This window comes from Meles meles, chromosome 3 (genome assembly GCF_922984935.1).
Source record: "Meles meles chromosome 3, mMelMel3.1 paternal haplotype, whole genome shotgun sequence".
NCBI classification, from domain to species: Eukaryota; Metazoa; Chordata; class Mammalia; order Carnivora; family Mustelidae; genus Meles; species Meles meles.
The window spans coordinates 104,945,499-105,222,630 of NC_060068.1; the positions used below are offsets into that span (position 1 = coordinate 104,945,499).

Here is a 277,132-nt window from a genome sequence, read left to right on the forward strand (position 1 = left end):
AGGAGGAAGGACACACTGCTGAGAGTTTAATAAGATGAAACATGAGATGGGAAAGTTGGAGGTCCCCTGTGACCCTGGCAGAGTAGATTCAATGAAGTGATAAAATTAAAAAACAAACAAACAAACAAACCTGATCTAATGTGATAATCCATTATGAAAATATTATTCAGCTTGGATTCCTTTTTTTTTTTTTAATTTTTTTAAAAGATTTTATTTATTTGACAGAGAGAGAGATCATAAGTAGGCAGAGAGGCGAGGAAGCAGGCTCCCTGTGGAGCAGAGAGCCGGAAGCAGGGCTCGATCCCAGGACCCTGAGCTCATGACCTGAGCCGAAGGCAGCGACTTAATCCACTGAGCCACCAAGGCGCCCCTTGGATTCCTTTTAAATACTGCTACTTGAAGTACAGATTATATGAACTGCCAAGATTGCTGATCTATAAACATGGAATTGGCAAAACTTCTAAATTCACAATTTCTTGGTATTAGATCAAAGTATATAGATTGATTCACTGTACTGATGTCGGTGGGAGGAAATACTGAGACTACTTCTAATTTGCACTAACAGAAATCAGTTTTAAATTCTTTCCCTCTTCTGAAGTGGTTACAGATGCCTACTCTGTGCCTGGAAATAGAAAAACAAATTTCCCTGTTTTTTCGTTAAAACTTTTATTTTAACTAAACCAATGCATTTTCCAAGCATTTCAAAGCATTTTCCAAGACCACCACATGATACATTGATGTTTGCAAACTAGTTCTTTGCATTACTTATGTTTATATGATGGTGAGGCTTTTTCTAGTAATCACCATCATGATCATTAAGCCCCCTAATCTCACAAGCTGTCCACTTTACAGAGCTCCTAAATCCTTTGCATGGGCCCAGGCAAGAAGTTAGAATGTGATCCTCTCAATGATCTCTGACAGCTCTTTTTCACAGAACTGTTACGTTGAGAAACTTTTCTTCTAAAGATTGTTTCATTTCAAAAAAAAAAAAAAAGATTGTTTCATTTCACCTAACAGTCAGCACTACAGTCATTCACTGGAGCTCAAGACAGACACCTAACCAACTGAGCCACCTAGGCACTCTGATGAGTACTAATTCCTTATATGTAACTTTTCTCACTTTGAGAAAAAAAAAAAAGATTCGGAGAGGAATTGGAAGTGGTAACTCTTCCAAGAGAAGAGTTCCTTAGAAGGAACTCTTCCAAGGCATTTTTTTTTTTTAAGAAGAGAGAACTGAGCTGTAATTAGAAGGAAAAATGAGGTCAATAAATGGTTAAGATGTGAGAAATAACACTATGACTGTATGCTGATAGGAAAGATCCTGTAGAAAGGAGAAGATTGATAATACATACAGGGGCGATAGAAAGCAATGTCTTTGAATATATGACGTGGGAGGGGATTTGAGTACTTGTGGAAAGGTGGCTTTAGCAAGGAGCATGGACAATTTAGCTAACAGCCACAGAACATCATGTAGGGGAGAAAGGAACAAAGACAGGTCAGGTCAACGTGGTGCAAATTTGTGGAAATAGTCTTCTGATTGCTTCATTTATCAATGAGTAAAGATGATGCTCTACTGATAGAGAAGTTGGGGTGTGCTGAAGGTTGAGAAGAGAGTATGATGTTTTCAAAGCAAGTAGGTGAGAGTAGGAGGGCTTATGGACTAGGAAAATACAATATGATCACCAGGCAGCATTAAAGTCCATTTGAAATTTGTAATTACAAATAGAATGTGAGAACAGCCCAAAATATTGTGGTATTTTCTCCTATGACTTTTGTTTTAAGAATTTATTTTGGAGCCGTCTGCATGGGTCAGTTGGTTAAGCATCCGACTCTTGATTTCAGCTCAGATCATGATCTCAGGGTCATGAAATCGAGCTCCGAGTTGGGCTCTGCTGAGCATGGAGCCTACTTAAGGTTTTCTCTCTACCCAACTGCTCCTACCCACTCATGATCACATTCACACTCTCCTAAAAAAAAGAAAGGAAGAAAGAAAGAGAGAACAGATTTTGAGTAATCTCTACACCCATCTTCAGGCTTAAACTCATGCACAACCCCAAGATCAAGAGTCACATGCTCCACCAACTGAGCCAGATGAGCACCTCTCTACTATCCCTTTAATCAATGTGAACAGAGGCCTGCTGTAGACAAAGTTTTGGATTTATGAGGAGTAGGATTGTTTAGAAGCATGTGTATTAAAATGCAAGAAAGTCAGGGAGTTAAGGGCATATGAAATGGAATGCTTATAATGACTGGCCATAGGCTTTTAGCTCAATAAGGAGAAGTAAGGTCATGGGGGTAGTAGGGATGATGAAAGATGGAAGGACTAATGGATTTTGTGTCTTGGAGTGGCTAGAATTCTTTTTGAAGTTAGGATGCTACAGGGAATGAGCTGGAGAAATTGGAGGGGGTAGCCAGACAGCTGGATGCTTAAAATTGCTTACAGAGAAGTAGGAAGTATGAATAACATGAAGTCTGTATCTGACTTTGGCTAGGAGTAAGTGGCTGAGGCAGGTGGAACACGGACTAACTGCAGGAGAGAAGGTCAAGGGATAGAGAGGCTACTGGAAGACACACCTATGTGAGATCAATTTCATCAAGAATTATGACTGGAATAACACTGGAGAGGGTGATGAAGCGTCAACAGTTAAAATCTTCAAGAAATGAGGATGAGAGACACAGGGTCAGTAGATGGCAGCCACAAGGAGAGGCAGAAGGTGGAAAAACTACAACATGAGATTCCAAGCTGAATGTTGTTAGACATTCAGGGAGTGGGGGGGTAGAGTGATATGGAAGTGGCAATGAGGAGCAGGAAATGAATTTCTTCTTTCTTGCCCCAGTAGTATTAGAGCTAAAAAGACAAACCACAGTTACATTGTGGGAAAGAAAAAAGAAGAAGAAGTAATGTCTTCAGGGACAGCCAGGTTTTAGTTAGAAGGTGAATTTTCAGAGAAGACACTGAGGATATAGGGGATTTTGCTGACTGACCAAGGGCACAGTTGGAAGGGTTTCAAAAGTGGAAGTAGCTGTGGGGCACCTGGGTGGCTCAGTCAATTAAGCATCCACTCTTGCCTTCAGCTCAGGTCATGATCTCAAGGTCAGGAGATGGAGCCCCACCTCAGGCTTAACATGGAGCCTGCTTAAGATTCTCTCTCTCCCAGACTATGGACTCTGAAAAACAATCTGAGGGTTTTGAAGGGGTTGGGGGTGGGAGGGTGGTAGGTTGAGGGAGTCTGGTGGTGGGTAATAGGGAGGGCAATTATTGCATGGAGCACTGGGTGTGGTGCAAAAACAATGAATTCTGTTACACTGAAAAGAAATTAAATTTTAAAAAGTAAAAAAAAAAAAAAAAAAGATTTTCTCTCTCTTTCTCCCCACCCTCACCCCACCCCTGCTCATTCATTTTCTCTTTCTTAAGGAAAAAAAAAAAGGAATGGAAAAAGGTGGAAATCATATTTAAAAAAAAAAAAGAAAAGAAATCCACAGAACAACACGGGAGCTACTCTCTGGGGCAAAGAGTTGATGGCAGAGTTCTGAGCTCCTGCAAATGGACATAAACTAGAAGCTAATGCTGATGGCCATGAGGGCAGATAGTGTTGGTAAGGCTGTAACTCCGAGGTAAGGTACAGGGGGTCTCGTCAGAAACATTCAGAATTCTTGGGCTCTCACATGGCTAAAACTGGTGTCTTCCCTTCAGCACAGGGCCACAAGGAGACCCCCTCCAAACCCTGCCAACAGTTTCGGAGGCCTGAGACACAGGACAATTGCGATCTAACATGAGAGTTTCCTTCCACTGCTTTGGATATTATCCACAGCAGGAGGAATCAAAAGGTGCTGGCTTTCTACCCAATTTGAGGACAAATCTAGTCCTGAAGCCCATGCTTCCCCAAAGACCTTCCTCAAAGACCAGAACGTTGGGGTGACAGTGGTGTTGCCAGCAATGGCCTGGGACAACCAAAGGGTGACAAGAATAGTTTTTTTTTTTTTTAAGATTATTTATTTATTTATCTGACAGAGAGCACAGCAAGGGGAACAGCAGGGAGAGGGAGAGGGAGAAGCAGGTTCCCTGTGGAGCAGGGAGCCCAATGTGGGTCTCGATCCCAGAAACCTGGGATCATGACTTGAGAGGAAGGCAGACACTTAACACACTGAGCCACGCAGGTGCCCCAGGGCAACAATAACATCTTCTTGACAAGTACCACTGAGCGGAAGAGTGCTCATGTTTTTGCTATGGCTATCAAGGGTGCTCTTGAAATAGGGGAGTTCACTTACAGCGTCCAGAGGAATTTTTTTTTTAAACTTTAAAAGTTGGCTACTTTCTGTCACCAAGATCAAAAACACACTGGTCTAATCAGTAACTGTGGACATTTTGAAACATCCTAATATTTAAAAGGAAATTAAAAGTAAGTCTTCCTTGCTATCAATGCTTAAAATCACAGAGAGACACGCACATTCTGAGTCACTGTAATAATTTTCTAGTCTTAGTTCACTGAATCTCTGCAGATTCAATTTAGCATCAAATAACAGACCATTCTTCTCTGCCACCAGGGCCACTGGGAGCTGATGAGGAGACAGATAGCACCTTAGCTACAGAAAAGGAGAAGTACTTTCAGGTGACATTTTGTTTTGGGAAAAGTCTAGAAACATACAAGCCTGTTTTTCTGAGCAACCCTAAACAAAACTGGAAAATTTCATCATATTACCCTTTCTAAAATATATATATTTTTTAGGATTTTATTTATTTATCAGAAAGAGAGACAGAGAGGGCATATATGCAGAGGGAGAGGGAGAAGCAGACTCCCTGCCAAGCAGGGAGCCTGATATGGGGCTCCATCCCAGGACACTGGGATCATGACCTGGGCCTAAGGCAGACGCTTAACAACTGAGCCACCCAGGTGCCCTTCATCATATTACCCTTTCTTTTTTTTATATATATATTTTATTTATTTGACAGAGAAATCACAACTAAGCAGAGAGGCAGGCAGAGAGAGAGGAGGAAACAGGCTCCCTGCAGAGCAGAAAGCCCGATGTGGGGCTCAATCCCAGGACTCTGGGATCATGACCTGAGCCGAAGGCAGAGGCTTTAACCCACTGAGCCACCCAGGCGCCCCCATATTACCCTTTCTAAATCAACTTAGGTATAAGTTAGGGTATGTTAGTTTGCCTCTGGTTGACACTTACAAGTCACCAACTTACTCTTACATCTTCTCCATGCATGCAAGTGAAAAGTAAAACTGCCCCAAAATGTCCAAGGGGATTTCTGAGCCATGGCTGACCTGAGACCAGGGGGTTTCAGCCTTCAACCTAGAAAAAACCTTCACATCTTCAGTTCCAGGACTTAGCTAATGGGCAAAAAAGGAAAACTGTTCCTCCTAGAAGACGCCTCACTCAGGCAAAGAGGATCGCCAGAGGCAGATGCCAAATTCAAGGTGGGACTCTATAAGTAATGTCTACAAAATCAATCAGGTTCTTAGTATCTTAGAAGGACATAGCACACCAAGAGTGTTGGACACCTTTTCGAAGCAGCATGCTAAGACAGTGATGAGGATTTAGTTCACCTGATACCATTCCACTCAAAGTCAATTCTCCTGATGGAATTGACCTAATTGATTTGGCTAAAATTAGCATTTTCTAGAGCAGTGGTTCTTAATCTCAGAAGTAGGTAATTCTGACCTAGGGAATTTTTTAAAAAGTAATGCCCACAGGGCGCCTGGGTGGCTCAGTGGGTTAAAGCCTCTGCCTTCGGCTCAGGTCATGATCCCAGGGTCCTGGGATTGAGCCCCACGTCAGGCTCTCTGCTCCGCAGGGAGCCCGCTTCCTCCTCTCTGCCTGCCTCTCTGCCTAGTGTGATTTTTCTCTGTCAAATAAATAAAATATAAAAAAAAAAAAGTAATGCCCAGGCCACAACCCCAGAAATTCTGATTCATTCTGCTTATGGTAGAATCTAGGCATTACCAGATAAATGAGTAATACAGACAAAAATAATAATATCTTTATATAAATATGTGCCAAATATTGCATGGAACATATCTATGATGATTATATATGATGATATCATAATCATATATATATTATATGATTATATGATTATATACCTAAAATTTCAATTTAACTGGCTATTCTACATTTTTATTTGCTAAATTGGCAATTCTACCTATAACTCTAGTTTTATTCAGGAATTGGCTCTAGTTATGTAGACCACACAGACTGGACAGCTTTATTTAATGTTTTCTGAATAAGTTTGCATCTTTTTAAAAGTAATGTTTTTCCCACTTCTGGGCAGTTCAAAGATTCATTTTTAGGCTGTTACACTCTAAGGAACTATTAAGTATTATTTTCATATTCTATTGCATATATTTATAATACATTAGGCTTCATTTAATTCATCCATTTTAACCCTTTTGAGTATTTGCTTCCTTTTGCTATTTATTATTTTGTATTCCTTTGTGCATTTACTAGAATTTTAAAATATACCATGTCAGATCCAATCAGTGAAGCACTGAAACTTTCAAAGTAACAGATTTTTACAGGTGAAACGATAAATATTTGGCATTTGCTTTAACACTCTGGGGGGAAAGTGGGGAGAGAAAGAAAATGAAATTGGCAAAAATTGTTCAAAGCTGGATCATGGGCACGTGAGGGTTCACTGTACAATTTACCCTAATTCCTTTAATGGAAACTTTTTAAAAAAAGATTTTGAGGCACCTGTGGGGCTCAGTCGGTTAAGCGCCTGCCTTTGGCTCAGGTCATGATCCCAGAGTCCTGGAATCGAGATCAAGACCCCAACTGATATCAAGAATTGGAAGCTTAACCGACTAAGTTACCCAGGTGCCCCGAAACTGTCAAACTACTCTTACGCATTTATATCCCATTAGCAATATATCTGAGCTCAATTTACTCTCAAGAGCAAAGCCTGAGACAAATGTTTGTGCACAGATCATAGTTTGGGAGATGATCCAAAGAACCAGGAAAAGTGAGACAGAAAAAAGCCAATCCAGGACGCATTATCGAGGTCACCACTGTGAGCAACCAAGCACCAAACAGCCAGAACCCCAGAGTGGGGTGTAGGATGTCTCTTATAATTGTTCTGCCAAGGATCAACCGGGAGAAACATTTGTTTCTCAGCACTCATTGGTTGAAGGTTGACCCAGAGGTGGTAAATCCCACACTTGGAGGTCAACCAGTGCCTTCAAGCACCAATGCTCCATGATAAGACATCAGAAAAGCCCTAGAAAAGAAAGCAAAAAACTTAAATGCAGGCTTGAGGCAGAACCCTGTCAGCCAGAAATGCGTCTAAGCCCACAGAAGATTTTGTTCATCAGCAGAATCAGAGGTGAAGTTTAGAGGCTGTGAGGGAAGGCACAAGAAGTACCTGTAAGAAAGCAAATGAGGACACCTGGTGACTGGCAGGCACCCTTGTGAACACACTGTTGCATTGAACTGCGTAACCATTTTAATCGATGGGTGAAAGAAGTCTATCTCAAAGGAGTTTTATTTTGAATTTTCCCACACCTAACAGGCTCCAGGTCTGCTACTTGGGCAGTTATCAAACTTCTACCAGTGGGCTCAGGGACTCAGAAACAAGGACATGTGGGCTCCTTTTGAGGAAAATGGAATACAAAATCTTGCGTAGGTGCTGGTTTCGTCTCAGAGTTGCTATGAAGACTGAAGGGTAGAAGTCTAGAAGAAAGGCAGGTGGCCCACTGTGCTCCACGGTTTCTAAGCTCTGATCAGCAAGCCCCTCCCGCCCTTCCCGCCCCCACCCCCCCCACCCCCGACACAGGCCTAATGCATCCTTCTACTGAAATGTCAAGTCTGCATTTATTATCGAGTAATTATCGGTCACACAAATATATGGACTGAATAGATTCTGAGATCACACCCTGTAATGTATCTAACATATCTACTGGGCCAAAAAACACCATCAATTTTTCACACGGTTTTGAGGCCAAATTTGCTGCTTGGATTCCTAAGGACCTCTTGTATCCTGGTAAATATTTGACACGTTTTCTGTGCTGACTGATCTCACTTCTATCTTTCTGCGCCTATCAACAACCACGGCTGTGGCTGGACAGGCTCTTGTGGTTCTTAATGATTGCAAGATGCCCCCAGCAAGAACCATAAGAAAACTCTGTGGGAGAAAACAAAGACAAAGGGGCGCCTGGGTGGCTCAGTGGTTAAAGCCGCTGCCTTCGGCTCAGGTCATGATCTCAGGGTCCTGGGATCGAGTCCCGCATCGGGCTCTCTGCTCAGCAGCAAGCCTGCTTCCCTCTCTCTCTGCCTGCCTCTCTGCCTACTTGTGATCTCTCTCTGTCAAATAAGTAAATAAAAAATCTTTAAAAAAAAAAATATTTAAAAAAAAAAAAAAACTTTCCTACTTACAGACTCTGGAAACTATGAGGCCTAGCTGGGGCCCAGAGCAAGGTCGCGTAGAGAGCGTGCGCGAGCCAGCGTGCGTGTGCGAGCGTGCGTGCACACCTGCGGTTCTGCTTTTATTGGAGGCGAGAGTCTCGCGGCCTCGCTCTTTATTGGTGAATTTAAAACATGTGAAGGGGAATTTAAAGGGGGTGGGGGGGGAGAGCAGCTACCGGGAAGGTCGGGTATGGAAATCAACCAAGATGGGGGTTGAGGGTGGTGGCTGGCTGTTTTTGGAGTCTTGGGGTCAGTTACTTAACATAGCCATCTTTGCAGTGGAGTCCTTTATTAAAGTGAATGCCTCAGCAGTCAAACTAAAGTCAGGCAATTGCCTAACAAAGAGGTAAGCCTGTTATCACTTAGTTTACGCTAAAACCTTAAGTCAGATCAGTTAAATCATAATCTGATAGAAAAAAATGTGCAACTCTACAGTAATCAAAAACATACAAACTAAACCACAGTGTTTTGCTTATCTTCTTTTCAAAGATAAAACGGAATAATAATATCCATTAGGCAAGAAATTCTCATTTCTTGAGAATGAAACTGCATTTCCAGGGGCCTAGTTTATACTATGTATGTATAAAAAGGTTTAATGTGCATATTTTTTTACATCTTAGTAATTCCACTTTTTGGAACCTATCCTGCAGGAATATTGGATTAATGTGCCAAACGTGGTAAAAGAGTGTTCATTGTAGCACTGTTTCAGTGGTAAAAATATGCAAAACCTTTAATATCAATTAACAGGAACTGGTTAAATAAATTATAATATAACCATGTCAGGAAATATATAAAAGTAATTCAGAAGATGTATATGTATGTAGGAAAGAGCAAGGTACAGAAAGTAAGACTAGTACTATCCTGTGTATATATATACACAGGGATGCCTGGTGGCTCAGTTGGTTAAGCGTTTGCCTTTGGCTCAGGTCATGATCGCAGAGTCTTAGGATCCAGCTCATCCGGCTCCCTGCTCCATGGGAAGCCTGCTTCTCCCTCTCCCACTCCCCCTGCTTGTGTTCTCTCTCTCACTATGTCTCTGTCAAATAAATAAAATCTTAAAAAACAAAAACAAACAAACGAACAAAAACACCCACTTGCCACCATTTTCTCCAGGTAATATAAATAAATAAATAATTGAAAAATAAATAAAATATTAAAAAATAAAATAAATATGGCCTCCTTAAATTAGACTACTTATAGCTGTGAAGGATATCATGAAATGGGTATTGTCATTCACTCCCAGTGGCCTCTGGTCTTGCAGTCCCTGATAAAAGAAGAATGACTTTGTTTTGTCACTTACTGGCTGTGACCTTGAATAAGACTTTTCCCTTCCTCGGTTTTCTTGTTAAATAAGTTTCCAATAGGCCTTAACTTCCTGAGATACTATACACTGATGTATAATTTACAGTTGAGAAATATCAGTGGTCAGCAAGTTTTTAGAGTTGTCTCTTAATATCTGATCTCCCCTTTAATGGGAATTCTCTTTTCTATCTGTAGCCCCTGGCCCATAGCTGATGGGACCACACCTGACCACCAGACTCCAGGCAATTCAATCAGTTTTTTCTCTCCATGAAGAATTTAGAATGGGTATTTGGAAAGAGAAAGTAAGTTTTTGAGGCCCACTAAGGATAAATACATTTAGAAGCTGTGGAAATGAGGAGAGAAAAAAATGGTCTGTAGAGATAGGTAAGAATGAAACAGATTAAGAAAGATAATTAGAGAGAAGATTAAATTTAAAAAAGACAACAACAGTTCTGGCTTTCTGGCCTCTAGGTCTCTTCTGGGGTCCCAGCTGCACTCCCATTCTTGGTTTCAATGAGACAACCTCTGCCTTTATAATCAATTGTCCTTTTCAGCTTAATCTAGATGGATTTGGTTTTTTTAACTTGCAACCAAAAATCTGTTCTACGGGGCACATCTCTGCCCACAGAATGGACCTGTCCTGCAGCCCCTCTGCACTCTCATTCCACATCTGTGCAAGGACAGTAACTGAACGCTCCTACCCTTCTGATGGAAGCTCTGCCTGTAGAAACTCACCTTCCTGCCCTCCAAGCATCCCATGCTAGATCCAGCACTGTCTATGCTCCCAAACACGTGTACCACCCACCTCAGTTCCCAGACTGGCTTATCAGACATCTGATGGGGCTCTGAGCTAGCTGCGCCACTGTAAACACTCTGAAAGGAAGATGGAGCCTTCTAGACTCCCTTGCTCTTGGAAAATTGGCCAGAGGCCTGGGGAAGACAAAGAGGAAAGTGATCTGGAAAGTTACTGCAGTTGAGAGGAAATGTGTATTTCATCTGGGTAATGAATGCTGTTAGCCATAGAGAATGGAATAAACCTAAAGACTTGGGACTGTTAATTCTTTCTTGAAAGGCTGATTTGTATCAATAATTTAGTGAGGCAGATCTTTCAAAGCTATGAGCCAGATGATTTTGTAGCTGAGATTAACACATGAATGCCCACCTTGATCCTTGGCTGTCTCAGAGTCATTATTGATAAACAATTAAATTTTTCTTAAAATGAAATCTGTACCATAGGTACTAGGTTCATATGTCTACTTCTCAGCTAAGATGTAACAAAGACAACTTGACTACTCTCTATGCAGTATTCAACCAGATGGTATTAATATATCGCAAACGTAAGCAAGTACTTGAATTGTCTTCTAGGCTCCCTCTTTCATATGTGCAGCTCAGTCTGTGATTGGATGAAGAAAAGTCTTTGGATGAAATGGAGCTTCCAAGAAATTATTTTGGGTAAGTAAATGAAAACAAATTTTTCTCACTTCTTTCTTTCTCATGAATGTCTCTTCTGTTTTCATCATTCATCTATATAAATAGAGCCATAATTTAATGCTGAGTACCAAAGCTGAGTATGTGTTCAGATGGAGGACTGTGGTTTTTATAGAGAGAGTCACATAAAGCTCATGAAAGACCTTATAAAATTCCTCTTGGAGATACACCTAGACCAGGTTTTGTAAAGCTCAGGTACTGAATTTATCATTGCACACAAGTGCCATTTTTTGTTCCTAGCAGCAAAAATCTGGATTGGCCTAAATGTCCATTAATTAAAAGAGCACGCAAATTTCTATGACATTATGATCTGACCATTACATGAAATTTGTATAGGAATTAAAAGGAGTGATTTAGAGTTAAACTGGAGAAGTTTCCATGTTACTGTAAGTGAAAAAAAAAAAAAAAGCTTTAGGGTAATGAGCATGACATTCTTTTTTTTAATTTGAAAAAACAATTACACATGCATAATGTGATACACATGTATCATATAAGTTCAATTTTCTATCTTTTACTTATCTGGTTATGACAATAAGGTTGTTATAGACCCCTCTTAGGCACAACGTCAAAGGGAGAAGAGCACCATGCTCACTGACTAATCTCCTTCCTATGTGTGTGTGTGCATGTGTGTGCACATAGAGGAAAATGTGCACACCTGAAAACCACACCTGAACATGTTGACATTGGATACCTGTGTGAAAGAGAACTGTAAGATTCTTTGATTTATAAGGAAGAACGTATACTTTTATAATAAAAATACAGTGTCACGTAAAATTAAATCAAGTTAGGCTAGTGAAAGCCAAGCTTAAAAATGAGAACTGTTTCATTAAGTCTTCTGTGTGTTTATGTCTCAGTTGTCAATTTCTTTAGCTCTGCTCTAAGACCAGCTGCTGTCTAAGTCGTTGAATTGTTCATGTTCTTGTGGATTGATGATTCCCCAGCCACAGGATAATTGCATAACCTAACAAATTGCTGGGCTTTATGTTTTTCACTGCCTAATCTCCCTTATTTCTTTGTGCAGATTATACTCCATGTTATGGAAGTAAATCTAGCAGTCCGTCTCTGTCTCACAGGAACTTAGGCGCAGAGATAAACTCATAGACTTTTTTTGAAGCGAAAGACTTTTAAGATTTCATGTTGCAGCAGGCATTTCCCCCTGGATCAACCCAATAGAAAATGGGAACCAACACACATTTTACCCAACTGGTTGTGACAGTGAGGTTGTGATATACCTCTCTGAGGCCCAACTTCAAAGGTAGAAGAGCACATTGCTCATTTACGAAAGCCCCCTGATTCATTATAACAGAAGGGTCTGTCCATGTGTGTGCGTATGTCTACAGAAAATTAGAAGGGGCATCCCAGCTTGCAAATATATGTCCTGCTAGCCAACAGCCATGCTAATTTGGGGAGAAATTATGTGATCTGCTTTTTCTGCAAGGAGAGGAAACACATACAAAAGTGATGAAACAGGGTCAAGGAGTGGCCAGCTTGCCATTTCTTTTTTTTTTTTTTTAATATTTTATTTATTTATTTGACAGAGAGAGAGGTCACAAGTAGGCAGAGAGGCAGGCAGAGAGAGAGAGAGAAACAGGCTCCCCACCGAGCAGAGAGCCCGATGCGGGGCTCGATCCCAGGACCCTGAGATCATGACCTGAGCCGAAGGCAGAGGCTTAAACCACTGAGCCACCCAGGCGCCCCAGCTTGCCATTTCTTAAGGAAGTTCTTGGGATTTTCAGATCCTAAGGAAGCTTATCTGTAGTTTTTTGTGTGCTTGTTTGAGCATGTCTCTTGTTGTTTTGGAGGTTTTAAAATCTAGATTTAACGTTAGAATTGCTTTAGTATTTGGTCAACTACATTGGTGCTTCCGGATTGGGTTTTGAACCTATAAAACTTAAATACATTAATAGGACGTCTTGTGAGTTAGAATCTTACTTTAGCCTAAAGCCCTCAGTAAAGGCTCTGACACTCCTCGAGGAACCTCATCCTTTAAAGTCAGATGAATTGTATTTCTTCAAAAGAATGAATCCCACACTCTAAGACCCACATCAAGCAGTTGGGTGCTTACAGGAGATAAACTTAGTTTGTTCTGATTAGCTGTAGGACACTAGGCAAGTTTGTGATCTTTGGTGTTTTGACCATCTGCCAAAAGAAAGTGTTGGAGGTGACTCCTCTTTCTCTGTCAAGCTGTTGCACTTAGGCTCACGTGGAATTTATTCACTGGAACGCAAAAAGTGACTTCTAAGCCGGTTGGTCTCTGGCTTTCAGATCCCTGATCATTAATGTGGAGGAGCTGTAAACAAACTCGTCCGTTGACCACTTAAAGACCTGATTATTGTTCATGATAGAGGTAGGTAAAGTGTTATGAAACTGACTTGACTGCTTTTTCTTTGGGGGTGAGCAAAATGTAAAGGAGTAAAACTCTTTTTATTGCACTTTAAGTTGACTTCTAATCCATCACTCACATTTTAATCAGTAGGAAAAGTGTCCTGAATGTAATAGCTACATTCCTGAAAAAGGGTGAGTGGATGGGGCACCAGGGTGGCTCAGTCGGTTGAGCATCTGACTCTTGATTTGGGCTCAGGTCATGATCTCAGGGTCGTGAGATCAAATCTCTCATTTGGCTAGCTCTGGGTGTGGTGCGTGCTCTCTGTCTCTGGCCCTCCCCACACCCCACTTCATCCCACTCCCCACCCTTCATGTGCATACGTGCTCTCTCTAAAATAAATTATCTTTTTTAAAAGCGGGGGGGAGTGAAGAGATGGAAGAAAAGGATTATTAAGAATAACACTCTTTATTGAGTACTGTGGTGTGCCAGACATTGTGCTAAAACCTTTGTGAGATTGTCTTGCTGTGTCTCCCCCACAAATCTGTAAGGTCTGTATCGTGATTATTCCTATCTGATAGATGATGAAACTGAGGCTGAACTACTGAGAGACACAATGGTTTGCCCAAGGGTCCCCAGCTAGTAGGTGACAGAGCAATACTGGTTTATTTGTGTCTTTCTTTTCCAGGGTTTTTTTTTTTTTTTCAAGTTTTTATTTAAATTCCAGTTAGTTGGGACTCCTGGGTGGCTCAGTGGGTTAAGCCTCTACCTTCAGCTCAGGTCATGATCTCAGGATCTTGGGATCGAGCCCCACATGAGGGTCTCTGCTCAGCAGGGAGCCTACTTCCCCCTCTCTCTCTGCCTGCCTCTCTGCCTACTTGTGATCTCTGTCAAATAAATAAAATCTTTAAATAAAGAAATAAAGAAATTCCAGTTAGTAACATACGGTGTAACATTAGTGTCTCTTTCTTTCTTTAAGCAGAGTCACCATACATCTCTGTTTTCCCAGGATAGTCCCAGCTTGTATCTTGTCCTCTGATTATTATTTCCATCTCAAGAATGGATTCAACAACAAATTATATGGTCACTCTATCTCTAGGTTTTCCCCCCTTGGTACTATTGACCTTTGGGACTAGAAAATTCTTTGTGGTGGGGGCTGTCTTGTGTATCACAGGGTGTTTAACAGCATCCTTGGCCTATACCCATTAGATGCCAGTAGCATTCCCATCCAAGTAACAAAACCCCAAAAATATCCCCAGGTGTTGCCAAATGTTCCCTGAGGAGCAGAACTGCGCCCAGTTGAGAACAACCACTCATAAAATTTAACTACAGAAGGAAAATATAATCTATTTGTTATGGAACATAGGCTGTGAATTGAACCTACATTGTACTGTGACTAGCATGTGCCCTGTACTCAATAAAGGTTTATTTCCTGGGGGCATTATCTCACTGCCCAATTGTGGAGCGGAGCAAAGGCTAAGCAAGTAATGAATTAAGATGACCGGAGGTCTCTAGTGATAAAAATCAGTTTGTTGCCATTTTTACTAGAGAACACTGAAATCGTGTACTGGGAAGTGACCCAGAAGCCTCCTGGCTTCCCATTCTGATCACATTGTGGGGTCTGAATCTTGATTCCCCTGAGTTTTTGCCTTAGTGCTGAACACAAAAGCCGGAGAGGTAGCCAGAGAGTGATACCGTGTAAGTTTCATACTGCAAACCTCTTCAATGACGACAGCTAATGATAATCAGTGTTCTGTTTTTCTCCTACTCTTATACTTAGAAATGACCACCATTTCTTTCATACCACCATTTTCCATTTATTAGCAATAACAGAATAAATACCAATAGCACCAATTAAAAATGAATCCACATGACGTGTTTTATCCTTACAGCTGTAATAACTAGTAACTAACATGGACTGGAAAGCACTTTGCAAATGTAAAAAGTGCTGTACAGATACATTATAATTATCATCATTAATAAATTAGCCCGATTCTCCTAGTATTCAAAAGGCACGTAAGGTCAGATACATGGGTTCGATGGGGCAAAATGATCACAACCTACAATGTAGCAATGGTTCACATGTGTTGGCAACAAGTTTTACCCCATGCAATCCTGCAGAGCTGAAGTTACACACCCTTCAAAATATGGGAGAATGAAGCTAAAGTAGACAAAACAGGCTTTTTTTTTTTGAGATTTAATGTTTTTGTTTTAATAACAGACTCCTACCTCTTTTATGATAACTTTGAAAAGATAATATAATTAAACTTCTAAATTGTACATTTTAACAAAATTAAAATTTCTTATCTAAGGTGACAGTAAATTTTATTCTTCTCTATGAGCTGATATTCCAGATGTCATTAGAATTTCAAAGCATTCTGCGACTTCAGCGAGGTCAGATTGGTAAATTTTGTGCTTGCACACCTTCAGGGAATAACTGCGGTATTCATTCCAGAATTGTTACTAGAAAAAAACAGCTTTATCTATTCCCTTGCCAGCAGGAGTCTTGGCAAGAGACAGCTCTTGGCTGACCATAAATAAAATTCCTTGAATCACCAGTGTCTTGATTTAAGAAAGAAATTTTACTGTGTCTTTAATACACAAAAGCTGATTAAACAATGGTTAAAAAAAACACTACTCCACTTTTTCACAGGTGTACAAAAGGAAATAGGATGGGATTACATTCAACAATAAAGCTTAAAGTTCACTCTAGGTAATAATTGCATTAACATTCACATACACAAGCACAGAGTAAGTATATTTCAGGAGTCTTATAATAGCATACAGCATACATATGGGAGATTGATTTCAGGTAACATCATAGGTGTTAGCAAGATTAGCAATTCAGAGTGTTCTAAAAAAGGCAAACTAAACCAAAGAGGAGGTGTGGGCTAGCACACCAAGACAAAGCACAGAATTCGAGGATTGAAAAGTCGGCTCACTGTGTGTTTGAGAAAACAATGATTTTTCTTCAATTTCAGGGTCTTGATATAGTTGGCTAGAGAAGGTTGTGTATTCAAAGTGCACAGAATCGTTTCTTAGAAAAGAGAGAGAAAGATCTTTTTATTTAGGAATTAATACATGCAAGAGGCAGCCCCAGAGTGACCTGAAAGAGTAAAGCTGTGATTGGCAGGTGGCCAGTATAATACAGATGTTCCAGGCAATTCTCTTAAAGCACTTCTGTAGCAGCAATGGTCGTTTAAATGGCTGTGGATTGGATTCTCTTTTGAGGGGAGTTGAGGGGAACTGTAGTCATCATATTTCTCTTTAAAGATTTATAGCTATAGATTTTTCTCTTTTTTTAAATAAATCTATCAAACAACAAACAGCATAAAGTGAGGTGTTGGGGTTTTCTTTTGTCTTTGCTTTTGCATATGTGTTGGAAAAGGACCAGGCCTTTTCATAAACATTGTGTGCAAAAGAATGGGTAAGAAAGTGAGCACAAGGACATCCGCGGCAAACACATCAGATCTGCTTCTGTCGCCCTGGTTGGCCCCGTGCAACACTGAGCTGTTGGCTTGTCGGTGTGATGTGAGTTGTAGGGATCATGACACCACAGCGACAGACTCAAGGCCTCCTAGGGCCTGGTCAGTGGGGGCAGTTTTGTCTGCGGGAGGGTGGCCACCGCCTCTTGAGTCATAAGGTTTAGAAAGTCTGGTCCCTTTTCGTTTCGCGCTCCCCCCTGGATTGGCAACTCCTGCCATTCTTTTGCCTTTCTTCCCACCAGCCCTCCTCATGAGGGCTAGTCTCATCTGGCCCCGCCCAGCCGAGGTCTGGCGCTCCCTCCCGCACCGCCGGTGATCACACCAACCCAGTGCCCCCCCCCCCCCCCAACCCCAGCTGCTCAGCCTCAAAACCTTTGTGCCTGCCCTGCAAGTGTCATCAAGACAGCATCCCCGGAGCACAGGGCAGAGAGTTTCCAACCTCTCACTGGCGGGACTGGGAAGCCTCTCCTTTGCGGCGGAGGAGAAAGGAAACTTGGGTCTGCTTTTTAGGTTCTGAAAACAAGCCAGAGTGGAGAGAAAGAGTTAACACCAGACTTAGTAAAGCTTTCAAGACAAAACCTGTTCAATGGGATCTACATAGACACAGGGAACTTTCTGCAGATTTCTGAGGTCTATAGGAGAGGGCTCATGGAGATAGGAGAAAGGAGTGGGGAGTTGCTACATGGGAGAGATTTGCCATTATTACAAAAACTGGCTAAGTGGCTTGTTTCCATGAGGTGACCTCACTGGTCACTGTTGTCAGTCGTGCTGTTCCCTTTCTCTTTTTTTTCCTGGGTCTTGTTACCCTTCTTCTTTTTCTTCTTTTTCTTGGTCTCCTCCTTTTTGCCGAAGGTTATGAAGTCACTTTTGTCAATTTGGCTGTTAGTAGGCTCCTGCCGGATGGAGATGATTGCAGGAGATCCTGGGATAATGAATTTGTCTGGCAACTCACCGGGACCAGATTGTTTGGGGTTGCCTGGTCCGTATTTAAAGGTCCAGCTGTTGCTGTTGACACCAGCCCCAACTGGAGGTGACACCTCTCCTGCCTCCGGTTCTGAAAGACAGAAGGTCACACATCAGTAGGAATCAACGCACGCCCTCCAGGCCACACAAGTCGGGGGAGACAGGGGCAGCTGCACAGAGGAGCCTGACCCCCACCCTGAGAAATCAAGGGTTCTTTCTTCAAGCCTGAGGGAAAGGTCAGTATTTGGAAACAATCAGGAAGGCAGATTTTCTCACCAGAAGGTCTGGAAATCTAATTTTCTGGTGACATACTTTTGGTTCCTTGTGAAGAATTTCCTAAAGAATACAGTTGTGATTCTTTTGCTTGGGAAATATACTGGGTTAAAGCAGCCTAGACAATAAAAGGAGTGGGAATCCATTTCACCAAGGAGGTGAAAGACCTGTACTATAAACTCGAAGATGTTTATGGAAGAAATTGAAGAAATGACCCAAATAAATGAGAATATATTCTGTGCTCATGGACTGGAAGAATTAATATTGTTACAGAGTCAATGCCATCCTTATCAAAATTCCAATGGCATTTTTCGACAGAAATAGGACATCTTAAAATTTGTATAGAACCAAAAAGGACCCTAAAGAGCCAAAGCAATCATGAGAAAAAAAGAATAAGGCTGGAGGCATCATGTTTCCTGATTTTAAGCTATATCACAAAGCTATAGTCATTGAACAGTATAGTGTTGGCATAAAACCAGACGCTTATGTCAATGAAACAGAATAGAGAACGCAGAGGGAAACCAACACATATACGGACAATTAGTTTACAGCAAAGGAGGCAAGAATATACAGTGGGGAGAGGAGAGTTTCTTTAGTAAGTGGTGCTGGGAAAACCAGACAGCTACATGCAAAAGAATGAAACTGGACCCCCATTTTACACCACACACACAAATGAATTCAAAACCGATTAAAGCCTTGAATGTAAGACCTGAAAGCATGAAATTCTTAAAAGAAAATATAGGCAATAAGCTCAATGACATTAGTCTTTTTTTTTTTTTAAGGTCTTATTGATTTATTTGACAGACAGAGATCACAAGTAGGCAGAGAGTCAGGCAGAGAGAGAAGGGGAAGCAGGCTCCCTGATGCAGGGCTGGATACCAGGACCCTGGTCATGACCTGAGCCGAAGGCAGACGCTTAACCCACTGAGCCACCCAGGTGCCCTGACCTAGTCTTTTTGAATCTGACACTAAAAGCCAAAGAGAAAAAAGCAAAAAGAAGCTATACTACATCCCAAAAGCTGCTGCCCTTGGGTGCCTGGGTGGCTTAGTGGGTTAAGCCGCTGCCTTCGGCTCAAGTCATGATCTCGGGGTCCTGGGATTGAGTCCCGCATTGGGCTCTCTGCTCGGCAGGGAACCTGCTTCCTCCTCTCTCTCTCTCTCTCTGCCTACTTGTGATCTCTCTGTCAAATAAATAAAATCTTTTAAAAATAAATAAATAAATAAGTAAATAAAAATAAAAAGCTGCTGCCCAACAAACGAAACCATCAACAAAATGAAAATGGAAGCTACTGGATGGGAGAAAATATTTGTAAATCGTATGTCTGATAAGTGGTTAATATCCAAAATATATGAAGAACTCTTACAATTCAACAGCAAAAATGCATACAATCCGATGGAAAAATAGGCAGAAGATTTGAATAGACTTTTTTCCCAAAGAAGACAGACACATGGCCAACAGGTACATGGAAATGTACCCGACATCCCTAACCATCAGGGAAATGCAAACCAAACCACAGTGAGATATCGGTTCCCACTTGTCAGTATGGAGATCATCAAAAAGACAAGAAATGACAAGTGTTGGTGAGGACATGTAGAAAGGGAACCCTTGTGCATTGTCAGTGGGAATGCAAACTGGTACAGCCACTCTGGAAAACAGTATGGAGGTTTCCTCCCAAAATTAAAAATAGAAATACCATCAATCCAGTGACTGTACTTCTGGGTATTGATCCAAAGGAAATGCTAGCTTGGGGGGTCTGAGTGTTTACAGCCGGTTGAGCCTCTGACTCTTGGTTTCGGTTTAGGTCATGATCTCAGGTGGTTGAGACTGAGCCCCATGTTGGGCTCTGTGATCAGCACGGATTCTGCTTAAGACTCTCTCTCCCGGGACGCCTGGGTGGCTCAGTGAGTTGAGCTGCTACCTTCGGCTCAGGTCATGATCCCAGGGTCCTGGGGTCGAGTCCCGCATCGGGCTCCTTGCTCGGTAGGATGCCTGCTTCTCTCTCTGCCTCTGCCTGCCTCTGTGTCTGCTTGTGCGCACTCTCTCTCTCTCTTTCTCTCTGACAATAAATAAATAAATAAAATCTTAAAAAAAAAAAACTCTCTCTCCCTCTCCCCCTCCCCCAGCGCTCGCTCTCGTGCGCGCACTCTCTCTCTCTCTAATACATAAATCATAAAAAAATAAAAGAAAATGATGGGGCACCTGGGTTGCTCAGTCGTTAAGCATCTGCCTTCAGCCCCGGGTCCCGGGATCGAGCCCCACATCGGGCTCCCTGCTTGGCAGGAGGCCTGCTTTCCCTCTCCCACTCCCCCTGCTTGTGTTCCTGCTCTCACTGTCTCTCTCTCTGTCAAATAAGTAGAATTTAAAATAATAATAATAAAAGAAAATGAAAACACTAGCTTGAAAATAAAGGTGCATCTCTATGTTCACTGCAGTTGTTATTTTACATAGCCAAAATATGCAAACAACCAGAGTGTCCATAGATGGATGAATGGATAAAGAAAATGTGGTATATATTATAAAAATGAGTAAAGAAAATCTCATTTAAAATGGGGTCAATAAAAATAAAATAAATTTAAAAATAACAATAAAATAAAATGGGGTCAGCAGGGGAACCTGGCTCGCTCAGTCCCTGGAGCATGGGACTCTTCATCTTCCGTTGGTAAGTAAGGTTGGTAAGGTTGGTAAACTGGTAAGCCCCAGGTTGCAGATGAAGCCCTAAGGGGAGAGATATCTCACACATACCACTCCTAGCAGCCTGCATTACCAGCAGAACGAAGAAAAGTAATTCTTACCTTGACAAAAAGAGATACTTTTCACATAGGAATTTTATCTCCTGCTTTTAAGGAAAAAAAATAAAAATAAAAAGACAACCTCTTTCTGTCCCAGCAACAACACCCTAACCACCACCTGAAGTCAAAGAGAAACCACCACAATCTCAGACTCTTGTTCTTTTCTAAAGAACTTTTTTTAGGGGCAAAGGGAAAGGGAGTGAGAGAATCTCAAGCAGACTCCCCATAGGGCATGGAACTGGATGCTGAGCTTAATCCCACGACCTTGAGATCATGATCTGAGCAGAAATCAAGAGTCAGACACTTAACTGACTGAACCACCCAGGTCCCCCCCCACCCCCACAAAGAACTTTTGTTTGAAACAACCCTCCCCAATTTCCTCCTGAAACCTATTAAGAGGTTATGTTTCCTTTGTCTCTTTGGACTTGCCTGTGGTTTGCCATAACTTGCTTGTCCCAACTTGCAATTCCTCTGCTATTCCCTAATAAACTCATTTTGCTGGTAAAATAACTGGCTATTTTATTTTTAGGTTTGACAATTGACATAATGGAATATCATTCGGCCATAAAAAGTACTGAAATATTGCCATTTGCAACAACATGGATGAACTCTCAGGGCATTATTCTAAGCGAAATAAGTCAGAAAGAAAAAGACAAACACTGTATGATCTCACTTATATGTGATATCGGAAAAAACAAGCACGGTAACAAAACCGAAACCAAAAAGCCAAGCTCATAGATATAGAAGACGGACTGATGGAGGCCAGAGGCAGGAAGGCGACAGGTGTGGGCGACATGGATAAAGGAGGTCAAAAGGTATAGACTTATAGTTATAAATAAAGCAGTCATGAGGCTGTAACATATAGCATAGTGATGACAGTTAATAACACTGTATTGCATTTTTGAAAACTGCTAAAAGAGTAAATCTTCAAGTTCTCATCACACACACAAAAATTCTTTCGTAACTATATCGTGACAGACGACAACTCGACTTAATGTGATGATCATTTTACAATGTATACAAATATCAAATCATTATACTGTACACCTGAAACTAATATAATGTTGTATTTCTGTATCTCAGTAAAAAGAAAAGCAATATTATGAAAGAGAATCTCTTTCAGAAGAAGAAACAAAAAAACCAAAAGCTCGGAAGTTCTAAGAGCTGTTGTAAACAGTGCATTCCCTGGGGCAATTAGTGCTGTTAACTTCCCCCCCCCCCCTTTTCTACAATAAAAGATGCCCTGGGCATTTGTTCTTATAATCAAATACCTGAATCTCATTTGGTGTCACCGACTACAACTACGCTACCGTTTCTCAAGCCACTTCTAACGGTCTCTGGGGTCTCGAGTTTGCTGTCATAATTTTTAAAATGGAGGTTTCAATAGGGCTGGTAACAGAAGAGGCAGCTAACTAAGTAGATTCTGTACTACCGAACGATGTCACCAAACTAAGAACAGCCAAGGGATTGCAGAACGCTTGTCTGCAATTATACTCCAAATGCTTTAATGTTCTTCAGGTAATGGGGAAAAAAACCTAGATTAGAGGTACCTGATGCAGTTTCAGATGGGAAAAGAAGGAGAAGAAGAATATGCTAAAATCTTAGCTTGTGAGTTTTGGCTACACATGTATTTTGACACCTACTCTATCCAGAACAAAAGATAAATTAGTTGAATCAATTATTTGATCCCTATTCTTTCACCGTGACCCTGAGGGGTGGTTGGATGAAGCAGAGAAGCCATGGAAAGACATGTGGGTGTAGGGGGATACTGACTAGCACAGGAGGTGAGGATCCTGTTGTAAACATGGGTCTACTGGGGTAAAGCACTGGGAGCCAACTGGCTTTCCAAGTCTAGCTGGGACAGACACTCCAGGGATCATAAGGCAATTGGGTAAATGCAATGACCAAGGTACATGTGAAACATTTGAGAAAGTCAAAGGAGATTCCAGAGGAGAGATGAAATTTCGAATAATGAGACTGGGGGAAATTATTATACATCCACAGGGGTTTTTGATGTGAGACTTTCCCAAGAGCCCAGCTGGAAGACACAATGACTTCTAGAAGAGTAGAGGTCAGAGCTAGAGAGAAAGAGTAATGATCTATCTGGGCAAAGTAATCCCAGTGGCCATGATATTGAAACCCTTTGACATCCCAGTAGCATTCTTGTATCTGACACTGCTCCTTTGGTGGAATCGTGAAAAGTTCTGCCAAGAAAGCGTTTGTGTTTGATTGCAGTTTGGGATTCTCTACATTTGCTCTCTCCATCTCCTGACCTATCACTTCCCTGTCTCTTCTCATCTGGCATCCCGAGCACTACTTTTGTAACAGTGCCCATATCAAGCCCACTAATCACATTATTGCTAAAGCCAGTAGTCACAATTTAGTCTGCGCTGTCGTGAACCCCTCAGTGGCATTTGTCAGTCCCTTCTGGAGACACTGGTTTTTATGAGTTCTCTGTCCTGACCTTTATCTTTTGGCCCTAGACCTTCATCTCTTCACTCCTGTTGGGATCTCAGACAAGTCCATGGGTATCCACGGTGTCCAAATATGCTGATGAGACACAGATTTCCATGTAGAGCCCTTAGCCCTCTGTGTTCCAGTCTCATGTCTCCAAATGCCTATCCCTTATCTCCTCTGGAAAGCCTCACTGAGCATCTCAAGCTGAAAGAACTCCTGAGAACTCCTGTGTCCTCTCATCTAGTCCTTTCTACATCTCTCCACTCACCTTAGTGCTCAAGCCGGAAACTTCAGAGCCATTCTGCATTTATCATCCATCAATACCTGTCGTTCCTGCCTCCTAAATATACCTTGACTTTGTCCTCTTCTCTGCATTTGAGCTGTCACTACCCTTTTTTTTTTTTTTCAGCGCACCATTATCCTGAATGTGAATTACAGCAATAGCCTCTTTTCCTTCAGCCTTCTCTCTAGGCCCCCCCCCCCCCCCCCCCCCCCGTCCAGGAGCCAGAGTTCTCTTCATTCCTTAAGTCTGTCCCCTTTTTTAAAAAGCCTGAGGTATAGAGGGGTGTCTAGATGGCTCATTTGGTTAAGCATCTGTCTTTAGCTCAGGCCATGATCCCAGGGTCCTGGGATCAATTCCCACATCGGGCTCTCTGCTCAGTGGGAAGACTGCTTCTCCCTCTCCCACTCCCCCTGCTTGTGTTCTCTCTCTCGCTGTGTCTCTCTCTGTCAAATAAATTAAAAAAAAAAACAAAACTGACGTATAGGATACATACAGTAAGATCCTTCAAATATAGAAACCAGATTACATCACTTCCCTGCCTAAAATTATTCAGAAGCCTTCTATTGCCTTAACAACAACAACAAAAAAGGCAAACGCCTTAACACGGTATATAAAGGTATATCAATAATCTATTATTTTTTAATTCTCCAGTTTCATCTACAAGTCTCCCTCTTATCACACAGGCCTTCTTTCAGTTCATCAAACACCCTTTGGGACTGTTTTTGCCTCACATTCTGTACACACACAGTTTCCTTTTGTCTAGAATGATCTACCCTCCATTCTTAGCATGATTTCTCATTCTTCAAATCTGTGCTTAAACGTAAGTAACCCCATGGCCAAGGCGTTTTATGACCCTCCTAGCCAAGCAGCCCCTTCACCTCCATCTGTCACTGAGGCAGAAAACATAGTTGTTTTATTCACTACTACACAGCCAACATCTAGCACAGTTCCTGGCCTCAAACAGGTGTTTAATAAATACTTGCGAAGTGGGTGAATGAAAAGACTATATGAGAAGCGGCAGCCACTCCAGCAGATTCAGCAGCTCTCAGCTCACTGCACTTCTCCTGTCCCTAAAGACAGTGAAGTCACGTGTGGAAAGCGCTAAGCCTGATCACCAGCTCAATGTGAGAGCCCAGTAAACCGAATCACATATGGGCAACTATATATGGCACAGCTCTCGGGGCGAGGAACGCAGGTTAAGAATATTGCAAATTTAGTCCAAGTACCAGCAAGCAGTCGGGAAATGAAGCAAGAACCTTTCTTCTCTCCCCCAAACCTCCTTCCCCTGGTGGAGCTTCCTTGCTAGCTCTTTGGACATAGGGCCATGGATGCTTTTTCTCCAAGACTGAGATTAATTTCTTTGACCCAACTGAGATAAATCTGCATTTGAGCTCAGCCAGAATCTACCTGTTTACCTTCAAAATGCAGACCTTGTCCCTGAGAGATGGAAATAAAAGCAAGACTGGGATTTGGGGCACCTGGGTGGCTCAGTGGGTTAAGCCTCTGCCTTCAGCTCAGGTCATGATCTCAGGGTCCTGAGATGGAGCCCACATCCATGCCCCACATCAGGCTCTCTGCTCAGCGGGGATCCTGTTTCCCCCTCTTCCTCTGCCTGCCTCTCTGCCTACTTGTGATCTCTCTCTTTCTCTGTCAAAGAAGTAAATAAAATCTTTAAAAAAAAAAAAAAAGCCTGGGATTTCATAGCTAGGAAAACTGGATTTCCTACCACTCCTAAGTCCTGGACTTGACATAAACCAGATGGAAACTCTTTTCAACCACAGCCAGGACTCCGCAGGAGGCCTCAGGACTGTCCTCTGGAGATGCGGAGCTCAGAGATAACTTTATCTTGCAGAATTAAAGGATGTCAATGGCTCTGCGGGTTGGCGGAGCAAGCCCCTCACAGCAGGACTGCTAAGAGTTAATGAGCTGCTTTTACGTGTCAGTGAGCTTCTGGGCCTTTGCTGGGAGCCTTGGTTGGTCTGACTCCGTCTTAAACTCCAAGAAGCAATCAGAGAGATCCATTCCCGTGCATCTCCTTCTGATCTAGCTTCTGCTGAGCAGAGCAAAATCTGCTTTCTCGAGTCTCTCACAGACCATTGTGACTGACCTGTTCTAGTTGAAGTGTAAGCAAACATCTCCAGGGGCTCATTCAGGCGAAATAATAGCTTCAGGATCTGACAAACAACATTTACTGACCTCCTAATCTTGAAGACTAGAGACCATTGGCAGGCTTTGCCTGTAAAATGCTGGGACTTTTGGGGCCAAATCAAGGAGAGACTCCTCTTTCAAGAAGAAGAGAGAGGAAGAGATACCAAGGCCAGCACCAGCAAATAGTCAATTAAGGGAATGTTTCCTCATTTGGTGCTGCTTCCCTTCCCCCTCCTTCCCAGAGTCCCACTTGTGGGACTTCCCACAAGTCCCTCTTCTCCAGTCCCAGGAGATCTAGCTCACTAGCAAGGACAAGACTGACAGGCAGTCAAGACTCTGTTAGAGCCCAGGAAAAGGACTTCAGGTACACACCAAGCCGGCAGGGGTCTGGATTCTTAGCGGAGCCCTTCCCTGACATTCAGATTACAACCCAATGGGATTTAAAAAGGCTTTAATAGCATATAAGCATAATTACAGTAAGTGGCTTTGCCTTTTTATTTTTTTTCCCAGTATTGGCTGATTTCTCCACCACAGGTAGGAATACATTTAAAAATCAGAACAACATACATGTTTTTTAAAATGTGTATAGGTCTGCTATTTAAAAAACTGCCTTCTGGAGGTAACTGGCCACAACATTTAGCCCTATAAGCCACTTTAGACACCTCCCCCCTTAGGCACTGCTCCAGGTCTTTTTTTTTTTTTTTTTTTTTTTTTTAATTTATTTGACAGAGAGAGATCACAAGTAGATAGAGAGGCAGGCAGAGAGAGAGAGAGAGAGAGAGGGAAGCAGGCTCCCTGCTGAGCAGAGAGCCCGATGTGGGACTCGATCCCAGGACCCCGAGATCATGACCTGAGCCGAAGGCAGCGGCTTAACCCACTGAGCCACCCAGGCGCCCCTGCTTCAGGTCTTTTTGGCAACATTCCTCCACATTCCTCTTTTCTGCTAAAGGAACTCTGGCAGGAGTTTGGCCTCAGGGACTGGGAATGAGAGGGCTGGAGGCTTTGCCAATGCAGATACTGGGGAAGGTCCTGAAAATTGTGAAGCAAATGTCAGACTTGTAAACTCTCCTCCAGCCCCTGTGCTGAATGGCTCTAGACTAGCACGGTGTTTTTCTGATTGACACTGATTCTCCCCAAAAGAACAAAACCAAGTCATTCTGACCAAGGATAGGGTTTTCAGGAAAGATCTTGAAGGGGCTCAGGTTAAAGAATGCAGGAGGGTGGTTGAATTCTCTTCTCTTCCATTCATCTTGCTTCTGAACTTGAGAGCTTGCCCTGACTCTCTCACTTAATAGCATGCAATCCTGGACAACTTACATAAATATTTCTGAACTACAGTTTCTTCATCCATAAAATGGAGATGATCACCTTCCTGTCTACACCACAGGATTATAGATGTTTTTATGTTTCCTGGGATCTTCCTATGTGTGTGGCACTGGGCTACGCAGATCTGCATGCAATATAATTTTTGCTCCTCACAAGAACCATATGAAGTAAATATTGTTAATGTCCATGTCTGTTTTGTAGATATGTCTGGTTTTTTTTTTTAAGATTTTTATTTTATTTATTTATTTGACAGAGAGAGATCACAAGTAGGCAGAGAGGCAGGCAGAGTGAGAGTGGGGAAGCAGGCTCCCCGCCGAGCAGAGAGCCCTATGCGGGGCTTGATCCTAGGACCCTGGGATCATGACATGAGCTGAAGGCAGAGGCTTTAACCCACTGAGCCACCCAGGCACCCCGATATGTCTGTTTTATAGATGAAGAGACTAAGGACCAACAGTCTTGCGGTTATGAACAGGTAGAGCCTAGGGCTGGATGGACTCTAGGCGGTCTCACTGCACCACATCCTGAGCTGTCTATGAAGACCCTTGCAATTACTTTGATTCTATTTGTTTTGCCACCATCTGGGAGACAGAGATGCAGGCAGAAACCTCTAAGCTAGAATCAGCAGAAACGGGTGGAGGCTGGGGGAGGGGCACGAATGCAGGAGTGACAAGCTCAGGAAAATCCCAGCCCATTCTGCAGGTTTCAGCCCTCCCCTTTCCTCCCCATTCATCCCTTTGTTGCCATCCTTGGGATTTGGGTCCTAAGGTTAATAAAGAGCTTCCAGAAAACCCATCATTTTGATTAAAGCCGGGGCAATCTTGCCAGACAGCACTCTGGAGCCTGCCTCCCGCCTACTTTGCTACGTCCAAGCAGCCAGCAAAGGCTATTAAATGATTACAGCCATTTCCGGCCCAGCCAGACAGCTCCCCTGGATGGCTCGCTTGCTATCTGGCTGGGGCTGCTGCTGCTGCCTCTGGCTGCCCAGGGAAAAGTCAGAGCACGGATGGTTCTGCGCATTCTGGGTTTGCAGGTGAACATCCAGGCTTTCTGTGTAGGGACACCCCCCTTCTCTCCATTCCTTGACTCCTCTCCCTACCCAAGCCAGCCACTGCAGCTCAAACATCTCTGAATTTGTTTGTACCCTCCTGGCTTTGAACAACCATTTCATGTGTCTGTCTCTCTCTCAGGTGTGTGTGTGTGTGGTGTGTGTGTGTGTGTAACAGAACTTGGCAGACTGTAGAATCATACGTGCTCAGCCTGACCAAAAGGCAAAAACCATCCACCATCAAACCTGTGGAAAGACTAGGCGGTACAGCGTCCCTAGCTGTGTCCCCACCCCCACCTACCATCTGTGGGGTTTGTGGGCTGCTTGAACAAGCTCCTCCTCCTCTTCCTTGCTCAGCCTTTATGAATTGGGCAATGTTAATCTGAGTAATTACAGCCCACAAATCACAGGAGAACCGTGGTCTGCAACCCAAATCCTGTCCAGGATCAGAGAGAGGGGGAGAAATCTCAAGCCACCTGGGCTAGCATTTCCACCATTTCCCCACTGTTTCTTAGATCTTCAAATGATGGTGGAAAGACTTTTCCATGGAAACAAGACAACGTAAAAATATAATGCTTGTTCTCTAAGACATTAGGCTCTATGATCAGAAAAGTAAGTTTAAATATGGCTATGCCATATAAATTATGTGATGTTTAGCAAATCACTTAATATCTCAGTTTTCATGGGAAAAGGAGATAATATATCTTTATATATTTAAGTATATATCTGCATATTTATGTTTATCTCTATACTTATATATGGAAACCCTTATATATACATAAATCTTATATATATATAGCCCTTTTCTATACACACACGTATATAACCCTTTACAGATATAGAAAAGGGTTTCCATATTATAGGTAAGGAAACTGAAAGCTTAATTTACAACAAGGTGATTTGCTCTAAATCACACAGGGATTTCGCAATAAAGCTGAAAAATTCTTCTCGCACGGATTCCCCAGCTTGGTAATCGATTTGTTACTATTATTTTACTTCTGTGAAGCCTTGGGGATGAGGGAGGAGAGTACAGCTCATTCACAGACCTAGCATTCTGACCCGTAGAGTAGCTGGGAGGGGGTGGTGTATGATGGAAGACAGGACGATCTGAATCCAGCCTCCCCCACCCCCAGCCCAGGCTGCCACTCCCGGGTGTCTCCCCTCCCTAGGGGGTGGGGTTGGGGGGTGGGGGTCTACAGGATCTGGAAGGAGATTTTGTGGCTCTTTGTTGCCTCGGGCCACAGCTGGGCTAATTTTCAGTAATCTTGGAGCGGAAGAGATAAATCCAGCGGCATATTTTTAAAGCCACAGCTCTTGCTTTGTGCCCAAAATAACTCTACCATTTCTAGGTTAAGAGTAGAAAGGCATCATGTGCTGTGAACCTAGATTCAAAAATTGGAATGGCTGGTTTCAAATCTTCTAAGCTCTCCAAAGTCAGCTAGAAAAAAAATATATATATTTCTTTCCATGATCCCCTAACCCAGCAGGGCTCAAGCTACAAAGTTTTCTGTACCTTATTCCTGGTTGCTAGAGTCCCCCACAGTCCAGAGGGCAATTTCCCTTTATAGCTTTCTTTTTAAACTGCCCCCCGCCTCAGCAGGCTCTTATAACCTAGGGGTAGCAGTAGGCTTAAAATGGAGGTTTGGGGGACACACACACAGCTTGGAGTTGGAATCCCAGCTTTATCACTTACTTGTTGTGCAACCTTGAGCAAGTCACTTGTCCTCTCAGCCTGCATTCTTTCATATGTAAAATAGAGATAACGATATCCACCTAATGGAACTGTGAGCATTAAGAAGACACAATGCTCATAAATCACGCAGAACAATGCCTGGTGTGCAGAAGCCGGAATAGAGGATAGGTATTATTACAACATAGCATCCCTCTGAGGAACCTGACTCCCCACGGACCCCGCCCCCCCATTTATTCTTGGATGCGGTGCTGCCAGGAACTCTCTTTTCCAGGGCCTCTCTTCCCATCTGGCTCTGCCCCGCCCAGAGATCATTAAAGAACCCTAGCTGTGAATTTTCCCAGCTTCTGGAATGGGTTGCTAGGTAGGGAGCCATTCTCCAGAGCCTTTGGAGGCTGGCAGGGAGGAGGCAGTTTGGACACAGTGGACCGCCCAACAGATGGGGCATCAAAAGCCTTGGGTTCAAATTGCAGCCCTACCATCCTGCCTTCCACTCTTTTTTCCACTACACCGACCTGGGTGTTCTTCACCCATAGGCTGGACACAGCAGCTACCTCCAAGAAGCACTGTTAAGCCATTAAACGTATTTATCATGGACAATAAATGAGACATTGCACTAGGAATAAGGGCAGGGATATGAATGATATTAGGACACTAAGCCCTGCTCTCAAAGAGCTAAAGTGCAGAAAAAGGCAAATGAATAAACACAAATGTTGTTTTAAGTGAAAGGGGACTTCACTGCCTCTGCTGTGACCTCAGTACACTCTAACCTATTAATAAGTTCTTTTTTCCAGCGTATCTTTCCCAGCAGGCAAAGTGGCCCCTGATAGGAACTGAAACTGCCCCCTCAAGCACTAACTAAAGCCCTGACTCCAGTAAGACCTTGAGTGCTTGACCCCAACACAGCGAGCAGCCTAAGCCTTCCTGCCCAGCACACACACCCACCGACCTTGGCCCCACACTAGAGACGGCAACGTCTTGGAGATGGTCTTTGGGACACCAATCCGCTGTCTTGTCTTCACAGTACTGGCCTCCCTGAAATAAATTCCTTTCTTGTTTCCCCACCCCTCATCTTTCTGCCTTCGGATTCTGTCGGCAGTGAGTAACCACCTGGTCTGTTTGGGATCCCCGGAGCCAGGTGCCCCTGCACCCTTGGGCCCCAGTTGATACATGACTTTTTTTTTTAAGATTTTATTTTTAAGTAATCTGTACACCCAACATGGGGTGTAAAGTAATGGGGTTTGGAGTAATCTCTACACACAACCCTGAGATCAAGGGTTGCATGCTCCTCTGACTAAGCCAGCCAGGCACCCCTGAATGTTTTTTGCTTATTTAAAAAAATAATAAATAGGTTTTCAAAAAGCAAAATAAATAAGGAATAAACAAGGTAGAGAAACTTTGGCAAAGAGATGGCATTAAACTTTCTAGAGACAGTGTGTGCAGAGCACTGGTTGAGAAATTAAAGAGCCCTGTTTCGGATCTTGTCTCCACCACTTAACTAGACAGATATGGGATCTTACTTAACCCTAGGTACCTCAACTTCCTAGGCATTAAAATGGGTATAATAATAGACTCATCTCTGGGAGAGGCTATACAGAGTAAAGGAGATATTACATGTAAAGTGCTTAAGACAGTGCTTGGCTTAAGTAAATAAAACGGCTTAAATGCTTAATACCGGTAAGCTATTACTAATATTATTCTCAAGGAAATTCTCTCTTATCTCTGCTCTAGTATTCTCAAGCCTGGTGGGATCGTTAACTTAAGTAATATAGTGACATACGGTCAGAGGGAAGCGTGTGACAAACGCAGCCTAATCCTAGGTAAGAGCATGCCAATTTGGCATTTTTGTACCCTATAACTCAGTGACCCCACTTCTGTAGTGCACAAGATATATGTATAAGAATGTACATCGCATTGTTAAAAAAACAGAGATACCAGTAAGAAACTGGATAAATGAATAATAATAGAGGCATACGACACAGTATATCCTTATTTTAAAAAAATGAAGTGGGTCTATATGCACTGACTTGAAAAGGTGTTTGTTAAAAAACAAAGCTGTATATTACTACGCATAACATCTCATTTTGCTTTTTTTTTTTAAAAGATTTTATTTATTTGGCAGAGATCACAAGCAGGCAGAGAGGCAGGAAGGAAAGCAAGCTCCCCACTGAGCAGAGAGCCCGAGGGGGGGCTCGATCCCAGGACCCTGAGATCATGACCTGAGCCTAAGACAGAGGCTTTAACCCACTGAGCCACCCAGGCGCCCCTCATTTTGCTTTTTGAAAAGCTATTTGTTTTTAACAAGCAAAAAAACCATTCAGGAGTGCCAGACTGGCTCAGTTGAATTATGTAATTAAAAATTATTTTGAGGGGCGCCTGGGTGGCTCAGTGGGTTAAAGCCTCTGCCTTCGGCTCAGGTCATGATCCCAGGGTCCTGGGATAGAGCCCCACATCGGGTTCTCCGCTCCGCGGGGAACCTGCTTCCTCCTCTCTCTGCCTGCCTCTCTGCCTAGTTGTGATTTCTCTCTGTCAAATAAATAAAATATAAAAAAAAAATTATTTTGAAAAATATTTGGAAGAGGGAATCCTAGTGTAAACAATGGACTCTGGGTGATCATGCCTGTCATCATAGATTCCTCGAATGTGTCAAAGGGACACTATGGTCCTGGATAGCAGGAGCCGGGAACGCTGTGTGCCTGTGGGGATGGGACCATATGGGAACTCTCTGTCCTCTCCACTTAATTTTCTTGTGAACCTAAAACAGCTCAAAAAAATAAAGTCTGTTGGGGCGCCTGGGTGGCTCAGTGGGTTGAGCATCTGTCTTCGGCTCAGGTCATGATCTCTGGGTCCTGGGATGGAGACATTAGACTCCCTGCTCAGCAGGGAGCCTGCTTCTCCCTCTGTTTGCTATTCCCTGTGCTTGTACTCTCTCTCTCTCTGACAAATAAATAAATAAATCTTAATAAATAAATAAATAGTGTTAACTTAAAAAAATATTTTGAGGATACACACAAAACTGTTAATAGTGATTGTCTCACTGGAGGGAAGCGGGATTGAGGGAAACGAATATTTTCATGCAAATGATGCTGTACTGTTTAATACTCATACCAACAATACAATTACATGTTATTTTATTTTCGGCACTTTGAACTTTATGTTTATCAAAAAGCTGGGGGTACACACTAAACTATTGATAGTGGTGACTTCCTGGGAGCGTGACTGGAGATGGGAGGTAAGATACTAGTCATTTTACTGTAGTTTTGTATGGATTTCATTGGTCACAATTTTTGGCCTTATAATTAAATCAGGGAGAGATGAAAAAGATGACTAGCCCAGCCCCTACTTAATCCGCTGCAAATTCAAAAACTGGCTCAAAAATTAGCTGAAACAAAACATCGCTGCCCTAGACAGTCTGGACCCAGGACCAGCTGCATAACTTGCAGGGCCCATAAAAAATTCCTCTAAGTACTCAAAGATGGCAACAGCATTATAGTAAACCAAAGAGGCCTTTCTAGGTACAAGGCCCCATGAAGCAGCCCTAGCTGGACCCAAGAGCCCCCTGCTGGGTCCCTTCTTCAGCACCACAACCTGACAGGGACCCTTCCTCCATCTTTCCTGCTGCCGGCCCCACCTGAAACTGGGAGCCACAGTCCTTTCACCCAACAAAAAAACTGCTTCAGGGTGGGTCTGGTTGGGTTTTCAAACTTTTCCTCTGTCCCCTTCCCCCTCACTTGGTTGCAGTCTGCGCTTCTTAAAATTTGGCAGCAATCCCAGGCTCTGTGTTGCTGTGTCACTTCTCAGCCTTGAGCAACCATTTCCAGACAAGCAGTGATCTCCCTACACAGAGGGTATAAAATGGAGGTGCCATCAGAACACTACAGGAGAAGGAGGACAAGAGAAGGAGTGTCATCTGGGGAAAACCCTCTGCACCACCGTTACTCCACACCCCCCTGCACTTCCTATACCATTTCATTTAATTTAGCAAAACCGTTTCGAATCCTGTTTTTACTGTGTGCCAGGCATTGTGCTAAGTGCCAGGAATATTAAATTGCATAAATGATAACATTTTTTGAATGTTTACCATGAGCTAAGCACGGCGCTAAGCATTCTGCCTGCACTAGCTCATTTAATCCTTACGGCAACAGTCTCTCCCCTTTTACACACTAATAAATTTGAGGCACAATGACTGAGCAGAACAGGACCTGAGGCATTGTGCTATGCTGTGCTGCCTCCCTTAAGAAGCAAACCAAGGCAAAATTTAAACAAACTTGGCCTCCCTCTCCCCATTTTCTCAAACAAGATCAGATCAAGTGCACCAGCATTAGCTCAGAACGTTTCCAAGGCCAGTCCGTTTTACAAAAATGCTGTAATCACCTCCCTTTTGGTTCCACATTTCTAAAAAGTTTCCAATCCTACTAGAAATGAAAAAGAAATTTAAAAATACAAAATCAATATACAGAAATCTGTTGCATTTCTGTACACTAATAATGAAGTAGCAGAAAGAGAAAGAAAATAGTCCAGTTCCATTTACAATTGCACCAAAAGCAAAAACAAAAAACCCCCACAAATCCCTAGGAATAAACTTAACCAAGGAGTTGAAAGACCTGTACTCTGAAAACTTGGAAGACACTGATGAATGAAATTGTAGATGACACAAACTAATGGAAAGATATTTCATGCATATGGATTGGGAGAACAGATATTGTTAAATGTCCATATTACCCAAAGTTATCTATAGATTTAATGCAATCCCTATCAAAATATGAGCAGCATTTTTTTTAAAGACTTTTTGTATTTATTTGACAGAGAGAGAGCACAAGCAGGGGGAGCAGCAGGCAGAGGGAGAGGGAGAAGTAGACTCCTTGCTGAGCAGGACCCTGAGATCATGACCTGAGCCTAAGGCAGACACTTAACTGAGTCGTCACTCAAGTGCCCTTACCAGCAGCATTCTTCACAGAACTAGAGTAATCCTAAAATTTGTATGGAACCATAAAGGACCCTGAATAGCCAAAGCAATCTTGAAAAAAAAAAAAAAGAACAAAACTGGAGGCACCATAATCCCAGATTTCAAGATAAGATGTAGTAATCAAAACAGTATGGTATTGGCACGACCTTCGCCCCTGTTTGTGATCTCTCAGTCTCTCTCTCTCAAACAAATAATTAAAATCTTAAAAAAAAAAAATACAACCATTTAAACAGTTAGTACTAAATGCAGTGTTGCAACCCTGAGGGAGAGAAGACAAAAGAAGCTCATTTATATCTCCAAATCCTTCAATTTAGAGAGAGCTCACTCTTACGAAAGAAATTTCCCCAAAGCAAATATTAAGAATCAATTTATACTTGGTCCAACAGAAGGAAACAGACGTGGCACTGATGACTGATTAAACGCAGCCCCACTCACTGCAGACTGCAGGCAGGACCACCGGATTAACTTCTCGGTGATGCAATCCCCTGTAGAGGGGATGCTGGCCTCTAGGGAGGCTCTGTCATGGGTCTCAGGCCTAATCACTGTCAGAGGCCCAGGGAGGGATCTGGTCCCCAGTCAGAGCTGCTGAGGGGGCTGAGAGGCTCCAGGCTTTGGAGGTGCCTGGTCTGCTCCGATCTCAAGGAGGCAGCTCGTATGAGAATAGGTCTGTAATACAAAATGCTCCTAAAAAACACACAAGCAAGTCCTGTGTCCTGTGTATCCACAGACGTGTCCTGCCACCATTCCTAACCTCTGCCCCTGACGCAGGACGTCACACTCAGGAAAAGCAGGTGAATGCTGGCTGAAGTATCTCCTCCCCGGAACCGCCCACAACTCCCAATGCACACGTGCACACCAATCAGGCTCCCCACTTTCTTCTTCAGGAAAGTCCTGAAGACCCGCTTTCATCTGCTTTCGCCTAGACACAGGTGCTAGATGCATACACAGGGCAGGCGATATGCACTGTTCCTTATCTCCTGGCATCACCCTGGGGACAATGACTTTCCCACTAGCTATCGTGCTGACTCCTTCCAGATCAGGCTGTGGGTGATCCAAAGATTTCCCGTCTTCTCCTGACTGCTCTAACTCTTGGGAAAATACTTAGGCCTGGGACAGAACAAGATCTCTTAGCCTCTACCATAACAATGTGCCATCTTCCTCCTCTCTCCCCATTTTCACCTCTGCCCACAGAGAAACACCCAGCGGCCAATACGTCCATCCATGGGGAATGGGCTAGGAAATGGGTTCTCACCTTTAGCTCCATTCCCATACCTATTCTTCCCACAAAGGAAAAGTTATCTGTCCAGTTGGGGAGATTACCATAAGTCATATTTCAAATGGATCATGCTTTTTGGTTGGGGAAAGTGAGCACTAACAGTCACTGCTTTTTCACAATATACCTCTCCTCTGACTCTTTGTCACTCTCTGCTCTAGCTCCATTTGGTAATCAAACCAGGATGGTTCCTCCTCCTCACCAAGGAAGTGGTCTGCCATTCTTGATTTTCCTCCCTCGTATTTGGGAGGTGGAGGCTCTACCATATTCCCCATACCATCTTTACCAATAATAAATCTGATTCTGAACTTCGATCCCTCAGTTGGCTCCTTGAATCTATTCTTAATTAATTAAGACTTAGAGGGAAAGGGAGGTGATTAATTAGTCTCCACCAAAGTTCGGACAATTAATAATAGCCTCCAAAGCCGTGTAAAGTCTAGTTCCTTACGGACTCTCGTCACACCTCTTCATGGTCCTGATATGCACTTTATTTTACCTTCACATCTACTGAAGTTTACAACACACAGATGCACACAGCCACAGCTGCCTGAACATGAAAGACCCTGACCTAATGGTCCCTCCAAAATGCTGAAATCCTAATTCCTGAAACCTGTGAATGTGATGTTACATGGCAAAAGGGAATTTGCAGATGTGATTAAACTGAGGATGTTAAAACAGATTATCCTGGATTATCCAAGTAGGCTCAATGTAATCACAAGGGTCCTTCTAAGGGAAAGAGGGAGGCAGGAAAGTCAGAATCAGAGAGAGATCTGCAGATGCTATCCTGTTGGCCTGGAAGATGAAGGATCCAGGAGCCCAGAAATGCAGGCAACCTCTAGAAACTGGAAAAGGCAAGGAAAGAGCCCCTCCCCTACAGCATCCAGAAGGAATGGAGCCCTGCTGACATCTTGATTTAAATGCAGGGAAATTCCATTTTAGATTTTTGATTTCCAGAACTATGAGATAATAAAGTTGTATTGGTGTAAACCAAATAATGTGTGGTAATTTGGTACAGCAGTTCTGGGAAACTAATAACAGATTTTAGTACCTATAAGTGGAGTCTTGCTATTAGAAATAACTAAAAATGTTGATATGGTTTTGGAATTGAACAATGGTTGGAGATTGGAAGAATTCTGAGAAGCATGAGATAAAGTGCTCAGCATACTTTGAACAGACTCTTAGAAGAAAAGCAGCTACTAAGACACTGCTAGAGAGGATTCAGGAAGAAGTGAGAAATGTTAGAGAAAACATATCACCATCTTAGGGAATACCTAAATGGTCATGAACAAACTGGTAGTAGAAATATGGACAATTAAAGAGGCTGTCAGTGACAGCTCTAATGCAAATGAGAAACAGGTTATTAGAAACTGAGGAAAGTGGATACTTGTTATATAGTAACAGGAATCCACCTTGATTTAAGCCAACTAAAACTTCTCACCTCCAGAACTGTACAAGAGTGAATCTGCTTTGCTTTAAGCCGTGAAGTTTGTGGTAACTTGTTATAATAGTAATGAGAAGGGGCACCTGGGTGGCTCAGTCAGTTAAGTGTCTGCCTTCAGCTCAGGTCATGATCCCAGAGTCTTGGGATCAAGCCCCACATTATGCTTCCTGCTCAGCAGACAGCCTGCTCCTCCCTCTCCCCTTGCTCCCCACCTTCAATCCTCACTCCCCACTCCCCACCCCCTGCTCATGCTCTCTTTCTCGCTCTCTATCTCAGATAAATAAATAAAATCTTAAAAAGAAATAGCAATGAGAAACTAATACAGACCTCACAGTCAGCCTGGAACTCGGACAATGAATAGTGTTGTCCAAGTTACCAAACTATTCCCTTTACCTGGCATGTGGGACAAAGTATCAGTAATGTGTTAGTTAAGTGCACAGGGTTCACTAGCAGGCAGACATGGGGGATATTTGCAGATATGGGCAGATATGGGTGAACAAATATTAAACACCACTATGTGCTAGACACCTTGCTCGATACTGGGACTTTAATAACAGTGAGCAAAAAACAGTAAATGTGTAAATGTATGGAAATCACTTAATTTCTATGAGTCTCAATTTCCTTATCTAAAACATGGGAATGACAATGTGTTTCTCTCTTGTTTAAGTATCAAATGCATATAAAGTGCTTGTCACAGTTTCAATAAATAATAATTCATTAAGTCTTCCTCTCTCTTGTTCTAAAAGATTATTTTATAACAACAGGGGGCAACAACACAGGATTTAAAGATTCTGAAACTTCAATAACAAAGACCCCCTTATCAACACACATATTTCCTTGCTAATAGGTTATCTGATCCCACGGTTCATCATTAAACACAGATCCAATCTCACAGGCTCAAAGGTGTCCACCTCAGGGCTGTCTACATACCTGGTGATACTCTTTTCCCCCCAAAACTCTCTGACATGCAGTTTGGTGTGCATCATGTAAAGTAAATCATTAATTCACACAGGCTGAGGCTTTGAGCCTTGCTACAGACTTTTGGTTGACCCTAGATGATTATGGGAAAATAGATGTGACACATGTGTTTTGGGTAAGACAGTATCTATAGTGCAGAGTCAAAAAACATAAAAGAGAAGACTTGGGAAATGTCACCTCGCTACTCAAGTTGGCCCATGGTGCTAGCTAGAGCAACAGTTCTGGGCACAGGATTGGTCCAATGTTGGAAGTAAGCATTCTTGGACCATCAACAATAAACGTGTTTATTCAGGCTTCCTACATTTTTTAAGTTTGCATGGTTGTTTATTACATTCACTGGCAGCTGTAATCCAGAGGCCAGGTATACTGTTGGGATTCAGCAGATAAGAGCCACAACTCTAGTAACAATAAGCTTCTCATCATCCCTGTTTTCTTGTAGATACAAATTTGTTGCCTAAAAATTACCTTTTTATGCCTTAACCTTCTAGAGTTATACCTGTGAGTCTAACTTCTTCTTATTCTTCTTTTTTAAAGGCTTGATCTATTTATTTGACAGAGAGAGAGCAGGAGAGTACAAGCAGGGTGACAGAAGGAGAGGGGGAAGCAGGTTCCCTGCTGAGCAGGGAGCCCAATGCAGGGCTTGATCACAGGATCCTGGGACCATGGCCTGAGCTGAAGGCAGTTGCTTAACCAACTGAGCAACCCAGACACCCCAAGTCTATCTTCTATAAAGCTCTCAATTTTGTGTTTCCATCCTCATACAAACATCATTTAAAAAAAATTTTTTTTTGAGATTTTATTTATTTGAGAGATAGAGAGCAAAAGACCAAATGGAGAGAGAGAGAGCATGAGCAGGGTGAGGGGCAGAAGTACGCTCTCCAATGAATAGGGAGCCCGATGTGGGGCTTGAACCCAGGATTCCAGGATCATGACTCGAACCAAAGGCAGCACCCAACCGACTAAGCCACCTAGTGTCCACAAACATCCTTTTTAAAAATTTATTAAGTTTTGGGGTGCCTGGGTAGCTCAGTGGGTTAAACCTCTGCCTTTAGCTCTGGCTGCCTTCAGTCTCAGGGTTCTGGGATCAAGCCCCACCCTGGGTGGCTCAGTGGGTTAAGCCTCTGCCTTCAGCTTAGGCCCTGGCTTCAGGGTCCTAGGATCAAGCCCCGAATTGGGCTCTCTGCTCAGTGGGGAGCCTGCTTCCCCCCTCCCCACCTCTGCCTGCCTCTCTGCCTTCTTGTTATCTCTATCTCTGTTGGGTGAATAAATAAAATCTTTAAAAAAATGTTTATTAAGTTTTTATTTTAATTCCAGTGTAGTTAACATACAGTGTTATATTAGTTTCAGGTGTACTTTTTCATTTCTTTCTTTTTTTTCTTTTTAAGATTTTATTTATTTATTTGACAGACAGAGATCACAAGTAGGCAGAGAGGCAGGCAGAGAGAGAGGAGGAAGCAGGCTCCCTGCCGAGCAGAGAGCCCGATGCAGGGCCTGGTCCCAGGAACCTGAGATCATGACCTGAGCTGAAGGTAGAGGCTTAACCCACTGAGCCATCCAGGTGCCCCACTTTATTTCTTTTGGTACTGCCATCCTCAGGACTGCCTTCTTCCATCCTTCACCTGCCCACTCCCTTGGAGATAAACCATTCCAGGCAGGGCCACTGCTGAGGAAACTCTTGGTCTCATTGAGATTAGAGTGGAATGCCATTGATTTCTGCTCCCTCTCCTTTTTCTTTCTTTCTTTTTTTTTTTAATTTTTTTTTTTAATTTAGTTACTTGACAGAGAGAGCACAAGTTGGTAGAGGCAGCAGGCAGAGGGAGAGGGAGAAGCAGACTCCCTGCTGAGCAAGGAGCCCGACCTGGGGCTTGATCCCAGGACTCTGGGATCATGACCCAAGCCAAAGGCAATTGCCTAACCAATTGAGCCACCCAGGCGCCTCTCCTTTTTCTTTTCTAAAAGATTTTATTTATTTATTTGAGAGAGAGTGAGCAAGAGAGACAGCATGAGCAGGGGCAGAGGGGGAGGAAGAAGCAGACAGCCCTCTGAGCAAGGAGTCCAAGGTGGGGCTCCATCCCAGGACTCTGGGACATGACCTGAGTCAAAGGCAGATGCTTAACCCAATGAGCCATCAAGGCACCTCCCCTCTCCTTTTCTGATGGTGGGTAGCAAGCTCTAAGTGCAGAGGCAGAAGAGGCATCTCTCTAGTCCACATGCTCAAGTCCAGGTCTCCTAGCAATGAACTCTCTTATGGCCCTTCCCTAAGGGCCCCTAGGCTCTAACCAGTGCTTGACCTGAATATGTTTCTCCAAATTAGGCAATGACCTTTTCAACTCAAAGTTGACTGCCTCTATGGAAATGAACATTTCAAGTTCTTTGGGAATCTGGGCTGAGTTTTTCTGAAAATATTTGTCATTAAAGAGCCTTGCTTTGCTGGGGACAGGCTTTCATTTCTATTTTACTAGAATCAGTGAGGCTTTAGGCAATGCTTGCTAGGGCTGCAAAGCTTAAAGTAATTACAAGCTATTACATCTCCTCTGCCCTCAAACCAGGTTATAGGTAGGTCCTTTTTGTCTAAGCATCTCTCAGAGAGGAGCTCTAAGCCCACCAATTCCAAACAATCCAAGCCAGCTTTCCTCTAGAATGAAGTATAGACTCACACCCACTTTGCCACAGTGCTCTCAGGCTACATAGGGAGCCTGTCATCTTTGAGCCGAGTCAGGTGGCAGACTTGGTGATCGCTGCCCTCCCTTGGTCCTTTGAGACATCAGAATCTTCCCAGTAGAAACCTGGATTTCCCTTTTGATAAAGGGCTTAAAATTTTAGCTACAAACTATGGTGTACATACACAACTAGAAGAGAAGGTAATTGGGAAACTATACTGTTCCATGCAACACTCTTCAACAAAAGAAGGATAAGAGTGTATTATTTTCCAAAGACATGATTCAAAAGTTGTTTCTCATGATGAAGTTTTCAGGGGCCGGTCTGTATGCTCCAGCGACACATTAAATGGATCAATGATAACCTAAGGAACTATAATGAGTATCCATTTCCTGACCCTGCCTTAGCTGCTTCTCTGCCTCTGGGGGATTTGAAGGAAAGTGGAGCCCAAGGGAACAGTTCTTGCTACTCTTCTTTCCTCACTATACCTTCTAAAATGTATGCCCAGAAGCGTAAGCTGGAGTGAAGATGGGACTGGATTTTCAGGAGGCATATAAACTCTGTTGTGGGTCACTTTTAAGGAAGAAATTTATTTATTTTGTATCATGGCCCCAACCCTTACTGTATTCTGCCCTGAGCTAATCAATCCTGGAAAAAATGGTGTAGGAAAAAATGAGGGAGTTGGAGGAAACACAGGGTTGAGGGAAAGAACTATCTCAGAATCCACTTATTAAACAGAAATGTTGAGGGGCTCCTGGGTGGCTCAGTCGGTTAAGTGTCTGCCTTTGGCTCAGGTCATGATCTCAGGGTCCTAGGATGAAGCCTTGTGTTGGGCTCTCTGCTCAGCAGGGAGTCTGCTTCTCCCTCTCCCTCTGCGCTCGTGCTCTCTCTCTCTCTCTCAAATAAAGAAATAAAATCTTAAAAAAAAAAAAACCCAGTAAACAGAAATGTTCAATTGTGGGAAAACCAGGAAGTTTTCATGCTAGTTTTTCATTTACATGATCATTAAAAATAGAAGATGCAGGGTGTTTTTCTAAAGGAGGAGGCAAATGTGAATGAATAAAGAGTGAAGACTTAAGTTTCATGGATTCTAATTCCCCATTCCCACACTGTCTTGCTCCTTCCCTCCAAGCCAGGTCAGAACACAAAACACAAGCTACAGAGGGAACTACAGCAGACATGATGAGGCCCGAACCCCCAGAAAATAAAAGTGGACCTTCCAAGGACTCACATTCCTCAGCTAGAGACCTCTCAGCCTGGCCCTGAGCCGCTGGTGGCAGTGGATGGATGTGAATGAGGGAGCCGCCTCACACACACAGATTGCTGATCTCATTTTGTTTCCTAATAAGGATCTGTACACACCTCCCAGGACCGTGATTGCCATGACAACAGCAGAAGTTGAGGGTGAGCAGGTTAGTGGAACAGCAGGCTTTCTAAATCCTCAAACAAGGCTTAAGGCTGCACTCACTCATGAAGTGGGAAAATTTGTGTTGGCAGCACTCCTGAACGGATTCCAAAAAACTCAAGGATCATGGCTTCTTTCAGGAGAAGAGTCAGAGATAGATTCTACATGAAGCCCCTTCATGGAAAGGTGATTTTGCCAGAGAGGTAGGAATCCCTAAAACAAATAAAAGCATGAATCTCGCTCCGCCCCCCGCCTCGCATAAAACTAGGGCACACAAACTGTGTCCGTCATCCACAGAGTAAAGACATCTGGCAAACCAGGGCAAAAATTATCCCCCAGGGATAAGAAAAAACAAAAATAAAAACAGGTGCGTTAAGAAAAATCTCCAGAATAGAGCCTTCCCACAGAGACAACTCAGAACAACTCAGACCTAAATTCTCAATGTGAAAGATAGACTCATACCTTGGAAAATCACAAAAAGTGCTACCATCTACCAAATGTTATTCTCCAGGTTCTGGAGCATGCATGTATTATCTCATTTAATTCTTGTTACAACCTTATTAGGTGGGCGCCACTATTTTCTCCATCTTACAGGGGAACTAGGAATCAGAAACGTTAAATAAGGGACTTAGAACTGTGCAGCGGTGCAGCTAGAATTCAAAGAAGGGTTACTCTGACCTGGAGCCTGAACTCTTAGTGATTCTCTCTCTGATGTAGGGACAGGGCTCCTGCTTCCTGCAAGAATCATGAGTAGATGCCTTCCTCGCATGGTTTCTGAGCCTCCAAAGATATCATGCAACCTCAGGAATATTTACTCTCAATTCTATACCAGTTCTTAAACATTGGGGTACATTGGGAGAACATGGAGGGCTTGTTAAAACACAGATTTCTGGGCCTCACTCTGAAAATTTCTGACTCAGAAGGAATTAGTGCGGCTGCTCCAAGTACTGTACTTTGAGAACCACGTCCCGTCACTCTAAACTAAGGTCCCCTAGGTCTCCCTGCCTTAGCCATCCGGCCTGCCTAATTAACCTTCCACTGCCTAGTCCCGATCCCCTGGGGTCTTCCTTGACAAGCCATAGTGTTATATTTGGCAGTGAGTTGTGTTTTTGGAAGTCCCTGAGTGCTTTTGAAAATAGGATCTCCCACTCCAAAAATAATCTGTTGCCTGAGGTAATGAAAAGTAGAAAAGGGGGACTGGAAGAAGCATTAGGGGATAGCAAAGCAGCCTGGTGCGCTGAGGCCAGACAGGCTCTCTCAAAGGCAGGGGCAGTCTTTTTAATAACCTCTGGGCTTCCCTCTAGGAACTGATCACAAGAGGGCACCCATTAAAACCTCTTCAGACCATTCACATTGAGAAAGTGAGAGTTGTGAACGGGAATGACTGGCCCTTTAACGCTGCTCCCCCCCCTCCGGCCCCATCCCTCTCTCTGAAGAAGCTGTAACTGGATGCTCTCCCTCCTCAGCCCATTTTCTTTCCTCTGCTCAGTCTCACCGGAAGCTGCTAAAGAAGAAGCCCTTGTCCTGTCTGCTCACACAAAGGTGAGGCTGGAGAAGGGGACCAGAAATCAGGATTAACCAATTTGATGCCTGACTTGTTTATCCTGCAAGAGACATCACCTAGTGATGTCCCCATGGATCCTTTCGGAGCATGGCATCTTATCCTAGGTTTTTGTGGACTGTGAAGATAAATGAACAGTTTGTCAACAAAGCAAGAGAATGCATCAGTGGAGGAGAAACAACCACAAGGAAGATATGTGAATGAGGATTGGGGTACAGACTGCCTCTTTCTCTTCCCACCCGCAGGCTGCAGCTCTTTTAGGTGTGAAAAGGTAGTGGTTCATGAGGGGGTCTCAGACACATGTAAGGAGACCCAGGCAACAAGAGGAAACCTTCTGGAAGCAAATGCACCTTCATCATGAGGCACTAAGGGCAACAGAATCAATGAAAGGCAGGTTCTTCTTGGGACCGGAAATAAACAAGTTTTGAAGCATTTTCCTTTTCTCTGGGTAGAGCTAATGAAGCCTCCTCATTCCATTTCCAGAAGGGCAGCTGGGTTAGGGGTGTAGGGAGAGTGCCTGGACTGTACAGATGTCAGGATGATCCAGACAACCTTAGAGGGTGTGTCTCTGGGTCCAGAAATGAGAATTACTGAATTCTGGCCGCCAGGTCATCAGCCTAGGCCATGTCATGGATCGTGCAAAACCATTCCAGAAAAAAAAAAAAAAAAGATAAAATTAGGCATTTATTAACACTGTTTGTCAAGCACTATATTCAGTTCTTTCATCTTTAGTAATCATGGCAACTCATTAGGAGAGGGGTTATCACTATACCCAGTTTACAGATGGAGTAATAGGAAAACACGAATTTAAGCAATTTGCTTATGCTCACCCAGCAAGGAAGTCTGGAATTGCAGTCTGATTCAGATCTGATTCCATGATCTTAATCCTTATGCCGTATTCCTTACTGACTCAGCAGAACATATTTTTGAGGCCTAAAACCTAAAAATGTTGAAAGGACAGTGCAGAAAGCAGAGGGGCTTCCCTTTAACTTTAAGTCAGTGGTGAGGAGGTGTGTGGAAAAGTATGGTGAGGTCACCCATGGACTACGTGGAAGACAGGAGCTGTGTCCAGCTCAGTCCGTGAGGATGGTGACTCGTGCGTCAGGAGCCAGGCACAGTCCTGGGCAGAAGGGATTAAACAATGGTGAAGGGGAGAAATGGCGACTCCTTCCTTATCTTCTGTCAAGAAGAGGGGTTCCTAACATTCTTTCAGGTCTGAAGGAAAGAGACCTGGGCCAGATGCAAATGAAAAAACTGGCGGACGGTTCCTACTGCACATCTGCCTAGGATCATCTGCCAGCATCATCCATGAAAGGGAAAATGTTTTCCGACTTAGTTCCTGGCTCACCAGAGTGACCTACAAAGCTCCGTGAGAACAGGAAAAGCCCTAAAATGAAGGCAGGTGAGCAGGGCGTGGGTGTAGCTGCTTTCGGAACAGATCTTAACCTTCTCGGTGCCTCCCATGCTGCAGTGCTGGGCAGCCCAACAGCCTGTCCTCCTCCATCACTTCTTCACTCCATCCCTGGCACTGGGGTTGCAGATTTGTCAATGAACTATTTCATGTTCCTCTCCTTGCCATCTGGCAATATTACTCCCTAATGAATTGCTTTAACTTGTGCATTTTCTGTTGTGGTTTTTTTTTTTTTTTTGACAAATGTGACTTTTAGTTGAATCATGCCACATTCATAAATAGCAAATGCTGGCTGATTAGAATCAATGAAAGCCCTTAGAGTTGCCAGCAAAAATGGGCCCTTAGCTGCACATGTTACTCCGATAGCCTAATCATTGAAAGGCACCTGATTATTTTTGGAAAGAATGTTTCAGACGCACACTTGTGTCATCTGTAATGTATCTGTGTATGTATTTGAATTTGGATGGGTTCTTGCAGGAATCCCAGCCATGCTAGGAATATAAGTGCTACATACACTTGGATTTGGAGCTAGACACACTTGGGTGTGAATCCTACTCTGCCACTGACAAACTACATGAACCTGCGTATGTTTCTTATCCTCTCTGTGTCTCCAGTTTCTCGTATGTAGAATAGTCATAATAAATCCCTTGCAAGGCTGTCATGGGGGATAAATGAGATCACATGTTTAATGTGCTCGGCACAATGTCCAGGTAGATTATGGCTCAATAATCAGGAACTATTATCATCATCGTGATGTTCTATTAATAGAGGATTGTGATAGACACCATTTTCAGTCTCTGAAATCCTTTCTTTCTGAAAACTGTCGTGGGAATGGGCCCACAAAGCCATATGTTTATTGTATGACATTGCTTTAGTGATTAGGTGAGAATAAGGAAACGAAGGAATTATGAGCTTAAGGAATTTTTCTATGCCCTCCCAGCCACTGGGTTCTTGATCCAATCTAGTAGATTCTATTTCCTGAAAGTATGGATTAGGAATCAGCCCTCACTGGTCCTCTAAACTAAGAAACTGTGAGACAGTCACGTGTGCAAATGTACATGTCAAGGCAGTAAAAGTCAGTCTGCAGAACGATGGAGGTATGCAGAGAGAAGCAGGTCTGACTTTGACCTGGAGTCAAAGAGAGTGGTGCCTTGGTTTTTATACTTTCCACTTCCATGAGAAACTCCACTGCACATATCTGTCTGTAGATCTATGTTTCTCCCTTTTGCTTACCACTCTGAACAGGTTTGCGTCGTCTTCAACCAAAAGATCTTTGCTAACAGTGTCACCTCTGCGCATGAGGCCACCAGATCTTCTCTGTGTGGCTCAGATAGCCTAAGCACACGAAAGACCCCTGGTTACTTTACAGTAGAACTTTATATACACGTGCACTCTTCTCTGTTTTTAATTCTTGGAGGACATTAAGTAGAAAATCAAAATAATCATGCAAGAGTATAAGGAAGTCATGCATGTATGGAAAAGAAGAAAGACTAAAAAGAAAACCATTAGCATTCCTGATCTTAAAAAAACAAACAAACAAGTCATCTGATTGCCTTCTAGAACCCAGCAAGAAGAGAGACCTTGGGTCTTTACCTGGTGTTGCACTGGATACTGTTGGCCACTGCTGATCGGGCCCTCCTGGACCAGCCCGTAGAATGCCAGCCTCCTCCAGGTGCACAGAGCTGAGGAAACACACAGACCCAAATAATGGTTAACCATAAACGACTTTCCAGATCTTCTTCCACCTTGAGAAAGCGCATGGCTCTCTGAAGGCAGAGCTACGGCTAACACACTGTACTCATACTTGAAGCAATGACTGCTGAGCAGTTACCTTATATAAACTGCAAAAGCATCATTGACTTCCTGCTTGTTATACTATTCGGGCAATAAACATGTTTTATCTTTGTGGCAATTCTGGTTGTCATTAATGCCACATGGTGTTCAGTAAATCTAATAGGAAGCCCTTCCGAGGGCTAATGCCATTTTAACACCTTATTGCTGAACCAGATGAGGAGAACTTGTTCTCAGAAGCCCCAGGCCTCTCTTGCTGATTCTCTTGTTTCTGGGTCCTCTATAGCAAAGATGAAAATACATGAAAATTATTTGTTGACTGTAGCATTATTCCAAATTAGTTACCCAATTACTTCTTAACGTGTTTCATGTTTTACTCTTTCTGTATTTTTTACTTATAGACCACACACCCTATATTTCCTGGGATTTGAGGAAGCCTATCACCACCACTCATGGGTCCCAATTCAGAAGAGATTGATTCAGCACGAAATATTGCAGGGAGTGAGGCATGAACTGGGACTCCTTTGGAGGCAAGCAGAGATAGAACATAAACCCTTCAGGAATGGGGCAAACATCATATTCATTTACATATGTTCAATGCTCACACATAGGAGACCCTCATATACCTGTGGGATGGATGAAGGAAGGAACAAACGGGACCGTAAGAGTAAACATCATCCCAAAGAATCCTCACCAGAATTAGAGGATTCTTTTCTTTTTTTTTTTTTTTAAGAGTTTATTTATTTATTTGACAGAGACCGCAAGTAGGCAGAGAGGCAGGCAGAGAGGAGAGAGGGAAGCAGGGTCCGAAGGCAGAGGCTTTAACCCACTGAGCCACCCAGGCGCCCCTAGAGGATTCTTTTCAAAAAGACATTGGTTCGTCTTGCAAATTAAGTTACTCAAAATTTACACTACTATTTGAAGGGTTATGTGAGGCAGCGAAGCAGATGAACTATTGTGGGGGAAGCCCATCTATCAATTGAATATTCTTTCACTCTTGACTCTGAATAATATATCTAATCAAAATTCACTCATTAAGCTCTGCCCTACTGCAATTCTTCCCTTTCATTTACATTCTAGAATCTTTCCCCCCCAAATATTAATATCCTTCATGTGTTCCCAGATTCTTCCAGCAAATTCTATGGGTTCAGTCAGATTCATTCTGGAGATATATCCACCCTGGAACCAGCTCAACTCAAAGCAGAATTTCCAAAAAAAACAGTTGCATGAGGTTTGAGGCCAGAACGGCCAAGAAGCCAAGCACGTGTGTAAAAAGAGAAGAGTATTCTTTGAGTTTACAACTCTAATACATGTTCAGTGTACTGTACTATGAGGAATAAGTTACATTTAGCTGCACCTTTTAGTTCATTCCTCATCCTACTTATATCTCATGGTATCTTAGTTGAAACCTGAATAGGAGCACACTTGGCTTTTCCCCCCCATTTGAAAATGGAGTAAGGAAGTGATATATTTTAGCATTTTATTTCAAATGTAGCTTTAAAGGCACATCTCATGGCTTTGACACTTTTCAAGTAAAGCACTAGTTCAGCCAGGAGAGAAACATCTGGTATTATAAACCATGCTTTTCCCTTACTGCATGGTTTGCAACAGTAACTCAGATGCAGGCAAAAGCATGAGCTGGTCACTAACAAACAGGAAGAGCCCTCCTGCCACCAGTATTCAAACATCCGCACAAGTGTTTCTGGGCTAAAATTATGACCCAGGTTCCAATGTGACATCTCACTATGCCCACTGCTGATCTTCAGGCCTTCACCGATTGGTTCTTGTTCAGAAATAGCACCCATTATAGTGATCTCTGCTCGACTTGTAATGTAATGCTTGAGACTATGTTAATTTATTTCACTTTAATGCATTTCTAAATGGACTTAAAACTAATTTTTCATTAACTTTTTTTTTTTTTTAGATTTTATTTAGTGGACAGAGAGAGTATAAGCAGAGGAGCGGCAGGCAGAAGGAGAGAGAGAAGCAGACTGACCTAGGGCTCGGTCCCAGGACCCTGGAATCATGACCTGAGCCAAAGGCAGACGCTTAACCATCTGAGCCACCCAGGCGCTCCAATTTTTCATTAACTTAACACATACTTTGTAAGCTCTCTCTTTAGAGACCGATGTAGGTTTTAAAGATCTACTGAACTGTTGCCCAGACATTTTGAGGGGCTTAAGTTTAGAGTTCATTCCTCCCTTGAAACAAAATCCTTTTGCGGGTAGTGATCATTAGTTTCCTGGTTTCCAAAGTAAAAAATCTTTTATTTGGCCCTATGGCACTAAATCAGCTCTGGGGATAATGGTAGTTAATCAATTACTGTCAAAGAGACAAAGTAGAGAAACCAAAATTATATTTAATCTGAGTCTTAGAGTAATACTATTACTCTAGTTTCATTTAAAATAAGATAGATTTGGTCTCCAGATATTCAATAAAGGCCTTTCACATGGCTCATCCGCTAAAGAGCCCATGCCATCAATAGGAACAAGAGAGTAACAAGATGGGAAAGATAAGGAGATTCTAATATGGATGAACAAGAACAAGAATAACAGCCAGTTATTGTGGTTAATAGGATATAAGAGTCGGAAAAAAAAAAAAAAGGATATAAGAGTCGACGTGTGACAGAAAACCAAGGTAGAAAACACGTACTTATATTTGGGTCCAAAATCATCGGGATTAATTATAACTTCTAAGGGAGGGATGGAAAGTATAGGTGGGGAAGGGATAGAGGAAGTTGTAATTATTTCCTTACAGAACTTTTGATGGGAGAAAGTACCCAGCAGCCTGTCTCTGTAACTGTACAGGGAACTCTCATTTGCCAGCCCTTGATAAGCATTTGGCACTACTTCCAATGTTTCAAGGAAGAGATATGGAGACAAAAGGAACTACTTTCTCCTGGCAAAGTATCTAAAACTTCTCAGTTTGACAGCAGTTTCCAGCTCCTGGACACAGGATGTGTCCGAGCCATACAAAGTTAAAGTTCTCCCGACGGGAAAAAAAAAAAAAAAAAAGGAAGGACCTACATACCTGTGCATTCCCGCTCGGAGGGAGGCAGAGTAACGCCAGTCAGGGTTGGGCTGTCGTGGCTGCAAAAAAATCACAAAGGGAGGTTTTGTTAATAAGGCAGAGTGGTGATTACCCTGTGATTGATTAGCCTGTTTCTGAAATATTTCTTGTATCTAAAAAAGTATGGAAGGAGCCATTTTATGGGCAACTCTAAGATGCTATCCATATATATATATAGCACTTCAGGAGAAAATGAGCTCATCGGGGTCCTTCCACAGACTCCATATCATGGAAAAACCAGATTTAATGATGCTGTGAGGACCAGCTGTGGCTTCGCCTTGCTCAAAACAGGTCCATGTTCCTAAAGCAGCGCTAGAGGGAGGGCAGGCTATTTTGAGACGGGGAAAGCTTTCATTGTTTTGCCTTCAAATGCTTCACTAAAGGAACGTCTCCCATTTGGTATTCTAGCTAGAATAGGGCTCAAACTCCATGAGTTCTGCTGTCCGGCCACGCTCAAACTCCATGAGTTCTGCTGTCCCGCCACACTGCAGAGGACTGCAATCTGCTGCCGGCTTTGCAGACTGCAGCATGTTCCACCCAGGATGGATGGGGCCCAGCCGCATGCCAGCGACTGAGAACTGCCTCTGCTGCTGCTTGGAGAAGAATCCCAGAAGTCTGAACTTGTTTTGCTACACAGTCCTTTTCATAAAATCCTACCCACTCCCTGCTTTGCAGAGTGTTTGGCCTCCTCCCTCAATTACTGCTCACTCAGCTCCGATTGCTTAACAGGGAGTGCCTGAAATGCAAAAAGGGGCTGGCTCAGTCTGCCACACCTGTGTACTGGAAGGATCTGTTACCCTTTGTCCACAAACTGTCAATTCCAAGTGGAGGGGACGAAAAAGGAAAATATAGGCCCCTGAAGACTGTTGGAGGAGTTATAGGTTGCGTAGAAGGTACTTAGGAATCACTGGGGACAAAAACGAACCACCATCGCTATCTGGTATGTATTAGCAAAAAATTTTGTTTTAAAAGAATCCTGTGAGGGGCGCCCAGGTGGCTCAGTCGGGTAAGCATCTGCCTTCAGCTCAGGTCATGATCCCAGGCGGGGTCCACAGACCAAGTCCCACACTGGGCTCCCTGCTCAGTGGGGAGTCTGCTTTTCCTTCTGCCCCTCCCTCTGTGCATGCGTGCTCTCTCTCTCTCTCTCTCTCTCTCAAAAATAAATAAAATCTTTACCAAAAAAAAACCCCCCTGATGGATGTTCCCCTCAACATGTTTTCATGGGCAGAGATTAAAGCGGCTCTGTCACTGAATACTGAAGTCTCTTTGAGTGGAAAGATGAACAGATGGAGGTTGCATTCTAAAAATTCCTCTGGATTATAATGATATTTTGTAGATACAAAGCCACAGAAATACCAATAAACTACTTCTAATGTCAGCAATTCTTGTTCTTATCCTTTTTATTGTTTATTCAAAGGATGCAGAGTATTTCATAGCCACACTTTTCCACAACACATCACCTGAGTGATCAGCATCTCAACTCCCAGACAGACTTGCAGGTGGCTGGATGGTATTCAGAAACTTAGTCAAGGCCCAGAAAAAGCTACAACTCTAAGACACTTTACTGCAAATGTCCCCATACATTAACTGCCCTCTCCGGTCCCTTCCACTCTGCTGGCAAGATAGGACTATCATCCTTGGTGGTTAAATTCACAGCATTCTATGGATGTTCCATCTAAAGTAGCATAAAACTCTACAGATGAAACGAAAGGGTTCTCATTTTCTACTAGTGATGTTGCAGGGACCAAAAGAGAAACGATTTACAACTCATTCTGTAAAGCTGGAAAAACAACTGAAATATTTCCTATTAATCCAATTATCACCATCTCTCCCCTTACCACTAGGCACTAGTGTCAACGGTGAGAATCTTCCTTTAGTAAAGACTTGGATATCCATTAGGTAAATGTTGCCAAGTTTTCTGTGATTGGGTAACATTTCTGATGAAAACTGCTGCGACTTCATCTTCGGACTGAAAGCACCAATCTCCTTTTGCTGAAAGGCACAGTTCTAGTAGGAAACTCAGTTCCTGGGGCACCTGGGTGGCTCAGTTGGTTAGGCGACTGCCTTCGGCTCAGGTCATGATCCTGGAGTCCCGGGATCAAGTCCCGTATCGGGCTCCCTGTTTGGCGGGGAGTCTGTTCTCCCTCTGCCCCTTCCCCATCTTGTGCTTTCTCTCTCTTTCTCATTCTCTCCCTCTCAAGTAAGTAAATAAATAAATAAAAATCTTTTAAAAAAAAAAAAGGAACTCAGTTCACTACACAACCTCACTTCCTCAACTATAACTTGTCATGCTATTTTCTGTAAGAGTCCACCAGCAACAAGGTGCTTCTCAGATTGATTTATCAGAATTGTAGTTATGACACGTCTTACGGTAGTAAGACTGGGAAGGGAAAAGGAAAGGAAGAATATACAGTGTTTTAAGTTTCCACATGGTATTAGGCAATAGGATAAGCACTTTAAACATACTGTTGCATTTACCCTAACGCTTTTTTTAGACCATTAATTCTATACAAGGTGTATCTGTTTCGCCCATAAAACATATGAAGATCCTCAGATATTCATAATACAGAGCTATGTCCTCAGAGCTTCACATGGCTCAGGTATTGGGTAGGTTTTAAAAATGTTTCTGAACAAATAAACTATTATGCAAGAGTAACATTAATGTACTTAAATTTATAGAAATAAGAAATCTGAGCTTTAGAAAGATTAAATCACTTGCCTGATTGGTAGGTTTGGCTGATCGTTACATTTAGGTCTCCCTAACACAAAAGTTTGTGCATTAAAAAAAAAAAAAGATTTATTTATTTATTTGGGGGAGAGAGAGAGAGAGAATGTGAGCCAGGCAATGGACTTGGGGGGAGTGGGGTAACAGGGACAGAGGGACAAAGAGAGAGAAACTTTTGCAGACTCTTCACTGAGGACGGAGCCCATCCCAGGACCCTAAGATCATGACCTGAGCTGAAACCAACAGCCACTTAACCCGAATGAGTCACCCAGGTGTCCCACAAAAGTTTGTGTTTTAGACTAATTTACATGGAATGACATATATTGTTGACTCTTGAACGACATAGGCATGAACTGCATTGGTCCACTTACATGGCGATTTTTTTCAATAAATACCGTATATAGTACTATAAATGTATTTTCTCTTCCTTATGATTCTCTTAATAACATTTTCTTCCCTCTAGCTTACTTTATTGTAAAATAAAGTATGTATAATATAAATAAAAATATATTTGTACTATATATATAATATAAAGCATATAAAATATATAAAAATACACCATATAAAATATTTACATAACATATAAAATATGCGTTAACCAACTTTATATTCTTGGTAAGTCTTCTGAGCAACAGTAGGCTATTAGTAGTTAAGTTTTTGAAGAGTCAAAATTTATACTTGGATTTTCAACTGTGCTTGGGTCTAGCACCCCTAACCTTGTATTGTTCAAAGGCCAACTATACTTTCTTTTTTCTCTTTGTTATATCTGAGTTTCCCAGATACTGGTTTATTTTTAAATGACACAAAATTTCAAGTAATAAATAAACATATGTGGGTTTCACCCAAGCTTGATTAAAATCAGAAAAACTCAAGTTTAAAAGTTGACTACTGATATACCAGACACACTGGGGACATATACTAAGGATTTGAATGAAGTGTGATTGTTTAGTTTTCTAACACTTGATGATACATTCCAGAACTATGCTTAATTCCTATTGGTGGAAAGCCCCACTACATTCTGTTGTTTCAAAGCTTAGTCCTTCAGGAGACTAATAGCCACAAAACTCCAGATGTGGAAAAACTGAATTAGGTAGTCCATACAGGTGATGTAGCATTAGTGAAAAGCAAGAAGCCATTTAAGTTTCTACCAAAATTATAACAAAGATTTAACTGATCCTGTAATGATATTATTTATTATTTATACCATAGAATATCTGAGCTATAGAAGGGTGAACCACCTCTATCAAGACAAATTTAAAATAAAATGGGTTTAAAATACTTTATCTCCTTCAAAAAGAAAAAAAAAATCATAGGACCACTCAGGAAATGACACTCCTTGTTATGGAAATCCATGCTGATGCTGATGGTAAACCATCCTCTGAGACATGAAACTACATGCAGTGTCTCCTTTTCTTCCTATAGGGACTCTATTAAGGATGTATCCTGCAGATTTTTCACACTGATACTCTGTGATCATTAGTATAAACTATGAGAGGCAGAATCCTAAAATTCCCCCCCAAGATCCTCACACCTTGGTGTATGTGCCTTGCATAATCTCCAAGAATAAATATGATGGCTCTTACTTTGCTTGGATTATGTCATGTGATACACTTGGCTTTAAGACAGGGAAATCATCTGGGCCGGACTGACCTGAGCACATGAGCCCTTTAAATCTGGGTCTAGAGATCAGAGACAAGGTTGGAGAGATTTGAAGCATGGGAGGGATTCCACAGGAGAGAAGATTCTCCACTGTTAGCTCCAAAGATGGAGGGTATCATGAGGCAAGGACCTGAGCACAACCCCTAGGTAAGTATGGAGTTCACAAAGAAGTAATATCTGCCAACAACCTGGATGAACTTGAAAGAATATTCTTCCCCAAAGCCTCCAGAAGACAGCTCAGCCAAGGTGCCATATTGATTTCACTGCGTGAAAACCTAAGCAGAGAACCCACTCATCCTGTAGGACTCTGAGCTAGTAAATGGGAGTTGTTTTAAACCACTGATTTGTGGCAATTTCTTACAAAGCAATAGAAAATGAATATATAAACCGTTGGGTCAGTAAGGCAAGAAGGAGTATAACATTTAAAATAATCACTGTTATATTACATATTAGTCTTCTAGTAAAGCAACTGAAAAGATGAGAAATGTGAGAATTCTAAGTGAACTACTTTCTTCTGAAGTCACTTGCTAATCCGTGAAGCAGGAAAGTAAAATAAATATAGTATTGAAACATACTAATGGGTTCTAGTACAACAGAAAATGCTAGGTTTGCTTAATTCTGGATGCACAGCCTGCAAGTACAGCAGTTACTCCCTCACTCACAGTTTCACTTCCCTGGAGCCCAGAGTCCTGACCCTGCAAGGCCAGAAAGGAACTGATGTTGCTTGTGTGCCAAGGAACTAACATTTTTCTTCACCTTTGCAATGTCAGATATTTCTTTGCATTTGCCAAGTTCAAATTCCTGAAAGAAAAAAATTGTAATGTTTAGGTGAGCAGATTTGAAATGTTGCTAAGGAATCCTCTCGCCCTTTGATTTTTGAAATCGTGATTATAGGTTATAATGCTCAAAATATGATCATATGGACAAACTAAATTTATATTCATACTTAATATGCACAGGAAATTTGAACCAGGTGAATTCCTAACAAAAGTCACATTCAAAGACACCTGTAAATATCCATTAAATTCATCGAAACCTCTGGACTCAGTAATGGCAAGTTTTCCTCAAATATCTGTGAAATGACATCATCCTAACCTCTCATTGAGAGCAGAAATTGGTGGCAAACCAAGGCAAGTATCCAGAACTGACTCTGCTCTTCTGTCAGGCAGACAGCATGCCAATGGGCAATTTATAATATGCCCGGCTGTGTCCCTGCAGTGTTTGGAGGTAGACCAGATGCCCCTCTGACAGCTCACCCCTGGGTCAGAGGAAAGGGTAAGCCAATGACATTCAAGCTACAATAAATAGATTTCTTCATCAATCAGAATATTTGCAAGATAAAGAGATGGAGAAGAGCTCAGCCATAATTCCATCTGGCTCAGCAGATCTGCAGAAAAAGCAAGGAAGGAGGTAATTTGAAGAAATTGTTACATTACCAGACCAAAGAGAATCTTTTCTCAGAAGAACAGTCCTATAACCAATATGGAAATGGCAAAACAAAGTAGCCCACCACTCAAAAGCAGCCATGAGAGGATGGGACACTGGAATAGAAGTTCACAGATAGAATTTCTTTGCCTATTCTGACCATCACACAGGTTTCATGAGTTCGCCACCATGTCCCTTTGCACTAAGTGTAAATTCTGATACAGGACAGAGTCACCAGATAGAAAGGTTGGTCCTAGAGGAAAAAATTAGGTGCCACTAGAAGAAGGATTAGCTCTTTAAAATCACTGCATCCACAGTTAGGGTTGCAGGTGTATAAACAGTGGCAGAAATACGGAAGATCCGATGGCTACAAATTGCTTGAAAAGAAATGGCAGCAAACTGATTTCTGCTAGTGTTTTGTGATTTCCACATCTTATGCCACCCGCTCCCACAGAAGCACAGTGGACAGATCTGCCCAGAGCACTCAGAGTGACTCATGAGGAGTCACAGGACCACAAAGGCACAGAATCTACCTTAAGATTTGGTTTCCTTTTCTTGGAGGCTCTGAAAGGGGCACCAACCACATTCAATATCAGGTTTTCAGAAATCTCCAAAGAGAAATTCTGCCCCATTGCCAAAAAGTTACTTCAGAGAGCTCATTGCACAAATGGCTCATGAAATCAGCTCACTGGGGCTGAAATCCATCAAAAGATTAGAGTCTGATGTTAAATGCTGTTTAATAAGCAACAAAAGAGAAATCAGAAAAAGAACAGAGATGAAAGATGGCCACAGTCTATGCCAAAGTGAAGCAGATAAACAAAAAGGTATCAGCTTGATAGTAACATTTTTACTCATTGATCCTCCCGACTGTGACCTACTTTTATGCAAGGAATTACTCTTTCTCCTAAAACAGTCAATTTACACAACTAGGTGAACCCATACGTAGTAGCCAAAATGCCAGATTATCACATAACAAAAGGAGTATAAACAATGGGATTTCTGTTTACGCATACTATTTGAAACAGCATAATCTTTGGAATCAGACAGACAGGACCGAAAATAGACTAACAGAATGACTGTGTGTGTTACTTAACCTCTCTGAGCTTATTTCCTTATATGCTAGATGCTGGTAAGCGTTTCACGTATGATTTACAGGGAATGAAATCACACATATATCGCAAAGCAGAACATTTTTATATAGCAGAGTGGTCACTGAGTGCAGATTCGCTTACTCATCCTTTATCATCTTCATCTCATTTAACGTGCGCACACGGCATGAAGTTTCCCCGCCATCTGCAATAAGTAGGTAGGGAAAAGAGAAAGCCTACTGTGGGAGTTTAACAGGTTGATCTAGCAGTCATGACTTTCAGAGCTGAGTGACTTCTGCTTCCATTCTGCCACGTTGACCTGACTCACTCCCTCCTCCTAACTATAATAATTTCAGGAGCTAGAGATCTTAGGGTTCTTCACCGGATTTTTGAACATGGCTGGCAGAAATCTGCCTTGATTAAAATCATGCATTCATTCTCCTGCCAAAATCCCACAGGAGCAAGCACTTTTCTGACATACTTTTCTCCCTCAGTTAAAGGTTTGTGTATCAAAGTCCGTATTAACACACAGGTCAGTGTAAGACAGAAATAGTTCCTGTATCAAACTGCCCCAAGCTTTGAGCCTGGAGGAGGGGAAGAGTGTCCTTCAGCTGGGCTTCCAGCTCACAGCTGGTGGCAATGCTCTCCCAGCCTCTTCACCACCTGCAGCCCACCCCAGGCCCAGAGGGGCTTCACAAGAATATGTTAAGCAAATGTCTACAGCATCCTTATTGAAAGCTAAGCCTTTTTACATGCCTCCAAAAGCTATGATCTAAAGAATTCTGGAAACTCCTTGATTTTGTCCCCCTGTTCTTCTTAATCTGCAATCAGCCTCCCGTGGTTGCTCAATATTGACTAACAGGCTTCTCTGATACATCCACTTACAATGTATGTGGGAAATACTCTATCCATCTGGGCTTTATTCTGTATTGTATGCATTACTTTCCTCAAGGTTAGCAGGAGTTTAGAATGTGAAACTGCGGACATTTAAAAAAAAAAGATAGCAGCATGTCAATGAACATACATCACAAAAATATAGGAGGGACAAATATTATTAATTCCTTTTGTAGTACCTCTGAAAGTCCTAGCTACAAAGTAGTTGTTTGGGATGAAAACAATTCATCACTATGGATGGAACAAAATTCTGGCTTCTGATATACAACTTCAAAGTATCACAAAGCAGATCTCTATTTTCTATTTTCTATTTTCAAGCATGCGTATGGAGACACACTACACAAACGCATCCACACATTCATGCCCTGTCCAGTAATTTACATACCTTCTTCATAATAATGAGCAAGTGACCTTTGCCTACTTAAAACTTGAGGGGCGGCTGGGTGGCACACTCGGTTAAGTGTCCGACTCTTGGTTTCAGCTCAGGTCATGATCTCAGGGTTGTGAGATCGAGTCCTGAGTCAGGCTCAGTGCTTAGCATGGAGTCTGCTTGGGACTCTCCCTCTGTTCCTCCCCAACCCCCCACCTTCATGCTCTCTCTCGCTCTCAAATAAATAAATAAATAAATAAATCTTTAAAACACAAAACTTAAAACCCGTGCCTTTACCAACACCTGTCTTTGATGTACAGCAAGCCATCCACTTTCCAAGGCTTTTCCAGCTATTGCAAACTAAATCTTAGATCCAGAAAACGAACATGTGCTTTGGAATATGTTGGACTATTCCTTGAAGTCCTGTCATTTAACTTAAAGATAGAAAGGGCTTGAGAGGCTACTTCACAACTCATTAAAACCTTTGAAACTGTCCACAGGAAATCAGGAGATTACAGATTACATTTAATCTACTGCAGGGAAATCATATTACAATGAACGTGCCCTATGCCAAGAAAGGTGACAAACAGGAGAGTTCTTTTCTCCTTCTCCCCAACCCCAGCTTGTCCTGGTATCTACCACATCCCCACTTCCTCAGTCCACTTGTGCTAATACCTCCCTAGCCCAATCAGACAAATTCGTTCTTGGTCTCTTTGCCTTACCATCCTTCCTTTCCTCAGGTAGCCTCGACAGTAGAATTATCATATCCATGAGCCAAAGCACACTTGGGCTGCAAGGTGAGATCCACAGTCTACATGACCTCTGACATGAATTGCCGGCAGATCCTATCACATCAATTTGGCGCAATTACCAGAAATAGTAACTGGATAATTTTCAAGGTATAAACAAGGAGAGCACGCAGAGTCGACCACCACAACCTGTAGAGGTCTCAGAGCTTTTTGAAAACCAACACTCCTAGAGTACCTCCGAAGAGAACTTTCCCTCTAGATGATACAGCAGAGGCCATTTCTCCTTGAATCTCAAAACATTACCCAGTATGGCATCATCTTATTCTCAAGCCTGTTCCAGCCCTCTGCAGAGCTCTGTTTTAACACCAAATATTAAGACCAACCCTTATTTCTCCAACATTGTTATGATCAAGGCTTCATACGTCTGGAAAGAAAACAAAGTAAAACAATTCTCTGATGTTACTTTTCTAGCGTGGGAACAACACAGATTATAATCAAGTCACAGGTACTATATATATTCAGTTTACCAGGTAACCCCATCACTGTTAGTAACTCAAGGAAGCCAATGACACTTGGGGCGTGGGGAGGGGATGTATGAAAATGCATGACCGCTTGACTGCTATCTCACCTCGTTTTGAGAAACAGCATCGTTTTTGAGAATAATCAGGTTCCCGGCACTCTGCCCACTTTGGCCTGTGAGGTGCCTGCTGTCATTCGCGGCTGCTTGGGCTCCCCCAGACCCCAGTCCTGTCTGTGCCCCTGTGTTATAAAACATGAAAGTGTCACTCCCTGAGCCTGCTGTCAGACAGGCCTTGTAGCAGTAGGTCTTGGTGAGGGAGCCATTCCCTCGCACTTCGATGAAGTGAGGCTGCACTTTGAGGCCATGGGGTATCCTGGCATCGATGTTGTTATTGGCCTGTTTGTTGAGTTCGGCGGGGCAGCGCTCCCTCACTCCACAGAAGCCCCCACAGCATGCGGTGCCGTACGCCGTGTAGCGGTAGCACTTGATGATGCTCAAAACAATGATTGTCAAAAGAAATATAAAAGACACTGTGCTTAATGCTATTATCAGGTAGAGCGTAATTTCAGAATATGTCCGCGGACTCTTAACGTGTCTCTGAGTATCCGGGAGGATTCTGGAGACTCTGTCCACCACAGCCACTGTAATGGCCACAGAGGATGACAGTGATGGCTCTCCATTGTCTCGGACCACCACCGTCAGGTTGAAAGTAGTTCCACTCTCATCTCCCATCTTCCTGGTAGTCCTAATCTCTCCTGTGTGTAGCTCAACTTTGAAGAGGTCCAGTTCAGAAGTCTGGGCCAGATAGTAAAAGAGCCAAGCATTTTGGCCAGAGTCTGAGTCCATGGCTATGACTTTGGTGACCAGATAGCCGGCAGGGGCAGTCCGAGGCACCATCTCAATGGCTGCTGAAGAGTTAGTTGAGGTAGGGTACAGGATGTGGGGGGCATGGTCATTCATGTCCACCACATACACATTGGCGGTCACAGTGCTGCTCAGTGGTGGACTCCCCTTGTCCTGGGCCTCCACGGTCACAAAGAACTCCCGAAACTTCTCGTAGTCAAAGGAGTTGACAGCATAAAGGCTGCCACTGGCACTGTTAACAGAGACATAGGAGGTGACTGGAAGCCCTTGAACCTCCCTCTCCAGGAGGGAGTAGGTCACCTCCGCATTCTCCTTCTCATCTGGGTCTGTGGCTTGCACAGTGCAGAGCAACACCCCTGGCAAGTTGTTCTCCTCGATGTAGATGGAGTAGGAGTCCTGGAGGAAGCTTGGTGGGTTGTCATTGATGTCAGAGATCTCAACCCGCAGTGTCCGCTGGGATGTGAGCTGGGGTACTCCCCCATCGGTGGCCGTCACTGTGATGTTGTAGGCGGCCACACGCTCCCGGTCCAATGGACCGCTCACCACCAGTGTGTAGGAGTTTCCAAAGCCGTTCAGTCGGAAAGGCAGAGAGGCCTCCAGGCCCAGGCTCACCTTCCGGTTGAGGCCCGAGTCTTGGTCATTGACACTGAGGAGGGCCACGACGGTGTTGGACGCAGCGTCCTCGGGCACTGGGCTGTACAGGTCTGTGAGCACCACCTCTGGTGCGTTGTCATTCACATCCACGATGTCCACCAACACTTTGCAGTGACCCACCATGGGCACTGGACCCTGGTCAGTCGCCTGCACATAGATCTGGTAGGAAGAGGCCTCCTCATAATCCAGGGCTCCACTTACCCGCACTTCCCCAGTGCTGGCATCGATGCTGAAGAGCTGCCTTTCCCGGTCCGACGTGTAGCTGCTCAAGGAGTACCTGAGCTCGCCATTGGAGCCCTCATCTGGGTCCGAGGCATTCAGCTTCACCACCAGCGTGCCTGGCGGGGCGTCCTCCCGAAGCTGGACGCGGTAAGTGGACTGGTCGAAGGTGGGAGAATTGTCGTTAGTGTCCAGGACACGCACGGAGATCTGTGCCGTGCCCGAGCGGGCTGGACTGCCGCCGTCCACAGCTGTGAGAATCAGGTGGTGCAAGACGGCCTGCTCGCGGTCCAGGCCCTTCCGCAGCACCAGCTCCAGCACCTTACTGTTCTCCTGCAGGGGTTTCAGGTCCAGCTCAAAATGCTCGCTGGGGCTGAGCTCGTAGGTCTGCACGGAGTTGGCGCCCACGTCGGGGTCCTGCGCGCTCTCTATGTGAAAGCGCGCTCCAGGGGCCACCGACTCGCTCACCTGAAGCCGGTAGTCGGGCCGCGGGAAGCGCGGCGAGTTGTCGTTGATGTCCAGCACCTCCACCTCCACTGCGCTCACCGCTACGGGGCTGTGCGCCAGCACCTCCAAGCTGAGCAGGCAGCGAGGGCGCTGCTCACACAGCGCCTCCCGGTCAATGCGCTCGTTGACGAAGAGCGCTCCGCTCGTCAGGTCCAGTTCCAGATAGCGCGGACTGGGCGCACCCAGATGGTTGATGCGCAGGCAGCCGGGCCCCAAGCGCCGCAGCTCCAGCCCCAGCGCGCTAGCCACGTTGCCCACCAGCGCGCCGGGCGCCTGCTCCTCCGGCACCGAGTATCGCAGCTGGGAGGCCGCTGGGCCCGGCAGCAGCAGTAGCAGCAGGAGAGGCGGCGGCAGCAGCAGCCAGGACATGGGCGGCCGGAGTCGGGGATGCTCTGTAGCCCCAGGTCGGGTACCCGCCAGCTCCATAGCCACTGGCCGCGGCGGAGGTGGGAGCTGCGGGGCAGGGCCGGAGGCAGCAGTTTTCCCAGCCGTGCTCCACGCCCCGGCCCCGCCTCCGCCTCCGCTCGTGCCACCCTGCGCCCGCTCCCCCACGGCTCCCGCGTTAGCAAACGCCGGGGGCCGCTCCGCTCGTAGGCCCTCCGGAGGGCTCCTGGCCCCGCCGCCCCCGCCGACGCCCCATATCCCTGCTCCTCCGCTCGCCTCAGAGCCGCTCAGCCTGGCTCCGCTGCCTGCCTGCCGCCGCCGCCGCCGCCGCCGCCGCCGCCGCCGCCGCCGCCGCCGCCGCCGCCGCCGCCGTCCAGGGGGAGGGAAAAGGAAGCAGAAGGGGAGGGGGAGGAGCGCTCCGCAAGTCCCGCTCGGATTCCGCACCGAGGTGGCAGACGGCGACCGGGAGTGATCGGTCGCTCCAGCCACTCCAATCCCCGGCTCCCTCAGCCTGGCCCCGCGGGATCCCGGCAGACCGCGGGAACGCGGCCACTCCCTTTCTCCCTGCCCCCAGCTCCCTGCTCCGCCAGTCTCCACGGTCCCTCCGCCGGCTAACGCGTCTCGTAAAGAGATTATTCTAGGACAAGCAGTTCTGTCTCTAGGACTTGGGCTATCACCTTCCCAGGAAAAGATTTCCAAGCGCGATTCAGGAAAATAAACTCGGGGCCTTAGCTTAGTAGGGGCATCTGGGCGGCGGCTCCACATTCAAGAGAAACAAGCGCAAGGGAGTCGCTCTGGGGTTGCTGACGATGGGGATTATTTACCTGACCCCAACATTTTCCCTACAATACTCCCCAATAGTGCAGAAAGTATACAGCTCCTGGGGCAAAGGGAGGGGAATGGCAAAGTGCGGTTTTCTTCTGCGGCGCAAGCCCTAAAGTAACATCCTGGGATCCCAATACTCAGTTCTGCTAGTAGCCAAGTGGCACTTGCTTTCACCGTGCACCTTGGCAAATAACCAAGAAAACATCCAAATTTTTTTTTTTTTTTAACTGGCTCCATGGAACTGCAGGCGAAGGTCTTATTCGACCCCTTTGTATCATACTGGGGAAATCTGGTAAAATTTTAAAGAAACTCTTCCCTCAAGTTTTTCCTTCTTTTACTCCAAATCTTTTTAATTTATCATCTAAGACATTTTCTTTGTTCTTTCAAGAGTGATTTAAAATTTTTTCTTGAACGGATGATAGTGTCTTCAAGAGCCTGCAAAACCATTACATCAAGAGGGTGACTCTTGATCTCCCAAGCCAGGCTAGAATTTGGACTCCACGAATGCTTTGCAGTGAAAAATCCACTGTTATTAAGCAAAATGGGGGGGGGGGGGAGGGACATTGGGATTATCTTACAACAGTCAGCAGTTTCAATGGCTGCAGCTCCCCTCCCATAAATATGAGGTTCCTTTCCACCTCTGGCCCTCCTTTCTCCTAAGACTCAACCTTGTCTTGCTACAGAGACAACAAAAAGACAACCAGCTTCTCTTCAGTGAATGAGAAGGCTAAAGGATCAGAGGAAGTGTCTCTGTGCTGTGTCACTGCCTCTTCTTCTCTGTTCCAGACACACACTCTTCCCAGGCCATCTCCTCTCTTCCACAGGAATTTAAAATCCATTGCCCCACGTGCAAAAAGCACTCTCACCAAAAAGTCCTGTCCCTTTCTCATCTCCCAGCATTCTCTCACTCCTCGATCTCCCTCTGTGGGTCATTTTCTAGCTATGGGCTGGAATAAAGCCAGAATTAGAGCTGACATTTGGCATTCTTCCCTCCTTGAGGGGATGGCTGAAAGGGCCAAGGCAATGATCCTAACACCCAGATTTCAAAGGCCTGAACTAGGACCTCCCTTCCTTCCCACCCACTAAGTGCACTTGCTGACAACACTCCCCAACCCAACCAATTTGATTCCAGAGATGCTCCCAGATTCCTCCTATCACTGCTGCTTCTTATTTGTCCTCTTCATTCCTTCAAGGGTGCAGAGTGGGAAGCAATTTCCATCACATACTATTCCTGTCTCTTTTCTTAGGTCTCTGGCTTCTCCTTCTCTATCTGCTTCCTCCCCAAATGTCCCTACAATAACTCTGTCTCTGTTTGCTATGGTAATTTGATCTCAGAAAGCCTTAAACTCTCAAGTGCATGAATTGTAGGCCTGGCCTGTGTCTTCACCCATTACTTATTTCTGAAAATAAATGGCTTATAAGTGGAATCAAGTTATAAGTTGTCAGGAAGAGTGACCTTTTCTTTTTTCATCTCCTCCCAGGGCCTGACAGTCACTGCCACTTCTGCCCACAGCGCAGAAACCTGGCCACTGGGTGTTGACCATGCATGGATCTGTGCCCCTGAAAAGATCATAGGCACTTAAGGAAGAGTGACACTTAAAGTGACAGAGGCTTTGTAAAGTCTTTAATGGAAGCCCCCAAGTGTCACATCTCTAGAGAAAAAACAAGGCTTGTCTTTTAGCAATTTGGTCATCTTTCAGGAAGGACACCTGCCAGGTTATCCGTTTTGATGTGTCAGGATCATAAGTTTCAACTAGTATTTACACCCTCAGTGATTGAGAAGGCAAACAGAAAGCCAACACAAATCAGTCATCTTTTCAAAGACGTTGTCCTAAAGAGATTGTACTATATTTGGCACTACAATGATTTTGTTCCACACACTACTGTACTAAGCCTTTTGCCAACCTTCCTAGTTGGTGGAATGAGATTGTTCAGATTGCTGGCAAGTGCCCTGTTGACAATATGAATGTTAATGCCTTGACCACTGCTTCCCTTACTATGTACTCCTTCTCTTGGACCTTCAAGAACCCCTATTAAAAAGCAGAATAGCACAGTGTTTAGGAACACAGACTTTGGAGTTGGTCATCCACTTGCCAGTGACTAACCATATGACCTTGGACATGCACTGAAATGTAAGCTTCAGTTTACTCATTTTAATCAGGGAAGACAGACAATATTAAGTAAGGGTAGTTTGATTATACGAGATGTTGTATTTAAAGAAATTTACACAGTGACTGACAAGTATGTTATAACTACTATTATTATTATTAAAATGAAACAATTTATTATCAGATCATACTTGACAGTCTCTATATAGCACGGCAGAAGTCAATAATGATGGGAAGCTGAGTGTGCACCAAAGCGAAGCTTTCCCAACTACTTCTAGAGCTTTGCCTGTATTTTGAAAACAAAAACCAGTCCCTTTTTATATCGCTAAGGAAAAGGGACTTCTGTCATGAGAATTCCTTCAAGGGATTTGCTTCCTCACAAGAGATTCACCTTTTTTTTTTTTTTAAGATTTCATTTATTAATTTGAGACACAGCATGCACAAGCAGGGATGAGAGGCAGAGGGAGGGGGGTAAACAGACCCCCAAAGTGCAGAGCCCAATGTGGGGCTTGATACAGGGCTTCATGTGGCAGCTCGTTCCCAGGACCTGAGATCATGACATGAGCCGAAGTCAGATGCTTAACAACTGATCCAACCAGGTGTCTCCAGAGATTCAACTTTTTAGGATACGTGAAAATACTTTAGCAACAGAGCACAGCAGAGTTCCCAAATATGCTGTAATCTCCAGCACATAGCACAGTGCTAGGCACTTAATTGTTTTTTGAACAGAACTAAACTTACAACTTCTACAATTCTCTGAAATAGAAACAGCTTCTTCTTTTTACTCCCCCCAAGTCTTACATACATTCCAAAATCCATCTTAAAACTCATCTAATCCAAGAAACATTGTCTAGTCTCATAATGGTCTTTTTTCCCCTCTTCTGCAGTCTACCACATATTTCTGAATGCTGACATGTGTCATTCTTCACTCACCTGAATGCTTTAATAGTATCTCTTTGCCTGAATTATAAGCAACCTGCAAAAAGAAGTCATGTCCTATACTTCTGTGCATTCTTTTTTTTTTTAAGATTTTATTTATTTATTTGACAGAGAGAGAGAGAGAGATCACAAGTAGACAGAGAGGCAGGCAGAGAGAGGAGGAAGCAGGCTCTCTGCTAAGCAGAGAGCCCGATGCAGGGCTCGATCCCAGGACCCTGAGATCATGACCCGAGCTGAAGGCAGAGGCATTAACCCACTGAGCCACCCAGGTGCCCCACTTCTGTGTATTCTTCACAGTGTGGGAAACCTTATAAACTCTCAATAAATGATAATTGTGTCATTTTCTTCAGATCCTTTTTGGCAAATTCAAGAAGAGCTGCTACAGTTTGGGCTTGTCCTCTTCATTGTATATGGACAGACTATGTTTAATGGAGAGGGGGCTCAAGAGTCTGAAATGAATTTACTGTGGATTTTTTCCTTTAAAATTTGAAACACTTTGTATTTCATATTTGTATATACTCCTGAAGAACTGAATCCCACTAATAAAGTTGCTGAACTCTAAAAAAGGCTCTGCCCAAAAGTATTAAGTGATCATTCTTTCTACTTTATATTGTAATCATAAAGTACAAGTACTTGCTGCTTATAACTAACAAAAAAGTGACAGGTTAAGAGAAGTGCCATGATAGGCAAGGTTTTGTGCCACGGTAGACACGGTTTTGTTTATCCCCGTGTAGACAATAATTTTGAGATAGTATTCCTCAATTATATCCCTTCATTATATTTGTAAAATGAATCTATCATGAAGTCACTGGACACTAGAGCAAAACCAATCACAACACAACCGAATTAAGCCTATAAGAAAAATACCGGCACTCGGTGAACTCTCCTCATTCACATAAAATTTTCCTTTATTATTGCATCATTACAAATAATTTCACTTTGGGGGCACCTGGGTGGCTCAGTGGGTTAAGCCTCTGCCTTCAGCTCGGGTCATGATCTCAGGGTCCTGGGATCGAGCCCCACGTTGGGCTCTCTGCTCAGCGGGGAGCCTGCTTCCTCCCTTCTCTCTGCCTGCCTCTCTGCTTACTCGTGATCTCTCTCTGTCAGATAAATAAATCTTAAAAAAGAAAAACAAAACAAAACAAAACAAAAAACCAAATAATTTCACTTTGAAATGATCAGAACCAAATCATCTGGAGTTTTTTGGCCGTGGGGCAAGGTGACATACTCCATTAGTCTGATCGGGCTTTTTGAGGGGACCATGATGAGAATATCTGCCAAACCAGGAAGGATTTTCATTTAGTGCAGCCCCAAAGTTGTTAAAAATTTTCACTTTGTTATAAAGGACCAGGACTTCTGGTCTTTATGCATCTCCAGAAGTCAAATACTTCCCTATATGGTTACAGCATTCTCTATAGGTACACCACCCAGTGGATGGGGACATAAAAAAGATTTTTTGTGTAACATGACAGCTAAATTTTTTTCACATTCCCTTCCCTCCAGAAGGCATTAGCTTTCAGGGAGAGACCTCTACATTTTTAGTTCTGAGAAACTAATATACTATTGATTCTGAACTGAGGCATCTAAAAATTGCTTAAAATAAACAAAGGGACTCAAACTATCTTTGGATGAGTAACAGTAAAAGGAGAGACTAGGTTAAAGGATTGGGGCAGACCGTGCAACATTAATAGATAAAACCAAACTGTTCAATTAGTTTCTGGCTCTGCTTCTCTATCAGTATTCTCAGTGGAGATAGCCTAACAAAAATTATAGAATGTTAAAGGTTGAAAGATACTTAGAAAATGTATTGCCCAGATTCTTTGTTTTTCATTGAAGGAAATGTTTAAGCAGAACTTAAACCTCAAGATCAGTTTAAGTGTCTTTAACAAGATATATGATCTTCCAGGGTAATGGAATAATTTACAGATGTGACCAGGGAACCAAATTTCCTATGATTTTTTTAAAGAGTGCCTTTGAGCTTGATATAAATTCCTTCAAAACTCTAATATTAATAAAGTTATTGTTTATGAGCACTTAGAAATGAAGGCATTCATGCTAGGGACTACTTAACAAAACTGGTAACATCAAGCCAACTGCATAGACTTAAAAAAGTATTTCACATTGGCATTCTGGATTTTCAGTTACCAGAGTCTTTGATAAGGGAAATTCTACAGGCACAACTTCTCTGAAGTTCACAGAGACAATTAGACAAAATCTCCCAATATAACCTTGCAGACAAAATGAAGAAAGAAAAGCTGCAAAACAGTATAATTAGGTGATTGCTTAACCGTGTGAATAACACTGCCAAAGAGTGTTTATTAATGGAATACTTTAGAATGTTAAATCTAACTGGGTGAATACAGCAATCCAACTGACTGGTCTTAGCCTATTCAACATTCTATCAATGACTCAGGACAAGAAAGCATCAAGTGTCCAGGCCAATCCAGGAACAAACTGAGTTTTCTGGAATGAGAACAACTGCCTAGGTTAGCCATGTTTCTAACTCACTGAAAATAGCACCAGTATTCCATTTGAGATTCAATACCTGCCAGAAATTCCTAAGTTTGTATTTAAACTAATTTCTGGCTTCTAGTATTGCCATTAAAACTTGTTCCAAGTTTCCATTCATCACTTGAGGCCTCTTATTTTAGTAGAAATCCTTGTCTGGCCCTGTTTCTCCTTGTACTTCTTGGGATTTTAGCCACAGGATGAACTAAGACAGGATTCTGGCACTAACGAACATCTTTGTTCCCAAGTGGGTTTTAGCCAAAGCATTCATTGATTTGGATGCTTTTTTTTCCTTTCTCCAAAAAAACAAAAACAAAAAACAAAAACAAAAAACCACCATACATATTATTGTGGTTCCTTGAATTTAAACTGTTTTCCAAGATATGACCTGGGCTCAGTCTAAGTGAAGGCCATAATTTGCTTGCTGCTTAGAAAAAAATAAACAAAATTGTACCTCTCAGATACTTCTCAGAAGTATCTGTTCATATAGTCAAAGTATGAGGTAATTGTTGGCTTTGGTGATCCCTCTTTCACCCTGATGCCTTAGCCCTTAACAGTTATTATTTCTATTCATATTATCTCATTTAATCCTCACAAGAGCACAGTGAGGTTGGTATTGATGTAAATACTGGATCAGAATCTCCAGGAAACTTTTTTCCATGCCTCTGTTTCTTGAGATTCTACTATAATATCTAACTATTACACATATACTCCTGATTAAGAATTGTATTATTTGGGACACCCAAGAAGATCAGTCGGTTAAGTGTCTACCTTCAACTTGGGTCCTGATCCCAGGATTCTGGGATCGAGTCCCACATTGGGCTCCCTGCTCAGTGGGAAGCCTGCTTCTCCTTCTGCTTGTGCTGTCTGTCTCTTTCCCTTTCTCTGTCAAGTAAATCAATAAAATTGTTTAAAAAGTTGTATTATTTGGTCTCGAGAGCTATTAATTTCCAAGTATCTCAAATGGGATCCTATTCAATTATTTCCATAACTACAAATTTGTTTTTCTTTTAGAGACTTTGATTGGATCTTCTGATTTTTTTTAATGCCTAGACTTGATAAAATTATGTTACAAAGTAAATTTTTATTTCATACCCCAAGCTTTCCTTTATCATCTTCCCATCTATGATATTTTGCTTAAATTTACAAATGAGGTTTTACAAATGATTCAGACTTTTTTTTTATTAAAAAGACTTTAATAAGAGAAAAATGATTAATAAAATCTAATAACTGAGAACCCTAACTTCAAGAGTTATAAAATTCATCACTGTGAGGACATGGTTGCACACATTGGCTGTTTACGTTTAACCTACTAGTACAAAATAATAATGATGGTGATAATTTTAAAGGCTTCAGGTTGGTCAAACTACCATCTATATAATTCATAAAGTACTAAAATAATATTTTAGAAATAATCATAACTGCCATTTCTTTAAAATGAGCATATAACTCAGAGTTAGTACACTTAATTAAATTGAATCAGAGCTACATTATTGGATTCTTAGGTTTGTGGGTTCTCATAAGACAAAACTCATAAGCCTTCTAGAATAATCCAGGACCATAGAGGGCGAGCAAAAAGATGGGGGGTTTGCATAGAGATAGTTGGTTATACTCTGAAACTTTAACGATGTCGTCACCATTCATAACACTCAGTTACTCAGCACACCCAGCTGGACCTGAGCACTTTTGGTCATAGGTCCAAGTTCATTTCCATATCTTAATATTGAAGCTACAATAGTGGTCTTGCTATAAATACCCTGCCTCACATTTTAATATAAAATGTGTGCTATTTAACACTTCTGATTCAGACTTTTCTGATATAAATCCCACTCATGTATTCCTTGAGATAGATGTTGTTACATAATTCCTTCAGCGGTTATGTATACAATACATTATAAGGTGGGTAAAATATAAATCCTTTAAATTAGCTAAGTTAATATGTAGTGTGTTTTCTGTGAATATTAAAAGATCTTTTTAAGGGATTTTGATGAGATAATTAAGGTTATCTAAAAAACTTTCTTGGGACTCCTGGGTGGCTCAGTTGGTTAAGCAGCTGCCTTTAGCTCAGGTCATGATTCCAGTGTCCTGGGATGGAGTCCCACATCGGGCTCCTTGCTCGGCAGGGAGCCTGCTTCTCCCTCTGCCTCTGCCTACCACTCTGTCTGCCTGTGCTCGCTCGCTCTCTCTCTAACAAATAAATAAATAAAATCTTTTAAAAAATAAATAAAAAAACTCTCCTCATCAAAGGTCTTTTTGGGGCACCTGGGTGGCTCAGCCAGTTAAGGATCTGTGTTTGGCTCACATCATGATCCCAGGGTCCTGGGATCTAGCACCAAGTTAGGCTCCCTGCTCAGTGGGGAGCCTGCTTCTCCCTCTCCTCCCTTGTGCTCTCTTTTGCTATCTCTGTCTTTCTCTCTCTCTCTCTCTCTCTCTCAAATAAATAAGTAAAATCTTTTTTAAAAAATAAGCTCCTTTTTAAAAAGTGATTCAGGAAAGACATATAGATTCTTCAATTTTGTAGTAACCTCAGAATTTCTTATAAAGCATCTTTAAGATAGTAAGATCTAAGATTAAATTCCACTAGCAATTATAGACCCCCCCCAACAGCTCCTTCAAGGTTTTTAATCACATTGAATGCTAAAATCATGCATCTAGGTAGGGCCCTCTTCTAGTACTCCTGCTTAAAGTAAAATCAAATTCTATGACTCAAGATCTAGCTCTACTGTTTACTAATTATGTGTCCTTGAAAAAGTTGTTTAATTTCCCTAAAACTCAGCTTAGTAAAATAAGAAACACATAGAACTTACTATAAATGTTTATTAAGATAAAGCATGTGAAAATTTCAGTATATAAGTTCTCGGTGATTATTAGCCAGAAAAAAGAAGGGGTAGCATAGGGATAGAAGTCTCATGAAATTATCCAAATAACCTGAGGAGAAGGGAGTAAAAAAGGGGGGGGGGATCCAACCTTCTGAATTCTCTCTCTTTTTTTATTTTATAAGCAAAAAATAGATTATTCTACCTAACTGACAGAATAAGGTAGAGTGGAAGAAAATCTAGTACTGGTTCTATTTATACAGCATCTCTGAACTAATGGTCTCAAAAGATCTTAAAATCATTAGGTTGAGGCATCTATAATTGGTTGATGCCAACTTCAGCTTTTCAGCACTGAACAGGAAAAAATATATACATAAAATTCCCCAATCAATCAACACTTTAACCTGTGACTTCTTTTTTTTATCTAAATCTATTGGAGAATTCTCCAATAAATCTAGTGAAGCAAAGACAATGGAGTGGTAACTTTAACAAAGATATAAAATTGAGGCAGAGAATAGTTCAATAATTTACTAGCAATACGGAGTTGATTTCAAGCAGACACGGGTAAAAATTGCACTTTCTCTTTCCAATTCAATGTTACATCTATTATAATAGAGTTGTCACCCTAGGATTTTCAATATCCTTTATAATTAAAATTTCATCATAACCTCCCATGATTAGTTGTCTACAGTACCCTTAAGCAAGACTAGTATTCCTTTGATCCACTTATTATAAGCTCATTTAAAATCTCAACTGTATATGAAACATTCATTGGTTCATAAATCAATACATACATAGTATATATTGGACAGCTCTGTCTCTTAGAATATATGGATTTAGTGCTCCTTAAGCTACCAAGAGTTGAGGAATAAAGAGGATTTTCAAATTACAAAAAGTCATTCTTTCTACAGGTCAATAATGATGTGTTAAGAAAGTAGCAATCACCTTGATAAAGTCAAGCTGTTATTTCCTGGGTACAAGGATGAATATTGCATCTCTGGTTGAAAACACAGGTTATAATTCTGAGAACTTGGCAATTGTAGGTTGCAGACAAACACAAAATTATCATTAATTATTCCCTAATCTTACTTTCCCCAGGGCCAATATATTTGGAAAAAAAAATATGAAAAGATTCAGTGGTGTTAAACAGGAAGTGCTAACTTGGAAATATAGGAAGTAGGAAATCACATTTATTTCCATATAACTTTTTCAAAAACTCTTGTATGTTTGGTCTAATGAAGCTAGATTTAAATTCAAATTCATCAAGGATTCATAATCTAGTATGCGCCAATCTCATTAAAGAAATATTTTAATATGCGTCAAGATTATTGAATCAACATTAAGTGTATGGCATAAACCCTCTAGGCAAGCAGACATTTCATAATTCTCCAACAAACCCTCATTCATCATTAGTCTTAAAGGCAGAAAAGTTTGAATGTCTAGATGGAGACATTTCTTTTCTTTCTTGATTTAGGTAAGTTTAGTGGCTCTCAATTTTTAGCATCCATGACAATTTCTCAAGGTGGTACCAATACAAGTAGGAACATTGTACTTGAAAAATTTATGTGATTTTCAAGCTCACTATTATTTAGATATAATATTCACCATACAAAGTTATTTTGGAACATATTTGAGAAATATGTGCATTTCAGTTCCATTTAATTTTACCTTAATGTCTTTTTTTTTTTAAATTTTTAAAGCTCAGAATTTGTAGAGAAAAAATTGCCTTAAGTTAGGGTATAAGAAACTTTTTAAAAAAAATATTTTTATTTATTTATTTATTTGACAGAGAGAGAGATCACAAGTAGGCAGAGAGGCAGGCAGAGGGAGGGAAGCAGGCTCCCTGCTGAGCAGAGAGCCAGAAACAGGGCTTGATCCCAGAACCCTGAGACCATGACCTGATCGCAAGGCAGAGGCTTAACCCACTGAGCCACCCAGGCGCCCCTAGGGTATAAGAATCTTAATGGCAGAGATAAGTCTGAACAAAACAATCTCACTATATTTTTATTAAAATAAAACATGTCCCAGCTGTCTCTCCAGTACAGATCTTCCATCCAAGAACTTACTTGGGGTGTCCAACAGGCTCAGTCCACAAAGGACGTGACTCTTCATCCTGGGGTAGTGAGTTTGAGCCCCACATTGAGGGTAGAGATGATTTAAAGAAAAGAACTTACTTGATATCTGATAGGATAATATATTGGAATGAACATTAAAATAGAATAGGAATGCTTTTATTCTATGAGCACACACAGGTGATATTCTTGATTTTCTTATAGAACAAACATCATTCTAAACAATAGTTTATTCTCCCGATGTTTGGAATATATGCATTAAATACTTGTTTAGATACACACACACACGAAATCATGTCTACCCTCAGACGCTGGGTAACTTTTCATTCATTCACCATTTATTGAACATTAATTTTGTGGCAAGGACTGAACTAAATACTTAACTTCTATAACACTTTCTTGGTACTTCTTATGTACAGTTTTAATTTATATGTCAAACTGGGGTAACACATGTAGATATTTTCCCTGTTCAACATGCTTAAGACACAGAGTTTACTCATTCATGCTACAAATATTGAATGAAAAGCCATTACCTGTCAGACAATCTGTTGGCTACTGGAGGAACAATGGCAAAAGAAACAGACATGATATTGATCATAGAGTAGTGCAGTAAGGGAGGCAGATGATAAACAAGTGAACAAATAAGTAGGCAAAAAGTAAAAATGTCATAAACAACCAAGAAATTATGATAAAGGATCCCTGAGGGAAATATATTTAGAAATGGCTATCAGCAAAGGCCTTCAGGAGGAGGTGACATTTAAAAATTGTGACCTAAAGGATAAGAAGAGGCTAGCCAAGCAAAGACTAGCGAGGAGAGCATTCCCTGCTGGGAGAACAGTAAGTGTGAAGGTACTAAAGTAGAAAAAGTCAGCCAGACTTGAAGATTAGAAAGGCAGATAGTGTGGCTAAAGCATAGGGAGCAATGGGAGGGTGGCCTAAGATGGATGGGAAACAACCAGGGGAGGGATCTTATAGTCTTGTACATTACCATAAAGACGTTGGATTTTATTCCATTTATTCCAAGGTAATAAGCCATTGTAGGTTTTAAGCAGTACATGAGATGATTCATTGTATATATATATTTTAAAATACTACCATATATGGAGAATGAGATAAGGGTGCAGGAAAACTAGTCACAAGGCTATTGCATCCATTCAGGGGAGATAAGATGGTGATGTGGACCAAGTTAGCAGCTGTTGGTTGAAGATGAACACCTGTCAACTAAGTTTCAGAGGTTGAATTTATAGGACTGATTAATTAAAGAGCAATGACAAGATACCCTTTAGAGAGGAAGCTGTCAAGAATGACCCCCGGGGGCACCTGGGTGGCTCAGTGGGTTAAGCCTCTGCTGGGGTCATGGTCTCAGGGTCCTGGGATCGAGCCCCAGGGAGCCTGCTTCCCTCTCACTCTCTGCCTGCCTCTCTGCCTCTGTCTCTCTCTCTCTCTCTCTCTCTGTCAAATAAATAAATAAATCTTTAAAAAAAAAAAAAAGAATGACCCCCCAGCTTCTGCCATGAAGAACTGGGTGGACAGTGGAACCAGTTTCTAAGGACTATGGGAAGAGACGGTCTGAGCAGGTCTGGAAATCAAGGATTCCATTTTAGACACGTGTGAACTGCCTGAAAAAAGCCAAGCAGAGATGTTAGGCAATCAGATAAGAGTTTGGAACTCAGCAGAAGGGTCTGAGCTGAAGATTTAAAATTACAGGAGCGCCTGGGTGGTTCAGTCAAGATTAGTTAAGCATCTGCCTTCGGCTCTGGTCATGATCCTAGGGTTCTTGGATTGAGCCCCAAATTTTGGGCTCTATGCTCAGTGGGGAGTCTGCTTCTCTTTCTCCTCTGTCCCTGCTTGTGTTTTCTCTTTCTCTCTCTCTGCTGAATAAATAAATAAAATATTTTTAAAAAATAAAATTACAATTGAATAAATATCTTCTGAATGAATGTGGACACTGTGGTAAAGGGGCAGAGTTACCCCTTATCCTTTGATAGTTGCTTCCTGTACTGGCCTTACTCTCCTTTTCTGCCATAGCAATACTCCTTATTTCTTATATATAGATCCCTTTCTGAAATACTTACAAAAGTGTACAGAAGACCTACCCAAAGCAAAGTGTACTTGGTGATCTGGATATTCTTAGAAGCAACTAATAAAGGAAAAAAAAAAATCTGGGGGCCACTAGCCACCAAAATACAGCTTTTACTGCTATACAAAAGAGCCTCTATTATACACATGTGCTTTTTGAACAAGTAAATATAACATATCCATATATTTAAGGTTTTTAAAGGACATAAATTTTAGTTATACTATGTGATTTATTTTTATTTTTTATTGGTCTTCTATTTTCTTAATTTAGGTTCAATAATAGGTTCTTATACAAAATTCAATTCACCTAGAATTGTAAAAAAAAAAGGTGAAAGTCCTTTCAAATCCCATTCTCCTATAGACTACACCTTTAACAGACAATTGTACATCCCTACAGACTTTTATTTATACATATATAAATATGTACATATATATTTTGTTAAAATGTCACCATATGCTATACACTATCATGAAACTTTGCTTTTTTAGTTTTGCTTAACATATATGATGGACAGGGATGCCTGAGTGGCTCAGTCAGGTAAGTGTCTGCCTTCGGCTCAGGTCATGATCCCAGGGTCCGGAGAGATCAGAGATGGAGCCCCACTCAGGTTCCCTGCTCAGCGGGGAGCCTGCTTCTCCCTCAGCCCCTCCCCCTGCTCCTGCTTTCTCTCCCTCTCTCTCAAATAAATAAAATCTTTAAAAGAAAACAAAAACCAAACAAACAAAAGATATATGATGGACATCCTTCCATGTCAGTGCCTAAAATTCTGTTTCATTCTTATTAATAGCTAAGAATGGATATTCAGTTATTTATGGATATTTTATAATTTATTTTTACTGCATGATTGAATATTTAGGCACATTTCTGAAAGTATGTGCATGCATATGCCCGTGTGTTTATTCTGAAAGGTACTTAGTTAAAAGTATGCACATTTAATTTTTAATTAGGCCCAAATGCTGCCCTACATTTTTGTGCCAATTTATACTCTCAATCAATAGTAAACAAGCCAATTCATTGACTTCAGATTTGTCTCCAAAATTCTTAGTTCATGATATAGTAAAGAAACACAGAATCACATTCACAGCAGTATTTTGTTTTCCTTAATAAAAAGATCTCACATTATAATGTATTTCATATGACTTGCATGAATCCTAAATGTTCACTGAAAAAGTCTGCTTACTTCTTTGAATTTATTTTACTTAAATGGACTGGTTTTATCATAGTGTTTTATATCATCTTTACCCTATATCCAACAGGGTTAAAGTTTATGCCTTTAAGAACATATATTTCTTGATATCTCACTCTCCAAATGCTTTAGCCAAAAATAAAGAAATTATGATATTTAATTATTGGACAAATATGATATTTAACAAAAACTTAAAAACATAAGATCTGAAGCTGAATCCAGTATATCTAAGTAAGGTCACAACAGGCCTTTCAGAGAAAACAAATGTAGCCTCTGGACAAACTTATAAAGCAACTCTTTGAGAGCTCCTGAAAATAAGCAAAGCAGGGAGATTTGAGGGGAAGTGGGATGGAGTCAAAATTTGGAAAAAGGGATTAGCATGGAGTTTCCATTGCTTTGGAATGAAGACAGTCATGATTGTGGCAAAGCATGAGGAAACTAAAGCACAGATAGCCCTCAGTTTCTCTTCCATGAGGAACAAGAGGAAGGAGCTAGTGGCAACAAGTAAGCAGGGTGGGGAGTAGGGGAGGAGACTTGAGCTAGAGAGAACCAAAAAAGGGATCTTTAAAGTCTGTACCTGAATTCTTCCCATGTCTCTAGAGATCCCTGAACCATACGTATAGAAAATAATGCCAAAGCTAAAAGAACTAAACTAAAATTTGAACTATTGCCCATCACAAACAAGAGAGAATTTATATTTTTAATCCAATCAAGTTCTTCCTCTACTAAAAAATATTAACATCCTTCAAAGGAATATAATAGAATGCAGTCTCCACAAAACATATGTAATATCCAGGACACAATTCAAAATTTCTTAGCATATAAGGAACCAGGAAAATGTGATGTATTCTCAAGGGTAAAGACTGTTTAGAAGTTCATCATCAAACCTGAGATCATGCAGACAATGACTTAAAGTAGCTACTATATTTAATAAAATAAAGGAAAATGTGCTAGTATGAATGGAAAGAAAGTAAATCTTAACAGAGAAATAGAAAATATAAAAAAGAGCCAAATGGGAATTTAGTACTAAAAAGCAGAATATCTGAAATAAAAATTCACTGGGTGAGCTTAGTAGAAGAATGGAAAACAAAGGCAAAATGCAGTGAACCTGAAAATAGAGCAATACAAATGATCAAATATGAATTAAGAGAGCGACAAAGAAATGAAATAAAATAAAGTCTCAGACACCTATTGGACAAGAAAGGAATATAAGGAATGAATATTATTAAAGACCAAACTTTGACCCTACTATGATGAAACCAATATCAAGATGTATCATATATAAATAATTGGAATCCAGAGAGGAGAGAAAGAGAACCAAACAATATTTGAAGAAATTAAAACTAAAAATTTTCCAAATATGGTAAAAAACATAAATTTATAGATTCAATAAACTCTGTCAATTCCAAACAGGATGAATGTGAAGAAAAGCACAAATGAACATATCACAGTCAAACTTCTGAAACAAAGATAAGTTAAAAACAAAACCAAAAACCACTTGAAATTGGCACCCTCGCCCCCCAAATGGAGAAACAAAAACAACAATGTTACAAAAAGGGAACAATGACTCAAATACCTATAGACTTCTCATCAGAAATCATAGAGGCTGGAAGACAGTGGAATAAAAATCTCTGAAATGCTGTAAGAACAGACTCTATCAACCCAGAATTCTTTATCATCCAAAATACATGAGAAATAAATACATTTTCACATAGAGGAAAAGGAAGAGAAATTGTATTGCACACATGCATTACAAAAAAAATTCTAAATGAAGTTTTTTTGGGTCAAAATGAAGTTTTTTTGGGTCAAAATGAAAAGATACTATAAGGAAAATCAACTCTAAAAGAACAAATGGCCTTTTGACTGCTTAATCAAAAATTATAATTTTGTCTTGTGGGGCTAATATTGTTTGACATTTAATACAGAAATTATAACATAAGCAATAGCATAGGAAGAACTAAATGGTCTTCCACAGTTGCAAAGTTTCTATATTTTTTTAAAGATATTATTTATTTGAAAGAGAGAGATCACAAGTAGGCAAGAGGCAGATGCGGGGGGCGGGGGGTGGGGGGGAAGAAGGCTCCCTGCTGAGTGGAGAGCCCAATGCAGGGCTCGATCCCAGGACCCCGAGATCATGACCCAAGCTGAAAGCAGAGGCTCAACCTACTGAGCCACCCAGGTGCCGCACAGTGTTTCTATATTTTATGAAAATGGTATACTAGTAACTGTGAGTAGACTGAGAAAAGTTAAGAGGTATGCTATAGTCCTTAGAATCAACACTAAAAAATGAAAGTACATATATATGTTAAAATAGATACATCTAAAAATGGAAAGATATTATAAAGAATATTCTAGTAATTCAGAAGACAACAGTTAAGGGAAAACAGAAGAGCAAAATAAGAGGGGACAAATAAAAGACAAATAATATATTAGAGAACACAAATTCAAACACATCAAAATTTACTCTAATATTATTGGGCTAACCCTTTCAATTAAAAGACAGAGATTAGTGAAATGGATAAAGGAACAAGATCCGAAATACTCTTTCTACAAGGGCACACTTTATGTATGTGTATATACGTATGTATGTATTTGTTTATTTAATTTTTTAAAAATGTTTCAAGTTTTTATTTAAATTCTAGCTAGTTAACATGTAGTGTAATATTAGTTTCAGTAGTAGAATTTAACGATTCACCACTTTCATATAACACCAGGTGTTCATCACAAGTGCCCTCCTTAATACCCATCTCCCATTTATTCCCCCCACCCACCACCTCCCCAGCACCTTCAGTTTGTTCTCAACAGTTAAAAGTCTGTTTTATGGCTTGCCTCTCTCTTTTTCCCTATGCTCATCTGTTTTGTTTATTAAATTTCACATATGAAAGAAATCACATTCATTTGTCTTTTTCTGGCTGACTATTTCGCTTAGCATAATACACCCTAGCTCCATTCACATTGTTGCAAATGGCAAGATTTTATTCTTTTTTATGGTTGAGTAATATTCATTGTGTATATGTACCACCTCTTTTTTTTAAGACATTTATTTATTTATTTATTTATTTATTTATTTGACAGAGAGAGAGAGATGGTGAGAGAGAGAGCACAAGTGGGAGAGCAGAGGGAGAGGGAGAAACAGGCTTCCCACTGAGCAGGCAGCCTACCACATCTTCTTTATCCATTCATCAGCTGATGGACATTTGAGCTCTTTCCATACTTTGGCTATTGTTGATAATGCTGCTATAAACATTGAGAGGTATGTGCTACTTCCAATCACTATTTTTGTATCCTTTGAGTAAATATCTAGTAGTGTAATTGCTGGGTCATAGGGTAGTTCTATTTTTAACTTTTTGAGAAACATTCATATTATTTTCCAGAGTGGCTGCACCAGTTTGCATCCTACCAACAGTGTTAAGAGAGTCCCTCCCCCCACATCAGTACCAACACCTGTTGTTTCCTGTGTTGTTAATTTTAGCCATTTTGATAGGCATGAGGTTGTATTTCATGGCAGATTTGATTTATACTTCCCTGATGTGAGGGATGTTGAGCATCCCTTCATGGGTCTGTTAGCTAGTCAAAGTTTTGTTTTTTTTTTTTAAGTAATCTCTATACCCAATGTGGGGCTAGAATTTACAACCCCAATATCAAGAGTCACAAGCTCTACTAACTGAGTCAGCCAGGAGCCCTACAAGGGCACATTTTAAATTTTAAAAATTTTTAAAAATTTTTAATTTTTAAAAAAAATTTTAAAAAACAGAAAGTAGACTTACTTTAAGTAAATAAGTACGTATTCCATGCAAATACTAAACATGAGACTGGAATGGCCACTTTAGTGTCATAAAAAATATACTTCAGAGAAGAAAAAAAGAGTATTAGCAGCAATAAAGAAATATTTCATAATGATAAATAAATCAATAAATCAGGAAGTTTTTAGCTATCATAAATTTATATATATGCCTAATAACAGAGCCTCAAAATGCATGAAGTGAAAATGAACATAACTAAAGGAAGGAAAATAATAAAATTTTTATTAATATAAAAAATAATAAAAATAATATAATATAAATTTGAATCTCCCTGATGGCTAGTGATGATGAACATTTTTTCATGTGTCTGATAGCCATTTGTATGTCTTCATTGGAGAAGTGTCTGTTCATATCTTCTGTCCATTTTTTTGATATGATTATCTGTTTTGTGTGTGTTGAGTTTGAGAAGTTCTTTATAGATCCTGGATATCAGCCTTTTGTCTGTACTGTCATTTGCAAATATCTTCTCCCATTCCGTGGGTTGCCTTTTTGTTTTGTTGACTGTTTCCTTTGCTGTGCAGAAGCTTTTGATCTTGATGAAGTCCCAAAAGTTCATTTTTGCTTTTGTTTCCTTGGCCTTTGGAGACATATCTTGAAAGAAGTTGCTGTGGCTGATATCGAAGAGGTTACTGCCTATGTTCTCCTCTAGGATTCTGATAGATTCCTGTCTCATGTTGAGGTCTTTTATCCATTTCGAGTTTATCTTTGTGTACGGTGTAAGAGAATGGTCGAGTTTCATTCTTCTACATATAGCCGTCCAGTTTTCCCAGCACCATTTATTGAAGAGACTGTCTTTTTTCCATTGAATATTTTTTCCTGTTTTGTCGAAAATTATTTGACCATAGAGTTGAGGGTCCATATCTGGGCTCTCCACTCTGTTCCACTGGTCTATGTGTCTGTTTTTATGCCAGTACCACGCTGTCTTGGTGATCACAGCTTTGTAGTAAAGCTTGAAATCGGGTAACGTGATGACGCCAGTTTTGTTTTTGTTTTTCAACATTTCCTTAGCAATTCGGGGTCTCTTCTGACTCCATACAAATTTTAGGATTATTTGCTCCAGCTCTTTGAAAAATATCAGTGGAATTTTGATTGGAATGGCATTAAAAGTATAGATTGCTCTAGGCAGTATAGACATTTTAGCAATGTTTATTCTTCCAATCCAAGAGCATGGAACAGTCTTCCATCTTTTTGTGTCTTCTTCAATTTCTTTCATGAGTGTTCTGTAGTTCCTCGAGTACAGGTCCTTTACTTCTTTGGTTAGGTTTATTCCCAGGTATCTTATGGTTCTTGGTGCTATAGTAAATGGAATCGATTCTCTAATTTCCCTTTCTGTATTTTCATTGTTAGTGTATAAGAAAGCCACTGATTTCTGTACATTGACTTTGTATCCTGCCACGTTACTGAATTGCTGTATGAGTTCTAGTAGTTTGGGGGTGGAGTCTTTGGGGTTTTCCATATAAAGAATCATGTCATCTGCAAAGAGAGAGAGTTTGACTTCTTCCTTGCCAATTTGGATACATTTTATTTCTCTTTGTGGTCTGATTGCCGTTGCTAGAACTTCTAATACTATGTTGAACAAGAGTGGTGAGAGTGGGCATCCTTGTCGTGTTCCTGATCTCAACGGGAAGGCTGCAAGCTTTTTCCCATTGAGGATGATATTTGCTGTGGGTCTTTCATAGATAGATTTTATGAAGTTCAGGAATGTTCCCTCTATCCCTATACTTTGAAGCGTTTTCATCAGGAACGGATGCTGGATTTTGTCAAATGCTTTTTCTGCATCAATTGAGAGGACCATGTGGTTCTTCTCTCTTCTCTTATTGATGTGTTCTATCACACTGATTGATTTGCGAATGTTGAACCAACCTTGCAACCCAGGGATGAATCCCACCTGGTCATGGTGGATAATCTTTTTAATGTGCTGCTGGATCCTGTTTGCTAGGATCTTATTGAGAATCTTTGCATCCATATTCATCAGTGATATTGGTCTGAAATTCTCCTTTTTGTTAGGGTCTTTGCCTGGTTTGGGGATCAGGGTAATGCTGGCTTCATAAAAAGAGTCTGGAAGTTTTCCTTCTGCTTCAATTTTTTGGAACAGCTTCAGGAGAATTGGTGTTATTTCTTCTTTGAAAGTTTGGTAGAATTCCCCAGGGAATCCGTCAGGTCCTGGGCTCTTGTTTTTTGGGAGGTTTTTGATCACTGCTTCAATCTCATTACTAGATATCGGTCTATTCAGGTTGTCAATTTCTTCCTGGTTCAATTTTGGGAATTTGTAGCTTTCCAGGAATGCATCCATTTCATCTAGGTTGCTTAGCTTATTGGCATATAACTGTTGATAATAATTTCTGATGATTGTTTCTATTTCCTTGGTGTTAGTTGTGATCTCTCCCTTTTCATTCATAATTTTATTAATTTGGGCTTTCTCTCTTTTCTTTTGGATTAGTGTGGCCAATGGTTTATCGATCTTATTGATTCTTTCAAAAAACCAGCTTCTAGTTTCATTGATACGTTCTACTGTATCTCTCGTTTCTACCTCATTGATCTCTGCTCTAATCTTGATTATTTCCCTTCTTGCATGTGGAGTTGGTTTGATTTGTTGTTGATTCTCCAGTTCTTTAAGGTGTAGAGACAGCTGGTGTATTCTGGATTTTTCAATGTTTTTGAGGGAGGCTTGGATGGCTATGTATTTCCCCCTTAGAACCGCCTTTGCTGTATCCCATAGGTTTTGGACCGAGGTGTCTTCATTCTCATTGGTTTCCATGAATTGTTTAAGTTCGTCTTTGATCTCCTGGTTGATCCAAGCATTCTTAAGCAAGGTGGTCTTTAGCTTCCAGGTGTTTGAGTTCCTTCTGAACTTTTTCTTGTGATTGAGCTCCAGTTTCAAAGCATTGTGATCGGAGAATATGCAGGGAATAATGTCAGTCTTTTGGTATCGGTTGAGTCCTGCTTTGTGACCCAGTATGTGGTCTATTCTGGAGAAGGTTCCATGTGCACTTGAGAAGAATGAGTATTCTGTTGTTTTAGGGTGGAATGTTCTGTATATGTCTATGAGGTCCATCTGGTCCAATGTTTCATTCAATGCTCTTATTTCTTTATTAATTTTCTGCTTCGATGATCTGTCTATTTCTGAGAGAGGCGTATTAAGATCTCCTACTATTATTGTATTCATATCAATATGACTCTTTATCTTGATTAATAGTTTTCTTATGTAATTGGGTGCTCCCATATTGGGGGCATAGATATTCACAATTGTTAGATCGTCTTGGCGGATAGTCCCTTTAAGAATTATGTAGTGTCCTTCTGTATCTCTGACTACAGTCTTTAGTTTAAAATCTAATTTATCTGAGATACCACCTAACACCCGTTAGAATGGCCAAAATTAGCAAGACAGGAAACAACGTGTGTTGAAGAGGATGTGGAGAAAGGGGAACCCTCTTACACTGTTGGTGGGAATGCAAGTTAGTGCAGCCACTTTGGAGAACAGTGTGGAGATTCCTCAAGAAATTACGAATAGAGCTTCCCTATGACGCTGCAATTGCACTGCTGGGTATTTACCCCAAAGATACAGATGTAGTGAAAAGAAGGGCCATTTGTACCCCAATGTTTATTGCAGCAATGGCTACGGTCGCCAAATTGTGGAAAGAACCAAGATGCCCTTCAACGGATGAATGGATAAGGAAGATGTGGTCCATATACACAATGGAGTATTATGCCTCCATCAGAAAGGACGAATACCCAACTTTTGTAGCAACATGGACGGGACTGGAAGAAATTATGTTGAGCGAAATAAGTCAAGCAGAGAGAGTCAAGTATCATATGGTCTCACTTATTTGTGGAGCATAACAAATAACATGGAGGACATGGGGAAATGGAGAGGAGAGGGAGTTGAGGGAAACTGGAAGGGGAGATGAACCATGAGAGACTATGGACTCTGAAAAACAACCAGAGGGTTATGAAGGGGCGGCGGGGGGGGGGGGGGCGGGGGGGGGAGGTTGAGGAACCAGGTGGTGGGTAATAGGGAGGGCACATACTGCATGGAGCACTGGGTGTGATGCCAAAACAATGAACACTGTTATGCTGTAAATAAACAAATAAAAATAAATAATAAAAAAATAATAATAATATAATATAAAAATAAAAATAATATAATATAAATAATATAAAAGTTTTAGTAACATATAAAAAATAAAGGTTTTAATGCTGCTCTCTGAGCAGCTGATAGAATTAGAGAAAACCACTAAAGACAATCTGACTCCCAGTTATATTTATAAATCACTACACCTGAAGACTGGAGAATACACATTCTTTTCAAGTGCACTTGGTACATTCACCAAGATAGACTGCATGGTGGGCCATAAAATAAGTCTCAATATTTTTTTTAATTTTTTAAAACTTTTTTAAAATTAAGTTTTTATTAACATATAATGTATTATTTGCCCCAGGGGTACAGGTCTGTGAATCGTCAAACTTCACGCTTCATTACACACTTCACAGCACTCACCATAGCACATACCCTCCCCAATGTCCAAAACTCAACCACCCTCTCTCCCTACCCCCTTCCCCGCTGCAACCTTCCGTTTTTTTTTGTGAGATTAAGAGTCTCTTATGGTTTGTCTAAGTCTCATTGAATTTTAAAAGCCTGAAATCATGCAGAGTAACTTCTCTGACCAAAAGAGAATTAAATAGAAATTAAAAGCACTAAGATATCTGGGAAAACCAAAATATTTATAAATGTGAACATATTCCTAAGTGATCAATGGATAAAAAAAAATAATAGGAGAAAGTAGGACATATTTTTAAATGAAAAAAAATACAGCATATAAAAATATTTGTTTAATCCAGATGAGCAGTTCTTAAAAATAAATTTATAGCTTTAATTTTTATTAATTTTATTAATTAATTATTAATTAATTTTATTAATTTTTCAGAAAAATTTTTCAGAAAAAAATGTCTGAAATCAGTTACATAAGAATCCAGAGAGAAAAGTAAACACAAAGTATTAGTAGAAAGCAAATAATAAAGATAAAAGCAGAAATCAAGAAATAGAAAACAGGAAAACAATAGAGAATATAACAACAAAGTCAAAAACTGGCTCTTTGAAAAGATCAACAAAATTAATAAATTCCTAGCTTGACTAAAAAGAAAAAAAGAAACAGAACACAAATCACCAGTATCCAGAATGAAAGAGATACTATCACTATAGATTACATACACTGAAAGATGAGAGAGTATTATTAACTTTGTGCCAACAAATGTGACAAATTAAATAAAACAGATACTTCAAAGGATTTCAGCTCTCTGAAAAATACAACTTACTAAGATTAACAAAAGATGAAACAAAAAACATAATGTTTCCATTTTTAATTGAAAAAATCTATTACAGAAACAACTCATTCCCAAAAATCTTTCTAAAAAGAAAATTCAATTACAGAAGGTTTCACTTAAAAAAATTTTTTTTAAAAAGGTTTCATTTAACGAAGAAATAGAGGAAGAATGAACACTCTCTCAGTCATCTTATTGGATCGATAATTCCAAAACCTGACAAAGACATTAAAAAAAAAGCAGAAGGAAAAGAAGAAAAGTTGACAAAATTATATATAAATATCTTGCATGAAGACAGATGTAAAAATATCTAACAAAACATGGACAAATTGAATCCAACAACATACAAAAAGATAATTATCATAAAAAGATAAAGTGGGGTTTATCCAAGAAATGTAAAGTTGTTTCAGTATTCAAAAATTGATCAATGTAATTCACCATATTGGTAAGATAAAGGAGAAAACCTCATTTTCATTTCAATAGATTAAAAAAAAAGCATGTGACAAAATTCAACAACCATTCATGACAAAATTATAAATTTTTAAAAAAGATTTTATTTACTTATTTGTCAGAGAGACAGAGCACACACACAAGCAGGCAGAGAGGCAGGCAGAGGCAGAGAGAGAAGGAGGCTCCCTGCCTAGCAAGGAGCTCGATGTGGGACTCCATCCCAGGACTCTGGGATCGTGACCTGATGATCTGACTGATCTGACTGCACCACCCAGGAGTCCCTATTTATGACAAAATTCTGAGCAAAACAGTAATAGAAAGGAACTTCCTCAATTAGATAAACCATTTATGAAAAATCTATGGCTACCATAATACTCAATTGTGAAATATTGACACTTTCTTCCTAAACTGGAAAGAAAGCAATGATGCTGTCTCTGAACACTTCTATTCAACAGTGTACTGTAGGTCTTAGCTATTGCAATAAAGAAATAAAAAGAAATATTAAATATAAGTTTGGGAAAAAAGTAGTAGAGTATTTCCAGATTGTATGACCGTTCACATGAAAAATCTTAAGACATCTTACACAGCTGATTTCCAAACTTAAAAGCTACAGCATAAAGACAATCTACTGTTGGTAAAAGGACAGACATATAGATCAAAGGAATAAAATAGAGTCCTGAATGAAGTCCACTTATTTTTCACAAAGAGGCCAAGATAATTCAGTGAAAAAGTAAGTCTCTTCAATAAATGGTTTATTGGATATTCAAATAAAGAAAAATAAACCTAGATACTTACCTTATACCATTCACAAAAATTAACTTGAATGGATCACAGAACTAAATCCAGAAGCTAAAACTATAAAACTTCAAGGAGAAAACTGTGAACCTGGGGTAAGCAAAAGTTTCTTAAACAGAACACAGAAGACATAATAATAAAACAAAAAATAATTTGCCCTTATCAAAATTTAAAACTTTGGTCTTCAAAAGACACTGTTAAAAAAAACACATGGGCGGGGCGCCTGGGTGGCTCAGTGGGTTAAAGCCTCTGCCTTCAGCTCAGGTCATGATCCCAGGGTTCTGGGATCGAACCACGCATTGGGCTCTCTGCTCAGCAGGGAGCCTGCTCCCCCCTCTCCCTCTGCCTGCCTCTCTGCCTACTTGTGATCTCTGTCTGTCAAATAAATAAATAAAATCTTTTAAAAAAACACACACAGGGGCACCTGGGTGGCTCAGTGGGTTAAAGCCTCTGCCTTCGGCTTAGTCATGATCCCAGGGTCCTGGGATCAAGCCCCACATCGGGCTCTCTGCTCCGCGGGGAGCCTGTTTCCTCCTCTCTCTCTGCCTGCCTCTTTGCCTAGTTGTGATTTCTCTCTGTCAAATAAATAACATATTTAAAAAAAAAACAAAAACAAAAAAAAAAAACACACACACACATGGGCAAACCACAGAACAGAAGAAAAGATCTCCTATATATATATCCGATACAGGACTTGAACATAGATTTTTGCAACATAATGATAATGAGATATGCAAACCAATTAAACAGGGCAAACATTTTGAACATACTCTATAGATGATGATGTACAAATAGAAGCACTTGAAAAGAAACACATGGAACATGATTAGTCACCAGGGAAATGCAAATTAAAACTACAATGAGATAATGGTTCACACCCATTCTTTTTTTTTTCTTTAAAATTTTTACTAGAGACACCAACATTTAAATTTATACATAAAAGAAGAAAGATGCCATTCCTCCTAGAGAACAAGATCTGTAAACCACTATTTAAAGTAGTTCATGTAGAGAACCTGCAATTTAATAAGACTGGGAAAAGGTTAGCCCAGCATCCCCTATATATTTTTTTTATCCCTGTTTACTCAATTATACAAGTACTTCCACAGCAAGCAGACCTCTAATTGTGTATACTTGAGTGAAAGAGAAATGAGACTTGCCAGGTTCACACCCATTCTAATGGATAATATAAAAGACTGACGAGCAAATGTGTGTGTGAGGATATGGAACAACTGAAACTCCTATACATTGCTAGTTAACATGTAAAATGATGCAAATACTTTTTTTAAAAAATATTGTATTTATTTATTTGACAGAGAGAGAGCACCCATAAGAGAAAGCGCAAGTGGGGGAGGGGCAGGGAGAGAGAGAAGCAGACTCCCCACTGAGCAGGGAGCCCCAACAAAGAGCTCCATCACAGGACCCTGGCTGGATCCCAGGACCCTAGGATTAAGGCAAATGCCCGGCTGACTGAACCACCCAGGTGTCCCAATGGTGCAAATACTTTGAGAAATAATTTGTCAGTTTCTTACACCATGAAACCACTAGAGAACTCGATCAGCATACTCACAGTAGTAGAGAAAAGGGAAACAATGTATATTCATATAAGGATTTGCACACAAATGTGCAAAGAAATCTTATTCATAGTAGACAAAAATTGGAAACAGCTCAAAGGTCCATCAACAAGTAAGTGGATAACAAAAATGTGATACATCTATACAATGGAAATACTACTCAACAATGGAAAGGAATGAACTAACAACATGAATCAATCTCAAAATCATTAGGCCAAGGGGTGCCTGGGTGGCTCAGTTGGTTAAGCAACTTCCTTCAGCTCAGGTCATAATCCTGGAGGTCTGGATCGAGTCCCACATCTGGCTCCATGCTCGGCAGGGAGTCTGTTTCTCCCTTTGACCTCTCCCCTCTCATGCTCTCTCTCTCTCTCTCTCATTCTTTCTCTCTCTATCTCAAGTAAATAAATAAAAAGTCTTTTTAAGGGGCGCCTGGGTGGCTCAGTTGGTTGAGCGACTGCCTTTGGCTCAGGTCATGATCCCGGACTTCCAGGATCGAGTCCCGCATCGGGCTCCCAGATCCTTGGGGAGTCTGTTTCTCCCTCTGACCTCCCTCTCATGCTCTCTCTCACTCATTCTCTCTCAAATAAACAAAATCTTTTTTTAAAAAAGTCTTTTTAAAAAATCACTAGGCCGAGTAAAGAAGGCAGACGCAAATAGTCCATATTGAACAATTCCATTTATATGTTATTCTAGAAAATGCAATTAATCTAACAGTGAGAGAAAGCAGATCACTTGTTCTTTGGGGCTTGGAACCGAGGGAGGGGAATGAATGCAAAGGGACAGGGAAACTTTTAGGGGAGAAGGAAATATTCTGAATCTTCATGGTAATTTCAAGAGTGTATACAATCATCAAAACTCATTTGAATTATATACTTTAAATGGATGCAATCTATATTAGCTAACTCTACTATAATAAAGTTGATAAAAAATAAAGCCAGATACATTATGAATGTCACTATAAAAATTAAAAGTTCTTAAGCATATGTGGAAACTGGCCTTTTGTTTTTTGTCCTGACCCAACTACCTGAGGTACTTGATTGAAATCTTAAAAGACAATGGGAGGCCAAAATTAACAAGACAGTAAACAATAAGTGTTGGAGAGGATGTGGAGAAAGGGGAACATTCTTACACTGTTGGTGGGAATGCAAGTTGGTACAGCCACTTTGGAAAACAGTGTGGACATTCCTTAAGAAATAAAAAATAGAGCTTCCCTATGACCCTGCAATTGTGCTATTGGGATTTTACCCCAAAGATACAGATGTAGTGAAAAGAAGGGCCATCTGTACCCCAATGTTCATAGCAGCAATGACCACAGTCGCCAAACTGTGGAAAGAACAAAGATGCCCTTCAATGGACGAATGGATAAGGAAGATGTGGTCCATATACACTATGGAGTATTATGCCTCCATCAGAGAGGATGAATACCCAACTTTTGTATCAACATGGATGGGACTGGAGGAGATTATGCTGAGTCAAGTAAGTCAATCAGAGTGAGGCAATTGTCATATGGCTTTGCTTATTTGTGGAGCATAAGGAACAACATGGAGGACATGGGGAGATGGAGAGGAGAAGTGAACTGGGGGAAATTGGAAGGGGAGACAAAGCATAAGAGACTGTGGACTCTGAGAAACAAACTGAGGGTTTTGGAGGGGAGAGAGGTGGGGGATTGGGTGAGCCTGGTGGTGGATATTAAGCAGGGCACAGATTGCATGGAGCACTGGGTGTGGTGCATAAACAGTGAATTCTGGAACACTGAAAAGAAATAAAAAAAAATAAATTAAAGAAAAAAAGACAATGGGAGGGATGCCTGGGTGGCTCAGTCGTTAAGTGTCTGCCTTCGGCTCAGGTCATGATCCCCGGGTCCTGGGATCGAGCTCAGGTCATGATCCCAGGGTCCTGGGATCGAGCCCCGAATCAGGCTCCTGGGATCGAGCCCCGAATCAGGCTCCCTGCTCAGCGGGAAGCCTGCTTCTCCTTCTCCCACTCTCCCTGTCTGTGTTCCCTTTCTCGCTGTGTCTCTGTCCAATAATTAAAATTTTAAAAGAAGAGAAAGATGATGTGAGAAAAAAGGAAGTTATTCCACTCCTTTAACTGCATAGAGTTGTGAATCTAAATTTAGGTTACTTAATACCTTGGGGGATTCTTGGGATTTACAGTTTCTATGCAACATTTTTGTATTATTTTAGATGTAAAACAAACTCTATTGATGTTATAACCCGCAAATGAAATCTTCAAACACAAAAATTGATTTGAGTTTCTCCCCTTCTTGAATTTCTAAAAGGCCCTAAGTAAGCTTTTGAATAGGAGACTATGCAGCCATCATATAGACAAAAAAGAGAAAAAAGCTCAACATAAGTTCAATCAAACCACTGTAGAGTACAACCTTCAGCAGAACATTGCATGAGAACAACAGATAAAATAGATTATATAGATAAAATTAATTTGTAAATGATTTATAGAATGAAAATGGACATTGTACTTCAGAGGAGAGGCAAAAGTGAATGAGGCAGATGGTAGCTGAAATATGCCTAAAATACACGTAAGTTTTCACAGCTTATCCCTCTGCTCATTTAAATAGGTTGAGTACAGAATATCATAACTGCAAATATGAACATGAACAACTTTCAACTCCTCACTACCCAGAGAGTAAATCTTTTTTTTTTCAGGATTTTATTTATTCATTTGATAGAGACGCAGTGAGAAAGGGAATACAAGCAGAAGGAGTGGGAGAGGGAGAAGCAGGCTCCCCGCTGAGCAGGGAGCCTGATTCGAGGCTCGATCCCAGGACCCTGGGACCATGACCTGAGCTTGATCCCAGGACCCTGGGATCATGACCTGAGCCGAAGGCAGACACTTAACAACTGAGCCACCCAGGCACCCCCAGAGATGAAATCTTCTTGGTCGGTGGCAAAAATCAGTATGAACCAACTGTGAGCCCAAGGGTCACAGATGATGAAGAACACTACATAAGAACCAAGGTCCTTTGCTCTCCAAGAAGCATCATTATAACTCAGACCAATCTGATTTTTAGTTCAACAAAAGTTGAGAAGCATCAGAGATCACGAGCTGTGATTCACCACACACCAGAATGCAGACAGCACAGCTATAATCTTCCCAATACTCTAATCTTTGGTGGTGGAGAACAGGTGCTTGGGAGATGCATTTCATCTCAAACACCTTAATAATGAACTACCTTGCTCAGGGGGTTGTTAACCTTAGGAAGGTATCCTGTAAAAGCTTTGATGGAGATGGAGAATATGTCCTTCTTTTTCAAAGAAGCCAAATGTGAAATCTTTTTTTTCCTATTACACAACATTTTCCAAATCAAAAGAACAGGAATGAAAAACAAGCTCTCTTATTAACTTCTTCAGTGTCTATGTTATTTCTGGGTACTGAGTTGGGGACCGGAGACAACTTGCGATTAATTATTGGACCTAATGGACTATTTTTAATATTTTCCAAAATAGTCCCAACTATGGCTAGAAATAGGAACCAAAGAGAATTTTGTCTCAGAGAATAATTCATGACCTACGACAATTACAGAAGCAGATCCAACAGAGAAGTTGACAATATTCTTAATCACAATCATCAACAGAAAGAATTAGCCAATATTAGAAGCTGAGAGCATGAACAGATGTTTCTGGAGTGATGGGAACTATACAGTGGAATAGACGATTATAAGAAACAGAGACAGTTCTAAACTCTCGTTTCACAACTAGGAAGAAATAGGCAAAGATCACTACAGAGTTTCAAAAGGCTTGTAAACTACAAAAGGAATTTTAGGGGGGAAATCCAGCATTTTTCCCTTTGAGTGTAAACACTCAAGTTGCTCAGGTGTCTTAAAGCAAGGCAACCTAATAATTATAATTAAAATGTGCAGGATACAATTTACAATTATTTTATCTTCCTGACCATCTTATCATATGTAGTGTCTCTATTTATAACTATTAAGTTTCTTGCCTTAAGGTGTACTATGAGTCATGTTTGTATAGCAAATACTATATACAGTTTCCTTTTGGTAGGTGTTTGCATGAAATCATCTCTTTCCATCCTTTTACTTTCAACTTCTTTATCCTTTTAATAAAGGTATGTCTCCAATAAATGACATACGGTTGTTTAATTTCAAACCAGTCTATCTTTATTAATTGGAATGTTTACTCTGTTAACATTTAATGTAAACACTGATACACTTCAATTGAAAATTACCATCTTGCTACTTATTTTTTTCTTATTTTTTATTCTATCTGTTCTAATTTGTCTTTCTCCCCATTTCCTGCCTTTATGTAGATTAATTTAGTATATTTTTATCCTATTGTCTCCCCATTAATAACTTATTGGTCTCATACTTTTTTAAAAAGGTTTTATTTATTTGTTTATTTGTCAGAGAGAGAGAGAGAGAGCGTGCACAAGCAGGCAGAGTGGAAGACAGAGGCAGAGAGAAAAGCAGGCTCCCTGATAAGCAGTGAGCTGGATGCAGGACTTGATCCCAGGACCCTGGGATCATGACCTGAGCCGAAGGCAGTGGCTTAACCAACTGAGCCACCCAGGAGTCCAGTCTCATACTCTTTTTTAAAAATATTTTTTATTTATTCATTTGAGAGAGAGAGAGAGAGAGTGCGTATTGCATGCACTCACACACAACCATGAGCAGGGGGTAGGGGCAGAGGGAGAGGGCCAAGCAGGCTCCCCACTGAGCAGAGAGCCCGACTTGGGGCTCCATCATGACCTGAGCCTAAGGCAGATGCTTAACTGACTGCGCCACCCAGACACCCCCACATATTCTTTTAATATTTTAAATGGATTACCCTAGAATATGTAACATGCATCCTTGACTTATTAAAGTCTAATGTAAATTTTTACTTTTACCACTTCTAGGATGACACAATGGCCTTAGAATCTTTTAATTGTATTAAATTTTAATTCTATTAAATTCATTAATTCTATTTACCTTTCTCCATATATGAGAACATTATCATTCTCATATACTTCAGTTCTTTTTATATTTTAAATCCTACTATGTATTATTGTTGTTTTATTCAGTGACTATTTACCTCCACTACTTCATTCTTTCTCCCCTTCCTCATTTCCTCCTCCCCCCTTCCCATTATCCTTCCTTCTTTTCCATATTTTTTAAGCTTCTATCTGAAAGTATTTTCCATATACCTAAAGAAATCACTGTTTATCTCAGCAAGAATTTGCTTAGGATATATTTCCTCAGTTTTAATTGAAAATATTTTTATTTATTTTCCTTTCTGAAGGATATTTTTGATGGGCAAAAAATTCTAGGCTTGCAGTTGTCTGCTTTAAGTCCTTTAAATATGTCATTTCATTGTTTTCTGGCTTCCATTTTTTTTTTCTCAAGAAGTCAGTTGTCAGTCTTGCTATTGCTCATTTAAGAGTGAAAGGTCTGGGGTACTACAACATGGTGCAGTTGATTAGCAGTTGACTCTTGATGTAATTTCAGGTTCATGATCTCAGGGTGGTGAAATCAAGCCCTGCCTAAGCTGGGAGTCTACTTGGGATTCTCTTTACCTCTGCCCCTCCACCAAGTTGAGTGCATGTGCACGTGAATGCTCTCACTCTCTCATTCTAAAAATATAAATAAAAGTCTTTAAAAAATATATATATATATTCTCTTTCACCCTCTCTCAGTCCCTGCTCACTTGCTCATGCTCTCTCTCTCTCTCTCTCTAAATAAATAAACATAAAAGTCTTATTTTCTGGCCATCAAAAGAGGATCATTAAAAAGACTACTGAAGTCAATAAATCTTTGGCATAACTTGTTCTAAAAAAAAGAAAGCAAAAATACCCATATAAAGAATATACAAAGAAATACCATTGGGATGCCTCGGTTAAGCATCTGCCTTGAGCTAGGACATGATCTCAGGGTCCTGGGATCAAGCCCTGAATCAGGCTCCTTGCTCAGCAGGAAGCCTGCTTCTCCCTCTGCCTGTTGCTCCCCTTGCTTGTGCGCTCTCTCTCTCTGACAAGTAAAATCTTTAAAAAAAAGAAAAAGAAAAAGAAACACCATTATGGTTCCTACTACATTAAAATAATGAGAAATAAAATAACGTTAAGCCTATATATTATATTATAAAATTTAGATTAAATGCACAAATTCGTTGAAAAAAAAAAAAACTACTTGCCAAACTGACAGAACTAGAAATATAAAATTTATATAGCTCTATACCTATTGCTGAATTTATAATTGAAAACATTTTCATGAAAAGAATTTTAATCCAAGAAGGCTTACTTCTGAATTCTCCACATATTTCTGGGAGAAGAAAACACTGATTTACACAAACTTTCCAAAGAATTGAAAAGGAAGTAAAACTTAACTTATTATATGAGGCCAGGATAGCTTTGATAACAAACTCTTACAGAAACCTTACGAGTGGAAAATTATAGGCTAATTTCTATCATAGACACAGATTTTCTATCACAGACACACAGATTTTTTAAAAATTCCAAACAAAATGTTGGGAAACTAAATTCAGTCATATAAAGAAGGGTAATACATTAAAACCAACCAAGGTTTATTCCAAGAAAGCAATATTTGTTTATTATTAATAAATCAACCACTGTGATTCATGATTTGAATCAAAGGATAAAATCATACAATCACTTCAATAAGCAGAGAAATATATGATAAATTTAATATCCATTCATGATTTTTTAAAGATCTCTTAGTAAATTAGAAAAGGAAGGAAGCTTCCTTAACCTGACAAAGGACCTCTGGGGAAAAAGTCTATTTCATATTAAATACAAGAAACTTTCACTCTGAGATCAGAAATAAAACAAGGCTATCATCACTTCAACAATGCCACAAAACCACAATACAGAAACTATATGATTAGAAATTTTAAAAATAAATAAATAAAGCTAAGAATATTGGAAATGGCATAACAGTGTGTTTAGAAAATATAAAATAATATAAAAATGTAAGATTTCAAAATTTAACAAGGACATGATATAAACTTAATACAAAAGTTAGGTTTATATCTATATACCTGCAACAAAAACAATTATAAAATGAAAATTTTTTTAAGATTTTATTTATTTATTTGACAGACAGAGATCACAAGTAGGCAGAGAGGAAGGCAGAGAGAGAGGAGGAAGCAGGCTCCCTGGTGAGCAGAGAGCCCAATGTGGGGCTCCGTCTTAGGACCCTGGGATCATGACCCAAGCCTAAGGCAGAGACTTTAACCCGCTGAACCACCCAGGTGCCCCTAAAATGAAAATTTTTAATGCCATTTACAATAGCAACAAAATACCAAATATCTAATGAATTTGTACAAAATATCCCTCCACACACATTAATCACACATAAACACTGAGAGGAAAAAATAAAATAAGTAGAAGAACATATAATGTTAGCAGACCTGCTATTTATGGATATATTATCATTATGTTAATAAATCCCATATTTTTTTACACAGTAAATAAAACTCCAAGTAAAATTTTGTCAAAAAGTCAATATGCCTCATATTTTCTGCAGATTCGGTGTAATTCCAATTGAAAGAAGAGCAGAGTTTTTTGTAGGAATTGACAAGTTGATTCTATAATTTCTATAGAGATGCAAAGGACCAAAAAGAGCTAAATTAATGTGGAGGCAGAAGAACAAAGCAGGAGAACTTACACAATGGTATATCAATACGTATTAATATAGGATGGTATTGGGACAAGAATAGAGGACTAGACCAATGAAACAGAATCAAAGTCTAAAAATTGGCAGAAATATACAGTCACTTGGTTTATGACAAAGACAGCACCGCAGAACAGTAAGAAAGGGTGGTCTTTTTTTGTTAAATGGTGCTGTATATGCAGACAATCCAACTGGATTTACACATGGAAACAATCTCAGCTCTGACAACACACAGTACTCAAAAATACAATTTGAGGGGCGCCTGGGTGGCTCAGTGGGTTAAGGCCTCTGCCTTCGGCTCAGCTCATGATCTCAAGGTCCTGGGACCAAGCCCCATATCGGGCTCTCTGCTCAGCAGGGAGCCTGCTTCCCCCCTCTCTCTGCCTGCCTCTCTGCCTACTTGTGACCTCTGTCTGTCAAATAAATAAATAAAAAATCTTTAAAAAAAAATACAATTTCAGATGGATTAAGATCCTTAATGTGCATGTTAAAACAAGAAAGCTGCTGGAACTATGGCAACCACTAAGCAGATACGGCTATTTAAATGTAAGCTTGAATTAAATTTAGTAACACTAAATATTCAGTCCTGCAGTTTCACTAGCCACATTTCAAGTGCTCAGTAGCCGTATGTCCTATATATGCAGATATAGAAAATTTCCAACATATAGAAAGTTCCATTAGACAGCAATGTTCTAGGAGATAACATAGAAGCATGTTGTCGTGACCTTGAAGTAGGCTACGTTTCATTAAAAGGAAGGGAAGAGTACTAAGTAAAAAGAAAATACCAAAAATCGGATCTCATTAAAATTAAGAGTTCCTGTTAATCAAAAGACATCATTAAGAGACAAAGAGTAAATGGGGCACTTGGGTGGCTCAGTTGGTTAAAGGACAAAGAGTATCTCTATATACTACTATGGAATGATCACAGGTTTATATTCTAAAGTGAAAAACCAAAGCAGAGAAGAATATGTTTTGTATTTTATAATTTATCCTAAAATGCAGAAGATAGATACACATATATATTTGCTCATACAAACACACACACACACACACACACACACATACAAAAATACATAGTAAAAGGATAAAAATTTGATTACTTATAAGAGGAAAGAAGGACTAAAGTAGAGGAACAAGCATAGCAAATATGAGGCTTTTCTAAATATACTTTCTTTTATAAATTTAGTTTGGAACCATTGTAATATTTTACAAACTATAAAAGAAAATTAAATTTTAAAAAGCAAGTCCTATTTTTTTAAGATTTTATTTCTTTATTTGACATAGAGAGATCACAAATAGGCAGAGAGGCAGACATAGAGAGAGGGAAGCAGGCTCCCTGCCGAGCAGAGAGCCCGATGCGGGGCTTGATCCCAGGACCCTGGGATCATGACCTGAGCTGAAGGCAGAGGCTTAACCCACTGAGCCACCCAGGCGCCCCAGTAAGCCCTATTTTTAAAAGTTTTTATTTAAATTCAAGTTAGCTAAAATACAGTGTAATATTAGTTTCAGGCCTCAATTTGAAAGCAACTTAAAATAAATGAACCTAACTCTGTATGTACTTGGCAGCTTAACTACACAGAGATGAACTATTCTAAGATACTTTAATACACAATAATTTGTTCATGCCTAGTGGGATACACCCTACAAATGAAAATAATGACAAAAATACTAAATTGATACTATAATCATATTGTTGGTGTAGTGCTGGTATTGTTTTCTAAGTCTGTTGTTTGAGTAGTGTAAGGTAACAAATGAATAATTAGGTTGGTATAAATGAAAACTGGGATTTTTGTTGTGGGAGAAAGGAGACATATATAATACTGAATGAAATTAACCAGACACAAAAACATAATGATACTATATGATTTTATTTTTATGGTGTTGGAACTCATGATAACAGTTAAATCAGAAGAGAATAATGATAGATGGGTGAGGTGGGGTGGTGGGTTGCTGGTAATTCTCTACTTCCTTACCTCTGTGGTGGTTACATGATTGGGTTGGCTTTGGATTATTCATGAAGCTGTACACTTATGTTACATGAACTTTTATGTATGTTGTGCTTCAATTAAAAAATTTTTAAGTGAGATTTGTGTGAAGTAGCTAAAACCAAGTTTAGTGGAAATTTAGAGCCTTTTATTTATTTCTTTTTAAATATTCTACTTATTCAATAGAGAGAGAAAAAGTAAGAAACCATGAGCAGAAAAGACCTTGAATCATGAAGGAAATGTTGAAAAAGAAAAACAAAGGTGGGGCATCACATTGCCTTATTCAAGCTTTAATACAAAGCTTTAATTACAAAGACAGCATGGTACTGGCACAAAAACAGACACATAGATCAGTGGAACAGAGTAGAGAGTCCAGATATGGACCCACAACTCTATGGGCAGGAAAAAATATCCAGTGGAATAAAGACAGTCTATTCAATAAATGGTGCTGGGAAAATTGGACAGCTATGTATAGAAGAATGAAACACGACCATTCTCTTACACCATACACAAGGATAAACTTGAAATGGATAAAAGACCTCAATGTTGGGCAGGAATCTATCGAAATCCTAGAGGAGAACATAGGCAGTAACTTCTTCAACATCAGCCACAGCAACTTCTTTCAAGACATGTCTCCAAAGGCAAAGGAAACAAAAGCCAAAATGACCTTTTGGGACTTCATCAAGATCAAAAGCTTCTGCACAGCAAAGGAAACAGTCAACAAAACAGAGAGGCAACCCACGGCATGAGAGAAGATATTCTCAATGACACTACACACAAAGGGCTGACATCCAGGATCTATAAAGAACTCCTCAAACTCAACACACACAAAACAGATAATCATGTCAAAAAATGGGCAGAAGACATGAACAGACACTTCTCCAAAGAAGACATCCAAATGGCTAACATACACATGAAAAATGTTCTTCATCACTAGCCATTAGGGAGATTCAAATCAAAACCACATTGAGATACCACCTTATACCAATTAGAATGGCCAAAATTAGCAAGACAGAAAACAATGTGTGTTGGAGAGGATGTGGAGAAAGGGGAACCCTCTTACATTGTTGGTGGGAATGCAAGTTGGTGCAGCCACTTTGGAAAACAGTGTGGTGATTCCTCAAGAAGTTAAAAATAGAGCTACCCTATGACCCTGCAATTGCACTACTGGGTATTTACCCCAAAGATACAGATTAGTGAAAAGAAGGGCCATCTGTACCCCAATGTTCATAGCGGCAATGGCCACAATCACTAAACTGGAAAGGGCCAAGATGCCCTTCAACAGATGAATGGATAAAGAAGATATGGTCCATATATATAGTGGAATATTACACAGCCATCAGAAAGGATGAATACTGAACTTTTGTATCAACATGGATGGGACTGGAAGAGATTATGCTGGGTGAAATAAGTCAAGCAGAGAAAGTCAATTATCATATGGTTTCACTTACTTGTGAAGCATAAGGAATAACATGGAGAACATTAGGAGAAGGAAAGTGAAGTGGGGTAAATTGGTGGGGGAGATGAAGCAAAAGAGACTGTGGACTATGAGAAACAAACTGAGGGTTTTGGAGGGGAGGAGGTTTGGGGGGGTAGGTGAGCCTGGTGGTGGGTATTAAGGAGGGCGCAGATTGAGTGGAGCCCTGGGTTTGGTGCATAAACAATGAATCTTGGAACACTGAAAAAAAAACTTTAATTTGAAAAAAACTTCAATCTCAAAAAATGAATACAAAGAAAATATGAGGAAGGAAATAAAATTAAGAACAGAAATTAATAAAATAGAAAGCAAATATACTAGAAATGGAATCCCAAAAGTCAAAAGTTAGTTTTTGGAAAGGCCAATATAATTAATAAACTACTTCCCAGTCTAGTCAGGAAAAATAAGAGGTGATGATAACTAACATCAGGTTTGAAAAGGGGAATAGCACCACAGATCCTACAGATGTTAAAAAGATCACAACAAGACATTATTAACAACATCATAACAAAAAAAAAAGGCTTAGATGAAATTAACATAATTTTGAGAAACACAATTTATAAATCAATATAAATATAAATATAAAGAGTTCTATTACTGATAAAGAAATATAATTTCATGACTTAAAACTTCCCCACAAAGAAAACTAAGGCACAGAGAACATCACTAGTGATTCCACTAAATATTTAAGAAAGAAATATCACCAATCTAAATAAACATGTTCAGAGAATAGAAAAGAGAGAAAAAAAACCTTTGAATTTGTTTAATAACCTTGACCCCAAACCCTTGTAAGAAAGGAAAATGACAAACTTATCTTGAGGGTTAAGTATAAAGGTAAAACCCCACTATGATGACGTCTTAACTGGTTGTTTTTATTTTGTATGAACATCATTTTTAGACTAAATAAAACAGCTGTAATTTTTGCTTAGAGATTCTAAAGAATAAGCATAATGTGCATGAATTCAGAGAACATTTTTAAGGGTCTGTCATTATTACAGCTCTTCTATGAAAACAGTATGTATGTAGATGGCAAACAGATGGTTCTAGAACAGCCAAGAATTTAGGATGAAACAGAAAAGTTTTTCCTTTTTCTCTGCAGCACAGGAGAGAGAGTATGTGATTGCATATTCATTCCTAGATTCAAAGACAAGTTCCAGATGAATATATAATGACCTTCTGTGTTTTTAGCTTGAGGAGGAAATTGTTATCCTAATTCTTTTCTTTTTCATAAATGCAGTATAAAAGAGACATACAATTTATTTGTGTCCTGAACCATCTTGTCAATTAAAACTGGGAACAGAGTGAGTAACCACTTTTATGATTTAGTTTTTGTTTTTAAGAAAAATCTTTACCCACAAACTCCTTACTTCCCATAATACTTCAGTCAGAACCCTAGGCTATGATCCACATTCACTTGACATTCTTTTTTTTTTTTTAATATTTTATTTACTTGACAGAGAGAAATCACAACTAGGCAGAGAGGCAGGCAGAGAGAGAGGAGGAAGCAGGCTCCCTGCGGAGCAGAGAGCCCGATGCGGGGCTCGATCCCAGGACCCCGGGATCATGACCTGAGCCGAAGGCAGAGGCTTTAACCCACTGAGCCACCCAGGCACCCCTCACTTGACATTCTTCCAAATGTTAATTCTTTCTAATATTCATATTATATCCAACGTAAAAGCCTCTTTGCAATTTAATCCATCTTCACCCCAACCCAGCAAAATGTATTTAGTCTCTGGGATATTATTGTTTTCCTCTAACTGTAAATATTGAAGGCAACAAACACCAAGAGACAGTTATCAGTCATGTTGTTAAAATTTTATCATTCATATATTTTCCAGGCATTGCTTTTTCCTTCTGTTTACTCAAGTTAGTAAGATCTTTTTCCTTCCCTCTTACCAGTTTGAAGTTTCTCTATTATACAATGAATTCTATTGTACTGTCTAGTTTTTTTAAATCCAAATGTATTTCTTTTTTTTAAGATTTTATTTATTTGACAGAGAGATCACAAGAAGGCCGGGAGGCAGGCAGAGGGAGAGGGGCAAGCAGGCTCTCCACTGAGCAGAGAGCCCGATGTGGGGCTCGATCCCAGGACCCTGAGATCATGACCTGAACTGAAGGCAGGGGTTTAACCCACTGAGCCACCCAGGTGCCCCCCAAATGTATTTCATATGCTCTGCAAGCTTTCTTAATTACAGCACCCTCAGGGTTTTCAAAGTGCAGTTATCAGTTTCAAAGTCAAAACAGATGTGAGAAAATATCTAATTAACCTATGGGAAAGGCTACTAATGGCATATCTTAACAAATAAAAACACCTGGAAATGTCAAAAACATTCTACCACTGTTAACTAATAACACTGCAAAGGGGAAACATTCTATACCCTACCTATCCTGGCAAAGGGCAACTGCTTCAACTCCAGAAGAACAATACACTAACATAACACTGATGTGTCCAAACTATAATTTTCATATGGAATACTTAATTAAGTCAGTTGTTCGCTGTTGCGCATTTTTGCCACATTAACATATTTATTCTAAAAAATTTGTAATTAATTTTAACGTAATTAATTGTAAATGGTAAGCAGAAATTTACATCTCAGAGGTAACATCTTAGATACCAATCCAAACAAAATTAAATTGCCCATCAAAAACCTTGGAAAAAATTAGCATGAGACACATGTTGTCTATTGTTGCACAGGACATCAATTTTGTTTCTATCTGTAAAATATTATCAATAGGAGAAGTACAGATGAAAATGCTTTCCTGAATTTCCTAAACTGATAGATTTTACTTCTGTAAAATACGCTTGTTTTTATAAGTAAGCTCCACACTGGGCTTGAACGCACAACCCTGAGATCAAGAACTGAGCTGAGATCAACAGCTAAAACACTTATCCAACTGAGGCATCCAAGCGCCCCAGTATTGTAAAATACATTGCTACACACTGTAAACTAACAGAAGGGATTAGTGTCTGGACAGTATAATGTTAAGTGAAATAACATTCACAACAGTCAGAGAAAGACAGATACTATATGGTTTCCTTCACATGTATGATTTAAGGAACAGAACAAATGAGCAAAGCGGGGGAGGGGGATGGTGGGGAAAGGAGAGAGAAACAAACCAAGATATGGACTCTCAACTACAGAGAACACACGGAAGGTTACCAGCGAGGAGGTGGGGGTGGGGTGGGGTGAAACCGGTGGTGGGGATTAAGGTGTGCACTTGTCCTGATGAGAACCAGGTGATGTACTGAATTGCTGAATCACTGTATTGTCCACCTGAAACTAATGTAATACTGTATGTTAACTACACTGGAATTAAAAATTTTGAACTTAATTAAAAAAAAGAAGGACTTACTATTTGAACAAAATAGAAACACATATACATCAACATGATTCTGTATGACTCAGGCACACAGTTAAAATTGTTAGGAAATTGCACTCTTTCCAAAGGATTTTTGTTTTATAAAATTCAAGCAATAAATATTTTCCTTCTAGAATTATGTAGTCATTATTAAGGCACTCAGTGAACACTATGACAAGCATTCTTTTCTAAAGAATCATGATTGGATCGATACATAGTTGGAGAGGAAGAAGAAAGTAACAAAGTGCCTGGGTGAATTACAAATACTCCAGTTCTCTAGAAGTTATTTTATTCATGCTCTTATATATCACACTTTCTTTATATGTAGGGAAATATCCAGTCCACAAAGTTATTGGCAGACAGTGGACTACCTAAAAAGTGAAATATCAACATTGATAGAAAAAGACTGCTCAAGTGGATGACTGGAATGGCGCAGTATTCCTGCATGTATCAACATTTCGTCTTTGTTACTGTCACTCATTTAAGTTTAAATATCTGGTGGCTAGAGATATTTTTCTGTGTTATTAGCTATATTTATCCTTTTATTTATATATTTTAAAAAAGATATTATTTATTTATTTGACAGAAATAGAGAGAGAGAGAGAGATATCTGTGATATAGAGATAGAGATCTATCTGTGATAGAGAGATCACAAGTAGGTAGAGCGGCAGGCAGAGAGAGAGAGAGGGAGAAGCAGGCTCCCTGCTTAGCAGAGAGCCTGACGTGGGGCTCAATGTGGGGCTCGATCCCAGGACCCTGAGATCATGGCCTGAGCCGAAGGTAGAGGCTTAATCCACTGAGCCCCCCAGGTACCCCTTATTTATATATTTTTTAAGTAGGCTCCATGCCCAACATGGAGCCCAAGGTAGGGCTTGAACCCACAACTCTGAGATCAAGACCTGAGCTGAGGTCAAGAGTTGGTCACTTAACCAACTGAGCCACCCAGGTATCCCTGCATTTTTCCTTTTAAAGAATTTTCCAACTTCCAGACCCATTTCCTTTCAAGTCTACTCAAAATGTGTTTTTCAAACAATATCCAACTCCCAAACTTCAGACATTACCGGTATTCTCATCTCTCTTGGTTAGAGAAAGCAGTGAAATAGAAGAAATAAGTTAGGAAGAGAGTTTATACACTAAGTGTTTTGATACCTGAAATATTGATAGGAAGAGAGTTTATACACTGTTTTGATACCTGAAATATTAACATTATAGCACACCAATATTCTCCCTTAAAATTAACTGCATTTTAATTTGCATCCACTGTGACTTTCACAGTGCAAAGACATGCATTCCTACTAATCACTTTGCCATCAGTAGGAACTGCAATCATATTTAGTGCCAAAACACAGCACTGAGGTTTTTCAAGCTAGCTCTAGGACCAGAAAATCCCATTACTTTGTTCTATTATATATGAGAAAGAAAATAATCATTAATATATTTGAAAGTGATCTTTAAAATGTTAAATATATATATATACATGTAAATTGGAAAAGTGAGTTAAATCTTTGCCCTTATGTTGAACTGTTCTATGTTACCACCCAATTCATACACTAGCAAATGTATTTATTCTTTCATTCAACAAGCATTTACTAATCATATCTCATATATTGCATTCTTTCATGTGAGAATATTAAATATGCAAAATTATAAGGCATGTTAATCTATTTGCAGTTAACATCATTATTTGGAGAATAACTTATAACTCACTTTTCCCCTATAGTAAAACAAGGAATGTTCCATTCCCTTTCCTAATCTCTGCGTACCTCCTTTCCTTGTATCCATGATCTCTATGAGAAGTCAGAAAGTCATACTATAAAATTGCTGAAGATTGTCCTCACACTATTCAAAAAGTTTCTGAAATGTAAAGGGCCACTATGGATACATTTAAGTATTTGAATAATTTAACTTTCACTAGATGTACTATTCTCAAATATGCTATTTACTTATTTCAAAGTATACCGCCTTCTAAAATAATAAGAAAATTAAATCTAAGTTAAATGGATTTTGAATGGCAAATTTTAATACACAACTGTTTCTGATGTAACAGTTCTCTTTCAAGCACTGGGTAATATATGGAATTTCGAATCATTATATTGTATACCCAAATTGAATATAACACTGTATTTTAACTGTACTGGAATTACAATTTTAAAAAAATTAACTCATCTTTTATTTTTGTGAAATAGATCAATAAAAACACAAAATTAAAGGTTGTCAAGTCCTATACCCATTAGTTTTATAGTCTATCGATACAAATATGTGTTCTGAGGCATGCTTATAATTTCCAAATACTTAGAAACACTGACTGTGTGGAGCTATTAGCTATGTTTTAGAGTGTCATTCTCAAAAAAGACTAGTTTGCCAAAATGGCATTTATTTAAAGTCTGACCTAGAAAATATGCAGCATTTTATTAAATGGTGTATCACTCAAGATTTAATTCAAATGCCATCTCTACCACCATGCCTTCTCTGATTCCCTCCTCCATTCCCAGATGTTCTCTCACAGTTTCTCTCCCTTCTTTGAATATCCATTGCAATTTATTTTTATATTTTTTAAGTTATCATTGTTAAATCATGTATTACTACAGTTTGAGGAAAAATCATCTTCCATGATATTATGCTTACGTTATGCAAAGAGTATTGCATATTTTTCATTCCCACTTTTGGTATCAGAATGCCTTACACATATCTGTTGCTCAAAATATTTTTTGAATGACGGATTTATGCTTTAAATAATTCCTTAAACCAATTCCCAAAAGGAATTAAAGACTTTCCAGGTCATTTATTACCTGTGCCAAAAACTGGTGCCTTCTTTCTAATTTTAGACCTTTACATTATATTACTTTTATTGTTCTTTAATGGGTTTGAATTTCTTACCCTTGTTTCTCAAAAATAAACTATAAGCTCCCTGAGGTCAAGGACAGTCTTTTATTACTCATATACTCCCAGAATTCTTAGCACAGGGGATGCTAAGCAGGAATGTTCAATTCAGTGCCAAAGACTCACCTAAGAAGCGTTTCAGAACATAGCAAGCAGTCACCTCCTGGCCAATGGAATCAAATCCCTCCAAATTTGCTTACCATGGCATTGACATTTAAGTGATCCCCCTTCCTATTCCGAATGTGAATGCAGGAGATTGGCACATTCAGTCCTACCCCAGTAGCCAGATTTCTCAGGTCAGCAGCACTGTATTCCCCACGCAACAGCAAACTGTTATTATCAGAACCAGGTCCTAGAGAGGCCTGATAGAGATAGGTCTGAGAAAGTCTCTCAACTGTAGTGACATCTATTGTGGCTGATGTCAGAGGATTTGAAGCCATCTTCCTCCCATACCTCAGTTCCTCTGGAGAGCGACAGCAGCTTTGAGAACAACAAATTGGGCTCTGGTTCACCTTGATACACACAAAGAAAAGTAAGCACCCCAGAAATAAAAAGGAAATACAGGCCAGAGCAATCACTAAATACAGGTTCTGGGTAGAAAGGTGGCCTCCTGTTTCCCAGGTATCTTCAAAGTCTGGAAGGACCTGAGGGGCAGAGTTGCTCAAGAGTATACCCAATGTGACGGAAGAGGAAAGTGGTGGGTCTCCATGGTCCCGAACTTCGACCACCACCCTCTGCTTAACCGCATCAGTGGGAAGAATTAAGCGGGCAGTTCGGAGTTCTCCCACACTGGCTGAAATTCTGAAAAGCCTGAAGTCAGAAGCCTGAGAAATATGGTAGGAAAGCCAAGCATTAGAGCCACTGTCTGCATCCTCTGCTACCACTTTTGTGACCAAGTGTCCACTCCTGGAAGAGCGGGGCACAATTTCTACCGGAACAGAGCCATTCCTGGGCACAGGAAACAAGATGACTGGAGCATTGTCGTTCCTATCTATCACAAACAAGTTCACGACCACTGTTGCACTTCTGGGAGGAATACCACCATCCCGGGCTTCCACTTGGAAGTGAACCCCCCTGAGCTGCTCAAAGTCAAAGGAAATTTTGGCAGTGATAGCCCCGCTGGGTGATTCTACTGCCACCAAGCTAGAGGCTGTCTGCCTTTCAGAGATAATATCCAACAACTCATAGAAGACAAGGCCGTTCTTCCCCAGGTCCGGATCCTGGGCAAACACATGGCCTAGAGAAGCCCCAGGACCATTGTTTTCAGCCACAAAAAGTTCCTGCTGTGATTGAGCAAAGCTTGGTGAATTGTCATTCACATCAGCAACAGACACAGTCAGTGTCCTGCAGGTGCTCAAGGAGGGTGAGCCACCATCTGAGGCAGTGATTAAGACCTGGTATTCGCTGACCTGCTCCCGGTCCAGTGGCCCATCAGTCAGCAAGCTATAGTAGTTGTCAAAGGAAGCCTTCAGCTTGAAAGGGCCTCCACTGGACATGCTACAGATGACCTTACCATTGGGACCGAGATCCTCATCCCTGAGACTAAGGAAAGCAATCACTGTGCCAGGGGGAGCGTCCTCAGAAACCGAACTGGAGAGAGTCAGGAAATTGACCTCAGGGGCGTGATCGTTCACATCAGTCACTTCCACCAGCAGTTTGACAGTACTAGCTAAACCGAAGGTGCCCTCATCCCTCGCCTCAATGTACGCCTCCAACAACGTTTCAGGCGGACCTAGGGAAGCAGCTATCCGCACCTCCCCATTTCTAGGGTGCACGTGGAAGTGGTGTCTCAGCGCTGCTCGCGTGCTGTTGCTTAAGGAGTACCGGATTTCCCCATTGGAGCCTTCATCCGGGTCCGAGGCCTGAACTCGTAATAACACAGTCCCGTTGGGGGCAGTCTCTGGTACCTTGGCACGGTAGACTGTGCGCTCAAATACAGGCGCGTTGTCGTTTGTGTCCACCACTAGGACCGTAACGTGAGCGTCTCCAGGGCGCGCCGGCTTCCCGCCGTCCCTGGCGGTGAGCATCAGCTGGTGGGTGGCGCGCTGCTCCCGATCCAGCACTTTCTCTAATACCAACTCCGGATATTCACTGCCGTCCACCCGCGATCCCATGATCAGGCGAAAGTGCTGGCTGGGGCTCAGACTGTAGCTTAGGACCCCGTTGCTTCCCTCATCAGCATCTTGAGCATTGGGGAGAGTAAAGCGGGCTCCGGGCATCAGGAACTCGGGGATGTGCAGCTGCACTTCACCGGCAGGGAAGAGAGGCGAGTTGTCGTTGGTGTCCACGACGTGAACTCGCATCGTGTGGAGCTCCAGAGGGTCCTCGAGCACCAGCTCATAAGTCAAGACGCAGACAGCTTTGGTCTCACACAGCTGTTCGCGGTCCGCCGGCTCTAGGACCACCAAACTACCGCTGGCTGGATCCACCCCGAAGTAGGGCTCGCGGTGGCTGGAAAGGAATCGAAAGTTCCTCAAGGACAGGGCAGCCGCCGACAGCCCCAAGTCCTCGGAAACATTGCCTACGGCTACGCCCCGCTCGGTCTCCTCCAGCACTGAATATTCCAGCTGTCCGCCAGCAGAGCCGCAGGAGACCCACAGACACAGAACCGCCACCCTCCAGCCCACCATCCTCCCTCTCCGCGTCCTCGCTCCAGCAGCAGCGACCCAGGACCATGCTCCGGACTCCCGGAGAGCACGAACCGCAGGAAAGAGCAAGGGCCGGCCGCCCGCCGCCGCGCCCGCCGCCGCGCCCGCCACCGCGGGCTAGAGGTGCCCAGACCGCCGACGTTCGTCCCCCTGGACACACTGGAGTTGCCCGAGGCTGGCCGGCTGGAAGCTCTGCTCGCAGGACTGGAGGTGCGGCAGCCGTCTGGGAAAGCGGAGCTGGCGGGTGCGGAGGAGCGCAGCGCCGCCTAGGGGTGCAGAGACGGGATGAACGGCTCGGGCTAGGGAGGCGCCGTCTCCAACTCGCGGCTAGCAGGGATCTCTCCGAAGTCCCCACGGCTGGCGCCGGGCGGGGCACGGAACACACTCGGAGAAGCTAACCCATCTTCCCTCGAACGAACGGAGTTTCTAAGGACAACGCCCTAAGGCCGGCCTCGCCGTAACCTCCACAGCCGCCTCCTAAAGACCGCGCGTAACTAGGGCTGAGCTGGGCTGGGCTTCTCTCGCCAAGGTGTGACCTCGGAACGTCCAGTCCGGGGCTAGTCCCGGGCTCTCGGACCCCCCAGAATCCCTACGGTGCGGGCGAAGAGAGCGGAACTGCCAGAAAAACCGCGGGGCGGAGGAGGAGAGAGGCGGGATCCGAGCCACGAATGACCACGCCTTCGAAGCTTAAGGGAACAGGAGCCCCCAAACTAAGTGCTGAGGGGCATTGCATGCTGGATTCCCAGACTCTCTGCGGCGGGTTAAAGCTTCTCCTGCACCTTCTTTTATACCAGGAGCCAAATTTTCAATAGAGGCTACCAGCGAGGGGCCAATTGGGAAATAGATGCCTCCTCAAACTTCCCTGGGACTCTGGCTTTTCGAGGCACCCAGGTGGGCGAGCGCAAGGCTTATAGTTTGGCTTTTTGTGGGTCAGCGATTTCTCTTTCCCCAGGACACCCTGGGGCGGAGTGCCTCACCAGCCGCCCTTGACGCTCTGGATGAGAGAGATTAGAAACCAGTCAATACAAGCACCTGAAACTCAGACTGACACTCATCCCCAGCAGGGCGTGAGAAGTGGAGTGGGAAGAACGTCACTGAGATATTCTCCAGAGTGTGACCAGGAAACAAGCCTGTAAATTTACTCTCTGTAGATATTTGGAAAATAGCATTGAGGCAGGGTAGGAACTGACTAGCTGTCCATATGTTCTCCAACTTCCTTTTTAGGCCGGTTTCCTGAAGGGAAATCGGGATATTGATCAGTTCTATGAAAAACATCTCCGAGCTCTAAGAAATATCTCCAAATTTCGCCTTGCACCCTAAAACCAGAGGATCTCCCTGAGGGGGAGGCGATTTCCCTGAAGGGGAGGAGAGCTGAAAAAAGAGAGTGCCTTCAAATGACCATTAAGTACTAAATTTCTTAAACTTCTTTTAATACAATTGCAGGGTCCAAAGTCCCAGGAACCAAAATTTGAAAGACAAAAGCTGAATACTGATCAAGAATTGAAGCTTTCACTGTGATGTTCTTGTTCTTCTTTCTCTTTGTTTCTTTTTAAGATTTTACCCATTTATTTGTGAGAGATAAGGAGAGAGAGGGAGAACACAAGCAGGGGGAGCAGCAGGCAGAGGCAAAAGCAGGTTCCTGGCTGGGTAAGGAGCCCCACGTGGGAATGGATTCTAGGACCCCAGGATCAGGACCTGAGCAGAAGGCAGACACTTAACTAACTGAGCCACCGAGCCTTACCAGGGCAATGTATTTTCTGGTCAGAAAACTGCCTAGGAGTGTTGATAACTATTGAGGCTGAAGCTGGATACTAGGGAGCTAATTACACAATTCTCTTAACTTGGGTATATGTTTGAACACTGTTATAACAGTTTCTTAAATTGCTGATTAAAATGAGGATTGGGAAGGCAGGCTGTTTTAGCATTCTGGCTTTAAGACCGAAAGTGGGATTGTTAAATTCATTATGCCACTAAGAACCAATCACCTCCCTGGGAACAATACAAACCCAAACACATCTCTTCCAGGGAAGCAGGGCAAGCAGCAACATAAGGCAATTTAAGCAGTAAATGTCCTAGACTCATTTGTCTTTCTGAGTTAAGGAACCAAGAAAATCATTGACGCCAAGTCTTGGATAAAATCAAAGCAGAAAACATGTCAGCCCCGTTGAAGTGTTAGGTAAAGCTGTAAGTATAGCCATCATGCGGAATGCTCATTAGGATGTGAAACAACCCATAAAAATTAAATTTATTCACCAAATTTCAGAATCAGAATTAATTATCTACTTCAGTGCCAGAGATTAGGATTTGCATTTCCTCATTTTCATTTAATGCTGCCCGGTAAGCTAACAGCTTTGGGGTGCAAGGTTGTACTTTTCACTTTTCCATTAGCAGCCCCTGAAATACATCTGGAGAGATGCACTCAACTTTGGGAAGGCCCCTGATTGTAAGACCTGCAATCAAGTTTCCAGTTATACTGGGTTTGGAATTTCCGAGCTCTGTCTAGGACAGTATGTGTGGATGTGGATTAGTAAGTGGAGAAAAGGAAAAACTCATACTGAGAATCGAATGGAAAATCTTGACAAAAATTCTTACCCCTACACACACCTCTCAGACTTCTGGCTTCCCTTCTCTTCCCATTTCTCTGTCTAACCTGCCACTGAGGACTATTTTCAAAGGATTTAATTTCAGTCAAGAATAAGTGAATAGCACTCACCTAGTGGGATTTGTTCTGTCACCTGCCTCCCTATCTGTAGGCATAACTGGGATTTGTGGGAAAGAAATATTCAGGAGATATTTGGAATATTTAGATATCTTGAAGATGAGGATATCTCAAGAGTCTTTCCTTTTGTATAAGATAACTAGGTGAACACTAAATCAACGATCAGTAAAACTCCTCTTTAGCGAACCTAATATTTCATTTTGCCATTTTATGCCATTTGCCGTAGTTTCCCCTAATTCAGACATTTTCGAGCTTTACTCAGGTACAAGTACAACTTTAAGTGGACTCAATACAAAAACAGTTTTGATTTCTGCTTCGGTTCTATTGCAAAGACATTATTATAAATCTCTCCCAACCGAGCTTAGCCTTAAATTATAAATTTAAGAGATTTCTAGCCATAATGCATAAGCTCCTACCAGAGATCTTGCAGCCAAATGAGAAAATAGTAAATCTGACACATACCACAAAAGTGACGAGGGACAGAAGCAGAAATGTTCACATTTAACCCAGAAGACTGACCACTAGCCTGCATAGTATTAATAAGGATCAAATACATCCTTAAAGGGTCTCATTACTGCCTGTATATCTCACTGTTAGTTAATATTAAACTGAATGATAAGCACAAGAGAAATATTACAAAAGTAGTGTTATCAGTAGAAATTCAAGGAAACATTTATGATTTAATACTCCCTGCATGTCCCCTCCCCCTTGAGCACTAGGCATTTACCCATCAGCTTCATAGAGCAAAACGTGCAACTCTTTCTGCCCATGGGTCCTGTCCCATACTGCTTAAATAATTACTAAGTTACACCATATTGTGTCTCAAGAATTTCTTGGCCATTGTGCTCGATGACCTGCAACAAAAGGATATTGCTTTTAAAACAAAATTAAGATTTATTTATTTATCAGAGAGAGAGAGCACAAGCAGGGACAGAGACAGGCAGAGGGAGAAGCAGGCTCCTTACCGAGCAAGCAGCCCAATGCAGCACTTGAAGCCAGGATCCCAGAATTATGACCTGAGCTGAAGGCAGATACTTAACAGGTGTCCCCAAAATTAAGCTTTTAAAACATATTTTTTCCCATTTTATTTATTTTTTCAGCGTAACAGTATTCATTCTTTTTGCACAACACCCAGTGCTCCATGCAAAACGTGCCCTCCCCATTACCCACCACCTGTTCCCCCAACCTCCCACCCCTGAACCTTCAAAACCCTCAGGTTGCCCCAACCTCCCACCCCTGACCCTTCAAAACCCTCAGGTTGTTTTTCAGAGTCCATAGTCTCTTATGGTTCGCCTCCCCTCCCCAATGTCGATAGCCCGCTCCCCCTCTCCCAATCCCACCTCCCCCCAGCAACCCCCAGTTTGTTTTGTGAGATTAAGAGTCATTTATGGTTTGTCTCCCTCCCAATCCCATCTTGTTTCATTTATTCTTCTCCTATCCCCCTACCCCCCCATGTTGCTTCTCCATGTCCTCATATCAGGGAGATCATATGATAGTTGTCTTTCTCCGATTGACTTATTTAAAACATATTTTTAAAGGTTTTATTTATTTGAGAGAGAGAGAGAACACAAGAAGGGGGAGCAGCAGAGGTAAAGGGAGCAGCAGGCTCCCCACTGAGCAAGGAGTCCGATGTGGGACTTGATCCCAGAACCCTGGGATTATGACCTGAGCCGAAGACAGACGCTTAACCAACTGAGCCACCCAAGTGTCCCTAAGCCAGATTTTCTTAGTGCTTGAGATTACTCCTTGGGAACATATTATGTACTTAAAGTAAATTTAAAGGCAAGATATCAGTGTCACATTAAGCAAATTTTCATCCTGTAAAAGCTGATCAAGTGTCCAAATCAAGTTTCTTTTTTTTTTAATCCCAAATCAAATCTAACAGAGTAGTTCTTTGGGGGTAGAGATCTACATCACTCAAATTTTGTTCCTTAAATCAAGTCTAACAGAGTAGTTCTTTGGGGGTAGGGATCTACATCACTCAAATTTTGTTCCTTAAGTATCTAGCTATGCTCTGGGCACACAAATTAAGTGGCTAACGCACTCTCAATATACAACATCCTATGTTACTTTTTTTTTTTTTAACTTGCATCCTTTACCAATAACACATTACTACAGAATTTCTTTCTCAAATTTCTAATCCCAAGTAACTTGTTTTTCTCCATGACATAATACCATATAAAGTATCTCAAATCTTTCATTGTGAATCTTCACTCTGACTCTATATTGTGTTTATGCACTACTTTTTACAATTATTTGCCAATTTTCCAAAAATTACCTTTTTTAAAGATTTTTTTAAGTTTTATTTATTTGATAGACAGAGATCACAAGTAGGCAGAGAGGCAGGCAGAGAGAAAGAGGGAAGCAGGCTTCCTGCTGAGCAGAAAGCCTGATGTGGGGCTCGATTCCAGGACCTGAGCTGAAGGCAGAGGCTTAACCCACTGAGCCACCCAGGTGCCCTGAAAAATTACCTTTTTCTAAAAATCTTTTCCTATTTCCTCTTCAAAGTGTAGCCTCAGAACTTAAAGTCATACTCCAGGTTGGTCACATCTGAAGCAAAAAGAGATCTTTTCTCCTTTATAAGGAGAGCATACATTAAGGCATGTGTAAGGTAGAGGTATAGGTCCTAGCAAGAATAGAAGAAGGCAAAGGAACAAAAAAAGCAGTTTTTTTTCATGCAGTCCCTTCAGTTTCCCTGTCTAGATCTATCTTACACATGCCGTAATGTATGTCCTCCTTGTAACAGTCAAGAAGTTAATGATTTCTTCAGAGTCTTCCAGTACAACAGAAAACATCCAAGGAGTGCCCAAGCAAGGTCATGAATGTTTTCCAAGACCACTGACTCCAGAGCCTCAGTGACTTATGGAGGATGTCTAAGAACTCATCCTTGTTTTGACCAATTCCTGAAATGTCTGAGGGGACACATACACCAGACCACTGTCTTCAATCTAAACCCCAAATGCCAAGCAAAGATGAGACACTCTCCCTGTTTATTTCTGAGTCTCTCAGATTGTCTGTATCTGCTCTCTCCACGTATCTTCAATAAATTCTGTTCTCACTTCTCAGGGCTCATGTTTGATTTCCATCCTGCATGAAGCCAAGGACCCTCTTGGCTGGTCCTGTGGGACACCCCTCTGCATCCTTGGACCCAGCCAGCTGCATTACTTTCATTCTAAATATTACAAATCAAGGAATAGAGTCTAAAATTACATCTAGCTCTTTAAAACATAGTCAAATACTTTTTTTCATGATGGATTGAAAACTAAAATTAATACCTATTTTTTCTTAGATGGTCTTAAGCCACAGATCAAAAAGTCCTAGACTTTTGTACTTTTTCTTTTTACTCCAGTTTGCTGAATATTACTGGGTTAAAAGCTAACCTATCTTGTTCAAGTACATAATATATTTTATCTACATTCAAATTTTGTATTGCACATATTTGGTAAGCAGTCACACTAGATCTTCCTCTGAGCTGTGGATGAAAATTTTCATCAAGTGTAGCTTAAAAGGAAGGCCTGCAATCATTACCAACTAACCCATCTGACATCAATTTATTAGATGAAATAAAAATCTGACAAAGATTCTATCAACATTCTCTAAAAAAGACTCTACACAAATCTCACATTATAGTTTCAAAGCATGCTAAACAAAATATTACTAGAGCATCATTATGATAGATGCTTAAAAGCAATTTGATAAAAATTTGACAGCTGTCACAAAACAATGACCATCTTCATTTTATATATATATTTTAAAGACCTTATTCATTTATTTGTCAGAGAGAGAGAGAGTACAAGCATGGGGAACAGCAGGCAAAGGGAGAAGCAGGCTCCTTGCCGAGCATGGAACCCAGTGCAGGACTTGATTCCAGGACCCTGGGATCATGACCTGTGCCAAAGGCAGATGCTTAACTGACTGAGCTACCCAGGCATCCCCTATCTTCATTTTAAACAATAAAATACCTTGTATCCTGCCACGTTACTGAATTGCTGTATGAGTTCTAGTAGTTTGGGGGTGGAGTCTTTGGGGTTTTCCATATAAAGAATCATGTCATCTGCGAAGCTTCTGCACAGCAAAGGAAACAGTCAACAAAACAAAAAGGCAACCCACGGAATGGGAGAAGGTATTTGCAAATGACAGTACAGACAAAAGGTTGATATCCAGGATCTATAAAGAACTTCTCAAGCTCAACACACACAAAACAGATAATCATATCAAAAAATGGGCAGAAGATATGAACAGACACTTCTCCAACGAAGACATACAAATGGCTATCAGACACATGAAAAAATGTTCATCACCACTAGCCATCAGGGAGATTCAAATTAAAACCACATTGAGATACCACCTGACACCAGTTAGAATGGCCAAAATTAGCAAGACAGGAAACAACGTGTGTTGGAGAGGATGTGGAGAAAGGGGAACCCTCTTACACTGTTGGTGGGAATGCAAGTTAGTGCAGCCACTTTGGAGAACAGTGTGGAGATTCCTGAAGAAATTAAGAATAGAGCTTCCCTATGACGCTGCAATTGCACTGCTGGGTATTTACCCCAAAGATACAGATGTAGTGAAAAGAAGGGCCATCTGTACCCCAATGTTTATTGTAGCAATGGCTACGGTCGCCAAACTGTGGAAAGAACCAAGATGCCCTTCAACGGATGAATGGATAAGGAAGATGTGGTCCATATACACAATGGAGTATTATGCCTCCATCAGAAAGGATGAATACCCAACTTTTGTAGCAACATGGACAGGACTGGAAGAGATTATGCTGAGCGAAATAAGTCAAGCAGAGAGAGTCAAGTATCATATGGTCTCACTTATTTGTGGAGCATAACAAATAACATGGAGGACATGGGGAGATGGAGAGGAAAGGGAGTTGAGGGAAACTGGAAGGGGAGATGAACCATGAGAGACTATGGACTCTGAAAAACAACCAGAGGATTTTGAAGGGGCGGGGGGGGGGGGGCGGGAGGTTGAGGAACCAGGTGGTGGGTAATAGGGAGGGCACGTACTGCATGGAGCACTGGGTGTGATGCCAAAACAATGAACACTGTTATGCTGTAAATAAACAAATAAAAAAAAAAAACAATAAAATACCAAAATAATTTCCGTGAAAAATCAGGAGCATAACCAGATACTTTATGTCATAGTTATTATTCAATACTGACTTGGATATGCTAGGCTAGTCAATATAAAATAAAGAAATGTGTATGTGTGTTAGAAAGGAGAATAACATATATTGTTAGATGATAAACTTATAGGTAATATACTTTTCTACTCATGAAATCCCAGAAAAATAAAGAAAAAATAATTAGAACTGAAGGGGTTCAGTGACATGATTAGCTTTAATCTTTGATGAAACTCTATAAAACAAATGAACTTCAAGCATAATATATATGAAGAGAAGTTACCAAGTGCCATGAAAATTGGACCAAGATGTGAGAAAATGCTAAGAGTGTATTCGTCCCACTGGAGCCTTAGGAAGAGCTGATAGACTGGAGCTTTCCAGAGTAGTGGTTCATACTGAAAAAACAAAACAAATGATTCTTTGTTTGGAACGACAGGGATGCATAATTTGCCATCCCAAAATGTGTCTGTTTGGCTGGTGTATTATTTTAGGCTGATTATTTTTTCCCAAGTTTTCATTTAAATTCCAGTTAATTAACATACAGTCCAATATTAGTTTCAGTTGTAAAATTAAATGCTTCAAAGTTATATACAACAACCAGGGCTCTTCATAGGCTGATTATTTTTAAGAAACAGAGGGCTTTTTAAAAAAATCTCCCCTCTAACTGCCTAAAATAATTTACAGGACCTGTTCCAGGAAGGGAGCTATCACCATAGATAACTGCAGCATAATATGATATGGTAGACAGGGAAGAAGCTAGCAAGGCCTGTTTGATCAAAGTCTTCCCAATGTCGTATTTTTTTTGGATGACCCAGCACACATTTGTTTACCAGGCATTTACTTTTTCCATTCTTCCTATGAATTGCCTTCTGCCCCTTTGAAGCCTTAGATCCTACCCTTTTCTCTTTAGTTCAGAAAGTCATATATGTACTTCATTTTGTTAACTGTCTTTGGAATCTCTAATGTTTATGTGGATTCCCCAGCATGCATTTAATCAAATTTTATTTTCTCCTGTTAATCTGTCTCATGCTAATTTAATTCTTAGATCAGCCACAAGAAACTTGAAGGGTGAAGGAAAATTTTTCCTCCCCAGACTGAACAAAAAGATCTAGGTACATAGGCTGAATCAGGCAATATCATCCTATTTGTCAGCACAAAATATAAGAGAAAGCAGAACTAAATGTGACAGAGAGAAGAAGCACTATTATTTCAAGAGTGAAGCTAAGGATGTATGTAGTAAGTTGAAGAGAAAATTCTGGATAACAAATTGCTCTGCAGCTGCCAATTCTCATCAGTTAGAGATATGCAGAAACTAAGGTACACACAAACCACTCTTCCAAACATTAATAAGGATATCTTCATATCAGTCCAGAGCTCTCCTAGCCCATTCATTTACATTCTTCACCTGCAGATACTAGTCTTAAAGTAACTACTTTCAATAATGAGTAGTAATCAAAACTAAGTCAAAATGGGATCTCCATAAATACTACAAGAAAGATTAGAAAATAAACGTGTACATCTGTCTCACTGCCAGAGTCACAAGGGGATCTTTCACTGTGAGAACTTGGTGAGATTCCTTACTACAAGGTTCACTCTTGGGCAGAATTATCAGACTAGATATTTTAAAATAACAAGGTCCAACTATATGTCATCTACAGAAGGCAACTTTAGACTCAAAAATACAAATAAATTGAAAGTAAAGGATGGAAAAACATATATTATAAAAATAGCAACCACAAGAGAGCTGCAGTGGCTATGCTAATATCAGACAAAAATATTACTGGAAATAAAGAGGGACATTTCATCATGATAAGAGTTGATTAGGAAAGTATAACAATTATAAGAATATAGACAGTTAAAAACAGAGCCCCCAAATACATAAAGCAAAAGCTAACAGAAATGAAAGAAGAAACAGACAATTCAATACTAAAAGCTGGAAATTTTAATACCTTACTTCTGGCAATGGATAACATCTAGACAGATGATCAGTAAGGAAATAGAAGGCTTTAAAAACACTGTAAACCAGCTAGACCTAAAAGACATTTATAGAATACTCACCCAGTGACAGCACAATATATATTCTTCTCAACTGCACAAGAACATTCTCCCTAACAGACCACATGCTAAGTGTCAAGCAAATTGCTGTGCACCAGGTATCAACCCCAAGGGAGGACTCTAAATACTTCTGCCCATTGCATCTTGGCATCAGAGTTGCCAAGAAGAACACAATACAGTCAAGCAGGATGGAACAACATTGTATTTACATAGAGAAAAGACAGACCAAGATCAGCTTCAGTACTGGGCATCAGTACCCCATGGCCAGTGGGTTTCTCTGTGCACCCCTCCTGTACCACAGTAGAAAGACCTCTTCTCCTCTTCAAAGAGGACAGATATAACAGTGGGCTTGGTCAGGTGCCACATGATTCACATGCTCCAAGCAGAGACAAGAGCTTCAGTGAGCCTGAAAGAGGGAAAGATATTCCCACACAAGATGATAAGACTATCACAGGCTGTGTAGACTCCATTTCTTGGTAAGGAAGCGTTCCAAGCCCAAGACCCATTCTTACATGACTAAGTGAAATCTGAAAGACTGCGCATGAGGGGTGCCTGGGTGGCACAGTCGGTTAAATGATCCCAGGACCCTGGGCCCCACATTGGGCTCTCTGCTCAGCGGAGAGCCTAGTTTTCCCTCTCCCTCTGCCTGCTGCTCTGCTTACTTGTACTCTCTATCTCTGTGTCAAATATATTTTTTAAAAAAACTTTAAAAAATCATTAAAAAAAGAGAAAGATTGCACATGAGAATGCCCTTCCCGACACTATGTCATAAAATAAACTTCAGTAAGTTTAAAGGGACTGATACCATAAAAAATGTGTTATCTGACCATAATGGAATAAAATTAGAAGTCAATAACAAACTGAAATTTAGGGAATTCAGAAATATGTAGAAATTAAATCACATATGCTAAAATAACCATGGGTCAAAGAAGAACAAGGAAAATTAGAAAACGCTCTGAGATAAATGAAATGAAAGATACAATATATGAAAACTTATGCAATGCAACTAAAGCAATGCTCCAAGGAAGATGTATAGCTGTAATGTTGACACTGAAGAGGAAGAAATACCTCAAATCAATTACCTAACCTCCTACTTTAAGATACCATAAAAATAAAAACAAACCAAATTTAAAGCAAACGGAAGGAGGGAAATAATTAGGATTAAAGTAGAAATAAATGAAATAAGAAGAGGAAAAACAGTAGAGAAAGATGACAAAGGCACCAGTTGGTTCTTTGAAAAGATCAACATAATTGACAAAACTTTACCTAGATTGACCAAGAGAAAAATCAAGAAAATGAAAATTACTAAAAGCAGCAATGAAAGAAGACATTACTATAAACCTTAAAGAAATAAAAAAGATAAGAGAATACTATGAACAGCTGTGTGCCAATAAGTGAGTAGTTTAGATGAAAAAAATTCTTAGAATACACAAATACCAAAATTGGGTTAAAAAAAAAAAGTAGAAAATCTGAGTGGACATACGAAAACTAAATAGATTGAATTAGTAACATTAGAACTACACAGGAAAAAAAAGACATCATGAGTGAATTCTGCCAAACATTTTCATAAATATTAATAGCAGTTCTTTATACACTCTTCCAAAGAATAGAAGAGGAGCAAGGGGCACCTGGATGTCTAGTTGGTTAAGCATCTTACTCTTGGTTTTGGCTCAGGTCATGATCCTAAGGTCCTGAGATCGAGTCCCACATAGGGCTCAGAGCTCAACATGGAATCTTCTTGTCCCTCTCCCTCTGCTCCTCCACTCCCCTGCTTTCTCATAAATAAACAAATAAAATCTTTTCTTAAAAAAGAAGAACAAATACTTCCTGGCTCATTCTTTTTTTAAAAAAGATTTTTTATTTATTTGACAGAGAGAAATCACAAGTAGGCAGAAGTAGGCAAAGAGGTAGGCAAAGAGAGATGGGGAAGGAGGCTCCCTGCTGAGCAAAGAGCCCGATGCGGGGCTCAATCCCAGGACCCCAAGATCATGACCTGAGCCAAAGGCAGAGGCTTAACCCACTGAGCCATCCAGGCACCACTTCCTGGCTCATTCTGAGGGTAATATTACTCTGATATCCAAAACTAAAGACATGACTAGAAAAGAAAACTACAGACCACTATCTTTTATGAATATAAACACAAAAATACTCAATGGAATACCAGAAAACCAAATTCAGCAATATATAAAAGGAATTATACACCATCACCAAGTTGGTTTAACATCTGAAAATCAATAAATGTAATATATATTAGGTTGTACAGGTTGCCATAACAAAATATCACAGACTGGGTGAGTTAAACAACAGAAATTTACTTTCTTATAATTCTAAGGCTAGAATTCCAAGATCAATGTATCACCAGTGTTAATATCTTTCGAGGCTTCTCTCGTTGGCTTGTAAATGGCCATCTCCTCACTGTGACTTCACATGGTCTTCCCTCTGTGTTTGTTGATGAACCAATTTCCTTTTCTAAGATTTATTTATTTTAGAGACAGAGGGTGTGAGCAGAGGCAGAGGTCTAACTTCCTCTTCTTAAAAGGACATCAGTCATATTGCATTAAGATTCACCATAATGACTTCATTTTAACTCAATTACTTCTTTTTTAAAATTTATTTATTTATTTATTTGACAGAGAGAGACACAGCAAGAGAGGGAACACAAGCAGGAGGAGTGGGAGAGGGAAAAGCAGACTTCCTGCTGAGCAGGGAACCTGATGTGGGTCTTGATCCCAGGACCCTGGGATGGTGACTTGAGTCAAAGACAGATTCCCAACAACTGAGCCACCCAGGCAAGCCTACCTCAATTATTTCTTAAAAAATAGGAAGCGAGTATGCTGAGTGAAATAAGTCAAGCAGAGAGAGTCAAGTATCATATGGTTTCATTTATTTGTGGAGCATAACAAATAACGTGGAGGACATTGGGAGATGGAGAGGAGAAGGCACTTGAGGGAAATTGGAAGGGGAGGTGAACCATGAGAGACTATGGACTCTGAAAAAGAACCTGAGGGTTTTGATTGGGGGGGTGGGAGGTTGGGGGAACCAGGTGGTGGGTAATAGGGAGGGCATGTATTGCATGGAGTACTGGGTGTCGTGCAAAAACAAAAAATACTGTTATGCTGGAAAAAAAATAAATAAAAAAAAATTTTTAATGGCTATTATCGCCAAACTGTGGAAAGAGCCAAGATGCCCTTCAACAGATGGATAAAGAAGATGTGGTCCATATATACTATGGAGTATTATGCCTCCATCAGAAAGGATGAATACCCAACTTTTGTATCAACATGGACGGGACTGGAGGAGACTATGCCAAGTGAAATAAGTCAAGCAGAGAGAGTCAGTTATCATATGGTTTCACTTACTTGGGGAGCATAAGGAATAATATGGAGGACATTAGGAGAAGGAAAGGAAAAGTGAACTGGGGGAAATCAGAGAGATAAATGAACCATGAGAGACTGTGGACTCTGAGAAACAAACTGAGGGTTTTGGAGGGGAGGGAGGTGGGGGGATAGGTGAGCCTGGTGGTGGGTATTAAGGAGGGCACGTATTGCATGGAACACTCAGTGTGGTACATAAACAATGAATCTTGGAACACTGAAAAAATGGAATAAATTTTAAAAATATATATCTCCAAATATAATTCCAAATATATTCTGAGGTACTTGGGTTCAGACATCAACACATGAATTTTGGGGGGACACAATTCAGCCCATAGTGATATATCAATTGATTAAAATACAAACACCACATGATCATCTCAATATACGTTGAAAAATTGTTTGGCAAAATCCATCACCATTTTATAATAAAATCAACCATCAAACAGGAAGAGAAGGGAATTTCCTTATCCTGATAGAAGCATTCATGAGATAGAGTGGAAAACTGAAGAGGAAGACAATGAAGCCAAAGTTGGTCCTTTGAAAAGATCAAGAAAACTGACAAAACCTTAGCTATATTGATGAAGAGGAAAAAGCCGCAAGACTAAAATTAGTAAAACCAGAAATGAAAGAGGGGTCATTTTCATGGACCTACTGAAAGGTAATATTATAGTTACAGGTGAAAACCAGTTTACCAGCTTTTGCCTAAGGTCAGCGACAAGTCAGGAAAGTTTTCTCTAACCACTTCTATTCAACATTGTGCTAGAGGCTGTAGCTAGCCCAATTAGGGAAGAATACAAAATCAAAGACATTCAGATGGAATGGATAGGAAGATTAAAACTATCTCCATTTAGAGATGACATGTCCTTGTATATTGAAAATCCTAAAGAATCCACTAAAAACTGCAAAATAAATGACATCAGAAAGGTTATAGGATAAACGATTAATATAAAAAACCCATCAATTATATTTTATACACTAACTATTGTAAAAATGAACCAATAAAAAATGAAATGAAAAATCTATTAAAAAATGTTTTTTAAAAAGGGGGTGCCTAGGTGGCTCAGTGGGTTAAAGCCTCTGCCTTTGGCTCAGGTCATGATCTCAGGGTCCTGGGATCCATGTGGGCATCGGCCTCTCTGCTCAGCAGGGAGCCTGCTTCCTCCTCTTTCCGCCTGCCTCTCTGCCTACTTGTGATCTCTGTCTGTGAAATAAATAAATAAAATCTATTTTTAAAAAATGAAATGAGAAAACAATTCCATTTACAATAGCATCAGAAATTGAAAATATTAAGGAGGGGCACCTGGGTGGCTCAGTGGGTTAAAGCCTCTGCCTTCAGCTCCGGTCGTGATCCCAGGGTCCTGGAATTGAGCCCCATGTCAGGCCCTCTGCTCAGCAGGGAGCCTGCTTCCCTTCCTCTCTCTCTGACTGACTCTCAGCCTACTTGTGATCTCTGTCAAATAAACAAATAAAATCTTTAAAAAATAATAAAATATTAAGGAATAAATTTAGCAAAATAAATATAAAATGTGTAGTCTGGAAACTCCAAAACATTGTTGAAAGGAATTAAAGAAGGGGCACCTGAGTGGCTCAGTTGGTTAAGCGTCTGTCTTCAGCTCAGGTCGTGACCCCAGGGTCCTGGGATCCAAGTCCTTTGGGCTCCCTGCTCTGTAAGAAGTCTGCTACTCCCTCTTCCTCTGCTGCACTCCCTGCTTATTCTCTCCCTGTGTGTCAAATAAACAAGTAAAATCTTTAAAAATAAGTAATTAATTAATTAAATTAAAAAGAAGGGAATTAAAGAACATCTAAATGGGGAAAATCCCATGTTCATGGATCAGAAGACTTTACACTGTTAAAATGGAAATACTGTCTAAATGGATCTACAACATACTCCCTATCAAAAGTAAGCTGGTTTCCTTGCAGAAACTGACAAACTGATCCTAAAATTCATATGAAAATGCAGGTCACCCAGAAGAGCCAAGAAAATCTTCAGAAAAAGAACAAAGTTGGAGAACGAATAATTTCTAAAACTTGCCTCAAAAGTATAATAACAAAGAGGGTGTGGTACTGGGATAAGGGCAGACATATAAATCAATGGAATAGAAATAGGAATCCAGAAATGAACTCCCACATTTATTGATCAACTCATTTTCTTCTCTTTCTTCTTTTTAAAGATTTCACTTTTCTACACCCAACATGGGGCTCGAACTCACAACCTAGAGATCAAGAGTCTCGTGCCCTACCGACAGGAAGGCATTCCTTGATCAACTAAATTCCAACAATGGTTCCCCAACATTTCAACAGGGAAAGAATAGTTCTTTTCAATAAACAGTGCCAGGATAACTGGACATCCACTTGCAAAAGTACCAAGCCGGACCACTACCTCACACCATCTACAAAAATTAACTCAGAGTGTATCAAAATGATGCCAGCAAAATAACAGAATAGGAATTCCCAGCCCTTATTCTCCCACAAAAATACAATTAGCAACAATAAACAGACCAGAATTCCTTTATGAGAATTCCAGAGTCCAGTTACAAAGCTGGAGTACCCGCAGGTGAACACAAGGCTAAAATAGCTATGCTGAAACAAGTACAAAGAATAAATTTTACTTGGCTCACATCAGCCCTGCACCTACGTTGGCCCACCTCAGCACCAAGAAAGAATACCCTGGCTTGCTACTAGCCCTTCCAGAGGAAAGAAAAGAGCACAGCATGTGTCCAATGTATCAGCTTCTCAGAAGGCTGCCTTACAGGACTAATTTCTATATTGCCCCAATCAGAGAACTGATAGAACTGGCACAGTTTGGATGCCTGAAGGCTAGGGAGAACAAAAGAAAATACCAAGGGGACAGCTTTCTCCTTCTGGAAGAAGGGAGAAAAGTGAGGATGTGTCCAGACTTTTGGGATTTTGGAAAGCTGCCTAAGAAACTGGTATCTGTTTTACCTGACTTGGGTTGCTGACAGGAAACCAGCATCCTCTGGATGCCTAGTGACCACTGAGAACAAGGGACAACTATTGCTATAGAACCAGAAAACTAAAATGCTGCAGATAGATACTAGAGGGAGAAACAAAGAGCATTTTAAATTACCCAGTCCAAAAAAAAAAAAAAATTCTCCAGTCAAAAGGAGTGCTATAGGAAAGAAACTGGAGGTTGCCGGAGGGGAGGGGGTGGGGAGATAGGGTAACTGGATGATGGGCCTTAAGGAGGACACGTGATGTAATGAGCACTGGGTATTTTATGCAACTGAGGAATCACTAAATTCTATTCGTGTAATAATGCACTATATTTTAACTAAATTGAATATAAATTTTTTTAAGATTATATTTATTTATTTAACAGACAGAGATCACAAGTAGGCAGAGAGGCAGGCAGAGGGAGAGGGGGAAGCAGGCTCCCTGCTGAGCAGAGAGCCTGATGAGGGGGATGCAGGGCTCAATCCCAGGACACTGAGATCATCACCTGAGCCGAAGGCAGAGGCTTAACCCACTGAGCCACCCAAGCGCCCCCGAATTTAAATTTAAAAAAATTTTTTTTCAAGGAGCTAAAAGAAAAAATTGTGAAAAGGAATGAAGAAAACCTATGGGACATACAGGACTTATTGGACAACTTTATTTTTTAAATTTTTTTTTAAATTTTACTTATTTATTTGACAGAGAAAGAGAAAGAAAGAAAGAGCTCAAGCAGGGAGAAGCAGGGTCTCTGCTGAGCAGGGAGCCTGATATGGGGCTCAATCCCAGGATCCTGAGATCATGAGCTGAGCTGAAGACAGATGCTTAACTGACTGAACCACCCACTGGCCCCGGAGACACCTTTAAAAGAAATTATCACTGGAATCTCAAAAGAAGAGAGAAAGGGGTAGAAAGCTTAAGGAAATAATGAGAGAGAACTTCTCAGACATGGGGAAAGATTTGGAAATCCAAGTTCATGAAGCTAATAGGTCACCCCAAAATGTAACTCCAAAACAATCTTCTCTAAGACAAATTATAATAAAACTATATAAAATCAAAGGCAAAGAAAATTTTAAGAGCAACAAGAGAGAACAATTTCTCTCTTATAAGTGAACCCCCATTAGGCTATCACCAGAAACATTGCAGGCCAGGAGAGAATAGGGTGATGTAATTCAAAGTTCTGAAACAAAAATAAACCACTGACCAAGAAAACATTATGCAGCAAAGTTATCCTTCAGAAATGAAAGTGAGATAAAGACTTTCCCAAATAAGCAAAAGCTTGGGGAGTTCATCACCATTAGACCTGCCTTATAAGAAATGCTGAAAGGAGTTCTTCAAGCTAAAATGAAACGATGATAACTAGTAACATAAAAACATATGAAAACATACCATATGCTGGTAAAAGTAAGTATAGAGTCAGAGTAACAATACCCAATATTGTAATATAGTGGTGTGATAACCACCATACTCTAAGGGTTAAAGAACAAATATATTAAAAATAGAAATAGTTATAATTTTGTTAATGGATACACCCTATAAAAAGACATGAATTATGACAATAGAAACATAAGATGGGAAGGAGTAAAAGAGTAGAGTTTTGCATGTGATGAAAGCCAACTTATTGGGGTGCCTGGGTGGCTCAGTTGGTTAAGCGTCTGCCTTCAGCTCAGGTCATGATCTCAGTGTTCTGGGATCGAGCCCCATATTGGGCTCCCAGCTCGACAAGGAATCTGCTTCTCACTCTCCCTCTGCCCCTCACACCACTTATGCTCCCTTTCTCTCAAATAAATAAATAAAATCTTTATAAAAAAGCCAAGTTGTTGTCAGCTTAAAATAGGCTTATGTCTATAAGATGCTTCAATTAAAGTACAGGTAACCATAAAAAAAACCTATAGTAGATACAAAATAAGGAAAAGGAAATCAAAGATACACACAAGATAAAGAAAAGGAAATCAATTCGCAAAGGAAGATAGCAAGACAGGGGAAAAAAGGAACAGAGATACTATAAAACAGCCAGAAAACAATGGACATAGTAAGTCCTTACCTATTATTATTATTTTTTTAGAAATTCTTTTTTTAAAGATTTTATTTATCAGATAGAGATCACAAGTAGACAGAGAGGCAGGCAGAGAGAGAGGGGGAAGCAAGCTCCCTGCTGAGCAGAGAACCCAACGCGGGGCTTGATCCCAGGACACTGGGATCACGACCTGAGCCAAAAGCAGAGGCTTTAACCCACTGAGCCACCCAAGCACCACTTTACCTATTATTATTTTAAATGAAAATGGATTAAATTCTCCGATCAAAGGCATAGAGCAACTGAATGGATTAAAAACAAGATCCAACTATATGCCGCCTCCAGCAGTTTCAATACACACAGGTTTAAACACACACAGGTTTCAACACAGCAGTTTCAACACACACAGGTTTGAAATGACGAGAAGGAAAAAGATATTCCATGCAAACTGAAACAAAAAGAGAGAGCAGGAATAGCTATACTTGTATTGGATAAAACTGACTTTAAGTAAAAAACTGTAACAGGAGACAAAGAAGGTCATCATATGGTGAAAAAGGGGTCAAGTCATCAAGAGGATGTAACAATTTTTATGCATCTACCCAACATCAGAGCACAGAAATATATAAAGCAAATAATAGCATATCTGAAGGGAGTAACAGACATTATAGGAATAACAGGGGACTTCAAACTCCAGTTTCATCAATGGATAGATCACCCAGACAGATAATAAATAAGAAAACACTGAACTTTATCTCTACTTTAGACCAAATGGACCTAGTAGACATGTACAGAACATACCCACCAACTTCAGCAGAATACACATTCTTCTCAAGCGCACATGGAACATTGTCCAGGATATTTCATGTGCTAGGTCACAAAATAAGTCTCAGCAAACTTTAAAAGACTCAAATCATACAGAGTAGGTTTTCTGACCACAATCATATGAAACTAGAAGTTGATAACTGGAGGAAAACTAGACAATTCACAAATATGTGGAAATTAAATAACATACTCCTTTAAAAAAAAAAAAACACACTCCTAAAAAGCTGTTGGCCAAAGATGAAATCAACAGGAAATAATATTTTGAAACAAATGAAAATTAAAACACAATGTACCAAAATACATAGGATGCTGCAAAAGCCGGGCTAAGAGGGAAATTTATAGCAATAAATAGCTACAGTAAAAGAAATTATTTGGGGGCACCTGGTGGCACAGTCAGCTGTATCAGACTCTTGGTTTCCGCTCAGGTCATGGTCTCAGGGTTGTGAGATGGAGAAGTCTCTGTGCTGAGCAGAGTCTGTTTAAGATTCCTGCTGCCCTTCCCCCCAGCTCTCCCCTGCTCTCCTTCTCTTGCTCTAAAATAAATAAATCTTAAAAAAGAAAAAGAAAAGGGGGCACCTGGGTAGCTCAGTAAGTTAAGAGTCTGCCTTTTGCTCAGGTTGTGACCCCAAGGTTCTAGAATGGACCCCCACATTGGGCAACCTGCCCAGTGGGAAGTCTGCTTCTCCCTCTCCTTTTGTCCCTCCTCCCCTGCTTGTGCATGCTCTCTCTTTCTCTCTCAAGGAAATAAATGAAATATTTTTTTAAAAAAGAAGAAAGAAAAAGAAAAACTATGTCACTTATGTGGAACCTAAAAAAAATAAAATAAAAGATACAGAGAACACATTAGTGTTGCCATTTGCAGTGGATGGGAGTAGGCAAATGGGTGAAGTTGGGCAAAAGTACAAACATCTGATTTTAAAATAAATAATACACAGAATAGTTACTATTTTTAATAATACTGAATTGCATATCTGAAGGTCACTAAAAGAGTATATCTGGGGGCGCCTGGGTGGCTCGGTGGGTTAAGCCGCTGCCTTCGGCTCAGGTCATGGTCTCAGGGTCCTGGGATCGAGCCCCCCATTGGGCTCTCTGCTCCGCAGGGAGCCTGCTTCCTCCTCTCTCTCTGCCTGCCTCTCTGCCTACTTGTGGTCTCTCTCTCTGGCAAATAAATGAATAAAATCTTTAAAAAAAATTTAAAAAAATAAATAAATAAATAAATAAAAGAGTATATCTGAAAAGTTCTCATTACAAGAAAAAAATTTTATAACAATGTATGGTAATAAGTATTAACTAGACTTGTGGTGATCATTTCCCAATATATACAAATGTCAAATAAATTACACTGTTTATCTAAAATGAATATAATGTTATATGTCAATTATACTTCAATTTTTCAAATAAACAAATTAGAAATAAATGTTTACTAATTTAATTATTGGATGTTCCATATAAAAATTAACATCTTCCTAAAAAAAATTAACATCTTCCTAACTCAATGTGGAGACTGTAAAACCCATAAAAGAAAAATTAACATATTTTAGTATAGAAATATGAAAAACACTCTTATCTGGCAAAATATACTTTAAACAAATCAATGTAAATTGTATAGGAGGAAAAAATATTTATGAAATAGGTAGAAGATAACAGTTAATATCTATGTTTTACAAAGTACTTTCCCAAACTGAAAACAACAAAAAAAAACTTTTCAAGTTTTTAATGGACAAGTAATTTACTTGACAAATCAAAGAGAACCAAATACAAATGACAATATGCTCAAATTCACTGGTGGTATGTGGAATTAAAATTAAAGTATGAGATATATGAGATAATGAGATATAAAACTATGACTGATTTTAAAGACAAGAAAGGGTGCTCATAACTTGTTGGTGGCAATTGAATGTACTTGAACAGTACTTTAGCAACACATTTTAAAATTAAAATTATCAATACACTTTGATGTGTCCATTCCACATCTGAAAGTGAATTTCACGGAAATAAAAGCACCAATATTTTAGGAATATGTAAATAACAGTACAGCATGGCTTATGAGCGCTAAAGAACACTTGAAATGCGGGGTTAATCAACACGTGAATAACTGAATATATCAGTGATTCACTCTGCATTATGGGGGACTAGACAGCTATTAAAAGTATAAGATTTGTAGGGATTTCCAAAGACATTGGTGACTAAAAAATATAAAATGAATTATCTGTCCTAATAAACTTTCTAAAACAAACAACAAAAAAATCTAAAAGATGTACACACATGTGGAGCAATTAAGTCATTGCAAATAAATATGTGCAAAGAAAACCACAAGCTTCCTTTGTACTGGATACCTGACAAGGATGGTGAGATGACTAGAAGGAAATGAGGAGGGACCAAATCAAAGATATTTTTTTTTTAAGAAACAAAAATGAACTGGGGCACCTGGGTGGCTCAGTCGGCTGGGTGTCTGTCTTTGCTCCATCATGATCCCAGGGCCCTGTGATGGAGCCCTGCATTTGGTTCCTTGTTTGGGGATGGGGGGGTGCCTCTCCCTTTCGCTCTGTGTGCTCTCTCTCTCTCAAGTAAATAAAGTGTTTTTAAAAATGAAATTTAGGGGCGCCTGGGTGGCTCGGTGGGTTAAGCCGCTGCCTTCGGCTCAGGTCATGATCTCAGGGTCCTGGGATCGAGTCCCGCATCGGGCTCTCTGCTCAGCAAGGAGCCTGCTTCCCTCTCTCTCTCTCTCTGCCTGCCTCTCTATCTACTTGTGATCTCTCTCTGTCAAATAAATAAATAAATAAATAAATAAATAAAATGAAATTTAAAGGGCATTTTTTTGTAATAAAAGGTTATGTGGTCTTTAAAATAAAACACATAGGGGCGCCTGGGTGGCTGAGTGGGTTAAGCTTCTGCCTTCGGCTCAGGTCTTGATCTCAAGGTCCTCAGATCGAGCCCCGCACAGGCTCTCTGCTCACGGGGAAGCCTACTTCCCCCCTCTCTATCTGCCTGCTTCTCTGTCTACTTGTGTCTCACTCTCTGTAAAATAAATAAATAAAATCTTTTTAAAAATAAATAAAATAAGGGCGCCTGGGTGGCCCAGTGGATTAAGCCGCTGCCTTCGGCTCAGGTCATGATCTCAGGGTCCTGGGATCGAGCCCCGCATCAGGCTCTCTGCTCAGCGGGGAGCCTGCTTCCCCCTCTGTCTCTGCCTGCCTCTCTGCCTACTTGTGATCGCTCTCTCTGTCAAATAAATAAATAAATAAAATCTTAAAAATAAATAAATAAATAAAATAAAACACATATATGGTATATGAATAAATTTTTAAGATAAAGACATTCGTTTAAAAATTCTAATTAGGGGCGCCCAGGTGGCTCAGTTGGTTGGGTTGCTGCGGTCGGCTCGGGTCATGACTCCACAGTCCTGGGATCCGGCCCACATCGGGCTCCCTGCTCAGCAGGGAGCCTGCTTCTCTCTCTCCCCCTCTCCCTGCCGCTCTGCTTACTTGTGCTCTCTCTCTAGCTCTCTGTCAAATAAATAAATAAAATATTTTTTAAAGATTTTATTTATTTGACAGAGAGAGATCACAAGTAGATAAGAGAGGCAGGCAGAGAGAGAGGAGGAAGCAGGCCCCTGCTGAGCAGAGAGACCGATGCGGGACTCGATCCCAGGATCCCGAGATCATGACCTGAGCTGAAGGCAGCTGCTTAACCCACTGAACCACCCAGGTGCCCCAAATAAAATATTTTTTAAAAAATTCTAATTAGCCTCATTAAAACAAACCTTTCTGAACGCTCAAGTATTCATAATGTATGCTTCCTTGTAAATGCACATATAGGAAATAAATACTTACAAATTGTTACTAATACTAAGAAAAACCTTACAAATGATTAGCATTACGGGTAATTTTTTGTGGCTTTTACTCAACGATTTCAACAAGGCGCTGGGGGGGATGGGAGCGAGAGAGGGAGAGAGAATCTTTAAGCAGGCTCAACTCCCAGAACTGGCCCCACCTGAGGCTCAATCTCCCGACCCTGAGATCAAGACCTGAGAGGAAATGGAGTCCGAAGTTTAACTGACTGAGCCACCCAGGAGCCCCAATCTGAACAATAACTCAATCCATAATGTCAATAACACTCATTAAATACCATGATGACAAGCAAAATTAAAGAATAATGTTACAACTGAATGAAGAACCTTAAACGATAAAGCTGTGAGTTAGGCTAAAAGAGTAAGGCAGTTTTTATACGAACTCACCTCTTTCAAATGTTCTATGTCTGGTTCTCTTTCACCGGTTCCCTCCGTAGAACTCAGACCAGGTGGAAGGCTGGGACTGAAGGCCATGAGGTCGGTCTTGGGCACGCCCTCCCCAGAGCACACCCTCTGCCGCCTCTGCTGCGAGTACGACCAGCTCCCCACCGCGCTGGAGCACACGAGCGTGGGCTTCCCAGGCCCGCACGCGCCCTCCCTGGGCGGAGCCGAGCACCGCAGCGCCGTGTACAGCAGCAGCGTGAGCACCAGCAGGCTGGACACGGCGCAGATGGCGACGATCAAGTACACGTTGACGTCCACCAGCGCCGTCTCGGCGCCAGCGGCGCCCGCCAACACCCGCGACGACGCCTTTGGCGCCTGGCCGCTCTCCACCAGCGACAGCAGCACGGTGGCCGTGGCCGTCAGCGCCGGCTCGCCGTGGTCCTTGACCAGCACCAGCAGGCGCTGGCGCGGCGGGTCGGCCTCGTCCAGGGGGCGCGTCGTGCTGATCTCGCCCGTGTACAGCGCCACGCGGAACGGGCTGCGCGCGCCCCCCGCCGCCGGCTGCAGCTCGAACGACAGCCACGCGTTGTAGCCGGAATCCGCGTCCACCGCGCGCACCTTCGCCACCACGTGGCCCGCGCCCACCGACCGCGACACCAGCTCGCTCAGCGCGCCGCCCCCGCCGCCCGCGCCAGGCCGCGGCAGCAGCGCGGGCGCGTTGTCGTTCTCGTCCAGCACGAACACCTGCAGCGTCACGTTGCTGCCCAGCGGAGGCACGCCCGCGTCGCGCGCGCTCACTTGGAACTGCAGCAGCTCCAGCTCCTCGTGGTCCAGCGGCTGCAGCGCGTACACCTTGCCGCTCTCCGCGTGCACCGACACGTAGCTCGACAGCGCACGCTCGCCCACGCGCCGCTCCACCAGCGAGTAGGACACCAGCGCGTTCTCCTGCGCGTCCGCGTCCCGCGCCGACACCGTGAAGATGTGGCAGCCGGGCGGGTTGTTCTCCCTCACGAACACCGTGTACTCGGGCCGCGCGAACGCCGGCGCGTTGTCGTTCACGTCCGCCACTTCCACGGACACGCTGGCCGTGGCGGAGAGCGGAGGCGATCCTCCGTCCCTCGCTGTCACCACCAGCTCATAGTCCGACACGCTCTCGCGATCCAAGGCGCTGTCCAGCACCAGCGAATAGTAGTTCTTGAAGGTGGACACCAGCTTGAAGGGGACATGGGGTGTTAGTGAGCAGGTCACCTGCCCGTTGACTCCAGAGTCACGGTCGGACACGCTGATCAGGGCGATGACAGTGCCCACCTGAGCATCCTCTCGCACCGGAAGAGACAGAGAAGTGATGGTGATTTCTGGGGTATTATCATTTATATCTAGTATTTCCACGAAAACGGTACAGTGACCTGCCATTGGAATATTCCCCTTGTCTGTTGCTTCCACCGATATTTCATACAACTTCTTTTCTTCGAAATCTAGTTTACCTCTTGTTCTAATTTCCCCACTGTTGGGGTTTATGATAAATGCATATAACACCGCAGGCGACACAGGCCTTCTAAATGAGTAGATTATATCTCCATTCGTACCATCGTCAAGATCTGTGGCATTCAGCTTGATCACTAATGTTCCATTAAATGCGTTCTCTAATACTGTCACTTTATAAATATACTGGTCAAATTCTGGGGCATTGTCGTTCACATCCAGAATTGTAATCAGCAACTGAACTGTGCCGGTTAGCTCCGGTTTACCCCCATCAGTGGCTGTCAATACTAAGCTATGCTCCTGAATTTGCTCTCTGTCCAATGATTTCCTCAATACAAGTGACAACGAAGACGTCTGTTCACGATTGTTCTGTGTGTCCAAAGCGAAATACTCGTTGGGATCCACTCGGTAGGTCAAGGCCGAGTTTACTCCAATATCTGCATCGGATGCGCCATCTAGTGGAAACCGAGTTTCTGGGGGTCTAGATTCTGCAATGATTATTCTTTTCTTACTTTCAGGGAACACAGGCGGATTGTCATTAATATCCTTCACCTCCACCTCCACATGGAAAACCTGCAGCGGCCTGTCCACGATCACCTCCAGGTGGATGCTACACTCCAGACTCCGCCCGCACAGCTCCTCCCGATCGATCCGAGAATTCACGAACAAAATGCCATTCTGCAGATTTACCTCCAGAAGGTCCCCGTGGCCTTTGGACGCCACCCGGAACAGGCGTGGCACCAGCTCCGCCAGCTCCAGTCCCAAATCCTGGGCGATGCGGCCCACGAAGGTGCCGTGTTTGGCCTCCTCCAGGACTGAGTAGTGAACCTGGCCGCTCCCAGTCTTCCAGGCGGCGAGGAGCAGAAGCGACAGCAGCAGACTCGGGGTTCCTGGGCCTCCTCGCCAGAACAGCATGGTACACTCAAAACGATTCAAAGGTAATCTGAAGTATAAGTTATACCTTACCGCAAACTGACTCTCACGGGCTTCTGAGGGGAGGATTCACCAGAGCTTTTCCACTACCTGCCAAATTTTCTGCAGGAAGGAGGAAGCAGAGGCACGTTCTTCTCGGAAATGTTCTCAGTGAAGAGCGACACCATGTGCATGAAGGTGTAACTGTAGAAATGATTAGGTCTTCACATTTTCCATTGATGCAGAGGGTTTTGTTTTGTTTTTGTCATTTCGTAAGGTTTTTCACTGCAAATACGTAATTGAAGATTAAATGTCTTTCTTTCCAGAAACAGTAAGTCACTGTATTCTGCCCTGTATAGGATGCTAGTTGAGAATTGTTTGAATTCCATTTTTTCACAAATATATTTTTCCAAGTGTAAAACTTTCATGCAGAATTTTTTTTAAAAGACTTTATCTTTAAGTAATCTCTACACCCAGTGTGGGGCTTGAACTCACAACCCTGAGATCAAGAGTCACATGCTCTGCTGAATGAGCCAGCCAGGATCTCCCATGCAGAATTTTGAAAGAGGAATATTCGATATTCACTTTTGGAAACCAGTCTCCAGTTCTGCCTAACTTTGGTGGTTTTGGTTGGGAATGTCTTTTTCCTGTAATATTTATGTAGAACTGCTCACACAATGGCCATTAAGTCCAAATGGAAATATAATCAATTATAAGAATAAAATGGATGATCGTGGAAAATATTAAGTGATATACCAGCTGTGTAAATAAACCATACGTATAAATTCCCCCAATCGTGAAATGTGGATAAAATATTTGTATTTAAACAAAGTGTCCTATCAATGTGTATGAGTTTGTATGTGAGCATGTGCATAAACACAATAATTTAGATCATTAAGACATAACAACAATTTAAAATTTTATTTGCATAGAAGATGCCAAGAACTAGCATCCTATGAATCTGATGACATTTGAATTAATACCAGTAGGTTAAGCTTCACTCTTCTCCTCCCCATCCCTGGAAAAGACTTAACTATCATTTCAACTGACTCTGATTTTCCAAATATCAACAGGCAGGCAAAGATGTTAACACATCTTTAGCAAAAAAGAAAGGAAGGGAATATTACTTCTACCTATTGCTACAACTATCTTTACCAAGTCACAAAGTTCCAGGCAAAATAGAGTACAGCTCCAATAATTATCTTGCTTGTCCTGTGCACAATTCTCCATGAAACAAGAGTTTAGTTCTTTCTGTGTCTTTGCTCATCTCTGAAAATTTGAGTAGAGTATCTGATATTCTCCTACCTCCACCCTTCTCTCCTATTACATCACTTTCATTAACATGACTTTACTCCTATCGCTGAACAGTCCCTGGATTATTTGTAGTTGTTCTTGTCTATCAAGCTCTACCTTGTTTTCCTTTCCACTCCACCTAACCTAGACTTCAGAGTCAACTATGTGAAATATGTCAGATACCCCGAAACACTCACCTACTTCTATTACTCCTCTAACATTTTCTTTAGCTTCCAACACACAGCCTAACCATTTTCTCCCTCTTACTTAGCTTCTCCATTTAGGGATGTTACTTCACCAGGATCATGATATTCTCTACAAGTTTACTCTCACATTTGATTTGGGCTTGCAAATGAATTCCTAATTAACTCTTTCCTCCTGCATACAGAGATTCTTCCATATTTCCTTCTCAAATTCCCAACCTCATTCCCACCATGTTGTTCTCAGATAATTTACACAGAGAGATAAGTAATCACATATGAATTCAATGTCTCTTTTTTTGCATCAACATTTTTCTTTCTCTACTAAGGAAAAATGATCCCTACTTTTAAAGTCAACCTTGGGGCACCTGGGTGGCTCAGTGGGTTAAAGCCTCTGCCTTTGGCTCAGGTCATGATCTCAGGGTGCTGGGATTGAGCCCTGCATCGGGCTCTCTGCTCCGCGGGGAGCCTGCTTCCTCCTCTCTCTCTGCCTGCCTCTCTGCCTAGTTGTGATTTCTGTCAAATAAATAAAATATTAAAAAAATAATAAAGTCAACCTTATGCTCTTAAAATATTATTCTCTCTTCTATCCTCTTCCATATTGTCCATCTTTTTTTCTGTTTTCTTTTTAAGTAGGCTCCACGCCAGAACTCAAGGCCCTAAAATCAAGACTCTGAGATCAAGACCCAAACTGAGATCCAGTCAGACGCTTAACTGACTGAGCCATCCAGATGCCCCCATATTTTTCATCTTCATCTGCATCCTTTTTAAAAAGATTTTATATATTTATTTGACAGAGAGAGTGAATGAGAGAGAGCACATGAGCAGGAAGAGAGGCTGACGGAGGAAAAGCAGACATCCAGTGGTGCAGGGAGCCCAACAACGACAATGACAACAACCGCAAAAGTTGATCCCAAGACCCTGGGATCATGACCTGAGTGGAAGGGAGCCACTTAAGGACTGAGCCACCCAGGTGCCCCTCATTTTCATCTTCATTCTTTCTTCTTTTCCCCTTTTTTTAATCTTCATTCTTAATCTACCTGTCGCATCTTCAGTATTTTTACTTGCTTCTTTTCCTCACACTACAAAAATACTCATGTGTCCATGTATGTATATACACACATATATATTTTACATATACACATGCCCATACATATGTACACACATTATACACACACATTTAAATTTGCTACTTTTTGTGGGGAAAGCAAGTTCTGTTTAACTCTTCTCTCTACCTTAAACTTCTAACAGTTACTTGATGTATTGTACTTGGAGTTTTATTTCTGCTGTCTGTTGTACAGCCTACTTATCATTTTAAGCCTCTTATAGTGGATTGAATAGTGACTCCCCTAAAAGATATGCTCACATATTAATCCCTGGAACCCATGAGTATTACTTTCTGTGGCAAATGACATGATTAAGTTTAGGGTCCTGTATATGTATTCAAAAAATTATTGATTGAAGGAGTTTAGCCTGGATTACCAGGTGGGCCCTAAAATACTATCACATGTATCCTTATAAAAAATATATGGATAAGAAGATATGCAGAAAAGGAGGCAATATGTCCAGGGACATAGAGATTGGAATGGTGTAGCCACAAGTCAAGAACTGCTGATAGCCATCAGAAGGTGCAAGAGACAACAGATTTTCCCTTCGAGCTTCAGAGGGTACAGCCCTGGCAACACTTGGATTTTGGATTTCTGGTCCACCAAAATTGTAAGAGAACAAAATTTTATCTTAAGCCACCCAGGTTTTGGTACTTTGCTACAGCAATCGCAAGAATGAGCATATATATTCACCTCAATTCTTTACTTGGACACGTTGTTCTCATTTTTTAATCTGTCTTTTCTGATTTTATCCTTTCATATATTTTTTCCCATAAGGGAATTACTCCCAAATCTAGATCTATAATCTATCCCTGAGCTCCTGACCTGTATTTCTAATCACGATGGCATTCTCTTAGCATCGCAAGAATAACATTTTCTTAAATGTTTTTATTTGCTAGCTGGACAAACATACACAAAGTGTTTCTTCAACTGTATTCTACATTTTGGTTAATGGCAATCTCATCCTCCTAGATGACCAAACAAAAAAGTTGGTGTCATCCGTATTTCTGTCTTTCTCTTATCATTTGTAATAAATCATTCATTATTAGGTTGCTTCCAATACGCTAATGCCTTTTGTACATGTTTCTTTCAATCTATTTTGACTGTCATGATTTGTCTCCATTACTTGATACCTAGAAAATTCTGAAAAATTCCTTACTGGATTTCTTACCTGCAGAATCTCCCCTGTTCCATCCTTCAAGTACACAGTCACTAGAGCAAACTCTGCTCATTTATTCATACTAATCTCTCCATCAGTAAAACTTTCCAGTTAAAAAGTTATCTTTCAAGGCGCTCTTTGATAAAACATGCCTAATCTCTGGAACCCAACCCCCCCTTCTACCTTGTAGGGAATCACCTAGGTGGTTTATTTCAATACTGTATATGTATTTAAAAATTATTGATTGGGGGGTACCTGGGTGGCTCAGTCAGTTAAGCATCTGCCTTCAGCTCAGGTCATGATCTTAGAGTCCTGAGATCGAGCCCCGCATTGGGCTCCCTGGTCAGCGGAGAGTCTGCTTCTCCCTTTCCATCTGTGTCTGCCCCTCACTCATGCTTGTTCTCTCTCTCTCTCTCTCTCTCTCTCTCTCAAATAAATAAATAAATAAAGTCTTTTAAAAATTACTGATTGAACATATGTTATATTTCATATTCAAAAACTAAAGATATTTGAGACAGTAGTAGGCAAAGGCAGGAAAGTTTAATTCCTTCACTACTATCTTGAAGGATTTAAGACTTTAGTCTCTAGTCATAGAAGCCTCTGGATATTTTTGTGGGAAAAAATTACAAGATGTGAAGTAAGCTAAATGCATTTTAGAAGACTCAACTGGGGGGTACCAGGGTGGTTCAGTCAGTTAAGTGTCTGAGTCTTGGTTTCAACTCCAGTCATGGTCTCATGGGTGGTGGGACTGAGCACCCTCACCGGCTCTGGGCTCAGAGAATCTGAGAGAATCTGCTTGAGATTCTCTCCCTCTGCCCCTCCCCCCACTTGTCCACAAGCACTCTCCCTCTCTCTCTCAAATAAATCTTAAAAAATAAATAAAAGATTTAACTGATAATAGTCTCAGAGCAGTAGTGCACCATAATGGATTTGGGATCCTCTGAAACTGAGTTTGGGCTACTTCTCACTCTCTATTTGTGGCTTAAGCTTCAGGTTCCTCATCAGCAAAGTGACTATGATAAATAATGTACTCGCGCCATAAGGCTGGTTTCTTTTTTTAAAGGTTTTATTATCAAGTAGTATCTACACCCAAGGTGGGGCTCCAAACTCAAGACCCTGAGATCAAGAGTTGCATACTCCACCCACTGAGCCAGCTAAGTACTCCAGGACTGATTAGATTACTAGATGAAATGATGCAATTAGAGATCATAGCATAGGTTCTACAAAATAACCGGGGATCAGTAAGTATTACTATATTTTACTGAATTCAAAAGTAGTCATTAATTCTAAGATGCACCATTACTTATGTGCTACCAAGAAAGAAAAACAGCCAATAAAGTTATTATAAACCATCAATTACAAGATGCATCCTGATTCAGGCACATATTATAATATTTTAAATATGCAATTACTTTGTTATATTTTATGTAAAGAAGGATAGTACAGTAAGTAGCCAATCTCACTTAAAAGAAAGAAGGCACTCTGTGTGAACAATAACGAAATTATTCCTTAGAATTAACAACATAATTATTATTGTTATTATAATATCTGAAGGACATTGTGCTGAAATTAAAATGGTATTCAGGAGGGTATTTTAGAAGCTTATGTATATAAGGAATGCTAAAAGGATCCAGTTAATGCTATCTGAAAATTATTTGTACCACTCTTGCAAATATTCTCTGATCATGAAATTATAAAATATCATAAAAAATAAACTTGAGTTTTCAAATACCTATGCAGTTTTTACTCTTACATACTAATGTTTTTCAAGGCTAATAATACAGGGAAAATGATAGAATTAGGAAGTTTAAAATGTGGTGATCCAAAACCAGTATTTCACCTATGTATCTCACTAATACATGAAACTTCAAGTGAATTTTCAAATGCAAGTTTCAAATGAACATGAAATACACAAAAATTTCAAAATGAGAGAATGGCCATACCATGGAAGATGTTCGCTGGTTAAAAGATAACACGAAGAAAAAAGAGAAGATGTATTTACACCCTAACAAAGAGTTATTAAAGGAAACAAATACACTTATATTAATGACTTACTTCACTGGAAGGATTTAAACAATCTTCTCCTGACTGTGGAAGGTTGGGGCTGAAGGCCATGAGGTCGGTCTTGGGCGCGCCCTCCCCAGAGCACACCCTCTGCCGCCTCTGCTGCGAGTACGACCAGCTCCCCACCGCGCTGGAGCACACGAGCGTGGGCTTCCCAGGCCCGCACGCGCCCTCCCTGGGCGGAGCCGAGCACCGCAGCGCCGTGTACAGCAGCAGCGTGAGCACCAGCAGGCTGGACACGGCGCAGATGGCGACGATCAGGTACACGTTGACGTCCACCAGCGCCGTCTCGGCGCCAGCGGCGCCCGCCAACACCCGCGACGACGCCTTTGGCGCCTGGCCGCTCTCCACCAGCGACAGCAGCACGGTGGCCGTGGCCGTCAGCGCCGGCTCGCCGTGGTCCTTGACCAGCACCAGCAGGCGCTGGCGCGGCGGGTCGGCCTCGTCCAGGGGGCGCGTCGTGCTGATCTCGCCCGTGTACAGCGCCACGCGGAACGGGCTGCGCGCGCCCCCCGCCGCCGGCTGCAGCTCGAACGACAGCCACGCGTTGTAGCCGGAATCCGCGTCCACCGCGCGCACCTTCGCCACCACGTGGCCCGCGCCCACCGACCGCGACACCAGCTCGCTCAGCGCGCCGCCCCCGCCGCCCGCGCCAGGCCGCGGCAGCAGCGCGGGCGCGTTGTCGTTCTCGTCCAGCACGAACACCTGCAGCGTCACGTTGCTGCCCAGCGGAGGCACGCCCGCGTCGCGCGCGCTCACTTGGAACTGCAGCAGCTCCAGCTCCTCGTGGTCCAGCGGCTGCAGCGCGTACACCTTGCCGCTCTCCGCGTGCACCGACACGTAGCTCGACAGCGCACGCTCGCCCACGCGCCGCTCCACCAGCGAGTAGGACACCAGCGCGTTCTCCTGCGCGTCCGCGTCCCGCGCCGACACCGTGAAGATGTGGCAGCCGGGCGGGTTGTTCTCCCTCACGAACACCGTGTACTCGGGCCGCGCGAACGCCGGCGCGTTGTCGTTCACGTCCGCCACTTCCACGGACACGCTGGCCGTGGCGGAGAGCGGAGGCGATCCTCCGTCCCTCGCTGTCACCACCAGCTCATAGTCCGACACGCTCTCGCGATCCAAGGCGCTGTCCAGCACCAGCGAATAGTAGTTCTTGAAGGTGGACACCAGCTTGAAGGGGACATGGGGTGTTAGTGAGCAGGTCACCTGCCCGTTGACTCCAGAGTCACGGTCGGACACGCTGATCAGGGCGATGACAGTGCCCACCTGAGCATCCTCTCGCACCGGGACCGACAGCGAAGTGATCATTACCTCAGGGGTATTGTCATTCAGATCCAGAACTTCCACTAGGACTGTACAATGACCTGCCATGGAAGGAATCCCTTTATCAATGGCGTTAACTTGAATTTCATACTCATTATTCTCTTCGAAATCCAATTTCCCGTAAATTCTGATTTCACCTGTTTCTGGATTTATTGAAAACATGCATTTCTCACTCACTGGCAAAATCAGTCTGATTCCATAGGAAATTTCTCTATTCACCCCTTCGTCTGGATCAGAAGCGTTTAGCTGAATCACTTTCGTGCCGTTTGGGACATTTTCAAACAGCACTACTTTATAGCCAGGCTTATCAAACTCTGGAGCGTTATCATTCACATCCAAAATGCTTATTTTAATCTGAACAGATCCTGTTAGCTCGGGCTTACCCCCATCCTGGGAGGTCAGCAATATATTAAGTTCTGGAGTTTCCTCTCTATCCAAAGACTTCCGTAGAACTAGTTCAGGCAATATACTTTTGTCGTTTTTCGTTATTATTTTAAGAGTAAAATACTCATTTAGACCTAACCTATAGGTCAGAAGAGAGTTTACACCGATATCCGCATCTGAAGCGCCCTCTAGAGGAAAGTGAGAATCCAACGGGGCCGATTCAGAAATCAGTACCTTTTGCTCTTCTTCTCTGAACACCGGTGGGTTATCGTTAATGTCCTTCACCTCCACCTCCACATGGAAAACCTGCAGCGGCCTGTCCACGATCACCTCCAGGTGGATGCTACACTCCGCGCTCCGCCCGCACAGCTCTTCCCGGTCGATCCGAGAATTCACAAACAAAATGCCATTCTGCAGATTTACCTCCAGAAGGTCCCGGCGTCCTTTGGACGCCACCCGGAACAGGCGTGGCACCAGCTCCGCGAGCTCCAGCCCCAAGTCCTGGGCGATGCGGCCCACGAAGGTGCCGTGTTTGGCCTCTTCCGGGACCGAGTAGTGGACCTGGCAGCTCCCGGGTTCCCCCGCTGCAAGGAGCAGAAGCGACAGCAGCAGTCGCGGGGCTCCTGGGCCTCCTCTCCAGGAAAACACCATTGTAGTTAACAAGATCTCCGAGGTAGGACTGTTGGTTTTAAGGGATCGCTCACCTGCGAACCTTTGTGAGCAGTCTCCCTTCCTGTAGGTGTAGATATAGTAAAATTTACCCAGCATTCCGGTCAATATGGAGTCAATCCTATCCTGTCAATGGTTGGAATCTGGGCGCAGAGATATTTTTCCTTTTCACCTTCTGAGTGTACAGCGACATCATGTGACTGATTATGTAAGTACAAGACAGATCGTGAGGTTCTTTTTGGTTTAGCCACTTCCCGGGACACACTAAATTTTTTGACCTTTGGATGTTTCCATGGATTTTTTGTAAATGCTTATTTTTTTAATGTGTAAGATACTAGTAACAAAGCACAGTCATTTCTATTATACTGCAGTTTTTTAAATATTCTGCTTCAAAGTCTATCATAATCATTGAAATACAGAATGTCAGAAGCAACTCTTTGCCTATCATGGAGAATAAAATAATAATATACATCACCCTTGGCCTTATTTTGCTTACAATTCTCATTTGTAATGACTTTTATCCTTCACAAGCACTTCATTGTAGGACTTTAGGAGAAACCCAAGAATTCCTGCACTTAGTAAAAAAAGAAAGAAAGAAACTAAAGTATTTCTACTAACTAAATATTTCATTCATATAAATTATTTTATTCATACTTCCATTGGATATAAAAATTCATCATAAATTTGGAACATGTTGTTTTTGGTTCCTTGATGCTCAAATGTGATAACTTTTCATACAACTGCTCTTATTCCCATATTAAAATGAGGCTTGGGTACAGATCCTGTAAGATTTCACTCTAGCAGGAGGAAAGCATTTTCATGTAAAATGTTGAATCAAAACCTCCAAATTTCACAGTATTCTAAAGTGGCTGTGGTGCCCTAATATGAAAAACATCTGTGAGATGTTTTGGAGCCCAGTCTCTCTAACTAAAATAAAATGAATATAAACTTCAAAAGAACTTCTGGTTTCCCTTTAAATGTGCCCTTCAGGCCAGTTAGTAGTCCCTCAAAATCTGCTTCTCTTCAGAAAATCAGAATGGAAAAAAAAGAAAGAAAACTAAATCAGAATGGTGACTATGATGCAAGGGAGAATCAAAGGACTTTTTGTAATTTTATTAATTAATTCAAGATCAGCTTTAAGGGAAAACAAAACACAGAAAAGATTCTGCAGCTAACTGTAAACAAATACAGAGTTTATAAGCTCATTAAAATTCAAGTCAAAATCTTTAAGCCAACAATTTGTCACCATTCCTTTTACATATAATAATGAAGGGAAGTGAGATAAGAAATCTTTATAAACCCAGGAAGTTATAATCAATAATCATTCCACAAGTAAAAGAACTTAAATCAACTATAAAACTGGTTCTTAAGTAATCTAAAAAAATTGAATTTTTGTGCTATTGGGCTATTTAAATTGTCTAACACCACTACTCTGCTTCTCCATTTTCTATCTTCTATTTTCAAAAAAAGTCAATGTACAAAGATTGCTTAGAAACTTTATTGAAAAAGTAGTGTGTTAGTTATGTAGTCCTCACACAGTTAGACATAATTAAATTACTAAAGAGATAAGAACATCTAAAATTAGCTTAATACTTAAACAATTCAACTAGAAGATGGAAATTATATTAAAACTATAATTTTACACCATTGAATGTAATCCAGAAATTAAGAATAAGTATGAAAGAAACAAAATTTGTAGAAAATAGCCCATATAATTTGGAATTATCTAAAAATGTACATTGACTACTTGTACACTGTAAAAATAACAATTTGCAAAAATGTAACATGTACTTAAAATATTCCAATATCTTTATTAAATTTAGATGACATTGAGTCATTCCAAAAACTTCATCTGGAGATGGATAATAATGTGTCCTCTACCTAACATTCACATTTATACATTTACAGTTTCATAAATGATATGATGGCTTAATCTTTTAAGTCTGAAACATTTTGTGTTTTAATTTGGTTGCCTACTATAGAATAAAGAAATTTTAGCCCCTAAAGCTAAAGAGGAGCAATAGCCACATATGAATTTCATCAAATTCTCAAAGAAGGGGCGCCTGAGGGGCTCAGTGGGTGAAGCCTCTGCCTTCAGCTCAGGTCATGATCCCAGCGTCCTGGGATCCAACCCCTGAATTGGGCTCTCTGCTCAGCAGGGACCCTGCTTCCCCCTCTCTCTCTGCCTGCCTCTCTGCCTACTTGTGATCTCTGTCTGTCAAATAAATAAATAAATATTTTTAAAAAACAAATTCTCAAAGAAATCTGTTACTCCACCACTCTACATATAGCTAAGGATCACTGAATTAGAAGAATGACCTAAGGTAAATGACCTTTGGTAGAATCAGCAGAAGAGATTAATAGCACATTAAAAGAAAATTTCAAAAGCATCAGAGATAAAGCATTTAAAGACAGGAAATTTAAATTGACAGATGAGTGAAAATGATAACCTACATTTCACTTTAATAGACTTAACATTTTCCTTTCTAGATGAATCCACAAAACATAGGGCAGACTGCCAACCAGCATATATTGCAGATATTATAACGCATGTCTTCTAGATGCATGTCTTCAGCAAGTTCGAAGACGTGGTGGAGTGATATGAATAACTTTATTTGCCTAGTAAACTTTGTAAGCATAAATCTGGGAGTTCTGTTTGACTACGTTGTAGATAAATCTGTACCCATTACATGCAATAAAATAAATCGACAGAACTTTTAATTCTATTATTTCAATGAAACCACCAACCAATGCTGCAAGACTGAATTTTTAACTGTAAATAATATGAAAACAGGTGTTATCTTATCAGTTGAGGCAAAACCAAAGATTATTTAATGGAAAATAAATGTATGACCCATGTTTAATTCTACAGAAAAAGGTAAATCTTTCCAGACTTAACGAAGAGCGTGTTCAATCTTTGATACAGGCCTGAAGTGAGAAAAGTCAAGCTATCTAGTAACGTGAAAATGTTAAAGCATAAGGTACTGTTAAAAGACAAAGAGAACAAACAAATGGAAATAACCACAGGAATTATCTAGAGTAGTGAGGTTTAGAGATGAAATAAGTAGTCTAAGTACATCACTGAAAATTATAAATTATATCTAATAAAGTGCTGACAGGAGAGTCATTTTTGCATCTTCCTTTACCATTTTCTACCAAAACATTTGGCGACATGGGGCATTTATTGGCTAAAAAACCTGGTTTATCGCATGATTAAAACTGGATTTTTATCAGTTGGCATTTGACTAACAGAAATTGTTTTCTAAAACAGTTATAGTCGTTTAAAACGTTAATAATACTAAAAATACAGAATATTCATTACGTTTTTCTGTGAAATGAAGTGGATTTTTAAAAATTTAACAGACTTCAAAATAAGAGGAATCTATAGAACTCACCTGCCCAGGGTGATTTGATCCTGCCCCCTGCCTTTCCTCTCCAACTTCTTTATCCAGACCAGGTGGAAGGCTGGGGCTGAAGGCCATGAGGTCCGTCTTGGGCACGCCCTCCCCAGAGCACACCCTCTGCCGCCTCTGCTGCGAGTACGACCAGCTCCCCACCGCGCTGGAGCACACGAGCGTGGGCTTCCCAGGCGCGCACGCGCCCTCCCTGGGCGGAGCCGAGCACCGCAGCGCCGTGTACAGCAGCAGCGTGAGCACCAGCAGGCTGGACACGGCGCAGATGGCGACGATCAGGTACACGTTGACGTCCACCAGCGCCGTCTCGGCGCCAGCGGCGCCCGCCAACACCCGCGACGACGCCTTTGGCGCCTGGCCGCTCTCCACCAGCGACAGCAGCACGGTGGCCGTGGCCGTCAGCGCCGGCTCGCCGTGGTCCTTGACCAGCACCAGCAGGCGCTGGCGCGGCGGGTCGGCCTCGTCCAGGGGGCGCGTCGTGCTGATCTCGCCCGTGTACAGCGCCACGCGGAACGGGCTGCGCGCGCCCCCCGCCGCCGGCTGCAGCTCGAACGACAGCCACGCGTTGTAGCCGGAATCCGCGTCCACCGCGCGCACCTTCGCCACCACGTGGCCCGCGCCCACCGACCGCGACACCAGCTCGCTCAGCGCGCCGCCCCCGCCGCCCGCGCCAGGCCGCGGCAGCAGCGCGGGCGCGTTGTCGTTCTCGTCCAGCACGAACACCTGCAGCGTCACGTTGCTGCCCAGCGGAGGCACGCCCGCGTCGCGCGCGCTCACTTGGAACTGCAGCAGCTCCAGCTCCTCGTGGTCCAGCGGCTGCAGCGCGTACACCTTGCCGCTCTCCGCGTGCACCGACACGTAGCTCGACAGCGCACGCTCGCCCACGCGCCGCTCCACCAGCGAGTAGGACACCAGCGCGTTCTCCTGCGCGTCCGCGTCCCGCGCCGACACCGTGAAGATGTGGCAGCCGGGCGGGTTGTTCTCCTTCACGAACACCGTGTACTCGGGCTGCGCGAACGCTGGCGCGTTGTCGTTCACGTCCGCCACTTCCACGGACACGCTGGCCGTGGCGGAGAGCGGAGGCGATCCCCCGTCCCGTGCTGTGACCACCAGCTCATAGTTCGACACGCTCTCGCGATCCAAGGCGCTGTCCAGCACCAGCGAATAGTAGTTCTTGAAAGTGGACATGAGCTTGAAAGGGACGTTTGCCGTAAGAGAACAGATCACCTGCCCGTTGGCACCAGAGTCACGGTCGGATACCCTGATCAGCGCAATGACAGTGCTAGGCTGAGTGTCCTCTCGTACTGGGAGAGACAAGGAAGTCACTGTGACTTCCGGGGCATTATCATTGCAGTCTAATATTTCTATCCAGACTGTACAGTGACCTGCCATTGGGGGATTCCCTTTATCTGTGGCCTGTACTTCAATTTCATAAAATTTATTTTCCTCATAATCTAAAGTTCCATTGACCCTCACTTCTCCGTTATTTTCATCTAGTGTAAATAAGAGTTTTCCTTTGGGCTTCACTGACATCAAGGAGTAGGTTATCTCTCCATTGACTCCTTCATCTCGATCTGTGGCGTTTAGCTTTATCACAAAAGTTTCTTTAGCAGCATTTTCCATCAATCTCACCTTGTATTCTGATTGCTCAAATTCCGGATCATTGTCATTAATATCCAAGACTTGGATGAAAAGCCCAACCGTGCCAGTGAGCTCTGGTTTGCCCCCATCTGCAGCTGTCAGTAGCAAATTAAGTTCTGGAGTTTTCTCTCGATCCAGATATTTTTTTAATGTAAGCGACAGTCTTTTAGTCTGCTTATTATGTGTTGGTAAATCTAAAGAAAAATACTCATTTTGACTTAGTCTGTAGGTCAATAGAGCATTCTCTCCTATATCCGCATCAGAAGCTCCCTCTAGAGGAAAATGAGAGTCGGGTTGCTTAGATTCAGAAATCAGCAGCTTTTGTTCTTTGAGAGAGAAGACCGGCGGATTGTCATTAATATCCTTCACCTCCACCTCCACATGGAAAACCTGCAGCGGCCTGTCCACGATCACCTCCAGGTGAATGCTACACTCCAGACTCCGCCCGCACAGCTCCTCCCGGTCGATCCGAGAATTCACAAACAAAATGCCATTCTGCAGATTTACCTCCAGAAGATCCCCGTGACCCTTGGACGCCACTCGGAAAAGGCGCGGCACCAGCTCCGCCAGCTCCAGCCCCAAATCCTGGGCGATGCGGCCCACGAAGGTGCCATGTTTGGCCTCTTCCAGGACCGAGTAGTGAACCTGGCCAGTGCCGGGCTCCCAGACTGCAAGGAGGAGAAGCGACAGCAGCAGACGATGAGTGCCCAATCCCCTTCTTTGAGAGTCGAACATCGCATACGACATTAACTTCCAAAATAAGGTTCTTTACACTTACAGTAGCAGAAACTACGGTTTGGGATAAAAAATCTAGCTGAATTTTTGAGAAGTTTCAAAGTATCCTTTAACAGTAGCGTTCGGCACGATGGAGTCGTTTTTGTGTGGGGCGTTCCTGGCTGTTCAGACCAACCCTTGAAACAGCTATTTCAACCAAGTAAAGAGCGACACCTTGCGCCTGAATAGTGAGTACTGTGCACTACATCGTACAGGATAGAATTTTCAAGAGAAAAATATAATTCACTTGATGTGCTTCACCTTACTTTATCCTTAAAATAGTATTTCCAAAGTGCTTATTGAGGGAACATTCGGTTAGTATAAGTCCTATTGAAAGTGATGGTATGTGGAAAACGACATTTTTTTCTTAAGAAAAAGTAGAAATTTTTGTTCCTATAGTTGATTGAGAGTTATATAATTGTGGTTTTACTTAGCTACACAATACACACTGAGTTTAGTTCTACAGGCAGCCTTATGAAAAACTAGGGTTAAACATTTCCTAAAGATATTGTTTCTCATATTAGAATGTTATCAAATTTGAATTGTTTTACTTCTAATCTCTTTTGTTATTTTGGCTGCTAGGAAACTCAAAGACAAACTTGAGGTATTAGTAACAACTCTTTAGTCTTTAATTTCTGTATATTGTGTTCTCATCTCTGTGCACTTGCCTTCTATTCATACCTACTTTCTTTAGTTGCAATTCCTTTTTGTTATTTACATTTAATTGCATTTTTTTGCAAGCAATCTTATATCCATTGAAAAACAAAAATATGCTTTCAAATTTAGTGTATAAAACAGAATTCACAATGGAAAAGTTTATTTATATAGATTATTTGACATACATGATTTATTAGGGAGGTTACTTTGCTAACAGTATAATATGAGGTGTCAAGTGACACTTTATGTGATGGTGTCAATGATATGGAAGAAGATGTCTTTCAATTATAAAATAAATGTTATTATAATTCAATGAAATAAATAAAAGTCACCACGAAAATCTGTGGGTCATACTGGTATTTCCAAGTCACCTACATTGGTTTTTGTCTATCTGTCAAGATATGTTCATGAAAATAGCTGGCTTTTTCCCCCCTATCACTTAACAAATGCTTATTAAATAGCACCTCTGAGTACCAGCACAGGAGAGGACCAAAGAGACAATACAGTTGATAGGAAATTCTGTTAGAGAGGGCATAGCCTGAGCATGGAAGACTTAACCACCAGATTAAAGAACTGGACTTGACCTTGGGGGTATTGGGGAGCCATTGGATGTGCTGGACCAAAAGAATAAGGTAAGATTTAAGAGAACTGGGGTGCCTGGGTGGCTCAGTGGATTAAAGCCTCTGCCTTGGGCTCAGATCATGATCGCAGGGAACTCTCTGCTCGGCAGGGAGCCTGCTTCCCCCCCTCTCTGCCTGCCTCTCTGCCTGCCTCTCTGCCTACTTGTGATCTCTGTCAAATAAATAAATAAAATCTTTTTTTTTTTTAAAAAAGACTTAAGACTGGTGAGGCATGCAAGGTGGACTGAAGGGAAGAAGACTAGAACCCCCAAGAATAGCAAGGAGCAGTTGTAGCATTGTAGGTGTGACATGAGGTAGGCTAGCACATAGCAAAGTTCCCAGCACACAGCGGGCACGCAATAAATGGTTGAATGACCTGTTTCTTATCGAAGGAATTCTGGGTTTGAGATCCTAAGTTCCTCCAAAACAAGGGAAAGGATTTTTCATTATACCTCCTCTAAATGTGTATTACTGTGCTAAACACACACACACACACACACACACACACAACTTAAAATGATCAAACAATTCAACCAAATGCCAAGTGATTTTAATGTTTGTGTAAATTCAGTTTCATAAAATACCAAGCAGAAAATAAGAATTGTTGATATGAGTTATCATTGCCTGAAGATGTAACTCCGTTTTGTGTCTTTGTCTTTTCATGTAGCCTTGGATTTACGGGTGTCAAAAGAGGATCCAATGGAAGTTTAAAGTAGAAAGTAATTTAGAGTAAATATCACTCTAGTTTGAATATTTTGTTATATGATTGATGATTCCTCCCCAATTTAAAAATATTGAAATGGCACAAGAAAAAATTACTAGTATATTTGTTTGCATTTTAGTATTTTTCTTTGTCTTGAACGCACACAGACACTATTGCTAATTTCAGATTTTGTTTCATTTTTTTCAAATTTATTCTTTTCCCCATATTATCATCCTGCTAGCACTCTTAGTAAATAGAAAAATCTTTCTTTTTTAAAATATTTCATTTATTTGACAGACAGAAATTACAACTAGGCAGAGAGGCAGGCAGAGAGAAAGGAGGAAGCAGGCTCCCTGCGGAGCAGAGAGCCCGATGTGGGGCTCAATCCCAGGACCCTGGGATCATGACCTGAGGCGAAGGCAGAGGCTTTAACCCACTGAGCCACCCAGGCACCCCGAGAAAAATCTTTCTTAAAAAAACTAATAAAGGGGCACCTGGGTGGCTCAGTGGGTTAAGCCTCTGCCTTCGGCTCAGGTCATGATCTCATGATCCTGGGATCAAGCCCCACATCAGGCTCAGCAGGGAGCCTGCTTCCCCGACCCCCACCTCTCTCTGCTTGCCTCTCTGCCTACTTGTGATCTCTCTCTCTGTCAAATAAATAAATCAAATCTTTATAAAAAAAACTAATAAAGCAAGAAAACTTGTCACATTTTACAACACAAAATTATCTTATGCATCCATGAAACAATCAGTTATAAGGGCCTCTAATCAAAATATAACATCAGACTACATTAACAGTAGACTTAACATACTATCTGAAGACTGTTAGATTTATCTTAGAGAAAAAGGAAGCAAGAGATCTCCAACCTCTTCATTATGGACTTTGGGGATTGAGATAGTACACACAATATGGAATCCTCAAAGGTAAATAGAGAGATGAACAACAGAAAGTATACCCAAAGTAGATAATATTACATGTATGAACTAAAACCAGATGTTAATTTAGCAATTACTTTCCAGTAATATGGTATTTTTTTAGTATATGAAAATACACTGGATGAACACCAAGTCATAAAAGAGTTTGATATATTGTATAAAGCAATGACCCATCTTTTGCATTTTAGCTGTGATATTTCAGATAGCACCATCTCAACTAATTCATACAAAAGAGATTATGCTATCTTTGAACTCATCTTTAGGGATAAGCTTGAGATCTGATAATAAGCTACTGCCAAGAAGTTCACATCAACATTGTTATTAACACTGATTTTGTAAAATCGATTGAAAAACTGAAGAACGTTGTGCCAGAGTTTTACTAACCCAAATCTTTCTTTAAGATTTATTTATTTATTTTAGAGAGATAGAGAAAACATGCAGGGGGAGAGGCAGAGGCAGAGAATCTCAAGCAGACTCCCCACTGAGCATGAAGCCCAAGCTGGGGCTCCACACCAGGGGCTCCATGAGGGGCCCCATGAGGGATTGGATCCCATGACCATGGGATGACGACCCCAGAGGAAACCAAGAGTCAGATGCTCAACTGACTCAGCCACCCAGGCATCCCAATCTGGTTAGTCTTAAATTTCTTTTTCTTTTAATATTTTGTTTATTTATTTGACAGAGAGACACACAGTGAGAGAGGGAACATGAACAGGATGAGTGGGAGAGGGAGAAGTGGCTTCTCGCCCAGGTGGGCGCCCTAGGAGGGGCTTGATCCCAGGACCCTAGGATCATGACCTGAGCTGAGGGCAGATGCTTAAAGACTGAGCCACCCAGGTGCCACCAGTCTTAAGTTTCTACTGTATATCCTGCTAGTCATGAATTAGAGTACATGGCTTAATATTCTTTTAGTCCTCATCATTCACTAATACAGCATAACAGGTCTAGCAATATTTTTATTGAAAACATAACAGAGAAACAAATCTTGAAACATTCTTGGAAACTCAGGAGAGTCTTCATAATCAATAGATTAAAAATACTATCCAACCTTGTATTAACAAAATTATAGGATATACTCATTGATGTTCATTCTTCACTATCATGGCTCATTGAAGTATACACAGTTATATGATCACAGATCATTTGTTCAGTCAGCACAAATCTCACAGACAACAATAAAACTGAAGAAGACTGAATTCTCAAATACCCACACACATTCAAAGATTTTCATGGGAGGGACACCTGGGCGGTTCAGTCGGTTAAGCGTCTGTCTTCAGCTCAGGTCATGATCCCAGGGTCCTGGGATTGGTCCCACATAAGGCTCCTTGCTCAATGAGGACCCTGCTTATCCTTCTGCCTGCCACTCCCTCTGCTTGTGTGCTCTCTTTCTGACCAATAAATAAACAAAATCTTTTTTAAAAGGCTTCTAACTTGTACACTTGAGCAAAAAAAAAAAAGATAAAGAACAAAATAAACTTTCACGTCAGTTGATTTAGATGCTTACAGGTCTAAATACAAGTTCTCTGTGATCTCTTTATTTTTTTTTAAAGATTTTATTTATTTATCTGACAGAGACAGAGAGAGAGAGAGATCACAAGCAGGCAGAGAGGCAGGCAGAGAGAGAGGAGGAAGCAGGGTCTCTGCTGAGCAGAGAGCCCGATGAAGGGCTCGATCCCAGAACCCCGGGATCATGACCTGAGCGGAAGGCAGAGGCTTTAACCCACTGAGCCACCCAGGCGCCCCTTCTGTGATCTCTTTAAAGAAAACAATTCACATCATAAGTTTGAATCAAATGCATCTAAAGTATACAATATCAAATTGTGAAGTGTGACCAACACCATCACTGTCAAATGCAAGTGACTTTATAGATACTCCATGGTTGTTATGCTTAAGCTATTTAAATCGATATCATTTCAAAGACCTAGTGGCTTGGTGGACACAGGCAGCAGTACCACCTTTCCCCATATATGGGAAGACTCCCTTAAACTCAAAGCACAAGGAAGTGTGAATTTTCCTACCCTACCCTAAAATGTTTCCATACAGATCTACAATGGGTACCATGAATGGAAGAAACATAAATATGATCAAATATCACATAAATCTTCCAAATAAAAAAGGAAATCAGTGGATTAATCTGGAGAAGAGCAGCAACAGATTCAGCAGGCAATTAGCAAAACTGAAATTACACTAGGAAATAAAGAAAAAATGTAGTTTATCTGAAGCAGCCGAAGATGATGAAGAAAATAGGCAGGAAGTCATTAAAGGATTAAAGACAAAAAAGTAAAGTCCTCCCCAAAGATAAGACTGAAACGACACTCAGTATCTCAGAAGAATGCCATTGATTATAAAGAAACAAAATTATTTATGAAAGGAAGCCATCTCAACAGCCCACGCTCATTAGAAATAAATAAAGTTTATAGGAAGGTAAGAATTCAAACACATTTCAAACTCAAAACAACTAAATTATGAAGTTATGCATTATTATGGTAATTTTTAATACATGAACACAATGAGTGGAGGACATCAATTAGACTAAGGAATTGAACAGAAAGAGTGAACTTGTTGCAAAATTGAGAATTAGAATATTTAAGGTTTGCCTACATCCTCCACTTCCCATCAGTGATTCTCGCCTGGATAACTTAGCCTTCTTCATTTACAGACAGATTTAGCCATCTATTTCATTACTGCTACTACTACCACTATTATTATTTCCAGCAACTAAATAATGTTCTGCTGTGTTCATGAAGACTTTGGTGAAAAGTAATAAAAAAGGCTAGACTTCCAGTGTGTTTAAAAATAAACCATCCCAAGAAAATAAAAACAAATAAATGAAGCAATAAAGTTACACAAATGTCGCTGAACATATTATGCGATTGACATCAACAGGAATTAAATACATTCAGAATTACTGTACTTACATCATTCCCGAAAATCTGTTGATCTCCACTATCTCCAGAATTTGAACAAGGAGGAACACTAGGGCTGAAGGCCATGAGGTCGGTCTTGGGCACGCCCTCCCCAGAGCACACCCTCTGCCGCCTCTGCTGCGAGTACGACCAGCTCCCCACCGCGCTGGAGCACACGAGCGTGGGCTTCCCAGGCGCGCACGCGCCCTCCCTGGGCGGAGCCGAGCACCGCAGCGCCGTGTACAGCAGCAGCGTGAGCACCAGCAGGCTGGACACGGCGCAGATGGCGACGATCAGGTACACGTTGACGTCCACCAGCGCCGTCTCGGCACCAGCGGCGCCCGCCAACACCCGCGACGACGCCTTTGGCGCCTGGCCGCTCTCCACCAGCGACAGCAGCACGGTGGCCGTGGCCGTCAGCGCCGGCTCGCCGTGGTCCTTGACCAGCACCAGCAGGCGCTGGCGCGGCGGGTCGGCCTCGTCCAGGGGGCGCGTCGTGCTGATCTCGCCCGTGTACAGCGCCACGCGGAACGGGCTGCGCGCGCCCCCCGCCGCCGGCTGCAGCTCGAACGACAGCCACGCGTTGTAGCCGGAATCCGCGTCCACCGCGCGCACCTTCGCCACCACGTGGCCCGCGCCCACCGACCGCGACACCAGCTCGCTCAGCGCGCCGCCCCCGCCGCCCGCGCCAGGCCGCGGCAGCAGCGCGGGCGCGTTGTCGTTCTCGTCCAGCACGAACACCTGCAGCGTCACGTTGCTGCCCAGCGGAGGCACGCCCGCGTCGCGCGCGCTCACTTGGAACTGCAGCAGCTCCAGCTCCTCGTGGTCCAGCGGCTGCAGCGCGTACACCTTGCCGCTCTCCGCGTGCACCGACACGTAGCTCGACAGCGCACGCTCGCCCACGCGCCGCTCCACCAGCGAGTAGGACACCAGCGCGTTCTCCTGCGCGTCCGCGTCCCGCGCCGACACCGTGAAGATGTGGCAGCCGGGAGGGTTGTTCTCCTTCACGAACACCGTGTACTCGGGCTGCGCGAACGCCGGCGCGTTGTCGTTCACGTCCGCCACTTCCACGGACACGCTGGCCGTGGCGGAGAGCGGAGGCGATCCCCCGTCCCGCGCGGTCACCACCAGCTCATAGTCCGACACGCTCTCGCGATCCAAGGCGCTGTCCAGCACCAGCGAATAGTAGTTCTTGAAGGTGGACACCAGCTTGAAGGGGACACTGGGTGTTAGTGAGCAGATCACCTGCCCGTTGTCACCAGCATCACGGTCAGTTACACTGATAAGGGCGATGACAGTTCCCAGTGTAGCATCCTCTGGAACAGACAATAATAGCGACGTCACCAGTAACTCTGGAGCATTATCATTAATGTCCAAGATTTCTACCAAGATTGTGCAGTGACCAAACATCGGGGGATGTCCTTTGTCAACTGCTTCTATTTGAAGTTTCCATAATTTAGTTTCTTCAAAATCTATTTTTCCGTTTACTTTTATTTCTCCACTGGCTGAGTCAATGAGGAAAAAGGTGTCTGTATTAGAGGAGACATCATTTGCAAAGGAATAAAGAATGTGGCTGTTTGAACCTTCATCCAAATCCGAGGCGTTAAGTCTAATAACCAGTGTACCGTTTCTCGAATTCTCCAGTAATTTTACACGATGGACTGCTTTGTCAAACATTGGGGCGTTGTCATTTGCATCCAACACTGTGATGTGCAACTCTGTGCTACCTGTCAGCTCCGGTTTGCCCCCATCAGTTGCTTGGAGCACCAACAGAAGCTCTGAAGCAACTTCTCTGTCTAAGGGTTTTTTTAGTACTAGTTGGAGCGGTTTTACCTGATCGTCGTTGGTGGGTACTTCCAGAGAGAAATACTCATTGGGGATCAGTTTGTAAGTCAGCAGAGAGTTGGCCCCGATATCTGCATCAGAGGCGCCCTCTAGTGAAAAATGCGAGTCAGGAGCCCTTGTTTCGGAAATAAACAAATTTTTTTGTGTTGCTGGGAATACAGGCGGATTGTCGTTAACGTCCTTCACCTCCACCTCCACATGGAAAACCTGCAGCGGCCTGTCCACGATCACCTCCAGGTGGATGCCACACTCCGCGCTCCGCCCGCACAGCTCTTCCCGGTCGATCCGAGAATTCACAAACAAAACGCCATTCTGCAGATTTACCTCCAGAAGATCCCCGTGACCCTTGGATGCCATTCGAAAAAGGCGCGGCACAAGCTCCGCCAGCTCCAGTCCCAAGTCCTGGGCAATGCGACCCACGAAAGTGCCGTGTTTGGTCTCCTCCAGGACCGAATAGTGGACCTGGCCACTGCCGGCCTCCCAGACTGCAAGGAGCAGGACGCAGAGCAGCAAGCGTTTGGTTTCCTGGCCACCTCGTCCTGAAGCTAACATCCTGCTTTGCTTCTGGTTAGTAAACCAACATTTCATCAAAGTAAAGGTGTAGTCCTTTTAGATCTTTCTTTCGAGTCCTTGTTCCTGAGATCCCAACTGATCTTAACAATATGGGTGTGTACAGTCTTTAAAACACCGGAACCGTGGAGATTCTTTCTGGTCTGTGAATTATCGTAATTTTCTTCTGTTTAAAGAATCCGCTCCTTGGAGAACAACGACATCCTGTGGCTCAAAATGGAAGTACGTTTGTGTTTATACTATTTCTTTCACTTCTATTGCTTCTCTCATATTCCTTCATATATTGGTGTGTTTGTGTTTATACTATTTCTTTCACTTCTATTGCTTCTCTCATAATTCCTTCATATATTGGTCCATTTTTAATTTGTAGACCTTTAGTTCTTTCTTTATACATTCCTTGTGTCTGGCCACTGGTTCTTTAAAGGTGGTTTTTGCCTTACAAATTAGAATCCTATCAGTTTTACCTTGGATATAGACATCTAAGAGAATGGACTACTGGATTAACTATATTATCATGTATATAAACACTAAAAGAAGTCCGTATTTGTAGATTACTAGAGATGGTGTGTTTTTTAAATTTTTAGAAAGTGGTCATTTCGGAATGGCCTCTTGTTGAGCTTACTCCATTGCTACTACTACAATTTCTATTGCTTAATCCTTATACCATGTTAAATTATTCTAAACATTTCATTCAACTGTGAGGGGAATATCTCAAGATACAAGTTCTCTTAAGTTACCACCTCAACATAATGGTGTTTCAAATCAATACTGATATTCAAGCTACTTACCAGTTTATCCAAAGATTTATTTTCTTTGATATTAATGAATTTACCAAGTACTGACTCCGAGAAATATTAAGTATTTTTATTGTTGGCTCATTTTAAAGCTTTTTCAATTATTGTATCTGTTCAGGATGAATATTGTAGTTTCCATCCTGATGGACAACTTAAATTCACATTATATCCATTGCTATTTGCAAAATACTTTCTAACCCTCCCAAGGAAAACCCACTGAATCAGGAATTCAAGTTATAGTTTCTGTTTGTTTATACCCATTTTATTCCAGAATTGATTTACAGAGACTAGAATATAAAAGCATTCTAAATCTAATTCATTTACTCAATTTTTATTTTCCTGTTCTTATCTCCAATGCAAAAACCATGTGGAAATTTGCAACACAACTGTTACCAATTACAATAGAGCTTATCAGTCTTATATTAAAAGAGAAATATTTAAACCATTCTCAAGACTATTAAGAAGCCAACTATCCAATATCTGAAATCCTTCTGATAAGATGGCAGCCACTGGGAAAATTCCAAATTTCTCTACCGAAAAAAATTGTAAATGGCTACCCTAGGCAATCTTAGGTTTTTCTGAGAAAGTGAGCTGCAGTCTTCATTTGGAATACTTCTAAAAATAGGGATTCAATGATCATAAATCTATGCAAAAGATTTATAGTTCTAACTACTTGTAATTCTTTTTTAAATTGTGGAAACCATAAGCTGAAGACATTGCATAAAGAAGAGCAAAAAAAATTTTTAGCACATGTGGGTTACTAAATTCAGAAAAAGACATGACTAAGACATGACTCCTTGTGTTTGCTGATATAAATAATCTAGTCCCTTTGGGAATATTCCAGGCTGGAGGTCCATTCCGCTTTTGGTTTATGGAATTGTTTCATTAGTTAAGTACACATCAAAGATAGTTTTTAAACCCCTCAGAATACCAAGGCTATCATATAGCTCAATAATTGTAGTACACCAATAAAGCCAAATGGGTTGATTACTCATCTTATAATGGACTATAACAAATACTATGCCATCAAGAGCCATAGAGTACTCAGAATTAGCCTCATTTTAATGCAATTTAATAAAGATTATATTAAACATGATTATAAAATTAAAATGTTAGAGGTTTTTTACATTTATTTATTTATTTATTTATTTATTTATTTATTTCAGAGAGAGAGTGTGAGCACTGGGAGGAGGGGCAGAGTCAGAGAAACTCAACCCAACTCTATGCTGACTACAGCCTGATGGGGGGCTAAATCTCAGGAAGTCATGAGATCACAACCCAAGCCAAAACCAAGAGCCAGGCATTTAACTAACTGTGCTACTCAGGCACTCCTAAGATGTCACAGGTTTTTTAAAAAACATTTTATTTATTTATTTGACACAGAGAGATACAGACAGTGAGAGAGGGAACACAAGCAGGGGGAGTGGGAGAGGGAGAAGCAGGCTTCCACTGAGCAGGGAGCCTGATGTGGGGCTCAATCCCAGGACCCCGGGATCATGACCTGACCGGAAGGCAGAGGCTCTAACGACTGAGCCACCCAGGCACCTCAAGATGTCATGGTTTTTAAAAGAAATTGACTAATTTCTTTTTTGGCAAGAATGTTGAATCCTTAATTTGAAATATTTTGATTTCATCCTGAAATTTCCCTAATTCTGGGGGCACCTGGGTGGCTCAGTGGGTTAGGCCACTGCCTTCGGCTCAGGTCATGATCTCGGGGTCCTGGGACCGAGTCCCGCGTCGGGCTCTCTGCTCAGCAGGGAGCCTGCTTCCCTCTCTCTCTCTGCCTGCCTCTCTATCTACTTGTGATCTCTCTCCATCAAATAAATAAATAAAAATCTTTTAAAAAATTTCCATAATTCTGAGTTAAATGAAAGAAACTATCCATGTATTTTTAAAAATATATTTATCATAAAACAGAGACAGGGCACCTGGGTGGCTCAGTCAGTTACGCATCAGCCTTCTGCTTGCTCGGGTCTTGATCATAGGATCCTGGGATGGAGTCCCTGGGATGAGCAGGAAATCTGTTCCTCCCTCTTCCTCTGCCACTCCCACCGCTAGTGCTCCCTCTCTCTCAAATAAATAAATAAATAAATAAATAAATAATAAAAACAGACGGAGGAAGAAAATGGCAAACTAAAAACAGTAAAATGTGTCTTTGCTATCTCTCAACTACTCCTGAAATCTCACCTCATTTCCTCCCCTATCTGCATTTCCTCCTCCAAAGACTTTAAAATTATTAGGTTGCTGGATAAAATGATAACTGGTTGTGCTAAACTTTTGGTGAATGTTTGTGTTTTAAACATGTCCCCCCAAAAAGTGAAGTAAGATAAACAGGAATAAATTGGTAAACACACAATTTTGAGTTTCATTAATTGCTCAGGTGAAGAGATACTTTTTTTTAAGAGATACCTTTTGATAAGACTCTTCTGCAAGAGGCAAAAAGTGACATTATAAAGGGCAGAAAAAGCACCTGGGTGGCTCAGTGGGTTAAGCCTCTGCCCTTGGCTCGGGTCATGATCCCGGGGTCCTGGGATCGAGGCCCACATCCGGCTCTCTGGTCAGCAGGGAGTCTGCTCCCCCCCCCCCTCTGCCTGCCATGCTGCCTATTTGTGATCTCTCTCTCTCTCTCTCTCTCAATCTCTCTGTCAAATAAATAAATAAATAAAATCTTTAAAAGGGGGAGGAAAGAGAAGGCAGATATAAGGGAAAGGAATTCTATATGCAAGTTGAAATACTCTGCATTAACTTATCATCTGTAATCTCTGAGAATAGGAGACTGGCCATTGGAAGTATTAACGTAAATAGGCAATGCTGTGCTTAAATTCCTGCCACAACTGTCTTTTTGGTGTTCCTAAACTTGAATAGAGATTTCACATTTTATTAGAAGCTATTTGTGAAGCACATACAGAGTAAAAACTCAGCCTGCACACAGAAACGAAAAAGTATTGCTAAAGACCAGAGTTGAGATGATAAACTAGTTAGCACTACTATTTTTTCGTAAAATGGGATTTAGCAAAATAAACAAAAATGAAATCATCGGCATCATGTAACAACTAGTCTCAGAAAGAAATATTGAATAGGATAGTGTTGGCACCCTGCACTTTAATTGTCTTGCATTTCGCAGTCTACCTCATCCACCACAACCCTGTTTAAGATGATTAGAGAAACTATAAACTAAATGCACGCTATGATCTCAAATCAATAGAGAACGTTCTAATAGAACAATTCAGCATTCTCTTCAAATTTCTCATATTAATTTGGACTAAAGTAATTATTTTCAACCTCCTTAAAATTAAAAGGGATTTTCAAATGTTCTCCATTATTAAACATAATCGTGACTTTTTCCTCACAGTGCAAAATCTTATACTTGAACATAATAAGCAATATTTCATGCTGATAAGGGTGTAGATCATGAACAGCTCATTAAACTCTTCCATTTTACAACAGAACTATAAAACTTTTCTTCTGCTCAAAGAAGTGAATAGTACACAGAGCAGAGATACCAGCACTACCAAAATAAAAATGAAAAAACATTTTAAAAGCTCAAAACCCTAAATTTTGTAGATTAGAGCATTTATAAATGAACTTCAAGTCTACATAGAATACCATTAAAAATAAATATAAACACTGAATACTGAGGATACAGTATGCATTATAAGCTATATTGCACTACAGATATTTCTTTAAGATTTATTTGAGACAACACCCGTGTGTTCTCTTGCACACCCCCAAGCAAGAGGGAAGAGGCAGAGAGAAAGGAACAAAAGTGCCCAAGCCGACTTCCCTGACGGGTGTGGAGGCCTGAGCAAGTCTCCATAGCAGGACCCCAAGATCATAACCTGACCCTAATGGAGAGTCCCATGTTTAACCAATTGAGCAACCCAGGCACCCCCAGATATTTTTTAAGATTTTACTTACTTATGTATTTGAGAGAGTGTGTGTGTGTCTGTGCACAAGCAATGGGAACTGGAGAGGGAGAGACAGGCTCCCCACTGAATAGGGACCCTCCCATATGGGGTTCCATCCCAGGATCCTGGGATCATGACCTGAGCCCCCCTTCCTGCACTCTTTATAAGTGCAGGGGACTTTAATAAGAGGGGAAAGGTACATATCCACCCTGAAGACAAACCATCAGAGCAGTCTTTAAGGTAAGAGGGTCATTCAAATTTTAGATTTGAAAGTTAAACTAGTAATAAATTACTAGTTAAATAAAGTATTAATCTCATAAATACCTGTAACATAAAAAAGACACTAGTTTATGAAAAAAAACCAAAACCTACAAACTACATTAAATATTTGTATTGGAAATATAAATACTTAAAAATAAGTTCAATAATTAAAAAATTGAAGTATCATGAAAAACTTGACACACAGGATACACTAGACAAATTACAAAATGAACTTTTCTTTATTTTCTACAGTAAGCTGCATGCCCAACGTGGGTCTTGAACTCACAACCCAAGTTTAAGAATCACATGCTCTACCACTGAGCCAGCAGATGCCCCCAAAATGAGCTTTCAAAATAAATTATATTAGATTAGATATTACTAGAAATATTTGAGGTTTTACAGAAATATGCTTTGTTAGAAAGGATGGAGATATTCTGAAACATATATGAGGGTGGAAAGCGGTTAATAAAATATTATTCACAAAACAACATATTGAAATAAAAAAGTAATAACCCACCTTCCTAGAGTAATCCCCTTCAATAGACTGCTCTTCCATTTCTCCGTCTGGTACTGGACACGGAGGAAGACTGGGACTGAAGGCCATGAGGTCGGTCTTGGGCGCGCCCTCCCCAGAGCACACCCTCTGCCGCCTCTGCTGCGAGTACGACCAGCTCCCCACCGCGCTGGAACACACGAGCGTGGGCTTCCCAGGCCCGCACGCGCCCTCCCTGGGCGGAGCCGAGCACCGCAGCGCCGTGTACAGCAGCAGCGTGAGCACCAGCAGGCTGGACACGGCGCAGATGGCGACGATCAGGTACACGTTGACGTCCACCAGCGCCGTCTCGGCGCCAGCGGCGCCCGCCAACACCCGCGACGACGCCTTTGGCGCCTGGCCGCTCTCCACCAGCGACAGCAGCACGGTGGCCGTGGCCGTCAGCGCCGGCTCGCCGTGGTCCTTGACCAGCACCAGCAGGCGCTGGCGCGGCGGGTCGGCCTCGTCCAGGGGGCGCGTCGTGCTGATCTCGCCCGTGTACAGCGCCACGCGGAACGGGCTGCGCGCGCCCCCCGCCGCCGGCTGCAGCTCGAACGACAGCCACGCGTTGTAGCCGGAATCCGCGTCCACCGCGCGCACCTTCGCCACCACGTGGCCCGCGCCCACCGACCGCGACACCAGCTCGCTCAGCGCGCCGCCCCCGCCGCCCGCGCCAGGCCGCGGCAGCAGCGCGGGCGCGTTGTCGTTCTCGTCCAGCACGAACACCTGCAGCGTCACGTTGCTGCCCAGCGGAGGCACGCCCGCGTCGCGCGCGCTCACTTGGAACTGCAGCAGCTCCAGCTCCTCGTGGTCCAGCGGCTGCAGCGCGTACACCTTGCCGCTCTCCGCGTGCACCGACACGTAGCTCGACAGCGCACGCTCGCCCACGCGCCGCTCCACCAGCGAGTAGGACACCAGCGCGTTCTCCTGCGCGTCCGCGTCCCGCGCCGACACCGTGAAGATGTGGCAGCCGGGAGGGTTGTTCTCCTTCACGAACACCGTGTACTCGGGCTGCGCGAACGCCGGCGCGTTGTCGTTCACGTCCGCCACTTCCACGGACATGCTGGCCGTGGCGGAGAGCGGAGGCGAGCCCCCGTCCCGCGCGGTCACTACTAGAGCATAGCTCGACACACTCTCGCGATCCAAGGCGCTGTCCAGCACCAGCGAATAGTAGTTCTTAAAGGTGGACACCAGCTTGAAGGGGACATGGGGTGTTAAAGAGCAGGTCACCTCCCCATTGGCACCAGAGTCACGGTCGGACACGCTGATCAGGGCGATGACAGTTCCCACCTGAGCATCCTCTCGCACCGGGAGTGACAGAGAAGTGATAACCACCGTAGGTGAATTATCATTTTCATCCAGAACTTCCACTAGTATGGTGCAGTGACCAACCATAGGTGGGTTTCCTTTATCTGTAACATCTACATGAATTTCATAAGTGTTACTGTCCTCAAAGTCAATTGCATCATTTACTCTTATTTCTCCCGTTTTTTCGTTCATTAGAAATTTCCTCCTTATGCTGGGTGGAACCAAAGCACTAAATGAATATATCATTTCCTTGTTCATTCCTTCATCTGCATCAGATGCATTTAGCCATATTACTAACGTTTGGTTCGCTAAATTTTCATACATCTTAACTTCATAAACGGATCGGTCAAATACAGGCGCATTATCATTGGCATCCAACACCAAGATCAACAAAGTAACCGATCCAGTATATTCCGGTTTGCCTCCATCAGTTGCGGTTAATAACAACTGAAGCTGAGGATTTTCTTCACGATCCAGCATTTTTCTTAGAACAAGCACCGGGAATTTGCCTTTGTCTTTTTTGTTTATAGTATCAAGAATGAAAAACTCATTTGGACTGAGTCTATAAGTAAGCATGGCATTCTCTCCAACATCCGCATCAGATGCGCCTTCTAGCGGAAACCGAGAGTCAAGCAGACGAGATTCGGGTATTGAAAGCTTTTGTTCTGAGACGGAGAAGACTGGCGGGTTGTCGTTAATGTCCTTCACCTCCACCTCCACATGGAAAACCTGCAGCGGCCTGTCCACGATCACCTCCAGGTGGATGCTACACTCCGCGCTCCGCCCGCACAGCTCCTCCCGGTCGATCCGAGAATTCACAAACAAAATGCCATTCTGCAGATTTACCTCCAGAAGCTCCCCGTGACCCGTGGACGCCACTCGGAAAAGGCGCGGTATAAGCTCCATCAGTTCCAGCCCCAGGTCTTGCGCGATGCGGCCCACGAAGGTGCCGTGTTTGGCCTCCTCCGGGACAGAATAGTGGAGCTGGCCGCTCCCCGCCTTCCAGGCTGCGGGAAGCAGAAGCAAGAGAAGCAGGCACAAGGCTTTTGGGTTGCTGGGTGTGTAGACCAACATCGTATCTTTCTGCCGATTTACAAATTGATGAATCAGCGGTCTAGAAGAAACATGTTCTCCGAATTTTCCTATTCGACTTCTTACATCTAATTTTATCATAAATGGCTGAGGTCTGAGAACGTAGCTGCTTGCCAGTCCTTGAGAAACAGGATTATGCCTTTGTTCTAAAAAACATTTTATGGAAGACAGCGACATCCGGTGGCTGAGTGTGTAAGTACAATTCCGTGCGTTTAACTTGTCTTTCAGTCATAGCTTTTCATTCTATTTTGACGGATTTGTATCTCTAAAGATCTCCAAAAGTTCATATGATGTCTCTTTTGTATAAAACAATAATTACTGCACACTCCTAGTTCAGAGTTTCCTGAGTGAAGAACCTTAGAGAAGTAATTTCTTCCCCAGCAGTGATTATCATTAGCTATTTTGGAAAACAGTCTTAATATTTGTATATACTGATTATTAGTATTTTACTGGATGACAATTTTAGACCAGTTCAAGTTTTTTAAAGATCTGATTTATTTGAGAGAGAGAGAACGAGTGGCTGGGAGGAGCAGAGGAAGAGGGAGAATCTGACTCCCCATTGAGCCAGGAGCCTGATGAGGAACTTGATCCCAGAACCCTAGGATCATGACCTGAGCTGAAGGCAGGAGCCCCAAATATTTTCAAGTTTTGATACTTAATTCACTTCTCTTTTTCATTATCCGAGATTAAATAAAATTTAGTAGACACTAATCTGAAGAATCAATTCTCTAAGTTGTTTAAAACACCTAAATTTCAGTCATCACTAGTTGGTTGAGAGAAGATCGCTGGCTTTAACATCAGAAATGTCTCCATTCTGATTCCTATTCTTAAACTTACTAGTTGTGTGACCTGGGGAAAATAATTTTACCTCTCTGTCTCTTTTCAGTTTTATAACATTCATACAATAATAATATGGTGGTTGTATGAATTATGATACATTAAATGCCTAGGATTATACCTTAAGGGGAGTGAGTGGTTCATAAATGGCAATATTCTCGGGCCTCAATTTAGCCACATTTATTTTCATATTGTGTCAAGACCACAATAAGCTTTTTGGTAAAAAAAAAAATTATTACCTGTAGAATATTATAACTGTGCAATGCCTTTATTGTTTCTACTGCACAGGCTGGTTGGTGGTTCCGGTCTTTAGGAAAACAGAAAAGTACTTTTAGTGAGAAATCAGTTACACAGGGAGAAGTTTCACTTTCTGATATGCATCTTACATAGGCAAAAATAACCTTAATTCTAAATAAAATAATTCAAAATTCTAAATAAAATAATTCAAAAATGTGTGATTTCCACTTGCAGAGACAAGTGTTTTCATCTTTGTTATATTTAATCTTTTCAAGGACCCCAATTACAGTTTTGGAATTATCTAATAGTTCTATCAGTGTCAATAAAGCTCTTCATCACTACCTGCAGTAAAAATATTTTGTTTCTCAAAGTTCTTGGAATCGAATATTCAGCAACTGAAATTCTCTTTTAATATATCTACACTACTGAAAAAAAGAGAAAAAATTCTCTTTTCCCAAGAAGGGAAAACTTAATAATAGGAACTTTGGTATTATCCAAAGGTTAATTTATTTACTTTAAAGATGTTGTGATTTATAAAAGAGATAAAAATTATGAATTCTTTCAGTTGTTATTAAGAGCCGAAAAATAGAGCAACATTTATGAACAAGAAAATTGACCGGCATGAGTCATTTAATCCATTGATTAATCTGCTCTACTAAATTTTTTTACACTTTTCTACTGCTTTATATTGATATTAGTTAAAATCCATTTAAATTCTGATTTTAATTTTTCTTGTAAAGTATGAATTAAAGTGTAACAAGTTGTGGATCCATCCACAATACCAATCAATGTTTAGTCTGAGTTATTATCTGGAATCTAATAATAAGTTTATCAGTGAATAATCATCTTAACACAAGGTAATGATATAAACTAAACTCCATTCCTGTTAATGTGCATTTTATAGCAAGTAATAACATAAAGGCACCAATTAAGTCTTCAGTAATGAATAGAAAGTAGGGGATGGTGAAATGATATCCTCTCAAATAATAAGAACTTGGTTTGCCAAGCATCTCATAGAGCTATTGGATCTAAAGCTTCAGTAGAGTTGTTATTAAAATGCAAATTTGCCAGTCCTAATTATTTCAGAAATGTTAGGATGGACTCTGGGAACCAGAGTGTTTAATAAGAACTCCAGATGTTGCTAATGCACTTAGCATTATCAGGTCTAGGATAGGATAGGCTGACCATAGGCCACAAGTTACCTGGGAAGTACTCCATTTATGTCTGTGGTCTTTCTTGTCTATTTATTTATAATGTCTCATCACTAAGACACTAAGTGTCTAAGATTGGGTGAGAACTTAGTTAGCCCTATATAAAAACTACAGTTTAAGGACTGGCATAGGGAAGTTTCATTATTGGCTTCATGATTGCCCCTTGAATTGAAGAGTATTACCCACAGAAACACAGAGAGCTAGCTGCTGAGCAAAATACCTAAGTGTCTTCCATGCTCTCACCCCTCTATTTTGACTTTCCAAGCTGTTTTAAGTCCTAACTTCCCTGGATTACAGTGTGCTCATGCTTCCTGATGATGTAAAAAGTAAATTCATTGCTAGATGTTCATTGATCCTCTGAAAATTTACATATGATGATAGCCCATATTCAGGAGAAAATAAAAATTAAGGACAAAATTACCAATTATATCAATACAGCCATCAATAATAAAGAATAAAATGTATAATTATAGAAGACATAGTAAATAATAAATCACACTAGCTCTAAGAGACTAAAGGAGTGGGGGACGGTGGTTGAATTTCTAGCACTCCTCAATCCATACAATCCACATAACATATAATCAAATACCTGGGCCCAATTCATTTAATTCATTGATTCATCTATTCTGATAAATTGTTTTTATACTTCTCTACTTCTTTAGACTGATCTTAGGTTAAAGTCCATTCAAATTCTGATTCAGTTGCTCTTGCACATGAAAAAGTGCAAGGACAGAGATATTTGATTTAAGGTGAATTATGCTGACAGACATGGACAGGATTGATCACAGGAGTTCAGAGAATATTCAAGTCTTGAAAGAAATACAATGAAAAAGGGGCACCTGGGTGGCTCAGTCATTAGGTGTCTGCCTTCCACTCAGGTCATGATCCTAGGGTCCTGGGATGGAGGCCCGCATCCTGCTCCCTGCTTGGTGGGGAGCCTGCCTCTCCCTCTGCCTGCTGCTCCCCCTGCTTGTGTTTGTGCTCTCTCTCCCTCTCTCTGACAAATAAATAAATCTTTTAAGTAAATAAATAAATAAATCTTAATATATATATATATATATATATATATATATATATAAAAGAAAATAGACTGCTTTGTAACAAATGCCAAACATGTCCTCTATAAGGGAAAAGAAAATATCACTGAAATATATTATTTAAGTGAATTTTACTTGCACTTTTATGGTTTTATTGTGGTTCTGTTCTCAAAGCTACTCTGATTTTGCTCTGCTGAGTTTTTAATTAAGGAATATCTTGTTAAAAATCTAACACAATTATGATATGAGGACATGGAGATGCAACATGGGGGGTTACGGGGACAGGAGAATAAATGAAACAAGATGGGATTGGGAGGGAGACAAACCATAAATGACTCTTAATCTCACAAAACAAACTGGGGGTTGCTGGGGGGAGGTGGGGTTGGGAGAGGGGGAGGGGGTTATGGACATTGAGGAGGGTATGTGCTATCGTGAGTGCTGTGAAGTGTGTAAACCTGGAGATTCACAGACCTGTACCCCTGGGGATAAAAATACATTATATGTTTATAAAAAAAAAATTGGAAGGGGAGGCGAACCATAAGAGACTATGGACTCTGAAAAACAACCAGAGGGTTTTGAAGGGTCGGGGGTGGGAGGTTGGGGGAACAGGTGGTGGGTAATAGGGAGGGCACGTATTGCATGGAGCACTGGTGTTGTGCAAAAACAATGAATACTGTTACGCTGAAAAAATAAATTTAAATACTGAAAAAAAATCTAACACAATTAAAAAATACTGGATAGAAAAATAAGTCATGTAACAAAACTCAACATAAGTACAAACGAAGTTCCTAAAATATAAATTAGAAAACAAAAACTTGGACTAAAGACAGTATGAAGAACCACCAATCTGAAAGTCACATGCCACAATTCTGCCACATAATAAAAATTTAATATGTAATGAGTTTAAAGGTGCAATTGACCATCTCCAGATTTCTGTCTTTCAAAATATTGAGAGAAAAAGTAAATCATCATCTCCCCTGATAGGGGTAACTTTTTACAGTTATAGACTGAATTTCAAGAGAATTCAAACTTTAGAATGTACATATATCTGTAATGCACAAACATGTATGTACACTAACAAAAATTTCAGTAAAAAGGAAAAAGTCTTTTGAAAAAAGAAAGTACCTGAAGGAAGTATTTTCTCCAGTATCAGATAAAAGATGAATTTCAAGAAATTTTCTAAATGTAAAAAAGATTCTCAATCAATATACCTCAATATTCTCAACCAAGTATATAGAAAAGTATTTTACAAACGTTGAAATGAGAGTTATATCTCTAGCATTTGCTGTCAGAATTAGATTCCTAAGGTAAAGTAACCATTTTCTAGGGTATACTGAAATTTATTCATTGAAATAATAAACACTGAGTAGTGCTGGCCAACCATGTCTCTAGTCTCCATCCAGAGAAAGGTAGAAAAGTACAGTTATGTATTTCCGCTTTTGGTTTCTTATAAACAATAGATTATACACTGAAGTATCATGCAAACTTTAGAAAGGAGAGGCATCTGGGCAGCTCAGTCAGTTAAGCATTTAAGGGTATGCTTTCTGCTCCAGTCAGGATCCCAGGTTCCTGAGATCCAGCCCCCACATCCCAGCTCCGCACGGAGTCCGCTCCTCCTTCTCCCTCTGCCCCTCCCCCTCTGGTGTTCGCGCAGGCAGTCTCTTTCAAATAAATAAATAAGATTTTCTTTTTAAAGAAATTAATAAATGATAGACTGATGTTGAAGTATACTTAATGTGTAGCAATTAAGTTGCTTTTCACCGAATAGTTTTCAGGTACAGTGGCAGCGCGGCTTCAGGAATTCAATATGACTCCCATGACAGGTTTTAAATAAAATTGATTCCAGCACCCACTAAGTATTACTCAATACATGGTTTTTAATGATTCGTAATTGGAAGTCAAAACACAAAAGGTAGGTAGAAACTTAAAGTGTTCAACTTCTGAATAATAAGAAAATATTCACAGATCTCTAGAATAAATGAGTAAAAACTATTCAAAAGACCCGTCTGCAAATAAGAATGTCTTTCACACTTGAAAAATAAATATATGAATGAATAAAATATTTGAGTAACCCACCTTTCCAGAGGACTCCAAAGAAGCTTCTGTATCCTCCGTTGCATTTAGAGATCCAGGACACGGAGGAAGACTGGGACTGAAGGCCATGAGGTCGGTCTTGGGCACGCCCTCCCCAGAGCACACCCTCTGCCGCCTCTGCTGCGAGTACGACCAGCTCCCCACCGCGCTGGAGCACACGAGCGTGGGCTTCCCAGGCCCGCACGCGCCCTCCCTGGGCGGAGCCGAGCACCGCAGCGCCGTGTACAGCAGCAGCGTGAGCACCAGCAGGCTGGACACGGCGCAGATGGCGACGATCAGGTACACGTTGACGTCCACCAGCGCCGTCTCGGCGCCAGCGGCGCCCGCCAACACCCGCGACGACGCCTTTGGCGCCTGGCCGCTCTCCACCAGCGACAGCAGCACGGTGGCCGTGGCCGTCAGCGCCGGCTCGCCGTGGTCCTTGACCAGCACCAGCAGGCGCTGGCGCGGCGGGTCGGCCTCGTCCAGGGGGCGCGTCGTGCTGATCTCGCCCGTGTACAGCGCCACGCGGAACGGGCTGCGCGCGCCCCCCGCCGCCGGCTGCAGCTCGAACGACAGCCACGCGTTGTAGCCGGAATCCGCGTCCACCGCGCGCACCTTCGCCACCACGTGGCCCGCGCCCACCGACCGCGACACCAGCTCGCTCAGCGCGCCGCCCCCGCCGCCCGCGCCAGGCCGCGGCAGCAGCGCGGGCGCGTTGTCGTTCTCGTCCAGCACGAACACCTGCAGCGTCACGTTGCTGCCCAGCGGAGGCACGCCCGCGTCGCGCGCGCTCACTTGGAACTGCAGCAGCTCCAGCTCCTCGTGGTCCAGCGGCTGCAGCGCGTACACCTTGCCGCTCTCCGCGTGCACCGACACGTAGCTCGACAGCGCACGCTCGCCCACGCGCCGCTCCACCAGCGAGTAGGACACCAGCGCGTTCTCCTGCGCGTCCGCGTCCCGCGCCGACACCGTGAAGATGTGGCAGCCGGGCGGGTTGTTCTCCTTCACGAACACCGTGTACTCGGGCTGCGCGAACGCCGGCGCGTTGTCGTTCACGTCCGCCACTTCCACGGACACGCTGGCTGTGGCGGAGAGCGGAGGCGATCCCCCGTCCCGTGCTGTCACCACCAGCTCATAGTCCGACACGCTCTCGCGATCCAAGGCGCTGTCCAGCACCAGCGAATAGTAGTTCTTGAAGGTGGACACCAGCTTGAAGGGGACATGGGGTGTTAGTGAGCAGGTCACCTCCCCATTAATTCCAGAATCTCGGTCAGACACATTAATCAAGGTGATGACTGTGCCCGGCTGAGCATTCTCTGAGATAGGGAGAGACAGGGAAGTAACAGTCAACTCGGGAGCATTATCATTAGCGTCCAAAACTTGCACATGAACTGTACAGTGACCAGCTAGTGGTAGGGAGCCTTTATCGATCGCTTCTATTCGAAGTTTGTAGGTTTTACTTTCTTCAAAATCGATATGTCCTATTGCTACAATTTCTCCGTTTATGGCATCTATGTAGAACTTAGATTTTATATCTGAGGAAATATCACTAGAGAATGAGTAAATAATATCCGCATTTGAGCCTTCATCCAAATCTGAGGCGTTAAGTTTAATTACCAAAGTTCCATTGGGAACATTTTCTGGTAATTTCACGGCATAGAGTGTTTTATCGAAAGCTGGGGCGTTGTCATTGGCGTCCAGCACTTTGATGAGTAACTGAACAGAGCCGGTCAGCTCAGGTTTGCCTCTATCAGTGGCCGTGAGCAATAAATGAAGTTCCGGAGATTGTTCCCTGTCTAAAGGTTTCCGTAATACAAGTCCAAGAAGTTTTACCTGTTCGTCATTTGTTGGTACGTCCAGAGAGAAAAACTCGTTCGGGCTCAGTCTGTAAGTCAACAGAGAATTCTCCTCGATATCTGCATCGGAAGCGTCCTCTAGTGGAAACCGAGAGTCTAGCATCCTGGATTCTGCTATAAACAGATTCTTTTGTGTTTGGGGGAACACAGGCGCGTTGTCGTTAATGTCCTTCACCTCCACCTCCACATGGAAAACCTGCAGCGGCCTGTCCACGATCACCTCCAGGTGGATGCTACACTCCAGACTCCGCCCGCACAGCTCTTCCCGATCGATCCGAGAATTCACAAACAAAATGCCATTCTGCAGATTTACCTCCAGAAGGTCCCCGTGGCCTTTGGACGCCACCCGGAACAGGCGTGGCACCAGCTCTGCCAGCTCCAGCCCCAAATCCTGGGCGATGCGGCCCACGAAGGTGCCGTGTTTAGCCTCCTCCAGGACCGAGTAGTGGACCTGGCCGCTTCCAGTCTCCCAGACTGTGAGAATTATAAAAAACAGCAGTAGATGCCGGTGCTCCCGGTCGCCTCGATTCGAATACACCATTTCAAATTGATTGGTGTTTTGTTTTGTTTTTTTTTTTTTCATTCAAATCGTAACGTGTCTCAAAATCTGGAGGAATCTTCTCATCTCTTCCTTACTATCCTGAAGCGCTCGCCATTGTTCGTCGGCTTAGAGAAACAGAATGAGGAGTCTTTCCAGTATGAAAACGGATGCCTTAGTCGTCTTGAATGAGAAAATTTCGCGGTAAAGAGCGACATCATGTGGCCAAATAGTAAGTACGGACTACAAATAACCAACTTTCTATTAATAAGTGTTAAGTTTTATTTTAAGCTCTGATTTTTTTTCCCTTCAGTTTCGTTAAAGCACAGGACCACAATTCCCATGCTTACTGAAAGCAGTTAAGAAACTTAACTTCTAAATCTTTAGTGTGACCATTACCGTGGTCTCCTTATGCCTTGAAAACACATTTTCTTACAGTTTTAAAATAAAAATAAAAATCTGACAATAAAGTGAATCATGGCAGGAACACTAAAATATTTTAAAATATTTTGTTCAGAGTTCAGGTTACTCCATTTTCTTAGGTTTCTGTTAAGAACTCTTGATCCCTCTTAGGAATCGAAGATCTCAAGTATTTACTAGTGGAAGAAAAACTTAGAAGCATTATTTGTTTGTTTTTAGGAATCAAGGGATATAAGCAACTAATTCATATACTTCTTAAGAAATACAACAATAGAAGGTTTAGGGAATCTTTGAAGAAGAATCATTTGTATTAAATGAATTTTGCATGGAGGAAGTATTCTGAATTTCTCTTTTCATCAGAATTTATAAACTCTGTTCCAAAAGTTCATCGTTCTTATCTCTTTATTCTTTCCATCCTTTCTAAGCTCCACATTTTATGAATATTTACCTGTTTTTACAACCTCCAATTTAACTTGGATTCTTATTTCATAACAAATTTATTTCATTACATAAATGTTGGTGCTCATTTGTCAGACTTAGAGCAGTCCTTTAATCAAGTTTGAGGTGTTTTATCCTCTTTAATTTTACTTCACAGAGCAAATTTTCTTGAATGTTTCATTCTTGTGTTTCCAAGTGCAAATTAAATAATTACACCTATATTGCTTTCCAGTTGTGATAACTGCCTAAATGAGTTTTTTCCAACTTTTATATGTTTTCAATTAGCAAAAAATTGACAATAAAAACACAGAAGCATACCATTTATGTGGTAACACTAAATAAAAGCAGGTAGAATTTTCAAAACCACATTTCTCAAAACTAATTATCATTAATACCATTTAGTCATATAACTTATAGTGGCATAGCTTTATAAAAATGTTTAAGACTGGTTGGTAGTCTTAGTCCTAACTTAGATTTCCTTTTAAAATGGAGAAGAGAGGGGGCGCCTGGGTGGCTCAGTGGGTTAAGCCTCTGCCTCCAGCTCAGGTCATGATCTCAGGGCCCTGGGGTCGAGCCCCGCATCGGGCTCTCTGCTTAGCGGGGAGCCTGCTTCCCCCTCTCTCTCTGCCTGCCTCTCTGCCTACTTGTGACCTCTCTCTGTCAAATAAATAAATAAATTCTTTTAAAAAATAAAATAAAATGGAGAAGAGGGGAGCTAGTTGTGAGTTAAACAGTATTTCAAGATGGCATGTTGACTATAAACTCAAAAGGTACATTGATATCTGTTCTATAAACAATAAATATGAATATAACTTATTTAAGCCTACTGGTTCACATTTTTAAAGAATCCTCATTTGTTTAAAGTTAAGTACTATAAACGGTTCTTGAAAGTCTATTGTGGACATATTAGTCCAACTAATTGGGGGTGCAGGAGTGAATTATGTGACCATCCAAATCAGAGCCTGATTTAGAGTTTAAAAATCAAGCTATATTACATAAAAGTTACAGCCATAAGTAACATAATCAGTCACTCAGATAATACCACTTCCAAAGCTTACATCATCCTGGTGACCTTTTTTTCTGTTTTGACTTACACATACCCTTCTATTAAATAAGCAAAAATTATAAATGTTCAATAAAATTCTGGAAGTCACTGAATTCAATTCTGAGTGATAGTATCTGGATGATAGTAGTTTGTGCATTTGATATTACAGTCACTTTCATTACAAATATTTCCTTAATTCTAGGTCAGGGAGAGGCAAAAGAGGAAGAATATGATTCCCAAATGCAGAATCTTGAGTTATGAAGCATCCAGACGAATGTGTGCGTGCATGCTGCAAACTCACTTTTTGCTGGGCGGTTATATGCTGCTGCTTACATGACCTGGAAGTCTTTTTTTTTTTCAGAGAAAGAACATGTGCACATATGAGCATGGGTGGGAGAAGGACAGAGGGAGAGGGAGAGAGGGAATCTTAAGCAAGCCCCACACCGGGCTCCATCTCACAACCTTGTGATCATGACCTCAGCTGAAATCAAGAGTCAGACACTTAATTGATGAGCCACCCAGGTGCCCCTGAAAGTCCTTCTTAAGAGAGGGCATTGCTAGCTCCAGGATAATCTGGTTGAAGATTGGTTACACTAGTAATTTTCTTTCCTCATTGCCCATTTCTGCCAAGATTGCAGCTCTGTTTTTGTTTTGAAAACCTTGTCCTGAAGGGTTTGTTGCCATGTTCCAATTTTCTGTTCCAGCTATGTTCAGTGGCAATGAGTGGTACTAGTCACCAGGGCCACAAGAACATCTGAGATTTCCTTGCTGCAGGATGGCATTCTCAAAGGGGGAACTACTTAGAGGCCACCAAACAGAGCCCAGCATGAGGCTCCACAACCTTTTGGCCCTCCATAGTGCTTCTGCCTCCTGACTCTGCCTAAATGAGGTCTAAATATTGCTGCTACCCTGGATTATTTCAAAATCTTCTTATTGTGTTAAACCCCATTTAGCCTTCACTAAATCTTCCTGAAATACACCTTTTATTTCTATTGCTTCACACTTTTAGTTTTCAGATAACTTTAGAGGTGGGTCAAAATTTCTTAGTCTAGGGGCGCCTGGGTGGCTCAGTAGGTTAGATTAAAAGCCTCTGCATTTGGCTTGGGTCATGATCCTGGGGTTCTGGGATCAAGCCCCGCATCAGGCTCTCTGCTCAGCGGGGAGCCTGCTTCCTCCTCTCTCTCTCTCTCTCTCTCTGCCTGCCTCTCTGCCTACTTGTCTGTCAAATAAATAAATAAAATCTTAAGAAAAATTCTTAGTCTAGTACTCTAACATATCCAAACCCCTTTTCACATATTACTTTTCCTGCCTTATCTCATACTCTTTCCTGTAAGAACCATATGTTTTAACCAGAGCAGACTATTCTGTTTGTGGACACATTGGAATTTTCTGTGTACATATTTACATGTTTGTCTGTTCCCAGGAATACCCATCATGTTCCATATTCTCTCAGAGAAAACTTCTCCATTTTTTAAAAAAGATTTTATTTATTTATTTAGGGAGGAAAAAAATCTCAAGCAGACTCCACATTGAGCATGGAGCCTGATGTGGGGCTTGACATTCTCCAGAATAGGTCACATAGTGGGTCACAAATCAGTCCTTAACAAATACAGAAAGACTGAAATCATAACATGCACCTTTCCTAACCACAACGCTATGGAACTACAAGTCAACATAAAAAATAAGAAAACATTTGGAAAGACCACAAATACATGGAGGTTAAACAATATGTTACTAAACAATGGATGACTCAACCAGGAAATCAAAGAAAAGATTTTTTTTAAAGTACATGGAAACAAGTGAAAATTAAAACATGATGGTCCAAAACTTTGGGATGCAGCAAAAGCCGTCTTAAGAGGCAAGTATACAGTAATACAGGCCTAACTCAAGAAGCAAGAAAAATCTCAAATAAATAGTCTAAACTTACACCTTAAAGAGCTAGAAAAGAACAACAAATGAAGCCCAAAGCCAGGAGAAACAAGGAAATAATAAACATTAAAGAAAATAAACGATAAAGAAACTAAAAAAGCAATAGAACAGATCAATGAAACCAGAAGTAGGTTCTTTAAAAAAATTAATAAAATTGATAAACCGCTAGTCAGATTTAACAAAAACAAAAGGACCCAAATGAAAAAAAATCACAAATGAGAGAGAAGAAATAACAACCACCACCCCAGAAATATAAACAATTATAAGAGAATATTATGAAAAACCATATGCCAACAAATTGGACAACCTGGAAGAGATGGATAAATTCCTAGAAACATAGAAACTACCAAAACTGACACAGAAAGAAATAGAAAACTTGAACAGACCAATAACCAGTAAAGAAATTGAATCCATAATCAAAAACTCCCAACAAAGTCCAGGGTCAGAGGGCTTCAAAGCAAATTCTGCCAAACATTTAAAGAAGAGTTAATACCTATTCTACCCAAACTATTCAAAAAAATAGAATAGGAAGGAAAATTTCCAATCTCATTCTGTGAGGCCAGCATTACCCTCATGCCAAAACCAGATAAAGACTCCACTAAAGAAGAGACTACAGGCCAATATTCCCGATGGACATGGATGCAAAAATTCTCAATAAAATATTAGCAAACGAGGGGAGCCTGGGTGGCTCAGTGGGTTAAAGCCTCTGCCTTCGGCTCAGGTTATGATCCCAGGGTCTTGGGATCCAGCCCTGCATCGGGCTCTCTGCTCAAGCAGGGACCCTGCTTCCCTTCCTCTCTCTTTCTCTCTCTGTGTGCTTCTCTGCCTACTTGTGATCTCTGTCTATCAAATAAATAAAATCTTTAAAAAATATTAGCAAATGAAATCCAACAATACATTAAAAAAATAATCCACCATGATCAATTAAGATTTAGTCCTGGGCTGAAAGAGTGGTTCAATTTTTACAAATCAGTCAACATGATACACAACACTAACCAAAGAAAAAAATAAGAACCATATGATCCTTTCAGTAGATGCAGAAAAAGCATCCAACAAAGTACATGATAAAGACCCTCAACAAAGTAGGTTTAGAGAGACATACCTCAACATCATAAAGGTCATCTATGAAAAACCCACAGCTAGTATTATCCTAAGGAGAAAAAACTGATAGCTTTTCCTCTATGTTCAAGAATAAGACAAGGATGTCCACTCTTACCACTGTTACTTAATGCGGTACTGAAAGTCCCAAACAGCAACCAGAAAATGAAAGGAAATAAAAGGCATCCAAAGAAACAAGGAAGAAGTAAAATTTTCATTGTTTGCGGATGACATGATACCTTATAGAGAAAACCCAACAGATGTCACCAAAAAATTTCTAGAACTGATAAATGAATTCATTGGAGTCACAAAATATAAATTCAACATACAAAAATCTGTTGCATTTCTATATACCAAGTAAGGAAGCAGCAGAAAGAAATTAAGTAATCAATCCCATTTACAACTGCACCAAGAACAGTAAGATACCTAGGAATAAACCTAACCAAAAAGGTAAAAGACATGTACTCTGAAAACTGTAAAACATTGATGGAAGAAATTGAAGATGACAAAAATATAAAGATATCTCCTACTCATAGATTGAAAGAACAAATATTGTTAAAATGTCAGTACTACCCAAAGCAATCTAATGCAGTCCCTATCAAAATATCAGCAGCATTCTTCATGCAGCTGTAAAAAACAATCCTATCATTTGTATGGAACAAAAGAGACCCTGAATAGCCAAAGCAAGCTTGAAGAGCAAAGCTGGAGGCATCACAATTATGGACTTTGAATTATATTACAAAGCTGTAGAGATCAAAACAGTACGGTTTTGGCATAAAAGCAGACACGGAGACCAACAGAACACAATAGGAAACCCAGAAATGAACACACAACCATATGGTCAATTAATCTTCAACAAAGCAGGAATGAATATCCAGTGGGAAAAAACAGTCTCTTCAACAAATTGTATTGGAAAAACTGGATAGCAACATGCAAAAGAATGAAACGGGACCATTTTCTTACATAAAATAATACACAAAAATAAATTCAAAGTGGATTACAGAACTAAATGTGAGACTTGAAACCATAAAAATCCTAGAGAACACAAGCGGTAACATCTTTGACATGGGCATAGCAATTTCTTTCTAGATGTATCTCCTGAGGCAAGAGAAACAAAAACAAAAACTATTGGGACTTCATCAAGATAAAAAGCTCCTACATAGTGAAGGAGTCAATCAACAAACCTAAAAGGCAACTTACAGAATGGGAGAAGATATTAGCAAATTACACATCTGATAAAGGGTTGGTATCCAAAATACATTAAGTATTGTAAAACTCAACACCCCAAAATGAAAAATCCACTTAAAAATAGGCAGACGGACATGAATAGACATTTTTTTCAAAGACTTACATGTGTCAACAGACACGTGAAAAATAATGTCACTAATCATCAGGGAAATACAAATCAAAACTACAATGAAATATCACTTCACATCTGTCAGAATGGCTAAAACCAGCAACACCAGAAACAATAGGTGTTGGCCAGGACGGGGGAAAGAAAGGAACTCCCTTTCGGTGTAGGTGGAAAAGAAAACTGGTGCAACCAACTCTGGAAAACAGAATGGAGGTTCCTCGCAAGTTAAAAATAGAACTAACCTATGATTTAGCAATTGCACTACTGGGTATTTACCCAAAGGATACAAAAATACTAATTCAAAGGGATACATGTTTATAACAGCATTATCCACAATAGCCAAAAATGGAAACAGCCCAGGTGTCCAGTGACTGATGAATGGATAAGAAAATGTGATAAATATATTTGTTAATATACATATATATACACAATGGAATATAACTCCACATAAAAAAGAATACTATCTTGCCATTTTCAATAACATGGGTGAAGCTAGAGAGTATCGTGCTAAGCAAAATAACTCAGAGAAAGACAAAGGCCATATGATTTCACTCATATGTGGAATTCAAGAAACAAAACAAATCAGCAAAGGGAAAAAAAGAGTGAAAGAGAAAGAGGAAGAGAGGCAAACGAAGAAACAGACTCTTAACCAAGGAGAACAAACTGATGCTTATCAGAAGGGAGATGGGTGAGTGATGGATTAAATAGATGACCCGGATTAAGGAAGCCGACTTTTGATGAACCCCGAATGTTGTATGAAAGTGCTGAATCACTAAACTGTACACATCAAACTAACATAACACTGTATGTTAATTAACTGGAATTTAAATAAAAATTTGTTTTAATCTTTATTTATTTTTGAGATAAAGACAGCAAGCAAGTAGGGAGCTCAATGGGAACTTGATTCCAGGACCCTGGGATCATGACCTGAGTGGAAGGCACACACTTAACCAACTGAGCCACCCAGACACCCAAATAAAAACTTTTTTAAAAAGAAGAAATATCAAAAAAGAAAAAGAAGAAGAAGAAGAAATATCTCCATGAAAAGCAACACACCAAATAAAATTCAAACATAAGAGATGTGCAGTGTCTGAGGAATTTAGACTTTATATGAATTTACTTAACCAAAATGCAAGTTCTCTTGAATTTTTATTTAACCACTATTTGGATAAAATGCAAAGAAATGAAAATTCTACTTAATAATTAGAAAAATGCTACTACTTATGCATATTAAAAATGCACCACAAATAGATACAATGTCTGATTCCAGTTTAAATTAAGACTAATAACAAACTAAAAAGATTACAATACTTAACAGAAAAATGAACAGATTATCTTAAGAAAATTTATTCAGATTTTTAAACAATGAATAATGTAAAGAAAAATTATATGGAAACGATTTACTATTTCATGTATGTTTAACTGTTAATTATGAAAATTCAGACTTACCTTGGCAAAATGCTCATCATTTAAATCCTGTTGCTCGCTCATATCACCCACTACCAGACAGGGTGGATGACTAGGACTGAAGGCCATGAGGTCGGTCTTGGGCGCGCCCTCCCCAGAGCACACCCTCTGCCGCCTCTGCTGCGAGTACGACCAGCTCCCCACCGCGCTGGAGCACACGAGCGTGGGCTTCCCAGGCCCGCACGCGCCCTCCCTGGGCGGAGCCGAGCACCGCAGCGCCGTGTACAGCAGCAGCGTGAGCACCAGCAGGCTGGACACGGCGCAGATGGCGACGATCAGGTACACGTTGACGTCCACCAGCGCCGTCTCGGCGCCAGCGGCGCCCGCCAACACCCGCGACGACGCCTTTGGCGCCTGGCCGCTCTCCACCAGCGACAGCAGCACGGTGGCCGTGGCCGTCAGCGCCGGCTCGCCGTGGTCCTTGACCAGCACCAGCAGGCGCTGGCGCGGCGGGTCGGCCTCGTCCAGGGGGCGCGTCGTGCTGATCTCGCCCGTGTACAGCGCCACGCGGAACGGGCTGCGCGCGCCCCCCGCCGCCGGCTGCAGCTCGAACGACAGCCACGCGTTGTAGCCGGAATCCGCGTCCACCGCGCGCACCTTCGCCACCACGTGGCCCGCGCCCACCGACCGCGACACCAGCTCGCTCAGCGCGCCGCCCCCGCCGCCCGCGCCAGGCCGCGGCAGCAGCGCGGGCGCGTTGTCGTTCTCGTCCAGCACGAACACCTGCAGCGTCACGTTGCTGCCCAGCGGAGGCACGCCCGCGTCGCGCGCGCTCACTTGGAACTGCAGCAGCTCCAGCTCCTCGTGGTCCAGCGGCTGCAGCGCGTACACCTTGCCGCTCTCCGCGTGCACCGACACGTAGCTCGACAGCGCACGCTCGCCCACGCGCCGCTCCACCAGCGAGTAGGACACCAGCGCGTTCTCCTGCGCGTCCGCGTCCCGCGCCGACACCGTGAAGATGTGGCAGCCGGGCGGGTTGTTCTCCCTCACGAACACCGTGTACTCGGGCCGCGCGAACGCCGGCGCGTTGTCGTTCACGTCCGCCACTTCCACGGACACGCTGGCCGTGGCGGAGAGCGGAGGCGATCCTCCGTCCCTCGCTGTCACCACCAGCTCATAGTCCGACACGCTCTCGCGATCCAAGGCGCTGTCCAGCACCAGCGAATAGTAGTTCTTGAAGGTGGACACCAGCTTGAAGGGGACATGGGGTGTTAGTGAGCAGGTCACTTGCCCGTTGGCACCGATGTCGAGATCTGACACGCTAATTAGGGCAATAACAGTACCTGATTGAGCGTCCTCTCGGATAGGCAAGGATAAGGAAGTCAATGCAATCTGAGGGACGTTATCATTTTTATCCAAAACCTTCAATAAAACAGTGCAATGTCCAGCCATGGGTGGGTGGCCTTTGTCCGTCGCATCAACACGAATTTTGTATAAATCTAATTTTTCAAAATCTAAATTCCCTTTAGTTACTATTTCTCCAGTATTTGGATCTATTCTAAACTGGTCTCTAACCGTGGTTGGAACAAGACTATTGAAAGAGTATGAAATTTCCCCATTCACTCCTTCATCCCGATCAGAAGCATTCAGTCTGATGACTGTTGTTCCGTTGCCAGAGTTTTCGAAGATCCTTACTTCATATTCACTCTGTTCGAAACTGGGAGCATTGTCATTCACGTCCAGCACAGTGACCAGCAGCTGAACAGAGCCAGTGAGCTCAGGTTTGCCTTCGTCAGTGGCTGTCAGCAGTAAGTTATGTTCGGGAGCTTCCTCTCTGTCCAAGGATTTCCTTAACACGAGCCCAATTTGTGTATTGTCATCACTGTTGGTTTTCACATCTAAGGCGAAGTATTCGCTGGAGCTGAGTTTATAGGTTAAGAGGGAATTCGAGCCAACATCCTCATCTGACGCGCCCTCTAGTGGAAACAGAGAATCTGGCAGCCTTGATTCGTAAATCAGCACTCTTTGTTCCTTTAAACGAAACACTGGCGCGTTGTCGTTAATGTCCTTCACCTCCACCTCCACATGGAAAACCTGCAGCGGCCTGTCCACGATCACCTCCAGGTGGATGCTACACTCCGCGCTCCGCCCGCACAGCTCCTCCCGGTCGATCCGAGAATTCACAAACAAAATGCCATTCTGTAGATTTACCTCCAGAAGGTCCCCGTGGCCTTTGGACGCCACCCGGAACAGGCGTGGCACCAGCTCTGCCAGCTCCAGCCCCAAGTCCTGGGCGATGCGGCCCACGAAGGTACCGTGTTTGGCCTCCTCCAGGACCGAGTAATGAACCTGGCCGCTGCCCTCCTCCCACGCTGCAAGGAGCAGAAGAGAGAGCAGCAGATGCTGAGATCCCAGTCGGCTTTCCAGGGTAATAATCATGTCAAATACTTGCTTTATTTCCATCAGAAGATCTTGTCTCGAAACTAAGACAAAATTTGTGCGATCCCGAGTCTGTTAATCCAATTCTTCTGAGCCTGCCATCACTGAGCACTCATGGAACTAATCGGTAATAGGAGGAATGGATTTTGCATACTGTAAAAACTAGATTGACTTCATGGTAGACAGCGACATCATGCGGCTACCAAGGGTAAGAAATGAATTCACATAACCGCGCTAAGCTATAGTTCTTTAAGTTAAAAAAATTTTTTTAAAGATTTTATTTGTTTATTTGACACACACACACACAGAGAGAGAGAGAGAGAGAGAGAGAGAGAGAGAACACTCAGGGAGATTGGTGAAGGAGAAGCAAGCTTGCTAAGCAGGGAGCCCAGCGCGGGGCTCGATTCCAGGACCCTGGGGTCCACCTAAGGCAGATGCTTTAGGACTGAGCCACCAAGGCACCACCACCCCCCCGCCCAAATTCTTATTTTGCCTTAATTTAATAGTAAATCTCCTTATGCTCATAATTTGCAGAGCCAGTTTCACCTTGTCTGATTTCTTTTATTAATTTAGAGTAGGGTGAGGGATTAGATAATTCTTAGCAAAACAACTTCTCTCCTAATAATTTGATTACTGTTATCAACCAGTTCAGAAAACTTGTGATCTGAAGTAGGTCTGGGAATTGCAAGTGCAAACTATACTATACTCTTTGTGTAGAGAAGAAACATGGGTATATATTTCTGTTCTAGGACATGCTATTATATTTTGCTCTGAGAAAAGAATGGAATGTAATTTTAAATTAACAAATTTTATCCACACTTTTAAAACCTTATAGATAGATTGTTTAAGTCCATTTTTTCTTTGTCTGATGTATATCAAACACTCCTAAGGCTTTTTCTTTTACTTAATAATGGAAGATGAAATTTTTAGTGCATATTCTTTACAGCATTTCCAAATTTTCCCACACTTTATACTGGGACTCCCTCTCAAAACATTCTCCTTCACATACTTCATCACTGCAAATTCTAGTGGAATATCTACCCATCATACTTTCATGCTCTGATACTTTAGCTGCTCCTGAATGAGTTTATCCTTTTCTCTCAATCTTAACTTTGTATAGGCTTTCCATTAAAATGTCTCATCCACTCTCAATGTTTCAAATAAGACTTTTACTGAAGGTATTCCCAAACACACATCTTTCTCCCCCCACTTTCTATGGTTCTCTTTTTTTAAAAAAAGTTGTTTTTTTTTTATTTTGAGAGAAAGAGACAGCCAAGTGAGAGTAAGAGAGCAAAAGAGAGAAAGAGAAAGAGACAAAGCGTAGGAGCAAGCAGCAGGGAGGGGCAACGGGAGAGGGAGAAGCAGGCTCCCCATTGAGCAGGGAGCCAGACTTGGGGCTGGATCCCAGGACTCTGGGCTCATGACTAGAGCCAAAGGTAGACACATAACCTGACTCAGCCACGCAGGACCCCCCCTTTCTAATGGTTCCAATTATCATTTTCACCCATGCTGCTGATGATTCTCAGAAAATAATTTGATTACAATTTGAAGATTATGTAGATATCATTATAACCCACAAATTCAAACCCTTGAAAACCTCATTTTATTTTAATGGCATGAACATTCTACACGTCACCTACATGAATTTTTTATTAGTCCTCCTCCCTTACCTGCCTTATTCAAAGTCTATCAACAGTCTATCTGTCTTTTCACATGACACTATATTTATCTTCAGGAATACAGCTATTATTGAATTGAACTAAAGACAGGAATTTCATGACATTAGAGTCACCTCTACATGACCTGAGGTGCAATTGGATGCCAACATTTCCAATGTTATTTTTAACTACTCTCCAATATGAATTCTATTTTGCAGACATTATGATCACTTCCTTGTCTTCTTCCTCAGCACAACCCTTGTTCAAGATGTTTCTAAAATTACCAACATCTTCACCTGTAAAAATGTTATCCTGGTATCAAAATGAAGCACAAATGTCAATTTTACCATGAATTCATCTGTAACATCATCAATTGGAGACGATCAAACTCTTCCTCAAAGTGAGAAAAGATAGGCACAAAAAAAGATTTTTCAAATGGACACATGCCGACATCCATCCCCCCAAATTTCTGATATACCTGTAAAATCCTCACAGACCACTGTAATACAAAGCCCCCCCCCATCACTATAAGAGGCTTCATCTTAAACTAATTAACCTAGATCTGTGTATTACTCCCTATCACTGAATTTCTATTGCTGTCATTTTGGGTAAACAAAGAGTTCATGTGCTAACCAATAATATCCCCCAAAATGAAATCTCCCTTTGCTTCCAGGAAGATAAGCCTTGACAAAAGTATATTAGCTTGCAGGGGTTTGTTTTAAGCCCAATGCAGGTTTGAACTCACGACCCTGAGATCAAGACCTGAGCTGAGATCAAGAGACTGACATTTAACCAGCTGAGCCACCCAGGTGCCCCTAGTTCACAGTCTTATTGTTGAAAGTTTTCTTTTTTTTTTCTTTTATAAAAATTAACATATAATGTATTATTTGCTTCAGGGGTACAGGTCTGTGAATCATCAGACTTACACAATTCACAGCACTCACAATTCAATGGACTCTGGTGAGAGTCCATCACCCAGCCACCCTATCCCTTCCCCATTATCCCCCAGCAATCTTCAGTTTGTTTCCTGAGATTAAGAGTCTCTTATAGTTTGTCTTCCTTCTGGTCCCGTCTTGTTTCATTTTTTCCCTCCCTACTCCCCACGACCCTCTGCCCTGCCCCTCAAATTCCTCATATTAGAGAGATCATATGATAATTGTCTTTCTCTGATTGACTTATTTCACTTGGCATGATACCCTCTAGTTCCAACCACGTCATTGCAAATGGCAGAATTTCGGGGTTTTGATGGCTGCATAGTATTCCATTGTATATATATACCACATCTTCTTTATCCATTCATCTGTTGAGGGACATCTAGGTTCTTTCCATCATTTGGCTATTGTGGACATTGCTGCTATAAACATTCGGGTGCACGTGCCCCTTCGGATCACTACATTTGTACCCTTAAGGTAAATATCCAGTAGTGCAATTGCCGGGTCATAGGGTAGCTCTATTTTCAACTTTTTGAGGAATGTCCATACTGTTTTCCAGAGTGGCTGCACCATCTTGCATTCCCACCAACAGTGCCGGAGGGTTCCCACTTCTCCAAATCCTCGCCAACACCTGTCATTTCCTGACTGGTTAATTTTAGCCATTCTGACTGGTGTGAAGTGGTATCTCACTATGATTTTGATCTTTATTTCCCTGATGCTGAGTGATGGTGAGCACCTTTTCATGTGTCTGTTGGCCATTTGGATGTCTTCTTTGCAGGAAAGTCTGTTCATGTCTTCTGCCCATTTCTTGATTGGATTATTTGTTCTTTGGGTCTTGAGTTTGAGTTCTTTATAGATTTTGGATACTCTATATAGTGGTTAAGATTTTACATAAATTTTGCTCTATGTGAAGAGTGCCTTTGAATTTCAACTTTAAAATTACCTAATTAGGGGTGCCTGGGGGCCTCAGTCAGTTAATCATCTGACTCCTGCTCAGGTCATGATCCTTAAGATTGAACACTCTTGTGGGGCTCCCTGCTCAGCAGGGAGTCTGCTTCTCCCTCTCCCTCTGCCCCTCACTCCCCCGACTTGTGTCCCTTCTCTCTTTCTCTCCAACCAAATAAATAATTAAAATCTTTTAAAAAATAAAAATAGGGGCGCCTATTTTGGGGTGGCTCAGTGGGTTTAGCCTCTGCCTTCAGCTCAGGTCATGATCTCAGGGTCCTGGGATCGAGCCCCGTTCGGGTTCTCTGCTCAGCGGGGAGCCTGCTTCCCCCTCTCTCTCTGTCTGCTGCTCTGCCTACTTGTGATCTCTGTCAAATAAATAAATAAAGTCTTTTAAAAAATAAAAAATAAATAAAATTAGCTAATTATAGTTAACTATCAAATCTCTATTACAATTTCTAGAAGAGTGATACATAATCCAGTTTATTGGGACTCTTGTAATAATCCTGTTTATTGGCTCCCAGTAGAAAATTATGCAATTTTACTGAAATCTTTCCTGTAAAATAAACATGGAAAAGGAAAATATTGGTCCTCTCATAAGAAACAACTTATATTTTTGTTCATTTACTTACTCACTTCATTCCAGTTAAGGAAGAAGAGTATGTAGAGAAAAACTTTGGTCAATTTATGGACAGCTTCCTCTACCAGCAAAGAAATATTTTAGTTATCATATAAATCAAAGAGTTTATATTTTAAAAATAAATTAATTTAATTTTTTCAAAAGCTGACAAGTGTTAACTACAAATTTAGTGGTGAGAACTCCCTCTCAATGTACAGGACTTCCTCAAAGTAATACAGTACTAGAAATACTTAAATAGCATGATACATGTGTATTTATATAATTTATACATTATATAATTTATACAATTAAAAACATGTAGAGAATGCAAGAAATGGCCAAACTAATAAAAAAGAAATTAAATTTTTATCACATGAAATGTGGACCATTTATTACCTGCTAGACCCACATTGTTTTTTGAAGAAGTGTAGAAAAACAATTCTGTGTATTTGAAATAGAAACTGCTCTTGCCTATGGTAAAGTCAAATGTACAACTTTTCTATAAAGAATTGTATTGGTAAACAACAAACTCAAGAGGGGATTTTGTATCATGGTACTTATTTTTTTTAATCTGACAACAAAAAGCAACAATAAATCCCAATAAAGAGCACAGGCATTAATTTCTCTTACATCGACCAATGCAACATTTTTCTAGATATGCCTCCTGAGGCCAGGAAAACAAAAGTAAAATTAAACTATTGGGACTACATCAAAATAAAAACCTTCTGCATAGCAAAGGAAACTGTCAACAAAACTAAAGGACGACCAACTAAATGGAAGAAGATATTGGCAATGACACATCCAATAAAGGGTTAGTATCCAAAAATATAAAGAACTTAGACAACTCAACACCTAAAAAACAAATAACCCAATTAAAACTGGGCAGAAGACATGAACATAGACATTTCTTCAAAGAAGATATCTAGATGGCCAACAGACACATAAAACGATGCTCAACATCACTCTTCCTCGGGGTAATGCAAATCAAAACAACAATGAGATCTCACCTCACACCTTTCAGAACGGCTAAAATGAACACAAGAAACAACAGGTTTTATCTAGACTATGGAGGAAAAGGGATAGTCATGCACTCCTGTTGAGAATGCAAACTGGCGCAGCCACTATGGAAGACTGTATGGAGGTTCCTCAAATATTAAAAATAGAGCTGCCATTATGATCCAGTAATTCCACTACTGGGTATTTACCCAAAGAATATAAACACTATACTGAAGGGATATATGCACCCCTATGTTTACTGCAGGACTAATTACAATAGCCAAATTACAAAGCATCTCAAGTGACCATCAAAAGAGGAATGGATAAAGAAGATGTGTGTGTGTGTGTGTGTGTGTGTGTGTGTGTGTGTGTGTAGAATTAAATATCAGTCACCCATAAAAAAGAAAATATCTTACTACTGGCAACAACATGGATGGATCTAGAGAATATAATGCTAAGTGAAATAAGTCAGAGAAAGACAAATATCATGTGATTTCACTCATATTGTGGAATTTAAGAAAGAAAACAAATGAAGAAAAAAAGAGACAAACCAAAAAACAGACTCTTAACTATAGAGAACAAACTGATAGTTACCAGAGTGGAGGGGGGTGGTAATGGGAAATAGGTGAAGGAGATTAAGAGTACGCTTGTTGTGATAGCACTGAATAATGTATAGAAATGCTGAATCTATTGTACACCTGAAACTAACATAGCACTGTATATCAATACATACATGTATACATACATAAACTCATCATTGTGTTCTAAAGCAAGACCCATTTTAAAAAGTCTAGGAGACTTTTACTGGTGAATTTTGTTATTGAATTTTAGACATAATAGTATTAGATAATGATTCCATCTTATCTGAGTATAAACAATTTTCGAGGGATTACTGAATCTCACGCAGTCTACTCTTACCAAGTTTGTGAAAGACCTCCATGTTGTTAAGCTCTGCAAGAAATATGCTGCAAGCCAATGTGTAATTAAAAATTCAAGGAGTGACATTTCAAAAATAATCTCTACACCTAATGGGTTCAAACTCACAACCCTGAGATCAAGGGTCATGCACTCTACATACTGAGCCAGCCAGGTGTCCCTTAGTAGCCCCATTTTTTTATTAGAGAAAATGCAAGGGGTAGTGTAGGGGGAGGGAGAGAGAGAATCTGGAGCAGACTCCTTTCTGTGCCCAGCCTGAAGTAGGGCTCATCCCAAGACCCTGAGATCATGACCTAAGCCAAAACCAAGAGTGAGACACACAACCAACTGAGCCACCCAGGAACCCCAGTTGCCACATTTTTAAAAAGTAAAAACAAGTAGGTGAAATTTTAATATGATATTTTATTTAACTGAATGTATCCCAAATACTACCATTTCAACATGTACATACTACTTTTGAATGTACTGATGAAATATTTTTTTCATTTTTAGTCTTGTACTGTCTTTGAAATTTTGTGTGCATTTTTTAAATTGAAATATAACTGTCATAACATTGTAAAAAATAAAACCATACCAGTAATGTCTAATTTGAATATGTTAAGATTTTCCCAACAATTTGAATATGTTAAGCTTTTCTCTGAGAGCTCAGAATTGCTTCTTACCAATACAATAATTTGTCAATTGGGGGAAAAAAAGCAAGTTAGAGAAAAAGTAATCATTGTTCCACTAAATGTTGATGTTAGGGTAAGGGGGAAAATGATGATATATCTGCAAAGTGGGGCACCAAAAATCTGGAAAAAGTGATACGGCACATTCTCAAGTACTGCTACATCATGATTATCAAGATATATTAAGTAAAACAGAGGAAAAGTTATATAACCACATGTTTTAAAATAGAAGAGGAGTGTTTATTTGTATATAAAGAAAAGATCTGTGGGAAGATAACCAAAAAATTGCAACATTTGAAATAGTCAAGGAAGAAAGGTACTTGGCAGGCAGTAGAGCATGTGACTCTTGTCTCAGAGTTTGAGTTCAAACCCCACCTTGGGTGTAGATATTACTTAAAAAAAAACACACACCTTAGAAATGTCCAAGAAGGTACATTAAGTGGCTTGATACTGGAAGTGGAAGGGAAACCTTTTAAAAGTTTGTAAACCATGTAAGTATATTTCATATGAAAAAATAAATGAAACTCCTACAGTTAAAAAAAACCATAAATATCAAATTCATCATAAGTATGTGAAAGCCAACCATTTAGAGAAACCGAAAGGAATCATTCAGTGTACAAATATTACTTAAAAAGGAAATTAAATTGGTGTAATAAAAACATTAAAATAATTGATATTCAGTGGAAAAGGGAAAGTGACACAAAAACGTTAAGACATTTCAGTGCAGTAGTAATATGAGATTTGAAAGTAAATAACTCCAAATATGTCATATAAGTACCTCCCTAAAACACTTCTTACAGACTGAAAAAATATTTATTAAAATTTATTTTGGGAAACAATTTCTATCATGCAAAGAAATGTAATCTATTCACGCCAACTTTTAAAACTTTAAAAAGAGGAATGTTCCTGAAATAAATTCATTCTGCGAAGCGATTGTCTGCCCAAATTAAAATTAATTCTAAGAATAACTAGTTTTTAGTAAATAGTACCAATACAAAACTTACACCTGAAGTGAAGAGATAATAAGTACAAAACCATAATTTAAAATAAAGAGAGAGGAAAATAATAAATATTAAAGATGTAAAACGAAAATTATTGTGAAAGATATTTTTGAGACTCACAGTGTCAGCAGAGCTGGGACCCTGAGGTAGGCTGGGACTGAAGGCCATGAGGTCGGTCTTGGGCGCGCCCTCCCCAGAGCACACCCTCTGCCGCCTCTGCTGCGAGTACGACCAGCTCCCCACCGCGCTGGAGCACACGAGCGTGGGCTTCCCAGGCGCGCACGCGCCCTCCCTGGGCGGAGCCGAGCACCGCAGCGCCGTGTACAGCAGCAGCGTGAGCACCAGCAGGCTGGACACGGCGCAGATGGCGACGATCAGGTACACGTTGACGTCCACCAGCGCCGTCTCGGCGCCAGCGGCGCCCGCCAACACCCGCGACGACGCCTTTGGCGCCTGGCCGCTCTCCACCAGCGACAGCAGCACGGTGGCCGTGGCCGTCAGCGCCGGCTCGCCGTGGTCCTTGACCAGCACCAGCAGGCGCTGGCGCGGCGGGTCGGCCTCGTCCAGGGGGCGCGTCGTGCTGATCTCGCCCGTGTACAGCGCCACGCGGAACGGGCTGCGCGCGCCCCCCGCCGCCGGCTGCAGCTCGAACGACAGCCACGCGTTGTAGCCGGAATCCGCGTCCACCGCGCGCACCTTCGCCACCACGTGGCCCGCGCCCACCGACCGCGACACCAGCTCGCTCAGCGCGCCGCCCCCGCCGCCCGCGCCAGGCCGCGGCAGCAGCGCGGGCGCGTTGTCGTTCTCGTCCAGCACGAACACCTGCAGCGTCACGTTGCTGCCCAGCGGAGGCACGCCCGCGTCGCGCGCGCTCACTTGGAACTGCAGCAGCTCCAGCTCCTCGTGGTCCAGCGGCTGCAGCGCGTACACCTTGCCGCTCTCCGCGTGCACCGACACGTAGCTCGACAGCGCACGCTCGCCCACGCGCCGCTCCACCAGCGAGTAGGACACCAGCGCGTTCTCCTGCGCATCCGCGTCCCGCGCCGACACCGTGAAGATGTGGCAGCCGGGCGGGTTGTTCTCCCTCACGAACACCGTGTACTCGGGCTGCGCGAACGCCGGCGCGTTGTCGTTCACGTCCGCCACTTCCACGGACATGCTGGCGGTGGCGGAGAGCGGAGGCGATCCCCCATCCCTTGCGGTTACCACCAGCTCATAGTCCGACACGCTCTCGCGATCCAAGGCGCTGTCCAGCACGAGCGAATAGTAGTTCTTGAAGGTGGACACCAGCTTGAAGGGAACGTGGGGCGACAGGGTGCAGGTGACCTGCCCATTGAGACCGGAGTCGCGGTCAGACAGACTGATCAGGGCGATGACGGTCCCCACTGAAGCGTTTTCTTGTACCGGCAGAGATATAGAGGTTATGGCCATCTCTGGGGTATTATCATTCTCATCCAAGAGTTTTACTATTACTTTGCAGTGTCCGGTTAATGGGAATGGACTTCTATCTACAGCATCAATATTAATTTCATATAAATTACAGTCTTCGTAATCCAGTTCTCCCTTAACTGTTATTTCCCCACTATTCGAATCTATTATAAATTTAGATTTGACATTATCAAGAACAAGATCACTAAAGAGATATACTATTTCCTTATTAATGCCGTCATCTGCATCCGAGGCGTTCAGTTTAATAACTAATGTCCCATTTGGTGCATTTTCTAATAATCTGATATTATAAACTGATTTATCAAATTTGGGGGCATTATCATTCGCATCCAACACATTGATCAATAATTGAACTGTACCTGTTAGTTCAGGTTTTCCTCCATCAGTTGCAGTCAGTAATAAAAGATGTTCCTGGATTTCTTCCCGATCCACTGCTTTCTTTAAGACTAGCTCTAAAATGCTTGTTTCTTCTTCATTTGCTTTAACATCCAAATCAAAATATTCATTAGTATTTAGTTTGTATCTCAATTCTGCGTTTGCTCCGACATCCATATCAAATGCGCCCTCTAGCGGAAACCGGGAATCCACTATTCTTGACTCTAAAATAAATAATCTTTGTTCCTTTCGGAAGAACCTTGGCGGATTGTCGTTAATGTCCTTCACCTCCACCTCCACGTGGAAAACCTGCAGCGGCCTGTCCACGATCACCTCCAGGTGGATGCTACACTCCGCGCTCCGCCCGCACAGCTCCTCCCGGTCGATCCGAGAATTCACAAACAAAATGCCATTCTGCAGATTTACCTCCAGAAGGTCTCTATGACCTTTGGATGCCACTCGGAAAAGACGTGGCACCAGCTCCGCGAGCTCCAGCCCCAGGTCTTGCGCGATGCGGCCCACGAAGGTGCCGTGTTTGACCTCCTCCAGGACTGAGTAGTGGACCTGGCCGCTCCCGGCCTTCCAGACTGTGAGGAGCAGAAGCGAGAGCAGCAGTCGCCGGGAACCTGGACTTCTCTGGGAATATACCATCGCAAATACTTTGCAATTTTCAAATGTCTATTGTATTACAACAAGGATAGCTTTTGGAAACCTAATTCCCAATTTGCTATAATTTTTTATTTGCTCACCTTTTCAGCTTCAACAGCAGAGTAAAACACGGAGTAGCCTTTTCCTAAGGAAAATAAACTCACGTATCCCTTTATTGGGAAAGAAAAAAAAAAAAAAAAGCCAACCACCAAACTTGCGGTTTCCAGCGCCATCATGTGGATGAAAGGGTGAGTTTTTACTTTATTATGCTTTATTTGCCTTCGATTCGTTAAATATTTCCCAATTACAATGACTTTTAGGTGTTCTTTATTTCCCTTATCTCTAATTTAAACGCATCGTTAAGACTATAATAAAGAATATCTATTTTCATTAAAATATTGCAAAATCAATACTACTTTAGTCGTGCCACACCAGTCTTTACTAAATAATTTGTATTGGTCTATTCCATTTTGGGAATGGCTTTCTATAATTCCTAACTAAAATTAAAGGTTTTAGTTTTTCATTTATTTCCATATTTAAATATATCTTATTAAATTTGAGTGTTTTCTATTATTTTCATGGGATGTTTGTACACTACTTCTATGTTATTCATGAAACAATTTTATATTCCTATTTGCTGCACTTAATATTGGCTTTTTGTTGATGTTATCTTTAAAGTAACAAACTATTTGAATAGCGTTCTTGTGTGAGTTACTGTTTTCAAGTCTGATATTCAAATTGCTAAAAATCCATTTCTTTTTTCTTTAAGATTTTTATTTATTTATTTGACAGACAGAGATCACAAGTAGGCAGAGAGGCAGGTGGAGAGAGAGGAAGGGAAGCAGGCTCTCTGCTGAGCAGAGAGCCCGATGCCAGGCTCGATCCCAGGACCCTGGGATCATGACCTGAGCCGAAGGCAGAGGTTTTAACCCACTGAGCCACCCAGGTGCCCCATAAAAATCCATTTCTTGGGGCGCCTGGGTGGCTCAGTGGGTTAAGCCGCTGCCTTCGGCTCAGGTCATGATCTCAGGGTCCTGGGATCGAGTCCTGCATCGGGCTCTCTGCTCAGCAGCGAGCCTGCTTCCCTCTCTCTCTCTCTGCCTGCCTCTCTGTCTACTTGTGATCTCGCTCTGTCAAATAAATAAATAAAATCTTTTTAAAAATTTTTTAAAAAATCCATTTCTTTAATTTCTCCTTATATCACCTACTTTTAATGTTGACTAAAAAATCGTATGTGGAGATCTAAATTTTCTAGAGGCCAAAATCATAGTAAAAACACTTTGGTCAGTATCTTGACACCATTTTTCAAATTAGAGGCATCTAGGCAGCATTTCTTCAACTACTGATAAATCACAGTTCATATAAACTGTGAAAGTACATATCTTTGTTTTAATGCAGCAAATCAAAATACTAATATTTTCCTGTAGATAAAGTACTCCATTAAATGTTTGAGTTCTAGTAAAACTTAAAACATTGAGAATAAACCACATTACTAACTGGACTATGTTAATTTCATCTCTTTTTAATCATCCATTTGATTTATTGCATGATACCACTTAGACTTACTTATAAATATGACCAGAAGAAAATGTCCCAAAAGAAAATGTCACCAATTTTTTCCACTGAAAAAAAAATTTAACATTCTGCTTGTGTATATACTACCTGGAACTCCTTAAATATTAAAAAATCCTCCTTACCTATGAAGACATTGGAGATCAATAATTCTATTACTTGACAATTTTATATGTAAAGCATAACCCCAAATATATTCCTTAATTTTGGTTTAAGTTGCATGTGAGACTTGAAGTATTATTTTTGTGTCAATTTATAAAACAAATGTGGAAAATGGTAATATAAAGAATAGTGAGAAGATAAATAAGAAATTACTAGAAAATACAAAATCATTTGAAATACTTTTGCTTCCTAGTATTCAAAGTAGGCAAGAATTAGAATAATTTCACTGGATTCATTTCTTATGTAATATTTAACAGTAAATTCAACATTCCCTTTAGTTTTTCAAAGAGTCTTACTCTCTCTACTAGTATGACTTTCTCCTTAGGACTCAGATTACCCAAACACTAAGGAATCTGAACACTAATCAATTTTCCAGATTACTTATCTGTTACCATTAATGATAATTTGAAAACATTTTAATATACAACAACTAAAAAAAACAAAAATAATAATAAATGTGTTGAAAATATCATCAGTTAAGGTTTATTTATCTTCTATTATGGAACCATGACTGATATGAGACTCCAGCCAAAATTAGCAAGACAGGAAACAACATGTGTTGGAGAGGATGTGGAGAAAGGGGAACCCTCTTACACTGTTGGTGGGAATGCAAGTTGGTGCAGCCACTTTGGAGTACAGTGTGGAGATTCCTGAAGAAATTAAGAATAGAGCTTCCCTATGACCCTGCAATTGCACTGCTGGGTATTTACCCCAAAGATACAGATGTAGTGAAAAGAAGAGCCATCTGTACCCCAATGTTTATTGCAGCAATGGCCACGGTCACCAAACTGTGGAAAGAACCAAGATGCCCTTCAACGGATGAATGGATAAGGAAGATGTGGTCCATATACACAATGGAGTATTATGCCTCCATCAGAAAGGATGAATACCCAACTTTTGTAGCAACATGGACGGGACTGGAAGAGATTATGCTGAGCGAAATAAGTCAAGCAGAGAGAGTCGAGTATCATATGGTCTCACTTATTTGTGGAGCATAACAAAGAACACGGTGGGGGGCGCCTGGGTGGCTCAGTGGGTTGAGGCCTCTGCCTTCGGCTCGGGTCATGATCTCAGGGTCCTGGGATCGAGCCCCGCATTGGGCTCTCTGCTCAGTAGGGAGCCTGCTTCCTCCTCTCTCTCTGCCTGCCTCTCTGTCTACCTGTGATCTCTATCTGTCAAATGAATAAATAAAAAATCTTTAAAAAAAAAAAAAAAGAACACGGTGGACATGGGGAGATGGAGAGGAAAGGGAGTTGAGGGAAACTGGAAGGGGAGATGAACCATGAGAGACTATGGACTCTGAAAAACAACCAGAGGGTTTTCAAGGGGCGGGGCGGGGGGGGGGGGTGGGTGAGAGGTTGAGGAAACAGGTGGTGGGTAATAGGGAGGGCACGTACTGCATGGAGCACTGGGTGTGGTGCAAAAACAATGAACACTGTTACGCTGAAAATAAACAAATAAAAAATATTTTAAAAAATAATAAAAATTTTTTAAACCCATACTATAAATAAATTTATTTTTGAAAAAAGTAAATATCAAGTATTTAACAGCCAAACTGACAGTATGATGTTAACTATGTATGCATGGTGATTTATAAATATTTTCAGTATATATTTCAACATTTTGAAAATATACACAATGGAGAAAATGGCATCAACATTATCACATACTTGCTCATTTGTAATTTTTTTCATGTAAATATATAGATATTTCAAGAGAAAACAAGACTTTTGTCACTTGACCCATCTTCACATCTGTTAGATAATATTAAGTTTTTGAATTGCCATTTGCATTAGTCTTTCTTTTTTTTTTTTTTTTTTTGTTATTTCAATCTCTCCATTGCATTAGTCTTTCAATGCTCAACTGTTCTGGGGGAGGTTGAGTTCTCAATAATTAAAGACTCTCTTGTCTTAATTCCACAGACAACTCCATAGGTAGTGAAAATTCTTTAAATCTTCTTCCAAACCATTCTTTCAATCAAATATTATAGATTACCTTATTAACTGATCTTTTCACTTGCTAGTTTCTTTATAATTTTTAAACTTTGTTACAGAAATTAAACTCCTTCCTTGATCATGAATTTAGGTTAAGAAAATCAGATTGAGTTTTGAGGCATCTCTACTTAATACAATGGGAAGTATTCCAAGACGAAGCTATGCTAGGAAATTTAACTTTGCATTGGAATCTAGATGCCCTTCATTACCTACAAAACTCCAGAATAAAATTTTAATAAGTTATATTTCTCCCTTATCTGTAAAAATTTACATAGTTCTACCACATTGCCCAGAATAATTTATGCAGCTGTGTCAAATTTGACCAAAAAATTAATTATAAAAAATTATCCTATGAAAGCACATTTGTGCATATGGTATATATCTTTACATTACTTTTTAATGGTTCAACATCCCTATAAAATACTGTGCTAAAATATTTATATTTTATATGCATTCTGGGGAGAAAAATCTGAGTAATTTCAAAGAACCTCTATGTGAAAAAGCAAAGTACATTAAATATAATTTTTACTCACAGTCCTATTGCCTTTCTAACTTCCAAATAGACTCATTTAAAAGTAGAAAGACACAAGAGAGGTAAAATTTAGAACTTTTGGTTCTATTATCTGTATTCACATTAATATCCGTGTAGCCTCAAGCAACTTTTTGTCTCGGGCACAGTTTATTCATCATTTAATTGAAAGAAACTATGCTCTTTTAGGTCATATTCAGTTTTAAAATCCTAGATCTAGCAAGTAGAAACTTCCTGAGATGTAAGATTCTTATAGCATTAGCCAGTGTCCAAGGTGGAAAAGAAGAAAGCAGGGTAATTAAACAGTAATAAAATTCAGTAAGCTTCGTTCTTATGATTTAGTGGTGAGGAAAAAGAAACAAAGTTTCAAATAAGGTACAAAATTTCTATTCTATTAACTTTATTTCAAATGCTACATAATAGAACCGGGAAGTGAGTGGGAAAGAAAAAAAGTTAAGAAGATTTGTAATGACAGACATCATTATAGGAGATAAAAAAGAAAAAAATAAAATACTTATTTTAATTAAAACTTTTCCATAAATGCCCTAAACCTATATCTGTGAGATATTTATTTATGTTATCCATCTTTTAAGGAAAATAATGACATCTACAACAACTATAACTTCTCAAGCACAATATCCAAAACTCACTACAAAACTATCAGGCTTACCAAGCAAGAGGATCATGAGAAAAAAATATCACAGTGATCTGATAGAGCACAACTAAACTATTATTACTGTATTGAAATAAACACATACTAAAATAAGGAATTTTACCAGAAAACTGAAATCTATTTTCAAAAGGAAAACTACAATTCTAAAGCTAAAAAATATCACAATTGAAGTTTAGAGTCCATTGCTGATTTTAATAGTAGATTGAAGAAAGAAGAGAAAAGTGCTAAATTAGAAGATTAGTCAGAACAAATGTCCAGCGTGTAATAAAGAGACCAAAAATTATCTTCAAGAAACAGAAAGGGGCATAGAAGATAGGAGAGATATGGTGAAAATATTTTACACACATATCTCTTGAGTTACGGAAGAAGAGGATAAAAAGACATGATGCAGAAGTGATACTTGAAGGCAGAATGCTGAAATTTTTTCTGCACTGATGCAAGACACAAAGCCACATATTCAAGAAGCTTTAAATCCTGCAAACAAGATAAAATCAAAGAAAACTAAAACAGCATATAATAAAGCCACTGAAAATCAAAAACTAAGAAAAGTATAAAAAGCAGCTGGAGGAAAATAAGAAGGGAACACTACCTGAACAATAAACTTGACAGCAACTTATTTCAAGAATGGCATTAATTTCAGGGATATCACCTTGAAAGTGCTCAGAAAAAAAAATCAGTTTTAACTCAGAATTTGGCACTCAGCAACACTATTTTTCAAAAATAATGATGAAATAAGCATCGTTCTGATATAGAAAAAGTTAGAGAATGCTTAACCATCAGTAAAACAAACATTAAAGAATTTCTTCAGGAGAAAAATGATCCCAGAAAGAACTAACTGTACAAAACATGATAATTACATAATCTGTATGTAGAACAAATGTATAACTGAAAGGCATAATACCAAACAAAAGTGGAAGCAGGCAAATGGAATTATTATTCAAGGTCCTACCATTGTCTGAAAGTGGTAGAAGGACTAATTTAATTTAAATTTTAACAAGTTTTTAGTGCTTATTTTAAAATGCAGGAAATCAATAAAGAAATTAGTAAGAGAATATACTGTATAATTGAAAAGATAATAGAGAAAATCAGTAATTAAAATATACTAATCCAGATAAAGATAATAAAGGAAGAGAAGTAGAAAGGAAATTTTAGGGATTATTCTAAACTACGCCAATCATAATTAATGATTCATCCTGAGCGTTTTTTAATTAGGAAGAAATTGAGAGAATACAGAAAAAACTTTCGATTAAAAATCAAAATTAATAAAGGGTATTTAAAACTAACCTTTGAAAGGGAATCTCCAGTTGCTGGCTGCAGATCCTCTCTGTCGTTAGCGTCAGGTACACTGGGACTGAATGCCATGAGGTCGGTCTTGGGCACGCCCTCCCCAGAGCACACCCTCTGCCGCCTCTGCTGCGAGTACGACCAGCTCCCCACCGCGCTGGAGCACACGAGCGTGGGCTTCCCAGGCGCGCACGCGCCCTCCCTGGGCGGAGCCGAGCACCGCAGCGCCGTGTACAGCAGCAGCGTGAGCACCAGCAGGCTGGACACGGCGCAGATGGCGACGATCAGGTACACGTTGACGTCCACCAGCGCCGTCTCGGCGCCAGCGGCGCCCGCCAACACCCGCGACGACGCCTTTGGCGCCTGGCCGCTCTCCACCAGCGACAGCAGCACGGTGGCCGTGGCCGTCAGCGCCGGCTCGCCGTGGTCCTTGACCAGCACCAGCAGGCGCTGGCGCGGCGGGTCGGCCTCGTCCAGGGGGCGCGTCGTGCTGATCTCGCCCGTGTACAGCGCCACGCGGAACGGGCTGCGCGCGCCCCCCGCCGCCGGCTGCAGCTCGAACGACAGCCACGCGTTGTAGCCGGAATCCGCGTCCACCGCGCGCACCTTCGCCACCACGTGGCCCGCGCCCACCGACCGCGACACCAGCTCGCTCAGCGCGCCGCCCCCGCCGCCCGCGCCAGGCCGCGGCAGCAGCGCGGGCGCGTTGTCGTTCTCGTCCAGCACGAACACCTGCAGCGTCACGTTGCTGCCCAGCGGAGGCACGCCCGCGTCGCGCGCGCTCACTTGGAACTGCAGCAGCTCCAGCTCCTCGTGGTCCAGCGGCTGCAGCGCGTACACCTTGCCGCTCTCCGCGTGCACCGACACGTAGCTCGACAGCGCACGCTCGCCCACGCGCCGCTCCACCAGCGAGTAGGACACCAGCGCGTTCTCCTGCGCGTCCGCGTCCCGCGCCGACACCGTGAAGATGTGGCAGCCGGGCGGGTTGTTCTCCCTCACGAACACCGTGTACTCGGGCCGCGCGAACGCCGGCGCGTTGTCGTTCACGTCCGCCACTTCCACGGACACGCTGGCGGTGGCGGAGAGCGGAGGCGATCCTCCGTCCCTCGCTGTCACCACCAGCTCATAGTTTGCCACGCTCTCGCGGTCCAAGGAGCTGTCCAGCACCAGCGAATAGTAATTCTTGAAGGTGGACACCAGCTTGAAGGGAACGTGAGGTGACAGGGTACAGGTCAAGTGCCCGTTGGCTCCCGAGTCGCGGTCAGACACGCTGATGAGGGCGATGACCGTGCCTAATGGAGCGTCTTCTCTGACTGGGAGCGACAGGGACTTGAATTCCATTACTGGGACATTGTCATTGGTGTCCTCAACTTCCACCATAACTGTACAATGGCCAGAGAGTGGGGGTTGTCCTTTATCAATACCCTCTACAAGAATTTCATAGGATTTGCTCTCTTCAAAATCGATAGATCCCTTTACCATAATTTCTCCAGTAATTGGATCTATGCGAAACTTGGATTCCACATTTGGTAAAATATCAGTTGAGAATGAATAAATAATGTCCGCATTCGAGCCTTCATCTAAATCTGAAGCGTTAAGTTTCATTACCGACGTTCCATTGGGAACATTTTCTGGTAATTTCACCGCATAGAGTGTTCTGTCGAAAGCTGGGGCATTGTCATTTGCGTCCAGCACTTTGATGAGTAACTCAACGGAGCCGGTCAGCTCAGGTTTCCCGCCATCCGTGGCTGTGAGAACTAAAAAAATCTCCGAGGCTGCTTCCCTGTCTAAAGATTTCCTTAACAGTAGCCCGAGACGTTTCACCAGCTCGTCATCTGACGGTTTTTCCAGTGAGAAATACTCGTTGGGGCTCAGTGTGTAGGTCAGCATAGCATTAGCCCGGATATCTGCATCGGATGCGCCCTCTAGTGGAACCCGAGAATCAACAGGCCTAGATTCTGCAATAAAGAGATTCTTTTGCGTTCCAGGGAACACAGGCGGATTGTCATTAATATCCTTCACCTCCACCTCCACATGGAAAACCTGCAGCGGCCTGTCCACGATCACCTCCAGGTGGATGCTACACTCCAGACTCCGCCCGCACAGCTCCTCCCGATCGATCCGAGAATTCACAAACAAAATGCCATTCTGTAGATTTACCTCCAGAAGGTCCCCGTGGCCTTTGGACGCCACCCGGAACAGGCGTGGCACCAGCTCTGCCAGCTCCAGCCCCAAATCCTGGGCGATGCGGCCCACGAAGGTGCCGTGTTTGGCCTCCTCCAGGACTGAGTAGTGGACCTGGCCACTCCCTGCTTTCCAGGCTGCGAGGAACAGAAGAGAGAGCAGCAGACGCCGGGATTCCTGGCTGCTTCCCCAGGAAAACTCCATCTCCAGCCCGCAGTGCTTTGTTTTTATTAAGGGATCTTGTTTCAAAATCAAGACAAATCTAACTGTTCAGTCCAATGCCGCTGTATCCTCCATTTCTCAGCATCTGGATGGTGGATGCAGCTTCTTTTATAAGAGCAGAAGGGATTTTTTCTTTCGCTGGAAGATCGATTTTATGGTACAGAGCGACATCATGTGGCTCCAAACCGTAATGGATTCTGATACCGGTAAGTGTTTTTTGAGATTTTATTTATTTATTTGACAGAGAGAGACAGCAGGAGAGGGAATACAAGCAGGGGAAGGGGGAGAAGGAGAAGCAGGCTTCTTGCTGAGCAGGGAGCGCGATGTGGGGCTCCATCCAAAGACGCTGGGATCATGACCTGAGCCAAAGGCAGACTGAGCCTTCTGGGCGCCCCCCCCCCCACACCCCTAGGTCTTTTTCTTTCAGCCATTCCGCATACTTTAGAAACACATTTTATACTATTAAGGTCCACAGGTTGTACCGTTGATTGACTGTGATCCTTAGTTTCACCACGGGGGCAGCTTTTACTTCAGCGGAAATCCTTTTTTCCACAAAGGTTTTACGTATTTATAGAGACCTAGCTGTAGTTGACACACACTTTGTAAACATAGAATTGTTAAGTATTGATTATGAAAATTCTTGACAGTTTGTGTGTTCCTGAGGATGGAGGAAGGTAGTTATTAATGATGACACAGTCTTCCTCTTTGGATTTCATATTTGTGGTGTTGAAGTCTTCAGAGAATCCTCTGATCTAGGAAACCTCCAATGCCAAGAATAAGCCATTGAAAGAGAACTTTAAGAATGTTGGGACATTTTTAAATGTCCTTAAAAAGGAAGAAAAATCACCAGCATTTAACTGAAAGTCATTAATTCATCTAAGGGCTGAAAGTGCAAGGAGCTTTATAAAGGAAGTAGAATGTTGTGGCATATAACTGGTATGGGAAAGTATTGCAAGTGATTTTATTAACAAATATATTCACTCCCACAAGCAAGATTGGATATTCTCAATTTGTCTCTTAGATTTATAAACCCTGTCTCTTAAATTTATAAATCCTGTTCTCCAGTATCTAAGATGCATAAACTTCTGTCCTCATGTATTTTAGCCAAAGTGGATCATTTCCTGCTTCAAATATTATTTTTCACTTAAAAAACACTCATTTCATCCTCTAAGTACTATCCATCATTTCCAAATGCTTCACAAAGCAATTTCCCCTATTATATAACCATTTTAAAATTTACTGACCTCTTCATAAAATGAAGACTTTCATGAATAACCCAATTAAGCAGATACTTTTACTTTCTCTTATATACTATAGCATACATATGGAATCATCTGGGTAATTTATTACATTAGTATCTCTTTTGTAGGCATTTAGGTATGTGTGTCTAATGACATGGGTGTAATGTAAAAAGTACAAAGGTCCAAATAACTGGAAACTTCTTTTATGAAATATAAACTTTTATTTTTTATATAGACTTTATTTATTTAACTGATATATATATATAAAGAGAGAGAGAGTTCAGAAGCAGGGGGAAGACAGAGGGAGAGGGAAAGCAGGCTTCCTGCTTATCAGGGAGCCCAACTCTGGTGCTCCATCCCAGGAACCTGAGATCATGACCTGAGCCGAAGGCAGAGGCTTAACCCACTAAGCCACCCAGGTGCCCCAAAATATGAACTTTTAAAGAGAATACTTGTGTCTTCTTAGTTTAAGAGCTCAGAATACAAACTAGTATTTGCTGAATATTTACCTATAGAATGGTTTGGTTCTCTTCAATTGCCTAATAAAATGCATTAAATTAAGGTGGTCACAAAGCTGGTTAGGAAAATATTGTCTTAGCAGCAGCCTCTATAATTTTCCAGAGATACAAAAATACTTTACTTGGACATTGCCCTAATTAAGATATATTTCAATTTCCATATCGAAAACCTGGACTTTAGCTTAGTTTTTATACTGGTTCTTGGTAGTCATGATCTTAGAGACGTCCTGAATTTTAATACCCAATGAAGAATTCTCAATCAGTAGAGCACAATATATTATCCTGACATAAGGAAACTTAACATAAATGGACATGATGGTAAATATTTTCAAACTCTCTTTGCCTCTTACATTCATTCATAAACCTCTTTCCCTCGTGGTTGATTAGAACAAAAAGATCAATCTACTGGAAATAGCTTCATGTTTCCACTTTATGAAGAGCCACACTCGCACATATAAAAACATCTTTTCTGAATTAAAACATGAATCAGAGTATTTCTCTATTTGAGGACCCAAAATGTAGATTTGTACAGAATGATCATAAATGTCAAACACACTGGAAGAAACCAAAAATGACTCCCTGTCCACTTACTTTCTTTTGAAAATAATTAAATGCGTAGATGAGGAATGCAACAAAATATAAAGGATATTTATGTGAGAACTATTAATATTCCTCTGGTGTAGCAGCAATTTATCTCTAAAGAGAAAAACTCAAAAGTCTTTAAAGTATCTTATTAATAGAGAATCTTGTTAGGCAAGAATTTGAAGAAGAGAGCTCAATTTGAAGACTGAAGTCCCACATCCTGGGAGAGAAGAACTTTGGATGACCCTATTAATTTCAACAGGATGAAAACCAGGCCAAATGAAATAATATGTGAACTCAGGTGGGACAGGCCGTGACTAATACTTGATGGACAGGGGTCAACAAAGGACAGTGACAGAAAATGAAATGAAAATGGGAAAAAAGAGGATCATTTCTCTCTTGTATATGTCAGCCTCACCCACAATGTCACTGAGTATTAACCAGATTTCAGCAAGGAAGCTTGAACAGGAAGTTGGAAGTCGTAGTAATAATTTATGTAAAATATTCCATATAATTGTATACACTGGAACCCAGTGGCCTCCCAGAAGAAAGTTAGTATTCTATTTTTATCTTTCATGGTTGAGAAATAATCACTTGTTTTCAAGACTCTTATATAGCTAAGGTTCGGTTTCCAGTGGCAAGGAAACTTGAATGGAAGTCCATCTATTTGGAAAAATTATCAAATGCCAAAGAGAGAAATGACTACAAAATAATCTCATTTTGTTTTGTTTTTTTTCAAAGATTTTATTTATTTATTTGACAGAGAGATCACAAGTAGGCAGAGAGGCAGGCAGAGAGAGAGGAGAATGCAGGCTCCCCGCTATGCAGGGAGCCCGATGCGGGGCTCGATCCCAGGACCCTGAGATCATGACCTGAGCCGAAGGCAGAGGCTTAACCCACTGAGCCACCCAGGCGCCCCTCTCATTTTGTTTTATTTGGTTCCAGTTATTTGGAATTTTATGTATTACATGACACACATTAATGTACAGGCTGGTATTCAGAGGAAAACACTCAGGAGTAATAACATTAACTTATTGGAGTTTTTGAACATTAGCATATTTAATACTGCTTGCGAAATAGGTTAATGATTAATAAGTTTGCTATAGAATAGTCTTTTTTAAGATTTATTTTTTTATCTTAGAGAGAGAGCAGGGCAGGGCGGGGCAGAGGGAGAGGGTGACTCAGTCTTAAAAAGACTCCCCTCTGGGGCGCCTGGGTGGCTCAGTGGGTTAAGCCTCAGGGTCCTGCAATCAAGCCCCACCTCCAGCTCTCTGCTCAGCAGGGAGCCTACTTCCCCCTCCCCCTCTGCCTGCCTCTCTGCCTACTTGTGATCTCTCTCCCTCTGTCAAATAAATAAAATTAAAAATCTTTAAAAAAAAAATAGACTCCTCACTGAGGGCAGAGCCCCAAGAGGGGCTAAATCTCAGGACATTAAGACCAGGACCTGACCTGAAACTAAGAGTTAGATGCTTAACCGACTGTGATACCCAATCTTGCCTAATAGTTTCTAAATTAGATATAGAGTAGTATTCTCAACAAATTGTTCTTTTTTTTAAGATTTATTTATTTGACAGATAGAGATTACAAGTAGGCAGAGAGGCAGGCAGAGAGAGAGAGAGGAGGAAGCAGGCTCCCAGCTAAGCAGAGAGCCCGATGCGGGGCTCGATCCCAGGACCCCAGGAACATGACCTGAGCTGAAGGCAGAGGCTTTAACCCGCTGAGCCACCCAGGCGCCCCTCTCAACAAATTGTACTGATGGAAATCAATTCTTAACAAAATTAATAACCTTTTGGAAAGAATATTTTGTAAATGATGATGTAGGGAAAAAAGTATAAAATTTCACTTCCTATTGATTTTTTCAATACTTACTAGTAAAAGTAGTGAGAACCTTAAGATGTACAAAGATATGATTCTAAAGCAATAAAGTTATTTTTATGGAGTGTGTGTGTATGTGGTTATCTTTACCCAACTGGAAAACTAGCAACAATACAACGTCTTACCAAATGTGAGTACAAGGACTAAAATGAATCATGTTCAAGTAGAAAGAAAGAACTAAGACTCCACATAAATGAGTGAGTAAAAAAGGCTTCAGGGAGACAGCAAGCTTAATAAAATAATATTTGGAACGGAAGATATAAAGAACAATCAGGAAGTGGTGAGATTTATGGTAAACTCATAAAATGGGCCAGTGACATTTGGACTAACACATGTAAGAAAGAATTCCAAATGAATTCCAAATGAAGCATTGAGCAAGGATTAGTACACCACAATTGGAGTCAAATATTCTAAACAGTACAATTCATCAAGGAAAATATATTTAGCTTCTATCCATACATTATCAATAAAATAATCCTACTACTACACCTACTAACAACAACCACTACTACTACAATGATAAAAACTACAAGTATGGCTCTCATTACTTAACTGCTGATTCAGTTCAAAAACATTAGTCAAAAGAAATGCAAACATTTTAACCACAAAATCCTTGAAAACCAATTACCAAAAACATGTTTTGAAAAGAGTAAAAACATTGAGGAATAATAAACAAGAGCATTTTCAAAGGATTTTAAAAACTGTACTCACCTTAGCAGAAATATCACCATCCACATTCAGCTGCTCTTCTCTATCCCCGCCAATGGGACCAGGTGGAAGGCTGGGACTGAAAGCCATGAGGTCGGTCTTGGGCGCGCCCTCCCCAGAGCACACCCTCTGCCGCCTCTGCTGCGAGTACGACCAGCTCCCCACCGCGCTGGAGCACACGAGCGTGGGCTTCCCAGGCCCGCACGCGCCCTCCCTGGGCGGAGCCGAGCACCGCAGCGCCGTGTACAGCAGCAGCGTGAGCACCAGCAGGCTGGACACGGCGCAGATGGCGACGATCAGGTACACGTTGACGTCCACCAGCGCCGTCTCGGCGCCAGCGGCGCCCGCCAACACCCGCGACGACGCCTTTGGCGCCTGGCCGCTCTCCACCAGCGACAGCAGCACGGTGGCCGTGGCCGTCAGCGCCGGCTCGCCGTGGTCCTTGACCAGCACCAGCAGGCGCTGGCGCGGCGGGTCGGCCTCGTCCAGGGGGCGCGTCGTGCTGATCTCGCCCGTGTACAGCGCCACGCGGAACGGGCTGCGCGCGCCCCCCGCCGCCGGCTGCAGCTCGAACGACAGCCACGCGTTGTAGCCGGAATCCGCGTCCACCGCGCGCACCTTCGCCACCACGTGGCCCGCGCCCACCGACCGCGACACCAGCTCGCTCAGCGCGCCGCCCCCGCCGCCCGCGCCAGGCCGCGGCAGCAGCGCGGGCGCGTTGTCGTTCTCGTCCAGCACGAACACCTGCAGCGTCACGTTGCTGCCCAGCGGAGGCACGCCCGCGTCGCGCGCGCTCACTTGGAACTGCAGCAGCTCCAGCTCCTCGTGGTCCAGCGGCTGCAGCGCGTACACCTTGCCGCTCTCCGCGTGCACCGACACGTAGCTCGACAGCGCACGCTCGCCCACGCGCCGCTCCACCAGCGAGTAGGACACCAGCGCGTTCTCCTGCGCGTCCGCGTCCCGCGCCGACACCGTGAAGATGTGGCAGCCGGGCGGGTTGTTCTCCTTCACGAACACCGTGTACTCGGGCTGCGCGAACGCCGGCGCGTTGTCGTTCACGTCCGCCACTTCCACGGACACGCTGGCCGTGGCGGAGAGCGGAGGCGATCCTGCGTCCCGTGCGGTCACCACCAGCTCATAGTTCGACACGCTCTCGCGATCCAAGGCGCTGTCCAGCACCAGCGAATAGTAGTTCTTGAAGGAGGACACCAGCTTGAAAGGAACATGGGGTGATAGGGTGCAGGTCAACTGCCCGTTGGCACCAGAGTCGCGGTCAGACACGCTTATTAAGGCAATGACCGTGCCGAGGGGAGTATCTTCTAATACAGGTAATGACAGTGATTTGATAACCAACTCAGGTACATTATCATTGACGTCCAAAATTTCCACCAGAACCGTGCAGTGACCTGCCATTGGGGGATTTCCTTTATCTGTCGCGTCTACCTGGATTTCATATAACTTAGTTTCCTCGAAATCTATATTACCTTTTACACTGATGTATCCACTAACTGGGTCTAAGTGGAATTTTGAAAGAGTATCTGTTGACATGTCTGTATTGAAAGAATATACAATGTCCTTATTTACTCCCTCATCCAAATCAGAGGCGTTAACAATCACTGCTAGGGTACCGTTTGGTGCATTTTCGAATAAACTGACTTTGTAGACAGACCTCTCAAACTCTGGAGCGTTGTCATTTACATCTAGAATCGTGATCTTCACTTGAGTAGTGCCAGTGAGCTCTGGTTTCCCACCATCAACTGCCGTTATTAGTAAGTGATGTTCAGGAGTGTCCTCGCGATTTAAAACTTTTTTCAACACGAGTCCAAGGGATTTAATATTCTCATCATTTCTTTTAATATCCAAGGTAAAATAATCATTAGAGTTTAGACTGTAGGTCAACAGAGAATTGGCTCCAATATCTGCATCTGATGCGCCCTCTAGCGGAATCCGAGAACCAGGCAGCCGGGATTCGTAAATAAACAACTTTTTTACTGCCATTGGAAAAACCGGCTGGTTGTCGTTAATGTCCTTCACCTCCACCTCCACATAGAAAACCTGCAGCGGCCTGTCCACGATCACCTCCAGGTGGATGCTACACTCCAGACTCCGCCCGCACAGCTCCTCCCGATCGATCCGAGAATTCACAAACAAAATGCCATTCTGCAGATTTACCTCCAGAAGGTCCCCGTGGCCTTTGGACGCCACCCGGAACAGGCGTGGCACCAGCTCTGCCAGCTCCAGCCCCAAATCCTGGGCGATGCGGCCCACGAAGGTGCCGTGTTTGGCCTCCTCCAGGACTGAGTAATGAACCTGGCCGCTCCCAGTCTCACAGACTGTAAGGAGCAGAAGCGAAAGCAGTAATTGCCGGGCTCCCGAACCTTCTTCTCTCCATGAAAACACCATTGCAAGCCTTTCCCAAAAATTGTGTCGTTCTTGCCTCGATCCAAACTTTAGAAACGAATTCGAGTTCCTTTATTTAAAAAAAAAAAAAACAAAAACAAAAACAAAAAACCTTACCATGCCCGTATTTCACAGATGGTGAGGAAAAGCAGCATCAGAGTACACAACGCATGCGGCATTTCTTTTGTGGTGAAATACCTTGTGGTGGACAGCGACATCATGTGGCTAAATGGGTAAGTATTAAATAAATGTAAACCTTCTCCGTATACTTGCGTCTGATCTTTCCCAAAATTTCTATTTTAGTTGTAATTCCCTTCGAGCACTTGTCAAATTCTTTATATTTATAAAAACACATCCTTATAGTTTTTATACTAATTCATCACTTCCAAAGATTCCAATCCATGACATAGTAAAATATAGTAGAATGATTAACGTTATAACAGTAGTGAAATATTCCCCATGTGACAAGCATGGTGTTCTAACGGGGTTATCCCATTAAATTCTTTTTTTTTTTTAAGATTTTTTTTGACAGGAAGAGAGAACACAAGCAGGCAGAGAGGCAAGCAGAGAGAGGGGGAAGCAGGCTTCCTGTCGAGCAGGGAGCCCGATGTGGGGCTCGACCCCAGGACCCTGAGATCATGAGCCCAAGGCAGAGCGTCAACCCACTGAGCCACCCAGGCGCCGCCCATTAAATTCTTTTTTCCCCATTAAATTCTCACAACAACCCTCCAAGACAGGTATTAATACAATTCACTTTTTACAAACAAGGAAGTGAAAACACATACCGGTTAGTAACTTAAAATATTAACTAGTGATATTAGGGTGGGATCTCAATCTGATTCAAGACCCCTAACTTTTACCACTTGGCGGAAAGTCTACATTTTATCGAAAAATCAGGGCCACCTGGGTGATTCAGTTGGTTAAGTGTGTGCCTTTTGCACAGGTTGTGATTCTGGGTTAGGGTTCTAGGTTCCAGTCGCTGCTCAGCAGGGAGTCTGCTTCTCCCTCTGCCCCTCCCCCTGCTCGTGCTCTGTCTCTTGCTTTCTCTCTCTCTCTCTCAAATAAATAAATAAATAAAATCTTCAAAAAAAGAATTCCAGAAAGATGATTTTAAAAATTCAGGCCTTTGATACTCATGCCCACCAAAACATTAAGACATTGAAAGTATGTGTATACAGGGATGCCTGGCTGGCTCAATTGGTGTAGCATGTGATTCTTAATCTCAGGGTCTGAGTTCAAGCCCCACATTGGGTGTGGATCATACTTAACAACAACAAAATGTATGTGTATAAACATATCCATATACACATACATGTTTACTTCTACATTATTATGGCAACTGTTAATTTACCAAATTTATTTACTTATTTATTATGGATAAAGGACTCTTGTGTCCTTTATTCAGTGATTATATCCTTGCTGTCTGTCTTAAATGTTATTTTATAAGGATGCCAAAGGTTAATTTGTTACAGTGCAGTTCTTTTTATAAATTTGGTTTACTATATGATAATACTGTGTGATTTAAATAATTGTTACATTCATGACACCAAGTCAGACTATATTTGTTTTTTAAATTTCCTCACCATTTATACATTTCAACTTACCTGCTTATCCTAAAATGTTCACTGTATGAAATAATTATGTTTTTAATGATCTCCACTCTAAATGAATTTCTGGATCCCAGTTTCTTAAAAGGTTGTCATTGGGGGGCACCTGGGTGGCTCAGTGGGTTAAAGCCTCTGCCTTCAGCTCAGGTCATGATCTCAGGGTCCTGAGATCCAGCTCCACATCGGGCTCTCTGCTCAGCAGGGAGCCTGCTTCCCCCGCCCCCCCCCACCTGCCTCTCTGCCTACTTGTGATCTATCTCTGTCTCTCTCTCTCTCTCTGTTAAATAAATAAATAAAATATTTTTTTTAAATTGTCTTTGGGAAGTATCGGTAACTTAGCCGATCAGTAGAGAAAAGAGAGAAAAGTAACTTTTGAACATAATTCACCATTCAATATATGAAAGATGACGCAATGTAATATTCTAAACGTCTCTGTGAATTCAGCGAGAGGCATAAGTTTGCTGAATATTTGAAAGTTGACCAGAGAAGATTCATGGGCAGAGGTTGAACGTAGAGAGGTAAGAGGATGTCCAAAGTTTTGCTTATAGTCAGAGCTTCTTGACATAAAACCAAATACATGATTTAAATATTAGGAGAAAAGTTTTCATACCAACTTTTTCCCCCATGCACTCAATGAAAGCATGCCGAGATTGCAACTTACTTGCATTTTATCACTCACATTTAGAATAGAATAAGTCATCAATTAGTATTTAAATGGATAAAGGAGTATTTTAAACTTTCTCAAGTAACATAAGAGGTAAGTTACATTAATGATATTTGTTAATATCAAACTTATATAATTTCTAATTGACTCTATTTTACCTAGTTCATGAGGAAGAACTAAGTAAACATTTAAGAATTATTTTGGAAAAGCGTGAATCAAGGTAATAATTATAGATACCTGTATGCCAGTTAGTGCTTTGAAGAATCTTGAAAAGTAATAGCTAGTTTTATTTTTTTTAATAGCTAGTTTTAAAATGAGATACAGAATTAAAATTTTAAAACATCATGGACTCCATGGGACACCTGGGTGGCTCAGTCAGTTAAGTGTCTGCCTTTGGCTGAGGTTATGATGCCGGGTTCCTGGGATCAAGTTCAGCATCTGGCTCCTTGCTCAGCTGGGAGCCTGCTTCTCCCTCTGCCTGTTGCTCCCTCTGCTTGTGCTCTCTCTCTCTCTGATAAATAAATAAAATCTTTTAAAAAATAAAAATAAATTTAAGGACATCATGGACTCCATATTAATGGAATATCTCTGACAACTTCTTATAATACTATACATTCCATGACATTTGAGAGTACACTAATTGCAAAGTAGAATAACACAGGCAATTTATGAGAGAGTAGACTCCATAATGATTATTAGGCAATGAAAGCAATACTAAAGGACACATGAATTTAGAAGATTGAGTCACATCGCTTCTCTGCCTTTTGGCTAAGATCAAGTGTAGAAGATTGAGTCACTATGTGGATACTGTATCAGTGAGTAAAATCTACTCTCACTTAGATATCTCCTTGGGTAACTTAATTTAAAAGTGTAAATAAGGAATAAGAAACCAATTAAACATTTAAGTGACAGATTGTGACTCCTGGAGATCTGAGTATACCTGGATATAGTTTTAACAGCTTACCATTTACCTGTACTACAAACATAGAGGCCAAACTTCTAGTAGTACAGAGTTCACCTGATCATTTATGCTTTCTGCATACAAGTCTCAAAGGTGGTGAGTAGCTATGACACTGTAGGTAGGATGAATCCTCCCAAGAAAGAGCTTCTTACTTATTTGCCCAAGTCACTTTTTTCCCTGTATAGTCTCAGATAAACTTTTCTGATTCCCAGGAAATATATACTCCCTAAATTTTGAGGCTTATTAACTGTTAGGAGCTAAGAAGTTTTCTATAGAAATGGATTGTCCTTAAAAGAATTCCCCACCTAACTTCTCAAATCCTTTAAAAGCAGATTTCAGATGAAAATGAATATATGGCCTATCTTTTGAATGGCTAAGGCCAGATCACTTAGTGGAAGTAATTTCTACAATTCAATTTCTACACTTCAATACCCACTCACATACATACAGGGGAAAACAGCAAATAACTAAGAACAAAATAGAAGACAGTTTTAGACAGTTATTTCACTGTCTGAGACATTTTCTTTTGAAGTTTCAAAATTCTTTTCCAAGTGTAACATTTACTTGTCAAGTTTACGTTTTAATGACCCAACACAGGAGTTTCCGGTTAAAATGCAATCTTTCAATATCAGTCTTCACCTTTTGGGGAAACTCCAACTTCCTTAGTTATATGGATGCTGCCAGGAGAAAGTGAGTGATCTCACACTTGTGGAAAATGTTATCCCAGGCATAGAGTGTGGTGCCAGAGGCAGGTAGTCATTCTCTGCACAGTGGGAGGCCTGCATACATCAACATCATGATACAGATACTGGGAAGGCTGACTGAGCAACCCACTAGCGTAACAACGGGCTAGAGTACTCACCACGTTGGGGGGGGGGGAGAAAGTCCCACCACCTGGCCACCCCACAATGTAATTTTTTAAATGTTAAGATTTTTTTAATGTTAAAATATTTTAGTGTGACTGTATGACTGTCTCTTGAATGTCTAACTCTTGATTTCAGCTCAAGTCATGATCTCAGGGTTGTAAGATCTAGCCCCCTCGTTGGGCTCTGCGCTGCGTATAGAGCCCTCTTAAGATTCTCATTCTCTCTCCCTCTCTCTCTTTTGGGCGCCTGGGTGGCTCAGCTGGTTAAGCAACTGCCTTGGGCTTGAGTCATGATCCTGGAGTCCCAGGATCAAGTCCCACATCAGGCTCCCTGCTTGGCAGGGAGTCTGTTTCTCCCTCTGACCTGTCCCCTCTCATGCTCTCTCTCTCATTCTCTCTCTCTCAAACAAACAAATAAATAAATAATCTTTTTATTTTTTTAAAGATTTTATTTATTTATTTGACAGAGAGAGAGATCACAAGTAGGCAGAGAGGCAGGCAGAGAGAGGGAAGCAGGCTCCCTGCTGAGCAGAGAGTCTGATGCGGGGCTCCATCCTAGGACCGTGAGATCAGGACCTGAGCCAAGGCAGAGGCTTTAACCCACTGAGCCACCCAGGTGCCCCTAAATAATCTTTTTTTAAAAAAGATTCTCCCTCTCTTTCTTTACCTCTGCCCCTCCCTACTCCTCTGCACTCTCTCTCTCAAAAAAAAAAAAAATATATATATATATACATATATATATTTTAAACAAAATTGAAAGGGAATTCTTTTCTTTTTTCTAAAGATTTTATTTATTTGTTTGTTTATTTGAGAGAGAGAGAGAGTGCCTGCCAGGGTGGGTAGGAAGAGCAAAGGGAGAGGGACAAGCAGATTTCCCACTGATTGCAGTGGGCTGGATCCCACTACCCTGAGATCATGCCCTGAGCTGAAATTGAGTCACGCACCCAACAGATAGAGCCACAGAACATGATTAACCCACTGAGGCACCCAGGTGCTCCAGAGAGGATATTCTTTTCTCAATGAACTCTCTATTGTGCCTTAAAACTCTACGGATTTTGCAAGAAATCTTTATCCCAAATAACAGGTTATTTGACTACTGAAAGACATCCTTATTATTAGCAGTTATTCCTAAGTGATGTCATGTATTCTAATGACCTACCATAGGTACTTTCAGAAGTCCTGGCATTAAAAGATCCATTCAGGATGCTTTCAAAAACAAGGAAAAGAAAACCTAACTTACTACCTGTTGCACAAACAGATAAAGACAAATGAATTATTGATCAAAAAAATCATTCAGAAAACATCCAGCTAAGTAATATACACCTATTCTAAATAACATACACCTATTCATATTCTAACAGCATGGATGGATGATGTAAATTGGAAATATGCATTTTATATATTCATTCTCTTTAAAATTTTTCCAATTATGATTTTTTTTAATTTTGAGAGAAGTATTTACAGGAAGTAAGTTTTCAAAATTAGCTGAATTGTTTTTCAGTCCTTCAAAGCCCAATTATTCACGAACAGATTTAATTATGAAAAAAACAAAATGTGAAAATAATAAAACCATATAAGTAAATTGTTTTCAATGAAGAAATTAACCTCTATTTCAAGCCATATATTGCACAACAGGATAATGATAAAAAAAATAAGGACAAAGCTATGAATCAAAATAATAGAATCATAAATAAAGGAAATAGAGCAATTCTGGAATCCAGGGGAAAGACTCACCTTTCCTAAGTGTTCTGATTCTGAGGGTTGTTGTCTCTCTTCTGCGGAGCTTGGAACTTGAGGTAGGCTGGGGCTGAAGGCCATGAGGTCGGTCTTGGGCACGCCCTCCCCAGAGCACACCCTCTGCCGCCTCTGCTGCGAGTACGACCAGCTCCCCACCGCGCTGGAGCACACGAGCGTGGGCTTCCCAGGCCCGCACGCGCCCTCCCTGGGCGGAGCCGAGCACCGCAGCGCCGTGTACAGCAGCAGCGTGAGCACCAGCAGGCTGGACACGGCGCAGATGGCGACGATCAGGTACACGTTGACGTCCACCAGCGCCGTCTCGGCGCCAGCGGCGCCCGCCAACACCCGCGACGACGCCTTTGGCGCCTGGCCGCTCTCCACCAGCGACAGCAGCACGGTGGCCGTGGCCGTCAGCGCCGGCTCGCCGTGGTCCTTGACCAGCACCAGCAGGCGCTGGCGCGGCGGGTCGGCCTCGTCCAGGGGGCGCGTCGTGCTGATCTCGCCCGTGTACAGCGCCACGCGGAACGGGCTGCGCGCGCCCCCCGCCGCCGGCTGCAGCTCGAACGACAGCCACGCGTTGTAGCCGGAATCCGCGTCCACCGCGCGCACCTTCGCCACCACGTGGCCCGCGCCCACCGACCGCGACACCAGCTCGCTCAGCGCGCCGCCCCCGCCGCCCGCGCCAGGCCGCGGCAGCAGCGCGGGCGCGTTGTCGTTCTCGTCCAGCACGAACACCTGCAGCGTCACGTTGCTGCCCAGCGGAGGCACGCCCGCGTCGCGCGCGCTCACTTGGAACTGCAGCAGCTCCAGCTCCTCGTGGTCCAGCGGCTGCAGCGCGTACACCTTGCCGCTCTCCGCGTGCACCGACACGTAGCTCGACAGCGCACGCTCGCCCACGCGCCGCTCCACCAGCGAGTAGGACACCAGCGCGTTCTCCTGCGCATCCGCGTCCCGCGCCGACACCGTGAAGATGTGGCAGCCGGGCGGGTTGTTCTCCCTCACGAACACCGTGTACTCGGGCCGCGCGAACGCCGGCGCGTTGTCGTTCACGTCCGCCACTTCCACGGACATGCTGGCGGTGGCGGAGAGCGGAGGCGATCCCCCATCCCTTGCGGTTACCACCAGCTCATAGTCCGACACGCTCTCGCGATCCAAGGCGCTGTCCAGCACGAGCGAATAGTAGTTCTTGAAGGTGGACACCAGCTTGAATGGGATATGAGGCATCAGAGAGCAGGTCACCTGCCCGTAGACACCAGAGTCACGGTCGGACACGGAGACAAAGGCGATGACGGTGCCTAGTGGAGAGTCCTCTCTGACCGGCAAAGACAGAGGTGTGATTGCCAGTTGTGGAGCATTGTCATTTACATCCAGCACTTTCACTAAAACTTTGCAGTGATTCGACATTGGAGGATTTCCTTTATCAACTGCTTTTACCTGAATTTCATAGGATTTCGTTTCTTCATAATCCAGTCTACCAATTAGTCTCATTTCTCCTGAGCCGGAATCAATTTTGAAGTTTTTTTGAATGTTTAGAGGAACATCACTGCCAAAGGAAAAAACAATTTCGCCATTTACACCTTCATCGGCATCAGAGGCATTTAATGTAGTCACTAATGTTCCATTTGCTGTACTCTCTAATAAATGGACTCTGTACCCAGCCTGGGCAAACAATGGGGCATTATCATTAACATCCAGCACTGTGATCAGCAGTTGAACTGTACCTTCCAGCTCTGGCTTGCCCCCATCAGTGGCTGTCAATAATAAATGAAGTTCTGGTGTTTCTTCTCTATCCAAAGATTTCCTCAATTCAAGTGAAAGTGACTTACTGAGTTCATCACTTGCCTGTACATCCAAAGAGAAATAATCACTGGGGCTGAGGGTGTAAGTTAGAAGAGCGTTGGTACCAATGTCTTCATCAGCGGCGCCCTCTATCGGGAAACGTGAATCCACCAGTCTAGATTCAGGAATAAAAAACCTTTGTTCTCTTGCTCTGAAAACCGGTGGGTTATCATTAATGTCCTTCACCTCCACCACCACATGGAAAACCTGCAGCGGCTTGTCCACGATCACCTCCAGGTGGATGCTGCACTCCAGATTCTGCCCACACAGCTCTTCCCGGTCGATCCGAGAATTCACAAACAAAATGCCATTCTGCAGATTTACCTCCAGAAGGTCCCCGCGGCCTTTTGACGCCACCCGGAACAGGCGTGGCACCAGCTCTGCCAGCTCCAGCCCCAAATCCTGGGCGATGCGGCCCACGAAGGTGCCGTGTTTGGCCTCCTCCGGTACCGAATAGTGGACCTGACCACTCCCAGTCTTCCAGGCTGGGAGGAGCAGAACGCAGAGCAGCAAACGCAGGGTTCCCTTGCCTTCTTGCCTGGGAAACAGCATCGCAAAACCACTACAAATTTGGTACCTCTCACTCACTTCAAAGTCATACTCTCTTTACTTTTATCTCGAATAATATATCTCCCGGCCGTTTTTGTCTTCTCTCAGGCTATGACAAAATGGAGCTTTCCTCTTTAGTTTTTGATGACTAGACTTTGTGGTATACAGCGACATCATGTGGCTAATGGTGTAGATTTTAGATTCATTCATTGATTTCCAAATGTCTATATATTCATTTGCAATTTACTCAATGCAATCATTTTCAATTATGTCTTTTAAAGAGTGGTACAGTTCAAATCTCACTTATTCTTAAAATGAAGCAAATTCAGAATTTGGAACTTTTTAAAATGCCAGTAAATTTAGACAATACTGTTAATATTTTAATGTGCAAGCTACATTAATGTGGTATAAATTTCCTTTTTGGGGGCGCCTGGGTGGCTCAGTGGGTTAAAGCCTCTGCCTTCGGCTCAGGTCATGATCCAGGGTCCTGGGATGGAGTCCTGCATCAGGCTCTCTGCTTAGCAGAGAGCCTGCTTCCTCCCCTTCTCTCTCTGCCTGCTTGTGATCTCTGTCTGTCAAATAAATAAAAATCCTTTTTAAAATTTCCTTTTGTGCATTTTATTACTATGAAGAATACATAGAATAAATGCTAACCACAATTTACTGGCATCCAAATATTTCAAACATAAAACTGTTGAATTAAATATACTTTGTTTTCTACAGTTAAACACTTATTTTACCTTTTATATATTTAACCAAACACTATATAATTATCAAGCTTTAATGTTGAAAACTACAACGTTTAAATATAATTTCAGCCATATTGTAATGCTTCATCCTCTTTATTTTTATGAACATTGTTCAGTTTGAAGATATTCTCAATATTAAAAAAAATTTCATTTACAATGATCAGATGACAATTAATTGAAACAAAACAATAGTAAATCATGGATTACATGGTTGTGATTATGAAAATAAAAGGCTACATAATACTATCCTCAAAGGAAAAATAAACATGAGCATAATGCCTGCAAAATTTTTTATCAGAGCTGTTAAAATAACAGAGTTAAAGTTAAGCTAGTATAAACTCAAATTAGCTGTGATAACCTTTAGATATTAAATGCAATGTCCATGGTAACTACAGAGCAAATAGCTATAGAATTTGAATAGATCTGGTGTGCCTGGGTGGCCTAGTCAGATAAGTTAAGACCATGATTTCATGGGTAGTAGGGTGAAGCCTACATCAGGCTCCTACATTCATCTGGGAGTCTGCTTGGAGGTTCTCTTCCTCTCTCCCTTCCTCTCCACTCATGCACACACTCTCTTTCTAACATAAATAAGTCTTTTTTTAAGTCTGAGTAGACCAATAACTGGTAAGGAGAATGAATCAGTAATTTTTTAAAATCTCTGACAAAGTTCTTGGCCCCATGTCTTTACTGGTGAAACTGACCAAACATTTAAAGAAGAAATAATAATGATCCTTCTCAAACTTCTCCACATAAACAAAGAGGAAGGCAGACTATCATTCCATGAGGCCAGCATTACCCTGATACCAAAGTCAGAGAAAGACACTACAAGAAAAGAACACTACAGATCAATATGCCTTATGAACAGTGATGGTAAGATCCTCAAAAAATATATTAGAAAAGGGAGTTGAGCCACATGTTAAAAGGATTATGCACCATGAGCAAGTACGATTTATTCCTGGAATGTAAGGATGACTCAATCTACATAAATCAATCAATGTAATACACCACACTAACAGAATGGAAGGAAAACAACACATGATCATCTCAATAGATGCAGAAAAGGCATTTGACAAAATTAAGCACTGCTTTTTTAAAAAAGATTTTATTTATTTATTTGACAGAGAGAGATCACAAGTAGGCAGAGAGGCAGTTGGAGAGATAGGAGGAAGCAGGCTCCCCACTGAGCAGAGAGTCTGACACAGGGCTCCATACCAGGACCTGAGACCAGGATCCAAGCCCAAGGCAGAGGCTTAACCTACTGAACCACCCAGGTGCCCCCAAATTCATCACTCCTTCATGATAAAAACACTCAAAATCCTAGGAATAAAAGGAAACTACCTCAATATAATAAAATGCCATTTCTGAAGAACGCACAGCAAGCAACATACTCAGTGGTGAGAGACTGGAAGTTGTTCATCTAAGATTAGGAACAAGCTCAACATAGTATTAGAAGTTCTAGCAACGGCAATCAGACAACAAAGAGGAATAAAAGGTATCCAAATTGGCAAGGAAGAAGTCAAATTCTCTCTCTTCGCAGATGACATGATTATTTATATGGAAAACCCCAAAGACTCCACCCCAAACTACTAGAACTCATACAGCAATTCAGTAACGTGGCAGGATACAAAGTCAATGTACAGAAATCAGTGGCTTTCTTATACACTAACAATGAAAATACAGAAAGGGAAATTAGAGAATTGATTCCATTTACTATAGCACCAAGAACCATAAGATACCTGGGAATAAACCTAACCAAAGTGGTAAAGGACCTGTACTCGAGGAACTACAGAACACCATGAAAGAAATTGAGGAAGACACAAAAAGATGGAAGACTGTTCCATGCTCTTGGATTGGAAGAATAAACATTATTAAAATGTCTATACTGCCTAGAGCAATCTATACTTTTAATGCCATTCCAATCAAAATTCCACCGATATTTTTCAAAGAGCTGGAGCAAATAATCCTAAAATTTGTATGGAATCAGAAGAGACCCCGAATTGCTAAGGAAATGTTGAAAAACAAAAACAAAACTGGTGGCATCACGTTACCCGATTTCAAGCTTTACTACAAAGCTGTGATCACCAAGACAGCGTGGTACTGGCATAAAAACAGACACATAGACCAGTGGAACAGAGTAGAGAGCCCAGATATGGACCCTCAACTCTATGGTGAAATAATCTTCAACAAAACAGGAAAAAATATTCAATGGAAAAAAGACAGTCTCTTCAATAAATGGTGCTGGGAAAACTGGGCAGCGATATGTAGAAGAATGAAACTGAACCATTCTCTTACACCATACACAAAGATAAACTCGAAATGGATAAAAGACCTCAACATGAGACAGGAATCTATCAGAATCATAGAGGAGAACATAGGCAATAACCTCTTCGATATCAGCCACAGCAACTTCTTTCAAGATATGTCTCCAAAGGCCAAGGAAACAAAAGCAAAAATGAACTTTTGGGACTTCATCAAGATCAAAAGCTTCTGCACAGCAAAGAAAACAGTCAACAAAACAAAAAGGCAACCCACGGAATGGGAGAAGATATTTGCAAATGACAGTACAGACAAAAGGTTGATATCCAGGATCTATAAAGAACTTCCCAAACTCAACACACACAAAACAGATAATCATATCAAAAAAATGGGCAGAAGATATGAACAGACACTTCTCCAACGAAGACATACAAATGGCTATCAGACACATGAAAAAATGTTCATCATCACTAGCCATCAGGGAGATTCAAATTAAAACCACATTGAGATGGGGCGCCTGGGTGGCTCAGTGGTTGAAGCCTCTGCCTTCGGCTTGGGTCATGGTCCCAGGGTCCTGGGATTGGGCCCTGCATCGGGCTCTCTGCTTGGCGGAGAGCCTGCCTCCTCCTCTCTCTCTCTGCCTGCCTCTCTGCCTACTTGTGATCTGTCTGTCAAATATGTATATATATATATATATATTTATTTATTTAAAACCACATTGAGATACCACCTGACACCAGTTAGAATGGCCAAAATTAGCAAGACAGGAAACAACGTGTGTTGGAGAGGATGTGGAGAAAGGGGAACCCTCTTACACTGTTGGTGGGAATGCAAGTTAGTGCAGCCACTTTGGAGAACAGTGTGGAGATTCCTGAAGAAATTAAGAATAGAGCTTCCCTATGACCCTGCAATTGCACTGCTGGGTATTTACCCCAAAGATACAGATGTAGTGCGGGGCGCCTGGGTGGCTCAGTGGATTAAGCCGCTGCCTTCGGCTCAGGTCATGATCTCAGGGTCCTGGGATCGAGCCCCGCATCAGGCTCTCTGCTCCGTGGGGAGCCTGCTTCCTCCTCTCTCTCTGCCTGCCTCTCTGCCTACTTGTGATCTCTCTCTGTCAAATAAATAAATAAAATCTTAAAAAAAAAAAAAAGATACAGATGTAGTGAAAAGAAGGGCCATTTGTACCCCAATGTTTATTGCAGCAATGGCTACGGTCGCCAAACTGTGGAAAGAACCAAGATGCCCTTCAACAGATGAATGGATAAGGAAGATGTGGTCCATATACACAATGGAGTATTATGCCTCCATCAGAAAGGACGAATACCCAACTTTTGTAGCAACACGGACGGGACTGAAAGAAATTATGCTGAGCGAAATAAGTCAAGCAGAGAGAGTCAAGTATCATATGGTCTCACTTATTTGTGGAGCATAACAAATAACATGGAGGACATGGGGAGATGGAGAGGAGAGGGAGTTGAGGGAAACTGGAAGGGGAGATGAACCATGAGAGACTATGGACTCTGAAAAACAACCAGAGGGTTATGAAGGGGCGGCAGGGGGGTGGGGGGGGTGGGAGGTTGAGGAACCAGGTGGTGGGTAATAGGGAGGGCACGTATTGCATGGAGCACTGGGTGTGATGCCAAAACAATGAACACTGTTATGCTGTAAATAAACAAATAAAAATAAATTTAAAAAAAAAGAAAGAAAAAAACAAAACAAAAAAATACACATTGAGATGGGGCGCCTGGGTGGCTCAGTGGTTGAAGCCTCTGCCTTCGGCTTGGGTCATGGTCCCAGGGTCCTGGGATCGGGCCCTGCATCGGGCTCTCTGCTTGGCGGAGAGCCTGCCTCCTCCTCTCTCTCTCTGCCTTCCTCTCTGCCTACTTGTGATCTGTCTGTCAAATATGTATATATATATATATATATATATATATATATATATATTTAAAACCACATTGAGATACCACCTGACACCAGTTAGAATGGCCAAAATTAGCAAGACAGGAAACAACGTGTGTTGGAGAGGATGTGGAGAAAGGGGAACCCTCTTACACTGTTGGTGGGAATGCAAGTTAGTGCAGCCACTTTGGAGAACAGTGTGGAGATTCCTGAAGAAATTAAGAATAGAGCTTCCCTATGACCCTGCAATTGCACTGCTGGGTATTTACCCCAAAGATACAGATGTAGTGAAAAGAAGGGCCATCTGTACCCCAATGTTTATAGCAGCAATGGCCACGGTCGCCAAACTGTGGAAAGAACCAAGATGCCCTTCAACGGATGAATGGATAAGGAAGATGTGGTCCATATACACTATGGAGTATTGTGCCTCCATCAGAAAGGATGAATACCCAACTTTTGTAGCAACATGGACGGGACTGGAAGAGATTATGCTGAGTGAAATAAGTCAAGCAGAGAGAGTCAAATATCATATGGTCTCACTTATTTGTGGAGCATAACAAATAACATGGAGGACATGGGGAGATGGAGATGAGAGGGAGTTGAGGGAAACTGGAAGGGGAGATGAACCATGAGAGACTATGGACTCTGAAAAACAACCAGAGGGTTTGGGGGGGGGGGGTGGGAGGTTGAGGAACAAGGTGGTGGCTAATAGGGAGGGCACGTACTGCATGGAACACTGGGTGTGATGCCAAAACAATGAACACTGTTATGCTGTAAATAAACAAATAAAAACAAAAACAAAAACAAAAAAAAAGATTAGGAACAAGCAGGGAAGCCTGTTTTCACCTTTTCTATTCAACATAGTATTAGAAATTCTAGCCAGAACAATTGGGCCAAAAAAAAAAGCATCCAAAATGGAAAGGAAGAAGCAGAATTACCTCTGCTCAGAGAGGATATGATCTCAAATGTAGAAAACCCTAAAGATTACATAGAAAACTTAAAATTATTAAATGAATTCAACAAAGTAGCAGGATACAAAGCCAACCCACAAAAATCAGTTGCATTGCTATATATTAAAAATGAAAAATCTGAACAGGAAATTAAGAAAACAGTTTCACTTACAGTACCATGAAAATACTTAAGAATTAATTAGCTTAACTAATACTTAGGAATTAACTTAACTTGTATGATGAAAACAACAAAAACATTTCTGAAATAAATTAAAGAATACATAAATAAATGGAAAGAGATCTCATGTTCATGGGTTGAAAGACATATTACTGTTAAGTGGCACCTGGGTGACTCAGTTGGTTAAGTGTCTGTGTTTGGCTCAGGTCATAATTCCAAGGTCCTGGGATCAAGCCCTGTGCCAGGCTCTCTGTTCAGTGGGGAGCTTGTTTCTTCCTCTGTGCCTCTCCCGTTCATGCGTGCTCACTCTTGCCCTCTCTCTCTCTCTAATAAATAAAAAAAAATCTTTTCAAAAAGGGCCACCTGGGTGGCTCAGTGGGTTAAAGCCACTGCTTTTGGCTCAGGTCATAATCTCAAGGTCCTGGGATCGAGCCCCTCTGCTCAGCAGGGAGCCTGCTTCTTCCTCTCTCTCTGCCTGCTTCTCTGCCTACTTGTGATCTCTCTATGTCAAATAAATCAATAAAATCTAAAAAAAATCTTTTCAAAAAAGTAACGGAGTGATGGGTATTAAGGAGGGCATGGGTTGTAATGAGCACTGGGTATTATATGCAACTAATGAATCATTGAACACTACATAAAAAACTAATGATTTATTATCAAAAAATAGAAATAATAAAAATAAAATAAGCTCCATTTAAAACAAAAAAGGAGTCTCTGTCTCCCTCTCCCTCTGTCCTTCCCCCTCCCATCTCTCTCTCTCTCTCTCTAGAAAAAAAGAAAGACTTATTATTGCTAAGATGTCAGTACAACCCAAAGTGACCTACAGATTTAATGCAATCCCTACCAAAATCCGAATGATGCTTTCTGCTGAAATAGAAAATCTCATTCTAAAATTCATATGGAATCTCAAACAGACAAAACAGTCCTGAACAAGAAGAACAAAACTGGATAACACATCCCAATTTCAAAACTTACTACAAGGCTACAGTAATCAAAACAGGTTTTCTGGCACGAAGACAAACATCTAGACCAATGGAATAGAATAGAGATTCCAGAAATAAATCTTCACATATAAGGTCAAATGGTTTCAACAAGGATGCCAAGACCATTCAATGGGAGAAAAGAGAGTCTTTCAACAAACGGTGCTGGAAAAGAATGAAGTTATATCCTTACCTAACACCACATACAAAAATGAATGCAAAATGGACCCATGATATAAATATAAGACCTAAAATTATAAAATTCTTAGAAGAAAACATAGGGGGAAAACTGCATAGGGTTTGGGAGTGATTCTTGGGTATGATACCAAAGGCATAAACAACAAAAGAAAAGATAGGCAAATTAGACTTCATAAAAATTAAAAATATTTTCCATTAAAAGATATTACAAAGACTTCTAGTTTCTAGTTCTGAATGTAAGGAGCTTGGAGATTACTACTCCATCTCAACAAAAGTGAAAAAGTGACCAGACTGAAAAATCAATAATTCTTTGGGATATGTAAAAGATGGGAAGATGGGACAACACAGGGCAAACCAATGACTTCAATGTTAGAGAATCACAGGGAGATACAAGAAGTCACAGCTTACTGGTACAGAGACTCAAGAGTAGAAACCACCATGGTAATAAGTACTGGAGTAGGAAAGTTCTGGATAAGTTCTAGAGTGCTTAAGATAATTACACTGAAGTATAATTGATAAGACACTGGAGGCTCAGTGTGGAGAAGTCTGGGAGTTGATAACTCCAGGGGGAAGCAGTCATGGAGAACTTCCACAATATTGAGAATTACCTGCAGCAACATGGCCAGATTCCAACAGTAACTAACAGAAAAAATGGCTAAAATTGACAACACAAGAAACAAGTGTTTTCTAGGATGCAGAGAAAGGAAAATCCTCTTGCACTGTTGGTGGAAATGCAAACTTGTGTAGCCACTCTGGAAAACAGCATGGAGTATCATCAAAAAGTTAAAAATACAGCTACCCTACTATCCAGCATTTGCACTACTAGGTATTTACTCAAAGGATAAAAAAAGTACAGATTCAAAGGGATACAGGTACACTGAAGTTTATAGCAGCATTATCAACAATAGCTAAACTATGGAAAGAGCCCGGATGTCCATCAACTGATGAATGGATAAAGAAGATGTGGGATGGATGGATGGATAGATAGATAGATAGATAGATAGATAGATAGATAGATAGATATTACTCAGCCATCAAAAGGAATGAAATCTTGCCATTTTCTTTTTTTTTAAAGATTTTATTCATTTATTTGACAGAGAGAGATCACAAGTAGGCAGAGAGGCAGGCAGAGAGAGTGAGAGGGAAGCAGGCTCCCTGCTGAGCAGAGAGCCCGACGCGGGACTCGATCCCAGGACCCTGAGATCATGACCCGAGCTGAAGGCAGCGGCTTAAACCACTGAGCCACCCAGACGCCCCGAAATCTTGCCATTTTCAATGATGTACATGGAGCTAGAGTATATTATGTTCAGCAAAATAAGTCAGGCAGCTGGGGCAGCTGGGTGGCTCAGTCGGTTAAGCATCTGCCTTCAGCTCAGGTCATGATCCCAGGGTCCTGGGATTGAGCCCCACATTGAGCTCCCTGCTCATCAGGGAACTTGCTTCTCCCTCTCCCTCTGCTGCTCCCCCTGCTTGTAGGTGTTCTCTCTCTCTCTTTCTCTCTCTCTCTCTGTAAAATAAATGAAATATTTGCAGGGAAAATGATTATTTGGAATGCCAATAGACTAAATGCTCTAATCAAAAGACACAGGGCGATGTCAAAAGATAGAGGGTGGTGGAAAGCATAATAAAACAAGGCCCATCTATATATTATCTATGAAAGACTCATTTCAGATCTAAAGACACATGCAGATTGAAAATAAAGGGATTAAATTACAGGAAAATGGCAGATTAGGATGTGAGGATTGCCTCATCCCATCAATACAACTAGGTAACTATCAAATTATCCTAAGCACTCCAGAAATTGACCTGAAGACTGACAGAACAGACTTCACAACTAAAGGGAGAGGAGAGGCCACATTGGAGAAGGTAAGAAGTGCAGAGACATGGTTTAGGGGAGAAATGGATGCTGGCTGCTGTAGAGGGGAGCGAGACATAGTCATGGAGACGGGCAAGAGAGAGAGAAACACACAGGGGAACACACAAGAAGAATATTTTCCCATTCCAATTGCTTGGAAAATAGGAAGGCTCAATTTCATGTGTTCTTAAACCACTGGAGCTTAATGATCACTGGATTTGACTACAATAGAGCCTGGAGGGCATGATGCTGCTCTTGGAGAGAAGGCAGGCAAACAACCCCAGGGGCTACAGCATAGAACTACCTGAAGAGTGCCTGAGGCACACTGCATGGAGATTATTTGCTCTTCTCAGAGCAAGTCTGAGAATAAAGGAACTAGCAAGTGCCATTTCTTTCTCCTGCCCTCAACATAAACAACGAGCCACCTGTGGGAAGCAGTGCAGCACGGACACCGGGTGCCTAACTTGTGTACACTAAGCCACCCGTCCCTGCCCCAGTGCTCCAAAGGAACTGCTATTCTCAGTCACACTCACATCACACTTACATCATTCCACTAGCATGGAAGGCCCCTCTCCCAGCAGACCTTCACAAACCCCTGCCCACACCACGTCTCCTGACCAGAAAGTTTTGCTGGGCCTCAGTTCCAGTGGAAGTAGTGACAGGTCTCATTTCACAAGCAGTTCAGAGCACACCTAGTTAAAACTCACTACATTCAAAAAAAAAAAAAAAAAAAACTCACTACATTCAGACCAGGGACTAAACACTGCTCACAGCAAGCAAGGAGAGCCTCTTCTGATGATTGGCCTGATGGATAGAGCAGCCAGAACACAACAACAGAGTGCACACAGCACAAAATGGAAATACTCTCTGAAGTGCCAGGTCCTGGGCACTAAATGACCTCTTCTTCATTAGGCCATTACTTTCAGAATCAGGAGATAGAACTGGTCTTTCTTTTTTTTTTTTAAGATTTATTAATGTATTTATTTGCAGTGGGGGAGGGTAAAGGGGGAGGGAGAAGGAGAGAAGCAGACTCCCTGCTGAATGCAGAGCCCAATGCAGGGCTGTAGCTCATGGCCCTAAGATCACGACCTGAGCCAAAATCAAGAGTCAGAGACATAATCAACTAAGCCACCCAGGTGACCCAGTACTGGATTTTCTAACACAGAAAAGCAAGTAGAGACTTAGACAAAATGAGAAAACACAGGGTTTTATCCAAATGAAAGAACTAGATAAGGCCACAGCCAGAGATCTAAGTGAAACAGACATAAGTAACACTCCTGATGGAGAATTTAAAGCAATGATTGTAAGGATACTCACTGTACTTGAGAAAAGAATGGAAGACATCAGAGAGATCCTTACTAAGGAGATAAAAGAGTAAAAAAGAATCAGAGACGAAGGGTGCAAGAAATGAGATCAGAAACGTGCTTGAGGCAATGAACAGTAGGCTGGAAGAAGCAGAGGAACCAGTCAATGACCTAGAAGACAAGGAAATGGAAAGCAATAAAGCTGAACAATAGAGAGAAGAATTTATACAAAAGGAGAATAGACTTAGGGAACTCAGTGACTCCACCAAACAAAGTAACGTTTGGGAGAGAAGGGGGACAGAAAATTTATTTGAAGAAATAATAGCTGAAAGCTTTCCTAACCTGGGTAAGGAAACAGACATCTATCCAGATCCAGGAGAGACAGAGAACTCCCATTAAAATCAACAAAAGCAAAAAAAAAAAAAACCAACAAAAAAAATAAATAAAATCAACAAAAGCAGACCCACATCAAGACATGTTGTAATTATGTTTGCAAAATATAGTGATAAAAAAATCTTAAAATCAGCAAATAAATCAATAACTTAAAAGGGGAAAGTCAAAAGGCTAGCAGATTTTTCTTTTTTTTTTTTTAAATTCAATTAGCCACATATAGAACATCATTAGTTTCAGATGTAGAGTTCAGTAATTATCAGTTGCATATAACACCTAATGCTCCTTACATCATGTGCCCTCCTTAATGCCTGTCACCCAGTTATTCCATCCCCCCATATACCTCCCCTCAAGAAACCCTCAGTTTCTTTCCCATAGTTAAGAGTCTCTCACGGTTTGTCTCCCTCCTTGATTTCTTCCCATTCCGTTTTTCCCTCCCTTTCCCTATGAACCTCTGCATGGTTTCTTATATTCCTCACAGGAGTGAAACCATATGATAATTGTCCTTCTCTGACTTATCTCACTCAGCATAGTGCCCTCCAATTCCATCCATTTCTATGTAAATGATAAGATTTCACCTTTCTGATGGCTGAGTAATATTCCATTGTATATATATATATACCACATCTTTTTTATCCATTCCTCTGTCAATAGACATCTTGGCTCTTTCCATAATTTGGCTATTGTAGACACTAGTAGGAGATTTTTCAACAGAGATTTTGCAAGCCAGAAGATAGTGGCATGATATATTCAAAGCACTGCATGGGGAAAATCTGCAGCCAATAGTACTCTATCTAGCAAGGCTAGAAGAATTCAGATTAGAAGGAGAAATAAAGAGTTTCCCAGACAAAGAAAAATGAAAGGAGTTCATGACTAATAAACCAACCCTGCAAGAAATATTATAGGTGTGGGTGGGGCCTGACTGGCTCAGTTGAGAGAATACAACTCTTGATCTTGAGGTTGTGAGTTTGAGCCCCACACTGGGGCTTTACTTAAAAAAAAAAGAAAGTTTTTTAAGTAAAAAAAAAAGTTTACTTAAAAAAAGATAGAAATATTAAAGGGGATACTTTGAGTGGAAAGGAGAGACCAAAAGCAACAGTTTAAAGGTAAGAAATACAAAAACAATGAAAATGAGTATTTCTGTAAGAAAATCAGTCAAGGAACTCACAAAAAAATATAAAATATAATAACATATACCTAAAACATGGGGAGGATAGGAGAAAACAATGGGTTCAAACTTAAATGACCATTGACCTAATATAGACTGCTATATACAGAAAAGGTTATATACAAACTTAATGGCAACCATATATTAAAACCACTAATAGGGGCGCTTGGGTGGCTCAGTGGGTTAAAGCCTCTGCCTTTGGCTCAGGTCATGATCCCAGGGTCCTGGGATTGAGCCCCGCATTGGGCTCTCTGCTCAGCAGGGAGCCTGCTTCCTCCTCTCTCGCTGCCTGCCTCTCTGCCTACTTGTGATCTCTATCTGTCAAATAAATAAATAAAATCTTTTTAAAAAAATAAAAATTACAAAATAAAACCAGTAATAAACATACAGAAAATAAAGAGAAAGAAATTCAAATATATCTCTAAAGAAAATCAGTAAAACATGAAGGAAAGAAAGACAAGGAAGGGTCAGAGGAAATTTCCAGAAACCATGACAAAACAAGTAAAAAATGGCAATAAGTATGTATATATATCAATAATTACTTTGAATGTAAATATGTATGTGCAGTGGAATATTATTCAGCCATAAAAAGAATGAAATTTGCAAGGATATGGATGGAGCTAGAGAGTATTATGCTAAGTGAAATAAGTCAGTCAGAGAAAGACAAATGCCATATGATTTCACTCATATGTGGAATTTAAGAAACAAAACAAACAAGCAAAGGTGAAAAAAGAGATAGAGAGAGGCAAACTAAGAAACAGCCTCTTTATTTTATCTTTTTAAGTAAACTATACCACAATGTGGGCCTCAAACTCACAACCTTAAGATCAAGAGTTGCATACTTTACTGACTGAGCCTGCCAAGTACCCCTCAGACACTTAGATATAGAGAACAAATTGATGGTTACCAGAAGGGAAGTGGAGGTTGATTAAATAGGAGATGGGAATTAAGGAGAGCACTTGTTGTGATGAGCACCTTATGATGTACAGAAGTGTTGGATCACTATAGTGTTCACCTGAACTAAAGTTATACTGTATGGTAACTAACAGGAATTTAAATAAAAATTTCTTCAAAAAAAAAAAAGTAGGGACACCTGGGTGGCTCAGTGGGTTAAAGCCTCTGCCTTCGGTTCAGGTCATGATCCCAGGGTTCTGGATTTGAGCTCCATGTCAGGCTCTCTGCTCTACAGGGAGCCTGCTTCCTCCCTCCCCCCCCATCTCTCTCTGCTTGCCTCTCTGCCCACTTGTGATCTCTGTCTGCCAAATAAATAAAATCTTTTAAAAAATAAAATAAAAATTTTAAAAAAGGTAAAGGGGGGGACGTCTGGGTGTCTCAGTCACATAAGCCACTGCCTTCTGCTCAGGTCATGATCCCAGGGTCCTGGGATCCAGCCCCACGTGGGGCTCCCTGCTCAGTAGGGTGCCTCCTTCTCTCTCTGCCTCTGCCTGTCACTCTGTCTGCTTGTGTGCTCTCTCTCACTCTCTCTCTCTCTGACAAATAAATAAATAAATAAATAAAATCTATTAAAAAATTTAAAAAATTTAAATAAAGGTGTGGAGAAGAATTTATCATGCAAATGGATATAAAAAGAGAGCTGGGGTAGTAATATTTGTATCGGACAAAATAGACTTTAAAACAAAGACTGTAGGGGCACCTGGGTGGCTCAGTGGGTTAGGCCTCTGCCTTCAGCTCAGGTCATGATCTCAGGGTCCTGGGATCGAGCCCCTCATGGGGCTCTCTGCTCATCAGGGAGCCTACTTCCTCCTGTCTCTCTACCTGCCTCTCTGCCTACTTGTGATCTCTCTCTCTCTCTGTCAAATAAATAAATAAAATCTTAAAAAAAAACAAAGACTGTAACAAGAGACAAAGAAGGACACTATATACTCAGAAACAGAGCAATACAACAAGAAGATATGCCAATGGTAAATATTTATGCATCCAACATAGTAACACCCAAATACATAAAGCAGCTAATAACAAACATAAAGGAAGTTTGATAGTAATAACAATAATAGTAGGGGACTTTAACATCCCACTTACATCAATGGACAGATCATCCAAACAGAAAATCATGGAAAACAGGGCTTTGAATGACAGAATGGATGACATGGATTTAACAAATATATTCAAAACAGTCCATCCAAAACAGCAGAATACACATTTCTTTGAAGTACACAAGGAACATTTTCCAGAACAGATCACATATAAGGTCACAAAATAAGTCAAATTTAAAAATATTGAAGTCATATTGGGCCACCATAATGTTATAAAACTAGAAATCAACCATAAGAAAAAAAATCTGGAAACAGAAGAAATACATGGAGGTTAAAAAACATGCTACTAAACAATGAATGGGTCAACCAAGAAATCAAAGAGGAAATTTAAAATACATAGAGGGCTCCTGGGTGGCTCAGTTGGTTAGGCAACTGCCTTCAGCTCAGGTCACGATCCCAGAGTCCTGGGATCAAGTCCCACATCAGGCTCCCTGCTCCATGGGGAGTCTTCTTCTCCCTCTGACCTTCTCCTCTCTCATGCTCTTTCTCACTGTCTCTCTCTCAAATAAATAAATAAAATCTTTAAAAATAATAATAAAATAAAATAAAATACATAGAGACAAATAAAAATCAAAACACAGCAGTCCAAAATCTTTGGGATGCAGCAAAACCTGACCGAAGAGGGAAGTTTACAGCCATACAGGCCTAACTCAAGAAGCAAGAACAATCTCCAATAAACACCCTAATGTTATACCTGGAGGAGCTAGAAAAATAAGAACAAACAAAACCTAAAACCAGTAGAAGGGATGAAATAATAAATGTTAGAGCAGAAATAAGCAAAATAGAAACTAAAAGAATAGAACAGATCAATGGAGTCAGAATTTGGTTCTTTGAAAGGATAGAAAAAAAATTGATAAAATTTTGACCAGACTCATTAGAGAAAGAGAAAGAGAGATGACTCAAATAATGAAAATCAGAAATGAAAGAGGAAAAATAACTCACATCACAGAAATACAAAGTGTTCTAAAAGAATATTATGAAAAATTATATGCCAACAAATTGGACAATCTAGAGGAAGTAGGTAAATTCCTATAACTATATAATCTCGCAAAACTGAATCAGGAAGAGACAGAAAATTTGAAACTTCCATGTTATTGTCCAGTTTCCCCAACTGGACCACTTTCTTACACCATACACAAAAATAAATTCAAAATGGTAAAAAGGCCTAAATGTGAGACTGGAAACCATCAAATACTATATGACTCCATATGAGAAGAACACAGACAGCAACCTCTTTGACCTCAGCCATAGCAATTTCTTACTAGATACATCTCTGGAGGCAAGGGAAACAAAAGCAAAAATGAATTATTGGGACTTCATTAATATAAAAAGCTTCTGCACAGCGAATGAAAAAAATCAACTAAACTAAACAAAACTAAACAGCAACCCACGAAATGGGAGAAGATATTTGCAAACAACGTATCTGATAAAGGGTTAGTATCTAAAATCTATAAAGAACTTATCAAACTCAACACTCAAAAAATGAATAATCCAGTTAAGGAGATGGCTAACAGACACATGAAAAGATACTCAACATCACTCATCATCAGGGAAATACAAATAAACTCCATCATATTATACCATCTCATACCAGTCAGAATGGCTAAAATTAACAACAAAAGAAACAGCAGATTTTGGCACAGATGCAGAGAAAGGGGAACCCTCTCATACTGTTAGTGGGAATGCAAACTGTAGCAGACATTCTGGAAAGCAGTATGGAGGTTTCTCAAAAAGTTAAAAATAGAACTATCTTATGACCCAGCAAATGCACTACTCACTATTTACTCAAAGGATACAAAAAATACTGATTTGAAGGGCATGCAACCCGGGCATGCACCCTGATGTTTACAGCAGCATTATCAACAATAGCCAAATTATGGAAAGAGCCCAAATTTCCATTGACTGATGAATGCATATCTGTTTTTCAGGACCCTGGTGTCATGACCCAAGCCAAAGTCAGATGCTTAACTGACTGAACCACCCAAGAACCCCTAAAAGAATTAATAAGATTAATAAGCCCCTGGCCAGACTTATCCAAAATAAAAGATGATGAATAAAATCATGAATGAAAGGGGAGAGATCACAACAAATACCAAGGAAATATAAATAATTATAAACCCATATTGTGAACAATCATATGCTAACAAATTAGGCAATCTGTAAGAAATGGATGCATTCCTGGAAACTCATAAACTACCCAGACTGAAACAGGAAGAAATAGATAACCTGAACAGATCCATAACCAGCAAGGAAATTGATGCAGTAGCCAAAAATCTCCCAACAAACTAGAGTCCAGGGCCAGATGGCTTCCCAGGGGAATTCTACCAAATATTTAAAGAAGAATTAATGCCTATTTTTTGAAGCTGTTTCAAACATAGAAATGGAAGGAAAACTTCCAAACTCTTTCTATGAGGCCAGCATTACCTTGATACCCAAGACAGACAAAGACCCCATCAAAAAGGACCAATATCCCTGGTGAACACGGATGCAAAAATTTTCAACAAGATACTAGCCAATAGGATCCAAAAGTACATTAAAAGGATTATTCACCAGACCAAGTGGGATTTAGTCCTGGGCTGTAAGGGTGGTTCAACATCCACAAATCAATCAATGTGATATACTATATTAGTAAAAGAAAGGACAAGAACCATATGATCCTCTCAATTGATGCAGAAAAAGCATTTGAGAAAATACAGCAACCTTTCTGGATTAAAACTCCACAGTGTAGGGATAGAGAGAACATACCTCAAAGTCATAAAAGCCATATACAAAAATCCCACAATGAATATCATTCTCAATGGGGAAAAACAGAGCTTTTCTCCTAAGATTAGGAACAAAACGGGGAGGTTCACTATCACCACTGTTGTTCAACATAGTACTAGAAGTCCTTGCCTCAGCAATCCTAAAATAAAAAGAAATAAAAGGCACCTGAATTGGCAAAGTCAAACTCTCACTCTCACTCTTCACAGATGACATGATACTCTATGTGGAACACCCAACAGGCGTCACCCCAAAATTGCTAGCACTTATACAGGAATTCAGCAAAGTGGCAGGATGTAAAATCAATGTACAGAAATCAACTGTATATCTATACACAAACAATGAGACAGAAGAAAGAGAAATTAAGGAGTTGATTCCATTTACAACTGCACCAAAAGCCATAAGATACTCAGGAATAAACCTAACCAAATAGGCAAAGGATCTGTACTCAGAAAACTATAGAACACTCATCAAAGAAATTGGAGGAAGACAAAAAGAAATGGAAAAACTTTTCATGTCCATGGACTGGAGAACAAATGTTGTTTAATGTCTATGCTATCTAGAACAATCTGTACATTCAATGCAGCCCCTATCAAAATACCATCAACTTTTTTTCACAGAGCTGGAACCAATAATCCTAAAATTTGTATGGAACCAGAACAGACCCCAAATAGCCAAAGGAACATTGAAAAAGAAAACCTAAGCTGGGGGCATCACAATGCCTGACTTCAAGCTCTATTACAAAGCTGTAATCAAGAAAGTATGGCACTGGCACAAAAGCAGACACATAGATCAACGGAACAGAATAGAGAACCCAGAACTGGACCTTTAACTCTACGGTTAACTAATCTTTGACAAAGCAGGCAAGAATATCCAATGGAAAAAACACAGTCTCTTCAACACAAGGTGTTGGGAAAATTGGACAGCCACAGGAAGAAGAATGAAATTGGACCATTTTCCTGAACCATACACAAAAATAGATTCAAAATGGATAAAAGACCTAAACGGGAATCATCAAAATCCTAGAGGAGAACATAGGCAGCAACCTCTGTGCCCTTGGCTACAGCAGCTTCTTCCTAGACATACCTCCAAAGGCAAGGGAAACAAAAGCAAAAAGGAACTATTGGGACTTCATCAAGATAAGAAGCTATTGCACAGCAAAGGAAACAGTCAATAAAACCAAAAGACAACTGACAGATGGGAGACAATATTTGTAAATGTCTTACCAGATAAGGGCTGGTATCCAAAACCTATAAAGAACTTATCAAACTCAACACCCAAAGAATGAATAATCCAATCAAGAAATGGGCAGAAAACATGAAGAGACATTTCTCTAAAGAAGACATACAAATGGCCAATAGACATATGAAAAAATACTTCACATCACCCAGGATCAGGGAAATACAAATCAAAACCACAATGAGGTACCACTTCACATCAGTCAGAATGGCGAAAATGAACAAGTCAGGAAATGACAGATACTGGCGAGGATATGGAGAAAGGAGAACCTTCTTACACTGTTGGTGGGAATGCAAGCTGGTGTAGCCACTCTGGAAAACAGTATGGACATTCCTCAAAGAGTTGATAATAGGGCTACCCTGTGATCCAGCAATTGCACTACTGGGTATTTACCCTGAAGATAAAAATGTAGTGATCCCAAGGGTCACGTGGACCCCAATGTTTATAGCAGCAATGTACACAATAGCCAAACTATGGAAAGAGCTCAGATGCCCATTTATAGAAAAATGGATAAAGAAGATGTGGTGTGTATATATATACAATGGAACACAACTCAGCCATCAAAATAAATGAAATCTTGCCATTTGCAATGACATGGATGGAACTAGAGGGTATTATGCTAAGTGAAATAAGTCAATCATAGAAAGACAATTATCATGTGATCTCACTTGAATTTGGAATTTAAGAAATAAAACAGAGGATCATAGGGGAAGGGAGGGAAAAATAAAACAAGATGAAATCAGAGAGACAGAGAAACCATAAGAGACTCTTAATCATAGGAAACAAAGGAGAGGGGAATGGAAGGATGGGGTAACTGGGTGATGGACATTAAGGAGGGCACCTGATATAATGAGCACTGGGTATTACATAAGACTGATGAATCAATGACTTCTATCTCTGAAACTAATAATATAGTATGTTAATTAATTGAATTTAAAATAAAAGTTTTTAAATAAGTAAATAAAATCATTTAAAAAGGGAACAAAGTGATGAACATGAGGGGAAAAAAGAGAGAGAGGCAAACCATAAAACAGACTCTCTTAACTATAGAGAACAAACTGAAGGCTGCTGGAGGGGAGGTGGGTGGGGGGATGGATTAAATATGTGATGAGTATGAAGAAGGGCACTTATTGTAATGAGCACTAGCTGTTGTATGTAAGTAATGAATCACCAAATCCTACACTAGAAACTAATATTACACTATATATTAACTAACTGGAATTGAAATAAAAACGTGGAAGAAAAAAAGAACAATAGGTTATACTATGAACATCTATAGTCCAACAAACTAAATATGCAGGTGAAATGGAATAATTTCTAGAAAGATACAAACAATCAAAATTAAGTCAAGAATATACATACAAATCTGAATAAACCTGTAACAAATGAAGAGATTGGATTAGCAATAATTTTTTTTTAAAAAACCCTCACAACAAGGGCACCTAGGAGGCTCAGTGGGTTAAGCCTCTGCCTTCGGTCATGATCTGAGAGTCCTGGGATTGAGCCTCGAATCAGACTCTCTGCTCAACAGAGAGCCTGATTCCCCCACCCCATCTGCCTGCCTCTCTGCCTACTTGTGATCTCTCTCTCTCTCTCTTTCTCAAATAAATAAATAAATAAAATCTTAAAAAAAAACCCTCCCAACAAGGAAAAGCCTAGAGCCAGATAAATCATTTAAAGGAGAATTAACACTAATTATTTACAAAACGCTTCCAAAAAATAGAGGATGGAACACTTCCTAAGTCATTCTATTAGGCTACTGATAACAAAATCAGACAAAGGCATCACAAGGAAAAAGCCCTACAAATATCTCTTACAAATATAGACACAAAAATACTCTACAAAATACTAGAACATTGAATCCACCAATTTTTTAAAAAAAAATTTTTAGAGAGGGGAAGGGTGGAGGGGCAGAAAGAGATGGAGAATGGAGCCAGACTCAGGGCTCAGTGTCACAACCCTGAGATTATGAGCTGAGCCCAAAACAAGAGTCAGACACTCAACCAGTTGAGCCACCCAGGCACCCCTGAATTAAGCAATGTTTAAAAAGAATCATGCATTGTGACTAATCATGATTTTTCCTGGTAATGCAAAGTTATTTTTTCATTCAAAAATCAATTAATGTAATACTCTATATGGATAAAGGACATAAACCTCATGATCATCTTGAAAGGCACTTCTCTTTTCATGTTGGGATATGGGAAGCCCAAACAATAACACAAAGATCTAAACATGACTAGATTTGAGGTTTTCCTCAAAAGGGAATATCAATTTTAAGATACATTAAGGTGGTACTGTGAGCAAAGAAAAAGGAGGAGAAGGAGTAAATTTAAGGAATCAAAGAAAGTTAAACAAGGTCTTGGAGGTGGAGAAGTGTAAGAGAAGAGCAGGAGATAGGTAAAGAGGTATAACAAGGTTTTATGTATCTACAAATGAAGCAGTTCTAAGTTTCTCATGTATTTAATTTGATTTAGCTAAGGATTTATTTAGTAAGGCAATTTTAGTGAGTCCAATTTCAAGATGGAAAACTATTATACCAATTAAAGAAAGTTTGCCACTGGAAAGATCTTCTCACATACTTTGCATTCACAGATTTTCTCAAATATGAATTCTCTGAGGTTGAGTAATTTGATAGCCATTACTGAAGTTCTCTCCACAATGTTTTATATTAAATGTTTTTCACATGTATGAATTCTCTTTTGCATGTGAGGGTGTCTTCCTTGACCACAGGCTTTCTCACATTCTCTACATTCAATAGTAACTTGCATCAGTATAAATTCACCAACATATATTAATGTTTGAATGATATGTAAAAGCCTTCCCACATTTCTTGCATTCAAAGAGCTTTTTACCAATACTCTATTCTCAAGTAACTTGTTTTTGCATATTAATGGTTTTCCCATTTTTATTACATTCATAGGGTTGTTGTGGGTTTTTTTTAATGATATGCATAATCTGATGTTAAATAAGTTGTCTACATGCAGTAAAAACTTTGTTAAATTTCTTATACTCATAAAGCTTCTCAGCAGTATGAATTCTCTATATTATAATAATGACTGAATTAGGTCTAAATATCGTCCCAAATTTCTTACATCTCACCAGTATGAATTCTCTGGATTGAGTGACTTGTCCGCACACAATAAAAGCTGTCCCACATTCTTACATTCATAAAGAGTATCCTCAGTATGAATTCTCTGATGGCAAGAAAGAACAATTTTAAGTCTAAAGACCTTCCCACATTCTTCATATTCCTGTGATTTCTCACCTGTATAAATTCTCTGATGTTGAATAACTTATCCATACATAGTAAAGGCTTTCCCCATTCCTTACATTCACAAAATGTATCGGCAGTATGAATTCTCTGATTTGAAAGAAGAACTCAATCAGGTCTAAAGACCTTCCCACATTCTTTATATTCCTATGATTTATTACCTGTATGAATCCTCTCCTTGGATAAATTGTCCACACACAGAAAAGACTTTATTGCATTTCTCCTGTTCATTAAAAAAAAAGTCTCACCAGTATGAATTCTCTAATATTTAGTAAGGACTGAATTAAGTTTAAACATCATGCCATATTTTATACATTCACCAGGTTCCTTGTCAGTGTAATTTCTTGATGTTAAGTAACTTGTCCACATATAGTAAAGACTTTCCTACATTACTAATATTCACAGAGCTTATCTGCAATATGAATTTGCTGGTTTTTGAAAACTCAGCTCTAAAGACCTTCCCACATTCCTTATATTCATAGACTTTCTCACCAGTGTGCATTTTCTGGTGGTGACTAAATTATCCACACAAATATTGATGTTCTCAAATTATTTTTTTTAAGATTTTATTTATTTATTTGACAGAGAGAGAGATCACAAGTAGGCAGAGAGGCAGGCAGAGAGAGAGGAGGAAGCAGGCTCCCTGCGGAGCAGAGAGCCCAATGCGGGGCTCGATCCCAGGACCCTGAGATCATGACCTGAGCCGAAGGCAACGGCTTAATCCACTGAGCCACCCAGGCGCCCCTCAAATTATTTTTTAAGAGTTTATTTATTGACAGACAGAGATCACAAGTAGGCAGAGAGGCAGGCAGAGGTGGTGGTTGGGGGGGAGCAGGCTCCCTGCTGAGCAGAGAGCCCAAAGCAGGGCTCGATCCCAGGACCCTGAGATCAAGACCTGAGCTGAAGGCAGAGTCTTAACCCAGTGAGTCACTTAGGATCCCCTGGTGTTCTCAAATTCTTAACATTTATAAAATTTCACCCTATATGAGTTCTCTATGTTGGTAAGGACAGAATTAAATTTTTATAAATAAAGTTTGTTTTTTTTTTTTTAGATTTTATTTATTTGACAGAGAGAAATCACAAGAGAGGCAGGCAGAGAGAGAGGAAGGGAAGCAGGCTCTCCGCTGAGCAGAGAGCCCGATGCGGGACTCGATCCCAGGACCCTGAGATCATGACCTGAGCCGAAGGCAGCAGCTTAACCCACTGAGCCACCCAGGCGCCCCAGGACAGAATTAAATTTAAACATCTTCTCACATTCCTTACTTTCACTGTGTTTCCCACCACTATGGGTTTTCTTATGTTGAGTAAAATGATACACTTTACTGAAGGACATTCCACATTCTTTATGATTATACTATTTTTAGAAAAAAAAATTCTTAGTTTTGAGAAAAAGTTTAGATTTATGATATTACTTATGCAGATGTTACCAGTTAAACTGTTCTAATAATACTGTAAGGGTATAAATTACTTTTTAAGTGTCTGTAAGTGGTCATTGTCATAGATAATACTTTGGATAAAATATTCCTTTGGAGTTACCTGACACCTCTCAAGCATGCTTTCACACTTTCAATCATTTCTGAAAATAGAGGACTTGAGTTCAACTGTATTATTTCTTAATCTGATTCCTTAACTGGTGGATCACATATTTAGTAGACACTCTCCAGAATTCTGGGTTCAAATGTTGTTGTGACAAATAGAAGAAGCTTCAGAAGTAGACTGGTATGCTTCTAATGGCATTCTTAGCAGAAATAATTTTACTGAGTGCCTGGGTGGCTCAGTCAGTTAAGTGTCTGCCTTTGCCTCTGGTCATGATCCCAGGCTGTTGGGATGGAGCCCTACATCAGGCTTCCTGTTCAGGAGAGAGTCTGCTCCTCCCTCTGCCCCTTCCTGCCTTGTGCATGTTGGCTCTCTCTCTCTCTCTCTCTCTCTCTCTCGCTCGCTCTCTTAAATAAATAAATATTTTTTTAAAAAAATAAATAATTTTACTAGTAAGCCCTTTTTTGTGCTTGGTGGGGGTTTTTTTTTGGAGTTTTTTGGGGGGAGGGGTTGTGCAGCTTACTAGATAAAGCCTTCCAATAATATTGTAAACACATGATTTTCCCTATGAATATGCTCCCAATTAAAAACAAACTAAACAATAAAAACCATACAATGCATAAAAGCATCTGTATTAATATCCCAGGACCATGGTAACAAATTACCACAAACTTGATTGTTTTAAAAAACAGAAATTTTTTAAAGTCCACACTGAGGCCACACTGTGATATTAAAGGTGTTAGCGATGTTTCACTTCCTCTAGAGTCTCTAAAGGAGAATCCCTACTTACCTCTTCCAGCTCCTGGTGGCTCTATTCTGGCACTCCTTTTGACTCTATTGTTCCAATATCTCCCTCTACCTTTATATGGCTCTCTTCTTTTCTACATTTTCTTCTGTCTTGTAAGGACACTTGCTATTGAATTTTGAGTCCGCCTCTGTAACCCAGGGTATTCTAAGGTGATTAATTAATTACATCTGCAGCATCTTTTTTCAAAATAAGGTAACATTCAGAGGTAACACATATTAGGACATGGACATATCTTTTGAAGGGTCACTGATCAACCCACTATAGTATACAGTAAAGTTAAATACATAATTCTGATTAAAAATAATTCTTAGGAATATTTATTTTCTTGAAAAATTATATATTAAAAACTATAGCATAAATTACACTTGATATAGAAATTTCATATGCATTACCTTTAAGATTGGAATAACATAAGATCAGATGAGCCTACTCACAATAGTGAAAGCAATCTGCTTTTCTCAGTCTATCAATTCAAATGTTAACTCATTCAGAAACTCCTTCACAGACCTACTAGAATAATGTTTAACCAAATATGTGGTCAATCCATGGCCTAGTCAAATTGACACAAAAAATTAACCATCACACTATGTCTTTGTTCTTAGGAAATAGATACATAAAGTATTGCGCAGTATAAAGTATGATGTCTTCAACTGACTATAAAATGGCTTAACATTTGCAAAATTCATGTAACATTATAAAAATCATTAATGACTTACTTTTCTATTTCTCTCTATATATTTCATATATATATATATACATATATCAAATACACATAAACAAATATATATATATTTATATATATATATAAATTGTATATATATGTATATATTTATACATATATATGTATGTATACATACATATGTGTGTGTGTATATATATATATATATATATATATATATATATATATCTCCATAGAGAGAGAGAGAATGTGGTGTTAATAATTAGTAAATATAAGTGAAGGATATATGAATGTTCATTGACCGATTCTTACAAGTTCTCTATAGATTTGAAACTTTCAAAGTTGAAAAAAATACCAAGAATCTCACTATTTGGGGGCACCTCGGTGGCTCAGTCGGTTAAACATCTGCTTTCAGCTCATGTCATGATCTCACGGTCTTGGGATCAAGTCCTGCATCAGGCTCCCTGCTCAGCAGGGAGTCTGCTTCTCCCTCTCCCTCTGCCTCTCCCTCCTGCTCAAATGAATAAAAATCTTAAAAAGAAACACAAAATAATCTCACTATTTTTCCCCAAATGCTACCACCATGCCCAAAGTCATCATAACCTCTCATTGGGATTACTGAAATCGCCTCTTATTATATCTTTCTGCTTTTACCCTTTCCTCCCTGCATTACATTTTCAACATGGCAGCCAGGCTGACTTTAGCTATATCACTCCCATCCTGAAAATAGAAATACTAGATTCCCATTTCACTCAGAATATAAGGCAAAACCTTACTGTAACAAAGTCCAAATTGTCTGGTTCTCCCATTACTATCCTGACCTCATTTCCTACTGCACTACTGACCATCCTTTCTCTGCTCTAGCCACACTAACCTTTGTGCTATTCCTTGAACAAATCAAGAACATATCTTCTTTTTTAACTTTGCTCTAGGTTTTCCCGTCTGCCTGAAATGTTTTCTTCCCAAAAAACCATTTGGCCAACTCTTTCAGTGAGTACATAGTGATCAATCACATGGATTCTACTCAAATCTGGAAATGCCAAGACTGATAACAGATTGCTGTCATTCTTGTTCACATCCTTAAGTATTTGGTTTTTCTTCTACAAATAGCAGCATGGATTGTCAGACATTACTTAATGAAATCTTTTTTTAAGATTTTTAAATTTAGGGGTACCTGGGTGGCTCAGTGGGTTAAGCCTCTGCCTTTGGCTCGGGTCATGATCCCAGGGTCCTGGGATCGAGCCCCACATCGGGCTCCCTGCTCTGCTGAGAGCCTGCTTCCTCCTCTCTCTCTGCCTGCCTCTCTGCCTACTTGTGATCTCTGTCTGTCAAATAAATAAATAAAATCTTTTTAAAAAAGATTTTAAAAATTTATTTATTTGTTTGTTTGTTTGTTTGAGAGAGAGAGAGAGAGAGAGAGAGAGAGAATGAGCCCAAGCAGGAGGACCAGATGGAGAGGGACAAGCAGATTCCACACTGAGCAGAGAGCCAGAAGTGGGGCCCACTCCCACAACCCTGAGGTCATGACCTGAGCGGAAAACCAAGAGTCAGATGCTCAACTGACTTGGCCACACAGTCCAGGTTACTGGACCACCCCACTTAATGAAATCTTGAAGGTTACATCTATCACCTGAAATAATTACCAATCAGTAGCAAAAGAAGATAAAGAACAAAACCTTATTATATACTTAAAACAAATCATTGTAGATCTAAAGCCTTTTTACAAAGATGACTTTTTAAAAACTTTTCCCTATCAAGAGAAGAGGTATGAAAGAGGTTTTTGTATCTCAGGTTCCTCATTTTAGATTATTGTTAAGGGTAGGTTTTGCTTGCATTGCTTCTTTTTCATCATATCTTCAAATTCATGGAAGATTTGAATTCCAATTGATTGTGTTGCAGCAATTGCAGTAGTCACTCTGTGGTAAGCAAATTTTCTTGGGATAATTGGAGAAAACATTTGCTTTGTTGTTTGGGGTTTTGCTTTAAGAAAAAAAAAACCATATACAACTTACTTGGGTTTCATCTCTAGTATTACCATTTAAACCTTTCTTAGATTTTCTATGTCTTTGCTTACATTACCAATCTCTTGTGTGTTTTCCACCTTTTTATTAGAGTCCTTAGTATATTAATGTTAATTATTTTAAATTCTAAGTACTGTAATTCCAATATCTCTGTCATATCTGAATTTGGTTCTAGTGTTTTCTCTGTCTTTATTTCTTTTAACATATCCTGTAAAATTTTCTGAAAGCTGGACATATTGTATCAGGTAAAAGGAAATGAAGTAAATAGGCCCTCTGAATTTTTATTTTCTTGTCAGGAGGTTTTTTTTCTGTTTCATTTACCTAGAAGCTGTTTTTACATCTAGCTATAGGTATCAGAGGTTAAAATTTCCTCTAATGTGCTTGTTTTTGTCTCCTCTGTTGTCTTTGGATTTCCTTTGATACTCCTTCTTAAATAAGGTCTGAGTCATGCACTACATTCAGTTGCAATTTTCTGTTATACAGGGGCCCTGTTGATGTGGTGGTATGTTGTGGGAAGAGGGGAAGTATTCTAAAATTTTATGATCACATCTCAGTCTTTAGTGAGCCTGTGCATAAGCTATAACCTATACCTGTGTTTTTCTGTTTTTCTGCTTTCCCCCACTTTTTTCTAGCTTTATTGAGATAGAGTTGACATTCAACATTGCGTAAATTTAAGGTGTATGATGTAATGATTTTATACATGTATATTTTGCAAAATGTTTACTGCAATAAAGTTAGCTAATATATCCTTTATCTTATATAATTACCACCTTATGTTTTTGTTGTAGTGGTGAGAACACTAAACCTATACTCTGATAACAACTTTCCAATATATAATATAGTAGTTTGACCATAGTCATAATGCTATGCATTAGATCCCCAGAATTTATGTACCTTATAACTGAATTTATGCTCTTTACCAACATTTCTCCTTTTCTTCACTCCTCAGCCCCTGGCAAGTACTATTGTACTTGTTTCTTTTCTTTAAAAATATTTTTTTTCCTTTTTTAAAGATTTTATTTATTTGACAGAGATCACAAGTAGGCAGAGAAGCAGGCAAAGAGAGAGAGGAAGGGAAGCAGGCTCCCCACTGAGCAGATAACCCGATGCGGGGCTCGATCCCAGGACCCTGAGATCATGACCTGAGCCAAAGGCAGAGGCTTTAACCCACTGAGCCACCCAGGTGCCCCTAAAAAGATTTTATTTATTTATATGATACAGAGAGAGAGTGAGAGAGGGAACACAAACAGAGGGAGTGGAAGAGGGAGAGGCAGGCTTCCTGCTGAGCAGGGAGCCTGAAGTGGGGCTCGATCCCAGGACCTTGGGATCATGACCTGAGCCAAAGGCAGACACTTAATGACTGAGACGCCCAGGTGCTCCTATTCTACTTGTTTCTATGAGTTTGATGCTTTTAGATTCCACACATAGGAGAGATTGTACAGTATTTGTCTTTCTCTGACTTATATCTCTTAGAAGAATAATGTTCTCAAGTTCTGTCTATGTTTTTGCAAATGGGGTTTCTTGTTTTTATGGTGTGCACACATATATACAAACACACACATACATAGATATATGAAATATGTGTTTATATATGTATATATATGTGGATACATATATATGTATAATGAATATATATGGCATATATATATTCATCCATTGAGGGACACTTAGCTTGACTTAGGTTGTTTCCACATCTTGGCTATTGTGAATAATACTTCAATGAACATGGAGTGATAACTTTTTGAAATAGTGATTTCATCTTGTCCATAAATATACCCACATGTGGGATTGCTGGATTATATGGTAGTTCTATTTTTCATTTTTTGAGCAAACTCCACACTGTTTCAGTAGTGGCTGAACCAATTTACATTCCTACCAACAGCGTCAGAGTTTCCATTTCTCCACATTGTTGCCGGCATTTGTTATTTCTTGTGTGTATGTGTTTTGTTTGTTTTCTGCATAATAGCTATTCTGACAGGTTTAAGATGAGACCTCATTTGTAGTTTTGATTTGTATTCCCTGATTATTAGTGATGTCAAGCAAATTTTCATGTACACTGTAAGCTATTTGCTTATCTTCTTTGGAAAAATATCTCTTAAAATCATCTGCCCATTATTTTTTTTTATTTTAAAGATTTTATTTATTTATTTGACAGAGAGAGAGAGATCACACATAGGCAGAGAGGCAGGCAGAAAGAGGCAGGGAAGCAGTCTCCCCACTGAGCAGAGAGCCCAATGTGGGTGTTGATCCCAGGACCCTGAGATCATGACCTGAGCCAAAAGCAGAGGCTCAACCCACTGAGCCACCCAGGTGCCCTACCCATTATTTTTTTAAGATTTTATTTATTTATATGAGAGAGAGTGCATGAATGGGGAGGGAGGGTGGGGCAGAAGTAGAAGGAGAAGCAGACTCCCTGCTGAGCAGATCTCAGGACCTCAGGATCACAACCTGAGCTGGAGACAGACACTCAACCAACTGAGCCACCCAGGCACCACTCATCTGCCCATTTTACACTGTTTTTGTAATTTTTTATTTGTATGAGTTACTCATGTATTTTGGATATTAACTCCTTATCAGACATAAAGTTTACAAGTATTTTCTCTGATTCTGTAGACTGCCTTACTGGTTTTCTTTTTCTTTCTTTTTTTTTTTTTAGATTTTATTTATTTATTTGACAGACAGAAATCACAAGCAGGCAGAGAGGCAGGCAGAGAGAGAGGGGAAAGCAGGCTCCCCACTAAGCAGAGAGCCTGATGCGGGGCTCGATCCCAGGACCCTGAGGTCATGACCTGAGCAGAAGGCAGCGGCTAACCCACTGAGCCACCCAGGCGCCCCACTGGTTTTCTTTTTTAATATTTCTTTTGCTGTGCAGAAAGATTTTATTTTGTTATAGTCCCACTTGTTGATTTTTGTTCTTGTTGCTTTTGCTTTTGGTGTCATATCCAAAAAATCACTGCCAAAATCAATTTCAAGCAGCTTTCCCCCACGTTTTCTTTTCCTATGGTTTCATATCTCATATTTCAGTCCTTAATCCACTTTTCAGTTAACATTTGTGAGTAGTGTAAGATGGGGTCAAATTTTATACTTTAATATTTGGATATTCAGTTTCCCAGCACTATTTATTGAAGAGATTATCCTTTCCCCATTGGTTATTCTATTTCAAAAATTTTGACAAAAGAGCTGTAGTAGCCTCAAGAATCTCTGTCGAAATTTAGCCTTTGGAAAATCAGCCACCCATATAGAGGAGTTAGAAAAAAGTCAGACAGCTTAGTTTGCCTAATCAACAACGTTAAACCTTCATCCTCAATCTTACAACACTTTTAAATTTCTTTTCAGCATAACAGTATTCATTGTTTTTGCACCACACCCAGTGCTCCATGCAATACGTGCCCTCCCTATTACCCACCACCTGGTTCCCCCAACCTCCCACCCCCCGCCCCTTCAAAACCCTCAGGTTGTTTTTCAGAGTCCATAGTCTCTCATGGTTCATCTCCCCTTCCAATTTCCCTCAACTCCCTTCTCCTCTCCGTCTCCCCATGTCCTCCATGTTATTTGTTATGCTCCACAAATAAGTGAGACCATATGATACTTGACTCTCTCTGCTTCACTTATTTCACTCAGCATAATCTCTTCCAGTCCTGTCCATGTTGCTACAAAAGTTGGGTATTCATCCTTTCTGATGGAGGCATAATACTCCATTGTGTATATGGACCACATCTTCCTTATCCATTCATCCGTTGAAGGGCATCTTGGTTCTTTCCACAGTTTGGCGACCGTAGCCATTGCTGCTATAAACATTGGGGTACAGATGGACCTTCTTTTCACTACATCTGTATCTTTGGGGTAAATACCCAGTAGTGCAATTGCAGGGTCATAGGGAAGCTCTATTTTTAATTTCGTAAGGAATCTCCACACCATTCTCCAAAGTGACTGCACCAACTTGCATTCCCACCAACAGTGTAAGAGGGTTCCCTTTCTCCACATCCTCTCCAACACATGTTGTTTCCTGTCTTGCTAATTTTGGCCACTGTAACTGGTGTAAGGTGGTATCTCAATGTGGTTTTAATTTGAATCTCCCTGATGGCTAGTGATGATGAACATTTTTTTCATGTGTCTGATGCCATTTGTATGTCTTCATTGGAGAAGTGTCTATTCATATCTTCTGCCTATTTTTTGATATGATTATCTGTTTTGTGTGTGTTGAGTTTGAGGAGTTCTTTATAGATCCTGGATATCAGCCTTTTGTCTGTACTGTCATATGCAAATATCTTCTCCCATTCCGTGGGTTGCCTCTTTGTTTTGTTGACTGTTTCCTTTGCTGTGCAGAAGCTTTTGATCTTGATGAAGTCCCAAAAGTTCATTTTCGTTTTTGTTTCCTCTGCCTTTGGAGACATATCTTGAAAGAAGTTGTTGTGGCTGATATCGAAGAGGTTACTGCATGTGTTCTCCTCTAGGATTCTGATGGATTCCTGTCTCACATTGAGGTATTTTATCCAATTAGAGTTTATCTTTGTGTATGGTGTAAGAGAATGGTTCAGTTTCATTCTTCTACATATAGCCGTCCAGTTTTCCCAGCACATTTATTGAAGAGACTGTCTTTTTTCCACTGTATATTTTTTCCTGTTTTGTCAAAGATTATTTGACCATAGAGTTGAGGGTCCATATCTGGGCTCTCTACTCTGTTCCACTGGTCTATGTGTCTGTTTTTATGCCAGTACCATGCTGTCTTGGTGATCACAGCTTTGTAGTAAAGCTTGAAATCAGGTAACGTGATGCCGCCAGTTTTGTTTTTAATCCAGTATAGTTGATATATAGTATTATATTAGTTTTAGGTATACAATATAGTTATTTGACAGTTCTACACATTACTTAGTGCTCATTATGCTAAGCGTACTCTTAATCCCCTTCACCTATTTTATCCATCCCCAACCTCCTCTCTTATAACCATCAGTTTGTTCTCCATAGGCAAGAGTCTTTTTCATTTTTTTTGTTTGCCTTCTTTCCCTTTGTTCATTCACTTTTTTAACTCCAGTATGAGTGAAATCACATGGTATTTGTCTTTCTATGTCTGATTCATTTCATTTAGCATTATACCCTCTAGATTCATCTATGTTGTTGTAATAACAAGATTTCATTCTTTTTATGGCTGAGTAATATTCCATTGTATATATATATACCACATCTTCTTTATCCATTCATTTATCAGTGGACATTTGGGAAGCTTCTATCTTTTGACTATTGTAGTAATGCTGCTATAAACATAGGGGTACATACAGCTTTTCAAATTCGAGAGTTTTTTTTTTCTTCTAATAAATACCCAGTAGTGTAATTACTGGATCATAGAGTGGTTCTATTTTTAATTTTTTGAGGAACCTCCATACTGTCTTCCATATTGAATGCACATGTTTGCATTCCCACCAACACTATATGAGGGGGTTCCTTTTTCTCCACATCCTTGCCAACACTTGTTCCTTTTTGTGTTTTTGATTTTAGCCATTCTGACAGGTGTGAGGTAAAAACTCATTGTGGTTTTGATTTGCATTTCCCTGACCATGAGTGATGTTGTGCATCTTTTCATGCATCTGTGGTGCATCTGTACATCTTTTTTTAAAAGATTTTATTTATTTGAGGGAAAAAGAGAGAATAAGAGGTAAGAGGGTCAGAGGGAGAAGTAGAATCCCTGCTGAGTAGGGATCCCCATATGGGACTCAATCCTGGGACTCCAGAATCATGACCTGGGCCGAAGGCAGTCGCTTAACCAACTGAGCCACCCAGGCACCTGAATCTCTACATCTTCTTTGGAGAAATGTCTGTTCAGGTCTTCTGCCCATTTTTAAATTGTATTATTCATTTTGTGGGTGTTGAGTTTGATAAGTTCTTTATATATTTTGGATACTAACGCTTTATTAGATATGTTATTTGCAAATATCTTCTCCCATTTCATAGGTTGCCTTTTAGTTTTGTTGATTATTTCCCTCACTGTGCAGAAACTTTTAATCTTGATGAAGTCACAATAGTTATTTTTGCTCTTGTTTCCCTCACCTCCAGAGGCATATCTAGAAAGAATTTGCTACACCCATGTCAAAAAGGTTACTTCTAATATTCTCCTCTAGGATTTTTATGGTTTCAGGTCTCACATTTGGTCTTAATCCATTCTGAATTTATTCTTGTGTATTGTGTAAGAAAGTGGTAAAGTTTTGTTCTTCTGCATGTTGCTGTCCAGTTTTCCCCACACCATTTGTTGAAGAGACCATCTTTGTCTCATTGGATATTATTTCCTGCTTTGTTGAAGATTAATTGACCATATATAGTTGTGGGTTCATTTCTGGGATTTCTACTCTGTTGATCTATGTGTTTATTTTTGTGCCAGCACCCTACTGTCTTGGTCACTGAAGCTTTGTAATATAACTTGAATCTGGAATTGTGACACCACCAGCTTTGTTTTTCTTTTTCAAGGTTGCTTTGGCTATTTGAAGATGTTTTTTAAGATTGTTTGTTCCAGCTCTGTGAAGAATGCTGTTAGTATTGGTAGAGATGGCTTTAAATGTATAGGTTGCTTTGGGTAGTACAGACATTTTAACAATATTTGTTCCTTCAACCCATGAGCAGGGAATGTCTTTCCATTTGTGTCATCTTCAGTTTCTTTCATCAGTGTTTTATAGTTTTCAGATTACAAGTCTTTCACCTCTTTCATTCAACAACACAAAAACCAATAGGTTTTGGTGGGGACGTTGAGAAAGGGGAACCCTCTTGCATTGTTGGTAGGAATGCAAACTGGTGCAGTTACTGTGGAAGACAGTACAGAGGTTCCTCAAAAAAGTTAAAAATGGAACTATCCTATGACCCAGCAACTGCACTACTAGATATTTACCTGAAGAATTAACAAATATTAATTCAAAGGCATACATGCACCCATATTTTTATGGCAGCATTATCTACAATAGCCAAATTACAGAAACAGCCGAAGTATCCATCAACTGATGAACAGATTAGATAAATAGATAGACAGAGATAGATAACTATTTGTATTATATTTGTATTAGGTAGATATGGATAGATAACTATATTTACATTTATATTAGACAAATAGATATAGATAGATAGGTAAATATCATAAAAAATGAAATGTTATCATTTGCAGTGACATGGCTGGAGCTTCAGAATATTAATACTAAGGGAAATAAGCCAGTCAGAGAAAGACAAATATCATGATTTCTCTCATATATGGAATTTAAGAAACACAACAAACAAGCAAAGGGGGATAAAAGAGAGGCAAACCATGATATAGACTCTTAACTCAAGAAAACAAACTGATGTTTACCAGAGGGGATGTGGGTTGGGAGATAGCTTAGCTGGATGATGGGGATTAAAGAGTGCACTTGCTGTGATGAGCATTGAGTGTTGTATGGAAGTGTTGAATCACTATATTGTACACCTAAAACTAATATAACACTATACGGAAACTAACTGGAATTTAAATAAAGACAAAAGGGGTGCCTGGGTGGCTCAGTTGGTTAAGCATCTGCCTTTGCCTCAGGTCATGATTTTGGAGTATATATATCGAGCCCCACATCCCACATTGGGTTCTGCTCAGAGACTGTTCACTTCTCTCTCTCTGCCCCTCACCCCACTCATGCATTCTCTCTCTCTCTCTCTCTCTCTCTCAAATAAATAAATAACATCTTTTAAGAAAATTTAAAAAAATAAGAGAGGACAGACCTGAAATCACATAAAATGCTCGATCAAAACTAGAGACAGGGGTTGCCTGGGTGGCTCAGTGGGTTAAAGCCTCTGCCTTCAGCTCAGGTCATGATCCCAGGGTCCTGGGATTGAGCTCCACATTGGGCTCTTTGCTCAGCAGGGAGCCTGCTTCCCCTCTCTCTCTGCCTGTCTCTCTGCCTGCTTGTGATATCTGTCTGTCAAATAAATAAAATCTTAAAAAAAAAAAAACTAGAGAGGGTAGATAGGCGAGGCAAGATAGCAGCATTTATTTATTTAAGATACCTAATTTTTTTATTATTTTTTTAAGATTTTTTATTTATTTATTTGACAGACAGAGATCACAAGTAGGGAGAGAGGCAGGCAGAGAGAGAGAGAGGAGGAAGCAGGCTCCCCGCCAAGCAGAGAGCCTGACGCGGGGCTCGATCCCAGGACTCTGGGATCATGACCTGAGCGAAAGGCAGAGGCTTTAACCACTGAGCCACCCAGGCGCCCCTAAGATACCTAATTTTATTTGTTTCCTCAAGTTTAGCTAGATACCTATGAAACCATTCTGAACACACATGAATTCAGCCCAAGATGTATAAAAATACATCTGGAACTCTACAAGCAGAAAAACAACTGCTTTTTGCAAGGTATAAGGTGCAGAGTTGTGAATCTGTGGAGAAATATCAGAAGATAAACGGAGGGTGGAGGAAGCCTCCATAAGCCAACTACTGGCAAGTGATATAAAGCAGAAGCATAAAATCAGAACCTTTAGGAATCCGCTCCAGTGAGAGACATCCCTTTCTGAAAGAGGAAAGCGGGATGAAAGGAATATAATTCTAGGTGGGTCACTGAGGTCTCAGGATCCCAGGAGACACACAAAGAATGAGGACACCTGATCCAATAGACTGTCCAAGCAGTGGACCAGGGAAACTAGCTATGGTCAGTGAGCCCAGAAGGGACTTTCAGCTCCAGTGGCCATAAACCATGAGCAGGGCAGGTAGGGAGACCACTCTTTGCCTGAGCAAAAGAACGGGAGTGTGTGGGCTGTTTAAAATCCCCTGCCAGAGAGGAAATAGCTGCACTCCCAGGGTGGCAGTGGCCCCAGAAAGGACAATAGGAGGGCTCCCAGCCATGATGTGGGAGCAGCAGAGCAGAGTGCACCCGTGAGCCCACAACCACTAAGTGTGGCTCTCAGGCTGGGGAACCACCCCCCGCCCCGCCAAAAGGGAGAACTGCAGTAGGGGCAAACTGAGACAATCTTCGGGTTTAGTGCACACAGAAGTGGAGATGGTTTGACCTGGAGTGTTTATTGAAGAAGAGAGACTATGATCTTGTGGCTCTGGGTCAGAGATCCCAGCACAGCTATTTTTGCCCTGACCCTCTGATGAGGCATGGAAAGCCACCAGAGAACAAAAGCCACACAGAGGACCAGCTCATCTTGAGCCCATCCCCCTGATAAGGCCTCCAACTCTGCCCAGGCCTGAAAACAGAATAGTAGGCCCCTCGCACAGAAGACAGACGAGAAGAATAGGTGAATGAGAAGCTTATAGATCTCACAGGACTATAAAACTCCAAAGCCAAGGGAAAATAATATATTGAACCCCACGTGTTTCCTCATGACTCATTTTTCCTTCAGTCTGAAATTTTACATTTTTTAACCCTTTTCCTGTTTCAATTAGATTCTTTTATTTAATTTACTTTATTTATTTGTCAGAAAGAGAAAGAGTACAAGCAGGGGGAGTGGCAGGCAGAGGGAAAAGCGGACTCCCCACTGAGGAAGGAGTCCTACATGGGACTTGATTCTAGGACCATGGGATCATGACCCGAGCAGAAGGCAGACACTTAACCAGGTGTCCCTCAACTAGATGCTTATTTTAGCAATTTATGTTTTTAAGTCGTTTTATAACCTTTTTTCACATCTACATTTTATAGTTTTATGTCTCATTTTAGTCCTTTTTTCTATATATCTATATATCTGTCTATATATCTATATAGATATATAGATATATAGATATATAGATCTATATCTATATATAGATATCTATATATATATCTATATATAGATATATCTATATCTATATATCTATATATCTATATATAGATATCTATATATATATCTATATATAGATATCTATATATAGATATCAATATCTATATATCTATATATCTATATCTATATCTATATAGATATATAGATATAGATATATAGATATATAGATATAGATATATAGATATAGATATATAGATATATAGATATCTATATAGATATATAGACAGATATATAGATATATAGAAAAAAGGACTAAAATGAGACATAAAACTATAAAACTATAAAATGTAGATGTGAAAAAAGGTCTATCTATATATATAGAATATATATATATATATTCTATATATATATAGATATATAGATATATATATCTCCTTTGTTCTCTTTGCAATTTTGGGATGTAGTGTCTTTGAACACAGAGACCAAAATTCAACCAGGAACAAGTAGATCAACCCACTTTGTCGACCCTGTGAGATTATAGTTTCCCTCGTCCCCACCTTCTTTTATTGTTGTGTTCATTTTGGCTTTGCTTGCTTTTCTGTGGTGGCTTCCAACCACTTCAGAGTTTTTCTAGGGTGCATTTTGCCTGGGTTGTGGTTGATAGTTTAGACTCTATTCATTTGTTCACCCATCCTTCCTTGGACAGAATGACTAGAAGAATAAACTCACAACAAGGAAAGAACCAGAGACAATGTTCTCAGCCACAGAATACAAGCAAGGTGTCAGAGATATAATTCAGGGTAGCAATTATAAAGTTAACAGCTAGGCTTAAAAAAGGAATAAATGACAATACAGAATCTCTATGGGTGGAATGAGATCTAATCAGGCTGAACTTCAAAATGCTATGAATGAACAAGATGGGATCGGGAGGGAGACAAACCATAAGAGACTCTTAATGCCACAAAACAAACTGAGGGTGACTGGGGGGAGGGAGGTAGGGAGAGGGTGGTGGGGTTGTGGACATTGGGGAGGGTATGTGCTATGGTGAGTGCTGTGAAGTGTGCAAACCTGGCGATTCACAGACCTGTACCCCTGGGGCTAATGATACATTATATGTTATAAAAAAAATTAAAAATTTTTAAAAATGCTCCACAAATAAGTGAAGCCATATGATACTTGACTCTCTCTGCTTGACTTATTTCGCTGAATGAGATGCAGTCAAAATTGGATGCGCTAACAGCTAGGCTCAGTGAGGCAGAAGAGAGAATAAGCGATATAGAGGACAGGCTGATGGAAAGGAAGGAAGTCGAGGGAAAAAGAGAAAAACAACTAATAGCCTGAAGAAAGGCTTCGAGAGTATAATGATACATTGAAAAGAACTGGGGCGCCTGGGTGGCTCAGTGGGTTAAAGCCTCTGCCTTCGGCTCAGGTCGTAATCCCAGGGTCCTGAGATCAAGCCCTGCATTGGGCTCTCTGCTCAGCAGGGAGCCTGCTTCCCTCTCTCTCTCTGCCTGCCTCTCTGCGTACTTGTGATCTCTATCAAATAAATAAATATAATCTTAAAAAAAAAAAAGAACCAATGTCAGAATCATTGGGATCCAAGAGAGGCTGGAAAGAGAAAGAGGGCTAGAAGGTACACTTGGGGAAATCATGAGAACTTCCATAGTCTGGGGAAGGAAACAAGCATTCATGTCCAAGAGGCAGAGAGGACACTTCCCAAAATCAGTAAAAACAGATCAACACCCCTACATATAATAGTGAAGCTTACAAATCTTAGAGCCAATAAAGCTATCCTGAGAGCAGCTAGGGAGAGGAAATTCCTCACATATGGAGGGATGAACATCAGAATAACATCAGACCTATCCACAGAAACCAGGCAGGCCAGAAAGGGCTGGCAAGATATATTCAGGGTACTAAATGAGAAGAACATCCAGCCAAGAATACTTTATCCACCAAGGCTTTCACTGATAATAGGAGATAAAGAGTTTCCAGGACAGAGAGAAACTGAAAGAATATGTGACCACCAAGCCAGCCTTGCAAGAAATATTAGGGGGGATACTATAAGTGAAAGAGACCCCAAGAGTCACATAGATCAGAAAGTAACACAGATAATCTACTGAAACAGGTACTTTGCAGGCAATACAATGGCACTAAATTCCTATCTTTTAATACTCGAAATATAAATGGGCTTAATGCTCCAATCAAAAGACACAGGGTATCAGATGGAATATAAAAAGCAGGACCCATCCAGATGCTGTCTACAAAAGATTCAATTTGAACCTAAAGATACATCCTGATTGAAAGTGAGGGGATGGAGAAATCATTTATCATGCTAATGGACCTCAAAAGAAAGCTGGGTAGCAACCCTCATATCAGACAAGTTAGATTTTAAACCAAAGACTGTAGTAAGAGATGTAGAGGGACACTATATCATACTCAAGTGATCTATCCAACAAGAGCTAACAATTGTAAATATCTATGCCCGCAATGTGTGAGCAGCCAATTATATAAACCAATTAATATCCAAAGTGAAGAAAAGTATTGACAATAATACATTAATAGCAGGGGACTTCGACACCCTGTTCACAACAATGGAGAGGTCATCTAAGCAGAAGATAAACAAAGAAACGCGGGCTTTGAATGATACACTGGACCAATGGGCTTCACAGATATCTACAGAACATTCCATCCTAAAACAAGAGAATACTCATTCTTCTCGAGTGCACATGGAACTTTTTCCAGAATAGATCACATACTGGGTCACAAATTAGGTCTCAAATACCAAAAGATTGAGATCATTCCCTGTATATTTTCAGACCACGATGCTTTGAAACTGGAACCCAATAACAAGAAGAAATTTGGAAGGAACTCAAACACTTGGAAGTTAAAGAACATCCTGCTAAAGAATGCATGTGTCAACCGGGATTAACTCATGCAAACTAATGAAAATGAAAACACATTGATTCAAAACTTATGGGATACTGTAAAGGCAGTCCTAAGAGGGAAGTACATAGCAGGTCAAGCTCCTCTCAAAAAATTGGAAAAAATCCTAAATACACAAGCTAAACTTTCACCTAAAAGACCTGGAGAAAGAACAGCAAATAAAGCATAAACCAAGCAGGAGGAGAGAAATAATAAAGATTGGAAAAGAAATCAATAAAATAGAAACCAGAAGTACAGGAGAATAGACCAACAAAAGTAGAAGCTGGTTCTTTGAAAGAGTTAATAAGATCAATAAACCTCTGACCACTTACCCAAAAGAAAAGAGAAAGGACCCAAATAAATAAAATCATGAATGAAAGGGGAGAGATCACAACCAATACTAAGGAAATATAGGTAACTATATGTTAGAACATATTATGAGCAACTATATGCCAACAAATTAGGCAATCTGGAAGAAATGGATGCATTCTTGGAAACTTATAAACTACCAAGACTGAAACAGGAAGAGGTAGAACATTTGAACTGACCAATAACCAGCAAGGAAACTGATGCAGTAATCAAAACCCTCACCCAAAAAACAAGAGTCCAGGACCACATGGCTTCCCAGGGAATTCTACCAAACATTTGAAGAAGAAATAATACCTATTCTACTAAAGAATAGAAATGGAAGGAAAACTTAGCATCACCTTGATCCCAAAACCAAAGACATCAAAAAGAGGAATTACAGAGCAATATCCCTGATGAACATGAATGCCAAAATAGTCACCAAGATCCTAACCAATAGGATCCAATAGTACATTAAAAGGATTATTCACCATGACCAGGTGGGATTCACTCCTGGGATGTAAGGTTGGTTCCAGAAGGTGATACTGGAAGTCCTAGCTAATACAGTAAGACAAGGAAAGGAAATAAAATGTATATATTTTGAGAAGGAAGAAATATTATCCATGTTTGCAGATGATATGATTGTCTATGTAGAAAATCCCAAAGAATCAACAAAAAATTTCTGAAGCCATTAAGAAACTTAGCCAGGTGGTTGCAGGATACAAAGTTAATACATAAAAGTCAATTGCTCTTCTATATAACAGAAATGAACAATTGGAATTTGAAATTTAAAAGATAATACCATTTATATTAGCACCAAAATAACTGAAACACATAGGTATAAATTTAACAAAACATTTAAATGATAGCTGGAAAATCCCAAAGTATGTAGAGATTAAACAACAGACCTCATATGTTATTAAATAACACATGAACCAAATAAGAAGTTACAGAATAAATTTTTAAATACATTGAACTAAATGAAAATGAAAATATTACACAGCAAAATCTGTGGGATATAAAGGATCTATATGAGGAAAACTAAAAAACTCTGATGAAAGAAATAAAAAGATAGCTATATAAATGGAGAGATATTTTATGTTGAAAAGAAAATTTAATATTATTAAGATGTCAATTCTTTCCAAATTGAATCTATCGATATAGATCCAATGCAATTCCAAAAAAAATCCCAGCAAATTATTTTTTGTATACTAACAAACTGATTCTAAAATCTATATGGAAAGGAAAAAGACCCAGGGTAGCCAACAGAATACTGAATAAAAACAAAGAGGATTGATACTAGCTAATTTTAAGACTTACCATATAATGCTACAGTGTTCAAGACAGCATGGTATTGTCTGAAGAATAGAAAAATAAATCAGTGGGACAGAATAGAAAGCTTAGAAATAGACGATAGTTAACTGATATAGTTAACTGATCTTTGACAAGGGAACAAATGCAAATCAATGGAATTGGGGCTCTTTGCCCCAATGCTGGAGCAAGTAGACATCCAAATGTAAACAAACAAACAAACAAACAAAAAGAATATACATGCAGACCTTACACATCTCATAAAACTTTATCCTCAGAATGAATCAATAGATCTAAATGTAAAACGCAAAATTATAGGGGTCTCTGGATGACTCAGAGGGTTAAAGCCTCTGCCTTCAGCTCAGGTCATGATCTCTGGGTCCCAGGAACAAGCCCCACGTTGGGCTCCCTGCTTAGCAGGGAGCCTGCTTCCTTTCCTCTCTCTCTGCCTGCCTCTCTGCCAACCTGTGACCTCTGTGATCTTCTAAAAAGAAATGTAAAATTATAGAACTTCTACACAATAACATAGTAAAATCTAAGCAACCCTGGGTTTGGTGATCACATTTTAGATAGAACACCAAAGCACAATCTAAGAAAAAAGAAATAGATGGGACACCTGGGTGGTGTCCATTAGGTCTCAGGTTATGATCCCAGGGTTCTGGGATCAAGTCCCACATCAGGCTCCTTGCTCAGCGGGAAGCCCACTTCTCTGCCTGCCACTCTCCCTGCTTGTGTGTGCTCTCTCTCTCTGACAAATAAATAAATTCTAAAAAATTTTTAAGAAGAAAATTGATGGACTTCATTAAAATTAAAGACTTCTGCTCTACTAGAGACACTGCTAAGAGAATGGAAATATAAGCCACAGACTGGGAGAAAATGTTTGCAAAATATATATCTGACTTAAAAAACAAAACTTGTATCCAAAATATATGCTAGAGATTGAATGTTTCTGTCCTCCCAGATTAAAATGTTGAATTCCTAACTCCCAACAGTGATAGGAGTATTTGAGAGTATTTGGGAGACTCCACCCTCATAAACAAGGTAAGTGCCCTTAGAAAGGAAATCTCCAAAGCTCCTTAATCCCATTACATCATGTGAATAGATGGCAATCCATAAACCAGTCAGCCTTCATCAACCATGGTTCTGCCAGCACCATGAGCCTAAACTACAGACCTATAAGAAATACATTTCTGGGGGCATCTGAGTGGCTCAGTCATTGGGTGTCTGCCTTCAGCTCAAGTCATGATCCCAGAGTCCTGGGGTCCAGGCACGCATTGGCTCCCTGCTCAGCAGGAATACTGCTTCTCCCTCGCCCACTCCCCTGCTTGTGTTGCCTCTCTTGCTGTGTATCTCTCTGTCAAATAAATAAATAAAATCTTTTTAAGAAACTTACTTAAAAAAATAAATTTCTGTTGCTTACAAGTCACCATTCTATGGCATTTTGCTACAATAGCCCAAACACATGAAGATCATATAAAAAGAACTCTTAAAACTCAATAAAACAAACTCAATTTAAAAATGGACCAAAGAAGTGGTATCTCAATGTGGTTTTAATTTGAGTTTCCCTGATAGCTAGTGATGATGAACATTTTTTCATGTGTCTGATAGCCATTTGTATGTCTTCATTGGCCAAAATTAGCAAGACAGGAAACAACATGTGTTGGAGAGGATGTGGAGAAAGGGGAACCCTCTTACACTGTTGGTGGGAATGCAAGTTGGTGCAGCCGCTTTGGAGAACAGTGTGGAGATTCCTCAAGAAATTAAAAATAGAGCTTCCCTATGACCCTGCTGTGGGAAGCCGCGGTGGGGCTCAAGACGAGAGCCAAACCAGGCTCGGACTTGTGCCTCCTCCAATGTCTCACTGCCTGATTCAAGGCAGAGGATAATGGAGTTGAGTTGCATTTGAGAAAGAGCCTGTGCCATGCACTGCTTGCTCGCCTACATGACTTCTCACATGCCCTCTATAAATATTTGACCTTCAAAACAACCCGGATGCACTCATTAATCTTCTAGTGGTTCTTGCTGTCCTGTTAGAAGCTATGAGATAATCTTTCAAGTGTGTTTCTAGTGGATGATGTTTACCATCCACCACCTGGCGCTGGTATGTCTGTAGTGAAAAATATTATGAAGCTGGTGTGTGAACCTTTAATCCTGCAGCAACACTTAGATAAGTCGCCCTTTCACTTTAAGACTTCTATATACTCTCTTGTTTTTACTAATAAAGCGGGATTTGGTGGAAATCATCCCCAGTGCTCCTCCTGCCCCCATCTCTTTGTGTCTTTGATTTCTTTTCACCATCCTCTTACCCTCGAATTCCTGGTCGATTTGTCACGTGGGCCATGGCAAGTGGCGCCCAAACAGGGACAGCGAGCACAGGTCAAGGGAGCGCCGTGCATACACAGATAAGTAGTTACCACCATTCAGGTAAGAGGCTCCCAGACGGTGCGGGCGACAGCAGGAGTATATAATGGGGCACTTTCAGTCTTTAGAGCAGGATCTTTTTGTTACTGCAGTGCAGGCCCTTTTGAAGCAGAAAGGGTCCAAGGTCTCTAAGAAGGCCTTGCAGCAATTTTTTTGTACAGTTTCAGAATTATGCCCATGGTTCCCCAAAGAAGGAACCATGAGTTTGGATACATGGCACAGAGCAGGGCAAGAAATAAAGAACCAGATCAAAATACGTGGCCCCACTGCTGTTCCCCCAATACTATGCAGGTCTGGGATAATATTCGTGAGGTATTAGATCCACAACAGTCTTTTGAGCTGGTTTCTATAGCTTCCCAGGAACCTCCAGATGAGATTGACGATTTGCCCAAGAAAACGGAGGATATAGGGGAGCCAATGGCTGTAACTGGAGCCAACTGGGGTTGGTCTAACTCAGGACAGAGACCTTAAGGAATATTCCCAAGCAGCTGCCAAAACCTCTTTGTTTCGGGGAAGTTCCTGCTTTCTCTGGCCTGACTTGGACTGCTTAACCCTAAGTTAAGTTTGTTGGTTTAATTAAGATAGACATGTCTTTGAAGTTACAGCAGTAAATGTAAAACTTCAAAGTTTACTGAAGGTCAAATAAGTTCATGTTATTGGTTAAAATTTGTTAGCAAAATGAAATTACTAAACTGATGGTTAATTGTCTGTCTCAAAGTTTTAATGGGTAATTGTTAAAGTAGCTTTCAAAGTCTTTGGTAACCTAAAAGTTTAAAGTTTTGCTTGAATAACAAATAAAATTAAATTTTTTGGGCATCTAGGTCTTTTTCAGATAGAATAGAATACTAAAGCATTGATTACTTAACATAGGTTTGTGCTTTTAAGTTCTTATAGCAAAGAAGTTAAGAGTATTTAAATCTGTTAGTGAGCATGTTTTGTGCTTAACTGATTCATAATTTGCCATCTAAAGAATTCTGTTATAATGTTTACAATTGGCTAATACTTAGTCTTCACTAGAGATTAAGGTGTTTCTAAGAGTACAAAATTCTGCTAAATGTAACTAAGACTGATGGAAATAAAGAAAACAATTCTGTATGTAGGAAAGGAGGAGATATGTAAGAAAGATTTAAGGAATGGGAATACATTTTATTAAAGGTAAAAGAAGGTAATTTTGTCCTAAATGAGATGGTTGTTTGGAAGGAAATGGCTTGGGATAAAACCTGAAAAAAGGGAAAAAAAAAAAAAGGAAAGTTGTAAAAGGTTTGTAAAGGGAAATCTTCAGAAAAGGATTTTAGATATGGTCAGGACAGACTAAGAAAAGAAAGAAAAAACAGCCCCCAAGGTGATTTAGCACTCTCCTGGCATACCTCCACATAGATTATACTTCCAAGTGAAAGGGCCATTTGGCCTTGAGAGATTGGGAAAGCGATCCAACCTTGAGGGACTGCAAAAACACCCTGTTACCACCCCTCATTGCCTATAACCATAGAAACTCACTCTTATTCGTAAAGAATGAAAGGGGAGACTGATCACCTCCCATTAGCCAGGGATACCCAGGGAAAGGTGATGTCCAACCTGTCTGAATCTGAAGAGTGCCTGACTGTGTGAATGTGTCTGTATGGCTCTACCACTTCGGCTACAGAGTCTGAGTGGGCTGCACCCTGAGTCTCGCGGGGTGTCATATGGCATAACGGTCATCTACTCCATGGAGTAGCCGGGTCCGGGGCTTATACTGACAGACCTTAGCTAAGATGCTCCAAGTTCCCACAAGAGACACAAGCAGGACAGCATCTGAAAGATCCCCCTCCCTTTGTCTGCGACATTGTTCACGATAGGAGGGAAATCTAATAAACCCACTATCTTAAGACTGCATGCTTAAAAATAAAAAGACACTGATAAAAAAAAAAAACTGGTTTTCTCTCTGTTTAAAAGGGCAAAGTTTTCTTAGGCTAACTGATCTGTTATGGTTTTCTCTTTGCCTGCCCAGAAAATACAGTTTCTATTTTTGTTTTATCAGGTATTTAACATCCCTAATTATATTTAGGCATGTGCTTTAAAACTTTATAAGATTTTAGCAAATGTTGACAAGATTTAAATTGTAAATGAGATCTCTTTAACTCATAAGACTTTTCCTTGGTATACTAAGTTACTCAGTAAGTACTGCTAAATCAATGATAAACCTTGAGTTGCATTTGGGTAAGTGCTGTAACTACTCTAAGGGTTCTATACATTTCCTAAAGTTTTAATGTTTTGATAAGGTCATTACCTGGTAATTTAACCATATCTATTCTGAGTTTTTGTCATTTGTAATTGTTTTAATTATGTAAAATGAATTCCACTTTAAAGAAGATTCATATAAAGGACTTTCAGGACAGATACAGGTCTTTGATATGTTAAAATCCTAAAACTGAAATGGGTAAGAATTTCCAAAACTAACTAAAGCTGCATTCAGACTAAACCAGATTTAGTAACATGGGCTAAATAAACTAAAAGATTATTATGTTGTGTCTCTTAATGTTTTGTCTTATTTTATACATTGCTGGTTCTCTAATGTTTGCTCTTCCATACTAAGGATATTTTTTCTTAAGATGTCTGTGACTTACAGAAATGTAAAATTTTTATTTGCAAACAAATCAAAGGATTCAACTTTTTTTTCTGTCTGAACCCTCTGAAAATCAAATGTCTCAGTAAGTATTCTTTCTTCCATGGCAATCAGTTATTTGCATAAATTCAATAAGAATCTGTTCTCCTTGTAACAGGACACTATTGGAAACATGGGTTATTTTACTAAGACTTTTCAAAAAATTTTGCCAAACCCTTCAAATTAAGCATTCGATGAGTATTCCTTTTAATTCTCAAGGACAAGCCATTGTAGAAAAAGCTCATGGAGTCCTAAAATCCTATCTCAAAAAATTAAAAGAGGGGGAGATACTACAGGGAACAGTGAAATATTCACCTCATGTGCATTTAATTTTAACTCTTTATGTTTTAAATTTTTTGATATAGGTCGCACAGCAGCTGAACAGCCAGAACAGATGGAAAAGAAGAAGACGCCTCCCCCCTTACAGTCAAGCTTAATAAGAGATCTCCTGAATCAGGCCCTAGAGATAGTGAACCCAATGAAGCATTGATCACTATATTATTAACATTATTAACTATGGTTGGCCTCCCCCATAGTGAGGCCACAGCCTATTGGGCATATCTGCCTGACCCACCTACTATAAGACCTGTTACTTGGAATGATCCCACTCCCCGAGTACACACTAATGTTACAGATTATTTCGGGGGAAGCAGCTCTGATGGATGGAGTGCACGGAGCATTATATTAATTGGACTAGTCTCGCAGCTCAAGTACCTCTATGTTTCCAGTTACCTTCCTCTGGCCATGATTTTATCAATGGGTGTATGGTGGTCCAATTGAGACCTCATATAGTTACCTATATTTTAGGATACACAAGAGGTGAAATCATTTGGTCTAATTCTGAGATAGGACTGGAAAGATGGACAGTCTATGAGGTTATAGGTGACAAAACTCCTAACACTCCCCCAGAGAGATATGTGTCCTCCTGGTTGCCCTAATTGTCCCCCCAAAATTAAACTATTCTAACCCACACTTCCATTCTAATCCAGGCCCCATTTGGACAGAATGTCTCCAAGAAAAGCCCTTCATCATCTCTCCTCATGGCATCCCTGATTTCTCCATCACCAATTGGTCAAGAATGGATAGAGAAGAACCTCTGCGATATGTTGCTTACCCTCCCGGCCTGCCGATGCATAATGTGACTATCTTCTCTACAGCTGGAGGGATGTTTCATGCAGAACTTTGGAAGCTGGTTGCTGCCCTGGGACCAATTGGGGTGTAAATAGCTAAGAGCGGTTATACTGCCACAAAAGACTTCAACCTAACCTTATGGGCCTGTATTCCTAGACCTTTTTTACTGGTAGTGGGCTCGGGAACAATAGTTCTCACCTCCTTTCCGGGGGAACACCTACTGTAAAACATCCATTGTAACAACTGTGTGTTAACTAATTTTTTATCATACTAATGTTAGCCTTGATTTAGTGGATCTGCAAAAAAATATATCAAGCATCAGTCAGTCTCGACTGGATGTAGTAAACCCTGCTGATGTAGTAAATCAAATACTAAGCGGCCTTCGAGGTTTTAATCCGGGTAATATCATGAAACATTCGTTCTGGATTTTTATAATCATTTTTGTGATTCTCACTGCCCTCCTCATCGGCTGGTCTATTTCTGTATATCTAACAGGACGGCATCGATTGCATACCCAAGCCCAACTTCATATGCTTGATTTATTTAAAAAAGAAGAGGGAGATGTGGGAAACCGCGGTGGGGCTCGAGACGAGAGCCAAACAAGGCTCGGACCTGTGCCTCCTCCAATGTCTCACTGTCTGATTCAAGGCAGAGGATAATGGAGTTGAGTTGCATTTGAGAAAGAGCCTGTGCTATGCACTGCTTGCTCGCCTACGTGACTTCTCACATGCCCTCTAGATATTTGACCTTCAAAACAACCCAGATGCACTCGTTAATCTTCTAGTGGTTCTTGCTGTCCTGTTAGAAGCTATGAGATAATCTTTCAAGTGTGTTTCTAGTGAATGATGTTTATCATCCACCACGGTGCTGGTATGTCTGTAGTGAAAAATATTATGAAGCTGGTGTGTGAACCTTTAATCCTGCAGCAACACTTAGATAAGTCACCCTTTCACTGTAAGACTTCTATATACTCTCTTGTTTTTACTAATAAAGCGGCATTTGGTGGAAATCATCCCCAGTGCTCCTCCTGCCCCCATCTCTTTGTCTCTTTGATTTCTTTTCACCATCCTCTTACCCTCGCATTCCTGGTCAATTTGTCACGTGGGCCATGGCACCCTGCAATGGCACTACTGGGTATTTACCCCAAAGATACAGATGTAGTGAAAAGAAGGGCCATCTGTACCCCAATGTTTATAGCAGCAATGGCCACGGTCACCAAACTGTGGAAAGAACCAAGATGTCCTTCGACGGATGAATGGATAAGGAAGATAAGTGGTCCATATACACTATGGAGTATTGTGCCTCTATCAGAAAAGATGAATACCCAACTTTTGTAGCAACATGGACGGGACTGGAAGAGATTATGCTGAGTGAAATAAGTGAAGCAGAGAGAGTGAATTATCATATGGTTTCACTTATTTGTGGAGCATAACAAATAACATGGAGGACATGGGGAGATGGAGAGAAGAAGGGAGTTGAGGGAAATTGGAAGGGGAGATGAACCATGAGAGACTATGGACTCTGAAAAACAACCGGGGGGGGGGGTCTAGAAGGGGTGGGGGTGGGAATTTGGGGGAACAAGGTGGTGGGTATTAGTGAGGGCACGTGTTGCATGGAGCACTGGGTGTGGTGCAAAAACAATGAACACTGTTATGTTGAAAAGAAAAATAAATAAAGTGATATATGTTTAAAAAAATAAAAAATTTTAAAAAATGGACCAAAGGTGAGAATGCAAGCTGGTGTAGCCACTCTGGAAAACAGCATGGAGGTCCCTCAAAACGTTTAAAATAGAGCTACCCTATGACCCAGCAATTGCACTACTGGGTATTTACCCTAAAGATACAAATGTAGTGATCCGAAGGGGCATGTGCACCCAAATGTTTATAGCAGCAATGTCCACAATAGCCAAATGATGGAAAGAATCTAGATGTCCATCAATAGATGAATGGATAAAGAAGAATGGATTAAGAATGGAATACTATGCAGCCATCAGAAGAAATGAAATCTTGCCATTTGCAATGATGTGTATGGAACTAGAGGGTATTATGTTGAGCAAAATAAGTCAATCAGAGAAAGACAATTCTCATATGATCTCTCTGATATGAGGAATTTGAGATGCAGGGCACAGGGCTGTGGGAAGTAGGGAAGGAAAAAATGAAACAAGATGGGATCGGGAAGGCAACAAACCATAAGAGACTTTTAATCTCACAAAATAAACTGAGGGTTGTTGGGGGTTGGGGAGTAGGGATAGGGTGGCTGGATTGTGGACATTGGGAGAGGTATGTGCTATGGTGCGTGCTGTGAAATGTGTAAGCCTGATGATTCACAGACCTGTACCCCTGGGGCAAATAATACATTATATGTTAATAAAAATAATTTTAAAAAATGATACCATGGGGCGCCTGGGTGGCTCAGTGGGTTAAAACCTTTGCTGTCACAATCCCAGGGTCCTGGGATCAAGCCCCAAATCAGGCTCTCTTCTCAGCAGGGAGCCTGCTTCCCTTCCTCTCTCTGCTTGCCTCTCTGCCTACTTGTGATCCCTGTCTGTCAAATAAATAAATAAAATCTTTTTAAAAAATGATACCATAGATCAAAACACATATTTCTCTCACATATATATATATATATATATATATATATATATATATACACACACAAATGGCCAACAACAACAAAAAGAACATATGAAAAGATCACAAGAGGGGTGCCTGGGTGGCTCAGTGGATTAAAGCCTCTGCCTTCGGCTCGGGTCATGATCCCAGAGTCCTGGGATTGAGTCCCACATCGGGCTCTCTGCTCTGTGGGGAGCCTGCTTCCTCCTCTCTCTCTGCCTGCCTCTCTGCCTAGTTGTGATTTCTCTCTGTCAAATAAATAAAATTTAAAAAAATATTTAAAAAGAAAAGATCACAAGATATTCAGGAACTGAAAGTCAAAACAATGAGATATCACTCTACACAAATCAGGGTGACCAAAATCCAAAACACTGACAATACCAAATGCTGCCAAGGATGTGGAGCAACAGGAACTCTCATTCATTATTGGTGAAAACACCACCACCTTGTAAAACATTTTGGCAGTTATTTAGAAAACTAATCATGGGCTTACCATATGATCCAGCAATTGTGGTTCTAGATACTTACCTAATAAGTTGAAAACTTTGTCCACCAAAAAACCTGCATGCAAATATTTATGGTAGCTTTATTCATAACGGTCCAAAATAGAAAGCAATCTAGATAGCTTTCAATAAATGAATGGATAAACAATGCATGGTAATTTGGTAGAGGCTTTGAAAATATTGTGGGTTTGTTAAAATGTCTATACTCCCTAGAGCAATCTATATTTTTAATGCCATTCTGATCAAAATTCCACCAGTATTTTTCAAAGAGCTGGAGCAAATAATCCTAAAATTTGTATGGAATCAGAAGAGACCCCGAATTGCTAAGGAAATGTTGAAAAATAAAAACAAAACTGGCGGCATCACATTACCTGATTTCAAGCTTTACTACAAAGCCGTAATCACCAAGACAGCATGGTACTGGCATAAAAACAGACACATAGACCAGTGGAACAGAGTAGAGAGCCCAGATATGGACCCTCAACTCTATCGACAAAGCAGGAAAAAATATACAGTGGAAAAAAGACAGTCTCTTCAATAATTGGTGCTGGGAAAACTGGACGGCTATATGTAGAAGAATGAAACTCGACTATTCTCTTACACTGTACACAAAGATAAACTCGAAATGGATAAAAGACCTCAATATGAGACAGGAATCCATCAGAATCCTAGAGGAGAACATAGGCAGTAACCTCTTCGATATCAGCCACAACAACTTCTTTCAAGATATGTCTCCAAAGGCAGAGGAAACAAAAGCAAAAATGAACTTTTGGGACTTCATCAAGATCAAAAGCTTCTGCACAGCAAAGGAAACAGTCAACAAAACAAAGAGGCAACCCACAGAATGGGAGAAGATATTTGCAAATGACAGTACAGACAAAAGGTTGATATCCAGGATCTATAAAGAACTCCTCAAACTCAACACACACAAAACAGATAATCATATCAAAAAATGGGCAGAAGACATGAACAGACACTTCTCCAATGAAGACATACAAATGGCATCAGACACATCAGACACATGTGGCATCAGACACATGAAAAAATGACACATGAAAAAATGTTCATCATCACTAGCCATCAGGGAGATTCAAATTAAAACCACATTGAAATACCACCTTACACCAGCTAGAATGGCCAAAATTAGCAAGACAGGAAACAACGTGTGTTGGAGAGGATGTGGGAAAGGGGAACCCTCTTACACTGTTGTGGGAATGCAAATTGGTGCAGTCACTTTGGAGAACAGTGTGGAGATTCCTTACGAAATTAAAAATAGAGCTTCCCTATGACCCTGCAATTGCACTACTGGGTATTTACCCCAAAGATACAGATGTAGTGAAAAGAAGGTCCATCTGTACCCCAATGTTTTTAGCAGCAATGGCCACGGTCGCCAAACTGGAAAGAACCAAGATGCCCTTCAACAGACGAATGGATAAAGATATGGTCCATATACACTATGGAGTATTATGCCTCCATCAGAAAGGATGAATATCCAACTTTTTTTTAAAGATTTTATTTATTTATTTGACAAAGAGAGATCACAAGTAGGCAGAGAGGCAGGCAGAGAGAGAGAGAGAGGAGGAAGCTCCCTGCTCAGCAGAGAGATGATGTGGGGCTCAGTCCCAGGACCCTGGGATCATGACCTGAGCTGAAGGCAGAGGCTTTAACCCACTGAGCCACCCAGGAGCCCCAATACCCAAATTTTGTATCAACATGAACGGGACTGGAAGAGATTATGCTGAGTGAAATAAGGCAAGCAGAGGAGTCAATTATCGCATGTTTTCACTTATTTGTGGAGCATAACAAATAACACAGAAGATATGGTGAGATGGAGAGGAGAAGGGAGTTGAGGGAAATTGGAAGGGGAGATGAACCATGAGAGACTATGGACTCTGAAAAACAATCTGAAGGTTTTGAAGGGGCGGGGAGTGGGAGGTTGGGTGAGCCTGGTGGTGGGTATTATGGAGGGCACGTACTGCATGGAGCACTGGGTGTGGTGCATAAACAATGAATTCTGTTACACTGAAAAGAATTAAAGAAAAAAAAAGAAATATTGTGGGTTTGGTTCCAGACCACCACAATAAAGTGAATGAAATGAATTTTCTGATTCCCCAGTGCATATAAAAGTTATATTTACATTATACTATCTATAGGCTATTAAATATGCAATAGCATTATATGTAAAAAATATATACATATCTTAATGTAAATATATTTCATTGCAAAAAGATGCTAATCATTATCTGAGCTTTTGCCAAATTGTAATCGTTTTTGCTGGTGGAATCTTTTGCTTCAATGCTGCTGACTGATTAGATCCGTGGTTGCTGAGGGTTGGGGTCGCTGTGGCAATTTCTGAAAATAAGACAACAGTGAAGTTTGTTCCATCAATAGACTCTCCCTTTCACAAGAATTTCTCTGCAGTATGTGATGCTGTTTTTTAAAGAGTTATTTATGTATTTATTTGAGTTGGTGGGGGAAGAGGCAGGTGGAGGAGAGACAGAATCCCAAGAAGACACCCTGCTGTGCATGGAACATGACACAGGACTCGATCCCACCACTGTGAGATCATGATCTGAACCAAAAGCAAGAGTCAGATCTTAACCAATTGAGCCACCCAGATACTCCACATGTGATTCTATTTGACAGCATTTTACCCAGGAACTTCTTTCAAAATTGGAGTCAATCAGTCAACCCTCTCAAACTCTGCCGCTGCTTTATCAACTAAGTTTATGTAACATTCTAATTCTTTGTTGTCATTTCAACAACTTTAACAGCATTTTCACTGGGAGTAGTTTCCATCTTAAGAAACCACTGTCTTTGCTCACCCATAAGCAGCAAGTCCTCAACTATTAAAATCTTTATCAAGAGATTGTGCCAATTCAGTCACACCTTCAGGCTCTACTTCTCATTCTAATTCTCTTGTGATTGCCATCACACTTGCAGTTATTTCTTCCACTGAAGTAGCCCTCAAAGTCAGCCATGAAGGTGGTAATCAGCTTCTTCAAAACCTCTATTAATGTTGATAGTTTGATCTCTTCCCATGAATCCAAATGTTCTTAATGGCATCCAGAATGGTGAATCCTTTCCAGAAGATTTTCAATTAACTTTGCCCAGATCTATCCAACGAATCATCATCTGGGGCAGCTGTAACCTTACAAAATGTATTTCTTCAATAACAAGACTTGAAAGTCAAAATGACTCCTTGATCCATGGGCTGCAGAATGGATGTTGTGTCAGCAGGCATGAGAACAACATTAATTTCACTGTACACCTCCATAAGAGTTCTTGGGTTATGAGGTGCACTGTCAATGAGAAGCATTATTTTGAAAAGATCTTTTTTTTTTCTGAGGAGTATATCTCAACAGTGGGCTAAAATATTCAGTTAACCATGTTGTAACCAGATGTGCTGTCATCCAGGCTCTGTTTCTCAATTTACAGAGCACAGGCAGAGTAGATTTACCATCATTCTTAAGGGTCCTCGGATTTTTGGAATTGTAAATGAGCATTGGCTTCAACTTAAATATGTACTATATGTTGGCTAACTGAATTTAAATAAATTTTTATAAAGGAAAAAAAAATAAAGTCACCAGCTGCATTAACACCTATTGAGAGAGAAAGCCTGTGCTTTGAAGCCAGGCTTTGACTTCTCCTCTTTAGCTGTGAAAGTGACATCTTTTTACAACAGAAGGCTATTTTGTCTACATTGAAAATAAGTTCTTCGGTGTACCTAACCTTCATGAATTATCTTAGCAAGATCTTCTGGATAATTTACTGCTTCCACTTGCACTGTTTTTTAAGTTTTTATTTAAATTCGTTAGTTAACATACAGTGTAAGTTTAAGGTATACAATATAGTGATTCAACACTTCCTTAGAACGCTGAATGCTCATGACAAATCCATTCCTTAATGCCCCTCACCCATTTAACCCATTCCCCCACCCACCTTCCCTCTGTTAGTCATCAGTCTGTTCTCTATAGTTGAGTCCATTTCTTAATTTGCCTCTTTTCCCCTTTGCTTGTTGTTTTGCTTGTTAGATTCCACATGAGAGTGCAATCATATGGCATTTGTCTTTCTCTGGCTTATGGAGCTTACCCTAATACTCTCTAGCTCCATCCGCATCATTCCGAATGGCAAGATTCAATTCTTTTTTATGGCTGAGTAATATTCCATGGTGTATATATCCAATATCTTCTTTATCTATTGATCAGTTGATGGATACTTGGGCTGTTTCCATAGTTTGACTATTACAGATAATGCTGTTATAAACACTGGGGTACATGTATCCCTTTGAATTATCATTTTTTTATTCTTTACATAAATGCTTAGTAGATCCAACTCCTGGATCATAGGGTATTTCTTTTTCTTTCTTTTTTTTTTTTTAAGATGTATTCATTTGAGAGAGCACACAAGCAGGGGGAAGGGCAGAGAGAGAGAGAGCAGACTCCCTGCTGAGTGTGGAGCCCAGCACAGGGCTCAATTTTATGATCCTGAGATCATGAACTGAGCTGAAACCAAGGGTCAGGTTCTTACTGACTGAGCCACTCAGGCACTATATATATATATATATTTATCCCTCCCCACCCCCAAAAGAGAGAGAGGTGGGGGAGGAGCAGAGGGAGATGGAGAGAGGAAACTCCTAAGCAGGGTTGACACCTACGGTGGAGCCTGACATGGGGCTCAATCTCACAAACCTGAGATCATGACCTGAGCCAAAATCAAGAGTCATAGTCTTAACCAACTGAGTCATGCAGGAATCTCAAGTAATTCTGGCTTTTGTTTGTTAGTTTTTGTTTTTATTTTTTATTTTTTTTTAAAGATTTTTATTTATTTATTTGACAGACAGAGATCACAAGTAGGCAGAGAAACAGTCAGAGAGAGAGAGGAGGAAGCAGGCTCCCTGCCAAGCAGAGAGCCAGATGCAGGACTCGATCCCAGGACCCTGAGATCATGACCTGAGCCGAAGGCAGAGGCTTAACCCACTGAGCCACCCACGCGCCCTGTTAGTTTGTTTGTTTTTAACTTTTTGAGAAACCTCCATACTGTTTTCCAGAGTGGCTGTACCAGTTTGCATTCCCACCAACAGTGAGTGTTCACCTTTCTCCACATCCTCGCCAACACCTGTTGTTTCTTGTGCTATTAATTTTAGCCATCCTAACAGATATGAAGTGATATCTCATTGTAGTTTTGATTTGTATTTCTGTGATGATTAGTGACGTTGATCATCTTTTCACGTGTCTGTTGGCCATCTGTATGTCTCCTGTGGTAAAATGTCTATTCATGTGTACTTGTACCTTTAAGTCATGGAGATGGCATCTTTCCTTAAACCTCATGAACTAAGCTCTGCTAGGTTCAAAGTTTTCTTCTGCAGCTTCCTCACCTCTTTCAGCCTTCACAGAATTGAAGAAAGTTAAAGTCTTCCTCTGGATTAGGTTTTGGCTTAAGGGAATGTTGTAGTTCATTTGATCTTCTATCTAGACCACTAAAACCTTCTCCATATCAACAGGCTGTTTCACTTTATCATTCATGCATACACTGGAATAGAACTTTCTGTAACTGACTGTAAACAATCAATTGAGATAACTCACTACCTTCAGACCAGCCTGGAATAGACCTTTCCATTTCCTTCAAGAACTATTCCTTTGCATTGCACAACTTGGTTGTTTGATGCAAGAGGCCTAGCTTTCACCCAATCTTGATTATCAACATGCCTTCCTAGCTAAGCTTAGTCATTTTTAGCTTTACTTCTTTTGTTACATGAACACTTAGGGGCCATTGTAGGGATATTTCAATATTGTTGTTTCTCAGGTAATAGGGAGCCCAAGGAGAGGGATTGAGATGGGGGACCAGCCAGTCAGTGGAGTCAAGAACACACCCAACACTTACTGATTAAGTTCACTGTCTTATAAATAAATAAATAAATAAATAAATATATATATATACATACACATATATATACACACATACATATATATGTATATGCATACATATGGTTTTTTTCCTTTAAGTAGGCCCCATGCCCATCATGGACCCCAACGTGGGGTTTGAGCTCATGACCCTGAGATGAAGACCCAAGCTAAGATCAAGAGTTGGACACTTAACTGACTGAGCCACCCAGGCACTCCTGCTTTACTGTCTTATATGGGACAACTCATGGTGCCCCCAAACAATTATGGTAGTAACATCAAAGATCACAGATCACATAACGAATATAATAATAATGAAAATTTGAAATGTTGTGAGAATTGCCAAAATATGACACAGAAACAAAGGGAGCTAATGCTGTTGGGTAAATGGTGGCAGTAGACTTGCTCAACATAGGGTTGCTACAATCCTTCAATTTGTTAGGGGGAAAAAAAGCATTATCTGTGAAGTGCAATAAAGCAAAGTACAATAAAACAAAATATGCCTGGGGGCACCCGAGTGGCTCAGTCAGTTAAATGTCTGCCTTCAACTCAGGTCATGATCCCAGAAGCCTGGGATCTAGCCCTGCATTGGACTCCCTGGTCAGCAGGGAGCCTGCTTCTCCCTCTGCCATTCCTCCCATCCCCAGCTTGTGCTTTATGGCTCTATCTCTCTTCCAAATAAATAAATAAAATCTTAGAGGAAAAAACGTATGCCTGTATTACTGAGTGATTTAAAAAATGAGCTATCAAGCCATGAAAAAATATGGAGGAATCTTAGATTCAAATTGCTAAGTCAAAGAAATCAGTTGAAAAGGCTACATACTCTAGAATTCCAATTATATATCACTCTAGAAAAGGCAAATCATGGAGAGAGTTAAAAGATCAGTGGTTACCAGAAGTTTGATGAGGGAGGTGGGATTAATAGGTCAAGCACAGGGCATTTTTCAAGTGAAACTATTCTATATGATACTCTAATGGTGGAAAAATGAAATTATGCATTTGTCAAAACCCAAAGAACTATAAAATATAAAGAGTAAACCTGGGGCGCCTGGGTGGCTCAGTGGTTTAAGCCGCTGCCTTCGGCTCAGGTCATGATCTCAGAGTCCTGGGATCGAGTCCCACGTGGGGCTCTCTGCTCTGAAGGGAGCCTGCTTCCCTCTCACTCTCTCTGCCTGCCTCTCTGCCTACTTGTGATCTCTCTCTGTCAAATAAATAAATAAAATCTTTAAAAAAAAAAAAGAGTAAACCCTAAAATAAACTATAGACTTTAGTTAATATTAATGTATCAACATTAGTTCATCAATTTTAAAAAATCTACCACACTAATGCAATACGTTAATAACAGAAAGGTGGAAAGAGAGAGAGGGCACATAGGTCCTCCCTCTATTCTGTGGAATTTTTCTCTAAACCTACAATTGTTTTACTGAGGTAAAAAAAAAAATAATAAATGTCAGCAAACAAAATACAACAACACATTATGTAAATAACATCACAACTAAGTGGAATTTATCCCAGATATGCAGAATACAATATTAGGAATTACAATAGTATAATTTACCGAATCAGTAGATCTAATAAGAAAAGCATAACTTTTTCCCTATGTGCAAAAAGACCCTCCAATAACATTCAAAACACATTCCAGATTTTTAAAAATAATTAAAATGGGAATTGGTAGCGATATCTCTAACCTTACCATGTGTGTACATTAAATTATATCATCTTATATCATATACATATTACATATATATACACACATACATAACCACGTAGGGACACATCTTACTTAATGGGGAAACAATGGAAGAATTCCAATAAAGGTAAGGATCAAGGCAAAGATGCTTTCTATTTTTACTACTTTTCAACATTACACTGGAGGAATTACCCAATGCAATCAGAGAAAAGAAAAGGTATATAAATTGGAAAAGAAGTATAAACAATTCAGTAAGGTGTCAGCACAAAAATTTACACACAAAAATCAACAATCTTCATACATATGAATAATAACAAGTTAGAAAGTGTTAAGGAATAGGAGATCCTATCTATAAACAAAAACAAGATAAATTCTTAAAAGCAAACCTGTTAAATGTACAAAATCTTATGTGTGGAAAAATTTAATGTACTTCTAAAAAGCACAAATGTGGACTTGAACAAGTGGGAAACTTCCCTTTGACTTAATATCATCAAGATGTCAGTTGTCTCCAAATTAATAGATAAGTTAATATGATTCCAATAAAATACCACCATTTATAGATGCTGACAATAATAACAGAAAAATAAACATGCAAGAATAAAGAGGAAATCACGTTATTCCCATTAAAATGACTACCATATAAACAAACAAAAAAACAAAGTAACAAGTGTTGGCAAGGATATGGAGAAACTGGAATTCTTCTGCACTCTTGGTAGGAATGTAAAATAGTGCTCTGGTATGAAAAACAGCATGAAGGTTCCTCAAAAAACTAAAAATGGAATGACTGTGTGATCCAGCAATCCCAGTTCTGAGTATATATCCAAAAGAACTGAAAGCAGGATCTTACCCTCTTCACTACCTAGTAGTTGTACTTGATTCTGGCTTGACGTCAGTGACTTTTAGTGACTTAGTGATGTGCTGGTGGCAAAATGACTCTCTTCCCTAAATTATTTGATGTACCAGTAATAACAATTCACTAATTACAAGCCAGTTATTGTTCCAAGCATATTTTAAGATTTTAACTAATCTATACACCCAACATGGGGCTCAAACTCACAACCTGAGATCAAGAGTTGTATGCTCTACTGACCAAAGTAGCCAGGCACCGCTCCATTTCATTTTTTTTTTAAGTAAATTCTACCCCCAACATGGGGTCAGGCTCACAACCCCAGCCAGGCACCCCTCGATTTCTTTTTTAAGTAAACTCTACCCCCAATGTGGGGCTCAAGCTCAAAACCCTGAGATCAAGAGTTGGGATGCTCTACCAACTGAGGCAGCCAGGCAATCCTCCATTTCATTTTTTTTAAGTAAACTCTATCCCTAACATGGGGCTCAAACTCACAACCCCGAGACCAAGAATCATATGCTCTATCAACTGAGCAGCCAGGCACCCCAATCCAATGAATTTTCACAAGAACTATACAAAGTAGGTGCTATGAATGTCAATGTTTTAGACATCAAAAAAGCAGTGTAACAGAGGTATGGTTATTTGGCTAAGGTTACAAAGTGTGGAGGTTCTAGAACCAGGGCTTGAACCCCCATACTCTGCCTCTAGAGCCCAGACCCTTAACCTCTACACTAAAGGGCAAGAGGGGTTAAAGCAGGATCTTGATGAGATATTTATACAGCCATCTCTGTAACAGAATTCACCACAGTCAAGAGGTGGAGGCAACCCAAGTGTCTACCAGTGAATTAATGGATAAACAAAATGTGGTGTTTACATATGTGTATGTGTGTGTGTACACACACACACACACACACACACACACACAACAGATATTATTCAGCCTTTAAAAAGAAGGAAATCCTATCGTATGCTACAGCATACATGAACCTTGAGCACATTATGCAAAGTGAAATAATAAGTAAGCCGTCACAAAACAAAATAAAAGGCCAGTCACAAAAAGACAAATACTGTGATTCCTCTTACATAAGGTACCTAGAGCAGTCAAATGCATTGACGATTGATGTACCAATAACAACGACGATGTCAGAAGCTGGGAGTGCGCATGAGAGTGTTTAATGGACAGAGTTTCAGTTTTACAAGATGAAAAAAGTTCTGCAAATGGGTGGTTATTATGGTTGCAAAACAATGTGAATGTAAATACCACTGACTGTCCTCATACAAATGGCTAAAATGATCTGTGTACTTCACCACAACTAAATATTTTTTCAAGGAAAAAAACTAGATGGCCTTCAGTTTCCCATAGAATAATACCAGCCTGGGCTCCATTCCCAAAAATGTGCCTTCTATTTCACTCCATACTGCCAACAGTGGAACACATTCTTCAAGTAAGAAATATTAGCCTGCCTCACTCGCAATTGCTGAAACTGGAAAATAAAGGCATTTCAAAATGAATAGAAAATGGTAGGCATTACATTATAAAAAGTCAACAAAAAATGGGAATATATTGAAAAACCTACCTATGA

The 277,132-nt window shown here is 41.0% G+C and overlaps 9 protein-coding genes across 12 annotated transcripts; all 9 read right to left on the reverse strand.

The window, feature by feature from the left end:
* Positions 1-17,320: 17,320 nt before the first annotated feature.
* LOC123938185 (protocadherin alpha-C2) lies at positions 17,321-134,761 on the reverse strand. 4 transcript variants are annotated; one of them, XM_045999324.1, is made up of 5 exons: positions 60,074-62,836; positions 50,497-50,555; positions 47,269-47,357; positions 17,960-18,061; positions 17,321-17,520 (listed from the first exon to the last, which is right to left on the reverse strand). In XM_045999324.1, exons 1-5 carry the CDS (start codon positions 62,633-62,635, stop codon positions 17,450-17,452), a joined length of 2,883 nt encoding a protein of 960 aa, XP_045855280.1. In that variant the 5' UTR covers positions 62,636-62,836; the 3' UTR covers positions 17,321-17,449. The 4 variants fall into 4 exon arrangements, with proteins under 4 accessions (XP_045855280.1, XP_045855281.1, XP_045855279.1 ...); XM_045999325.1 differs by lacking the exon at positions 60,074-62,836 and adding an exon at positions 132,365-134,761 and having other exon boundaries at positions 17,378-18,061; XM_045999323.1 differs by lacking the exon at positions 60,074-62,836 and adding an exon at positions 106,613-109,042 and having other exon boundaries at positions 17,378-18,061.
* On the reverse strand, positions 50,504-209,136 carry LOC123938189 (protocadherin alpha-3-like). The gene is given in 3 exon segments (XM_045999329.1): positions 50,504-50,555; positions 206,613-206,734; positions 206,736-209,136. Coding segments are annotated over 2 exon segments (2,373 nt in total). The 5' UTR covers positions 209,013-209,136; the 3' UTR covers positions 50,504-50,555; positions 206,613-206,638.
* LOC123938188 (protocadherin alpha-12-like) lies at positions 140,557-142,938 on the reverse strand. Its single transcript, XM_045999328.1, has one exon. The coding sequence runs from the start codon at positions 142,936-142,938 to the stop codon at positions 140,557-140,559; it is 2,382 nt and encodes a 793-aa protein (XP_045855284.1).
* On the reverse strand, positions 146,313-148,745 carry LOC123939256 (protocadherin alpha-11-like). Its single transcript, XM_046001157.1, has one exon. The coding sequence runs from the start codon at positions 148,743-148,745 to the stop codon at positions 146,313-146,315; it is 2,433 nt and encodes an 810-aa protein (XP_045857113.1).
* Positions 148,855-157,003, reverse strand: LOC123939257 (protocadherin alpha-10-like). The gene is made up of 2 exons (XM_046001158.1): positions 154,619-157,003; positions 148,855-148,986 (listed from the first exon to the last, which is right to left on the reverse strand). Exons 1-2 carry the CDS (start codon positions 157,001-157,003, stop codon positions 148,855-148,857), a joined length of 2,517 nt encoding a protein of 838 aa, XP_045857114.1.
* LOC123939258 (protocadherin alpha-10-like) lies at positions 157,172-165,093 on the reverse strand. The gene is made up of 2 exons (XM_046001159.1): positions 162,502-165,093; positions 157,172-157,225 (listed from the first exon to the last, which is right to left on the reverse strand). Exons 1-2 carry the CDS (start codon positions 165,091-165,093, stop codon positions 157,172-157,174), a joined length of 2,646 nt encoding a protein of 881 aa, XP_045857115.1.
* Positions 170,321-172,810, reverse strand: LOC123938187 (protocadherin alpha-7-like). Its single transcript, XM_045999327.1, is given in 2 exon segments — positions 170,321-170,436; positions 170,438-172,810. Coding segments are annotated over 2 exon segments (2,394 nt in total). The 5' UTR covers positions 172,754-172,810; the 3' UTR covers positions 170,321-170,358.
* On the reverse strand, positions 180,448-182,902 carry LOC123938190 (protocadherin alpha-6-like). Its single transcript, XM_045999330.1, is given in 2 exon segments — positions 180,448-180,563; positions 180,565-182,902. Coding segments are annotated over 2 exon segments (2,370 nt in total). The 5' UTR covers positions 182,863-182,902; the 3' UTR covers positions 180,448-180,491.
* A 5,633-nt stretch (positions 209,137-214,769) lies between the features above and the next one.
* LOC123938186 (protocadherin alpha-1-like) lies at positions 214,770-217,299 on the reverse strand. The gene is given in 2 exon segments (XM_045999326.1): positions 214,770-214,789; positions 214,792-217,299. Coding segments are annotated over 2 exon segments (2,463 nt in total). The 5' UTR covers positions 217,235-217,299.
* Positions 217,300-277,132: the final 59,833 nt, after the last annotated feature.

Coding starts and splice junctions, on each gene's coding strand:
- LOC123938185 (XM_045999321.1), bottom strand. CDS start 62,635: ATGGAGCTGGCGGGTACCCGACCTGGGGCTACAGAGCATCCCCGACTC. Junction 47,358..50,496: donor CTCCGAGCGGGAATGCACAG/GTATGTAGGTCC, acceptor GTGTTTCCTCAG/CTCTGTGCACCTGGAGGAGG. Junction 18,062..47,268: donor AGTATCCAGTGCAACACCAG/GTAAAGACCCAA, acceptor TCTGTCTTTCAG/AACCGGAGGCAGGAGAGGTG.
- LOC123939258 (XM_046001159.1), bottom strand. CDS start 165,093: ATGTCGCTGTCTTCCATAAAATGTTTTTTAGAACAAAGGCATAATCCT. Junction 157,226..162,501: donor AAGGGGATTACTCTAGGAAG/GTGGGTTATTAC, acceptor TTTGAGCCACAG/GATGTCGTTGTTCTCCAAGG.
- LOC123939257 (XM_046001158.1), bottom strand. CDS start 157,003: ATGTTAGCTTCAGGACGAGGTGGCCAGGAAACCAAACGCTTGCTGCTC. Junction 148,987..154,618: donor AACAGATTTTCGGGAATGAT/GTAAGTACAGTA, acceptor TGTACGATGTAG/TGCACAGTACTCACTATTCA.
- LOC123939256 (XM_046001157.1), bottom strand. CDS start 148,745: ATGTTCGACTCTCAAAGAAGGGGATTGGGCACTCATCGTCTGCTGCTG.
- LOC123938188 (XM_045999328.1), bottom strand. CDS start 142,938: ATGGTGTTTTCCTGGAGAGGAGGCCCAGGAGCCCCGCGACTGCTGCTG.